Source organism: Candoia aspera, chromosome 7, assembly GCF_035149785.1.
Source record: "Candoia aspera isolate rCanAsp1 chromosome 7, rCanAsp1.hap2, whole genome shotgun sequence".
Classification (NCBI taxonomy): Eukaryota; Metazoa; Chordata; class Lepidosauria; order Squamata; family Boidae; genus Candoia; species Candoia aspera.
The window spans coordinates 52,356,518-52,598,944 of NC_086159.1; the positions used below are offsets into that span (position 1 = coordinate 52,356,518).

The 242,427-nt window shown below is 37.4% G+C and overlaps 1 protein-coding gene across 3 annotated transcripts; it reads right to left on the reverse strand.

The window, feature by feature from the left end:
* Positions 1 to 45,860: 45,860 nt before the first annotated feature.
* CNTN1 (contactin 1) lies at positions 45,861 to 224,207 on the reverse strand. 3 transcript variants are annotated; one of them, XM_063309421.1, is made up of 25 exons: positions 224,089 to 224,207; positions 124,640 to 124,755; positions 123,862 to 123,894; positions 122,571 to 122,609; positions 116,179 to 116,305; positions 113,377 to 113,555; positions 110,869 to 110,964; positions 108,932 to 109,138; positions 108,047 to 108,143; positions 107,128 to 107,309; positions 105,099 to 105,223; positions 104,116 to 104,233; positions 100,703 to 100,853; positions 99,571 to 99,698; positions 97,755 to 97,930; positions 87,558 to 87,678; positions 84,928 to 85,086; positions 82,307 to 82,456; positions 62,681 to 62,751; positions 59,279 to 59,513; positions 55,963 to 56,066; positions 52,682 to 52,868; positions 51,754 to 51,866; positions 50,538 to 50,694; positions 45,861 to 46,007 (listed from the first exon to the last, which is right to left on the reverse strand). In XM_063309421.1, the coding sequence occupies exons 2-25, from the start codon at positions 124,698 to 124,700 to the stop codon at positions 45,928 to 45,930; spliced, it is 3,096 nt and encodes a 1,031-aa protein (XP_063165491.1). In that variant the 5' UTR covers positions 124,701 to 124,755; positions 224,089 to 224,207; the 3' UTR covers positions 45,861 to 45,927. The 3 variants fall into 3 exon arrangements, with proteins under 3 accessions (XP_063165491.1, XP_063165489.1, XP_063165490.1); XM_063309419.1 differs by lacking the exon at positions 224,089 to 224,207 and adding an exon at positions 223,798 to 223,904; XM_063309420.1 differs by lacking the exon at positions 224,089 to 224,207 and adding an exon at positions 143,741 to 143,948.
* Between the last annotated feature and the right edge of the window lie 18,220 nt (positions 224,208 to 242,427).

The following is a 242,427-nucleotide window of genomic DNA, read 5'->3' on the forward strand; positions in this document are numbered from 1 at the left end:
CCACACAAGCCTCAAATCTGTTTCATAATGTTGGGGAATGCTCCAGAGCATATTTTGATGAAGCATTTTGGGTTAGGAGGAAAGAGAAATTCATATAATACTGGCTTTCACCCAGTTATTATTTATTTCTTAAAAATATACAACACTACAAATTAATACAAGCAGCATTGCAGGGCTTGATAATACATGTTGTTAAGATTTAGGCTGCAAATAGGTGGGAAGCATGAACCAAAATTATTAACTAAACGTTTTTGTCCACTCATTCATTGTATGTGGGGCAAAAAAACCTAATTTCAGCACAAGAGATACACAATCATTATACATGTTGTTATGTAGCAACTTTACAGTTATTTAATTGAAGGAAAACATATTTGCCTTTGCATAAGCATTTTTCCCCTCAGTCCAAAAAGTTGCATTATGCTGCCCTCTAATGGGTTTATTATTCCACTGCAATATTTGCCACTGTAAACTGAAATGGAATGGATAGTTAAATAAGATGGATTTCCCTTTATTCCTTTATATTTGCAATACACCACATTTTTTCTATTAGTTATTCTGATGTGTTAAAATGGATGTTTAAAATAAAAATGTAATAATTTATCACAAATAAAAAACATCAATGCATCTTTTAAAATAAAAGAGACTTTTTAAACTTGTGATTTCTGGTACCTTATCTAGCCAAGTTTTCTGGGATTGTTTTCAGCTTCCGACATCATATCTGAAGCAGTGTCTTTAATTATACATAGTTTCTCTTGACCCTATGAGGCATCCACAACTAATTCAATCTAGCCAAAGGGAATTGTTGGGTCCTGTATGTGATAAATGAATCTGGGAGAGGAGGTCAGTCTTCCCAGACAAAGAGCCAGCTATAAATCTCCAACTCCCAATTTCATACAGCTTAGATAGACCGCAAAGATCAAACTCAGCAAAAGTCTTTCAGACACTTAACATGGGACAGGCAGGTAAGAATCATTAATGCAAACTGGACTAAAGCCATATTAAATAATTGATTGCCCTCTGTCAGCATGAGGGTGTAGTTCTCTCTTATATCCATGTCAGTTTATACACATTGCTTCTTCCCACCATTCCCATATTTCAACTGACTCTCTGCCCTGCACTTCATAGCCTTGAAGATGAGCAAATGTTAACTGTTGACATAATTGACATCTCTATCTAGAGAACCTCTGGCTCTCAGCTTATCTCTCATAGGGAGTGTCAGATGTCTTGAAAGAAAATCAGTTTTTTGCTTCTCAAAAAAACGGTGGCCGTTAACAACTATCAGTCAGTTATTAACTCTTTCAGAGAATATGTATGGGAAAATGGTTGGTGTACATCTTCAGATATCCATGGAAAGAACTGATTGTTTGGACCCAAGCTAATAATGGGACCAAGTCAGCTTTGATCATTGTGATGAATGATAAAAAAAAAAAACAGAAATGCAAAATTATCTATCATCCTTCATGACTTGATGTTTTGTTTTGTGTTTATATTGTTGGTCAAGGTGTTTGTTTGTTTATTTTATTTTTCAAATTTCTATCACCGCCCATGTCTCCCAAAAAGGGGACTCTGGGTGGTTTACAATAAAATCAAAATTAAAAACTTAATAGGTAAAGGTAAAGGTTTCCCTTGACGTAAAGTCCAGTCGTGTCCGACTCTAGGGGGCGGTGCTCATCTCCGTTTCAAAGCCTTGGAGCCGGCGTTGTCATAGACACTTCCGGGTCATGTGGCCAGCATGACTCACGGAACGCCGTTACCTTCCCGCCGAAGCGGTACCAATTAATCTACTCACATTTGCATGTTTTCGAACTGCTTGGTGTGCAGAAGCTGGGACGAGCAACGGGAGCTCACCCCGCCGCGCGGTTTCGAACCGCCGACCTTCCGATCGACAGCTCAGCGGTTTAACCCGCAGCGCCACCGCGTTCCTTTTAAAAAACTTAATATCCTTCTAAATAATTGCTGGGGTTAGAAAGTGAGAACACAGAACTACAATGATGCTATTCTTACCATGACCAGGATCAAGTCTGAGCAACCACATTACGTCCCAGTAAGAATGGAGTTGTAGGGTCCCACACAGTTCCATTCAATCATCAATGCTTTTTCTTCATCTATAGGAAGCTTTGGGTGATGGTCATGAAGAGACTTGAAGTTCAATATAATCTTTAGGTATCATATGTATCAGGAGAAACTGTGTAGATTCTAGAGCATGTCCAGATTCTGGATTAATAAGGGATACTGATTTTCAGTGTGGAAGGAGCAATAGACAGACAGACAGAGACTTTGCTGATCTGGATGATGTTGCATGCCCTCTGATGGACAAGGTACCTATTCAGTTTTCTGTTATTTTCTAGGTAAGCCTCCAATGAGTGTCTTTAAAATTTTATGGCAATGCTGAAGAAAATCCACACTGAAAATGTAAAAGTAAAGCTCCCCTCAAATTGGGCTTGATTTCTTCTTGGAAAACTTATTTAAGAATGTATTTTCCCTCTCCTAATGGGATTTCCTAGTGGACTTTTCTCCAGCTACTAGCCAGGTCTGTACCTATTTAGCTATTTCAAAACCAGTCAGGTGCTGCCACCTGTTGGGACCAGATAAATGTGCACATCCTAGTATTCCAAATAAAGTTATAAGAACACTTAAATTAGTGGTACAATTCACACAATGGCAATGGCAAACCACCCTGCTACAGTCTGCCAAGAAAATGTTGCAAAAGCAGCATCACCCAAAGAGTTAGACATGACTCAGTGTTTGCCCAGGGGACCTTTCACATATAAAAAAAGCAAAATGGCAGCTTCATTTGTATAATTATGGATTAACAAATGCCACAGGTTTCTTGAGATTAAGTCAGATGACTCACACAAGAAATAAAAATCACTCTCCTATTCAGGAGATTTCTTCCACTATTCTTGACTCACTGCAACAGGTTTCTTATAAAGCTTATCTTAATTACTTAATTTGCAGGAAATTCAGTTGTTATCTACCCAATAATTTTTTTTTATGTAAAGAAGCTAAGAGACTCACCTTAAAAATCCAACAGACTTTAGATTAAGCTGATAGATTAGATCTATTATTAGTTTCTGATCCAGAAACAAGATTAAGGGAACTGAATTAGTAACTTTAACTCAAATATACAATTTTCAGGCATTCCTCACCAATGCAGTCTATTTCATTCAAATAAAAAGCAGTTTTGTTTGCTTGTGAAATTCACAGTAATAAAAATCCTTCATGGAAAAAACAGTTGAAATCAGTATGAAGATAATTCTAGCCTACATTAAGATGACGAATCTCTTCAGGATTAATTCTCTTCATTTGGACAGCTAAAAGTATCAATCTGAAGAAAGAAAAGCCCTGTTCAGATATTTGGGTCCCATAGGTACCTAACATGGAAGGGTTTCCAAGAACATTTGTAGTTAACCATAAATTACGATGCTATTACTCATGGTCACTGGTTTTGTAGGTTTTAATATTTTGTCGTTGTACATATTCCACCCATTTCACAAGAGCAACTCTGGGTGGCTCACAAAGGTTAAAACCTAACAATTAAAAAAATTAAATTAGATCAACTCTATGGCCAATTCTGTGGCCAACCCTGACTTTCATCCTCCATTATTTGCAAGGAAAAAAATCTCTATACCTCGATATGTTGATGATGTGATATCATTTTCTAAACTTCAGTATGCCTTTAATAAAACTGCAATTCCTAGCCACCTATTGGAAAAAATACAGGTTGGGTTCAAAAACCCAAGTGATTTTGTTAACAGATCTTCCTTAAGAGTGGAACAGAACTCTGAACAGCTGCAGCTTACTTGTACAGAGATTTTAAGTTGGCATGCCCATTAGACCATTAATCTCCCCCCACATACATGTAACTTTGTGCACGTATGCAACAAATGCATGTATATGCAATAGTATATGGCTTTACCTGTCAATACAAACCATTTTGTATTTTTATTAGAGGTTTGTGAGTTGCAGTGCTTTATTCAGATTAATGAAAGTGATCAACTGATAAAATTAAGTCATGTAGGGAGAATATTTTTTTATTCGAATAAGTATTTCTTAAAAAAATGTTTTGGAGATAAATTTCCTTCACTGATTGAAGAACAGAAGGTATATTTGCTCCAATGTACTGAATGAATTATGCTAGGCTTTAAAAAAAAACTTGTATTTTTATCTTGTAAAGTCAAATTTCAATTTCTCTAGCACTCCAAGGAATAAGATCAGTTAATGTTTTTCAATACTTTTCATAAACACAAGCAGCTGGGAAGTCCACCTGCTAACATCTCCTCTATATTAGAATTGTATCTGCGAATGCAAAGGCTCTGTTTAAGCAAAGATCTTTATCACTAACATTCCTTCACATAGGATGGAAACAGCAACCAAGGAGCATCTTCCTTCAAGATCATCGGACGGGGTAATGGTAACTTTCTCCTTGAAGCCTACTGCCAAAAATAACATTCTGTAAAGTTTACATCTGCGGAGCCTTTACATAAACAAGCCACAGCCAAATTATGGTGTAATATAAATGTATAATGATTGAACATCCCGATCTTGCATTTTTAGTAGATTAAGAATTAGTTTTGAACATGTAAGTCTATCTACTTTGATTCCACTTGGTAAGATTATCTCTTACAGGTGAATAGCCTTCATGGAAACAGTTCTGATGCTTGAGAAAAACTGATTCAGGCCCCTGGAGCTATGGACAATACTGGACCATGGAGTTAGGCCATTATGGGAACTAAGCAACAGCTGCCGTTCGATACATGACAACTGTGCTAACAGAACTGTACTCAGTTGTTTTGAAAAGAATTTATTTTTGTGTTAAGAATTAAGTCCTCTTTGCAAGTGTGTGTGTTATAAAGAGCGTAAGTTGAAAAGATCACATTTAGTTATTTCTTTTACTATGTTGGCAGCAAAACTTAAAACATCCAAATAGAATCCATACAACAAAATAAACAGTCCTGAAGGTTCTAATGTTTAAATAAATACAATTTCTCCCCAAAACAATGAAGAGTAACATCCTTCCTTAAATGGCACTAAGTTTAAAGAACTGTAATTTTAAACTTCATCCTTCATTCTTAACAGTGCAGTTATACAAAGCCTAATGAAGTTCTTCTAAGTTTTCTTATTTCTTATTCTACAACTCTGATCTGAAAAGTTATTCACATACTTTTAAAATAGGTATTTTTATTCCTGTATTATTTTCTACCTGGAAAATCATCTGTAGTCAGTCTACCTACTAATTTTTTTCCTAGCTAATTGAACTTAACTTGAGCTTAGAGGCACCAAGCTATGACATTCCCTCCAGATCATTATCGTAATAAGTAAATCCTAAAATGCTGACAAAGCACTGGAACTATTCTGTTGATTAAAAGAGTAGTAGAAAATGCTCTTTTTTTACAAACAGGTGAAGGAAAACCATGGAGTTAGGCCATCATGGCAACTAAGCAACAGCTGCCATTCAATACATGAAAGAAAAAGAAGGTACATTAAAAAGGGAAAAAAAGGTCTTAACCTTTAAAAAGATACATTAAAAAGAAAAAAAAAGTCTGAACATAGGCCAAATGAATTGATCAACAGCTATAATGAAATTCCACAGTAGTAGAACAAATAATTAAAAAACAAATGAGACTGAAATAAATGAGGGGCATTACTAAAACAGCAAAGAAATTATGTATTAAAAACTGGCTTATATTCTACATTACTATTACTATGAACAACAACACAGAACATGCCTAAAAAGACTTTGTCCTAGCTTGTCCTCCTTCTACTACACACAAGATGACATAAGTCTTCCCTTAGTCAAAATCAACTCCTGGTGACTTCATGGACTCACCAATGCAATTTTCTTGGCAAGAATATGGAAGTTGTTAGCCACCAACTTTTTCTGGGACTTTTCTTTAAAAAAAACTCCCAGTCCAGCCTAGAACCCGGAGATAGTCTCCCACCAAGGACTAACCCTGATTAAGTTCCAAATCCAGACAAGATAGGCCAGGTGCTGCTACTACCTTCTGAGGGCACTAAGCAATTCTTGAAGACACTATCTTAAAAACTAGATTAAGTTGCATCAGGTTTCTAGAGCGGGATTTTCCAAATCTGTCCTTCAGATTCGCCATTGCTGTCTATGCCTAAAGTTTGGAAAATGAAGAGAAGAGTTAGGCCACTAACTTCCCATAGAAATAAAGAACCTTATCATTTATTATTTATTATATTAATTGCACAGCTTATGAAAGTCCAGCTACTTTATAAGATTTAAGATTTAAGCAGCATCCAATGTTATTATCAAATATGCACATACTTGTAACCGAAAAATCAATATTTTGAGATGTCTGTACTTGCTTTAAAGTTCACTAACTTTAGAGGAAGCGATGTGGGAGAAAAAATTATTTTTTCGCATTTATGAGAATTGCATTACCAACAGCACAATGTGATGTTATGTAAAAAAAAAAAAACCCTGTGACCTAATTGACTAATTCAAAAAGGGCTTTGATTTGACATTGTTATATGGCCTACTCATTTCATATGTAGTTTGTTATGTAGGGATGCTAATATATTCCCATTGAAATTCATCTATAAACATCACACTTGCAACAGTTTTCAGACAGCATCCTACAGAGAGCAAAGTAAGTTATGCACCAAGCAATTAAAATTACAAAAAAGACAAGCAGATGACAAGAACTAAAGTCATTAATTTCACACATAAAGCTCTAGTGAACAAACTGTAAAACAGCTCTTGACTTCTTGCCAATAGGAACATCATTTCTTCACTTTGCCAGCAGAATATAGTTTTCCTAATAACAGGACTGATGCCTTACTCATCAGAGCGTATTTAACCAAGGTGAAAAAACTAACATCCCATTCCTTGGTGGAAAAAAAAATGAAATAGTTTCATACTATAAATAGATGGGTTTTATTTTTCAAATAATGCTATCTAGGTCAGAAAATCCAGACCTGTTCATGGCTGTCAAATAACAGGTCGTCATCTATCTATCTATCTATCTATCCTGAGTGCTTGCATATTTTCAGGCTGAAATAATATGCAGTAAGATATATTTGTTCACAGAAACTTTTTGAAAACTAAGAAAGAATAAATATAATTACAGATAAATGAGGATAGCTAAATATCAATAGTTTATTAATTACTATAAATTTTGCTTTAGCAGGTTACTAGATCAGTCATTTTAGATTTCTCTTCACTATTCTTCATACTGTATGCTTAAAGTAAAGAAATCTGACTTAGGTTCTTCATAACATAGCAGGGCTATTTGTAGATTGTTTTATTTTCCTAGATATATGCAATGTTGTATTTTATAGGGTTTGGGAGGGAAGGGGAATAGCCATTTTAATGTTGAAGTAAGGAATAATGAAGAAATAAGTGGAATTATCTTGGCGATACCAAAGCAACTGGTATTCTGCCTCTGAAAAACATTTCTGATTATTACAATTAGATTCTTACTTATTAGTGTCTTGCCATGTTTACTAAGAAAAAATAAACAACCACCCTAAAATATTTTAGCAGTTAAAATGACACATCTCTCTTTAAATGACTATCAGTGCAATCCTATTAGCTTAATCAATTCATAAATAAGTCAACTGACTTAAATGAGACTTATTCCAAGTTAAGTATATAATCCTGATTCAGTGTAATCCAGATACTATTTTCTGGACATTCTGTTTGTTAAACTTAACTCCTTTAATTGAACAGGAAGAGTAATACTGAATTTCATGTAAAGAACTTCATTTTATAATTGTCAAACTATATGTTATTAATTTTACTGATTAAAAATATAAAATCATTAAAAAAAACCTTTCCTAAAGGAAATACTTTACAGTAGTTCACTGCAGTCTTTTCATCTTAGCTGTGTCAGAGCTCAAAATAGTGAGACACCTCTTTAAAAATTAATGAATTAATAAAAAATAAGAAGAAAACAAGGATTTTGGACATACAGCCACTTAATAGCAACAGCAGTTGCCAAGTATTTACCAGAATTTAGAATATTGCATAATCATATTTTAGGATAACTTAACTTTACTCTTTTGCGATCTTTTATATTCCCGCCAAGATAGCATCCAATTTACCACTGAACATTATGAAAAAATTCATCATATAATTATTTTTTTGTATCCCGTTGCTATAACTGATGTCAATAATATACAAGGAATCCTGAAAATACTTCAAAAAGCTGTCAACTTGAAAATTAAGAAAAAATACTTTTCTCGTCACTCTTGCAAATATTCATCTTTTTCTTCAAAAAATAAGTTTTCTTACACTGATCCTGCAGAATTTAGAAACATGAATGTAAAAACATGACTACAGATTCAGATAGTTATGTTCAAAGTTTCCAACTACAGTGTTAATTTTTGTTGCCACTATATAACATGTAGTTCCCTCATCAATATTTAAAAAAAAAATAGTATTACCACATTTAAGGTTTCATTATATAACTAAGGATGGCCAGGATCACAATATCAGAACATAACTAGGATTGATGACAACAAACTTGACAAAAGTATCTCTGATACTTTTGATACAACCTGAGCATCAAGGCCAAACACAGGGATGCATGTAGATTAAAACCATGTGGCTATTAAAGCAGGGCTGTCATAGCAAGGTTATACCCAGTAATCACATGATGTATACCCAAAAGTAAAAGTATCATCTTCCAAATGCAATCTCAACATGTGATCTATCAATTGGTATGCCCAGACTGAAAATACCCAGCCTCTGTGCTGCTATTACATGTATTTTATTCTTCTTACCTCAATTATCTTGTCTTGTCCAGCAGCAGGCCTGTTTTTCAGGACCCTGGATACATACATTCCTTCTGTAGGTTCCCTCTGATTATCCTAGAAACAAACATGCACAGCTCTGAAATGTGTGTGTGTATCTGTGCATGTATTTTAAAGCATGACTAAATCCATTATTTCTCTGGAATAACACACAAGCAGTGAATCTCTGCTTGCCAACAATCAGAGATTGTACAAGGCACTTGTACCTGTGAGCAGCTACAATGATCTAGTAAATTTATTTACTCAGTCAATGACCAGCAAAATTTAAAGGAAAAACAAAGTACAATCACGAAATACAATAATAAACTACAAACTAACAAAATATATCACACAGTAATACAGCATTCACTCTGCTATTACCGTATTAATACATTTGTTACTTTATGGGGTAAGCCTAAAACATTAGAAATTATATGATAAGAACTTATAAAATAAAAGTAAAAATATATATCCCCCAACAATTTATCAATTAAAATATTTCAAATTTAAAGTACTTTTTAAAATAGGGAGTTATTTCTTTGTCTGGATTTGTCTTATTTTCATTACAGCAACATAGAATTTGGCAACTGTACATGTAATGTAAAGTTTTAAATCCTGAAGTAGATAGTTCACGTAAAAATTATCTGGATACCCAGGGAGTTTTTCGATTAGGGGCAAAATGTAAGTTGACCTGATATCCCTATAAAATTTACAGTGTAGCAGTACATGTAAAATGGTTTCTATTTCCTCTTCACTGCATGGGCAGATACACTCAGCTGTGGGGACTTTGTTGTGTCTGCCTTGGAGTAGTGCAGAGGGGACAACATTGAATCTGGCTGTAAAGAATGCGATTCTCAACTTAGGAAATGTTAAATTTAGGAGATATCTTGCTGGTTCCCATACGCCCCTGTTGATCCAAATTCTGTTATGTTGTGGGAGCCTATTGAGTTCATTCTGGAACTCCATGTCCTTTATTCTTTGGATGATTATTTGTTTGGCTTGATCATAGCCTAATGATGTTAAGAATAGAGGAGAGAGTCCTTACGGGCAGCTACAATGTTCTGATTTCAGATAAGATACTGGAGATAGGTAGTAAATACAACTTGACCATGACAAAATGTATTTTTAAAAACAAACATGTTAAAATATAAACACTGTTATTAACATAGTCTGCGTGCTAGCCTGCAGCTTAGACTCGGAATCTACCAGCCAACAAGTGAATGGTCTTTCTTGTCACATACATGGATTCATGTCAGATTACCCCAGTCCTTCTCTGTGGACAGAGGCAGAGCTTTTGTCTTTGTAAAAAGGAGGCACAGAAAGAGACATCTATGGAGAGAGGTTTAGTAAAGGTCAGGGCTTCAAGCCTTCCCAGCAGCCTCTGATTAACACTGGAAATATACAAGAAGCTGGGGAAATCTAGGAAACTGAAAGAGATGCCATTTGCTTCAGGAAACTTTCTATTTATGCAGAGGTAGATAAATATATGCCACCAGGAATCTAAGGCAGGGTTTGATCTTTGTTTTGTTTTGTTTTTTACTTCTATTAGAACCTTCTTTTGATCTGTAATACTTCGATCTATCTCTAGGCTCCTTGGAGATTTGGGGCAGAGGATTCTTCATTTGTAGTTCCAATCTGTCTGGAATATTTTGTTTGCTTTCAAATATTTTTCTTTCTTAACTAATATGCAAGCTGAGGTCTTACTGAGCAGCTCCGTAATTATCTCCCTTCACACTGAATGTCTTCATTCAATACTTAAAAGGCTAAAAAAGGGAGGTTACATCATAAATATGTATTTGTGTTTGTGTGTGTGTATGTGTATGTGTGTATCTATGGGGAGAGAGAGAAAGTACGTGTGTTTGATTTTATTTCCTTGAGATTGATTAATTTCCTGGAAGAAAGGGAAAAAAAGAGCAAAACCTTCTAGTTGTCATGCTCTACACTATGTAGCCAGGAAATAATTGAAATTATTTCAACTTTTGCATTTTGACCCTTTAATTGACAGAAATGCAGCAGACCAGGGTTGGATTTAGACAAAAGATGAGAGAGTCATGGAAAGATAAGGCATCAGGAACTATCAAGACACCTTTATCTTTACCTAAATAAACTCACCTCATAGCAGGAGGTGCAGAGCAGAGAACTTTTGGGAAAGGTGGTTTGGAAACTCTACCATCTTGCAGGCCAAGGCATTGCTACAGAAGCCTGTTTGTTTTTAGTATTATTTCTCAAAGCATCTCTGCTCACATTAATCTTAATTTTAAATATATATATATATATATACATATACATATACATATATATAATACTATTCAAGATAAGAACAATGAAATCCTTCTGAATAAACTAAATTTCAAACCAGTACTTATTCAGTTCAGCAACTGGATTTTTTTTTTGATGTTCATTCTGATCCATTTCAACTTTTCATGCTTTTTCCTTTTTTTATAAGATGTCACCATGCACCCTACACTGAGCAGAGTGCTGGATTAAACATCCTCTGATGTACTTTCCAATTCTATGATTCTGTGACAATAAAAGCAACTCCTATTTGATGTTGCGACTTGTTTGCTGAAAAGAAATATATATGCAGCTTTTACAGTGATATTGTACTGACTTTGTTGATTACCTGGTTAGGAAGTCCTCCACCAATATTCAGTCCTAGAGAATTGTTTTCCCTCTGTAACATGATGGTTAAGAGCTGAAGTTCACTTCCCTAGGAAAACATAAAATGATAGTTATTTTTTTAAAAATAGCATCCAGTGCAGATGATGGTGATAATAATGATGATGATGATATCATCTGAATTCTTGTGCTGCCTAGGAAGACACCACATTAGGTCAACTTAATTCTAGAAGTCAAGTATGCCAATTCAATCTCTCCTATGTGTTTTTTCCTCTCCCTGTGATACCATCAGAAATGATGATAACAGCATGTAGATAGCATATGATGCTGCTGAATCTCTCTAGTGAAGTTCTATATGTATGAAACATTTAACTATAGGGAGCAACTGAGAGAGCAGCTATAAAATAGGCCAATGCTTGACAATTAATTCTTCCCAGTACAATGACTGCTGAGTAGTCAGGAAAAAGCTCTTCTGCAGCAGAATAGCTCTGAAGTCAACACAAGGCATAAATTAAGTACAGAAAGTTATGGCATTTGGTAGTTGGCTGTATTTATATATTTGTGCTAGCACAGACACAACCCAATAACTCTATCTACACATACTGACTTACTGAAAATTAGTGTTTACTTTTCAACATAAATCCTGTATGTTTCCTTAGAAGTAGGGCTCTAAGAATCATAAATAAAATGTCACGATTTTAATGGCATTTAATTCCAAATTTACACAGAATTTCAGCTAAGAATATATAACAATAAAAATATGGACCAAGTTCTGTCCATTGCTATTTTTGTTTACATTTTATGGCAAATCAAGGTTCTCCTAAAACCTTTCAGCAATATAAAGATCCATTTCTGAAAAATGACTGTGTTCATAACAAACTACATGTGGGGTTTTTTTTCAAAATGTAAATGCTATAAATCTGAATCAGAAATAATTTGAATTTTTAAAAATTTCTGAACAGCAATGCATATTGATTGAAAAGCAGAAATTATACCTGATCTATAATTTAGAAACACAATTTGTTTGCTATTCATCTGCATTAAATATGCAGAGAACATTTCCAAATAGGATGGAAATAGATTCCCACATGCTGTTTAGACTGAAGCAAAGGGATCAAAACCATCCTAATACTCTCAGCTCACTGTTTAGTCTATACTATCTAAAACAACTTTGGCATCCTCCAAATCTTCTTGCCCACATCGCCTAGGAATTCTGGATGCCTCCGCCCTAACAATTTGGGGAATACCAGGAGGAGAGAAAATTAGAGTAGCACACTGAACCCAATTTCTTGGTCCATTTGAAATTTTGAGAAAGTATCATGGCTGCCATCTGGATATCCATTCATAAAATTTCTTGCCGCTGGCAACCTGCCAACTCTTGTATACCAGCGATGCAGTATAAAACATAAATGCTAAACCTACTCTTCTGGACACATGCCAATTCTCCTCCCTCTCAATCTAAAAGATATACACATTATCTTTGTCTCTCAAGGACCATTCATCCACACTCATTGCTTCCCAGATCATTCTTCTGTGCTCTATTTAATCCCACAAATTTACCAAATAGGAACTTTTTCATTTTCTTTTTCAGCACTGTTTCAACTGAAGACTAGAAAACAGCTGAGCACTAGCCCTTTTCTCTTCCATTCCTGTCTAAAGAATATTTTGGACCAAACCTGGGGGTAAGATTTCTCTACCACTGGTTACACAAACTGAAAATTGGTGAGGCATAATAACTATGACCACAGAGGTTATTTGTTTCCTATTCAGACTAAGCCTTAATTCTGACTGCTGGTCATTCAGTAAATTATTCTTTCCTTCATATTTTCCTCCACCACACTATCATCCCTGCCGTAGGGATCTCCAGATAGACTGGAATTACACATTCCTGAATTCCCAACAACTAGATAGATGGCTGAGAATTTTAGGAGCTGTAGCCTAATATGTTTCAAGGACATAAAATTTTAGAATGCAGAACCATTAATATTTACACCAGTGCATAATTATAGATCTAAACTATGTGAACACTTATTTATATAAAGCTTTTTCTAAAGTTTCACTTCATTAGTAAGAAACTGTAATTGTACTAATTTTCTTATTTACGTGTTGCATTTTGTTTTCATTGCTTTTTTGTATGTGTATTTAATTCAGCAGAGATGTGGTTGATACATGTTGAAATAAAATAAAAATACATTAATAAAACCATTTTAAACCATAACCAGAAAAGTCAATAACTGATTGTATTATTTGAAAGTCAGATTTAAAAAAAAACATTGTACATGTTAGCCAATGGGCTGCATCCATCTGAAGAGGGTAAAGCTATTCAAATCCTTTCTGCTGGTTATTGCTTCCCAGAGTTAAGTAGCAATATATATGAATGAACTGCATCTGTGTAAAATGCATAAAATCATAGGTTAGAGACTAGCAAATTAATTTTGATATATGCTTTCATGGGCTATAGTCTCCTTCATCAAAAGTACAAGTTTTTTAAATTAATGCCATCTACTTAATCCTTAGAGAGACAATTTGATGCAGTGGTTAAAGCACCAGACTAGAAACCAGGAGACCATGAGTTCTAATACTGCCTTAGGCACAAAGCCAGCTGGGTGACCTTGGGCCTGTCACTCTCTTTCAGCCTTAACAGGAGGTAATGGCAAACCACTTTTGAAATCTTGCACAGGAAACTGCAGGGACTAGTCCAGGCAGTCTCCAGCAGTCAACACTGACTTCAAGGTGCACATGCACACACACACAAATCCCCCCAACCTATACATCCTTACAGAAACACTGTTTTAAAAAAGGTATTTGAGCAGTAAGCATATGAAGTATGTAAATGCTGGTCTCCTAGACACTTTAAACAACTCTCAATTTAATTTGGCTGAACCTCCCTCTTTTTTAACTTTTGCATTCCCTCTTGCTAATCTAGATGAAATTCAACACAAGTTGTTTGGTAAAACACACACAGTTTATTTGTCCATACTCCCAAGTATTAACAGATGTACAGGCAATGTAGAGACTTTATGTAATGCATACTGAATAATCTTCAGAAGCTGCTTAGAGTTCTTTTTATGTTACAATCTGCATATTTTCATTTAGTAATATTTCTATAAATTTTAACAGATTATGTCTACTTTTAAAGAACTGTAGAGAACTTAAAAATTCTGCCTCCCTCATTTTAACTTATCTTTCCAAAAATACTCAGAGCATGAGAAGTTTAGTGGTAATTAAAATTAAGTACATGGCCTCAGAATAGGGTTCTGATTCCTTATAATTTATCAAAAAATTGTTAGGCTACATTACAGCTAAATAGCAAGAGCAGATACTGCTGCATAGCTGTACAGATTTATCTTATACAGGAATAAGACTCAAAAAGAAAACCTTTTCCTATCATATGATATATAGTAAGAATTCAGCCTGAACTGGCAGCATTAACATTGGTTGAATTTTCCATATTTGTAAGTATGAGATATCTGTACATTTCTAATCATCCAACACCAGATTAGTTCTCTCAAATCTTTTTTCAGTATTATTAAAATCAGCATTTCTGGATATCCTTCCTGACCTACCAGTTTTGGAATACTGAAAATGGAAAAACTGTTTTAAGCAATGCAAATTACCCAGAAGCAATTTTAAATAAAAAGTTTGTGTTTAGTAGTCAGACTTCAGTAGCCAACATATGTTTTCCATATCATTTGCAAGATAATAATAACAACCTTTGGATACTTGTATTTTCTGTTTGATATATAAACCACAACTTCATCTCACATACTGTATCTAGAAGGAGATGGAAAAGTTCCAACACAACTTTCAGCCAAGTTTATCTTCTGAAAGTGAAGCAGTGACATTTTCTTCATGCTAGAAAAACCCAGCTGATACAGAAAGCTCTACCCCCTTGCTGCCCCCTTGTGGCTATTGGGATGTTTGCCACCAAGTTAGTAGCACTAGTTTTCTAAACTGAGCAACTTTCTAAAACAGATTTTCTATTCTAGCTAAATCCAAAAGCTGGAAAAAACACAAGCTAACAAAGTATCATTTTGTGAAAGGTGAAAACCAGTCCTACAGTTAGGCTTCCTTTGGTCTTTTAAAACTAAACTCAGCCTCAGCTAAGCTTTAGGCCAGTGTTTCTCAACCTAAGCAACTTTAAGCCAGCTTTTCTGGCTGGGGAATTCTGGGAATTGAAGTCCATACATCGTCAAGCTGCCAAGGCTGAGAAACACTGCTTTAAGCCCTGATTACAGTGTTCTCCAACTTAGAATGCTCAGATTTATACGAGGAATTCTACCAAGGTGGATGAGCCCGTATTGAACTAATATTAAGGAAAAATTAAAACCGATCTGACCCCATTTGATAGAATCTACTGGGAATTGGAGAAATGAGCTGTAAGACATACACCCAAGGAGCTACTTAGTGCCAAGGCAGCCAGTTTTATTAACAGAGCCCATTTACTTCTTTCCAAAGACAAGAGGTGGCTCATACCTAATTGCCATCCGCTTGACTTCGTGTATCAGCCAGCCACACCTTTCCAACACCCCAAAAACAAGACCGACAGTCCCCCCGTCGCCGCCCCCACCCCCCAATATGGAGACAGGACCAGTTTCTGACCACCCTCGCCAATCTTGCGACGGCCACGGCTTCCAGGCAGTCTGGAAGGGAGACTTGGACGTTGCTCCCCGTTCCTCACCTGGCGGCGGTGCCCGGCCGGGATGCTGCCGAGGTGGTCGACGTACCGGCGCAACGTCAGCCGGTACCTGAGCGCCGCGAGTTGCGCCTCTCTCCGCAGCGCCGCCAGCTGGCCCAGGAAGGCCGCCTCCCTCTCTCTCCACCGGCTGGCCCGCCGCTCGATCTCCGCCTTCTCCCGCTGGCTGCCCTCTTCGCCCAGCCCGGTGCGATTACGTGGTTCGCGCTTGCACCAGCAAGCCTTGGACTGGCCGTGGCGGCCGCTGGTGCTCCGCTGGTCCCAGCGCTCCGCCCGTCCCGGGCGTTGCACCGGCTCCTTTTCTGCCCGGCCGCCCCCTCCTCCTCCGGTCCCCGCCACTGGCCCGCAACCTGCCGCCGGGCTGGTCCTACCGCGCATGTGCAGCGCCGCGCACCTGTCCGGACCGCGGCGGCAGTGCCCGACGTGCGCCGCCAGCCGGCAGAGTGGCACGCGCCGGCCGCAGCCCAGCGCGCTGTAGTCGCACTCGGCGGCCAGGCGCCCCACCAAGCCTTCCAGGAGCGGCGTCCGGGGCAGCTCTTGGGAAACGGGAGACCGGCAACCCAGGGGGCACCCTCGCCGCTTCAACGCCCAGGGCAGCAGGCAGGCGGCGCAGAAGTCGTGTCCGCAGGGAGCGCCCAGCGGGTCCTCCTCCAGCACTTGGCCGCAGAGCTTGCACTTCCGAGAGCGCTCTGTCGGCTCCGCAAAGCGGTCAACATCCAGCCCCATGGCGGCAGGACGGCGGGAAGACGAACTTAACGGGAAAGAGCGCGCGTGGCCGGCTCCCCCTCTCATTGCCCGGCCCCCGAGGAGGCTGCGGTCGGGAAAGAGAGATCGGCGAGCGAAATTCGTTTGGATGAGGTTTTTCAGCCGCTAGATTTCGAGTGACGCCGCCTTCCCACTAAAAGGCGTCTGGTGTAGCTGCGCTTCTCTTTCCTCTGCAAACCTCTCGCCTCTTCGGCGTTGTATGTGCGCGCGGGAAGGCGGGACGGGGCGGGATGAGTGGGAGTGGGGAAGCGGGTCGGTCGTCCCCCGGATTCCTATCCAGATTTAGTCGAAGGAAAGAAGGAAGATATGTCTTGTCCCCCATACGAGCCAACAACTACAGGACAAAGTCCAGAAGTTGAGCCGCGAAATATATCTTCTCACCCCCCGCCCCCGCAGCGAAATATATTTTCAGGCGAGGAAGTTCCCGCGTTGTCTTGATTTTAAACTTGCAAACAAGTGCTTTGCTGAACACGGGGGACAGCTGACGGTTGCCGAAGCTCGATACTAATTTCATTTTAATCCCGGGGCTTCTCTATCAAAATAAAATCTAATGACATTGCTCTTGCATTGATGTAAATATGTACATGTATTCTTGATAGCGCTAATTCCAGAACCGTAGAACAGTGTTTCTCAACCTTGACCGCTTGAAGATGTGTGGACTTCAACTCCCATTATTCCCCAGCCAGCAAAGATGGCTGGGGAATTCTGGGAGTTGAAGTCCACACATCTTCAAGTCGCCAAGGTCGAGAAACACTACCATAGAACATACCTTATACAGAAAAATTAACAACACAGTCCTATGTGGGTCGACTCAGAAGTGTCCTATGAAGTGTACTGGAGCTTAACATTCTTTCTCATGGCCAAGTTAAAAGTACTGTACTGTCTACCAGCCCTTCAGCCAGCAGAAATGTAAGATGGCATAAACTGCCCCCACTACTGTTCCCTATTCTGGTCTTATATGGCGCTCCCCAACTTATTGTGGACCAAGTTAGGAAAAGAAATGGGTGGATTCCCCTGGCTTCATTTCCTCTCTCTCCAAGCATCATCTGCCCTCTGGGAAACAACCACCACTCCCTAAGGTGAGCTGGGGTGAGGCAAGTATAGCTACCTGTCATGTTGCTCAACTAACACCTGGCAGGCACTAAGCGGCATCAGGTGAAGAAGGAAGGAATGCTTCCTGCTCAGTACAACTGAGCACCTGCTCAGTACAACTGCTGCTTGCCTGTTACCTGTCAGTTGAGGTATTCCTGAACATGGAGACAGCTCTTCTGCAAAAGTTTTCAGAAGTTGCTGGCTGACGTGTAAGAAGCATGGAGGGGGCATGGGATGGGGTGAAGGGAGGGAATGGTTGATAATAAGCAAGCTCCAGCCAACTTTGACCTTGCAGCTGGCCACACCCAGAAGTGGCCAGAAAACAGCCATGGAGAACACATGCACTGTAGTGAATTTCTGAATTGTCTCATTCATAATTGCCTTAATTATCACCTGGACAGCTAGTGCTGTCAAAGCCTGAATGGAGGAGGTGGGGAAATGGCACCATCACTGCAAGGAGAAACAAAGGTAACCATGGTACTTTGCACAAATAACTATAGAAAAGTCAGGGTAATAGTGCTCTTGGATAAAGGAGGAGGAAGAGAATGCTTCTCAGCTTCTTGGGAAGGACGCGATAGGTGGACAAAAATGCCAAATCCAGTCTAAACATTTGGCTGACACTGCAATCAACCATAATAATAATGCCAGATAAGTACCCTTGTCAGCAAAAGCAGCAGAAGACTCTAATGCACCCAATGGTGATAATAGTTAATAACACACAACAAATCCAGCTCTCCCTGCTGGTTAAATTAGGGCAGCCCAGGGCTAGCGCTCATTCAAGAGGGCTAAACCTGTGCTAATGCATCTGGGTATATAGGAAGCCTGGCAAATATCTGACAAGCACTGTAGATTTCGTTGGGAAAACCAGGTGTTTGTCGTGGATTATTTTGTACTAACTGATTTGTTAGTAACATATGGCTGTGAGAGCTGGACCATAAGGAAGGCTGAGCGAAGGAAGATCAATGCTTTTGAACTGTGGTGTTGGAGGAAAATTCTGAGAGTGCCTTGGACTGCCAGAAGATCAAACCAGTCCATCCTCCAGGAAATAAAGCCAGACTGCTCACTTGAGGAAATGATACTAAAGGCAAAACTGAAATACTTTGGCCACATAATGAGAAGACAGGACACCCTGGAAAAGATGCTGATGCTAGGGAGAGTGGAGGGCAAAAGGAAGAGGGGCCGACCAAGGGCAAGATGGATGGATGACATTCTAGAGGTGACGGACTCATCCTTGGGGGAGCTGGGGGTGTTGACGACCGACAGGAAGCTCTGGCGTGGGCTGGTCCATGAAGTCACGAAGAGTCGGAAGCGACTAAACGAATAAACAACAAACTGATTTGTAAAGCTGCCCAACACAAGCACTTTGACTCTGGGTGGCATACAACAACAAAAGAATAGCAACCCCTCCCCGAAAAACTGTATTACATTAAAACCTGTACAACATATAATTATTAGATAGAAAATATAAAATGGTGACCAAGCATCACAACAAAACATCCCAAAAGGGACTCCACTCAACTGGGCCCTGATGCTGGGGGGAATGCAGTCCAAGCCAAACAGTCATTGAGCATTATGCCCAGCAGCCAGAGGAGCAGCATATGTCCACAGCAGCCATTAGTGGCTATTAAGAGAGTAGCAGATCCCAACCCCTGATTGTAAGCAACCAAATGGTCCATTATAGTGCAAAAAATCTTTCTGAGGCTTTTTGCCATGATTACTGGCAAATGGGAAAAAGTCTTAAATATTTATTTGGTCTCCTTAGCTTAACAATAAGATAATTATACAATAAACTTCAGATTAGCTCCAAAGGATTTTTTTTTCCTAAGAGGAACTGTTTTCAGCTAAGAGTGTTCATGTTTCATTTCAGCCAGATTTCTGCTTTCATATTTTAGATAAAGAAGAAGACAGTAATTTATTCAGTCAAACCTATTTTAGATGAAGACATGCCATTGTAAAGTTCTTTTTTAGTGAAAAGTAGACAGGACAGTCAACCTGGAACCAATTTCAATGCAGTGCTTAAACATCCGTCACTGTAATGGTTGGTATTTGGCTGAATCACACTTTTCATTAATAAATGCCACTGCTGGGATGGTTTTCTAGACTGTGACTGTAAACGGGACCAGTGAGCATGTGCAGAACATCCTTAACTGCTTAAATAAATTCATGGGATTGGGGGGAAAACCCTAGGGTTTGTCAGATTAAGCTGATTCAATCAATAAATCAACAAAAGTAGCATACCATTGATTTGCTTTTCAACATTTATTTCTCATGCCCAGTCAACATTTCTATACTAGTAATTTCTTCTTCTTCAGCAAAGGATCGTTACCTTGTCATGGTGCTGGAGCTTGAGCACCTCAATGATGCCATGAGCTAAACCGTGAAGGGCCACCCAAGACGGGAAGGTCATGACAGAGAGGTCAGACTAAATGCGATCCCTGGGGAAGGTAATGGCAACCCACCCCAGTATTCTTGCCGTGAAAACTAAATGGATCAGTACAACCAGAGATATGTCGGTATACCATCGGAAGATGAGACCCCCAGGTCGGAAGATGGTCAAAATGCTACTGGGGAGGAACAGAGGATGAGTTCAACTAGCCCCAGACGTGATGACGCAGCTAGCTCAAAGCCGAAAGGACGGCTAGTGGCCGATGGTGCTGGTGGTGAATGGCGAATCCGATGTTCTAAGGATCAACACACCATTGGAACCTGGAATGTAAGATCTATGAGCCAGGGCAAATTGGATGTGGTTATTAGTGAGATGTCTAGATTAAAGATAGACATTTTGGGTGTCAGTGAACTGCAATGGACTGGAATGGGCCACTTCACATCAAATGACCACCAGATCTACTACTGTGGACAAGAGGACCACAGAAGAAATGGAGTAGCCTTCATAATTAATAGTAAAGTGGCTAAAGCAGTCCTTGGATACAATCCAAAAAACAATAGAATGATCTCAATTTGAATTCAGGGCAAGCCATCTAACATCACAGTGATCCAAATATACGCCCCAACCACAGATGCTAAAGAAGCTGAAGTAGAGCAGTTCTATGAGGATCTGCAGCACCTACTGGACAACACGCCTAAAAGAGACGTTATTTTCATCACAGGAGACTGGAATGCTAAGGTGGGCAGTCAAATGACACCTCGAATTACAGGTAAGCATGGCCTGGGAGAACAAAACGAAGCAGGACATAGGCTGATAGAATTTTGCCAAGACAACTCACTCTGCATAACAAACACTCTCTTCCAACAACCTGAGAGGCGGCTTTATACATGGACTTCTCCAGATGGACAACACCAAAATCAGATTGACTACATCCTTTGCAGCCAAAGGTGGCGGACATCTATACAGTCGGTAAAAACAAGACCTGGAGCTGACTGTAGTTCTGATCACGAACTTCTTCTTGCACAATTTAGGATCAGACTAAAGAGATTAGGGAAGACCCACAGATCAGCTAGATCCTCAGGAATATGCAGTGGAGGTGAAGAATAGATTTAAGGGATTGGACTTAGTAGATAGGGTCCTGGAAGGACTCTGGACAGAAGTTCGCAACATTGTTCAGGAGGTGGCAACAAAATACATCCCAAAGGAAGAGAAAACCAAGAAGGCAAAGTGGCTGTCTGCTGAGACACAAGAAGTAGCCCAAGAAAGAAGGAAAGCAAAAGGCAACAGTGATAGGGGGAGATATGCCCAATTAAATGCAAAATTCCAGAGGTTAGCCAGAAGAGATAAGGAATTATTTTTAAACAAGCAATGCACAGAAGTGGAAGAAGACAATAGAATAGGAAGGACAAGAGACCTCTTCCAGAAAATTAGAAACATTGGAGGTAAATTCCAGGCAAAGATGGGTATGATCAAAAACAAAGATGGCAAGGAACTAACAGAAGAAGAAGAAGAGATCAAGAAACGTTGGCAAGAATCTACAGAAGACCTGTATAGGAAGGATAACAATATCGGGGATAGCTTTGACGGTGTGGTCAGTGAGCTAGAGCCAGACATCCTGAAGAGTGAGGTTGAATGAGCCTTAAGAAGCATTGCTAATAACAAGGCAGCAGGAGACAATGGCATCCCAGCTGAACTGTTCAAAATCTTGCAAGATGATGCTGTCAAGGTAATGCATGCTATATGCCAGCAAATATGGAAAACACAAGAATGGCCATCAGACTGGAAAAAATCAACTTATATCCCCATACCAAAAAAGGGGAACACTAAAGAATGTTCAAACTATCGAACAGTGGCACTCATTTCACATGCCAGTAAGGTAATGCTCAAGATCCTGCAAGGTAGACTTCAGCAATTCATGGAGCAAGAATTGCCAGATGTACAAGCTGGGTTTAGAAAAGGCAGAGGAACTAGGGACCAAATTGCCAATATCTGCTGGATAATGGAAAAAGCCAGGGAGTTTCAGAAAAACATTTATTTCTGTTTTATTGACTATTCGAAAGCCTTTGACTGTGTGGACCATAACAAATTGTGGCAAGTTCTTAGTGGTATGGGGATACCAAGTCATCTTGTATGCCTCCTGAAGAATCTGTATAATGACCAAGTAGCAACAGTAAGAACTGACCACAGAACAACGGACTGGTTTAAGATTGGAAAGGAGTACAGCAGGGCTGTATACTCTCACCCTACCTATTCAACTTGTATGCAGAACACATCATGCAACATGCTGGGCTTGAGGAATCCAAGGCTGGAGTTAGAATCGCTGGAAGAAACATTAACAATCTCAGATATGCAGATGATGCCACTTTGATGGCAGAAAGCGAAGAGGAACTGAGGAGCCTTATGATGAAGGTGAAAGAAGAAAGTGCAAAAGCTGGCTTGCAGCTAAACCTCAAAAAACCAAGATTATGGCAACCAGCTTGATTGATAACTGGCAAATAGAGGGAGAAAATGTAGAGGTAGTGAAAGACTTTGTATATCTAGGTGTGAAGATTACTGGAGATCCTGACTGCAGTGAGGAAATCAGAAGACGCTTAATCCTTGGGAGAAGAGCAATGACAAATCTCGATAAAATAGTTAAGAGCAGAGACATCACACTGACAACAAAGATCCACATAGTTAAAGCAATGGTGTTCCCCATAGTAACATATGGCTGCGAGAGCTGGACCATAAGGAAGGCTGAGAGAAGGAAGATCGATGCTTTTGAACTGTGGTGTTGGAGGAAAATTCTGAGAGTGCCTTGGACTGCAAGAAGATCAAACCAGTCCATCCTCCAGGAAATAAAGCCAGACTGCTTACTTGAGGGAATGATATTAAAGGCAAAACTGAAATACTTTGGCCACATAATGAGAAGACCGGACACCCTGGAGAAGGTGCTGATGCTAGGGAGAGTGGAAGGCAAAAGGAAGAGGGGCCAACCAAGGGCAAGGTGGATAGATGACATTCTAGAGGTGATGGACTCGTCCCTGGGGGAGCTGGGGCTGTTGACGACCGACAGGAAGCTCTGGCGTGGGCTGGTCCATGAAGTCACAAAGAGTTGGAAGCGACTAAATGAATGAACAACAATTTCTTCTTTCCTAATCTCTAGTGACAAGAAGAAGTTTGTGATCGGAACTACAGTCTATAGTCTAGTGACTATCCAGGAAGAAAAAATCATTGTGAATTTGGTTTTCTGCGTATTCATTTTGCGTCTTATTCCAGACACAATATTTGGAAATCATTCCACTGCTACTTTAAGAATCAATGGTTTTCAGATCAGTTACAGGTCCTGCTAAATAAATCAACAAGGAAGCTAGCAAAAACACATTTGGCCTCCTGTTTTGCATTGCTAAAGCCACTATGTTTGCTGCACATACGTAACATGATACAATACGTAGGGAGTAACAATCAGAGAAAAAGGATGGAGGGCAAACTGTTGGATGCTTTTATCTGTGGATTTTTAACTAACTGGGAAAGGTAACCCCAAAATTATTGGAAAAGGAAAACTATCAAAACAGCAATGTTCTGCAGTGACATACGCTTAAATGAAATGCTACGGAAATTGCTGACATTTCTAGATTTGCTACAGTGTGAAAGCACAAACAAGAAAGCTTGGCTGTGAGTTAGATGTGTGGACAAGTTATTAATATAGGAACTATTCAACTCCTTCCAAATAAAACAACCCTTGGCAAGGAATATTGCCAATTAAAGCATATGTGTGGAAAGAGAACCCTATGAAATTTCCATGTGTCTAAATAACAAGTTTATTGGATGCCATCCAGCAAGCACTATTCCCACTTTTTATGTTCTCTCAACTGGTTACAACAAAACAGCAAATGTAGATGAATTGTGCCCTTTACCTATCTAAAATACCGATTTCACTGGCACAATTTTAATCCGTAATCAGATTTAATGGTAGGAACCCAAGTATCCCGAGCAAACCTTTTTATTTCCATTGTTTACAGTTGGTGCAAATTGGTCCCTTGTATTATTATTTACATACTTGGTAGAATTACAAACTTCAGTTTAAAACTTCTCTTTTCCTAAATAAAAGGATGAAAACAATAGGTGTCTCCAGTTGGGTTGAACCTCCTAACTCCTGCTAGTCTGTTCAGCTGGAGAGTGATTAGCCATTTTATTCAGGAAAATAAAAAGGAAGCTTCTTTGGAACTTCCTGCCCAAAGCCCCAAAATATACAACTTTAATTTTAAAAAATGAACCAGATCTGGAGCATAGCGAGAAGCTATGTCACTATGCATTTTGTAGGTAGAAAAGGTTTTAATGAGAAATTCCCTTATAACACCAAACCTCTACACTGAAAGTGAAAGGTTACTGGGAAAAGGCAAAAGGGAGAAAACAGGAGAAGGCAACAATTTCAAAGAATCCCAAATAAAAACAATACATCAGTTTAGCTGAAATAGTTACTTATTACCTCCTTGAATAAACATTCAGGTTTCACTACATGTTCACTGCTGAGGGAATAATTGGATAAAGACTATCTGGGATTCCTGCTTAGATGTAGGCAGTTTTTCCTTCTCAGTTCTTAGCACGTGTCCTCATTTTTCTGGGAAATAAGTTAGAGCCAGCCACATGAAGAGGCTGACTGTAGCTTTACCCAGTGAAGGACAACATTCCAGCTATACTCCTAGATGTAGCCAGCAAATTAGTAATTGCCTACTGTTTAAGCCTCTTTTGTAATAACTCTCAATGAAATAATAAAGACAGTCTGTTTTTCACTAGTTGTGCATTTGTATTAATTTGATTACATGAGAAAGACTCAATAGAGAATTAAAAACTGAATTCCATTTATGGACATGAGATACTAAGATGGGGATAGATACAGAAACAGATATATTGAATATTAGAGAGGTGTATATATGTCATTTATTATTAAATGTATGTCCTGCCTTTCTGCTTATATAAACACTCAAGGTGGTTTACAGTTTTGTAATAACAAATGAAGCCAAAGACCAATCTAATCTAGCATTCTCTGCCCACAGTGGCCGGCTGCATGCCTATGGAAAATCAGGGCTGCAGCTAGGGGGGGCAGCCGGGGCATGTGCCCAGGGTGCCGCACTGGTGGGGCGCCAAAATGAGCGCTGGGGGTGTGTGTGTGCCAAAATGGGCGCAGAATCCATGTTTGCCCTGGGTGACACAGACCCTAGTTGCAGCCCTGTGGAAAATACAAATGCAGAACTTAGAGTAATAGCCTTTTCCTTTTGATGTTTCCCATATATCTTTCAGTAGGAAGGTAATAAATAGCCACTGTGACTACTTATGAAACTAGACATTCATAGCCATGTTCCATCTAATTCCCATCTGCAACCACTCAAGCTTAGTCCCTTCTGCATCTCCCACCAATCAGCTTCATTGCATGGGCCAAGATCTGGTAATATGAGAAAGGGAAAAATATGATGTGGACTTCCTGGACCAATGTTTATTTTTCTACATTACTTTTTCTTCTCTGTCAAATGATTAAAAACTTGACTCAGACAAAAACAAACAAAACAAAAACAAGTAGAAAAAACACCCAGATGTAGGAACTAGGACAGCTTATTTTGTTGATCCAAATTGTCCATATATGGTTGTGTTTAGAAGCTGGTTAGTCATCCTATATTGGTCCTAAGCCATTTGAGCATCACTCCTAGGTGAACAAAATAAGGCATGCGCTGGAAGTTCAGCATGTATGGTATGTACAGAATAGACATTCTTTTTAAATACCTTTAAATCACTGATGGAAAATCTAGATGTAATTTGTTGCTGCCTCCCCTGCTTTGAGATGCTCTTGAGAATTATGAAATGGAATGTACTCTAAATGAAGGATATTAAGTTTGATTCCCATACATTTACTGTATTTCAGACATTTGGTCACATGAAGCATCTGTTATGTCACAGATGAGAATCAAACATTTCCCATTATGTGTTAAAATATAAGCATTTACTTCATTAAGATGAAAGAACTTTTAACAAAACCAAAATTGATTATAATCATCAATTTAATAACAGCAACCTCATCTCTTACTTGTTAAATCTTGTAAGCTACACAATATGAAAATGTAAAAATCTGTGTAAAATGTTTAATTTTCAATTACAATTTAAATTCATTCCTCCAATTTCCAACTGTGAAAAGTTGAATTGAAATGTGTATTTTAAGTACACTACTTGATTTTATTGCTGCATTGGCAAGGTTTAAGACATTTCATAGGCTTGTTGCTAAAAATTAGTAAACACAATTGAATTGTGATCCTGTAGCAAGGGGGGGAGATGTGTCAGTCACTAACACCTACAAAACTGTCGGTGTTCTGTAAGGTCTTGAAGACCTGGTAGTTCTCCCAGTCTCTGAGTCAATATGAATGGAACCCTTTGTTGGATAAGTTTATGTTTTTATACTGAGCGACCAAATCCCATCTTAACTTAAAATTAAGCTATAAAATCAGGGATGCTGGAGCTACAGTTTATGTAACTTACAGAACACTGAATGATACTCACTCCTCATCAGTGGGAGCCACCTCTTCCCCTTTGCTGTGTCTCATCTTCTCTTTGAGAGAAAACCAGGGCATAGGCAAAAAGAGCAAAAGCTGATCCTGCTAGCATTCCTAAAGGTAGAACTGAGGCAAAACTAACCCAGTTAAGTCCTACTGAAATTAGTGGGGATAAAATGTTAGTAAACTAATGCTAGATGAGCATAAATGGTGATAGTGTGGCCCTTCAGATGTTTTTGGGCTGCCAGCTCAGTATCTATCTTCACTGGACTTCAACAACTTCTGAAGGGCTAGATGCTGTTCCTCTCTCTGCAGAAGAGTGAAGCAATGTCAGATCCAACCAGTCCAGTAGCTTGTTAGTGACTAGCAGCAGAAGCTTTCTCCAGCCCTCACTGGCAATGCTAAATGAACCTTCTGCATATAAAAGAATGTGCTCCATCACCAGTTTACATTCCCTCCCCATTAATCTTCCCTTACAATGGCACTCATTTTTTCTTAAAAAAGAATATTATCAAGTATGTAACTTTTTTTTTGTCTTCAAACATGTAGGTCTAAGTAAAATCAAGATAGCCACTCCTACATCCCATGTTGCTATACCAGTTTGGAAAACCCTTTTTCTTTGTTATATGCCAAATATGTGAGGGAGGGGTGTGTGTTTGCATTGCCAACATTAGGAGTTTTAGCTAAGGTAGGAGGTCACAAATATGATGATCTAATAATTTATCCTTTGTTGATAGTTCAAAAATCAAAAAGGGAAAAGAAATATTTTAATACACCTGGCTTTCATCCAGTGCAATCAACATCGCTTATACTATATTGTTTACCACAAGTCATAAATCACTGGAATTTTTTAAAGACTAGTTTGAAAAGCTATAGCTCAGCAGTAAAGAGGCAATAATAAAAGATTGTTTAAATGTATTTATAGACATTTTACATGTTTCATCAGTGAGTAAATTATGTTACTTTATCAGTTCAGATTCTCTCCTCTGGTAGTGATACATAGTAGAGTAAAAGATTCAGTTTACTTTCTTTACGCATCCTGTGTTAGGGGTAGAAGGGGGTATCTAGATTAAATTATATCTATCCATGGTAGTGCTTAATTATTAAAAATATTTAGGAAATCTCTTCAATTATTTATTTGCCTTCAAGTGAGTCTTGACTTGACTCCTGGTAACAATTTCCTTCCCTTTTCCTTTTTTTGCCAAAAATAACAAAAACAGGTCTGTATGCTTTTCTGTAGTCTTGTCACATTTTGTAAGAGAATCCCAAAGAAACTGATCTCCAGAAATATTGATTCTTTCCATTTTGATGTCCAAAGTGTATTACCATCCCAGCAACTGTAGACCTCAGCCATTCAGTTATAGCAAAAAATAAAAGTATGTGTATGAGAGAGAAAGGTTGCTTGCCTGTTCCATAAGGAAGCTTTCAAAAAAGATAAGGGTACCAAATCACTTGGGTCCCTGTCATTCAAGTCTTAATTCACCCACCAAGATCATGGCCCAACCTACATAATAATTTATTTAAATTTATTTATTTATTTAAACCAATGTCAGTAGGAAAGCAAAGATTGTGCTGTACAATAAACCTCCAAATATGGTTAATAACAAGCCTCCATCAAAGCCATTCAGCTGAAGCTACATCTCACATGATGATCATCACAGCATATCAGTTGATGACTTATTATTTGACTCACAGCTGCATGATGTGAATTGGTCCTTCATCAAAATTTCCTCTTTCAAACACCACACTCTTTTAAAGTATATGGTGTTTGAAACAGTAAAATGATTCTGCCTGGACTTGATCAAATTAATCAGTAACAACAGGTTCATACATACATCTCACCTGATTGACATCATTGCAGACGTAGTAATGGTATGAACATGAAAGAATGAGTGAATCAGCTAAGGGCTTTCCCACACATCACGCATAAAAATGTTATTGATTCTCATTCATGTAACATGTCTGGTTATGATTTTAAAAAAGTCAGCTTTGCTGTCACATCAGTGAGATCAAAGCTCCATTTGTTTGTTTGTTTGTTTGTTTTTGTTTTTTTTATGTGCATCTTGTAGTGGTTGCTATCTTGACTTCTTTTTTAATCATACCCTGCAGACACCCCTGAACATGGCACAGAGGATGATGGCCAATCTGTAACTGTGTTCATACAACATGCCACAGCAGTGTGTCCTTTAAATAGCAGTGATTTGCCAGAGTACCAGATAAAGGATATTTTTGGCCCAGCTTCTTTAACTAGATTGAATCTAGAATATATAAAGCATGTGTTCTCTTATTTTGTTATGATCCAGCATGCTATTTACCCGCTTGTTCTCTTAACTGATTCAAGCAGAAACTAACCAATGTTACCTTGGGAGTTCACATATCCCAATGCACATAAGATACTTATGAAAGGAAAATACTGAGATAAAGAGAGTTTTGTATATTATTATGGATGCAGAAGAAGAAAAGGAAGGTAGAAAGTTTTAAACTCTGTGTCAAAATTCAGTTGCTTGTGAGTAAGGCAGGCTATGAAGTACATAAAGATTGCAGATTCCCATTTGGAGAAATATCTGGCAGCCCTAATGCTTCTTTTGATTAAATAATGACTAATGTTTCTGCTTAATGCATCAATCATTTTCTAAAAATAAAAGTTATTAGTGCCAAAACATTTACTGAATGCAGGTGTGGATAAAAGAGAATGGCAATTGTTGCTAATGCAAATTTTGTTTCCAGGTAAACTCTAGGAGGAAAGATTAGAAAATGGATTGATACTACTGTTTAAACACCTAAACATCTTTTTAACCTTGTATTTCATTTCCCTTGATCCGGTTCACAAGAGATCATACGTAAAATTTTATTTATTAATGTAGAAGAATTATTGGCAACAAGAAAAGAATACCAGCTTCTTCACTTTTTGTGCGTGCCTTGGTTTAATCATGATTTATCAAGCCATAGCCTAAGCTATCAATTGTAATTTACAGACCACAGTGAATGGATTTGCACATCACGCTATGCCAAATAATGCAAACATAGCTAAAAGACTAAGAATGTTCTGCATGAGCTTTCATGGGACATAATCCATTTCTTACCTTCAAAAAGAAGTCTACGGAAAAAACACGATAGGAACAAGTTGTGTCTGAATGGAAGTCATGAGAAGTTATTTCATCCTTTTACAAAATTCAGCAATGATAAACTACAATGTGGTTCATTTGGTTTTTGCTTAGCATTCCATGTGAAGCCAGTCATTATGGTTTACTTATAAACCAGGGCATTTGGCTTTACAAATTGTATTCATTCAACCAACTGTGGTTTATTCAATATTTTATGGCCAAACAAACTATGACTTATCACACTATGCAAACAAGGCTATTCTTTTATAAATGTGTGCTAGTGAGTGTCCACTAAGTTCATTTTTCTCTTGTACTAGATCCCCTGATGGAAAACTATTATTGTTTGACTGATGAATAGAAGCTCGGTCTAACTTCCTATTTTTAAATATGTTTTGGAACATTTCATGTATGCCACTCCCTTGTTACATTACCCGCTGAACTAACTGATGGATGCACTTTAGACCACAGCAATATTTTTAACATAGTCTTTTGGTGAAATGTAGTAATTGGCATGCAAGCCAATATGTAATTTCCCATTTGAGAAAAGGCACATCTCGGCCTTCTTCTTGCTTTGTGTATTAATAAATTATATTAAAATTATATTGTGCATTAATAAATTACATGCACACCATGAATAACAAAACAAATCGCTGGTATAAAAATTATTTCCTTTAAAAGAGAGAGTTAGAGTTACGTCTGTGGTTAATACCCATTGAAAGTTACAAATTCTAATTTTTTCATAAGGTTTTAGAATTAAGATGTTTAATTCTTTACTTCTTTACTTACTCTTTAAGTAAAGAAGAGTTACTAGGACAAGGAAACAGAGTTGACTACCTCTTCTGAACTATTGGATCAGGCCATAGGCCTAGCTATACCATACATTGGATGCATTTCAGAAACTCAGAGTTTAGACCTGAGGGCAGTAGCCCTCTTCCATTATTGCTTAATTCCAGATTAATCCCACTTAGAATATGTTTCTATAGGCCCTTGAATAGGTCATGTAATTCTCATGAGAAAATGGCAGGAGTGATGAACCTGTGGCTCTCTGAATACTACAGAACCACAAGTATCAAAAACTTAGACAGCATGGGTAATGACTGAAGAAGTTATTGCCAAAATATCTGTAGGATACCAGATTGCCTATTTCCCTGTATAGATATTTCAGCTTGTAAGTAAGCTTCTCCTTTTTCTGGAAAGAGGAGAAAGAAATAACAGGTCCCAGTAGACATTTAACATATGTCACATATCTACATCAGTTTTATTATATATAATATTTCCTGACTTAGTTGCTACAGTTATAGCACATTATAATGTACAATAATCCCATTCATCATTCCTAACCCTCAGGTAGTTTCTTCTGAAATTACTATTTAATTTCTAAACCTGTCAGACTGTTCTACTGTATAGGACTTCCTATACAGCATCCTTGCAGAAATCGGGTTCACATTAAAAAAGTACTGATTTGTAATTCACACCAAGCTGATTCTTAGCTCACTCATTACCTTAGAATACACTAAATTATTTTTTTTTTAGTTTTACATTTTTCTTCTCTTAAGTTTCTGATACTTTTACCCTATCAATGTGATGCATGTTTGTACAGTGTTCAGCAACGAAGTGAAAAAGAAAATATTACAATGCTTTTTGTTGCACATAAAGGCCTATTTCATAGCAAAAATTGATGTCCAAGAAACCTGGCCAGATTCCATCCGCATACAAATTATATCATTGAGGATATAATTGCCACATTATTTGAATAAATCATTTTTTAATTCCTCTTTGTTAGGATCCCAATATTTTGTTTATTAATTTAAAAAGGTGCAGTTGCTGTCAACAACAGACTTCCCCTGTGCTCCAGGGAATCTGGCAACCATTAAAATTAATGAGGGCATAATAAAGAGATACCCTGTAGCCTTGCAGCTACAGTATCTAATAAGCTGAGGTATTTTTCACTTGTTCCACTGTTCTGAATGACTGCAAACCCTGTACTGTTTTAGCTTCAGTATCTTTGCTGAACAAACTCCTTGTTTCTAACATATTTAAAATTTGCCAGTCGCTTTAGGATATGGATCTTGCATTAGGACATCATTTGTACCCAATGACTCAGCCTAGACACATTCTTGCCTGCTTCATACATATGGTTGCAGTGACAAATTCTATTGTGATTTATAGCTTTCCTCTCTTAAAAATGGGGGCTCAATCAGACAATATGAATTATAATGGCATTTGAGATTGTGAAGATAGACTGGCACATATTTGGCAGGATCTATACTATAACATTTAGCTGAATGACATTTAGTCAGTGCACCAGATCTTCCCCCAGAGGCATGTCAGGGGAGGACTAAAGCAGCATCATGCCAACACAACACAAGCTCCACCCACTTGGTATGAGCAGCATGACATCATACACACAAATGAAAGAAGTGGAGTTTCTGTAGTGATGTAGTGATGTAAGTACTGGATCCTATGGATACCTCTGCCTTCTTCACTAGTTTTGTTGGCTGGAAATTCAGCAAGTTCGGAGAGTCACAGGTAGAAAAGTTTGTGTAGCTGCATTCACCAGAGTTGGAATCTACCAGGATTGCAATCTTAATATGCAGGGAAAATAACTAGGTACCCTCCCAATTATTTCAAACTACAATTCACACAAGCATTTGCCTTTGACTATATTCTCTGGGACTGACAACAGTTGAAAATATCTAGCTTTTGTCTAACCCTGCACGTTGGAGTTCAGTAGCTTTGAATGCAACATGACTAGTTATGAGTCCTTTAAACCTGTGTTGTGACTTAACAAAGATAGCATCAATCATACATATGGAAAAATCTCCTCCTCCTCCTAACATTAAAAAACAAAGTTAACCAGTGTTTGTGATGTTACATTAAACTTGGAAAATATTCCAAACCTTGGATGATTTGTCAGAGTACTGTCCCTTTTTGGAGTGCAGGAACTTGGATGGGCACTGCATGGCTGAAACATTGGTCTTCTCACAGATGGTCTAACTGGGAAGAATGTATGTGATTAGCAGATAATTAAACAACTAACTAGTTTAGGAACATTTGTATATGGATTCAAAGCTGAATGGTAGGAGCCCAACTCCACACCTTTGAGATTATATGAGAGGGAGAACTATAGCTCATTTCTCAGAACTCTTTTAGCATCTTGCCAGTGAATGGGAAGTTTTCAACGGAAACAGATAATCAAACAAAGAACAGATCAAAAGAGTGTCACTGGACCTTGGCCAGCCTGAGAAGAGCCTAGTCAACTGTTTCTGTGAGAAGGGCAAGGCAGAAGAGAAGAAAAAAAAACTGAGGAGCCCTGAAAAGTATTCTAAATGATTTTAGCTTAGATGCTAGTTTTTCTTCACTAGATACTTTTTATAGCTCAACCACAGCAGTACAAAAGACTTCACTGAAGCCTATTTATTCATAATGGTTTCTGTGAATTGTTGTTTATGCAGATCTCCTTATACTAATGTCTAGGTCTAGGAATCCTGAGACTGGAGGTCTGTTCATACATTACGCTGCCTATGCCTGCACCAAATGACTGGGTAGGTTGCAGGAAGCAATCAGCTTTAGCTCCGCACGTTGAACCTTGTCCAGGAGCCAATGGCTGCTATTCCAGCACAAGTTCATGAGAACTGAAAATGGACTGCATCAGGAATAGCTGCAGGCCAGATCATGTGAGCAAAATTACTCCTAGAGCATTACACATGAGCAAACCATGTAACTACATGTTTACTTACAATTAGGCCATACCCACACTAATTCTCAGGGTCTAAACCCTCAGTCACTTGCACTCCTGGAGCTAGGGGCAGCTTTGGCTTCTGCCACCAAGTCAGAAGAGGGACTCTACCTCATTACATCTGAAGCTTGGACTTGCATCTCCAGAACGCAGGACCTTCAAAGCTCGCTTCACACTTTGATGATTCAAACCCATTTTCCATTCAATCTTTTCCAGGGAATACAGAACAGGATTTTAAAATCAGCTTTTTTTGACCCACAAACTGCATGTTAGAGTGAGACAAGTGGTATTTTTCAAAGATGTTTCTCAAATCAAAGCTAAAATTTATTGGATAGCTTGTAAGGATTTTTTATTATTATTCAGGAATTTAGGTTTATGGATGAAATATAACCAGCATCATGTTTATTTCTGCACAATGTAATATATCAAATGTAATATTCATCCCTTTCAGGCCATCAGTCGTGTACATTTGCTTTTAAATGTTATAATTGATAAGGAAAGTGCCTTATATGTGTCATGCAATTTTCCATTTAGTTAGGTTATGAAAAATTTTAAGCAGTTTTTTTCTGGAAATGATCTTAGAACTTGAATGTACAATCACATTAGCTAGTGAGGCATTTTGTCTGGGATTCATTTTTGGAAGTCTTTCAAGGATAGAGATTATTAAGAAGAAATGGGTACCCTCTTCCCACTCCATAACCCTGAAAAGGCATAAAAAGGATGCCTAAGAACAGAAATAGAATTGTCACAAGGATTCTTCAGGACTAGATTGCAAGATAAGAATATTTCCAATTCAATCCAAAGTTTGGCTCTACTTTTTTTTTTAGTTGCTCTTTTTTACTCTTTTTTCTTTTTAGGGCATTAGAGATATCATTAACTAGTTTGCTAGCAGCTCCATCCTCTCTTTAGAAACTTAAGGAATGAGACCCAATTTATTGTCATGAGATGTTGAAAGATGGAGTCAAAAGATCAAAAGCTTCTGAGAAATACACCCCTCTTTTCAAAGAAAAGCAACATGGCAGGGAGATTAGCCTAGCACTTACATTGGCTAGAGAATGGCCGCAGAACCATGTTTTCTCCCTGTCTCTCAGATAAGGACATTCAAGTAACTCGGACTGATCTATGCTCTAGAAATGAAGAACTGAAAGCACCTGTTGGAGTTTGCATTATCTCTTTCCTCCAACTGTATAAGCCATTTTGCCTACTAGGGCTGGTTTATTCTTGGTTTAATGAGTCTCAGAGTTTAAGAGAAAAAGGGAATTTCCTCTCCTTTTCTTGCTTCCCCTCTTCACAAATTAGTTTAGATAAAAATTAGACTTGCTACCCTCATATATTTCTTAATGATTCTATTTTTATTTCAAATATTAAATTGCAATATCAGCACATTTTAAATAGGAAAAAAGTAGGAATAATTGTGCTCAGAAAGGATTACTATATTTTTTAATTACTGAGAAATAAAACAGTGTGGTGATTTTTCAGTACAATTTTTAAAAAGTAGATGATTATAATAAAGACAATTAATCCTGTTACGAAGACTTCCAGCCAGGCTACTTTTGGTGTATCTTTGAGATACAAAGGGGGCTGGGGGGGAGGAAAAGGAGGGGGACAATAACAACATGACGATAAAAATTGCACTCAATAAACTTCCTTCCTGCTCAGATTAGTACAAAGGTTGATTGTGTCTTAGTTAATCCAATGCCTGGGCAGAAATGTATAAAGACTTGCATACAGATCATCAGGAATTAATTCACCAGGAGGTATGAAGAAGTATTTATCCATATCCCAGTTTTGTAAGGAAACTAAAGTATCAAGAGCGATTATTAGCTTGTGAAAACGGGATCAGCAAAGGGGAGTTATCACAGTAGAAGACACAACAATAACTTTATTTCATTTCTAAGTCATTGTTCTGGTACCAGATCTTTTTAGGACGGGAAGATGGCATTAAACTGAGATTATGGTAGATTTTGTAATTACAGCACAGCAGTATTCTTAGAAACAAAATAGCTAGACCTATTTTTAAAAAATGTCAGGTTCACATTGTTTAACCCTAGCTGGCTTTAATGGAGTGAAGATAGGAATTAACTAGAATTTGAACGAGGGTCTAGCTACATTCCTAGCTAAGCCTGAACTATAATTTGTTATTTAGTGTGAAATTAGCTTAAAAAGATAAAATGTGTTATTAACTGATAGTTATAGTCAAACTGTCTTCCTATGAAGGATTAATCATGTTACTAAGGTCTTTCTTAATTAATGATTAATTGCATGACATTTACTCTAATAAAGCTCATATAATTCCTGTAGGCTCTAATGTGTCTGTGAAAATTTGTAAAAACTGGGGCTTTACTTGGTATTTAATTTCTTAAACATATCTTGCAATAATTATCCCAAGAAAAAAGATATTTATTTCTAAAGTTAAACATTTAAAATTGTCTATTACACATTAGTATCAGTGTAGATGATTGAAACTCCAAATGAGTTTAGAGGGATACATTTTCTAAAAATTAGTATTATTTCAAGATTATTATATATACTCAGAAGCATCCCCATATTAATATTTTAAGGTATTTCAAGTAAATTGCAAAATTATTAAGACAGCTTTTATAAGAAAGGCCAAACCCATAGTTATCATATGAGCATAGGGTTGGCGTATATTTTGACATCTATTTCTTTATGGAATCTAAACGATTGTCTAAATTATGGCTGTATTATTACATGATCCCTCTAATATCATGGTTTATGCTGCTTCATAATAAAGATTTGATTGGTAATATAATGACAGGGGCTTGGTTCCTTTCTTTAATCAAAATTCTACTGTATTTTCAGCATTAAAGGCTGAAAGACATATTTGGAAGATGTAGTGGTAGTATAATTTTGACCCTTATTCACATGATTAATTTATAGTTTGGGATAATTTCAGTCTGAAAATTGCAGCTAAATATAGTTTTGGAGTATGGGGGAATTCATGGACTAATAGAGTTATTAATACTTTAGCAAAATGCCAATCAATGTTCATTTTTAATCATTTGTGTTATTGCAAAAAGAATTTGAATTATCCAAAATGGTAGCATAGCAGTGTAATGAATTAAAATATCTGTTGATTTCACAGATTGGTCTTGATGGATTATTTATTTATTTAATCAACTCAAAAACAGCCGAATCCCCCAGGACTCCTGGCAGTTAACAATGTGGCACAGGTAAAATATCCAGCATTGGTAACAACTACAGTAACACATACTGTACATAAAACATATATAGTAAAGCAGAAAAAAGGTTTAAAAGTTAAATATAATCAACCTATAATGAGCACTCTCAACAATACATTCATATATTCAGCCTAAATTGGACCCAGTAAGTCTACAAATGCTCCATAGACAAGTTCATTGTTGAGTGCCATCTTGATGAAATTAAGAGGGGGCCACATGATGTCAACTGGAAGGCTATTTCATAGGCCAGGCATTGCTACCAGTCTTCAACCCCCATCCTCTGCACTTTATGGAACAGGGTACAATCATTAGCTTCTCCTGGGATGACCTTGTAGGGCTTTATAGGTCAAAACCAGCATTTAAAACTGCTGAGTCACCATCAACACTGGAAATCTGGACATTCAAATGACTGTAATTTTTATAGACAATTAAAGAGTATTGTAGAGATGGATTATTAGTTATTTTGCAAGAATTTTAGAATAAAAGATAGTAATACCTCATATTGACAATTCCACAGTTTAAGTGTCCTAAGAACATTAAGTATATTTCTTAGGATATTAAGAAGCACGTAATTCAATTGGATTTTTTCATGCTTACTAAACACCTCAGACAATGTTTAAAAGGGATTGGCTATCATGCTGGAAGTATAAAATGATAGATTGAACACTTACACATATGATATATGCTTGTCCCACCCTCATCCCATGTTGATTTAATGTCCATTATTTTGATGTTTTGGGGAAGAGTAATATGCTTTAAAGATGTACAGTAAATGTGATCCTGAATTATAGATAAAAATTCAGAATGTATCATTATATCAAGAACAATGAATTTATTAAGCACACAAATGGCAAAACAGATTATTCTTTTCATATGTATTACTCTGGGTTCATAGTCTTGGATCAAGGATGTGTGCGCACTCTGTTTATGAACTGGCTCTTTATTGACTAGTGGAAAGACTGACCAATATTACTCTCTATCATCAAACTTTAATATTGATTTTAAAAACTGAGTGTTTTAATGTATATGTTATGTTCTGCCCTTTTTCTTTTGTTATGTCCGAACAACCAGGAAACACACTGAGACAATGAACTGGTCTCTAATATTTATTGCTAGTACTTAACAGGAATCCTAACAAACTGAAGAAGCGTGGGAAAAACCCAGACATATAACCGCCAAGGGTTAAGGTGGTCCCGATCTGTGTCTCTTTGAATGGCTGCATGCGCTTGACAGTCTGGATGGGAGCCCCCTGCTCGCCATCCTTACTCATGACATGTTACTTTTTTATCCCCTTTTTTGTTTGCTTTTGTTTTCCTTTTATCTTTCCCCCTTTTTTGCTATATATTAAACAACATAAATAAAATAATCACTGTGAAGGACATTAGGTCCCTGATATTTTTCTAACCAGAACTATTTGAATTTTACTTAAATTTTGTCTAAGCATTGAAAACACATCTAGTAATGATTGTATTATGAGAACAGAAGGGGAGTTAGCGGCTTTAACTTTTAAAAATATTTTTCTGGTGGGAAATTTAGTTCATGCCATGCCAGGAGCATAACTTATTTTAAGGCGTCACATACTGTTAGAGCTGGGTACCCAAGATACAATGTGATGGGTTGTGCTGCTGTGGCAAGATACAACTTATAAAGTAGAAATGATATTCATGTTTAATTTAATGATTATCCAGTTATTCCTAAGACTGCTTACTCTGATCATTCATTCATTCATTCATTCATTCATTCATAAATAAAGTGGCTATAGGCATACAAAATTGCTTGGTACCATGTACATTGTAGTGGCTTTTATTACATTTTGATGTCTATAATCACAGAGTAAAGAACATGAAGCAAGTCCACTGATTTTTAAAACAGATATGTATAAAACATACAAAACCTATTTCCTATTTGCAATCTATAATTCACGATTTATAGGATAAAATAAGTAAGGATTAGTATAGGTGTGCCTATGAAATATTTTAGTTGATTAAATGTTCATAACCACAAAGGGTGTGACTTGCACTGGGATTATAGCACTACGGTATACAAAGTGCTGCACTGAGAAATAATCCTTGCTGGGACATATCTGCTCTATGATTTATGGATACTTGATATGTATCATTCTGGAAAACAACACAAGAGAAAAGACTAATCCTTCCACTTTTCCATCTTAATATTAAATATCAGATACAGCATAGGTGTTTTCAGATATAAAACTGGGTTCAAAACTACTTTCAGACTGCCATATTGATTATCATCTGTATGCTATATAATAATATCATACTTCATATCCATAGACCAAGATACAAAACTGAACCATCAAGAACTTTACTGAACAATTTCATGGAGAGGAACAGTGCTTTCCCAGCTCTTCCTTTTGAATGTGCATACTGGAAAAAACTAGAACTTCCACAAAACAAGAAATCATACTTCTCAAAACAGTATATCATAGCCATATCCTTTGAGATACAGCCCAGAATACAATCCAGTAAACCTTGGTTCATAATGACTTCAAGGAAATGTCCACATTGTTTTCTTGGCAACAACATGAAAGTGATCTATCATTGACTTCTTTGGGGATGCTTTTTCAACTTGCCACTCTAAGTTACAGCCAAGAAATTTCATGGGATCTCCAATCCAAATGCTAACCAAGCCCAACTTTGCTTAGTTTCTATGCCTAAGCAAGATCAATTACATCTGCCATCTTCTGAGACAGGTCCTCAATAAGGCTGCTGAAATCAGTTTTTGTCCAAAATGAAACCAAATTAAAGTGAATTCAGATAACCAATTTTATTTTGGATGAAGGCAGTGACAAATTATGATCATATTCATATAGCATCCACATGTATTACATCCAATACAGTATCCACATATTTACTAGGAGTCAAGGTTGACTTAAGGGAAACTTTACTTTTAGCAATTTTATTTAAGAGCACTGGAATTTCCAGCCATTATCTATCCTGTGAAAGGATGACACACAAATTCATGAAGTGTTCCATATTTTTAAATTACGACTGGGGAAGGCAATGGTAAACCACCCCGCTCTATAGTCTGCCAAGAAAACGTTCATGAAAGCGGCATCCCCCAAGGAGTCATAAAATGATTCGGGGACCTTTCTTCTTTCATTTTCTTGAGTATATATGGCAGCCAGCGTTTATAGGCCTTTCCCATATCTCTGCCACTTCCAGATCCAAATAAAATGTGGAACTATGATAAAATTTCATTTTGGAAGCTTTCTCCTGTTACTATAATTAACTGTGCAACAGAACCAGCGCTACTTAATCTCTTGCCCCCAGAAACCTGAACCAACACATAGTTCTTCTTTTGATCTAGGCTCCCTCAGAAAACGACATCTAGTTTTAGCTGCTGCATTCCCATCACTAGGCCAAGACAGGATTTTTAAGATACCACCCAATCTCTATCAGTCTGAATGTATCCTTTTTAATTGGAGAAATGTGGTCCTACAAATAACCAGGCTGTAAGCCATGAGGGTCTTAAAGATGACCAATGCCTTGAATTGCACCTGGAAGCCAACTGGCAACCAGTGCAGCTTCTGCAGTAGTGGTGTCACATGGGCATCTCTATGTAAAGTATCTTTTGTCTGCTTTTGCCATCATTTCCTGATCCTCTGTCTAAGACTGAGGCTGGGGACTTTAGTCAGTAGGCAACACTTGGTAGTCTTCTTCTTGAAGTTCAGGAGAAAACATGAACTGGTCAACACAAAATAGAACAATAAATTCTGGAGAGGAATATTTTTCAATGATTCACAGATTGTTCCTTCTGCTGAGTGAGAAAACCAAGCTGAAGTAAACTTCCTTTTGTTTATTATAGACAGATGCATAAGATTTAAAAGTTAGTTCAAAAGGAGCATATGGAAACTACATTTGACCTACTTTTTATGATTTTCAGCTTTTGTTACATTCCTTCCAATGATTTTCCAACTTCAGATATGATGCACTCATTCATACAGTTATACAATGGATCCTTTTCCACATGCTTATTCCAGCTTTAGTATACTTGAAGCTGGGCCAACAGTAACCTAACATAAATGCAATTCAACTTTGAAGTCACAAATGACAGAGTCTTGGCTTTGCAGAACTTCTTTTTGCCAACTAAAACTTAACAAAACATCACAGGTATTGTATTTCCAATATTGCTCATGGAAAGGTGGAAATACTAATGCAAGGACTTTGCTATGTAAAGACTACCGTACTCCTTCCTTCTCAGGAACAATATCACTTTAACAGTTCCATATCCTAGCCCTGATGAATAATCATGGTGTAATAAACAACTAGCATTATTTGCATTCTATTGCAAATAGCAAGCATGACTGACAAATTTTATTTAATCAATTTTTGAAGTTGAAGAAATCTTTTTGGCTGAGTAAAAATAACAGCAGTAAAAACAAAACTCCTGCATTGAAGAGTATGCTAACAAGAAAAAAAGGACAAAGAATTTGGTTGTATAAATACCTGGGCTATGTTTTGAATATAAGATCAATAAATGGAAATAGTAAGCAGAAATGAAAATGCAAGAGAACAGTAGCTTTTTGAAAAATAAGAAGATTACTTTGCTCGTGGGACGTAAGGTTGGCATCATAGGCAGACTGTGTGCTAAAATATCTTTCTGGCACCTTTGTAGTGGGGAACAGCATTGACAATGGCCCAATGACAATCACGAAAATAGATAGGTGGATGTGTAAAAGATTACTTAAAAATCATGGTTTGGAATATACAAAACAATGCTGTCATTTAAAGAATAGCTGAAGATATAGAAATTGAAACTAGCATTAGGAAAAGGAATTCAGAAAATGTAGGACATGTGATACACAATGAGAAGGATCAACTACTACCAGGAAAAATTCAAGGGAAAAGCAGCACTGCAGATAACACAAATCAACATACATGGTTTGTCAAAAGTACAATGTTCTTGCCTAATACAGTACAGTAGTGTTTCTTAGCCTTGGCAACTTTAAGATGTGTGGACGTCAACTCCCAGAATTCCCAGAATGGCTGGCTGGGGAATTCTGGGAACTGAAGTCCACACATCTTAAAGTTGCCAAGGTTGAGAAACACTGCAGTACAGTATCATCAAAAGAGCAAATAGATTGATAGTCACCAACTGCTGATAGGAGAAAAAGAAGAAAACCTAGTCCTCTATTTCAGCCAGAGAACAGAAGCAGTAGGTTATTTGCTCAGCTCCTCTCAACTAGAAAGAACTTTCTTGAGAAAAATTGTAACTCAGAACTGTGGCTGAGTTCTTTTTCTTCTGTCTGCCAATACCCTTTTTTCTTTGAAATCACACCTTTCATATTATAAGCCCAAGTAGAGGAATTATCTTATCCTTATCATTTGCAAAGTGCTTGGCTGTTCTTATGGTATTAGAGCATGGTAAAGCATGCTTGAAATAAATATTATATGACAAATTATGACAAAAATTGCAAATAGTAAGTACTAGGAAATAGAATTCTTACCTGCATATGCTTTTTCATGTCTTTCTATGCAATCAGAAATAATTTAGATGACTGCAGAAATATTGAAAACCTACTGGAGTTTCCTCAAAATTACAGGAGTAACTTCAAATACTATCCTTCCTCCCCACCTTCATATCCTTTTGAAGTATATCACACCTCCACAAATTTGTTGAGGTAGAATTGGCTCATATCTATATGTTCACCACAGCTCCAAGGGAAGCCTTGCTAAAAAAGAGGATCAGAGAAACCACTATGGGCACTTGCAGTCAGAATGAAAGCAAGTGATTGCCATGAAAATTACAGTTTTATCATTATTTCATGCTGAGGAGAAAGAAGGTATGATCAAAATATTCAATCTTTCTTGGGTGCAAACTGGTTTGCAATGGCAACAGCAATATTGCTCCTTCCATCTGTGTTGGCTTCGTTTAGTCAATGACATTTGGGTTTTCCTAAGAATGTGACACATTACTAATGAAAGAAACTAGCCATGCCAGTAGCAACAGAAATAACAGAATACTGATGGAGGAGTGACAGTGGAGCAGATAAATAGGTAGGTAGCTCTCAAAATAACTTGTCATGTGGCTCTCAAATATGGCAGGATACCTGGATGGAAGTTATTATTGTCTACTTAATGTTCATAAAGAGAAGACGGGTGGATTACTAAAGTTTTAAATCATTGGTCTTGTTCAAATTATTGTGCAGTTTCACATCATTCTATTTTTCCACTAAGCAATCCAATACAATTATATTAGCTATACGCATGTCTGAATATCGTCAAGGAGTAGACAGGATAAGTATTTACTATGATAGCAATAATCAAGTAATATGACTTTTAAAATCAAAGAAAAAATATTGAGGTGATAGTTTTAAGCATAAGTATTAAATCAGTTAATTTTGAAAGATTATTGATTAATCCATGTGTCACATGATGACAAAAAGTATTCTAGGACAACTTATTTCTATGAATCAAGTACTTCCCCCCCCCACACCTCTGTCTCTCACACAAAGAAAGCTATTTAAAGCTCTGGAAAAGTCAAATGACAATTGTTACATGTCGAGTACCATTAATACATTTATTTAATTATAATTTATTTTTCAACCATAAAATGGACAAAGCGTAGTCCTGGTCTACTCAATAATAAAGAAAATGATAAAAAGTAACTTAAAAAAATCCAAAATTCACCAGTATCAAATAATACTAATATCAATATTGCCTGAAATACAAAGAAACAAGCAATGTATCTATCTATATAAACTTTAATTAAGAACCTTGCATTGTAAACCAGATAATACAGTATAGAATTAGTTGTGCCAACTGTTGGTAACTGAATATTTCAGTAAAGTTTGTACAGCTGTATAGAACAATGAAAATCTGGGATTAGTTTATTAGTCTAAGTGATGAAATCTTGCTCACGTGTATTGCAGCTTAAATTAAATACATGTGCTTTGACTTTTCAGATGTTGTCCATGCAAAAATATCTACTTTTGATCTTTTTATCATGTGTTAGAAACTCAATACGCAGTCATGCATTTTGGCAAAAAAAGGAACAAAAATTGTGGTTGTAGATTATATAAAATATGAGTTACATTGCATAAAAGTGAACCAAATCAAAGTATATAGAAGACTCCCAAGGCATTAGTTTCTTATGCATGAAGATACTTTAGTTTCTTCAAATAAGTATATAATTATGAAACTCAATAATATTTATGAATTTTCTAACATTCAGTTAAAAAGAAATTATCTTTTCAACCTACTGTTTAAAAAAGTTTCAAATTGTAACAAAAGTAAAACAGTATTACTGATATTTTGCATGAAGAGTCTAGAGTTTTAAAATGTAAATATATAATACAAAGTCATACAAATTAAAGAACATGTGTAAACTACTGACAAATCTGTTCTTGCTTCACGTGGACAGTATCATTATGGGCATCTACAATATCAGTCCTAAAAAGTTAAATTCTATGTCTAAAGCAGCTAGCAAGGCTCTGCTAATAAAATATGACTCAAAGCTTATAATTCTGGAAGCATCAGACATTTGCACTATTACTTGAGCCAGTGATTCAGTATAACTTGAGTAGTGTTTTTTTTTCTTTTAATTCATACCAAATTCTCAGTACACCATAGTTGCTGAAAGAAATAAGTATTCCTTTTTTAAAAAAATTAAATACAGCATAGAAACAGTCAGAACAAAGACATTCTTTATCTTTTGTGGGAATCCCACGTTTGAAAACATATTTAAAGGAAACAGAATAGTTGAGCTCTATTTGAATTTTAATAAATCTATCTCTTGGGATCATTAAATAGGGAAAATTGGATTAGAACTTTACAACTCTTATTTACAGCTCTAAGAAGTAGAACAATATTAATTCATTGGAAAATGCAAATCATTTTCCTCAAGGTTGGCCTTCGCCAAAGGAAGGCATTATGTGTCTCAGAGGGAAAAAAAACCTTTCAGGATAGGTTTTGCCATGTGCTAATTTGTTTTCTTTTTACTGCATATTTACTTTTAATTACAGCATTTGATTTGACTTTTAAATACTATTTTAAATACTATATTCATGTCAATATTTATGCAACCATGTAATTATTTTTTAAATTTCCATCATATTTATAATTAATTCATAAAAAATTAAGGTGTCTGTAATATTGGAATCTAAATTATGTAATTTTGATAGAAGTCAACTTACTCAAACGTGGCAATTACATTTGGATACAATGAAATACTAAAAGTAAATTTGTTTATATAACTACTAAGATCATTTACAGCAAAATAAACCTCTCTGTGATTGAGATAAATCACACTTGGGCTGATTTATCAAGCGTTATTTAAAATAATATATTGAGCTAAATTCTCATTTTATAATTAAGGTGCTGGAAGCCTTTACTGTTAATACTTGAATAACAGCTCCAGAAATAAAATCCTTTACTACTGAACTTACATTCTAGATGCTTCCTGAACTTGCATCTAGTGTTTTCAACCCATTTCTCTTCAAGGACAAAAGCTGTAAAATATGAGTGCAATGCTTTTGCTTTGACTGTATCTTTAAAAACCTGAAAAGTCATAAATGACAGGGGCCATTCAAAAAATATGCAGTACACAAAACAAAGAGGATAGTACGGACAGACGTAGTTGCTTCTACATATACCACATACAATCAATTTTTCAATCTCTATTATGTTGTTTGTTATGAAAGTTAAAGCACCTATGTGTGGTGATTTTATTTTTACTTACAGCTTACATTATTTGATTTTAACACTACACTGTAACTTGCCCCATTGGACCGAATCATGCAACTGTTGCAGATCAGCACAAGTGTTTTATAAGGCATAATTGTACATGTTAAAAAGTATTCCTCAAACTTTCAAAAGTTGAGTTGCTTGATGAAGGAGTTTCTAGACGTCTCAGTCTTTGAAGTCCATAGTTAAGTCAGGAGGATAATTTACTTGGAAGTGTAATTTATTTGGCTTAGGACTATGCCTCAGGAAATTTTTTTTTTTAAAAAAGAGAATTGAAATCTTTTTAGGCTGAGTCCTTTGCACTAAACTGAGGACATGTTCAATCCAGATACATTCAGAATTCCAAAAAGGTAAGGATACCAAGGGCAGGCAGCAGTAAACCAAGACAGCTAGGTAGTATTCCAACAGCAGCTCCTGGAAAATCAAACAGATTGTGCATTTTATATTAAAGATTGAGCATGACTACAGGTAAAACCATTGCTCCTAAAGATTCCCAAATTGTCTTCTCTGAATGGTGATGTCAAATATTCCCTGATTATTTGCTAAACCTTGCCCCATTTTAAATATTAGTTATATTCATGTTCCTCCTCATTCAGGGTTGTTTTGTTTTTGTGTACCTTCAAGTCAGTCTTGACTCCTAACAACTACATGTACGAGTCCCTGCAGCTTTCTTGACAACATTTTTGGGAAGCGATTTGCCCTTGCCTGCTTTCTAGGGCTGAGAGAGACTGACAGGCCCAAGGTCACCTGTTGGCTTTGTACCTAAGGTGGGAATAGAACTCAGTCTCCCGCTTTCTAGTCCGGTCCTTTAACCACTACACCAAACTGGATCTCAGTCAGAATTTATTCTGACCTATTTTATCTTTTATTTCTTCTTGTAGGTAGAACAGCTGTTACAGAAGGCCAGAAAAAACAGGAAAATGGAAAGAGAAACTAAAGTTTTTAACATGCATTTGAGAAAATCTCTCAGTATTTATATGAATTTTTATTGTATATTTATTCTGTGTTGTAAACCGCCTAGAGTCCCTCCGGTTGGAGGAGATGGGCGGTGACAAATTTGATAAATAAATATTACATATATATATATATATATATATATATATATATAATAACAATCATAATGGCAAGGAGAAGTCTGTAAAAAAGGACAAACCCATCTACTTTTCCTTTTTTCTTTTAACTTTGCAAGTTATTGTGACTGAACATTTCCAGAAGCTCCTCTGTTAAGTTTCCTTTCTCTTATTTAATTGACTCTGGTACACTGTATTTTCTGTACTGGTTTGAAATATAGCAGATTTTATTCCTTCCAGAAGTGGAAGAATCCTTGAAATATAGTGGAAAGCACAAAAACAATAGATAGGGGTGAGTCTGCCACTTATGAAATGGAAAGTGAAAATGGATAACTATCTAAATAATGAAAAAAATGTTATTTTTTAACCAATGAATACAAATGAATTCGTAGTTAAAAAGCAAAATTGGTTAGCACTTTATATAAGAATAATTAGGTATACTTAAGCAATTCCCTCCTGGCTTTCAATAAAGTTTGCAAATGGCTTTTTTAGAAATGCAAAGGAACAATTATCCTAGATCCCATCCAAAATAAACTTCAGTATTTGAAATAATCAAATACTTTTATATTTTTTAATTCAAGGCAGTAAAATAAATGTTATAGTCTGATCCCAATAATTATTTCTTTTTACTGGGCTATCAACTTCATTGGAGGCAAAAATGGAGAGAAATTTACACTGAAATATATGTGAGAAGAATGGAAAGTTCAGAAGAGAATTATGTCTTGGGCCATCCAAAGTCTTTAAAAGAGTCTATAAAAACAAAACTCTTTGAGAGGTGATGGGAAAATTCTATGGTGTAGTTGAATTTCTTAATCATTGCTAAAGATTATGAATAAGCATGCAACTTGTAAAAAGAGCAAGAAACAGAAACACAGTTTATTGAGGAGAAGATAAAATAAGAAACAAAATCATGGTAGCCAAGTAAAGGGTACCACCTGTGGCTCTAAGCCCACTGAAATAGCCAAAGATAGTTCCAGACATTGATAGAAGGAAATCAGCCTGTTCTACAAGATAATTGTTTTAGAAAAACTGTGCCCATTTCTTTCCTATATTAAATCTAGTGATGAAGAATTAAGACATCTATTTCCAAGACTTTTCATCACACTTCAGTTCCATTCCATTTCATGTTGCAAACTTTAACTATCAATATCAAACTGGCTGGAGTAATAACTTCATTGGTTAAATGGGACTGTTTCAGTCTTTGGATATCAATTATTGCTATCACTTTATCAATTTTGTTCTGATAATGTACACTGAATGTTTGTCATAAAAGCATATCGAATTTTTAAAATTATCAGTTAGCCAAATATCCTATATGGTTATGCTACTACTAAAAAAAAGAAGAAAACCAGAGTGAGAACCCGATTCCAGCATAAACTAATTTTGAATGACTAGGCTCTACTTTCAGTGGAAAAAAACTGGAAATTTGTAGACAAGTAATTTTAATAAAATTACAATGGATACAACTATGCAGCAAAGTAAACACATAATTTTAATACTGAGAATTGCAGTTGAATCTGATTATGAACATTTGAAATCTCCCTTTCCATTTATGGCTCTCATCTGTACTGAATGATCCTAAGCATTACAGCTAGAATTATTAAGGATATTGTGTGATATTTTATATGATAATTTGCATACACTGTTAAGTTTCCTTTCTTTGATACTGGTATATAGACTCTTCAAATATGTTGGCCTCTGTGTTGTTTTCCAGATTTGCTGATATAGTTTGATTAGAACCTTTACTGATTCTTTTTTTGTTCCTTGCCATATTTCTGTAGTTATTCCATCAATTCCTATAGCCTTCTGACTTGTTAATGACTGGAGCATGGATCTAACTTCATCTTCTAGTTCAAGAGGTTCTTGTAAATAAGGAATATCTTCCAGGATATGACAATTCTGTACAGAATTTCAGTATATTAATGACATCTTTGTTTCAGTTACTATCTGTCCATTGGTGTCATTTAGCATACCAATTCAAGTTTGCAACCTCCTTCTGAGTTCAGAGATATTTTTCTCGTCTTTTTGTATAAGTTCCATCTTCAATATCTTAACAGATAACATTGCAATACTGCTTTTTGCCTCTTTTATCAGGTCTCTGAATTATTTGTTAAGTTTCTTCCTGAGATCTTTGTCTTTCTTGGTTTTGGCTTCTCTTCTTAGAATACAATTTTTAATACTGAGAATTGCAGTTGAATCTGATTATGAACATTTGAAATCTCCCTTTCCATTTATGGCTTCTTTGCAGCCTTTTCTCATTTACATCCTTAACAACTTATTTAATTTTATTCCACAGTTCCCTATTAGGAGGGTCACATGTTCTCCCTGAAAATGTTCAAGGTTGTATTGTGGAAACTGGCTGGCTTGGTTCTTCTGTTTAGCTTGACTTGGAACTTGGACATGAGCAGTTTGTGATCTGTTCCAAATCTTTGCTTTTATAACCAAACTCTTCCTTGTACCAATAAAAGAGTCAATTTGATGTTTGTGTACTCTATCTGGTGATGTCCATGTATATAGACATTATTATGGTTCTTTGAAAACTGTGTTAGCAATGAAGAAATAATTGGATTGGCAGAAATTGATAAGTCATTTTCCTTCTTCATTTCTGTCTCCTCAGCCATACAGTTGAACATTTTCGTCCTTATTATTTCCAATTTTAGCATTCTAGTTGCCAACCACAAGCAGCATGTCATCCATGTTCTGTTGCTTTCAGATTGAACTTGACCATAAAATTTGTCAACCTCCTCTTTTTCTGCATCTGGTTGGAGCACAAACTTGGATAACCATCATATTAAAGGGTTGTTTGCAATGTCTAACTGATATTATTCAATCATTGATTGCATTATACTCAAGTACTGTTGTTGCTATATCCTCCTAATTATGAAAGCAACGCTATTACTTCTCTGCTTTTTGTGTCCTGAGTAGTAAACAGGATAAACTTCTGACTGAAAGTATCCAACTCCATTTCAATTCACTAATGTCTAAGATGTCAATGTGTAGTCAACTCACTTCATTTTTCACTGTGCTTCATTTTTCACCATGCTGAGCTTTCCCATATTCATGCTTTTTACATTCCATGTTCCCACCATAATACTGTCTCTGCAACTTTGGATTTTCTTTTCCTGAATGGCAATATCAGCAACCAGACATCTTGAAGATTTAAATCTAGTCATTTATACACTATAAAACAAATACTCTGAAAGATTCTCAGCTACTCTTCAGTATCATGCTAAGCACTATCCAACCTAGAAGCTCATTATCCAGCATTAAATAATCACTTATTTTATATTGCCTGTCAATGTGGTTTTCTTAGTGAAATAAAGTGGGTTTATCCCATGCAGTATGAAATGATGCCTTTGCTGTTGTCACTGAAGTGGTCATCCACCTCCAACACCTTCCTATATTGCTGCTGCCAAAACTAGGTGCCTACTTCTTTTAGCTGGGTAGCTGGGATGATCATCACACCTTGCGGGAATCTGCCAGGTTTACACTCTTGGCTACACCTTCAGAATTCTTTGTTCATTCCTTCCAGGAATACCTGCATCCCCACAATGAGGAAGAATAGCAAGATTTGGGGAAGGAGATTGTTGGTGAGAAATTGCCAATTTGCTTCTCTCAATCACTAATATATATATTTATGACATCTTAACTATTTGGATAACTAGAAAGCAAATGAAGTCATTTTTTTGTCTCAGATAATGATTTGAAAAAAAAAGACTACTATACATTTAAAAGACCCCAGGAAACATATTGACAATGTACTTAAAATTCTAAACCTTAAACTTAGCTAAACGAAGTCACATTAAAACAATTTAAAACTATAGAACAAATAACATACTACTTCATATTCAGTTACATTTTTATTTAGACATACCTGGAATTTTTACATGAGCTACTTCTCCATCTCCCCCTTCACTGTGCACCCGAACTTCAACAACATATTGACCTTTAACAGGTGCAGGAACTTCTATATAATGGTTACCAGTCTTAAAGAGTGTGCCATTAAATTGGCCATCTGGTCTGTAGAGCACCTTTTAGAGACAAACAGTAACATGGCACAAAGGTAAATTCACAATATCACCCAACAAATTCAATACTCCTGGTCAAGAGATAAATCAAGAGATAAATATTTACAAATGCTGTCATGAATCAATATGAATTTCTATTTTATCGACATTTTTCTCAATAAAAGTGGAAAATCCCTACTCCCTTTTCAAGGCTTGGGGAGAGAACATTAGCAAATTATATTTAAGTCCTGTAAGCTGTATATTTAAATTTTCTGTCGCTTCTGTGGTGGAGACCAGACCAAGCAGCAATGGGCAAAGAGAGAAGGTCCATCAGAAAATCCAATCATAAATTTCCTTCATATTGTCACTGCCAGCAGGAGACAGTAATGGACACATATAGCATATAGCATTGACCAATGTTACTATTGTGAGAAGTTGAACAGCAACACTTCCACACTTCATATGAGCAACTACATGGAAGCAGTCCTGCCCTGCCTCCTCTACGATCATTCTTTTTCTGTACTCTATGGACCATTGTTCTGAATGATCACTTCCTGCTGAATGATTACTTCCTGCTGAAATGAAGAAAGTACCAAATATACCGTATTTCCCCAGCCATCACTGCCTAGATTGATCTCCAGTCTGCTTCCTTCTTTAAACCATTGAAAAGAAGCAACGTGCATTCTTTCATAGAGCAGATGAATTAGCTCTGAGCATAATACATACTAGTACAAAAGCTGGTTGATTTGAACACCTACTTGTATCAGAGAATAAGGACTACAGAGATGTGTATTTCTCTGCCTTGTAGCTATTTTCACACCTTGCCAAGGCTCATGTTTAGAAAAGAATTTCTAAGAATTAGCTAAATTTCAGTATAATAGATCATGCGGGAAATTTTGTAAGATTACTATATAATTCATTGGTGCCAAATTTAAGTTTGCTTTTAAGATGTCCTTTCTTAAGTATCACTTAACTCTCTTCCTTTTAAATAGTGATTTAATTTATTAACAGACATTTCAAATAAGGCAACAAAACAGCCAATATTACTCAGGTAAGGATAAGATACTTAAATATCAATCTTACTTTATATCCTTTCACCATAGATTCATTGGACTGTGACTTGACATGCTCCCATGTGATGATGTACTTTGAACCTGACCTTACAGCATTAATAATTCTTGGTTGCTGCCTTGGAGCTGAAAAATAGCACATGCCTTTATTTTGACCAGTACAGTTAAATTTTAAAATCAATATTCTCTCCACCCTACACATTTACTTATTAGAATAATTTTTAGAAATTAATTATCCATTCTTTGAAATTGAAAGAGACTGTTTTTCTTTGTAATGGTACAAACTGATTCAGGAGATTATCCTGCAGTAAATGTTACAAGACAGAACCGGGAGAAAACAACAGAATACATTGGCCATCAGTGAATGTCCCCCACTAAAAGTTCACAATGGTATCACCTATTACCTACTTTCCATTCTGATTTATTAAAATTATTTCATAGCTTCCTCTTGCTTAAAAATTGCCACCAAATCTTAAGCAGCTACTTTCCCGATTAGCAGACCATGTCACAGGGATCTAAGGACAGAGACAAAACTCTGCAGCCAACCCAAATGCTAACTCTGCCCCCACCTTTGCTCTGGTGATGCTGTTACAAGACCTAGTACCATCAGGCCAGAGATCTGCATACCTGCCAATATGTATAATTTGTCAGCAATGACCCACTACGTTTAGGCAAACAGGCCAATCCATATGGAAAACTTTCCATAGATATAAATTCTATATTTTAAAAACCCTACAATTTCCACAAACCAGAAATGGAAAATTTCAACCCCCCTAGGGCATTCCACATTGAGCCTGTCCTTGAGCAATAAGTTTTAAGGCAAATTGAGATGTTTGATAAATGGTATCAAGGATAACGTGGACACAATTTTAATTGCCTGTATCTCCTATATTTCATTTCCATCTGGCTATTCAGTTCCAGCCCCTAATTTAGATGCTTACGTGCTTTTTCTGTAACAAAGTCCAAAGGCAAAGTGTAAGGTCCAATGCCAGCTGCATTGAAAGCTGCCACTTTTGTGTAGTATTTTGTGTAAGGTTTCAGGTTTTCTAACATTACTGAAAAATTCTGACTGCTCACTTGCACTCTATTTGCAGCTATTTCTTTTTGATTGTTGGACCAATAACTGATCTGTAAAAATGAAAAAACAAACAAAAACAAAAACATGGTCAAATGTAAAAGGGAATATATATTTGAAATAATTACTCCTACTTATTTCAAAAGCAGTGGAAACTTATGTTTAAACACATACCAGATTTCAGAACTAATTCAGCGGGACAACAAAGAAACTGGTAAGAGAATTTTCTCTAGGATTCTCCATTTAATCCTAGCAAGTCTGCTACTTAAGATTGAATCCTGTTGCCTTTTGGAGGAATCACTTTAGAGGAGTCACTACAACCTTGTGAGAGGGTGTGTGTGCGTGCGTGTGGAATGATTCGGGATGCTGAGTGACAACCTGGAGCAGCTGGGAGAAAGGTTTAAGTCCCCCAAGGCTTCCTAATGAAAGGTGGAACACTGGGAAGTGATAGCCTAAGTGAAGTGATTTTCACTTCAGGGATATATCCAATCTGCCCGGTAGGTAGTGGGATAAGATTTCCAGATGGGTGGGTATACTTTCTTTTTAAAACGTTTTACTGATTTATTAAATTTTGGATGCGGGGCAGAATCATCATCTGTGGAATCTGGGATGGCAATCTCAGAAGTGATGCGGAGTATAAAATTTGGCAGGTTGACACAAGGGAAGGAAGATTACACATTTAAGGGCTATTCCTCCTCCTGGCAGTTGGTTCAGGTTGTGCAGAGGCTGACTCATATCCCTAATGCCTCCTTTTTTTTACTGCAGGACTCACAGAGGTTTGTACTAATGCTTTCAACGAGGTTTTGCAGGTAAAACCTCTTATATTTGGCAGGTCTGGATGTCTTCTTTTATACAGTCAACTATGGGAGTGTCTAGGGATTCCTTCTGAATAGCAAGAATAGATCAGTTTCAATTTATGATATCCAAAGTTGTCAACAAGCTGCTTGGAGTAGTATGTTGTACCACTTGTCCTCTGGTTCCTTGGCTAACCTGGCTTGTAATTTCTAGCTGGGACATTATTAGAGGTGTTCTGATTAATATCACAAATGCCTCCTTGTTTAAGGGAGGAAAATATTAGATGTCTTCTGAAGAAGCCTTCTCTGTATCTAGTCAGAATTGTAGGGAAGTCTTTCCCCCTCCATGATTGAGTAACGTGATATAGAGAGTGGTGGCTTCTCAACTGCAAGCAGTTCTGTAAAAAGCAGATACTTTTTATTTAGTCCAAATAGATTTTATGGCATGCTAAGGCTTTCAGGCTGCCTTTATTGGCTTGATGATGATCTTTATTTGAGGATCAATGGAGTTTGATTTTTGGTCTTTCAGAAACTTTTGATATCATTGACCATGGTATCCTCCAGAATCACCTGAAAGATTTGGGAATAGGAGACACAGCTATGCAGGGGTTCTATTCCTATCTTTTAGGTAGCTTTCAGATGGTTACACCTGGAGACAGCTCAAAATGGGAACTATTATGTGCTATTCCTTAAGGTAGCATTCTGTCGGCAACGCTTATCAATATCTATATGAAACCATTGGTGAGATGGAGGTCAGTGCTGTTCATGTTTCTCTGGTGGCAACTCAAGATTGGACCAATTCTACTCCAACCCAGCTCTTTGGAATGTGTTCCTTGCAGAGCTGAGAGCCTAAATATCTTGAATAACTTTTTAAGAGGTCCTTAAAACACATCTTTTTTTTTTTACAAACATTTAAATGATTTTAACTGTTAATTATTAATCCAACTTGTTTCACTTGTTTATTTCCACTGCCACTTGTTTCACTTTTTTATTAATCCAACTTGTTTCACTTGTTTATTTTAGTTTTAATATTTCAATTTGCAATTTATTTTTATTGTAGGCCACTAGAGGTTTTGACACCTGATAGTACAGCAGTTAAATAAATAAACTGATTAAATGAATGAATACATTTTGAAATGAAAGGTTTTAATTCAAACAGCCTTCAAAACAAAAGAAATCTCTCATGTGTACTTGGAAACTTCCATATCTGTAAAATAGCACAAATTTTCCAAACCAGAACTAGAAATTATAAGAAAACAGAATTCTGATAGTTAGCACTATATACAAAATAATTGGGAAAGTGAATAAAGAAGTATACTGTGTCCATTTCAGCATATGAAACCACTGCTTCCTTTTTCATTCAACTGTCTTATACTGTACTGTGTGAAAAGGGGAACCATTCCATGGTTCAGACAGAGATAGGATTCATCAAAAGGAGGGAGGTGATCCCTTCCTCTTAGACTTTATTGTAAAGAATGGAAACCTTCCATTCCAAATAACAATCAGTATTCTTTTGACCAGGCACTCACCATACTGATCATGTTTCATGTATTCCAATTTATTTGCTGTCCCTCTCATTGGAGAGAGTCATACAATAATTGTAATTATTCCTAGTGTTTGTAAAGATATTAAGAAGCTGTTTTCTTCATTTATTACAAATCTATGGCCTAGAGGCAGTTCAGTGTGGTTCACATGCCCAATGATTCTCATTTTATCTGGCTTAAGTGAAGGAGCATCTCTACTGCTATGGCCAACATTACAGAGTTCTTGCCTTGGTCACTTTGACTTCAAGGGCCATTACTTTTGACTTTCCCATTCTCACTTATGACATGTATATAATCTTGGTTTAGATGTGTTTGGTGTATGGTAAAGTATGAGTAGGTTTGAAAGGAAAAGCAAAGCAAAAGAAGTTCTAGCAAATGGAATACTAAACATGGGATTTGCTTCCTTATCATGCAATAGATGAACTATTCCAAATCACTTCCTGGTGTTGCTTTCTTCAAACTCTAAACATGTATCCCCTTCTGCCTTCCGAAGAATTGAATTTTACCTTTACAGAATCAGATATTATCAGATGTACTAGTACTTACTATTATTGCATTCTCAGGGAAATGTTTTTTGCTAATTTATGAATCAGTATAGTATTTTTATATAGACAGAAATGTCAGGAATGGTACTGGGAAAAAGTCCACAGTCCCCCAAAGCTACTCTGCTATTTCTAATCCATTTCAAACCCAGATATACTTCTTGACTATAAAAATAAATATGAGTACAACACCATGTTCAGTCCTTTGTGTCTTGTGCTTATTATACAGGTGGCATTATTCATTAATAAATGCATTTTTAAGCTCACCTCATACCCAGTAACAGATGGATTGAAAATATGTTCCCAGGAAACAGATGCTTCCGTGGATGACAGAACTTTTATTTTCACATTTCCAGGTATTTCAGTAGGAGCTGGAAAATTGAACACAATATTAATATTGTGAATCCAATATTCTGAGTAAAGTACACTAAAGTAATTGTGGATTTCCAATTATTTAATTTACTGCTTCCTTTGGCAGCATGGTCAATTTTCTTCCAGTTTATAGCCTGGTGGCTTTAGCCATTACACCAAATGAAGCCAGCTGGGTGACTTTGGGCCAGTCACTCTCTCTCAGCCCTAGGCAGAAGCAATGGCAAACTATGTCCAAAAATCTTGCCAAGAAAACTGCAGGGACTAATCCAGGCAGTCTCCAAAAGTCAACACTGACTCAAAAGCAAAAGAAAAAAAGGCAGTAAAACTAAAATAATGTTAAAACATATGCCTCTATTATAATAAACGTTAATTCAAATGGAATAATTTACACAGCGGTGTCTTCCTGGTGTAATCTACTCTTTGCAATACAAATTATGTGCTTAAATGACTGTTGCATAATCTTTTTAGCTATAGCAATATTTTCAATTTTATCTTTCATCTGTTTTTACTTAAGCAAGTTCCCCTGAACTTTGGAAAAGGGATTAATGAACCATTTAAAATCATCAAATCACCAAATCTACATAATTTAAAAAATGTGTGAATATTTACTGTAAATTCACAAAGGATCCTGATTCACATAGTTTCTCGTTAACACCATAAAGAATCTAAGTACTAGTTTGCTGCAGGGAAAAGACATAGTCTTTTATGAAATAACCATTGATTATTCAGTTTAATAATTATCTTCTTCCTTAGTATCCAAATTACGTACCTGAATATGCAGTCTTGTGGCTATGCTTCTTACAGTAGGTGCCTACTCCCAAAACTAGAGGGCAAATTACATCCCAGCAACGATTAAACTGTCCATGGCCAAAACAGTTGCCCAACTACTATATGGGATACTACTTGGCCCATACACAAACCTAAGGGTTTATGAAACCATACAAATTTGCTTAGTTCTTTGTTCAGTACCCCAAAATTCACCACCAGTGCAGTTTTGAGGCTTGAAGCTAACATGCCAAGTATTAAGGCTCAGGCCTGGATCAGGATTCTAACTTCAGGACTCAAAGTCATGTTCGACCCTACAGGCCTGATACCTCTGCTGTTGTCAGACGGCTACCAATCTAATTGGCACCGTACCTGTACGAAAGAACTTTGCAGTCTTGGCCTCTCTCCTGAATATTTAGGCCAATTAACCCTGGAGAAGGCCAAATCAATAGGAAAAGAAAGAATTAGGGACATTGATCTCCAAAATGATATTATGAGTGCTCCTGAATCCTATCGCCAAATTCTAGTTAGCTGCAAATCCTCTACTGCAGGGTATCTATACAGTCTCTGCTTAAGCCAATATAGATGGGCCTTTACCAGAGCCCGCTTTGATGCCCACCCTTCAGCACTGCTGGCAAGCAGATTTCATGGGGTTCCTTATTCACAGAGACGTTGCCCTTGTGGATCCAGGGAGGCAGAAACTCCTGCCTACGTCCTCGTATGGTGTCCTTTTTATGATGTCTCAAGATGTGCTCTGATCTCCCTGATCATCTCCAGATTTGAGGGTCACACTGACAGATTTTACATTTGTTTCTTTTTGAGGGATGCTGACTCTACACTCACACAGCAGGTGGCCAAATAATTTTATCAAGTTATACAGTTGCGCAAAACTTTTAATTAGACATATAGTTTCACTGTTTTGTTTTTCTTTTTCCTGACAATGAATTGTTGGATTAAACTATTTTCTTTTATTGTAGAGGCTGGTCAAAGACCGTAATAAAGATATTCATTCCCAAATGCATAAAATGTTCAAATACTTTTTTTGTTATGAATAGAATAGGTGCCAACAAACACGCCCTCTAGTTTTGAAAGTATGGCTTTAGTGGGCCAGGATCTCCACATATATAAATATATACATACTAGTTTTTGAATTGCTTGTTATCATGTGATTAATTCAAGATTAGCTGGATAGCTATTGCTGCTCTGTTTAAATATTTTTAAAAGAAAATATTAACTAAATAGGCTTGTGAATACAATTCACTCAAGGCAGTCCAGTGTCTATAAAAATTCATTTGTGAAGCAAAGCTCAATGCTCTTTTGAAGTCTTTTTTAAAGCAAGTTGCAACATAAAAGCTCAGAAAACCTTTCATAATTTAATCCTGTAACTGGGCACTCAGTCAAATATGAATCAAATAGTCACTGTTCAGAGGAAACAGTTACATATTGGATGAAAAATTTCAAATAAAACTGAATAATCTTGTATGGAAAAGTATTTTTTAAATTAACTTTTCATACTAGTGATTTCATTAAATTTAGAATTTTATTATATTATCACAGATGCAGAAGCCTGGCATACATTAAAAATGGCTCAGCAAAATGCCTATGGGATGCTGCAGTGTCCATAACACCTTTAGATAATATCTACTGACTCCACTTTTTAAAATTAAAAATGTTTAATGTTTATTAAAAAAATATTAAAAAGATCACCAAATCTTAAAAGATCTTCCTATTACAGTATAAGGTTGCAAAGTTTCAAGTGAGATGCAGAACTGGTGAGATAATAATTAATTAATTAATTAATTAAAAAACAAAAACAATTCTCTTTTTTAATTCTCAAGTAAAAGTAAAAATGAAAATGAAATGTTTTGGGGCCCATGATTTATGCAACTTCATGCATAACTCTGAGTAGTCAGGGGTTGCATTTGGTCAGCCAAAGACAGATTAAGGAATCACTAGCTGTCATTATGGAAGAAAAGGTAGGTTATAAATCTAACAAATAAATAATACATATTTTAGCTTCAGTTCTTTATAATACATGCAAAAGGACTACTTTCTGAGCAATTGTAAAATATCAGCCACTCTCTTCCTCTTCCAATTGAAAATAAAATATGGGAATATGGGAATTACAGCTCTTCCCATGTTTGCAACTTTGCTTCATTCCTTCTCATTGTGGACAGCCATGGGCTCAGTTCTACTTTCAGTTCATCCAAGAAAAATAGATTACCCTGATACCAATTGGTAATTGGTAATTACCAATTACCATCTAAATTGGCTTAGATGGTATGTAGGCAGCCAATGCGTTATAACAAATTGGTTAGGTCAACTTACAATTGTTCTTAGCAATAGACCTTAAGAATTAGACTATTTATATGAGAATTCTTTTTAGTACATTGCAGCAAGCATATCAAAGCCCACTCTTAACTTTTATCATATGATTTTTACTCACCATCTTCTGCTGAATAGATAATAGCAGTAAGACTAAAAGGTCCTTCCCCTTTGTTATTAAATGCTTTCACCTTTACTTGATACTTTGATGATGGAAGCACTGATTCATCCTTATGGACATACCGACCAATATCAGGTTGAGGAACTATAACGCTTTTCCAATCATTTTGATCAAAGGACTTGAAAGCTACTACATATCCAAAATTATTACCAAAGTGATACTCTTTTGGCAAAGGCTGTGAGACAAAATATGAAAATTATGCTTTCATTTTATTTTTGTTCTTTGTTTGAATGAGTACAAATAAATTTAAAGCTGTATTATTGGCTCCTAGCAGAAGAGGTCCCATGAAGACTTCTAAATAAGCCAAACATGAGTCTTTTCGCTCATGGCTTGTCAGGATGGAAAGTTTCTAAGTCATCTTCTTTCTCACTGGTCTTAGTCTGAAAACAGCTTAATATCACAGATTAAACGGCTTTCTAAACAATAACTTTTATAGAAGGCTTTCTGCAACATCAACCCATTTAGCTACCCCTTCTTATTCTTTGTTTTCCCTTGCTTCACTGTTACCCATCATTCCATAATATGTAGATTTTGAACAGAAATAGATTTAAATGTCACTATACAACAAACAGTAGTATCAGTGTTTTGTGCATTCAGAACCTGAAGGCTACGAAGTCTGGAACATATTCTATATAGTCTTATTCTCTGATTTAACCTAAATTTAACCTAAAATAAAGCGTGGTACTAAGTGATTTTGTATGACCCAAAATATGACAGGTTCTTTTTTAAAAAATTATAATCCAAAGGTAAGACATGTTTCTCTTTATTTTTTCTAAAATAGTTCCATTTGTTAAGACAGAGATACACATGTGGATTTTGGTCACATAAAAATTTTAGAGAGAAGGAAACCTATGTTGAAATGGAATCTATACAGAAGAAAATGGATGTTATTTTAAATCTTACTGTCAATATAGTCTTTAAAAGGAAACATAACATACTCTTTTTAATTTGGACGAAGGAAGTATACTAGTGTAACAGTATAGTGGAAAGAACTTCATTTGCATTAATTTTATTTCCAAAACAAGGTTGCCAGTCTGCCCTTCATAAAAGAGCTTTCATCGGATCTCAGAGAATTCAAATAGCTATTTTTATAGAGAGAAACATTTACAGAGTTCCCTTAAAAACATATTTCAGGAGGAAAATAACTTGTACATGTTTATTTCTGAAATAATTTTAATATTTTAACTATAATGTGCTATTTTAATTCTAAGTTTTTGTACTAAAATGTATGTGTTCTTTAAAATAACAACTGTTGTAATTCTATAGTTGACTGAGCAAACAGAAATATGAACACTAATAGTAACTATTTATTGATAATAGTTCTTACTCTATTAGAATACTATTAATTCTTACTCATTCTTTATTAAAAACATTCTGAGGAAGCATACATAAATATCAGTAGAACTAATATTGATCTCTGAAGTACTTGTTTGTACAATATGAAATCCTAGGGCCTACTACTAAAGTGAAGACTACCTCAAAGCATTTCAAAAATATTCATGAAAATCAAACACAATTTCTCAAACCAAGTTTTAAAATTGCAGAGAAAAAGGACACAGCACTGAAGTTCGGTGGCACCAACACACACACACACACACACACTCGTACATATACATAAATACATACATACATATGTATTTCTCCCACCTGCCAAATATTTTTGATTCTGGCAAAAGATAAGAGACAAACCAAAGGATAAAAAAGAAGTAGCCTCTTTGAATAATGGTAGCGGAAGTATGAAAATCGACAATTACTATGCTATAAGAAGATACTTCTTCAAACACTGAGTATTCAGCGTGAGGTCTGGGATCCGAAAAAGGTGCATCACAAATCACGCCACAGCTTTTAAACATGAAGTAATTGCTAGAACGTAGCATACTTTGATAACATGTTGATCCCATGTGACTAAAAAAGTTAAAAATCTAAACAAATGTGCTTTATTGTAAACCGCCCAGAGTCCCTCTTTTGGGGGAGATGGGCGGTGATGAAATTTGATAAATAAATAAGTAGTGAGAACATCAGAGAAATGCCTATCTGGTACATATGTGCATCCTAGTATCTTTTTTTTCTAGCCTAGAGTTTTACAGTCTGTAACAGCAGAGGGTAGTTTCCCCAGTTCTCTAGAGAGATTGGGACTCTCAAAATTCCCACGAGCCAGAATCAACACATATGTCATAGATCTAACACATCTAGAGGGCAACAGCTGTAGAACATATTAAACTGCTGATTTTAACATATTAAACTGCTGATTTTAAGATCAGTAAAACGTATTTTGTGCCCACATGCCTGAAGATGGCTTTATTAAATACCAAACACTCTACAAGACATATGCTACATAGGTTTGGGCCTTTGCCTAGTTTTGATGGTAAAGGATTTCTATGTTGTACAGGCATTTTGTAGCAGAGTTTGACAAATAATCTTTAAAAACTTCATTAAATAGCACTTCTAAGTGAATCCACTCTCTAATTTAAAAATGATGATTTTTAAAAATAATTGTAAATCATGAATATTTGAAGGACTATGAAAGACTTAATTGCAAGCTTCTCCCATGCTTGGTTTAGAATCAACTTGATTTTTATAAGCTTTCTCAGCAAGCAGGCAGAAAAAAACTTGCCTGTTTGCTTGAGGTCGCCCATGGCTCACAATGTCAGTGTGCAAGCAATAAAGATATTTTATGAATGTGAATAATTACATAGCTTTTTGATAGAATGAAAGCAAGACCCTCCCCACAAAAAAAAACTATGATTCTATGATTCATGCACCTTATACAGATCCAACATCATTAGCATGAAGAAATTCTGCTTAGAAAATACAGTCTGTCTTTCCCAAGCAGCATCTGCAAGAAATGTTCAGAATAACTGACCCAAATAAAGAGGATATTCATCAAGAAAAATATTCTGATTCTAATGTTACTGTAGTTTTTAGCAATCACCACTGTAGTTGGTGTGCATTATTTTGCGTGCATGCATCTACCAAGCAACCTGTCTGCTAAGAGTTTATGTGTAGAATCTAATTTAATGTTCTGACCCAGGAAAGAAATGTCTAGTATTTATTCAATATACTGTAGAATTTCAACACTATTGTTAATTTTAATCCATTGTATTAGTTTCAGCCTTTAAGACCACTTTGAAGAGGTCATCAAATGAATTATGCATCTTAAAAAATACATATATAACTATACTCATCATGTTTGTATATAAGTTATTTAGTAATATTTATAATAACCTCATTCTAGAGTGACCCATTTTGATGTTAACATATATGCACAAAACCAACTTACTTCAGTAGATGTCACTTCCTCTACAACAGAATATATTGATAAATACAGTAGATAATACCTACCACCCATGTTATTGTCAGTTCTCTATTGATTCCACCTATTCCTCCTACTTCCGAAGGGGCCACATTTGGAGCTGAATAATAGAAAATAACAAGAATAAAGATCAATGTTTCCTCCTTTCATGAAATAAAGAAATCATTATTTAATTTCCCCTTTTATTAATTATGTGCATTTGAAATGATAAGGCCCACACAATTAGAGTAATGATAGCCTTAATAGTCTCAGGCCTTGCCAAATGTAACATATAGACTGCTAACAGCAGACACCTGCCAATTTTCTTCAGTTACTGAATCTACACTTTCCCACAGTGAACAGTTTCTCTTTCTTATATTGAACACTCTTTGGGAAATGTGGGTGGGGAGATACTACAAGGGTACATTGTTCTTAGCTCAAGAATCTATACTTAAGGGATAACGTTTTGGGGTCAGAGCTGTGCATGCTTATATTTTATGGATTGCTATAGTAGCCTTCCCCCAAAGTAACATCCTCCTGAAAGGGCAGAGTAGAATTGACATCATCTCCAATCAGTATGAGCATTGGCTGTGCCTAAATGAGAAATTTAGTCTAACCCATCTGGGAATACTGGGTTGGGGAAATCTGACATGAAAGAAACTATGCACTGTATCTGCTGTTTGGCAATCAGTATTTATTTATTTAAAATATTTATTTTATATTGTATAGCTGCCCATCTTAAAACCAACTCTGGACAGCTTACAGTCAATAAAACAATAAACACAATAATAAAACAAACAATAAAATTAAAAAAGAGATTAATTAGAAAACTCATAAAAGACATTAATTAGGAAGCCTCAAAATGTTTAATACAGAAAGTACGAATTGTTCAAAATAACATAACATATGCATTGCTAACAAAACCTATGATTGCAATATACATAATAAGGAATTAAAACTGAACTGGCCATATGTATTTGCCTCTGTTGCCCTGGCTTCCATTCATGAAGGCTTTGTAATTCAACACATCTGGAAAGCAGCAGAACAGGAAATGCTATATTTAAGCACTAGAGTCTATATATGCTTTGAACTAACCTGCAAGTAAAAATGTTATCAAACAGTCTGCAGGCAAAAGCCAGGGCTTTGGTCTAGAAAAAGTATAAGAACGAGAGACGAACACAGAGAAATTGTGTATCACTTTAATAGGTTAAGAACTTGGCTATAGAAGAAAAGCAGGTCAACCCTGGGCATAACAATTTATTCAGACCAGAGCTGAGTGCAACTGGAAAAAGCAAGATACAGCCTGAAATGTTCCAGCCAGGCACGTCATCACCTTAGAAGAAAAGCCAGCTGAGGAATCTGATATTCCAAATGATACAGCCAAGCCTCAATACTACCTTAGGAAGGCATATGCAAATCCCACTATTTGTGACTACAGCTGAGGTTTTAGATATGGAACTAGATGGAAAACCTGCCAGCCCCTGAAAATGGTGGAAACAATAGAGAGAGATACTACCTTGGCAAAAAAAAAGGAACTACCTATCAAAAAAGACTGATGTAGGGAGCTGAAGCTTTACAGGACTGTATCTTGACAAAATCAAGGTTGCAGAGCTTTAGCTGCACCTGGATATAGAATATAGAAGACTGTGTTAAGGCAACTTAGATGGTTTGTGCCTTGCTAGAACAAACTTTATCTGTGGTACTGAAAGTCTCTTCAACGTTGCAGATTCTTGAGCTGAACTAAATTATTTCATACATATTGCCCCTTGAAACTCCAATTGTTTGCTGGAATTATAATGCCATTTTTGTCTAAGTCCTTGTAACACTAATGAACAACTCTGGATTAATTTATGGTTTTACAACCTGGCTTGGTAGTGACTTAATGAATGCCTCCCTATTTAACTCTCTGTCAGAGTCTGCTAGGCTATGGTAACTTCCCTAGCCAGAACTAAAGTTAGGATGCAAGGACTGGAACAAGAAAACCAAATTATTTGGGACAATAGCAGTTGTCATGACAATGCAGCATCAGTTGAGTCAGCTAAATGCTCAAATTCCTCCTGCCTCACTATCTTGCCTGAAATGCCAAGTTGTTCACATGAAAAAATGGGATGGGAATCCAGAGATATTTACTGCATTTCTAACATGCTGTTTCTATAATTATGAAGTGATGTGTTCCCAGATAACTGCTCCTAGGTAGGTTGGTAATTTATCCGGGAACTAAATAAGCATTTCCTTATGTCTTGGAGCAGAACTCTTTCCTTAACAAATTTCACCGGCTTTGTGACAATGTTTGAAGACTCTTCCTTGAAGGCTAATATAGACAGGCCTTCAATGTTTGTAACAGGGGCACAGGTCTGTGTCCAAGTACTATATACCAGTGTCTTCAGACTGCTCAAGATCTGAGGCTGAATGAGCCAACATTAGTGGCCAAGTTCAGGAAGGGCTAACTGATGAAGTGTATTAGCTAGAGGTGAGAACACACACACATTTTAACACTCATATAGCTCTGTTTGTATAAAGGAGATCAGTTGGAAGGTTGGAGGTCCAGCAACAAAATGCCTACACACACACACACACAACCCTGTATCTGAGTCTGCAGCAGCAGAGCCCATGAAGTTGAGTGGAGCACACCTATGATTTTCCCAAAAAAGAAAAGATGTGGAACTGAAAAGGAAGCATGTGTCTTTACTGTGGACTGCCAGAACAAACTGTACTCTGTTTTTCAGAAAGGTAATAGTTTATTTTAGCTCAGCTAAATCAGGAAATGGAGCCAGATAGCAGGGAAGCAAAAAGTCTGACAACATCAACAAGTCAAGCTCATTATATCTTGCTAGTATTTGCACACTTGCAGTTTTCTATTCCTATAATACTACAGAGAGATGAACAGCCTTCAATTATTGCTTAGTCTTATTAGTTTTAGGGGACTCTAACAATTTCATGCACCTGGAAATCAACTTCTAATCACAAACTGGACCAAAGGCTGATGTAGATGCCAATTGTGGTGGACACCACTGACAGTTGCCCATAGGCTTTGGGTCCTATAAATCATAATCCTGATTTCTTGTAATTAGGATTCAAGTCCATATAGAGTAGTTACAATTTTATCTAAACAAAGTTAATCCTTTCCAAAAGTCCTCAGATTAGTGTGTCTGGATACCTACAATCCCAATACTGAGTGGGCTGAGAAGAAGGTGGATTTCATTTCTTCAGAATACCAAGTTTACTATGTAAAGCTTCAGATACTAGTAGCTTAGTCCTCAGAGAAAGACACCAGAGCAGTCTACCCACCAAATATTTTGAGTTTCAAAATGTCATTGGAAAAAAACAGATCAATTACACTGTTCCTCCCAGCTTTAACACTGTGCCATAAAGCTCATCCTAGGTCCAATATACCAACAGGTCAGTTATATTCTCTCCCAGAAAAAATATAGGACCGACAGCTGCAGGAGAAGAAATCCATTATGCCCATTACTTTTGCAGCAGAAGCCCAGTTTTGTTTGTCAAAAAGCAATCTGGAGAAATGTAACAATTATCAGGTATCAAATTACTATGCCAAATAAATATCTCTAGCCATTCATTTTGGATCTACTAGCTTCATTAAGTTAGATTTACAGGATATGTACATTATTTGTATAAAAGGAGACAAATGGAAAACTACATTCCAGGTCAGAAATACTTTCTCTGAATAGATCATGACGACTTTTGGATTATGTGATGTCTCTGTCATTTTCCAACACTTCATAAGCAACCTTACTGCCATCCTGAATTTTATATTTTGTATATTTTGTATTTTTATATTTGTATTGTATTTATGTGTATTTATACTTATATTGTACTGTTTTTAGCGATTTGTCATTTTATTATCTGTAAGCCGCCCAGAGTCGTTGTATGCGAGATTGGTGGTAGAGAAATTTGACAAACAAGCAAACACGTTATGAGACTAAATCAGTTCCTGATTATATATCATAGTGATTTTCTATATACTTCAGAAACATTCAAGAACACCATGTCACAACAGTTATGTAATGGCTAAATCATCATCTTTAGTGAATACATGAAAACAATTTTCTGATCGGAGTTTGATTTCCATGGTCTTTGTATTTTAGGATTAGCAATAAACCCAGGTAAGGAACAAGCTATATAATGTGAAACAGATTTAAACGTTCTGAAGATTTGCAAAGTACTACCAGAAGTTCATTTCCAGTTCTGTTTAGTTACTCCCTTACAGACTTGATCCATGCTAATAATCCTTTAATTGGTGTGAGATAGCACAAAAAGCTTTCCAGCACCTGAAAATCTATCACATCAAATCCCATCCTGAAACACCCACATCCCAGTACACCACTTCTGGTAGAAAGTAAAATATCTTGAGATATGCTGCTGCACCTATATTATTTATGAAAACTCAGTCTAGCTGAAATGGAGTAAGGAATTTGTAATCAAAGCCTCTGAGCGTGAGTGCAGAACCCAGTGCAGACCCATCCAGCACACCCTTGGAATATCTCCAGATTGTAGGAAAACTCAGTCAAGACTGATTTGTTGGACTCTTTTCTAAGTTCTATTCTTTGATTGGAAGAATTGAAAGAAGATGCCTTTTCACACAAATCAGAGTTTAGGGAGGAGTTGGAGGATGACAACTGACCATGATTTTATGAGTGGAAAAAAGTTTTGCAGTTTTCCAAACTTAGACAATCATCAGTCCTAGCCCAGGAAATTAAAAATAAACAACACATGTATCACACACAATAAATTAAAACAGAAGGCTGCTTTAGCCCAGTTTCTATTTTCAGTTCAACAAAAGGTGCTGCTTTAATGAGGCTGAATCTATTTTCCATCTGATGAATTTAGAGGGTAAGTCCTGCAGTTGTGGCATGACAATCCAGGAGCAGGACATTTTCATTAATTCAAGACTTAACAATTGTTGTCTGAGATTTCTGGGACTTGTGTAAAAGCAGAAATGCAGCGTTACATGTAAACGTACCTTGTGTACAGTACATGAGATCCAAGAACCCGACACATTTATTAACACTCCTGTCAACCATTTTAGAAACCTGGGAGGTGATCTTTTTGGACTTCATCTCAGGCCTCCCAATGTCAAAGGATTATATCATCATTCTAGTTATGGTAGACCTGTTCTCAAAAATGAGTCGTTATTTCTTTTTGTGATCATGTGTCATCTCAAAAGCTACCTAAATTGTCACTTCACAATGTTTGTAGACTACCTGCCATACACGATCTCATAATTTTGGGTAAGGACACAAAGTTCACTGTGTGATTCTGGGAAAATTCCTGTAGGTAGAGTTGCTCTTTGCACTGTCAATTTTCCTGAGTCAATTGCACAAACTGACCAAATCAAAGCCAGGCCTGAGTAGTACCTAAGATGTTATGTCTGTTACCAAGAAGATTGCTGATAGCAACCAGACTTATCACTTTAGATGGGCCAGAAAGTGTGGCTGCCCACAAGCATCTGCTTGTGAAGAGTCAGGCATAGAACCTAGATGAAGTCAGATACAGAACCTAGATACAGCATACCATTCTCTATCATTGCCCAAGTAAATCCCATGGTATTCCAGCTCTTGCTTTATTCATATTCTACCATTCCAGACTATCTGGCTCATCCAACATACCCCACCCTGCCATAACCACCACCATTGCCATTACAGGTCAAATGACAAGAGGAATATGAGGTGAAGCAGATCTTGATTTCTGTCTCTGTAGGGGGAGAAGGTTACAATACTTGGAATGCTATTGGCCAGAAGAGAAATCCTGGAAAAAGTTAAGTATCCCTATCAGTGCTACCCAGAGAAACCAGGACACATTTAAAAGCAGAGGAAGTGCTGCATGCCAGATATCCTCAGAAGAGGTCCCACTATTCCGGACACTAAAGCTGAGGTTTTGGATCTGGAACTAGAAGTAAGATTTCTTCACCCTCAAGAACATAGGAGACAACAGAGGGAGATGCTAAGTTGGCTATAAAGGAGCTACCTGTCAAAGAATATTAATTTGGAGAACTGAAGCTTTAGAGGATAAGATCCTGACCAAGTTAAGATTTCAGATTTTCAGCAGCATTTGTGTATGAAATACAGAGGACTGTGTTATTTTAAGGCTCATCATTTGCCAAAATAACTGTCTATCCTTGGTGCTGAAAATATCTTGACTGTTTCTGGGACTAGCCATCACTTTCATCTCACCTCTTGATATTCTGACTTTGGACTGCTTGCTGGAATTCTAATTATGGTTTTGTCAATAGTGGTTAAGGCCCGTGGACTGATTTTTGGTTTTACAGTGCAACTTTCTAGTAAGGAGGTCAATATATGGCTGCTCCTTTTAACTGCTTGCCGTACTAGGCTGTGAAATGAAACAATTTATTTACTTAGTTACCATAATTGCCATTGGCTTTACCACTATTTTCATGATTATAAAAATGTCAACAGAAAGTAAGGTCTTTAACTGTCAGAATACTAACTTCTTGGTGAGTCTGACATAGAAACAGCATCATTGGAGGCCTTAGTGGCATACGTGTTCAGTTTGGAAGGCTCCCAATTTCTGGATTCAGTAGTGTCTAGGTCTGGAACAACCACTTCGGTGGTCTGTATTACTAGCTATTGCTGTCCGCCATCCTAGTAAGTGTTCAAATCATACTCTAAAGTCTGAATGATGGCATGCATATTACTAAGCCAAATATGCATAGACACAAAGAACATTAGCTGCAGGCCAAACATCAGCCATTTACACTATGTGCCTCCATCACTGCAACAAGTAAATGCAGAAACAACAAATGGTGTGTGTGTGTGTGTGTGTGTGGTTGTAACCCAGACAGATGAATCTATGCTAAAATCCACATCCATTCATAACAGTCATACAAAGGTAAATGGGTATAAAAATTCCTAAAGGCTGAACACCATTGCACAACATTCAATATTTTATTGTAAGGTTTGTTATTTATGTATATGATAAAGAAAACCAGTTCATCACTGGTATGAACAGATATAGAAATACAAAACAAGTTGTACCTTTATTTTTATATGTAACATATTAAAACTGTAAAATTAAGCTATTACAGAAAATGGTCTTGTTACAATCCCAGCTATTTCTTTTTTTCACTTGTTTCTGCTAATGATAAGACACACTGTTTAGTTTATAACCTCAGAAACTATTAGGATATCACTGACCTAAACATACTGCTTTAAATCTAAGTCACGACCCAGTTAATAATGTAGTTTTTCTCCAGAGCTGTGCTAGAACTCAGTTTATGAATCTGTACGTTAAAAAGTCTTCAATTGCTCATCTTCAATTCACTTAGCAGAACAAAATGTCAAATTATGGAAATTGTGCACTTTAGGGAAATATGATAGGATCTATAACAAAGACACTATGGACATTATTTCTGTTCTACAGTGTTCTCAAAATTTCTCCTCACGGGCTCTCCTGTAGCCCTTCAGACTATATTGCAATATAATCAATAAATTGGGTTTTTCAAATTTCATAATCTTGCAGTTATTCCAGTTATTCTTCAAGTTATGTAGCGCAACTGAATCTTCATTATTTTTTCTAAAAGCCTTCATGCATCACAGTGCTTTTTTTCTAGTCATCAAAATATCAAAAGCACTTCTTTTGCATGTCAGCCCTCTTACAAGTTTGTGTACCCTGCATGTAATACCTAAGCTCTTACATTAAAGCAAATGTAAAAAAAGGAAATATCAACAGCATTAGCTCTGTTTAGTCGGTTAAATTCTGTTTTACTTGGAATTATACAGATTTTCTTCATTGAATTTTACTTTCCTCTTTTCATTAGCCTGTCTAGCTAAAGCGTCCTTAGTCCTTTAAGCAATGCCAGGCTCAACAGAAGATTGGTGGTTGTGTTTTTTTAGCAGTGCCCATTTGTATTTCAGATACGCATTTATTCTTAACAATGGACTGAAGAGCAAATACAAAAGAATAATTTATACTTTGTTGAAGAATGATATTCAGACTAAGCATTTCTACAATGATATATGACTTCCTGGAGAAATGCTGTTATCTCCTTCATACAGTCAAAACAGCATGTATTATCTTGAACAGTGCGAGCAGTGCTAATTCTTCATGTAGAGAAAGGAATACCTGTTGAAGGCAAAATAATATGCACATTCAACTGTATGCTAAGATCTAAATTAAACAATTAAACAAACCAGGACATGTGTTACAGAGGATAAGGTGATGCCTCTGATACTGGACTTTAGAGAATTAGAGTTAGAAACTTTCAATCAGGTGTAAATTTGCATTATCTAGTCCAATGTTTTGACATATTTTCTTATGGTCATAATGTAGCAATTGCCTGTAAGTTTTGTGTTCTTGCACTGCTAAACTAATATAAAAGCTAAGTGTTAGAGCAATGCATCCACTTCACTTTAAATAGAGAACAGCTTCTAATCATGTGAAAAACCACTTAGAAATGTGCCAAATGTCATACAAAGATAGCATAAATATCTGATTTTCAGCTAGTCCACATACTTGGTTCTAGGAGTTGATTCACCTATGTCTTTTATTGAAGCTTCAAGAAACCATAAAAAACTCCATTACATTAGAGATTATAGACAGAATTCTTACATTACCTCAGATATGATTTTTTTTTCAGTGGATTTCCTGGTCAGAAAATTTAAAGAGATGTTAAACTCAAATGGTTTTAAATCAGGATAAGTCAAGAAATCATCAGTTTTGTAGTAATGCTAAATAATTTACAGTGATGAAAAGGAACAATTAAGAGGTCAAATTCCTTTGAGGTTATGAATCTCTATGTATTTGCAATGTGATTCAATATAAAAGTGTACCAGATGAACATTTATTAAAAATTCTAATTTCACATGTTCAGGGGGGTGCTTGATAGGATTTATATTAGTGACAGATCAGTAAAGGGATGTTCAGGTGGTGATAGGTAGCTTGAGGAAATATAGGTTTAAGGTATAGTTGCTGTACCTTAAAATCAAGTTTGATGCAGGAAATAATTGAGAAAGGAGCTAAAAGTAAAACTGGCAATTATGTAATAGTTTTATAGATTTCTTTGGGCTTAAGGCTGCTAAGAAAGCTTATAATTTGCCAGCAGACTTCTGGGAGAGGTAAGGTAACTAGCACATCTCTGAATGAGCAGAATGATGACTACAGCAAAGACTGAAGAACCGTTGAATAGACTGTTTCTACGAAACCTCTCTATATAAGGAGAGGATGAGAGATTACCCACATGTGGTCCAGATGGCTGCTCCTCACAAGCAAACCAAAGGACAGCAGTTGCCCACAGGTTCAAACACCAGGAGACAAAGGGAAAAGCCATCATGCTTTCAACCACAGGGGAGCCTTTTAAAGGACACGGGGTTCGCTAACCTCACTTTCTAATAAATTTGGAAATTGCCTATTTAACTATCATAAGGATATTAGAGATCTTCAAAATACCAAGTTTGAAAATCTACTCGGTGAGTTTGCCTTTATTCTTGAATAAAAGAAAAATTAACTATAAGCTTAAGAATTAAAAGAATTAAATGGCAAAAAGCTAAATCTGATCCAAGAAAGTTATAAACGAATTAAGGGACCAGAATACTAGGACTTGTACTATAAGATTTTGAAAATAATTATATAAATAGTCTTTCATGGGAACTAAATTGTTTTGTCTATCCTAAGTCATAACAGACATTTGAGACTTTATTATTTCAGAAATTGGACACTAGAGGAGACTAAAGATTCCAGGCAGAAAAGGGGAAAAATGAAAGCTTGCCCTTTGTTTTTGGTTAGTACTGGAATTTATAAATGACACAAAATGTTATGACATTTGAACTACTCCAGGAGATTTTTGAAGAATGGGGTCATATATTAGCGACTACCATGCCAGCAAAGATGTCTGCTTCTATGGATAAACTATGTCCAAAAGATGTTAACAAAGGAATGACAGGTGTGAAAGAGAATATTTTGAGAGATTTACAGGATAAAGAGGTGAAACAAATTTTGCCTGATGTAGAAATATTAGAACCAGAAATACTGGGGAAAAAAAGTGTGGATTATAAGACAGAGAAAACAACTAAAGTGGAAACACAAATGACCTGCCAAGAGAATGACCTGGATAAGGACTTTCTAGTAGATATACAAAAGAAGTTGGTTAAACCCTTGAAAATTAAAGTAGAAATACAAATGAAAAACCAAGAGAATGACCTGGATAATGACTTTTTATTGGATTTATAAAAGAGGTTTGCTAAAGCCTCGAAATAGCCTTTAGAATGGAAAAAGGAAAAATTAACCTTGGTCAACAAATCAACTTTATATTCATTCCTTTTACTTCTAAGAATCATGATTTTTAATTCATTCAAATATTGTCATAGGATTTGATCTAGCTTCAATTTTTATTTCTTCCTTTTTTTTTAATTTCCTTGCACTTTTTATTATTTCTTTCTATCTTTCTTTTTCTGAGTTCAGTCTGTATTTGTTTTTCCTATTATAATCAAAATTTTCAATAAAAATTATTAAGAAAAAAGAAAGCTTATCACTTGCCAGAACAATTATGTATGTGTATTTTAATGCATAGAGCTAGTCACCATGCCTCAGAGAAGATTGAATTTAAAAGGCCAAAATAATTTTCATATAGGTAATAATTCTTTTCTTTTCTAGAAAATAATTCTTTTCATCCTGGGTCATCCAATGAAACAGAATTGTGGAGATTCAGAACAGATTTTTTAAAAAGCACCTGAAGATATAGTTACACTGCTTGCCCCTGGACTGTAGTGAAGAATAAGTGGCTGTGCACGCATATACCTTACTGCTATCTGAAGATGCAATGACGTCTTGGAAAACTTGGAAAAAACTTAGAGATTTACATGATCTCATGGAGAAGGTTACTATAGACAGTAGTTACATATTACTTTCTGATTCAGAGAAAATACACCTTTTGACTAACCGTTGCTGTAAAATGAAAATATGAGAATACTAAAAAGAGGATACTATCTTGTTGGCTTCTGTGTGTGAGAGAATTCCTACTAGATATACCATAGTCTATTTTAGTATTGCTTTTCAATCATGAGTGTATGTCATGACCTCGTTGCAAGGCACAAAGAGCCTCACAACGTGGATCATGATCATTAAGGAAAAGGGGGAAGGAGATAATCTTTCAGGAATTAAACCAAGCACCCAAGGACACCCACACCCATGATCCCATCAACACCTGAAAGGAGGGACGTCAGAGGAGTGAAGATAAGGAGCACATGGTGCCCCGGAGAACTCAACCGTTGCAGGAAGACAAAGAGGACACCGGGGAAAACGCCCACGCAGCCATCAAGGATCCCATCAAGAGGGATCGGGGCATTGAGGGGTGGGGAAGCCCGGGGCCATACAGGGGGGTATAAAAGGGGCACCCCCACCTACCTACCCCGTTCCCGTTTTTCGTTCTGTCAGCTATCATTCCAATAAACCAGAAATCCTTAATACCCATTAAGTGAGTCTGTGTCTTATTGCGAAGCGAGGCTGGCCCTGACATAAAAACGGGAACCCCAAAAAATTTTTTTCCACCTGGTACCTATCCAACTCGTTTGTGAGGGACCCAGCCAGGCATGGAGAACCAGGAACCGAGGAGGCGCAACCCTTCGGCGCCGGGCGACGAAGCCCCGCTCTCGCAGGGCGGGATGCAGCTGAGGTCCGGGCGATGCAACGCCCCGGTAAGTATGGGACCCAGCTGGGGGGAAGCAGCGGGGGAGGGACCCACCCCGGCGCCCCGGAGCCCGCGAGGCACCGGGGGCGAGACGGGGGGACCCCCTCCAAACCTACAGGCAACCCCGACGGAGGCGCGAGACGAACCGCCACCCTGGGCGCTCGAAGGCGAGGGCGCGCCTGGCACCGCGGCGGGATCGAGGGACGACCCGTCCTCTACCACGGCCAACGGCGAGGGCGAGCGGAGCGGCGAAAACCCCGGCGGGACGCCAGGGATGGCGGAGAGGCTCGGCGCGTTGGAGGAAGGGATGCAGGCGGTGCGGCAGATGCTCCAACAGCTGACGGTGGCACAGGGACCCCGCGACGGAGGAGGCGCAGAGGCAACCCCGGTCGAAAGGCGGCAGGGCGAGTGGGACGGCGGCGACGGCGGCACCCGACCCAAGGAGCCCAACCGACGACCTGAGGCGCACCGGGAGGCGAGGCGGGGTGGAGACCCAGCGGACGGCGGCGACCACGGCGGGACCCGACCCCAGGAGGCCATACAACGAGCGGAGGCGCGCCCGGACGTGAGACGGCGGGACAACCTCGGCGGCGGCGGCGTCCGGCCCCAGGAGCCCACCCCACGACGGGAGATACGCCAGGCTGAGAGGCGGAGGGACGACCAAGCGGGCGGCAACGGCGACGGCGGAGCCTGGATCCAGGAGCCCGACCGAGGGAGAACCCCCCGCCCTCCCCCCCGAGCGACGGGACGAGTACCTTGCGAGGAGACCCAGAGAGAGGCACCAATGCCGCAAGAGAACCGGAGACACCCCGACCCGCAGCAGCTCCGGCAAAACCCGAGGCACGACGCAGAGGGGGCCAGGAGCCAGACCAGGACACCCGCCAAAGACTTCGGCATAAAGTTCGATGGGGACCCCTCGAAACTTTCCTTCTTTTTAACTAACGCGAGGTACTACCTCGAAGAATGGGGTCCCTGCTTCAGAACTGAGCGGGGCAAAATCAATGCCCTGGCTATAAAACTAAAAGGGCGGGCCGCCGATTGGTACGTCCAATTGTGCCAATCCGGCGCCCGGGCGCTGCAGGACAGCACTGAATTCCTGCAGGCACTAGAAAGGCACTTCAGGGACCCTCTGGAGCAAGAAAAGGCAAAAAGGGCGCTAGAGACACTTAGACAAAGCCCGAGCTCCGTGGCTGAGTATGCCATGGAGTTCCAAGCCCTAGCCGGAAAAGTAGACACGTGGTCTCAATCGACATTGATTGAGAAGTTCAAACATGGACTCAATTTAAACGTCCTCCGGTGGGCACTTGGCCGCGACAACCCCAGCTCCCTCACGGGGTGGATCCAGCTGGCAGCGGAAGCGGAGAACGCCCACGACACGTTCCTCCACGCAAGGAGGGAAACGCAACAGATGGCGACAGCGAGACCCCCACGCACCAGCGCAAGGCAGGTGAGGGCGAGACCCCAACCCTGGAGGGAGGAACGGGACAGACGCTTCGCAAAAGGGCAATGTTTTACGTGCGGCAGGGAAGACCACAAAGCAGCCGCATGCCCCAAAACGACGCCCAGAGAGAGCCCAAGGAGGGCACAAACAGCACCAACCCCAGCGCCGAGAAAGCGACCAGCAGCAAAGGGGGAGTACCGACGCAGACACGACCCCTACAGTTCGGAGGGGGAGGACAGCAACCCAGATGAGGCGGCGGGAAACGACAACCACCTGGCCTAAGGGGCGCCGAAGGACAGGTGGAGAACACTGACAGGCGCTTCGACAAAGGGGTGAGTGAGGAATGCCCCACCCTCTACGTCCGTGTCACCCTCACCCATCGAAATAAAACCGAAAAGGTCTGGGCACTCATTGATTCAGGTTGCTCCAAAAGCCTCATGCACCCTGACCTGGCAGCCGCACTCGACCTCCGCTGCTATCCACTTCAGCACCATTTGGTGTTCTCGCAGCTAGATGGATCTGCAGCGGGAGGGGGCCCGGTCACCCAATACACCGGAAAAACCGCGCTACGGCTCGGCAGCCACGAGGAAAAATTGGCTTTCATCGTGGCACCGGTGGGGCAACCCCGACTCATACTGGGGATCCCATGGCTCGTGCAGCAAAACCCAGTCATCAATTGGAGAACCAGAGAGATTAAGTTTGCTGACGGGTGCTACCAAGCACCGTCAGGGGACAAGGTTCCCCGAGCAGCCATGGGGGGGGCGACGACGACTGCAGAACACACAGAGACAGCTCTGCCAGAGGGACTGCCAACCAAATACGGGGAGTTCGCCGATGTTTTCGGTGAGAAAGAGGCGGACAAACTCCCCCCCCACAGAAAGACGGACTGTACCATTGAACTGGTCCCGGGGGTACCCCTACCCAAACCAAAAATATATGCTATGACCCAGCGAGAGCTAGCTACGTTAAGGGACTTCATAGACAAAAATCTGGCGAGAGGTTTCATTGAGCCAGCGAACTCTCCAGTGGGAGCGCCAGTCCTCTTTCGCGAGAAAAAGGATGGGACATTGCGGCTCTGTACAGACTACCGCGGGTTAAACGCAGCAAGCATTTCAAATAAATACCCCTTACCCTTAATAAAGGACATTTTGTCCCACTTGGTGAAGGGTAAGGTATTCTCCAAACTGGACATAAGGGAAGCCTACTACCGCATACGGATAAGGGAGGGGGATGAGTGGAAGACTGCTTTCAATTGCCCATTGGGGGCGTTTCAATATAAAGTACTCCCTTTCGGATTGGCGGGGGCACCGGGGGTATTCATGCAGTTAATTAATGAGGTCCTGCGTGACCACCTTTTTAAGGGGGTTTTGGTTTATCTGGATGATGTATTGATCTACACAGAAACAGAACGTGAGCACGAACGCTTGGTAAAGGACGTGCTCAAGAAACTTCGCAAGGCAGAGCTGTTTATAAAGCTCTCCAAGTGCGAGTTTCACAAAAAACAAATTGACTACCTAGGGTATAGGATTTCTGCTAAAGGGATAGAAATGGACCCCAGCAAGGTCCAAGCCATCCTGGCGTGGGAACGCCCACGCACAAGGAGACAGCTGCAAAGCCTCCTGGGATTCACTAATTTCTACAGGGGGTTCACGCCCAGGCTGGCAGAGACTATATTGCCCCTAACTAACCTGCTAAAAACTAAGGGCTTGGGGGACACGCGCAAATCGAGGAACCCGGGGGCGCTACTGAATTGGACAGCTGACTGTCAAACGGCTTTCGAGAGACTGAAAACCCTTTTCACAGCTGAGCCAGTGCTACAGCACCCCGACCCCACCAAGCCTTTTGTGGTGCAAGCAGATGCCTCCGATTTCGCCATCGGAGCCATCCTGCTCCAAAAGGACTCCGACAACCACCTAAAGCCCTGCGCCTACCTTTCCCGCAAATTCTCCGAGACGGAGCGGAGATGGCACGTATGGGAAAAGGAGGCGTTTGCAGTAAAAACAGCCTTGGAAACGTGGCGACACCTGCTGGAGGGGGCCTCCTGCCCTTTCGAGGTGTGGACGGACCACAAGAACCTGGAGGCACTCAGCACGCCAAAACGGCTCAGCCCGAAGCAGGTGCGATGGGCTCAGTTTTTCAGCCGGTTTAATTTCACGCTGAAATTCATACCGGGCAAGAAAAACTTCTTGGCAGACGCCCTCTCCCGACGACCACAAGACGACACGCAAGCCTCCGACATCGTAGGAACAGTATGGACCGAGAAACAGCTCGGCTGCCCAGCTGTCACGCGGAGCCAGACAAGGAATCAGCGCACGCCAGCACGAACGGCGGGGAGCGATCGGAGGGGACGCTCAATTTCACCGAACTGGCAACAAAGACTCACACAAGCACTACAGCAAGATACATGGTTGCAGAATAACCAACAACATGTATCTTTCAAAGACAATCTCGCCTGGAAGGAGAAAGCTTTGTACGTGCCCGAATCACTGCGGGGAGAAATTTTACACAGAGCACACGATGACAAATCTGCAGGGCATTTTGGGTTTGTAAAAACCCTCCACCTAACAAGGAGGCAATTTTGGTGGCCAAATCTTAGAAAGGACGTAAAAGACTACGTAAGCAACTGCCCCATATGTGCTACCACCAAACGTAAAGGAGGGAAACCCCACGGGCTGTTACAGGCGGTAGCCAGCCCCTCCCGGCCATGGGAAGAAATTTCCATGGATTTCATTGTGGACCTCCCACCCAGCCAAAGAAAAACTGTGATATGGGTGGTAAAAGACTATTTTTCGAAACAGGCACACTTCATCCCGTGCGCGACTATCCCCTCCGCACAACAGCTGGCACGTTTATTCCTAACACACATATACAGGATTCACGGCGCCCCCTACAGGTTGGTGACCGACAGAGGCACACAATTCACGTCAAAGTTTTGGCGGGAATTTTTAAAACTAATCGGAACCAAGCAAGCACTGTCCACTGCGTGGCATCCAAACACGGACGGATCAACAGAGATCCTTAACTCAACACTCGAACAGTTCCTAAGGGCATTCATAAATTATCAACAGGACAACTGGGTAGACCTACTACCTTTTGCAGAGGTGGCCTATAATAACGCAGTACATCAGAGTACTGGCCACACCCCTTTTAAGGTGGTCTATGGAAGAGATTTTGTACCGATACCAGAATTGCCGCAACCTGAAACCCTGCCCTGCTCACCAGACGATTGGGCGGCACAGCTGGCAACAACCTGGCCAGTCATCCAGACGGCTTTAGCAGACGCACAAACAACGTACAAAAAATATGCGGACAACCACAGGGCGGAGGCACCGAACTACAAAGTGGGAGATAGGGTCTACCTCTCCACTAAGTTCATAAAGACCTCACAACCATCGAAGAAATTGGCACCGAAATTCATTGGACCTTTTAAAATCATACAGGTAATCAACCCAGTTACGTTCAAACTGGAACTGCCTTACAATTTGAGACGGGTCCACCCAGTGTTTCATTGTGCACTACTGAAACCAACGACCACATCCAAATGGCATGCGGAAGAACCTCCACCCCCACCCATAATGATAGACAATCAACAACATTTTGAAGTGAAAGAAATACTGGACTCAAGAAAACAAAGAGGAACACTACAATACCTCGTGAGATGGAAACATTTCTCACATCCAGAGTGGGTCCAGGCACGACACGTCATGGCTAGACAACTAACAAGACAGTTCCATGAGGCATACCCAGAGAAACCAGCACCATAGAACATCTTTGGGGGGGCAGTATGTCATGACCTCGTTGCAAGGCACAAAGAGCCTCACAACGTGGATCATGATCATTAAGGAAAAGGGGGAAGGAGATAATCTTTCAGGAATTAAACCAAGCACCCAAGGACACCCACACCCATGATCCCATCAACACCTGAAAGGAGGGACGTCAGAGGAGTGAAGATAAGGAGCACATGGTGCCCCGGAGAACTCAACCGTTGCAGGAAGACAAAGAGGACACCGGGGAAAACGCCCACGCAGCCATCAAGGATCCCATCAAGAGGGATCGGGGCATTGAGGGGTGGGGAAGCCCGGGGCCATACAGGGGGGTATAAAAGGGGCACCCCCACCTACCTACCCCGTTCCCGTTTTTCGTTCTGTCAGCTATCATTCCAATAAACCAGAAATCCTTAATACCCATTAAGTGAGTCTGTGTCTTATTGCGAAGCGAGGCTGGCCCTGACAGTGTACTAGTGCTAATACTATATACCTGTTTCCCCCACCCCCAAAATACTATATTTCTTATTACAAGTAATTTGCAATATTGTAAGACAGAGGACTATGGTATTTATTGCAGTTAAAACCAGAGTGGAAAACCCATGGCCTATAGACCATGTGAGGCCCTCCTAACTTCACACTTATTATCCCCAGAGCCCTACAGAGTGTATCGGTCCAAGCAAATGGATCACTGTGGAGGAGATGGGAACTGTTATCACCATCATTACATTTATATCCTATCTTTCTGCTTATCCAAGCTGCATAATTACATTTTACCAAGCCTAAAGTCCCATAGTACTGCTTAAAAATCCTAATCCTTCCCAAAGTTTTTTTCTCCCTTCACAGAGGATGAAGAGGAAAATGTACATCAATTAACTCTCCCCAAAGCCTCAAAATGAAAAAAGTCCAAAATGTTTAGTAGGATTGTAACGGTGTGCTACAAACCCAAGAAAGAAAGAAGGATGTGGCCAACAGGCTGAAAGGGACTGTATACCAAGGAGTTGGTTCTGTTTTCCTGGAAATTAATTAATATTTTATAGCCCATTCATGATAGGTTACAGTCCAAGGGGGAGAACTGTTATGAATAGGAACAAATGGTTTAGGGCAAGGATTGCTAGTTATCTGGTGCTATTCCTACAGAAACAGTAATTAAATACAAAGGCAAGTGTGTCAGTTTTAAATTTTCTTTTTTGTATGTTCTGACAAGTACTTACTTTTCCTATCTTTTTTACCACTGTATGTTATCACATTTTGTTACATATATTATACATTTTATATCTAATGAATTTTAATGTTTGATAAATATCATCATCATCATCATCATCATCATCTGCTCCTTAGGACTAGTTCCTTCACAACCACAACTTACACAGTGCTTTGACTGTAGTGGTAAGCCAAAAAAAAAAAAATTAGATAATATAAGATGTATTTATTCAATCCAAAAGCCCAGGAGGAACAAAAGGAAGATAAACAGCAGCAGCAGTAGCAGCAAACCAAACAATATGAAAAGTGCTGTACTAGAAATCCAATCGCTCCCAGCTGGAGACAAGAGCTAATCTTGCTGGAAAACCCAATGGAGTTGATAGGACCAGGATTACAAGCATGCCAAACTGTTCTCTATTCGTTATGTAAGAATGTCCAAAGTCAATCACATCTATTCTGAGCACATGGTGAATTGTTCAATTCCAACAAAACCCCAGAAATGACTGTGGAATGTAGAATGACTTCAGTACTTTTCATAACAATTTTTTACAAAACGATTATCAGCTTTTCATTGCATTTATTCCTACCAGGGTTATGGGTTCTGATTTACATCCCAGGAGAAAAGATACAAATCCTTCCCTACCCAATCGAGCAAAAGATAAGTAAAAAGCATTGCCTTCCACTGTTTATGATCTTCAGATATAAAGGAATATCTTGGCATGCTTCAGACCATTAGTGTCCTGTCCTAATGATGCCAAAATGACAAAATATACATTGCCAACACGCCAAGGACTTAAGGGATGCAGTTTGCATCATGACACAGGTTTCATCACAAGTTCTCCACTCCTGCTGATGCCTACACTTCAGATCAAATGTATCGACCTGCTTGGCTAAAGAAAGAGGTATGCTTATTATTTTCCACCAACTGGGTCTGAAAACTCTGCACCCCAGAACAGAAGTCTTCACCCTCTACTATGATATTTGATTGGGAGGGGCAACATATAAAAAGTGCTCATTACAACACCTCATGTTCTGAAGGTTTTGAAATTGGCAAGGGACAACTATAAAAGTTCTTTTGAAACAGCAATTGTAGGAATCTGTAGCTGCCTTGAGCACCATGCATTAGTGAAAAGCTAAGATATATTTGTTTAAAAAAAATCGAAAACTGATGCATTCTATTGAGTTCAGTATACCACACTGTCTTAAAACTCTCATATTTAGTTAAGGGACGTTTAAAACAACCTCTTAGTGGATGAGTTTCTTTGCATATCGCAGAAAGCAGACAGAATAGATCCAGTTCTGGGCCATCCCTCCCTATGACACTTCAGCAGGCCCATGGTTGCGGAGGAGGCTATAATGCACTTTAAGAGAGCTCTATGCATATTGGAAATCAAATAGATCTGTTTGGAGATGTGTGTGGCTTTACATCTTTGACATCTTCCAATGAAGTTATTTAAAGTGATTAAAGAAAAATGGCAAAAACGCAATTGCTTGAATGTATAGAAAACTTGGTCAACTTTGCATAAGTACCAACTCATTGAACTTATCAAATATTCATTTTGAACCTCAAAACAATAATCAAATCAAGTGCAACATTTTTTGTACGTACGAGATCCTTCTGTTCTAATTTTCTGTGATGGTATACTAGGATCTCCTGTCCCTAAAATATTAGTGGCCATTATACGAAATTCATATTCCATCCATGGGATTAAATCAATAACTTTTGCGGATTCTGCATTTCCATCAACAATGGAAGGATCTAGATACAAGCAGAGACAATAATTAACAGCAGCAGCAGCAACAAAAAGCATACAACAACATCCAATATGGCCTTGCTCAAATGATTTCAGTTGCCAAAACCTCAAGTTGAATTTCTCTAATGAATCCGGAAACGGAGATGGCGTAATCTGCCAAGATGTTTTTTTTTCTGTTTTTCATTTTCCCCATTTTGAATGGTTTTTGTTCCATTTCTTCAGCAGGTTGTAATTTTTTAAAACAAAAATGTGTATGAAAATTCATATTAAATGTCTTTGAAAAGAAGTTTCCATTTTATCATTAGCCACAATATTTACAAGCTACTTTCCATATATGTGTGTATACATTTTTCACTAATGTAGATATTATTTTTGTACATTTCTATACACCTTTTGGAAAGGAGTGCAAAATTCTGAACAACGTGAATATCAAGAGATAACTGCATTCGTATCTCCATATTCCTTTAGGAAATAGATCATGAGATTATAATAATGGCCTGATTTTTTAAAAAAAAATATTACAGCATACGCTTTAATGGGTAAAACAATTACTTGAAATTAGAGTCAGAAACACACTGGGAATCATTGTGGTTGGTATAATGAATTTTGTGTGACCAATACTAAGATAATGCTTTCTGTGCTTGCTGATATAACAAAACTATTTTGAAAAGCAGCCCTGCAAATAGAAATTAAAGTAGTATTGCTTGGATATCACAAGCATTTCTTTTGACACTGCTGTTACATGAGCTTCCTATTATCATTATCCTATTTCATTTCCCAGCATACTGGCTGGAGAATTCTGGGAGCTGTAGTCCACATATCTTGAAGTTGGTAAGGTTGAGAAACACCATCCTAGATGTTTGTCCTCATCCATACAAAGCTGACTCCAAACAATATTCGCCACGATTGATGATTCAGTATTTTTACAGTCTCTCTCAGTCATTAGATTGTAGTATAAATTAGACCTGTGTGTGATTTACATACTAATAATTTTCAAGTTGATAATCCTAGAAATTATTCCTCCAACCATGGTCTCAAAATTATGTGGTTCCTAAGCCATAGATAGATGAAAAGGATACCCCTGTAGTTAATAGCATTTTATAAGAGAGATGGCATCTGTAGAATATGGGTCCACACAAACCCAAATCATGTATTCATATTAAACAACAACAAAAAAAAAGTAGGGAGCAGCTTGCGTTACAACACAATTACATCAACAATTTAAACATAGGGGTTAAGATGCAATAGACTAAATTATAACCTGGTTCTTCTAATTTACCTGAAGGAAGATAAATCACTGCTACATATAGAGTAAAATATAGACTTGTACTTTTGTAAAATCTACTTAGCTACATACAGTCTTGCCAGTAACAGGCATTTTGGAATTAAGGAATATAAATATATTGCATTACACTATACTTTAAAATCTGTATAATGATGATTAGTGCAGATTATCACTCCAGTCCATCTGTTCATCTTTCCACTTCCCCCCAATTTTCATGCGTATCTTATTTTCCCTATTTATATTCTACTTTCCCTAGTTTATGGCAGTTAAAGTAGCACCGGCAATGTACTTTAGCCAATGTTACTTTATAAATTTAGGGGGTCATCTTATATTCACGTAACAATAAAATAAGCTGTTGAAAACAAAGTAGCAGAAGGATAAACACATATTTATACTTGATATGATATAAATATCAATAATATATGTTATTGATATTTATATAAATATATTTGATATGATATAAATTTAAATAATAAATAAATAAATAAAATATTACCAAGATGGATATCTTTGAAGAATACCTGGAAAAATAGATCTTGCTTGGGACAAGCTGATTGTGAAATAGAAACTTTAAAATTTATAGGAAAATAAAGTCGGGGCCCAGGACGGGGGATTTGCAAAAGAACCACGGCAGGGGAGAAAGTTAATCCCTCTTAAAAATAAGCCATAATTCTGGATTTATAAAACATAGTTGCTGTATTCTTATAACATGATATGCCCAAATAAATACACTGCATTTTGACTGGCATATCTTGCCAATGCATGCTAGAAAATGGTTGGGTACCTACAACATGCTGAAGCAAAAACTGGCCAGGCCTTTAGCTTCTAGACCCAACAGCAATTGAGTCCTAAGATGTAGGTATTTAGTGAATTATTTATTTAATTGCAGTAATTTAACATTTTATGAAACTTAACATGCTTGAGAAATGTGACACCCTGATATACATTTGGGAATTGAGATTCATATCTAGTGATTAGACAATTGTTGAGCCTATGGATTTGCCAAAAGATCTAACTATAGAAACTTATCATTTTTGTTGTTGTTGTTTCCAGTTTGTAGTATGTTATCAGGGACAGTTACAACAGTGTTCCCTGTCTTCTACTGGCAAAAGTATCTCATGAATGGAACTGTACTAAGAATTATATTTTATTATTTAGGCTCCAAGCTAACATTTTTAGTAAGATCCTTACCTGTTTTCATATCTTTCCAGTACTCAGACAGAAAAGTCCTTGACTGAATAGTGTAATTTGAAATAGGACTATGATTTTCTGTCCCACGGCTCCACATAAGAATTACTGATGTGTTTTTAATGTCTTCTACTTTTAGTCCTCCCGGGGGTCCTGGGGGACCTGAAAAATATTTCCATGAAAAATCATGCCACAATCTTGCCAAAAGGTCAACTGATGTTAAGAAATAAAATGCTTTAAACTACATCACTATATATTTAACTAAGACAAATTATTTCATTACAGCTTTCTGTAATCTACTATTCTCATATATTAAGATTTAATCTGCAGAATCTCAGCTAGCATGGCCAAATGAAATGTTGGGAGTTGAAGAACACTAGGGAACACTAGATTGGAAAGGCCATTTTATAAAGTAACACTATAGCTTTGGTCTCATACAAATCCAATAACAAAATCAAGAGGAACTGTATCAGAACCTGTCTTAGATATAATACCCCAGGTCTATTAAAAGCTACAGTTTCTCAATGTCTTTGTTCCACAAGATAATAGAAAATGATAAAGACAGGAAAAGAAATGAATCCTTATTATTATTTCCTTCATACTGATACCACCATACTAATAAAACTAACTCTATTAAGAGTAACAACACTAAAATTAAGCCTTTGATGTCTATAATTTCAATGACAGCTCCTGAATTAAAGATAAATAGAAGAGTGAGAAGTAGCTCCCTTTATTTATTTATTCCTGTTGATTTTGCTTACTTACTGGACTTCTAGACTCAACAGATAAACAAAATTCCATCTGATTTTGAGAGAGAATTAGGTGATTTTTGATGAATCCCAGGTGAGACTGGAGATCTCACTGACCTCAGAATCAATGAAATTTAAGATAGACAGCTGGGATAAACTTTTTTTAATAGTAATTTTATTAAAGATTATAATTATAACCATAAAAACTAATACAAACTAAAAAAAAGATAAAAGAATAAAAAGAAAGAGTAGAAGGTGCAGAAAAGAAAGAAAAGACTAGAAAAAGAAATAGAAATGAAAGAAAAATAAGAATATAGTAAAGAAAAAGAAAAGAAATATATAAAGAAGTAACTTGCCATCATCACAACAAGTAAAGACAATTTAATAATTTATCACCTCCTTTTAAAATATAACAAATGCTCTCTTCTTCCCATATCCCATCTCTAATCTCTAAACAAATCCATAAAACCTCGTCATTTCAGTCCTGGTGTTAGCAAAAGTATAACAGCATATCTATTTTAAACTTAATCAAATAAACCAATTTTATATTCCTTCCTTTTACTTCTAACAATCTTAATCTTTAGTCCATTCAAATAATGTCGTAGAGCTTGATTTCATTTTTTCTTTGTCCCTTCTCACAAGATTCTTCAAAACTTTAACAAACCTATTTTGTGAATCCAATATAGGGAAACTATCCAGGTCACTCTCTTGGTTTATTGTTTGCATATCCCTTTTAATTATTAAGACATCAGCTGCTTTCTTTTGTATGTCCAGTGTAACATCTTTTTCTATGTCATTCTTGTAGCCTGTCATTTGTAAATCTACTTTCAACTCAATCTCCATCTTGTCAGGTAGAACTTGTTCCTCTTCCATAACATCTTTTAGACACAGTCTCTCCACAGAGGCAGATATCTCTGTTGACACTATCAAAATATCTTTCAGCATGTCCAATGTTAGAATATTTTGCTTCATTCTGTAATTGTAAGTTGAGTTTATGAGTTCCTCCTCTTTAATTGTAATCTTTAGTTCCTTCTAGTGTCCAATTTTTAAAATCTTATTTAAAAAAAATAAAAAAAGCATTTCTCCATGGGAAGGATTCTTTATAATTAATTTCAAAATCTTATTTCAAATTTATCTGGACCCTTAGCCCATTTGTAACTTTCTAGAATCAAAGTTTTTATCACTCCTTTGCTGTTTATTCTAAAAAAAATTTTTTTTTAAGTTCTTAAACTTGTAATTAAAACTTTCTTTCACTAAATATTGAAGGAAACTCACTCAGTGCTGTCAAACTTGTCAATCCAAAGGTTTCTAATAGGTGAAAAGCAGTTAAAGCAATTTTTGAAAGTGATTAGAAAAGGAAGTATGTGAACTTAGTGTCCTTTCAAAGGTGCCAACCATCGTTTGAAAAAGATAGCTATTCCCTCAACTCCCAGAGCTCTAAACACACTGGAGATCACTATCTTGCAGCCTTCTCATCAGAAGCAGATGTCTGTAGCACTTGTGGGTGACCTCAAGTCCTCTCCTTGTCAGGCTCTTCATTCTGCCATCATCATTAGCTCCACTTTTTGCAGAGCTCTCTTCAGTCCGCCATTTCTTCTTCTGGAAGGCCAGCTGGGATAAACTTTCAAAGTCCTTTCCAAATTATTGGAAGTTGCAAAGAGAAATATAATTGTGAGACTGGTTTCCCTCTGTCATATTTCTAGAGGTGATGAATTTTGAGAATAGGAATGCTGAATTCATAAGTTTATCCCTGATTCTTATTTGTTGCTAATTCATGTTGGAAATCCTATATATCTCCCCAAAATTTTATGTGATAGTGTTGTAATGGATAATATTGTGGGGATAGCTTTTTAATTTAAAAAAAAATTAAATAAAAAATCTTACCTCTCACAACAAGATCAGCTGAAGCTGTGGCATTATCAACAATTGACTGAGCAACACATGTGTATCTTCCAGCATGCCGTAACTGGGCATTTTTGACAATAAGTTCACCATTGTCTTTTATCTATAAATCAGAAAAAATCAGTAACAGTCCTTTAAATTTAGATTTCATACAGAAGTCAAAGTACTCCTAAAAATAAATCAGTAAAACGAATAAGATGTCTATTTCTGAGCTGTCTCTAGCTCTTTAAAAATAATATAAATAGCCCCTACAACAATTGATGGTAATATAGTTAAAAATACACATGAAAACTTGTGAAGACAGATTTCACTCTCAAATGCATTAACAGTTTAATCTGAGAACATAATTTGGCACTATGAGATTGTTTTTTTAAATAATTTCTTTCCCCTTTTTGGCAGAATACCAACATTAAGTATCTCTTGCTGCAAAGGACATATTGAAAGTTTTGTTTGTGTAGCTGCCTCTCAATTAAAGCTCTACTTAAATGGATGGAAATAACCTTGAATCCAATACCGGCCATCCAAGATTTGGGTACAGGGCGAACAACAGTTATAATGCATAGCCATATAAAAAGCATAGGATTGTCCAAAAATCTACTGCTCACATATGCATTTCAATAAGCTCCTTGATCATCTTCTTAGGTATCTAGAATACTTTGAAATGTGGCAGAACAAAAACAGATTTTAACTAATATTCTGGAACAGTTAATTTTTTGCTGCTTCAATATTATTTCATTCCAGATTATTCATTTATTTCAAGGTATTCAGGGTCCCAACTGAGTACGGGGAGATAAAAGTTTTTTCTAGGGTAACTGTAATGTTCATTTAAATTTGTTTATTGAAGCATTAGCAAAGCATACAATTTTTTTAGAGCAAGCATTTTTTAAATTTTATCATAATGAGTCTTAATGATTTTCAATAGTGAAAACTGAAGTTACCTCAGTAATTGACCAGATCCAGAAAGTAAATGCTTGTTAATGAGGCAACCATGTTCTGTTGAATAAATATTCAAATATTTATAGCCCGCCTGTACTCAACAAAATATTTTCAAATTCATATGCTTAAATACAAATTGGAAAGACTGCAGGAGAAAACAGTCTGTTGACCGCAACAACAATAAAATGAAAAATTGTTTCATGGCCTATGGAGCATATTTATTTCTGATTAATTGCCATATTGAAAAGAAGTGTGCCAGAAATGGTGATCTTGATAAATACTGTATCATAGTAAAAGCACGCATACATACACACCCAACATAATATATGCTGCTATTCTTATATAGTAAATTAATTGTATCCTATGATTACTTTTCATATTAGAAAAGTAGCTTAGGATACAAAACTCTTATTCAGAGATGTTCCATATAGTCAGGTTGCCAATACAAATCAATGTTGTTGTTGTTTATTCGTTTAGTCGCTTCCGACTCTTCGTGACTTCATGGACCAGCCCACGCCAGAGCTTCCTGTCGGTCGTCAACACCCCCAGCTCCCCCAGGGACGAGTCCGTCACCTCTAGAATATCATCCATCCATCTTGCCCTTGGTCGGCCCCTCTTCCTTTTGCCTTCCACTCTCCCTAGCATCAACATCTTCTCCAGGGTGTCCTGTCTTCTCATTATGTGGCCAAAGTATTTCAGTTTGGCCTTTAATATTCCCTCAAGTGAGCAGTCTGGCTTTATTTCCTGGAGGATGGACTGGTTGGATCTTCTTGCAGTCCAAGGCACTCTCAGAATTTTCCTCCAACACCACAGTTCAAAAGCATCGATCTTCCTTCGCTCAGCCTTCCTTATGGTCCAGCTCTCGCAGCCATATGTTACTACAGGGAACACCATTGCTTTAACTATGCGGGCCTTTGTTGTCAGTGTGATGTCTCTGCTCTTAACTATTTTATCGAGATTTGTCATTGCTCTTCTTCCAAGGATTAAGCGTCTTCTGATTTCCTGACTGCAGTCAGCATCTGCAGTAATCTTTGCACCTAGGAATACAAAGTCTTTCACTGCTTCTACATTTTCTCCCTCTATTTGCCAGTTATCAATCAAGCTGGTTGCCATAATCTTGGTTTTTTTGAGGTTTAGCTGCAAACCAGCTTTTGCACTTTCTTCTTTCACCTTCATCATAAGGCTCCTCAGTTCCTCTTCACTTTCAGCCATCAAAGTGGTATCATCTGCATATCTGAGATTGTTAATGTTTCTTCCAGAGATTTTAACTCCAGCCTTGGATTCCTCAAGGCCAGCTTGTCGCATGATGTGTTCTGCATACAAGTTGAATAGGTAGGGTGAGAGTATACAGCCCTGCCGTACTCCTTTCCCAATCTTAAACCAGTCTGTTGTTCCGTGGTCTGTTCTTACTGTTGCTACTTGGTCGTTATACAGATTCTTCAGGAGGCAGACAAGATGACTTGGTATCCCCATACCACTAAGAACTTGCCACAATTTGTTATGGTCCACACAGTCAAAGGCTTTAGAATAGTCAATAAAACAGAAATAGATGTTTTTCTGAAACTCCCTGGCTTTTTCCATTATCCAGCGGATATTGGCAATTTGGTCCCTAGTTCCTCTGCCTTTTCTAAACCCAGCTTGTACGTCTGGCAATTCTCGCTCCATGAACTGCTGAAGTCTACCTTGCAGGATCTTGAGCATTACCTTACTGGCATGTGAAATGAGTGCCACTGTTCGATAGTTTGAACATTCTTTAGTGTTTCCCTTTTTTGGTATGGGGATATAAGTTGATTTTTTCCAGTCTGATGGCCATTCTTGTGTTTTCCAAATTTGCTGGCATATAGCATGCATTACCTTGACAGCATCATCTTGCAAGATTTTGAACAGTTCAGCTGGGATGCCGTCGTCTCCTGTTGCCTTGTTATTAGCAATGCTTCTTAAGGCCCACTCAACCTCACTCTTCAGGATGTCTGGCTCTAGCTCACCGACCACACTGTCAAAGCTATCCCCGATATTGTTATCCTTCCTATACAGGTCTTCTGTATATTCTTGCCACCTTTTCTTGATCTCTTCTTCTTCTGTTAGGTCCTTGCCATCTTTGTTTTTGATCATACCCATTTTGGCCTGGAATTTACCTCCAATGTTTCTAATTTTCTGGAAGAGGTCTCTTGTCCTTCCTATTCTATTGTCTTCTTCCACTTCCGCGCATTGCTTGTTTAAAAATAATTCCTTATCTCTTCTGGCTAACCTCTGGAATTTTGCATTTAATTGGGCATATCTCCCCCTATCACTGTTGCCTTTTGCTTTCCTTCTTTCTTGGGCTACTTCTAGTGTCTCAGCAGACAGCCATTTTGCCTTCTTGGTTTTCTCTTTCTTTGGGATGTATTTTGTTGCCGCCTCCTGAACAATGCTGCCAACTTCTGTACAGAGTTCTTCCGGGACCCTATCTACTAAGTCCAGTCCCTTAAATCTATTCTTCACCTCCACTGCATATTCCTTAGGAATATTAGTGAGCTCATATCTAGCTGATCTGTGGGTCTTCCCTAATCTCTTTAGTCTGATCCTAAATTGTGCAAGAAGAAGTTCGTGATCTGAACTACAGTCAGCTCCAGGCCTTGTTTTTACCGACTGTACAGATGTCCGCCACCTTTGGCTGCAAAGGATGTAATCAATCTGATTTCGGTGTTGTCCATCTGGTGAAGTCCATGTATAAAGCCGTCCCTTAGGTTGTTGGAAGAGAGTGTGTGTTATGCAGAGTGAGTTGTCTTGGCAAAATTCTATCAGCCTATGTCCTGCTTCGTTTTGTTCTCCTAGGCCATACTTACCTGTAATTCGAGGTGTCATTTGACTGCCCACCTTAGCATTCCAGTCTCCTGTGATGAAAATAACATCTCTTTTAGGCGTGTTGTCCAGTAGGTGCTGCAGATCCTCATAGAACTGCTCTACTTCAGCTTCTTCAGCATTTGTGGTTGGGGCGTATATTTGGATCACTGTGATGTTAGATGGCTTGCCCTGAATTCGAATTGAGATCATTCTATCATTTTTTGGGTTGTATCCAAGCACTGCTTTAGCCACTTTACTATTAATTATGAAGGCTACTCCATTTCTTCTGTGGTCCTCTTGTCCGCAGTAGTAGATCTGGTGGTCATTTGATGTGAAGTGGCCCATTCCAGTCCATTTCAGTTCACTGACGCCCAGAATGTCTATCTTTAATCTTGACATCTCACCAATAACCACATCCAATTTGCCCTGGCTCATAGATCTTACATTCCAGGTTCCGATGGTGTGTTGATCCTTAGAACATCGGATTCGCCGTTCACCACCAGCACCGTCGGCCGCTAGCCGTCCTTTCGGCTTTGAGCTAGCTGCGTCATCACGTCTGGGGCTAGTTGAGCTCATCCTCTGTTCCTCCCCAGTAGCATTTTGACCATCTTCCGACCTGGGGGTCTCATCTTCCGATGGTATACCGACATATCTCTGGTTGTACTGATCCATTTAGTTTTCACGGCAAGAATACTGGGGTGGGTTGCCATTACCTTCCCCAGGGATCGCATTTAGTCTGACCTCTCTGTCATGACCTTCCCGTCTTGGGTGGCCCTTCACGGTTTAGCTCATGGCATCATTGAGGTGCTCAAGCTCCAGCACCACGACAAGGTAACGATCCTTTGCTGAAGACAAATCAATACAATTATTTAAAAAAAAAAACTTGGATATTGCTCAGAGTCCACCTTTGGTTGTTTAAAATGCTGAATTGACAACTATATGTATGTTACTCCACAGAAATCATGCATAGCTGTATCAACTTTGGTCAAAGGTATGCAACAGCAGAATGAAGGAGGAAAGCGTGCCATATTTTTATCTCTTGATGGCACCAATTTGTATATGAATAATCTATGGAATCAACATTTAGTGGTTTATAATCCAGCTATCCAATCCTCTGTGTGTTCTCAGAATAAAAATAAAAATAAAGCTTACCAAGCAAGTAACAAGCATGGTCAGCAGCATGTTTTAGCGACAACATAGAAATGCATGCCCAGTTATGTTTTCATTGAAAACCTCAATGTGGCTGGATTACAAACTACAAGAACTGAAATTTTAAGCAGAAATTGTGATAGCTGCTTCAGATATATTCCCTAAGTATATACCCAAATAGTATTCAGAACTTTATCAATGTTTAAACTAAACAGCATTAAAAAATATTAACTAGGCTGATTACATAACCTCCTTTTAAATGTTACTACTAATGTTTAACATATTTCCTTTCTTAAACTTTGACACTTCTGAGAATCACTTTCTTTAAGATGGTACAAGCAATTATACTTTCTTAAAGTGAACACTGCATTTTTCTGTTTAACTGTATACTATTCAGACTTCTTATAAAATAAAAATGTGAGAACATTTACTTTTTGTAAAAAAAATCATGCAGAAAGACTTAAGCCATTCATTAGCTTGTCATAATTCTAATTGTGTTTGATTGTAACTGCAATTGTTGAATTGTGCTGGAAAAACTACCAAATCATATGTGACATGATTTTCCACCTAGTTCACACTATAGCATAAAAGGGTGACCTGTGGACCATGGACTGCATGCACTAAAATAATGGACTAAAAAATATTGCTGTTCTCTCCTTCTGGTTTGGCCATCCAGAAGACTGGGAGATCACTCCAAATGTTGCCCATCCTTTTATTAAGACGATCAAAGCTGAGGATGGAGCTTAGGCTTGAGGATGGAGCTGAGATTGACAAATCCAAAAAAAAAAAAAAACTGTCCAAAAGTTGCAAACCAGCTCCAAGAGTTTAGACTCCAGAAAGTTATTTAAAGCCATATAGTATTTTATTTTCTATGTATAAGTATTTATTACTTCCAATACCACTTGACCAGATTTCCCCTGGTTATCTTAACCAGCAGGAAAAGTTCAGCATGCACACAGTTGATGCCATTTGACCAAGGATTATTTTGTCCATTTCCTTAGACTGTACCAACTGAAATGCACATTTACAACTAAATAAGCAAGCATCAGTAGAACACTTATATCTAGCAAATAATACCATATGCCAGAACAGATTACTTCATCTCTCTAGCAAAAATGTCATAGCAGACTGCCTAAGCTCAGTGTCACTAATAAAATTTGACAACTGAAAATAAGCCAATTAAACAGCAGTTGCCTTCAAAACAAGAAAGATATCATGGATATCAGCATCATGGAATTATTCCAATCACCCACCAATAATGTCCACAACTGGAAACAGCAAACCTTATTCAAAACTGCCACCTGGTGGACAAACGTAATTCCACATTAGGAAATAGGATTATCAATTAATTCTCTTAACAAAGAAGCCAACTAAATGTTAGAGTGCAACTGAGATATCACATAGGCTTCTCCTTAGTTCAAGATGAGTAGTAGTTTTTGTAGAGTTAGGTTTTAGGGTTATGAAATACAGGTTGTATTCACACATAACTCTAAACTAGCATTTTAAAACCACAATTTGTTAAAGCATAACAGTTTATTTCTCACATAATGCTAAGCTATAATGTGTAAGCTTGCATATCATTCTAAGCAAAAAACAGATTAAGTCACATTATAGTTTAGGCTGTATTTAAATCAGCCTATGCTTCCCAATTGTGCATGTGAGTGAGTGCCTTCAAGTCAGTGTTGACTCCTAGCGACCGTCTGGATGAGTCCCTGAAGTTTTCTTGGCAAGGTTTTTCGGAATAGGTTTGCCACTGCCTCCTTCCTAGGGATAAGGGAGAGTGACTGATCTAAGGTCACCCAGCTGGCTTTGTGCCTCAGGCAGGAGTAGAACTCCCAGTCTCCCAGTCTTTAGCCTGATGCCCTAACTACTACATCAAACTGGCTCTCATGTGTCCCAATTACCACCCTCAAATCCCTTATATTACAACTATATATTATAAAGCAAGCTTATGCAACTCTGATAATGCTTATGTGAAGTACAAAAAACAAAAATTGAAGGAAAGAATCAGAAAAGGAGTATGACTTCATCCGTTCATAACATTTTGTCTTTGCAGACAACTTTCCCCCAGGTGAAGGTTGAGAGGCTGTGTAGCCAGTAAGTGATGTTCAGTTCTTATGCAGCTGCTGTTGAAGGTGTAGCTCTTCCCTCTGAACAATGTTATCAGACTAGGTGCTCTACATAGGGATTGGGAAACTAATATTCCAGGGAACATCCCAACCCTCAAATTCCTTTGACAGCTCAGTTTTCCTCCATTTGAAATGGAAACATAAAACTGTAATATAGAAAGAAAACAAAATACAGTGACAATGATAAGGAAGCTGTACGGTTGCCAAGTGGCCCAGGAGGGGACCCTGTTCTGTCATGGTGCCTGCCCTCTGGAATATCATCTCTCTGGAGATTTGATTGGCCCTTCCCCATTGGCCTTTTGTAAGGCCTTGAAGACTTGGCTGTATGGCTGGGGCTCCAGGTGTGTGATGGAGCCCCCTCTTGGTTTTGCTGAGTGTCTGATGGTTGCTTTTATAATTTTTCCTGGCTGTTACGTGTTTATTATATAAATAAATAATATGTATAATACACACACACATCATTTTTAATATCGTTAGCTGCCCAGATTCATATATTGTGATGGACAGCCATATAAATCTAATACGGAAGGAAGGAAGCAAGCAAGCAAGCAAGCAAGCTGCATGGATGTCTCCATAAAGTCACCAGGAGCTGAGCAAAGTCTAACCTATTAGACTCCTCTCCGGCTTTTAAACAGTTACTTCACTGTGCTAAAATATGCAGAATGTGTAAATGTTAAACATAGAACTGCTTTTGAACTGAATCTTTGCTATTTATAGCCTATCCTAAAAAAGCAGTCAAGTAAGAATATGTGAATCAGTTATAAGCCTAATTTTTGCTTGTGCTGTAGATTTTTAGCTATCAAATTGTTTCTTTTATTGGTTCTTTAATATCCAAGAACATATGTATTATACACAAGTTTCTTTTTGTATACAAAACATCTATATGCATATGCAACTTCTCATAAAGTAAAATTTCTTAATATACTTCAAACACCTTCCCAATGCATTTTTAATTTTTTCTTTAATCAAAATGCACACATAGAAACATACATGAACAATGAGCAGTACTGATTCTGGTATTCTGAGTACCTGACTGGAAGCATTAAAAGAGGCTTCTGGGCATGCACAGAAGTCTTCCATCTGCATTAGACATGTTGGAAGAATCAGCTGGAGAATACAAAGTGAAGCAATGCAGCACTTCTGATCTGCTGTTTCAAACACCCTGCTTTGTGAAGCACTTTTGAAGGGTGTTTGGCCCAAGGCACTCATCAAAGCAATTTAGAGCAAGAATTCTATGGGAGTGCTCCTCCTTTAGAACAGCTTATCCCCTAAGTCAAGAGGAGATCTTACTTTCAAACTTCACAACCTTGGTTATTCCAGAAGTTTCTAGAAATAATTTTTCTACTATTTTTGTATAGGAAATGCAGCCCTGGAGCTGGGCAGCAGATCATTCAGTGGCTGAGCCATGTATTGAAGAAATCAATACATGACTTGAAGAAATCAAGAGGGATTATTTATGAAGGAGAATAGACAGTAGGTAACCTGTCAAGTTTCCAGTTTTCATTTGGCAAGAATGTCATGAAAGCCAGATGATTCAGAAGTGAATGTTCATGCAAAATCCTAATTTAACTCACAATGTTATGTGGTTTGGGTTCAAAGTTCTTCAGTATTATCATATGGGAATAAATTAGAAGAGGAAAAAACCGCAAGAACCAATGGGTAACTAGGTGAGTCATGTGGATATATTAATCTAAAACTAATCTAATGTATCAATCTAAAACTAATCTGAATTCTGGAGGATAAAACACAAGTATGTTCTGTGATCTAATTTATTTTCCTGTTCTGGAAAATTCTACTTTTTACCATATGTTCCACAGACATGTTGGAAAAAAAAAGTTTTAGAAAAAGCTAGCTCCATCACAATAAACTTGCCCGCACAAGTTCTGTAGTAAGCCCAGGTTCAAATGTGCACTGGAACAACTGTGCAGATGGAGCTGATGTTTAATGCTTTATTCCCAAAAAGGGACTCCCTCCCCATGATCAGTGTAGCCAGGAAAAACGCTTCAGCTCATCCAATAGAAGCTTTTACCTGTCTTAAACTGTTGGGGAGTTAAATGTGGAGGGTGATTTTGCAAAAAAGAAAAAGAAAAAGTGGTTGGGAGGAAGGGACACCTTCTGTGACTGGTCCTGCTGAACTGGACTTTTACTCCAAAGCACAGAAAATAAGAAAGAAAGTTGCATGCTATTTAATTAATGCAATGTGCAGCTTGACTCTCATTTATTTATTTATGCTCTTTGTATATGGCTGACTCCACACAGGCTCGCAGTGGTTTACAAGAACGCACACAGAATCTGTTATCACTAAAAGCACAATACAGAAACAAACCTCATCTGGGATACCAGCAAGCAACATTTACATTTAAATCTTCAATACAATTCATAGAATTATTCATTAAAAACTGAGAAGAGCTCCCTTTTGACTGCCTTCCTAAACAGTATATGGGAAGAGGTCAGCCATATCTCTGGAGATACAATATTCTAAGGGTAGGGAGTGTCTAATGAGAAACACCATGGGCTTGTCCATCCACTCAATTCCTTATGCATTTGGAGAGGGAACCTTAACATCCTAGCTCCAAACAAGCACACTAGATGGGGCAGTTCTACTTGAAGACCCAGCCATAAAGTGCTCAAAGCAGCACTTTGAGAGGTTCTTTATTAGCCATGGAAATGCAAGAAATGGATGCTCCAAGGCTTTGCCTAAACAAGAAGTGCCAGAAAAATGCAATACATAAATAATATACATGGTGTGACACTAAACATAGTGGGCCATATGCACCATTATGGGGCTGATTTATATCAATGATTTTCCTTTTACCTGCAGGAAGACCTTCCAAAAAAGACATTGCTATGGATGAAGCAACACTCTCTGTTGCATGGAGTCAGGACATGAAAATAAGGAACTTTTGGAATAACTTGTTTTGATGCTGCAAAGCTACTAATAAATCTATGAACAATGGCTTTTTATAGGCGGTTATAACATTGTGTCTCCTAAGACAGTAACTTTCCTTTCTTCAGGAGTAAACTATAATATGGAAAAAAACTCATAATAATTATTCTCTTTTCCTTCCCCAACATACCAAGAAAAAAAAAGTAACACAACCCAACTGTAAATATGTCAACATAGAAATGTGAGGCAACTCACCATGATGGACCTTTCATAATAATCACTTTCTTTATCAACGTCTATTGGATACCCATTTAAGAGCCAAATAAAAGTCAGATCTAAAGAAGGATCATGGGATGCAAGACATTGCATGGTAGCATTCAATCCAACAATGACATCAACATTTGTTGGTGCCAATGTTATCCTTGTTGCAGCTGTGCAGTTAACAAAAAAAGGGGGGATTATATGTTAGCAAGCCATTAGATATGCAACAATCAAGCCTCTGATTTGTCTTCATACATAAAAAACTTAAAACTTTACTATGGATGACTATATTTCAATAGCAAGAGACATACAATTAAAAATGTTTTTAACATTTCTGGTTCTTTTGTTGGGTCTCTCTTTTCTTACTATGCTAATTCTGGCACACTCTTCATTTTCTGAACATAGGTAGAAATGGTTTTTACTTAGACTTTCAGGGATATTATTTAAATATAGTTCTAGCCCAATCTTAAGGTCAAAAGTAAAAATTACTGTACACAACCTGTAACCTGTCAAAAATTATTCATAAGAGAGCTGTTTCAGGGCCCAGCAAAATAATGTATCCTATTTCTGTCCTACTAATGAGAAGATGATCCAGGGGTGGGGTAACATGTGAATTTACCATGCCACCACCAATCTCTTGGCAGGAATTGAGTTAGAGTAAAGTCCCAGATCAGAGATGAGACTAGAATCAGCACATACAAGCAGGAGATATTTAAAATTTTGCTCCAGGCTACTTCATTTTAGAAATTCCATCTTCATGGAACTTTAATGAAGTGTGGAAGACAGTCTGCATTTGTGCCAACTGGAGTAAAATTTCTGCAAAAAAAAATGTAGGGTAGATGGTTCAAATCCTCCCCAAACCAAACCTGGTGGTCTAAATTCATATTAGCACCATGTAAATTTACTGCAGGGTACATAAGAAAAGAACAGGTCAAGTATCTGTGATGTAATTAATATAACATGAAAGTTCAGAATTAAATGCATTTATCTATAAATAAAATAGTCCAAGTATTTTGTTTATAGTATTTATCTATAAATAAAACATTCGACTACTGTAGCTACTTTCTTATAACAGTACATGAGATTCCAGTCTTAGTAATATAAAGTATGTGCACAAAATATTTCCTGTTCCTCAATAATAAAGTAACTTGTATGAAATACTCTAACATATTATGGTATATGAATAGTAGTATTATAAACAGTGACTTGTTATGTGATTTGGTGCCTATGACTTCAACCTAATCATGTTTAAAATTATGTGAATCAGATCTAGCTTAAAGTTATCTTATAAAATACTGCTGTATAAAGCTATATGTTGTCTTACTTTGAGGAAATAATGATGTCAATGCTATTTGACTAGTGAAGATTGTACTTCAATACAAAACATTTTATTGTGTTTTTAACATTAAATATCCTTCCTCTCTTATATATACAAAGAAATATGTATATACTTGATTTAAGTTTTAATCTATGAGTAACCATGCATCTAATGAAGCAGTCTATAGATCAAGAAAGCTTATGCTATAATAAATGTGCCAGTTGTCACAAGACTCTTTGTTTCAGAATGCTCTAGATTAATACAGCCACTCTTCTGTAGAGAATAAGCTCAGTGACTCACAAAAAGTCAATAAACAGAATCAGAAACAAGATATAAGAAATATATATTATTTTGTTACATATAATGACTGAATTAACAGATTTAATAGATTTATAAAACTGACCCAGATTTATTTAGAAAATTGAAAAGGATTTCAACACATGTAATCTGATGTCCACTCTACACTTAAGTTTGAGAATGTAGAGAAATTACCTGTGACTATAAGAGCAGAAGAACTGTTAGCTTTTCCTTTGTTGTTTTCCACAAAACAGGTATAATTGCCTGCATCTGCTGCTGTAACATTAATAATTTCCAGGCTCCCATCATACCATATATGTATCCTATTGAAAAAGAAACTATTAAGAAACTTGAGAATCAACAATAGAATAATGAGAAAATGTGGACATAAATGGAGGTATGGAATTGTACATCTCAAAATTTTCTTCCCTCTAGCTGCCAGTTACATGTATTCTCTTTGTACCTACAATAATCAGTGCCATTTTGTTCACCTTGTGCTGCATAACTCCAAAAAAGAGGGAGAGTTACCGAATTGCCCAGGCAGAACAAATGTGCTCTATTATCTAATATTACCCTGCAGTACAATGGGAGGTAAAAAGATGGGAGTAGCATCTTTTTATCTAGGCAGTCAGATGAGTTTTTATATTCCAGTTTACTGCTGGAAAAAGAAGCATTTCCATCTTGCTTAGGCTGAGCTTATGCTGAGCTACTATCACTGGAAGAAAGAAAAACACTCTCTAGGAAGCAGATAAGACCAGTAGGATAAAGGAGGATTTACTTTTATTTAATCCCAATATATAGATGGACAGAGAGAGAGAGAGTTGCAGCTGCTTTAAAGGTTGCATTACCCATACTGAGTAGACTTCCTTAAAGCAGTTGTACATTTTTTTAGGTTCATTCAAAAACAACCACGCTCTTGAATGACAAGCAGATAGTGTTGGGTTCATTTTCACCAGGAAGAACAGTGCTGTGGCCTCATCCCAACACTTTGCCTGTCTTTGCACAATGAGCAAAGTTCAGATGAATAAGCCAGCTATGCGGATGGAACTGCAGAATTTGAAGAGAGGAAAAAAAAAAGGAGTACAAGCATGACCCCACTATCTTTAGTTTAACAGTGTTTCTTCATACAACTAAACCATGATGAAGGCCAATACGACCAACTAGCTTAAACATTTATTCTGTTGTATTACTGAAATTTCCCATTTCTCTGGCACACCTATATTCAGGCCAAACTATGCAGCAAAACAGGGTTTTCTTAATGGTTAGTGAGCTTTGTTTGAAATAATGTTTTGTAAGTCATGTAGTTGTGCTCAGTAATAATACTAACCTGGTTGAATTTCTAAGAATTTCTGTCCCTCTACTCCAGGTAATTTTTGGCTTAGGAGCTGCTCTAGGCTTGCACTCAATTATAGCTTGCCCTCGTTTAGCAGCCAAAACCTCTTTTTTCATTGGGTAGAATTCAAAGGTTGGAGCTAAAACTGTGAAGAAAAACATAAACATTATTAGACATGTATACATCAGAATACAATGCTACCAGTACAATCCTGTATCTGCTGAAATAAATCTTCCTGACCATTCTGTATAGCAGACAATTATACTGAAAGCCTAGAGAAGATATGCAGAATGAAAAGACTCAGACTCAGCCATAATGTTGAGTCTGTGAGACGTTACGGTTGCATGTAGCAAAAATAGAGAAAGAGTTATGTAAATGAATGATTTCATGCAGTACCTCTATTTGAGAAATCATGTTTAACCAGCTTCCAGTGGGGACATGGCAGACTGAACAGCTGTTCCCGCAGGATCAGCAGGCAGAGCTGACAATGTGGCAGTTTTTTCAGGTTCAGACAGGTTTTCCTGAAGCCCAGGAGTGTTTTCCAGAAAAAGGAAAACACCAGGAATCACCCCATCTGCCCTCCAAATGGCTGCTTGTAGCCAGAAGATCACAAATAGCGTTTCATGTTCGACTGGTAAGAACTTAGCTGGGAGGCGGGAACGTCACCATTTTCCAAGCCACACTTTAGCCATAAAGGGACAGTAAGAATGGCCACCCCATTTCTAAATCACCCAATTTATATATTTTTTTAAGTACGCCTACCCTAAGAGAGGCTTTCTACAGCAAAGAGAAGCTGGTTCTCTTGGTGCTTATCGTTATTTTGGGGATTACTTTTTAAAAATTCTTTCTAAGTTTTGGACTTTGGTTTCGCTCTAAATATTAAGGAGGATTGAGAGTAAGTAATTTTCTCCTTGTCATTATTTTTGTACTAAATTTGATGATACTGGTATTTCCCTATACGTTGAATTGGCTGATTTGAACCTTTAGCTTTCTGTTTCTACTTTCCCTGGGGAACTGTCTGCATATTTCACTTTCACTTGTATAAACACATTCCAGAACTCTTCCATATCTTCAACTTTCGCTAGTTAAGCTCCTAGGGGGTACCATAATCTACTGCATGAGACATGGAGGATTTTCAGAGATCCAGAGATTTTCTGACTTCCACCAAGATTTTAAAGAGATTCTTTCTGACTCCTACCAAGTTTTTATGCAAGAAATTCAGGACATTGTGAAAAATTTGAGGTCTAAAATGTGTCATCTGGTTGGGGATGTTGTGGATGGAACTGAGGAATTTAACAGTGGTATAAATATTTTTTCTAACAGTGGGTTTTCTGTTGAAATGCTGGATGAAGATCAGATAGTTGAGTTAGAGAAATTTAAGGGGGAGAGCAAGTTGCAAGCTACAAGTGAAATTGATCTTCTGATGGAACACCATGAAAAAGAAGGGGTTATTATGTATGGGAGGTCTCCTGAAGAGAAGTCGGAGTTTTTGAGGGCGGCAGTTTGGCTGTTCGATTTTTTAAGAAAAAAGCTCTGTGCACATTGTGGGGATATCTAAATCCTCTGGTTTATTTTGAAGTAGGATAAGGATTAAAGAATATTTATCTGGATTGTTTTTAGGGTTTGGCTGATTTCATTTATCTTTAACGATTTGGATTAAGATTATTAAGGTATAATTAAAAAAAAGTCTATTTGGATGGTTTTAGGTTTAATATGATTAAGATTTAAAAAAAATTTGTATTATCAAGTATAATGGCAGACAATTTATATGTTTTTTAGTTTGATTTTTATTATTGTAGACAGAATTGTATAGAATAGTAGTAGGAAGGAAATAATTAAATAAATGTTATCTTTGGGGGGAAAGTTGTTTAGGAGGTTTATATTTATTATTTATTTATTTGTTTTTCAAATTTTAATTTTTTTTCTTTTTTTCTTTTAATATAAGGGGAGGCAGTAAGTGTATTTAGTTATTTTTACAATATGCCAATGGAATGATTTATAGAAATAATGTGATTTTGATTTATTATAGAGTAAGGGATTGATTATGGAAATTTTTGTATATCCTTGCTGTTAAAAGTCAGAAGTCACCTCTTTCTGTAACTTTGAAAAATTTTCTCTCATGTTTTCACACTTTTATAGTTTTTTTCTTTGTAGTTTTTTGTTTTTCTGTAGCTTTTATCTTTGCTTGAAAGTTAATACAATTCTTATTAAAAAAAGAGAGAAATCATGTTTAACCAAGTCTAGACAGTAAGAAATAAAGAAATAGAATGTCTTTGTTCTACATACTGAAGGATTCAAAAGAAACAAAAGAAGATAAAAGTTTAGTATAGCAGACTAAAATTAACATCAGCACTTAAAATACTATTGGTAGAATTAACTTTTTCATCCTTACTGTAACTCACCAGAACCGAAAGAGATGAAAAATTCTCTCTCTCTCTCCTCACTTGGTTAGTTTATCAATACATGCCTACTACATTTTCTACGTAAGTTCCATTCTAATCCTTCAAATATTTCCAAAGAACCTTACACAAATTAGACAACACAATCAAAATTTAAAATACTATAGATTAATTCAAATTATGCAAATGGCCTTCCCCTGTACAATAAGCTTTTACTATACTTTCTTCCACATTCTACAAACTCCTAAGTGTATAACAGAGTTCTTCAGATCAAACATGGAGTTTGTATAAGAGTAATAAGGAATCAATTCCTTTTCAGTGGAACAATCCCACAGCATAAAATCCAATAAATTATCACACATTTATATCTAAATGTAAAGCTCCCCATGGGGGGTGGGAAATCATTCCATTGACACAATGCATATCAGTTTCGATTAAAAGTTAAAAATAAACAACGAAGAAAAAGATATACTGTAGTAGTAAAATTTGGGTTAGTGGACAAAATAGAACATCTACAGTCCTCTCAATAAACTCTCCAGACTAAGAACCAAAGGAATGTATCAAATAAATTGTCAGTGTGAGGATAGTTACATTGAACAAACTGGCTGTTCTGTAGGACACAGAATTAAAGGTGCAAAAGGAACAGTACTTTGTCTGGAACCAACAGGTATGATCAAATGAACTTCCATGGGAAAAGTATTCACAAGTGAAGCATTGCACTCATCTGTAATGACCACTGTGACTTTAGATAATAAGGATACAATGAATAATTGTAGTTTAAAACATTCAGATCCTCCTAAACATATTTAAGCAGGCTATTCTTAAGGCAACAATATTTACACATACCAAAATTTAAAGTACTGTAAAACTCAAAACTAGCAGTTAGAACTGAACACAGATATTATCAGATGATGGGTGCTACTGATGAAACTTAACAGGAATAACTAACTATTGCTTTTTCTACCTAAAATATTTTAAAATAATATAGAATAATATGCTTTTACTTACCAATAACTTTTAATTCAGCATTTGAATAAATCATTCCATGTATATTTTCTGCTACACATTGATACATTCCTGTATCTTCAAGCTTCAGGCTAGAAAATCTCAATTCTCCTTTCCAATACTGTGTGTGAAACACATAGAAAAATACATAATAATGTATTTCAAAAATGATGATTGCATAGCATGCTGTTTGAGAATAAGGTACTTTATTTTGCAACACATTTCTTCCTCTCCCTACTCACTACCCCACCTTGATTTTTTTAAGCAAACTTAAAATAATTTCTTTACTATAGCTTCATTTGGATAACAGCTTTAATAACACAGCAGTCATTTTGTACCATATTTTTCTTACTTGTTTTTCAAATTCTGAGAATTAAGGGACAATCCAATGTCTACTTAAGAATTCTTTCTTGGCCAAAATTTTGGGTACATTAATAGACTGCAATTTCCCTTCTATTTCTTCACATAATTTACCATCAGAGCGAGTGCAGTAGCCCAATCAAGATGGAGGAATTTTGCATATGGAAAGAAAGTCTTATTCCCTCCCTTCCCAATCATATAATTTACAAAATGAGGTTATAGTTTTCTAAACAAAATCATGATATGCTTATGTTTTAAATTATTTTTTAAGCTTCTGCCTGGGATAAATGGAATTGGGAAAAACAAGCAAAATGTACTGTGGTTTCCATCTTAACAACTATGTACTAAAATGTAAATAAAAATTGTTGCGGTTTGGCCACAGAAAGCTATAATAAAGGGTTTACAAACTCTTATATCATAACCTTTTTGCAGAAAAAATAAGATGGTTTCAAGAATAAAGAAAATACAAATACATATGTTTCTAAAACAACATTTATGCTGCAAAACTTGATTTTTGGAAATGTATTTCACTTTGGGATTATTTAACAAAGAACTGTCTCAACCTATTCATACTTTTTAACCATTAAAAACAGTATTTATGTGACTCAGAAATAAATTAAGCCTACCGGTAATCCATTTTTCAGCCATCGGATTGTTGGAAGAGGCTTGCCTGCAGCTATACATGGCCAATGGAATTCACTGCCAATATCTCTCTCTGTATCATTAATATGTTCCACCCATTCTGGATATGCTGAAAGACAAGGGAAACAGATTTTTTTTTGTATTGTATGCAGGCTTAAACCAGTTTTTTCTAGCCCTGATAGCCAGCTTAATTCCTACTTATTATATAAGCTCTAATTAATAAATAACCCCACATCAAAAACCAATGTTCCCAGCGTTTTGCTGTGACTATGACAATAGTTCATTTAAAAGCAAATGCTTCTTATGTTTTTCCCTTGAAGCACATCAAAGAATGAATAGAGAGTATGTGAGTTTAAGTCTTGTTGATGCTCATTCACACAGTAGTAATTATAATTTCCCATTTTGAACCAGGTCTGGTGACTGTATGTTAATAAATAGGATCTAATGACATGCTTAATGACATGTCCTTCCTTCCTTCCATTTCTATACCACCAGATCTGCCAAGGACCCCAGGCAATTAACAAATGAAAATTAAAATACTCATAATACAAATACACTTAAAACACCCACAGTAAATAAACTAATTAAAATAATGAAATTTAAACATAGTTCCATAATGGACAGAATGTTAACAATCAGTCCAGCAAGAACCATAGGTATAGAAATAACAATGGTGGCAAAAAGTAATCATCAATGCTTTCTGGAAGAGTTCACCTTTGGCATATCCTAGAAAGACCTTAAAGAAGCTAATCCTAGATTTAATGGAGGCTATTCCATAAAATTGGAATCATAACAAAGAAGCAGTGCCTTCTAGTTTGTCCTTCACATCATGAAACTGGGCAACAACTAATAGCCTTGTCCAGAACAACAATATATGTTGATTCAAGTAGGAGAAGAAAGTCCTGCAAGGATCTAGGTGCCATTATCTTCCAAGCAGATTCTATTATTTATTTATTTTTCTTTATTTTCTATCCCACCTTTATTATTTTTATAAATAACTAAAGGCAGCGAACTTACCTAATACTCCTTCCTCCTCCTATTTTTCCCACAACAGCAACCCTGAGGGGTATTATACTGACATAAAGAATGTTTTCTTTCTATGTTAAGGAAAGGTCAGTTACTTCTGAATCTAGTAAACTAATGAAAATATAACTATTATGTTCCAGCACAGCCAATATCTAATTAAGATTTGATAGCATAGCAACAGTTAGTATCACGCTGGTTAACATACACATATCTTTTTAAGCCAGAATCTATAGAACTTTTTATCCCAACTGGGCATACTTGATGAATTAGATTTTTGTGAACGCTGTCTCAAGCCGACATAACCTCAGTTTCTACATTACAGTAGATATACTGTAATATGCTGATTGGTACATAATGCTTTGATTTTCTCTTCTTTGTATTTCATACTGCATTTTTTTATCCGCAGTATTTAAAAAAATGCATTAATATTCTACAGTAAAGTATATTAAGCATTTTAAGGCACTACATTTTGGGAGAAAATATGTTTCAAAATGTATATATTTATATAGAGTTAATTTAGATTTTTTTTAAAATTGAAGATTAATATAGAAATAGGATGAAATAGTTTTTAATAAATGAATATACAAGAAACAGAAAAGGAATTTGACAGTGACAGAATAAAGAAAGGACTAGAATTAAATCCCTAAGTTCTATACTAAAATAAAGAATTCATTTTCTATTTTCTTTTAGCTGCTTGCCATTAGAGATAAATTCAAATTAATGCTTAAGTCACATGCTACTTGATTAAAAAATGGGATAATATGTTGGCTGGTTTAGTCTATTGCTCATCCTATCTTCAGTTCTGTTAACTGACCTGTGTGTGGTTCTGAATTGTGCCAAATAGGATTCAAGATATAATCACAATACAAAATGTTGCATTAACTTACAAAATGTTGAAAAATCAATCCTTTAAAATGATATGGGATGCCATATGTATAAACTTATTTTTCGCTATAACGATGAAATGTATGAAAAAATTCTGCCTACCTTGAACATATACTTTTGCTGAATGTTTATCTTTTCCTCTGTAATTTTCAGCTTCACATTCATATATCCCTTCATCTTCAAACTGAATATTGAAGATCTTTAGGACTGCACCAGACATGCTTATATCTGCACTGCTTGGCATTGGTTCAAGATATTTACTCCATCTAATCTCAGGAACAGGGCTTAGAGAAAATAGGACATTTCTTAATATGGCTTTGATTAGCTGTTGGATCTTACATTTATTAAATCACTTTAGCTTTTACATTCCTCTTCGTGTTTCACAATTGCAAGAGAAAATTTCTTAAACTGAAATTTCAATTAACTGTTGTTTCACTGCCCACTGAAATGACCCTGCCCCTCCTCTGATTCCTTCACCTAAAACAGAATGATCAAATTCTGCATCACCTCTACATCTAGTAGCAATAAGATATTAAATCAAAAGTTCCTTTTGTCATATAAACAGATTGTAAAAAGTTGTTTTGGTGATATCCTTCCACATAATGAGAATCTGGATCAAAGAATAAGTTGAATTCACAATAACTAGGAAGTTCTGTATCTGTGCCTGCATGTGTTATGGGGAAAGGGAAAGAAGTACCATAGGACAATCTAGATATGTCAAATCCTGGCCCAGAGAATGTTTGGCTAGTTTCACTAAACACAATTTCATTGTCACCCATGCTTTTTTGTAGCCTGTAATATTTACCCATGTCACATTGGAGGCCATATGTATAAAGGAGAGGCATGTTAAGTTTATGTATAAAGTTGACTTGAGTGCAGAGAATGAGTGATAGGAGAGCACAGAGACTTCTTCAAAAGTTGTGTTTTGGGATTACTTCTGATAGCAAAATAAAGCTACCCATCCCTGGCCAAAAATGGACCACATTTGCCCACATGTATAACTAAATTGAAGCATACGTACTTCCCAAGCGCAAAGCATTCTAGAGTCACATTTTGTCCTAAAAGTGCGTATGTATCTTTGAACTTCACTCTGATATCTGGCACATAGCCTTTTGATCCTAATAGGAAGAAACAATAAAATAAGTAAATAGTTTGCTACAAAATGGATATTTAGCCCATATATCAACTGAGAGGATTATCTCCTTAAAAGAAATAACAACTTGGAGATGGGGGGAGGAGACAAGGCATTTCTAAAATGAGACAGTTGTAGGAAGCAGGAAGAAAGGATCATGCATTCTTATTCTAGTATCAGTTAAAAATGAATTTAGCTTGTTATAAAATATCACTACCAGACCTGGGCCACAAAAATCTGGACAACACTGTAGGCTAAGAGATACAGAAATTCTAACTGCATTTTTGCTGCCAGATCTGATGGCCTTGTATAAGTTCACATAATGTGCAAATTGAAACATTTAGCCAGAGCAGAATGTGAAAATCTTGAAAATAGTCCAAATCCCAGTATTTCATTTAATACCTACTTATCTATTTCTTACCAGTTAACCAAAAAAGTCTTGAGAAAGTTAACTACTATATTGCTTTCTGTACTCCTATCTTTCACATGTCAAAAATGTAAAACACACCCATATTTGATTTTCCAAACATGAAAAAAGCAATCTGTTTTGTATCCTTTCACACAGTTCTATATTTATACTCTATAGGGTATATATCATACCTTTCTGAACCACACATTACTCAGCCTAGCAAATAAGTCTTAAATTTGAAGACAGGCCACAGCCAAACTTGGCTCCTTAATTGTTACACAACTGTTTGTTCACACACACACAGAGAGTATTGGATAACAAAAACAAAACAGTTGAAGTCATAAAGTATTTGGATAAATACTTACGATCTGCTTGAGGAATAAGTGGAATGTAACTGCTGAATACACTCTTAGTAATTGAATTGCTGGTCACACAGCATGAGTAGTTGCCTTTATCAGTAGGTTCAACTTTGGCAATGTAAAGGTTGCCATTTGTTTGCGACACATACCGTCGTTTATCCAAAGTAATGAATTCTGGAAAGTCATTCAGAAACCAGCGATAACTTAGATCATCTGGAGGTAGAAAAATGTAATTAAAATTAGTAATAGAGATGAAGCTATTGTTTAAAGGATAAGTGGTAACACTTAGCTGATCTTGTTCACTCTTGGAAGCTAAGGGACTTAAGCACTGGTTAGTGCTTGGATCAGAGATCACCAGTGAATATCAGTACTCTTGACTATATTGGGAGTTAGACAAAGATACCAAAGAAGGAACGGACAAACCACCTTGGTGATATTGCAAGGAAATTAGGTGGACATAGTTATGAAAGTACCAGATGGCAGGTGCAACTTGAGGAGACTTTACTTTTTATAAATGTTAGAAGATATAGTACACCTGGCAAAACCATACAAAACAAACCATGGGGATAGGTAAATTTCAGAAGGCTATTGCTTATGTGCCTTTTCCAATTTCTCTTCTCACTGTTAAACAGTTTATTGAAGAAGTGGGTGGGACTAACATTTGTAAACAAACAAACAAAAAAACAATTTAACCTTCTAGCAACTGTCTGCCAGAGAACTAGCTTAGATTGTTTTCACACATTTGATTTCAGTTCTGCATGCAATTAAGATGGGCTTAGAATTCTTAGTTAACTGAACCATGTATATCAAAAGATAAATTCTAACTCTGATTACTGTATTATTTACTGTAATAATTCAGTAAAACATAAATGCTTAACGTAGGAAAAGCCTTCAAAAGTGAAAAGTTATCTTTCCTGCTATAGTACATAGCATTTATCATGATGTAAAAGAGTAAACCTTTCAACACTGATCTTGATTTGTCTTTAGTAAGTGTCAGAATATATATAGCAGGTAGTTTTCAAACATTAATCTTTTAAGGAAGGGCCAGAGCTATCTTGTCTCATATTGCTTCTAATAAGCTATAGTAGAAATAATAAGTTTGCTGTGAAGGTTAAAGCAAAATTAAGATTTGCCTCAACGTTTTGAATTGGTGGACTTGAATTTTTGGCAGGAAATTGGTTCCACTGATTGTTTCTTTTAGCAGAGCAGCTATACAATATTAGAAAGCAAGTTAAGGAGACAATATTTAGATCTCATATGTATGCTAGAGGCTAAAAATTCAATCAAAGAGAATATCTGTAGCTCAGGATTGAACTGTGGAGTCCTTGCAGCTCTCTGAGCTTGGTTGTTTGCTTGCAGATGCTTCATTGCCCAACTATGTAACATCATCAGTGCTAGAAGGAACTGGGGTTTGCTCCCCGTTTATATACTGTAGCTTGCCCTGACCGCGTTGTTGGGGGTGTTGTTCTCTCCTTGGTAGTTCCTTGATTAGGCTTTGTTTACTGCTTGCTTGTTTGTCTAAGTTGGTAGTTCCTTAATTAGAGTATTGTTTACTGCTTGATTGTTCATCTAGTGTTAATATTGGTTCTAATCTTTGCTTGGCAACTTTAAGATGTGTGGACTGGGGAATTCTGGGTGTTGAAGTTGTCAAGTTGGAAAAACACTGATATATAACCTATACTACACATACTATAGGCTTTAAGCTAGGGAATAGTACAGAATACATTAAATTTATGCCTGAAAAAAACTGATTTCCATTTGTAACATCTATATAATTTAAAGGAAAGCCACCACTCTTTAAGGAATTTTATTTTAAAATGTCAGGCAGGAACAATTCCTTTCTTCTAAGGATCATGGGGCTTAGGTAACTTAGTCACAGTCAAAATTAATACTGTTCTAATTGTATTAATTTCAATTGCACTGAAATTAATAAATTTAATTACCTGGATAATGAGGTGGAGGATCACAGAGAAGAACAGCACCTACACCTTCTCGTACTTTTACTGCCTGTCTTTCTTCAGGTGGAAAAGGATATAAATCTATGCAAAATAATATGCATGTTATATAGTCATTTCTAATACAAGGCTCAAACAGTACAAATAAAAAAGCATACTATATTAAATAGAAATGCATTCTATTCCAAAAATTGTATTATATTTGAATAATAGCCAAATCAAATACAAGAAGTAGGGTTCTAGTTATTCATTTTTAAAATTTCTTTTACTGTGGTAAACGACATTTTGAGAGGCCTCGTTTACACCAAATCTACATAGGAGGAGAAGCAATTAAAGCCTCTTTGTCCCTTTTTAGATACTAAGAAGAATGTCTCTCACATTAGCTATTATCCAATTTATCTTATTCCCATAACAAAAAGTAACCTATTTATTGTCTCCCAATGTGTCCTAACAGAAGTTGATGCCATTATATTCTAAGGAGTATTTGTGACCTCATTTTTTATTTCTTGAGGTCAAGTTGGAGAGTGCTTGCTAATAATGGAAACATAAGCATTCCACAAACATAAAGATTACTGTCTCAATAATATATAGAGCTGTAAAAACATTCTAGGTATATATTTAGGGAATTGTTTTATAGGGATCAGCACTTATATTACTGAGTAGATGAACAGCCAATTTCAAGGTACAATATTGGAACATGAATAAAACTGCAAGGCTGGCAAATTCAGTAACCTAGTATTGATTTGTGTATGGGCTGGAAAACAAAGCATCTACAACATTAGAAATTCATTATAATCTTAAATTCAAGATTCACTAAAAGGTGGGCAAGAAATGAAATTAAGATTAAGATGAATTTAAGATTCCAGAAGAACTTTATTGGCTGACCTGGAAAGGAAGAGCTCACAAAGGCACAGAAATTAAAGGATGGCTCAAGATGGTCTGTGAGATTATACTAAACACCAAACTATTTTAACATACTGTATGTCCATCAATTATTTCATATTTTATTCTATTTAGCCCCACGGCTAGATTTTAAAATTTGATAAGGTATAGTTTAGAAGCTAAGCAAGTTGTGTTTGCTTAATACTTAGATGGGAGACTACCAGGGCTACAACCTAAAGGAGCCCATTATATTCCTGCAGCTTCCAAGCTAAGGTAGTCCCTCAGCTTCTCTATGGCTCTCAAATCTGCTCCCTTGCTAAGCTCAATTCATTTGAAACCATCCAGAATAAGTTTATAAGAGCCATATTGATGGCACCAAAAAGTATCAAAAATGCCATCTTACGGGTAGAAATAGGTATACTGTAGTTTCACTGGATGCCAGAGCATGGTTCCTTCTTCTTACCTTCTGGATAAAGTTAATTATGTTGCCTATAGGTTTAGCCCCATTAATATTTAGAGATCATTTTAAGTCATCTTGGCTAAAAAAAAGCCTTAAGACAAAATTAAATTGTTGAGCTTCTCTATGGAAAGTCTGTGCTCATTAGGATTTGATAATTCTAGAACCGCCCTGAAACAATGAATCTGGGATATAGATCTCCAAACCAATTTCAGTAAGGTGCTACAGTCCAATATCTGTCATTTTCTTCCAGAAGGGTTTGTTCCAGCTTCTTATCTAGCATCTATCACCATTTTGAAATTTCGTAAAGCTTTCACTTTAGGCAGGCTGGGCACACTGTCCTCAGCAGTCCTTTTTGGATGTTTTAAGGGTACTCCTATGCACCTTCAACTATGTCCATGTGGTGATGGCTCAGTAGAAACCCTAAGCCATATGTCATTATATTGTTCCCTACATAAGGATTCTAGATCCTTATATATCCATTATTGAAGAAATTTCCAGGCAGGGAGAGTAACTTCTGTCTAATGTTACTTCTTTCAGACATGGACCCAAAAATATCCTCCCAGGTTGCCCAGTTTTGTGCTACCACCGGCACAATACACTGCACCTTCACTTCTTAACATAGTATTTTATTTCAACTCATTTTAGTATTTTCATTCTTAATTAATTTTGGATTGTAGTATATTAATGGCTTTTGTTTATATATATATATGTGTATGTGTGTGTGTGTGTGCGCATATGTGCATATGTATTATAAGATTGTTGCTATTGTATAGTCTTATTGTGTCTGGCCTTAGGGCTGTAATAAACATGATGATGATAACATTTATTCTTATTATATGTAATAATAAATAATAGACCAGCACTGATAAAATTTATTATATGTAAGCAGACAGGTTTACCTAGAAAATATAATAGAAGTCCCCAAATATCTAGAAGAAAATGAAATCCATCAATATTCACTTGAATTTCTCACTCTAATCACAGTAAATATAAAAAACGTTAGTGATTATGTTGGGAGAAGGTGTCTCTTTCCTAACTGCTCAGGTCAGCATGGATCTTGGACAGTATGTCAAACTAAACCAAGTCAGTAACACACCAACCCACTGGAAACCATTTTAAAGTGTTCATGCATTAAATAAGTAAAGACTGCTTACATCCGAAGTTTAAAGTTGCTTCCCGGCTCCTTATAGTTCCATGTATATTGTATGCTATGCAGACATATGTTCCTTCATCCCTTGACTTCTCAGGATTATTGATTTCCAGGTTACCTCCTACCATACTGTAGTGTTCTTTTGTCAGCTTAATATCAACATCCCAGTTGTTACGTTGCCACCTATTCAAAGGGAAATATATATTTCTTAAAAATGTTAAAACCTTCTTTCAGCACTTCAGTTCTCCTAATACACATTGCCTCCAAAAACATGGTATCTTATCCCCACAGAATGAGGTTATTGCAATAAGAGTACCTGTCTCATTGAGTGGTACAAAGCTTCAATCTAGAAGTTCAGTTTGAATTTGACTGACCTTCTAAATCAGACTGAATTGAATGCACATTTGATAATTTGGAAGGTCTTCTGTGCATGCAGGAAAAACTTTTTCCCCTGAATCAAACTGGATTTCCAAATGAACCTAATGTTATTAGTTGAAGCATCAAACTGATTTTCCATATTGAATGAGATATCTGAACTGAATTGAGCTGAATTGACAATACTGATAAGATCTTATTACATACCATTACTTCCTAGGTGTTAATAACAGATTTCCCAAAATATATTGCCATTATGCTAATCTCAGAATGACAGTAATACCTAAATAATATGGTTATAGAACAGAAAAAAATAATTATTTGAATGTTTCTCACAGATATGAACTGGGATTTATAATATGTTGAGCCTGAGGGAGGCTAGAGACATCCATTTTATTATTTTCTATAAGTTATAGACAATTTATGTAATCATACAGCAGTCTTAGTTAGCTTATACTGAGTTAAAATAAACAGTCATATAACAGGCTTGATCCTACTGAAACTGAATTAAGATTGAAGTTTCTTAGATATTTGCCACCAGGGGGAGCATCTAATCTTCCTCATATATAATCTCCTCCATATAACAGGTAAGTATAATATGGATTCAATTTTTAGAATGCTCTGTGAACACTAAAAAATAAAAGTTTTCCCCTCAAATTAATTTATAGTATTATAAGATGCAAATAACACATTATAGAATACAGATAATAGCAGAGTACAGTGGTATTTACACAACAGAAATTAGTAATTGTTAACACTATGACGACTTAAGTAAGTTAAACCTTTAAAGATGAGGAAAAATGTTATATCAATGTTAAATATAATTTCTAAAATGTTAATGAACATAAGCTTGCTTGACTTGTATAATTAAAGCTAAGTATGACATTAATAAACAGCTCAAATATAATAATTCAAAAATAATTCAAAATTTATTGAATTATTTTGCAATATGAAAAAGGATCTTTGAGCTTAATACTTAATACTAAGGTCTCCACTATATTGTTATTTATAAATGTTAAAAAAGAGAAAAATAAGTTGTACCAGGTTTGGGTATACATTGTGCTGAGAGAGGAGAATGTAGAGGGGATGCTGAGTACAGCCCTGCTCATCTCTTACCATTCGCTTGCCATTCATTTCTATGGTGCTCTTTTACTTGCTAAATATAATATGCAGATAATCCTTGCTTAATGGCAGTAATTGGGACCAGAATTTCCATTGCTAAGCAATGCAGTCATAAAGCGTGATGTCATGTGACCATGCTGTTTAGCAACGGCAGTTACGGCAGTCCCCAGTTACCATTGCTAAGTGAGGACTGCGCAGGTCATTAAGCAAGGATCTCACATGATCGTGACTTCCAACTTCCTGCCAGCTTTCCCATTGACTTTGCTTGTGGGAAGCTGGCAGGTTGCAAATTGTGATCACGTGACTGCGTAGGCACTGTGACAGCTGGAACTTTGAGAACCAGTTGTAACTACCACTCATTCAGCGCCACCACAAGTTCAAATGGTTGTTGAATGAGTGGTCATTAAACAAGGACCACCTGTAATAAATATAATGCTAGTAGATTGGTGAATGTCCACCTGTCATAGTCTGCTCAATATAGTCCTAGTCAAATATAATGCTTTACTGCATTTTAATCAACAAAGTTGTTATTTATTTCTTGGAAGAATATATGTTCTCATTTAATTTTTATAGCCATCTAGCATTAAAGATAAAATGATAATAAATACAAAGCAATATAGGCTTGGTAAAGCTATTTGCTCTCTCTTTCATTTTACTATCTACAACTTTAATCCCATCTGACACCAAATTACATGCATTTTTGTATATATTTTTCCTAATACTGTATTTTTTTCCCCCCAACTCTTTCCTTGGGTTGTACAGTAGTGGAAGGAAATTTTTCCACAACATAGGTTAGTACATACATTGTTCTAATATACATTTTGTGCAAATATTTAATGTTGTTTACATTTCTTTTGAAAAACATGCTGCAAATTCAGAGAAATGAAGATTTTGGTGTATTTGGTTTACCCACAGGTTTAGAATTTGCGAATTTGGTAAATAATTTGCACTGTAATATTTTTTTCTCCTTATTTTTGTACACGATTCTGCATAGGAATTTATTGAAAAATATTAAATAAATAATAAAACGGAGTCCTGGCTCAATATTTAAGCATATTTTAAACTTTTAGATAGTGCTGTACTACTCAGGAAGCACTGATATATAGGTGGCTGTAAATTCAAAGGTTCTCACAAAGTAATAAAACTTTACAGATAAATCACTAACCTCTGTGCAGTTGCTACTAAAATGACTTTCCAAATTTGCTAGGGTTTTCTACCACGGTTGCATTTTCAGACCAAATCTCGGGTCTAAACTGCACTATTTTAATTAGTATAATTAGTATAACATTAAGAAAGCAACCCAAATTACTTGTAAGTAGGTGTAGGGATTCCTCTGGCTCTGCAGTTCATTGACACTTTTGCATCTGGAGACTCTTCTGGGTATACCGTGTCAATGGGCTGCTCTTCAAAAATTGGACCATAACCTTTCAGTTCATCTGCAAACAGATGGCAAGGTAATTGAGTAAAGTCACCCAATTAGTACATACAGAATGTAGAAAGTTTAAATTCTTTTAGTGAATCAACACATGGAACACAGGCACAACCACAGGCTATAGCTTCCAATTCACGATTGTATCGTGCCAGCAAAGTGCCCATTAGAAAATACTGTGAAGTACTTTCAGTTCTTTTTAAGCCAATTAGCTTTCCATTGACATGGTCAACCATCCTGCCAACTATAGCTAAAGCTTATGGAGACATTGGTGAGTTGTGCATATTTATGAAAGGAATATAGAGGGGCAGTTGAAACCTCCTGTATTATCCATATAGCTGCCCTAATGTCCACTGCTGGGGTCATGTGACAGAACTGAAGCTGATAGGTCAATTTCATTAGCAGTGTGCTTAGTCTTCATACTCTGCATCTGATTTTTCTTCTGCCCTGCTTTCAAGGACAGCAGAATGTTCTTTAACTAATGCATGAACCTGTTTTCAAAAGTGCTCAGTTCTAGATGCAGGGAATAAAAAAACAAAATAAAGCAAAGCAAAAAATATATATGTAAACTTACTCAATTCTACAAAATCATAGCTCGAAACTGGGAAGAATGTCTAGATTTTTTAAAAATTGAAATAATACATAAAAGAGAAGGCAAATCTATACACTTTGATTTTGCTCAGCTTTCCATTTTCCAACCTTGGTTTTGTAACCAATTTTCTTGAGTGTAATGATATCCATAGCACCTATTGCTATATGCCATATTCTGAATAAGTATCCTTCTGAAGGCCTTAAACTCTTTCAAAACAAGTCCCAAAGGACACGTAAGTAGCCACAGACAATTCATTAATAGCTTTCCATATTAAAAAGGCACCTATTGAAAGCACTTATTTTCATGCTCTTTTCCATTTCACGCAATGTCTACAGTCCAAATGAAAGCTCAATCAATATTTTTATAGCAGACTATGAATATGCAAAGGATGCTGTAAAAATAACATTACTTTTCCCTTGGCCACCCTCTTCATTACAAAGGTGTTGACAGGATCTGGGGGGACAATGCAGATACTGTCTTAGCTTGTGGTGGCCTCAGCTCCATTAGTATATAATACTATAAGAGCAGTATCAAGGAAACCATCAGTTAACTCTAGCATTCCTCCTTTATGCAACTACTACAAGCTCTACAATATTTTTGGTTTGAAATGGGGGATGATTTTACTTTTAAAGTAGCATTGACTAAGATGGAGATTTTTTTTAAAAAAAGTCCTTACGCTTGTAAACATTTCACAATTGCTGGTATCATGTATAACAGTGTTCTTCAAACTTGGCAATTTTAAAATGTGTGGACTTCAACTCCCAGAATTCCCCAGCCAGCATGGGAGTCCAAACATCTGAAAGTTGCCAAGTTTGAAAAACACTTATGTATAGCAACCAAAAACTGAAGGTAGTAAGTAAATCACTTGCAGCAGTGAAGAAACAAGTGTGTATAACTCAGGTACTACTATTTTATTTGGCTTTACCTAGGGCATATGACTGCATTACCTTTTGGATTATCTCGTCTCTAAATATGGGACCAGGAAGACAATAAAATAAATGTAATCTTTATTAAAAGTGATTAAATCTTTCTTTTCTTGTAATCCCCTGTTAAATGATATTCTTTAACACAACTATATAATATTTAGCATTTAACCAAAAATACTGGAAAAATATTTTTAAGTCTCTGAAGATTCTGAAAAGTAATTAGCACAGCCTATGACTACACGTTATATTTTATTTGACCTTTCTTCCTGATAGTATGGAAAATAATTTCACTCTGGAGAGAGACACCAGAGTCTCAACCATCTAAATAATTTGCATCTGAATTATTTTATCAGCCAACAAATTAGTATACGCATGTATCTAATTTAGTTCTGAAAATCAATTATATCCACAAATAAAACATCTTCAAGGAAATAATGAACTGTGCATCTATGACTGTTGAAATCTTCTTTGTTAATGAAAGAAAAAACGTAACAGTCAACCCATAAATTGCACATTATGTGGTTTGCAACCTTTGTTTTTATAAATGTTAATATAGTAGACAGTAAGATGGCTTCAAAACTTCTGATCTCAGTTGAGATCATTGCACATAAATTGTAATGATTAAACTGTTTCCCAATCACATTAGATGAAATCTCCCTAGCATTCTGTAAATTAAAAGAAAAATGGCATCCATTAACAGCAATAGAGATTGTTTTTCTTTATTTCCAGTTTAGAAGAGGTTCAAAACTTAGGTTGCTGGATGGGAAAAATTTAATAAAAGTTCTGACTCCTGGGTGTCTTGTACATCAAGCAAACCAATAAAATGAAGAACACCTGTATGATATATAATTTAATTTTTAAAACATTTGTAAGAGATTTGTCTTGTGCAGGACACATTCTTTATTACAGTATCACTCTCTGCAAGTGGTAGATTCAGGTCTGAACCTTTAAAACCTTTCCTGTTACAAAATGAAAGTAAAGTCTTCTACATTCTAAGAAAGATGTATGCATGAAACAATATGTTCGAAGTTGGCCAGACTGGTTTGGTAAGAATTCTGAGATTTACATCCCAGCATCTAGAGCAGTGTTTCTCAACCTCAGCAACTTTAAGTTGAAGTTGGACTTAAGCTGGACTTAAGTTTAAGTTGGACTTCAACTTTAACTCCCCCGTTGGGGGAGATGGGCGGTGACAGAAATTTGAAATATAAATAAATAAATAAACTTCCACTATTCCCCAGCCAGCATGGGAGTTGAAGTCTACCCAACTTAAAGTTTCTGAGGTTGAGCAACATTGATCTAAAATGTGGAAAGTTAGGGAAGGTTGTTTTAAACCATGATAAAAGCTGGGAGAGCATTATATTTACTCTAAAACAGTGCTTATTACAAATGATTTTTATAAAATGATGGTACCTAATCTAAAGCTTTCAATGCTGAATTTGCTGTTTGTTTCTTCACTGAAGATTTGTCTTTCTTATGTTTTTGTCTACTTGCCAAAGGAATATGAATGTTAAACATTGTTTTTGTTTTGGCTAATAACCAATACATTTACAAGCTAAGCATTCCTGGACTGTATCAGAGAACCTTTCAAGTGAGGATACCACATGCAACTGATTAAGAAAATGTGTGCCTTTTAAAAGAAGCAGCATTTAAATTAGAATATTTTAACTAAAAGGTAATTAATTACCTTTTTGGTTTTGGTTTTCATCTGATCCTTATTTCCTTCAACCTATACTGTACTGCAGTCATATTACAGCAGTAATGAAAACAAAATGGCCAAAAATTTGAAGAGTTTCTTAGAAAGAAATAATGACTATTATACTATTTAAAACAAATGCTCTTGGAAATGACATACAAAGGATCTGCACCCCAATAATCATTCTTTAGCTATAAAGCATGCTTTCATTCTTGAGGATTTTGGGTGGATGAAAACTCATACATTCCCCCCCACACACACACACACATACAAACACTATTATTATTTGAGCAAGTCTACAAAAATGCAGTAATTTTGTTTTTCAATAGCCCTTTGAAGAGCATAACTGTCTTAGCTATGCATTCTTCTATTAAAGATATACAGAAAATACATGATGGTGATGATGATGATGATGCAGTTTGCAAAATAATGCAGAGTAAGATGGGGAAAAATTTAAACCCGTAGTACTTCCTTGTTGCACTTCTTTTTTCAATTAAAAGTAGCTGATGTAGTTTTATACTATACCTATTTATATGTTTTGGAGCAAATCCTATTCCATGCTTAAAAATATTAACATATATTATTACTGCAAGAGAAGATGCAGTTGATAACTTGGTTGTACACACACACACACACACACAAAGACTTGGAGGCAGAGAGAGCACCCGTGCAACTGATAGATTCCCTATCTGTCATTCTCTGTATTCACCTAACCTCTGCTTTCTTGGCTCCTTTACATAATTTATTTCCAATTTAGTCTCACCATTTAGCAACAAAAAATTATTTCCTAACAACAAAAATAAATTACTCTTTGAAAAATAACTAGGAAACAATCCAGCATCTTTCTCTCTAAACCAGGGAACATAATGCAGTAAACAGTGAAATAATTACATGAAGCAAACAATACAATTGCTAAATGTTATAAGCTAAAAATACACTCATTACTTCCCGTTAGCATGGTAACTGTGATCTGAATTTAGAACGGATTACAAACTATATTTCAGTGTAATTTTAAAAACAGAGGAGTTTAGGTCCCCAAACTATACTAATAAAAAAATCAAGAGGTTGTATTTCTAATTAATCAGAATTATAATTCACTGGAACTAAAGGGACTTCTTATTAGTTCATCCACTTTTCAAAAAGTCGCCAAATGTATGCCATTAGTTATTATTATGTTTAACGGCAAAATATTTCATTATTTTATAAGCTACAAATATTGCTGTTGGCATTCTTCACAGACAACTATAAATATAAATATTAGCTCCCAGTTCCCAACATGCATTCCCAAAGCTTTTAAAAAACTCAACAATAATTAAATAATTAGAAATATCAGTTCAAGTTATTAAGTTTTAATAACATTTTATTGAGGATATAATGGTAGCAACATTATTGTACTTGGTCAGTTTTCAAGAAACCACTCAATCCAGCATGAGGAAAAAACAATTAGCAGCTGGGGTACTCTCATACCATGCAAAAATGTCTTAAAGTGAAAATGTATGAAACTGATTTTCACATTAATTGTTTCTAAAGGGCTTTCCTTGTGTGAAACCCAATACTCATATATCCATATTATACTGGGGGCATCCTGCAAAAGTTTATGTTTGCTAAATAATATTTTCAGTATTTTCTTCATTATGACTAAAATCACACAATTGTCCCTTGGTTCAATATCCCTCTTCCTCTCTTTCTGCAAATCTGCTTCCTTAATATTTCAGAATCATAGCATAGATTTTCCATGAAAGTAACATAACTATTGTGTAGAAGACCCAGTGTTCTCCCAGGCCTTGAGAACAGGGTGATTGTGGTGATTTGTTTTGATTCAGTGTGGTGTGGTCTGTTTTGCTTTTGTTATGGTATTTTTGCTCTTCTGGTCAGTTGTATTCTTTATATGATAGTTTTTTTCTTTTTTTATTGGAAATCACCCAGAGTCTTTTAAGAGTCAGGCGACCTATAAGTGAAGTGAAGTGAAGTGAAGTGAAAAATAAATAAAATAAAATAAAATAAAATAAAATAAAATAAAATAAAATAAAATAAAAAATAAAATAAAATAAAATAAAATAAAGGGAGTAAGCAGTATATTACATTTCTACTAACTTGAGTGCTCTACCAGGATAAAACTGCAATCTAAGATTCTTTCTTCCATCATAAAGAGATGAATGCCACAATACATGGTCTCAGGGGCATATGATTTTGGTTTAGTTTTGTGATTCTTTCTCTAGAGTGCCACTTGGGAAAATCAGTAAAAGTCAAATTGCACCTGCAGGAGTGGACTGGATTCTGTTTATAGAACTGAAGAATATAAAATGAGCCTTAACATTCTCTTTTTACACTATTTTCATCCTAACCTTCCGTTGAATTCAAGATATATATTGGACGATTTTTCTTCTAGTTCATCTAGCTTACTATCTTCTTAAATCATGTTCTCTGTTAACAAAACATTCTGAAGTCCCAGATTTGAGACAGAGTTAGGATTATAAATGAGAATCAGAAACTTTTTAATCATTGACTCACATGTAAAAATTCCTCTACTCAGCTCATGTTGACACCTTACCAGTCCTTCTTTAAAATGGTGGCAAGTATTTAATTTAAAAAGCATATATTTTCCACACAAATAACCTCTGCTTTAATTTACTAAATCTCCAGATGCACTGGGAAAGATTATTTCCTGAAATGCTGAAGAGGAACTGCCAACCAATATAGAAATTACTGAGGTAGGTAACCCAATAGTCTGATAAAATATCAAATAAAGTCACATATGCCTTCAACTTTTTCCTTTGTTTTTAAAATTGTTCATTTTAGTCATCATTGTTTGAACTCTTTTTTTCAGCTGCTGTTTATTACTTGTAAATTACTTTGAGAATAATTGGGGCTCACTAGCAATAATTACATTATGTTCACAGTTTAAATGGACTCTCTGTTGCTTTAAATTGCTAACCTCTGCCCATTGAATACACCATTGCCTGTTAAATTGAAAACAAGAGTAGTAATTTCAAAGTAACCCTTAAAATACAAAGTCATTCACTGAATTATGCAATCTCACCGTGAGAATAGCTCAACTTACCTCGCACATGAATTGTCACTCCATGTATCATATCACGAACTTTAAGAGTTGGGATAAAAAAAGAAAACATTACTTTTCCAATGTTTTCAGTGGTTTTTCCTCTCCATGAGCAGCTATTACTAAGTTAAAAATGCCAATAGCTGCTGTTGAAAGACATACAAAGATTATGACTTTACAGAGACAGAAAATCAGTTTGATACTATTTTACTGCCAAGGATGCACCGAACAGTACTTAGCATGGGCTGTACCAGGCATTTTAAACAAATCTGGGGTCCAATGAAAAGAGAAAAGCAAAAAGCAAAATATTATGCACGCAAAAAGTACAGAACAGATAATACATTACCCTTAGCATCCTGCATATTAAATGGTAACCTTAGTCAGAATAGATGTTAGTGTATTTTCCCAAATTGCTTACTGACAAAGGAAATTAAACCAAAATTTATTCTAGTATTTAACAATACTAGAGCAGTAGCAACATGATTAATAATATACACTCAAGCTTTGCTAGTTGGGCATATTTTAAACACTGGTTCCTGTATCAAAAGACATTTATGCATATTAGGAATATTCATATTTCATCTGAGTGTTTCTTCCTTAAACCTAGAAGACATAGTCCAGCCAAAGTTAAATGGTTCAGCTAAAAGATCTAAGATGTGTTTAATTCTTTGTACTCAAGTCCGTAGGAATCAAAAATATTTAATATTGGTTGGATCACACCTTTGAGAATATGGAATTCTTTTTCATTACACATAATCACACACACATAACGCACACCATTTTGAAAGCCGTATTTAAATGCCAAAGCTTCTACGGACATTAGAGGACAAAGACTTGGCCATAAATGATCACTTGCCTCAATAAAGTACAAATACCCCATAAACAGGAATTTTACAAAGTTCTACATGTATTTTATGTGCAATTTGATGTTGTTGAAATGGTTGACAGGTTTAGGGACAGAATGCTACAAAATTATTAAGGTGCAGTTTCACAGAATATGTTTAGGCACAAGTTTCTTAATAATAGTTGAATAATAATTGATTGGATTTACTATAACCCATAAATTATGGTTTGCAAACTACAGTTGCTATTTCACAAAATATACTAAGCCAAAACCAATAACTATATTATGGCTTAGTGTGGTACATGATCGGCACTGTCATTTATCATACTTATATCATCACTACCAGCACAACTTTGTCGAAGGTATGAACCTCAGATGCCTTGGAAATATATGCCTGCTTCAATCTAGAGAGAACCAAAGCAGGACATTTCTAAGTACTACATTACTCACCATTACTTCCAACAGCAGTTGAGTATTTCAGACCTATTTTTAATAAAAGAGAAGGATTTTTTAAATAAACAGTTGCATTTTGTCTATAAAAATAAAAACAATTTCTTGACTATTTTAAAACTTTATAGGAATAATCCGAGAGGTGGAACAAAAAGGAAAAAGAGGAAGACGAAGGGTATCTTTAGGCCTTTTAAGTATCTACTTTTAAAACAAGTCAATCAAAAGGTTTTAATGGAAAAAGCATTAATGGAAGTGATAACATTGCTGGTTAGAGTTTGAGACTGAATGATTCCTGGATTCTAACATGAGATGTGGTATCCAAATTCAAATGTTGTTCCTTTCAGCTACAAATTTTGCCTGAAATACAAAATGCTGGACATATTCAATTAAAGCAAAATAGTGGGGAAAAAGACATATAATAAAAGGACAAGATTACAAATAACTAATGTATTTGTTTCTAGCAGTTGAACCTGATTCCTATACACATTTTAACTATTTATTTATTAAGACTTCAAAGCTGAATTCATAGTATATCCTTCTCTAACTTTATTTGAACAATTCTGTGAGGTAGATTAAGCTGAGTGTTACTGAATGTGGACTTAACATGGACCCATTCATACGTTAATCTCCAAACTATTCTGATACAGGATTACAGCCTTTCAGTTTAATTCTTTGCATGTTTACTTGAAAGCAGACCACAGGAAGGATTCCAGCCGTAGCTGTTATCAACCTAAAATAACAGCTGATTATTACTGATAAAACATAGAACATATCTTACCTGCCAGATAAAAAACTGAAAACATTGCAACAAAATGATTGGTTGAAGCCTGCAACTTCATCTTCACAGGAAAGTTGATTCACAAGAATGTCTGAACTTCAAAGAATGGAATACAGCTGTGTATAAAAACAAAAAGGGAGAAATAAATGATTTTGTTTCTGAGCAATGTCCTTCTGTCACTAACTCAAAATCTGTGACATACCTGACGAATATCCACAAAAATGGACAGACACCACATTGTTTATGAATTAAGATTTGAATTATATCTTTTTATTAATTTTAGTACAAAAGATAATCAGCAAATAGTCAATATTAACTCTCATCAGTTAATCTCTATTACTTCAGGCATCAATATAAATTTCAAACTCAAGACATTAAGAATGAATTCAACATTGCCCAACTGCCAACCCTTTGACTGAGTTATTTTGATTTTCTAAACAAATAATTTGTTAGTAAGTACTTTAAGTGATTTGAACTATGCTACCCTTTAGTACTTTTGAGTACTAAATTGAGAAGCCATGGTCTTTTCAATTGCCACATATGCCTGTGAAAGTTGGACATTAAAAAAGGAAGATAGAAGAAGAATTGATGCATTCAAATTGTGGTGTTGGCAGATTATTGAAAATACCATGGACTGCCAGAAGAACAAAGAAATCAGTTTTAGAAGAAATACAACCAGAATGTTCCCAAGAGCCAAAGATACTAGGCTTAGACTCTCATACTTTGGGCCGATTGCTTGAAAAGGACATCATGTCTGATAACATTGAGGGCCAGCAGAAAAAAGGAAAACCTTCAATGCGATGGATTGATACAGTTACAGCAACAATGGATGCAAACATTGGAACAGTCAGGCATATGGTACAAGACTGAACAGCATTTCGTTGTGTTATACATAGGGTAGCTGTGAGTTGTAAACGACTCGACAGCAACTAACAACAACAACAACCCTTTAGTATTAGATTATAAGCATCTATGCATTCAAATTCTTAAATTATTGCAAAATGATTTATCTACCTAATTGGAATAGCATAACCAAAATATATGCTATTTACACATATAATTGCAGTGTAATTCATAAAGTTGTGTTTAAAAAGAAGCATATGAAGTAGAAATGAAGCAAAGCTACTTCTCAGGAATAGGAACCTTGCTTGTTTTTATCTAATCATTGTGGCATTTTGAAAGCCTGTCTCAATGCCTATCTCATGGATTCTGTACTGGAAGCTGAAATTTATTAGGAATTCATCTTTAACTTAAGACACTATACCCCATGCCATAAATACTCCTTAATAACTGCAAAGATGACAGATCAAGGAGGAAGATTGTTCCCTTAATTTTTACTATTTCAAAACAGCAAAACAGATATATAGAGCATTTCTAGCCTGGTTCCTCAGGTGAAAAGGACAGTAGTAAAGATGTTTGATATGTTTTTATCACAAATTTATTTATTTATTCATTAAATTTTGCCACTGCCCATCTCCCCCCCAAGGGGGGACTCTAGGTGGTTTACAATAAAAATAAAAACATTAAAATACCATAAACATAAATAAATATCAGATACAAATATAATGTAAGCATAAATACAGTATAAAATCCAGATGATTATAGTTTTGGTACCGCTCATGTATATCTAAAGGGCCATTTTAGGGCACTAGCCATCTCCAGGAGTGATTACTTCCCTTCCCACTCCAAGCAAGGTGGCAAAACCAGGTCTTCAGTTCTTTTTGGAAGGCCACAAGAGATGGAATCTGTCTTATATCTGGGGGAAGGATGTTCCAGAGGGTGGGAGCAACTACAGAGAAGGCCTGCTTCCTGGACCCTGACAGATGGAATTCTCTTACAGACAGGGTCCATAAGATGCCCCCTATGCATGTTCAGGTGGGATGGGTTGATGCAATGGGGATGAGATGGTCCCTCAGGTACCCTGGACCCATGCCATGACTTCGAGCTGCCTACTTGTTTCTGTCTCTAAAACTGAAAACTGTAAGTAGAGGTAGACCAAACCAGCTCAGTTGTCCAAACATCAGTTCTGATTGATCTAATGCAGCAAAACCTTCAAGAGAAAGAATATAGATATGCTGCGTATACAACCTATCACTTAGAAAGGATCTGAAGACCTGTTGCTGAAACAGCTCCGCATTTTTATGTTGAATTTGATGGGAAATTAAAAAGAAGAATGGGTATAGAATGAATTAGCTTCTTTCAGTCCATAACTATTTACAAGATAAAGAGAAGAAATTCTGAATGGGATTATTTCTGTTCTAATATACTGCAACGTTCTGTTGTAGACATTAATATTAGGTAATATTGTCAAAGATGGAACAGTAAACATGTTTAAGGAAATAGAAGCAATTACTCCATAGTTGCTTAACTAAAATTAAAAGGAAGGTACTCTATAGAGGAAATGAGATTTAATCACAGAATTATTTATTTGCAAAAGAACTGCAAAACTTTGGCAAAACTTAATCTTGGCTGATCTCCTGAGGCAAACAGGAACTGATGAGTACCACATTCTTCCTTTCAGATTCCAACAGATTGGAGTAGTTCCATTATACAAAAAGGAAAAAAAAAGTGTCCCATAAAATTATTGCACAATACATTTGTTGAGCATTGCAAGTAAATTGTATGCTAGTTTGCCTTTACAGCAAATTAGTGGATTTAATGCTGCATGAGAATATTTTGGCAGTGCAGCAACTGCTTAGAGAAGGATGGACAACTCTTGATCATTGCCTGGTTCTCTATCATTTATCTCACAAATACATTTCCCATTCTTGGGGCAAATATTACATTGCTTTCATCCATCTTTAAGCAGCTTTTGAGTCTATCCTCAGAAACAGGCTCTGGGACCAAACTGGCTCCTTCCTCCATTGAATGGAATCTCCTTATTTTGATTATAAATTACCTTATAGATTTATAGCAAGGACAATTATAGAGTACCAAGTATGCAGATATACTAAATTTTAGAAGATGCAACAAAATCCAGTGCAATCAGAATTTTCAACAGTGTATTGTTTCATAATTTTTTTCTGGGATTCTGAAAATTTACCTATGCACTTCATGGTTACAATCTCAACCTAAGGCACAGCAGAATAACACTTTAAAAAATCACCCTCCAACCATTGAGGACAAGCTCAATAGGACATCCTCTGAACTGAGTGTTTCCTAGCAACCCTTAAACAAAGTGACTTTTTTAACGTCACAAGCTTCTGTAGAGAATGCTCAAAAACATCTCTTTCATCCTGTGAATACACAATATAAATTAGACTAGCAGGCAGCTGCAACTAGAAAGGGAAAAAGGGAAGTCAAACCAGATCTCCAGCTGATCTGGAATAATGTCATTGATGATTTGGTTTTAACCCTGAACAGTAATTGAATATTTAGGTTAAGTCCCATTGAGTTTAGTGAGGCTAACTTCCAGCAAAGTGTGTTTAGAACTGCAAACTTTAAAAAATTACTTAGGCACTTTTAATTAAGAGTTACTAAATTTAACATTTTTTTATTACTAAGGACTATTAGTTTTAAAAATTCCTGGGTTTCCCTTATAAAAATCTGAGAGAAGATTAGCAAGAAACATGGGAAGAATAAGGCTGAATGCACAGTTGATCAATTGAAACAGGTGGCTTTCTTTTCTAATATTTCCCCTATCACCAGCACAGTAATTTGTATTTAGTTTTTTCTTATATGGCATCTGTACTCTACTTAAAGAAGCTTTAAGCTCCTTTATATAATTATGGTATATTCTAAAGGAGGAGGATTAGCAGGCAGTACTTAATATGACAAGGTAGCACTTCTTTGGACAGACCTGGTATAACAATTGAACCCATGGACTGGGTGGCCTTGCTTATAGTCATTCATAACTCAGTCACTTCCTAGTTGGACTACTGCAATGCATGCTGCATGCGGCTGCCCTTGAAGAGCACCCAGAGGTTACAAGTGGTGATTGTGGCAGTGGGCGCAGCATGGGCACCCCTTGGTTTACACATATTACACTGTTGTTGTGCAAGTTGTTTCTTTCCAGTGCAATTCAAAGTGTTGGTTAGTCCCTTCAAAGTCCTACATACCATTGGGCCAGCTTATTTGCAGACCACTTCTCCCTTAGGGTATCTGTCCATTCAGGTCAGATAGGGTGGGCATGGGCCAGATTGCTTCCCTCAAATTCTGCCATCTAGTGGGACCTGGGAAGCATGCCTTATCCATAACAGCTGCCTATGGAACACCCTTCCCTTGGGGATCCGGCAGGCCCTCACCCTTTTAGCTTTCTAGGAAGCTGAAAAAGCTGGATCTTCCCTAGCATTGTAACAGTGTGAGGTTGGATCCAGGGGACTGTATCTGGGGAGTATTGGTTGAAGGCCAGGTTCTGATTCTACTGCTTTTGGTCTGTTGCTGTGAGCTGCCCAGAGTTGTACTACATAAGATGGGCAGCTGTCCAAATAAATAAATATAAACATAACTTCCAGAAATATTTTCTTAATTTCTATTGTTCAGGTATTCTGCTGTCTTAAAGATATCTAATCCAGGGGGTTGAATTATAGTTGGGGAAATGAATAAATCTGATACCATGAGAAACAAAGAGACAGCCTGCTAGGAATTTGAGTGCCTAGCGTATGAAATTAGCACGATGTAGGAAAGAGGCCTTATATGGAAAGGAATAAAGGAGGAAACAGGGATTAGAGATCATAGGATGAAACAAAAAGGTTCTTACCGGATAGTGTGGTACTCACAAGTTAATGAAAATCTGGGAGATGGAGGCTATCTTGCAGGGTTGGAAGAAAGAAATAAAACTTAATGATTGGGAAAAGGTACAGAAGATATTGAATTGTGGGAGCAAGAAGCAGAGACCAGTAGCAAATGGAATGGGGGAGAGCTGAAGTGTGTGAATATGTTTTTGCTTTTAACAGGTACTGCCTCTTTTTAAAGAGCCTTCCTGGCTGCCGGGTGAGAATAAGAAAGGAAGTGCATTATCTGAGCAAGCTTGTTTCATTCTGACTGAGTTAAATAAACACAAGAATAACTTAGAACAGCAGAAGTTATGTATCTCTGTAATACTGGTTGAAAACTGTATGGTTATTGTTTCAATCAAGTAGTAAAACCTTTGTTTCTGAATGTAAAGCCATTTATTCATGACTAAAAGCTGATCTTAGGTTTCTTACTTGATCTGCGAGGTAAGCATGGAAATGTCCTTGAAGCTTCCTGCTGGCTGTAGAGTTGGGAGCAAAGTTGATTAAAGCATTTAGATAGAAGTAGAAATTAAACTAATAGGGGACTTACTTGAGGAGTTTCCCTTGAGGGCAGGTTCTGAATTTAGGACTAGCCACCATTTAAAAACCAAGGCTACTCATAAAGCTATGGAAAGATGTCTTCATTTGTCTTCTAAATTGCATTCTAGCTACCACTAGGAGATCTGGCTCACCTGTGATGTTTTGTTTGATTCTGATGAAGACATTCCATTTTGAATTATCTATTTCAGTTGAGAAAATACAATTTTAGAAAATAATATTGATGTTGTAATTATTATTTGACAGCTGATCAGTGAGTTAATATAGACTCATCATTTAATTTCTTAAAATACTTCCATGACAGTAAAGCCAATAGACATCTACTAACCCCAGCAAGGCTTGCTCTTAAGTAAGAATTAGGTATCATTGGAATAAATTAGATGCAATTGTTCCCTTGCCTTTATTGGTGCACTTTAGACTTTCCTACCAAGGAATATGTATGATCAAAACAGGTTAATAAGAGAAGCAAATATAAGTAATATCTTGGTCTTCCAATTGTTTCCTGGACTTGTTATGATCACTTTATCACTTTATCAATCAATCAATAAAAATGAGAGCCAGTTTGGTCTAGTAGTTAAGGTGCTGGGCTAAAAACCAGGAGTCTGTGAGTTCTAGTCCCACCTTAGGCATGAACGCCGGCTGGCTGACCTTGGGCCAGTCACTCTCTCTCAGCCCAAGTCGATGCAATGCAGACTAGCCTCCTCGTGGTGCAGCCCAGGCAATGTGACTTGTCACGGCTAAATAGTCTACACATCTGGCTGCTGGACCTCACAAAGATTTCCCAGGAAGAAAAAAGCAGCATGAACACCAAACTGCTATGCCATACGATTTATCAATGTCACCATGAAAAGAGAAAGGAGAGGACAAACAAATGGAAAAGACTGTTTGCATTATTTATCTTTAGCTGATAGTTAAAAACACCAAACATGGTGGATGACTCACACTTGTTAAGCTGCCAATCATTATTATATCTTCCATGCCTAAACAAGAATTGTCAAATCCAGGCAGTAACAGCCAAACTCTTTCCAAACAAAAAGAACTCAATTGTTCTTCATTAGGAGCTTGTATTCTATTAAGAAAAATAATCAGGGAGATGGATGCTTTCTTCAGTATGAATATTAAACAGTCCTGCATTGGCATAACGGTAAAAAAAGAAAAATTACTCTAACAGGAGCTCCCCTACTCTCTCCTAAATAAAGCTCTGTGAGTTTTATTTCCTCATTGCCTCTTACACTTTCCTTTGTATATGCATTGCTCATTTAGGTCTCCCTAATCAAAAAGCTGTGGATCACACAGAATCTAATATATTATTGTTGTAAAGCCTTTGGTTGCAGTGGGAGAAGAAAAATTACACTTGAAACAATTTATCTGCTTTCTGGTCATAGGGAGTGAGAATTATTTAAACTCCAGTTTCTTCTGAATAAAATCGACAGGTCTCCCTTTCCTACATGTAGCTATTTTTTGTACAAATAAGTTGTTCATAATACCACACAAACATCTGCAATAAACTGAAGCAAAAGCTTATACTCTCTCTATAATCCCATTAAGAAGGAGACAAGGGGAAAAGTCCTCTCATCAGTTCTTTCAGTGAAAACTTATTTTGGTAAGAATAAAAGACAGCTACCATTAGTGGAGGGTAATTATTTTCTAAGTAACTTTCATATTCAGTGAGAAATATCAATGAATATAGATGAATAGTTTATATCTGAAGATGCACTATACTGTGATCTGGAGCATATAAAACTCAGCACAGAAACAATTATTGTTCAATTCCATGAAAATTTCAAGTGAATTGCCAAGTGAATACCAAGATAGTTATCCAAACATGCTTTCTTTTATGCTGGTGGCGAACTTCCTGTATCATGAACGCATCCAGGACTTAATGCCAAAGCACCACTGTGCCAAGACAGACTGTCCCACTTACAAGCAACAGCAAGATGAAGGCACACAGTGCTTCTTTCTTTACCATTAAGTATCTGCCTTAGAAATTCTATTTTCCACTTGTCTTCACCTACAAACACACACTTTACACAGCTCATACTGCATTACTTTATCTTAGTTAAAAGTTTTCATTAGCTTTTTGCTTAAACAAAATTGGCCAATACAATCAATGCCCTGGTAAAACGAAAGAAGAGAAACAGACTAAGGTTTATTAGGACAGTATCAATACTATTAACATTAAATTATGTAAAATAGTTTTATCCAGATACCAATATCAGAGAACGGATAAGAAATTGCAAAAACACTATTAATACACATTTTTTAACTTCTGAAATCATATTCCATTTCTATATATTTGTTTGCCAATTTTTTACCTGGATGTAGATTTTTTTTTAATCTCTCTGAATTAGCGTTGCACAATTCAAATGCAACATTCAGTCACAGATTAGAAATATGTGAATAGTATTGTACAGTTAGAGTTTCCCTTTTTCTAAATATAAAATTAAAATCATATACTACTGCATTTAAACTAATCACCTTTATTTTCTACATATTAAGAAACACAGTTTGGCCCATTTTGTTATTTTTTAATGAAAATTTAAATGGATTGCAATATTGTATAATTTAGGTTCTTTACCAAGCTAATTTCTCAAATTAAATATCCTCAAAATCTGAAATTTCGGCATGAACATAATTATATATTTCAATAGGTAAATACACTATATTCACATATTCATTGTATGTTTAACTTTAGCTGATCCTCTCATATTTAAATGCATCAAAGCCATTTTACAAGGAAGGAACAAAACATTGTAGGTGCTCCTTTTTTAAGCCACTAGATACATTTGGAATTTGGAAGCATGTTATCATGATTGTCACAGAATGGCTGGCATAGTGGGTATGGTCAATCTAAAAAAAACACCTATATATCAGAAGACAAATACACCCCTAGGTTAAAAAGTGGGACTTGGTAGGCCTGGAGTGCCTCCTATAAGAAAGTTGAAGGCATATTGTTGCCATTTCATGTTTTGTGTCCAGGTTTTTGTGCTACGCCCTTCTTGTGGAATACTATAAAATTATCTAAAACAAAGCGGGGAAAGAGTCTGTATTGATTTCTTTTACCTTAGGAGTAGAAATTATAAAGGAAGCAGAAATGGTAAAAGGAATTTAAGAAAGAAGATTCCATGTCAAATTTAGAGTAGTCATACTGAAGATATACACATTTTATTTCGACATTATCCCTCATTGTTTATAATTATGCAAGGGAACATTGCTCATTAGCCTATCCACATCTTAGGAGGAGAGCTCTGAAAAGGGAAACATGCATGTCATATTCCAGGTGATTTAGAACCATACAGAATTTTATTTCTGAATGGCAGAAGGAAATTCCATGACAAAACAGTCTCCCTTCTTCAGATGTGCTCCATTCAGCTTGACTTCTCATTCAGGGAGCTTTCAGGTAAAGGATTATTCTTTAAAAGAGTACTATAGTATGGTATATATGTATGTATATACTGTATGCAATATGCAACCTCCAATATAATAACTCCACTTTAATTTATGGATTAAATTAATTGTGATGTTCATACAAACTATAAGCTAATTTTAAAGTCTGTATGGAAACCACCACTGCAATTAAGTTAGTGCAAAGAAGAGTGGAAAATAGTTTTATGCTCTAATGATATGTAATTAGGATATTTTCATAATTATATGTAAAAAAACCATAATAGAATGGCACTGGGCTGTCACTTCAGGCCATGAAGAACTATACTGAAATAGATTTCATATTTATTCCTTAGTTCAGGTTTATTTAATACTGCATTATTTTGAAATACTTCTCTTTAAAGTATATGATGTTAGTATTCTGAAACAACAAATTCTTATTATGCAATTTTTATTTTTCTCATTCATTTAATTCGAACACTGTTTTGGAAAAAAAGAACCATTATGCTTGACTGCAACTGTTACTCAAGACCTAAACCAAACTGGTGAAGGATGTGTAGCATCTTTATATGAAGAGGTATGGTTCCTCTAGGTCAGTGCTGTAAACCGTGGCTGCAGCCATAAACATTAACCAATGACTGCAAACAGAGGGGGTTTTTTCCGCCTTTCCCTATTCCCAAAGACTGTCTGTAGATTCGAATGAGTCAGTTTCTGGAATAGTGCCTTACCATAAAATGCTATTGAGTTAACTGCCTGATAAATCCACTTCAATTCATTCCTAACAATTTCCACTACTAGAATTGCAGATAAGTCCCTGAATTCTTAAAAGTCTCATTTACTTTAATGGAAACAATTTGTGTTTTCTGAAATACCATTAGAGTTTATTGATGGAACACAGAGCAGTCTGACTCAGAACATTCGTTTTTCAGTGACACCTCCCGAATCATAGTATTAACACTATGCTTTAAACTTTTCAAGAATAAAGGAAGATTATATGCTTCAGTATTAGGAAAGATTTTGTAACAATTCTATAATTATTTATTTATTTATTTTTCAGATTTCTATCACTGCCCATCTCTCCCGAAAAGGGGACTCTTTTAATAATATCTAAACTCACTATAGTGTCTCTTGGTATAGTTTACTACAATTTATCTTGCAATTTTTGTACACCAACTATGGGAAGTAAACAAACATCAAATCAAATCAAATGCTTTATTACATTTATTACAGTAGATGACAGAGGTAGATAAAGTTCAGTAACATTATTACCGGGGTGAAAAGGGGGTGGGATAAAGGAAGCCGAATAAACAAACATAGTAAAAATTTTACTGAATTTTTATGGATGCCATAGTGTACATGAAGATTTCCTCTTCCTCATTTTACCTGATATACTTATTTACTATTAAAACTCAACATACATCTTCAAGGATCATCAATAAACACAGTCAATGTTAGTAAACATGTTTCTTTAAATGCAGAAGAACCTTAGAGGGTTTTTTTTCCCCAAGTTTTACATATTTAAATTAAACCACTGGGTTTAACATATTTGGCAGTTCTCATTACAGGACATAAAATAAGGGAAGGTAACCAGTGCTTTAAGAACTCTTAAGAACAAGTCCACAAGTCTCTGCAGTTTCACTATCATGTATGTACACAATATGCAAACACCACCTTTTTGCATCCTACATATTTTTTGTACATAATACCCAGGTGAGACAATTAATCCTATAAATTTTTCATACATGTACACCTCTTTATTTTCATTTGTGTAATGTAATGAAGTGGTTAAATATTTTTTTTTCCAAATTATCACCGCCCATCTCCCCCCAAAAAGGGGGACTCTTTACATACACACACAGATATATATTTAATATTTTAATATATAAATATTATATATTAAGACTTCATCAATAATTACTCATTTTAAATGTATTAATAGCTAGGAATGTTTAGTTAAGGAATCTAAGGAATCTTCATAGGCACATCCAGATAGTTTTAGGCAACATTAGGAAATGGTTTGCCACTGCTTTCTTGCTCCATGTTTTTGCTGGTTTGTTTGCACCCCCACCCCGCCCAAGTACTAACCAAATCTAATCCTGCTAGGTTTTTTTGAGATCAGCCAATGTTGGTTAGGTGCTCCAACTAGCTATGCTTAAATATAAAGATTTTTTAACTTTATGAAGTTAAAATTAACAAATGTGTTAACACTGGCATTTTACATGAAGATTCCACTAATCTGTAGTCAGCGCAATCAAAAAATCATCTATTAAATTTGAGTTGACTAATCATTAATTTTGAATTTCAGTTCATAAAGACAACAACGATGAGGCCACCTCCAAATTCATAGAGTTTTGTACTATGTTATGTTAGTGAAAAAATTAAAAGGTGAGATTTGCCTATTTTTATAAAATACTCTATGACATCATCAAAATAATTATTAGAAATTCCAAAAGCTTCTGATTAAAATCAGATTTTCATGCTGTAGATCATACTGTTGAAGGTCATGTGAGAAGGGGACACAACAAGTTACTACAGTGGAGAGAGAGAGAAATTGAACTCTAACGAGCTTTTAAAATAGATTGAGATATAGGCTAGTGGCATGAGGATCGTAAGCAACTATTTCAGTGGATATTATTTACAATAAACTGTATAAGATCTGATATATTAATACCAATTTTTAATACAATTATTTTAAGATAGGGACTCCAATGTACCCCCAAATCATTTCTTTCAAAGTTTACATAGCTTATACTTAAAGTCGCTGAAATTCATGTCGAGGTATTTTAATAAAATTGCACTGACCTTCATACCTCTATTGAGTCATTACCATTTTTGTGATTGTATCCTAACTGAAAAAGAAAACAAGACCAAATGACCTTATTGTTTATGACAGTCATAGCAGATCAATAAGCAAAATTAAAAAGAACAATGAAGTCTGTTGTTATCAAGAAAACTATTCTCAGATTATGAAATTGCAACAGATTCCACAAAGAAAATGTGTCTGAAATGTCACCTTGAAAAACAGAGAAAAAAGCACTTTTCTTTACAAGTCAAAGTAAATTCCCTTTACAAGAGACACTAAATCAAGGTGCAAGATGTTTGCTACCACAGAGGACTGTTTTTTATATGCTGATGCCTATTTCAAAAACAATACTGCCATGTATAACTTCCTCTAATTTGCCTATCTTTAAAAGGAGTGTGTAGGCTTTCACGGAAAAGACTGTTTCAGTCACCTCACATAATAAAATAGGTGTATATAATACAGCAGTCTCTCCCACTCAGTGAAAAGCAGTAGAGATGTCAGACACCGAAAATGAATATATTTGTGAATTTCAATGCTGATAAATATAATAAAAGTTAGAAGACAAGATATTCAAGCTCCTTTTTCCTTGGTCATACTTTCTACTTGTAATTCTTGTCATACTTGTTTAGAAAACAGTTCTGATGCTGAAACGACTAACCTTAATCCTGAACGCAGGCGTAATGTCAGTGTATCAACAAACACTACATAGTTCAGTTACACTCTTCCTACAGAAATGCTAAGAAAGAAATTTGTATTTTGCCATCTGGAGCAGTAGTTATCTCCCAAAGCTCAACATTACAAAACAAAATTGATGGAATTCTAATTATAAACTCCAGCTGCATATTAATGCAATCAATGATTTCTTTTAAAAATTTTGCCCAGACATTAAATTATCACATATAGTTATTTCTGTCCAATGAAACCCAGACTTTAAAAATGTGTAGGTACTTCGATTTAGAATTAAATATTATACAATTCTAGCTTCTGATGTGCATACATTCTGAACAGTGAGAAGCAACTAAATTACCTTCTAGGCTACATCCCAAACATAATATGCTATTTTGTATACGCTTGCAGGTGCAATTGCTTAATGTACCTCTCTCCACAAGTTTTAATTTTTCATTTCTTCATCACAGCATCTTCTTTTGAGACAGTATCACAGTATGAACATTTCTCTTTTAGCAATACTAATGATTTAGTAAAAAATATCTAGAACTATTCAGTATAATATGAACAATTCATGCATGAAGTCCTCCAAAGTATTCATTATACAAAATGGATGTAGTATTAAAATAATCAGCATACATTTGGTTTACAGACATCCAAATTCAACAAGAAGGTTACAAGATGATGAATCGCACAACCATTATAGAATAAAGCACATTTCATGACATTTCGGGCACACCAACTGCAAAAATTATTTTATCAGATATGAGGTAAGAAATTAAATATACTTTATAAGTAGCTGAGTTGTATTAGGCACTGTGTGAATAGGCAGATGTTATTTTAAGAATTCAAATAGCCCAGGTACCAAGAAGCTGGATGCAATTCTTTGCAGGTGAGGAAGCAGGCTGGTAGAGGAGCGCAAATTCATTCTCTCTTTCCTCTACGTCCAAACAAGCAGGTTACTGGAAAAAGAAAGCAGTCTTCTCTACTGCCATCAAGTGGGTTTCTATCAACAGTACATAGCTTTTTCCTTCTTTGTCAGCACAATCTAACTGCAGATTTATTTACAAGAAGGCCTTTTTCATTACGTGTTCTGTGGATGCCCAATTGCTTTATAAGCGAGGGAATGAGGGAATACAACAGCAGGAATGGTATCTGTAGACACTGAAGAAAACAAGCATCTGGGACATAAAAAGAATAAGAAACAGCTGTCGAGGAACTAGAGGGCAATGACAAAAACAGAAGCAATGCTGTTGCTACACCTGGTTTTCTGCCCCACCTCTGGGGGCTAAGGCTGCCACATCTGGAAGCAAACCCTCTGAGATCAAACAAGACTGTCATCAAAACACAGTCCAGATGCCTTTCACATCCAAAGCTGAGAAATGACCAACAAGAAGTCTATAACCACAGCAGAATGGGATAAAGAAATGTAAGATTTAAAACCAGGGGCTGCAGTATACTGTATAACAGGTTGTAGTGCTATATTCTGGAGTAGCTGTAACTACAATAAAAGCATCTATCTGAGCCTTATCTGACTCTTCAACTATAACCTCCTCAGTGCTGACCAAATATCAAGAGAGAGATTTATTGCTGATTTATTGTTTTTTTGTTTTGCTGCCTTCAACTCAGTGTTGACTCCTGGTGACTGCCTGGACTATCCCTAGTTTTCTTGGGAAGATTTGAGATGTGGTTTGCCATTGCCTGCTTCCTAGAGCTGAGAGGCAGTGACTGGCCCAAGGTCCCCCAGTTCACTTCGTGCCTAAGGCAGGACTATAACTCATGGTCTCCCGGTTTCTAGCCTGATGCCTTAACCACTACACCATCTCTTTATTTCTGTGGCCTGGGTAAAACTCTGATGGTGCTTGTGCAATGTTTAGACCCCTACCCTGATACCGTTTATTATGAATTAATTTCTATCTAATGTCCAACTTTCTTCCCTGTAGTTTACTCAATATGGAGACAGATTAAATTAGGATGTGGTTGAATTTGGCAAGAAAAAATGGCAAATTCATAGCACCACAAAGGATGCAATCAGTAAGAAAGCAAGTTTAAACAAGGGCTTTTCATATGACAACTGCTAGATTTATCTGTGCCTTACCCAAGAAGAAATGTTTCCTACTTAGCTGGTATCTACTTAGACATAATTTTTTGTTCTGAATAATCTTCTTACAGTATTCATAAAATCTCAGTTACACTGTAAAAAGGCTAGGCATCTCTAATTTACTTCATGTTATTTTTCATCTGGCAACTCCACAGGGAAACTTTTTCTTTGTTTTAATAAAATATTTCTAACCATTGTATAATCATTGATCTCAGAGAGGAATAAAATCAATAAAACTGTTTTAACTACAGTCATTTATATATAATTAACTTTTGCTAATTCATTTTAATTATAAAATGACTATGTGTATGTTTTCAGGTTTAAGATTGGAAGCAAGCACTGATGGAACCATTAGGGTTACATTAAAAAATAACAAAATTCAGAGAATGACAAAACCTAAGTGAAGGGGAAATGCATTATTAGAAACAGGAGCTCAAGGTAGAAACTAAGCCAATAAATAGTGTCTTTCATAAAGAGTGACTTTGCAGTCTCTATTGCTCCTAACCATTATTTGTCCTAGTGGAAATAAATTTCAAGCAGGACCTCCTTTTTTTGGCATTCCCCCTCATTTCAGTTGATGCACATACACACACACTCTCACACACCACCTTGGTGATATGGGTCGTCCTTCTGTATTAATTTCTGTCTGGGTCTACATTACGTTCCTTTGAAACATAAACGTAAGTAACCATTTTCACTATGATTCAGAACGTTTAGAGATCTCCCCTTCCCTGTAGGGAAGGTATCATAAGCAGCAAAAAGCTTTATCAATTCATTGGTTATTATTGAGAGAGAATTGTGTATTCATTCACCCAACTGGATTAGATATTTTCAGTAACTTGAAGATAACACAGCCGCTACTTCTAATTTTAGATACTGTTTAAGTTGGTAAGCATTTCTAAGGCTCATTTATAATATATATCCAGCAGCTCTTGTAGTCAAATAAGATATTTTCACATAAAAGCCTAATACATTTTTCAGTTAGGCTCTTATGTGAAAAAAAATACTTGGCTAGTAGCTGCTGGATAATATATTGCTTGTAGGTCCAAAATTGCTCTCAGTGACTCAGTATGCAAGAGAGTTTTTTTTAAAAAGCAAGTAATTCTCTCTCACATAAACTGTATCACCAACCTCAACCAGCTCAGAAACTCTATGCAGCTGTCCAACACATTCTCTACAGGATACACTAGTGTTGAGTGTGAAGTCTATTAAAAAAGTTATACGGTGATATAAGGCAAGGCATAACAATTCAGGAAAAGAAGCTCATATAGACTCCTTAACATAAGAAAACAATTACTCTGTATACATTTACGCTATAAAAAGCCTAAATATAACATAATGGTAGTGTTTGGAGGCAGTTTCTCCCCTAGCCATCAGTTCCTTTCTGCATATATCTTGCATCAGATTTAACAAAACATTATGATTAATATATCTTTCTGAGCCATGTGAATATAACTACAGCATGTGTGTCAAGATAGAGCCATACAAGTCACCTTCAGAAAAGTATCAACCCAAGGAATCTGGGAACCCAGAAACAGTAGAACATAGCCTAGAACCTGAATACCAGCCATGAAAGAGCAGTTGAAATATTAGACTGATTCTAATACAGAGGACTATGAGATTAAAACAGAGAAACCTTCCCCCCACTTCTAGGGAACATCAACAGTAGAGGGTTGAGGACAGAGTTGAGGGTGGAGGACAGAAATTAGCCAGGTAAAGAACCAGACTTCCCAATGAAAGTTTTCTGATGAGATCCAAAGTCTTAAAGAACTGGACTCTAGCAAATCAAGGCTGTTCAGTTTCATTTGCATTTCGATGGGAAGACGAGGGTAATTAAAGCTACTTTAAAAGGTCAGTTCCTTACTATAACATCTTTGGCAACATTCTTATTCTGAAGAAGTATCTCTCAAGCATGTCTAGTTGAATTCCTTGATCCCTAGCTAGACCCTTGAATTCTATGACTAGAGATGGATTGCTTCTTGGAACCTTGCAATTTCATTTGACTCGAACATTGCCATTAGCTGGGGACTGATTTACGATTTTACAACCAAGTATGATAGTAAATGGACTTGATTTAAAACTACTCTGTTAATATCCTGCGAGAACCTCATTAAGCTGTGGCCGTAAATGTGCAGAATACAAATACTTGTATGTGTTTAAACACACACAGACATACCATAGCTAGTCTCAAAAAACCTAAGCAGGGTTGAAAGTGGCTAATACTCTGATGACAGCTGATTAGCAAAGTCAAGACTGTGAAGTTAAAAAAAATAATTAAAATCCTGGAAGAATGTAATGGCAAGCCACTGCAGTACTTCCAAGAAAACTCTGTATATAGAATTACTTGAAGTTAAGCTCAGCTCAAAGGAGACCTTACCTGCTATCACTGTATTGGCAAATCAGTTTGTGAATACATAACAGTATTCACAAAGTATAGCTTTCTATAGTATAATTTGGCTAAACCCCCTACTATGTTTGTCAAGTTGAAAGTAAGATTAAAAATAGACAATTTTTTTTAATTAATTTTTGAAAACATCAGTTTTTGTTTTAGCTTTAAAGTGATTATGTATTTGTTAGATACAATTATACCCTACATTTAACATACCAACTTACTTTATTAAAACAAATTGTCAGAATGTATAATGATGATATCACTGTGTCTATACTGATTCCAGAATTGAGTTAAAGCTCACTCCTAAAAGTTTTGAGGGCTTTTTTCTCCCATACAATTTTATAAAATTGTAGTTTTATATATTTGTTCCTTCATTCACACTATACCACACATTTTACATTTCTCTTGGGCAAAGATTGCCAAGACAATTTATTCCCATGTTTTCACTAGAGAGCGAAAAGGAACTTAAGTAGAATTTTGAAAGGGATGCAAATCCATTGTAGCAAATTAATAAAGTATGTAATATGTGATGAGTACCCAATGAATGATTAAGAGCACTGTTCTAACTGGAGAAGTGGTATGACTTGGCAATAGATTGAATTTAGTATGGTAAAAAAAAAAGATATAAAGCTCAGGTCAAACAACAAAATTCTGTGTTGCACATACTGAGTTTAAAGCAGTAGTAAAACATTTAAGCAATTGGATATATGGAATTGGACAGATGGCAAGAAAAGGTCAACAGTATGGTGATACGCAAATCCATGGGAGTTGATGAAAAAATCACCTAGATACATGCAGAGCCAGTGTAGCGGTTAAGATGTTGAACCGGGACCAGGAAGATCCATGGAAGCTAACTGGGTGACTTTGGGGCTCTCTCTCAGCCCAAACTAGGGTAGGGTAGTACGGCTACTGTGGGGGACAAGCACAGAAGAAGCACTGTGTATACCACCCTGAGCTCCTGAAATAAAGGTGGGAGATAAATCTAATAAATAAATAGCATATAAGGAGAAAATGAGAGTAGAGTGGACTCCAACAGGGAAGAAAGCAAAAAGAAAATGTATTCCCGTAGAAATACTCCATGAATATTAATATAGACAGAAAGGAAAGAACAGCTATAAAAACAGCACATAAGAAAATTCAAGTTAGAAGAAGTTATTTACTGTATCAAAGATGTTCAGAAGTTTTAATTAAGAGACATTACTAAACTGCAAGTGATGGAGATTAAAAAATGAGTTGAGTTGACAGGGAAAAGACATATTTCATAGTTATGGAAGCAACAGGTCAAAGAGTCAAAAACAGGAGTGGGGAAGGGACAGAAGATGATAATTATTAAATGGAAAGCAGGACTAGCATTACAATAAAGGGTAACTAGGAGTTAGAGAAGAAGATTTTATTTTAGTATTATTACTTTAGAAAGTGGAACATTTAAAATACATACATTCTTAAAGCTAATTATTTTAAAGCCACAATTATTTTAAAGCCATGATTATCTAGTACACAGATAATCTGACAACAGTATCAAATCTGAGAACAGTATGAAAAACCTGTCTACTTATTCAGATACCTAATAAATTTAGCATAGCATATGTTTAATGGCTTTTCTTAATACTATCCACTATATTGTACAATGAATTAGCATTTATTAAACGGCAGTTACATATTTATATGTATTTATTGTGGAGTTTTGCATATAAATCATTCTTCCACAAATCATAAACATTCAGCTGAACAGAAAATAATGGATTTTTTTTTCACAGTATCCATCTGTTGTTGCTTTTGACTCCTTGTTTTGAAGAGCATTATAAACAGTTATACTAATTCCTCACCCTATGTAAGTAATACAATACACTGTTGCACTACAGTTACCATCTAAGTTTTTTGCCAAAGTATTTAATATTGTTTTTCAAGAATGATATGCCCATCCAGTGGTTACACACATTCGTACATATATTGTTCATTCTAAATTATTACAATTTAAAACAACCATATATGCTTCCTAAGTTGTATCATTCAGACTCTTTGCCCATTTGACAATCTCAAGTAGCACAGACTTTTTTTAGCAACAGACCTGGTGTCCATACTAAAAGCATGAAAATAAAGCAGTGTAGTATCAAGTCTATGTAACATTAATACCATTATTGATATTGATAATGTGTAGATTATCTTTTCTATCAGGTTAATTCTACTACTTTATATCTCAATTTCCTATCAGACATCATCAATAAAAGATCCAAAGTTACTAAAACAATGTTTTGAAAAGAATCAAGCAGCCTCCCACATTATAACCACTCTTCAGAAGCCTCCTACCTAAGTAATGCCCAGAAATCATTTCAGTCCCACACACTCTTAAAAACCGGATTCTTCATTCTCATCACAGAAATCTGATTGAGGTAAATGCAACAGCCTTTGCATCTGCTTGTCTCAACCCCATCTTTTCTTCCTAAATTGTCATATAAGGGGTAAAATATATATATATATTTACCTTAGATGAAGAATTTCCTTTTGTCTTTTTGTCCATAATAGGTATCTTAAATAAACACTTTGAAACACAGAGTTGCACCAATAAACTTCAAATATTCTCTCCTGTGGCAGAAAGCAAATTAAAAGAGAAGAGGGAAAAGGGAGATGAGATGGCTTGAGATTTCAAGCTGTGACCTCAGAGCAAAGCACAGCTGTTATCATCTCTCAGCCAATCTAACAAACAGGCTAGGCAGCGGGGAACTAGCTCTCTAGATGGCTATAACGTTATTTAAATCAGCTGTTCTGAGCACAATAAACTCAAGGATTTATCTTCTTAAAAATACAGCCCCGCACAGCTCTGGCCTGCTTTGACTGCAGTCACTTTCTGCAAAAGATCATCCCATAATAATGAGATCCATATTATTCAGTTTCAAGACTAAAGTAAGAAAATGCATCAGCACACATTAAAATAATCAGTATACTTCCTGCAGTCTGTAATGGAAATATATTGATTGGATCACCAAAATAATCAGGAAGAGGCACTGACTCACTGCAGCAAGCAGTTGTTCCAGCCTACATCAGATGCAGATCGGTTTTCTCTCCCTGCAGCACTGAATTATAATGCCAACATGCATGGCATGATACAGCTATATTTCTTCCCATATATTTTATACCACTGCCGTTACTTTAGGATGAAAAAAATGCTTTGTCAACTACTCTCTCAACAGATAAATCTTAGATTTGTATTTTGTTTCCAGCAATGGTAGCTTTACCCTAAAAACCCCCTTTAGATAAATGCTATTAAACTGAAACTCACTAATGTCTTGACAATAAAAAACACAAAGCATATGGAGTACTGCATAATGCTTGCAAAAATGTCACAAGATATTTTTTGAGGTCATTCTAACAATGACCTTAAAAAAGAATGTATTTTAATACTCAAAAGTAACATTAAGTTCTTTGTGACAAATAATACATGTCTTTAATCATAAAATATTTTGAAGGACAATTCAAGGAATTTGTCAACAAATCTTTATAGTCACACATGAAAACATTATTATACCATATTAACAATAGCTACAAATTTTGTAAAATGTGAGTAAATATCTGTTACAATTATTTTCCAGCATTTACAAGAGCATCCAAACTCCCATTTCTCAACACGAAACTACCATGGAGAAGTGATCTGTACTTTCTTCTGCTTCCTAATTCAGGAGGGAAGAGAAAGATGCTTCCCAACAGGAAATGAGACTTCTGACCATGATCAGGAATGTCATTTCTAGTTGACAAAGTACTAGAATAATTCTGCAGCTAATCAGCCTTCTTCATGCCAGTTATGTTCCCTTTTTTTCCCCAAAGGTAAGGATTTCTTTCCATACAAATATTCTTTCCAAACAAACTCAAGTGTTTATACCTTTTTTTTTACTAAAAACTTTTTAGAAAAAGAAGATTTATCCTCCTCCTCCTCCATATAAATAGAAAGAATGGGCTTTGTTTTTCAATTTCATCAAGTATCTATTAGAATATGGAAGACAATTTATACTAACTCCAGCACATGGTAGTACTTGTTGTTTATTCGTTTAGTCGCTTCCGACTCTTCGTGACTTCATGGACCAGCCCACGCCAGAGTTTCCTGTCGGTCGTCAACACCCCTAGCTCCCCCAGGGACGAGTCCGTCACCTCTAGAATATCATCCATCCATCTTGCCCTTGGTCGGCCCCTCTTCCTTTTGTCTTCCACTCTCCCTAGCATCAGCATCTTCTCCAGGGTGTCCTGTCTTCTCATTATGTGGCCAAAGTATTTCAGTTTTGCCTTTAATATCATTCCCTCAAGTGAGCAGTCTGGCTTTATTTCCTGGAGGATGGACTGGTTTGATCTTCTTGCAGTCCAAGGCACTCTCAGAATTTTCCTCCAACACCACAGTTCAAAAGAATCGATCTTCCTTCTCTCAGCCTTCCTTATGGTCCAGCTCTCGCAGCCATATGTTACTACGGGGAACACCATTGCTTTAACTATGCGGGCCTTTGTTGTCAGTGTGATGTCTCTGCTCTTAACTATTTTATCGAGATTTGTCATTGCTCTTCTTCCAAGGATTAAGCGTCTTCTGATTTCCTGACTGCAGTCAGCATCTGCAGTAATCTTTGCACCTAGGAATACAAAGTCTTTCACTGCTTCTACATTTTCTCCCTCTATTTGCCAGTTATCAATCAAGCTGGTTGCCATAATCTTGGTTTTTTTGAGGTTTAGCTGCAAACCAGCTTTTGCACTTTCTTCTTTCACCTTCATCATAAGGCTCCTCACTTCCTCTTCACTTTCAGCCATCAAAGTGGTATCATCTGCATATCTGAGATTGTTAATGTTTCTTCCAGAGATTTTAACTCCAGCCTTGGATTCCTCAAGGCCAGCTTGTCGCATGATGTGTTCTGCATACAAGTTGAATAGGTAGGGTGAGAGTATACAGCCCTGCCGTACTCCTTTCCCAATCTTAAACCAGTCCGTTGTTCCATGGTCTGTTCTTACTGTTGCTACTTGGTCGTTATACAGATTCTTCAGGAGGCATACAAGATGACTTGGTATCCCCATACCACGAAGAACTTGCCACAATTTGTTATGGTCCACACAGTCAAAGGCTTTAGAATAGTCAATAAAACAGAAATAGATGTTTTTCTGAAACTCCCTGGCTTTTTCCATTATCCAGCGGATATTGGCAATTTGGTCTCTAGTTCCTCTGCCTTTTCTAAACCCAGCTTGTACATCTGGCAATTCTCGCTCCATGAACTGCTGAAGTCTACCTTGCAGGATCTTGAACATTACCTTACTGGCATGTGAAATGAGTGCCACTGTTCGATATTTTGAACATTCTTTAGTGTTTCCCTTTTTTGGTATGGGGATATAAGTTGATTTTTTCCAATCTGATGGCCATTCTTGTATTTTCCAAATTTGCTGGCATATAGCATGCATTACCTTGACAGCATCATCTTGCAAGATTTTGAACAGTTCAGCTGGGATGCCGCCGTCTCCTGCTGCCTTGTTATTAGCAATGCTTCTTAAGGCCCACTCAACCTCACTCTTCAGGATGTCTGGCTCTAGCTCACTGACCACACCGTCAAAGCTATCCCCGATATTGTTATCCTTCCTATACAGATCTTCTGTATATTCTTGCCACCTTTTCTTGATCTCTTCTTTTTCTGTTAGGTCCTTGCCATCTTTGTTTTTGATCATACCCATCTTTGCCTGGAATTTACCTCCAATGTTTCTAATTTTCTGGAAGAGGTCTCTTGTCCTTCCTATTCTATTGTCTTCTTCCACTTCCGCGCATTGCTTGTTTAAAAATAATTCCTTATCTCTTCTGGCTAACCTCTGGAATTTTGCATTTAATTGGGCATATCTCCCTCTATCACTGTTGCCTTTTGCTTTCCTTCTTTCTTGGGCTACTTCTAGTGTCTCAGCAGACAGCCATTTTGCCTTCTGGGTTTTCTCTTTCTTTGGGATGTATTTTGTTGCCGCCTCCTGAACAATGCTGCCAACTTCTATACAGAGTTTTTCCGGGACCCTATCTACTAAGTCCAGTCCCTTCAATCTATTCTTCACCTCCACTGCATATTCCTGAGGAATATTAGTGAGCTCATATCTAGCTGATCTGTGGGTCTTCCCTAATCTCTTTAGTCTGATCCTAAATTGTGCAAGAAGAAGTTCGTGATCGGAACTACAGTCAGCTCCAGGCCTTGTTTTTACCGACTGTACAGATGTCCGCCACCTTTGGCTGCAAAGGATGTAATCAATCTGATTTTGGTGTTGTCCATCTCATGGTAGTACTAGATGGGGAATATCACTTACTATAATAAAAGCCAAATTTAATCATATATACAATAGGCCCATTTAAACCAATGGGAGTCCAGTTGATTTTTTTGTATGTTTACTCTAACATAATTTAAGTTTTAATGTAATTTATTATGTTTAGCATAAAAAAAAAATTACAATATGGCTTGCAATGGATCTTGGACTTTAGTCAAATGCATAGTTCCTTAAAATTTTAATGCATCAAGCACAGACTGCCAGCCTTATATTTCGAACAGTGGACTTGCTTAAAATGCACTTTAATTTAGAAATGGTAAGAATGTTTAAATAAGTAAAATAATAGAGATAAACACAAAATGACCACAAAAGCTAAACCTATACAAGCTAAACCTACAGTACGAAGTTATACAATACACCTACCCAAATTGTGGTTGCATATTCCATGTCATCCAAACAGATCATGATACAAGTTATGGTTAAGAAAAAAACATTTTAACTGCAATCTGTAATTATGCCAATCTATATAGTTACAAATTGTGTTTTTTATGAGAATTTTATTAAGTTTCAGACAAAGATAAAATCTACAGAAAAACAAAAAACTACGAAGAAAAAAAAACCAAAAGTGTGAAAACACAAGAGAATTTTTTTTAGTTACAAAAAGAGGTTACTTCCGACTTTTAACAGCAAGGATATACAACAATTTACCATAATCAATCCCTTACTCTATATTAAACCAAAATCATATTATTTCTATAAATCATTCCATTGGCATATTATAAAAATCACTAAATACAGTTGCTCCATTCCCTTACGTTAAAAGAATATACACACAGAGAGAGAGAGAGAGAGAGAGAGAGATCCCTCTTAATCAACTACCCCAAGGATAACATTTATTTAATTATTTCCTTCCTACTACTATTCTATACATTCCTGTCTACAATAATAAAGATCAAAGTAAAAAGATACATAAATTGTCTACCATTATACTTAATAAAAATACAATTTTAATAATCTTAATCATGTTAAACCCAAAACCAAATGTTTTTTTCTTTTTTTATACCTTAGTAATCTTAATCCAAGTCATTAAAGATAAATGAAATCAGTCAAACCCTAAAAGCAATCCAGTTAAATATTCCTAAACCCTTATCCCACTTCAAAATAGACCAAAGCATTTACATATCCCCAAAATACATACAGAGCTTTTTTCTTAAAGAAATCAAACTGCTCAACTGCCCCCCTCAAAAACTCCAACTTCTCTTCAGGAGACCTCCCATACATAATAACCCCTTATTTTCCAGGGCACTCTATCAAAAGATCCATTTCACTTATGGCTTGCAACTCAATCTCTCCCTTTAATTTCTTCAACTCAACTGTCCAATCTTCATCCAGCATTTCAACAGAAACCGAAGAGACATTTCTGTTGCTGTTAAATTCTTCAATTCCATCCACAACATCCCCAACCAGATGAGACATTTTAAAGCTCATATTTTCCACAATGTGCTGAATGCCTTGCATAAAAACTTGGTAAGACTCAGAAAGAATCTGTTTGAAATCTCATTGGAAATCAGAGAAAGCTTGTTTATATAGTTACAAATTGTCTTAACTGCATTCCAGTATTTTGTCCTAACCCAGACAAATTACTAATATATAGTTAAGTTGCCAGTAATCGTCCAAAAAAAAAAAAACTTGATGCAGAAGCAGCCATAAAAAGGAGCTAGTCCTGTAGCTGTTTTTCTGTTGTTCCACTTTTGTTTTTCAACACCTCAAATCTGGTGCATGGAGGCTTTGTTCAGAAAACAAAGAAGCTGTGAAAAGCCTTAGCCTTCCCCCATATGGCACAAGGTGGCCTCAGTGTCAACTAGACCATTCTGGGTTTTCTGTTGTTGTTTCCAAAACATCACCATCAACAATATGTGTAAGCAACACAAAAGTTTTGGGATATTGGTCCTCAGCACAGAGGAGATAGGGTGCTGATTATTTATAGGATGATCAACAGATTAGTCCATTGCAGTTGTTAATGCTAATCATAGCAAAGTGAGCTTACTGGACATCCACATAATAGCAAGCAACTTTAAATGTTATTTCTTTGTCTTCTCTTAACTCTCTTCCCTCTCTCAACAGATAAATCTTAGATTTGTATTTTGTTTCCAGCAATGGCAGCTTTATCCTTAAAAACCCTTTAGATAAATGCTATTAAACTGAAACTCACTAGTGTCTTGCCAATAAAAAAACACAAAGCATATGGAGTACTGCATAATGAAAAAGTTGTATGAATGTCCTTTTCTGTGGTTAGCGGAAGAGCCCATTCCAACACAGATCAATAGGATACACTGGTTTTCTTCAATGTAAAATACTTAAACTGAATGTAAAACAGTAATGCAGTATTCAGAGAAATTATTTTTAGTGCATAAATACTTAAAGCAGTCTGTCTTTCAGTATTATTTCATTAATTGTTTACAAAAAGATATTTACTCCAGCCTAATGAGTATCAATTAAGCATTATCTTTTGGGTTCTTGATACTTTTTAAAAAAGCATCTTATTCTTATCAACTAAATTCACTATAACATCAGTTGCTTCCTGTCAGCTAAAGACAGTATGACACATGTGAAGTATCTTACAAACTATACATCTATTACAGAGTTTTCAAATGTCAAAATGTCGATGTTAACACATAGATTGTACTTATTGTTTTAAACACAGTTTGTTAAATAATACATAGGCCAGTATCCCACATAATCCTAAGCCATAACCTCTGGTCATCACTATTAGAGCATCTAAACAGTAATAGAAAAAAATGATACAATGTTGTCCTACTCTCAGTTTAGCTTTATATTAAGATAGGGCTTCTAGTTTAATTGAAGAATTATTTATTTATTTTCTCAATTTATATGACCATCTCAAGTTCATGACTCTGGGTAGCTAATAATTAAAACAACATACAAAACTTAAAAACAAAGAGAAGACAATACACATGTGATCTGCAGCCAGGGTAAAAACAAACTCGCCAATAACAAATCATCACAAATGTTGCACAGGCTCTGCCATACTCCTGATCCCCAGGGCCGGTGAAAGAACCAGGTCTTTAAGTCTTTGCAATACGTCAACAGGGTTGGGACCAATCTAATCTCTGGGAGAATGATGTTCCAAAGGGTGGGTGCCACAACAGAATACTGTATATGATTACTTTATTATGACATGACAGAATATATGATTACTTTATTATGACAAAAACAAAAATAACTTGTACCTCCCTTTTAAAAAAAAAATGGGCCTGGTCTGCATGTCTTCCTTTCTGAATATCATATGCCTTTAGAAAGAAGTTTATTTTACATAAGATCAGATAAAAGTACATAGCATACAAATAACTTACTTCCTTTTTCTTCCTGGAAAAAGTCTAAAAGTAGAAAACCACTGTTTGCTTGCTTGTTTGTTAGATTTGGAAGCCATCTGAACTCTGGGAGGCTCACACTTAAAACAAGAAAACATTAAAAAGTGTCCAGGTAAACCAGAAACTAATCAGACTTGAAAGAGAACAGACAAAATAAACCATTTCTTCACATGGTGCATAATTTACCTCTGGGATTCTTTACCACAAGATATATTCACTAACTCAGATGGCTTTTAAAAAAGAGCTAGATAGTTAATGGAAGGCTGGTTGATCCAGTGCAGAATGCCTCTGTGGCATTTCTCCAAGCATTGTATATCAACTATACTTCTACGTATGCAAAGATTAGTCCTTGAAAGAATCTGTGTAAATCTCCTGAACATGCTAATATAAATTACAACCAATTACAGATGGTTTGCTATATGAAAATATCCCCTATACATGCTTCCTATATACTGTTTTTTTTTAATCTGTTCAATCATGTCCAATTCTTGGTGTGATGATCCCAGTACCGGGATCCCAAATTAGAAATTCTCCAGACAGCCCATCAGGAAACTTAAAGAATTCTTATTGAGGATACGATTAACACAGGATAGTAGCCAAAGCTCCAAGTGAGGAATTGGCACCAAGACATTCAAAGTGGTTCTTTCCCTTCTCTGATCTCATCTCTCCTCCCTGTCTTGCAGACAGGCTGTTTCTCACTCCTTAATTCCCCCCTCCCATCTCAGCAGTTCATTAAAGCAGGTGCCTCATCAACAAAGCATCCTTGGCTAAATGCCTGAGGCAAAAGAATGCGAAGCTAACACGGGTTGGTTCTCTGGGAGTGCAGTGAATGCGTGAAGGCAGCTAACACATGTAGAAACTTCTAATGGCAGGCGAACCAAGAGAAGGGAGCCTGGCATTCATGCCTGGAGAAGTCCTTGCAGTTTTCTTCGCAGGTTTTTCAGAAGTGGTTTCCCATTGCCTCCTTCCTAGGGCTGAGAGAAAGTGACCAGCCCAAGGTCACCCAGTTGGCTTTGTGCCTAAGGGGGGACTAGAACTCACAGTCTTCTGGTTTCTAGCCTGATGCCTTAACTACTACACCAAACTGGCTCTTCCTATATAATATAGAATGATTTAAATAAAGAGTTGTCATAAAGAGTTGTAACTCCATAAATCTGTTACATCATTATGCTATCTACACTGAAGAGAGAAAGAGGGGCAGCAGAATAATGGAGAAATTACTAAGCTTCCATAAATTTTTACAGATATGAGTCTGAATCCTTTTAAATATTCAGGGATGATTCAGATTATCAAATATGCCAGAATATTCCAGGAAACCTCATTTTAAATAGCACTTAGATTAACAAAATAAATTATACTGAACCAGATGATATAAAGATACAAGGATACTGGAGAGGAAGAAACAATTCACCAAAGCAGGTTGAAGCAATGGTTACAAAAGAATACTCTAAGTCAAAAATTAATATAACAACTAAATAAACCATTCAAGTGAATCTGTATCATACTGTAGTAGAAGTGACTCCTGTATAAAACATAGAAGCAACTCCTATTAAACACAATGAGATTTTGATTAGATATCCAGTGAGTAATGGAAAAATAGCTCCCTGGCACAGGAGTTATGGAGCTGCTTGGAACATAGTTGTCTGCCTTGTCCTTGTATCCATTGCAGAGAGCCACTGCCAAACCCTGGCAGCAGGATTGAAACAGAAGATCCCACAGAATCCAATCCCTCTCAGTTCCCCTTAGCCTCTCCATCTCAGGCTTCACATCAGGGCAAACTCAGCTGCCACCCAAGCAGTTCCAGTTCTTTCACAGCATTGCTGTGGGACTTTCCATAATTGAGTTTCTGACATTCTTTCTTTCCTTCATTTCAGCTGGAATGGGAATCCACTGGTCCTGGGCGAGTAAGGCTAGACGGTTGTAGGAGAAGGATTTCCCAGTCTAGTCCGATTGTGAGTGAAATTGTGAAAAGTGGAAAAAGAACAAAAATTAAGGAGGACGGGGAAGGCCCCTTTTCTGTGTTTGTAATGACTTATATTTTGTAGATACTTGGTGCCTGAAAAAGTTTCAGAACCCTATACTACATGTACAAAATATACATCAAAAGTAAATATCGCCAATTATAGCATATGCACATACAGTAAGAGAGAATGCAGATTCATTCTACATTTTAATAATAGTTTTAATTCTTTCCCTGCACAAAGATGTTTTTCATACAGAATTTGATTAATATTTTAGGCAGATCCTAATGGATCTGCTTAAAATATTAATTGCATTCCATTTGAAATATGAAATAAAACATTTATCCAAAGGTTATTTGTACTGGAAAAGTAATGTTTTTATACTTTAATTCAGTATTTCTCTATTTCTTCTCCTAAGACCACTTAGAATTTCATAAACCATGTCTGAATTCTGGCTACAGACCACAGCATTTCTGTTGATCTCACTGGGATGTTTGTGCTTTACCATCAAGGTTTCTCAGGACAATAGCACATCTTTCCAAGTGAATGGCCATGAACTGGCACATTTAGAACTTGCTGTCTTATCTATCAGAATTTCAACAGCACTGAAAGGATGTTTTGTTCACTCAGGCTACTGAACGAATGTGCACTACTTTGTTTTTGTTCATTATTGTTCTTTGTTCTAGCAAGCTGGATGTCCCAAACCAAGCAGTTCATTTAAGGGGAAACACACTGCCTCAAATTTAAAAGGGTGGATTTTTAAAGAAATTGTGTCATGCCGGCACCATTCACTTACATTGTTGTTGTTCAACTGCTTCCAATTCTTCATGTCACGAAAGTCAGTCTGGTGTAGCGGTTAAGGTGCTGGACTAGAAACAGAAGACTGTGAGTTCTGGTCCTCCCTTAGGCATAAAAGCTGGATGGGTGACTTTGGGGTAATCTCTCTCCCTCAGCCCAACTCACCTCACAGGGTTCTTGTTGTGGGGAAAATAGGAAGCAGGAACATTATCTGCACTCCCTTGAATTGTACAAAATAAAAGAAGGATATAAATCTAATAATAAATAAAGAAAATGTCCCAAATGACTTCATTTCATCAGGATTGTCCTTCTGTAACTGCTACTTTGAGTACTTATAAGTTCATACAGTTATGTATCGTATATGTATGCTACCTACTCAAAACATCCAACAATCATAAAACACAACAACCTAAAACCAATACTCTTAAGCTCACAATTAAAAGGTATCATGGCTATCTGCTTAACTGCCATTCTCCACACTGAAGGCTCTGAAGAAAAGCATCGCCTTTACAGTTCTCCCAAATATCAACAGGGTGAGGGCCACTTTCATCCTGAGGAGCAAGTTGCTCCAGAGTGAGGTAGCTGCTATAGAAAGATAGGCCTTTGCTACCTGATCTCTTGTGGTGGCAAATAGCCTCAGCGCTCTCCCAACCAGCGTATATTGGGTAGGCAGATTCTACCTGGAACAGGTATTCCAAAGGTAATGAGTCATAAAGGATTTTATAGGTAACAGTCAACACCTTGAACTGGCCCAGAAACCAACCAGCAATTAGTAAGCTACTGCAATATTGTCAGCCCTTCAAAGTAGTCAAGACAAGAAACCAAAACCATGAGTACTAACACTACCTGTATTGTAAAGTTACAGTAACAGAATCTGGCAAATCCGAAAGCACTTCTGTGCCTACTTTGCCTTTACTTTCAAGAGAACTAGGGAGAGTCCCTTCTGAGATGCTTTCTCCACCCCCATTCCATCTGTGGGCTGAAGTATCTCTTGTCTGACCATTGTCTAGGCTGCAGCTCCTCTTCTTGTCTCCCAGGTCATTCTCATAGCCCATTACAAATATAGATATAATTCAGCTGAACTGAGTATCAGGAACAGGAAGGCAGCCAAGTTCTGTTCCTGCTGTAGCTTCTGGATTATCTTCAGGGGCAGCCCCATGTAGAGCATATTTCAGTACACTACTGGGGAGATGACATGAGTCACTGTCTTCAGCACCTCCTGCTCCAGGAAAGGTCATAACAGGCAGGTCAAATGAAGTTGGCCAAAGGGTTTCCCTGACCATGGGTTTCACCTGCTTTTCCAGTAGGATTTGCACACTTGCTCCTTCAGGGGAAGTGTAATCAATCACTTTTGGAATATCCGAAGATGGTAACTCTCAGGGTGTCCTTCTGGCACTGTAACAAGCAGTGTACTTCTTAGGATTCAGGAAAGAGCCTGTTTGGTGTTTCCACTTCAGCTAAGAAACTTGGAACTTGCTTTTAAGGGAATTCTATCTTCCATTTCCATGTTTAATGGCCTTTCCTACAGCCTAATGTTTTTAGAAATCATTTAAAGTAATATTTTTTAAAAAATACACAGAACTGTTTTTAAGTTAGCATTTTGCTGAACATATCAGGATGTGGATTTGAAACAACAAAAGAGAGTTGTTGTTATGCCTAATGAATATACTGTACATCATATTGCGTGGATTCACGATATTTTTTTGCAGTCACATTTTAATGCATTACAAAAAAAAACCCTGAGACATGAAAACAATTGCAGAATAAAGAAAGGTTTTATGGAAATGGATCAGTATTGAAAACCTGAGAGAGATGTTAAGCCTAGCAGTCGTGAGCTGGTACATTCTGTTTACAATGAAACTTTTTAAAGGCAATTGAAGTAGACTTGATATAGTGGGAATCAAGCACTGGAAGCCAGACTTCTTCTCATGCAATGTGGTTTAAGCTTGGCCCAATAATATTGAGGACACATGGCTATGCTGCAAAGATAAATAATGGATGCAAATGTAATAGAATAGAAAGTGCTCATTTAATTTTAAAACAAACATTGGTTAAAAGAAAAAACAAAGAAGAAATAAATGCTAGAATATAAATGAAAAAATAAAGATGTGGGAGACAAGGAAACAAAAGTTTATTATTACCACATAGTTCTCGCAGATGTATGAAGAATCCTCAACTATAAGATTCTTAATTTGATGGCTATTAATTTACAAGTTGACTAGCAAGTTTTGAATCTCAAAGATTCTTTCTCAGCTCTCTCTCAAGGATGCACAGATGTGTGCACACAAACAGAACAGAATGTGGGAGTGTCTATATATAAGGATAAAAGTAGAGGTAGCCAGATTAATGCTCTTTATTGAGATGAAAATAATTATCTGATAATCAGAAATATATGGTGAGAAAAAAATCCACATTTAAAATGCATATATTGTACCCAGTCCTCAATGCTGCAGACCTTGATCAACTCATAAAAGTACAAATACATTGGCATAAATTAGAATGAAAAAGTCAAATGTGGGATTCTTCATATGTACAGAAGTCCTTCAACAATAAATTCCCAAAGAAAACTACAATGAGACTGGGGAAAAAATTGTAGAGTCCCAGCTGCAAACAGATAAGATACCAACTTTCCAATAATACCATAGGACTTATTTCTTGGATTGTAGCTGAATCTGTTAAAAATCTGGATTCTGCCGCTAGACTTAATGGCTATTATTTCGATCTAAAAAAAATTTGGCATGGCATCCCTAACTCACTTTGCCTTTGTGAAAAAATACACCTTATTTGTCATGTTACAAATATGACTAATGTATATAATTTGCATATCTAATTTGCATTTCTTGAACTATAACTCAAACCAAAATATAACCATGTCTTTCCATTTATATTTTCCCATTTATACTTTTTAAGGTTTCTGATACATTTTTTTATTCATACCATGGGCAGTTCTAGCACATCCTTTGTTTATCTCTGGAATAAGGAGGCTACAATAGTGCTGGACTAAATTTTTCAGCTTGCCGATCGGAAGGTCGGCGGTTCAAATCCGCATGATGGGGTGAGCTCCCGTTGCTAGTCCCAGCTCCTGCAACCTAGCAGTTCGAAAACATGCCAATGTGAGTAGATTAATAGGTACCGCTTCGGCGGGCAGGTAACGGCATTCCGTGTAGTCATGCCGGCCACATGACCACGGAAGTGTCTACGGACAAACACCGGCTCTTCGGCTTTGAAACGGAGATGAGCACTGCCCCCTAGAGTCAGACACAACTGGACTTAATGTCAAGGGAAACCTTTACCTTTACCTATAATGGTAAAAGGCCTCCATATGAGCAGGGGTACACAAATCTTTCTGGACTGAGACCTACACATGGCATTGATTAGCACTGTCAAGGGCTGCACACCAAACAGTGAACACGACATGGTCAGAGAAATAGGTGTTATTTATCTATTGATTGATTGTTTGGTAAGATGTATAAGGCCACCCAACTCAAACAGTGCAATTCTGGGCTGTGTGCAGCATAAAAAATGAACAATAAACCAACCCCTCCCCCCGTATCATATAACATTAAGCAACAACAAATATATAAACATGAATGGGCAAAAGTAAAATGAAGTTGTGTTTAATATATACTAAACCACAATTAAATTAATTAAAACAGTTAATATGATTATTCCCCATTCACTGAAGGATTTTACATTTCATTGAAATTGTAATTCAGCAGAATTTCTGGAGGAGCTCAAGTGACAACCCCCTCCCAAAATATTGGGGTCTCCAAGTTGTGCATCTCTATCTCACACGAATGGCAAGATATAAAAGAATCCAATAAAAAGTGAAAGCCCATTACATTCTCAAGAGGGAAAGTGATTCTAGGTTGTACTGTCAAGGAAATTAATCTGATATATTTGTGTTTTTTATGAGACAGATGTGTAAGAAAATTCTTGCTGGAGTCTTCCAGTTCATTCACTAAAATCTGTAGTTAGCAAGCATAGAGTCAACTTAGACTTTTTAGACACACATTTGTGAAGTCAAAGGGACAAAATGTTTGTTAAGGAAGTATCACGCTGTGATATAAAACCAGCACTTTCCATCCTCAAGAGGGCAAGAAAAGCTATGTTTCCTGTAGGAAATAGGCTGAATGGAAAGCTGAAGGGTATTTTTCTTGAAATCAGGGGAAAGCTGAGCAGGACAAAGAAAGGAACAGATGAACTGGCCAACATGCTGGCTCTGCTTTTCTCTTTCTACCACCAGTGGTCAATAGCATGAAGGGGATAAAGGTACCATGCTTCAGGAGCTGCATTTCCAACCAAAGAAATTTCAAGAGAAGTATTTTGCAATCAGAGAAATATATACTTTCATGTATCTGTATCAAAAAGATGGCAAAACATTCCTTACTATTTGGCAGGATAATATATGCATTTAAAATGATACACAGGTTTCACCTATGTAGTGGCCACATGGCTCACAATGATTAAGATATAAACTTAGATTCCCAACAGTTACTCTAGGGTTACATTACCATTTTGTCCACTAGATATTCTGCCTGTAATTAATTACAAAGGAATGGCTATGGACAAGGATAGGTAAGTTTGTTGTACTATAAAACTTTCCTATTGCCTTAAAGGAGTCACAGGCATCCTCCTTATACTCCATATTTTAAAACAAATCTTTAATGTGCAATCATTCATAAAATTTTATGGGGAATATATTGTTTTATATATATGTTGTTGTCTTCCACTGGTAACTCTCCTTTGTTTTCTCACTATTATTCCATCTTTTTCTTTACCAGGAAAATCCATTCAGGAGAAAAACACAAAATGGTTTCTCAGTGTGGGTTTACTGGCAGCTATGGGAAGCTGGTTGTCTAGAAGCTCCTGTCATGTTCTCATTTCAATGTGCTGTTAACATTGTAACGTTTCACATGTCCTCTTCTGTTCCGTGTTCCTTCACCCGGGGTTTTTCCATTCCTTCGCCCTCCGTTGTTTTGAGGGCTTGGAATGTATGTTTGGGTTTGCGCTCCTGCTCAAGGTTACTTTCCCAGGCGCGTCTAACAGCTTCTAGCACCTGGGAGGGGGAGCGCCCTGACGAGGGATGGGGCGGAACTTGTTCACAGGCAAGGCTTTTAAGTTTGTATTTGGCGCGCTTTTGCTCATTCTCAGCTTTCTCTGTATTTGCATACTATTCCTTTAATAAATCAGTTATCTTTAAGCCCGAGCTTGTGAGACTGAGTATTTGGGATTAGGCAACCGTTACATAAAGCTGAGAATCATTTCATCCATTTTCCGCTAGCCCCATCCAATCGTTGGATAAGAGGGAACGCTAGCGATGACAGAACCTCAGCTTCGCGCAAGTGATGGAAGCGAGGAGGAGCGGGAGGCGGCCAGAATCCGGCCAGCGCTAACCTCGAGAGCGCAAAGAGCAGCACGTCGGGAGTTGCGGGATATCCAATTAGATGAGCTGCTGATATCCATGCAGGAGAGCCTCAGGAGTGAACATAGAACCGTTATGGAAAGAGCACCGGGGAGGGGGTCTCCACAATTGTCCTGGGAGCCCGAAGTCCCCTTGTCACCGAGGGTGGTGGTAACCAACCAACCCCCGGAAGAGCCGGTCACTCCAGCTCGTATGAGGGCATTAGAGGATAAAATGGATTTAATAGTGACAATCCTTAAGGATCTACCCAGAGAGGCAGAGCCCACCCCGGAGGATTGGGAGGAAGAGCCGTCACAGTACCCCAGGCATAGTACCCTATCAACCAGGGGGAGAAGCAAGACTCGATCAGCCCGTCAAGGGGGTGGGCGAGAGGCAAGACCTCCTAGGGATCGACCACCCATGGGGGCTCGGCGTACGCTGACATTCGCGGAACTGCCACAGCCAGCTGAGCCGGCAAGGAACTTCCCACCATTTGGAGTGAAATTCGATGGGGATCCCACAACGCTCTCCTTCTTTATCACTAATGCCAAGCATTATATAGAAGATTGGGGCCGAAACTTTCGGTCAGAACATGGCAAGATCAATTTCATTGCCAACAAGCTGAGAGGAAGGGCAGCTGATTGGTATGTGCAACTATGCCAGGCAGAGGCAACTGAGTTAGAGGACTTCGATGACTTTTTGTGGGCACTTAAACAGCATTTCGAAGACCCTCTAGCCCAAGAAACAGCTAAAAATGACCTGCGGAAACTCTACCAAGGGTCCCTCTCAGTTGCCAATTATGCGTTAGAATTTAAAGCTTTGGCAGGAAAAGTGGAAGACTGGTCTGAGCCAACAATAATTGAAATGTTCAAACAGGGGCTAGAACCCGAAATCCTTCGCTGGGCACTAGGAAGAGATGATCCCAAAATGCTATATGGGTGGATTCAGTTGGCGGGCAGCGCAGAAAATGCCCTACAAACCTATGCCCATACCAAAGAGCTTAGACAAACGCGTCTTGCTAGAGGAGCGCGCACATCTGGACTTGCCAGCCGCCCCAAACCAAAGACCTGGGAAGAGGAAAGGGAACGACGGTTCTCCAAAGGTCAGTGCCTGAGATGTGGGAAAGAAGGGCATCGAGCCACGTCGTGCCCGAGGCGCCGTCCAGAGGAACGACAGACGAAACCTACGGTAAAGACGCCTGCTCCTGCTCCACCGCGAAAACTGAAAGCAGCCATCGCTGAACTGGACCCCCCAGAACTACCCTTCGGAGAAGAGGAAGAAGAGTTGCAATTCGAGCAGCCGGCGGGAAAAGCCTACCACCTGCCCTGAAGGGCGCCCTAGGGCAGGTGGAAGAAACCGGGCGTAACCACGATTCGGTGAGTGGAAATTTCCCCACACTGACTGTTAAAGTTAAACTGAGCTCAAAAACCAAAACTGTGGAAGTTTGGGCCATGCTAGATTCGGGTTGCTCCCGTTCCCTTATGCACCCTGATGTCGTAGCGGCTCTGGAACTGCCCACGTTCCCTTTGCCAAGACCTATGATCTTCACCCAATTGGATGGAACTATGGCGGGAGGGAAAGCAGTCAATCATTCCACGGGACTGGTCGCCTTGCAGATGGGCTCCCATCAGGAAAAGCTGCCATTTGTGGTAGCTCCAGTGGGGGGTCCTCTAGTAATCTTGGGGATGCCTTGGTTTGTGCAACAAAACCCTTTTATCAACTGGCTGCATAGAACTGTGACTTTTGCAGATGGATTTTACAAAGTACCCGAAAAAGACCTACTGGAAGACATGGAGGGGGGAGGGGTAGCGTATACTACTGTGCAAACGCTTCAACCTCTTGAGGGACTACCCAATCAGTATCAGGATTTCGCTGAGGTATTTGGGGAAAAAGAAGCAGATCGCTTGCCACCCCACCGAAAAACGGACTGTGCCATTGAATTTTTACCAAACGTAAAATTGCCTCACCCAAAAATATACCCCATGTCTCCCAAAGAGCTCACTACACTAAGGGAGTTCATTGACAAAAACCTGGCTAGGGGTTTCATTGAGCCTGCTAATTCCCCGGTAGGAGCCCCTGTCCTATTCAGGCCAAAAAAGGATGGGTCATTAAGGCTTTGTACCGATTTCCGCGGGCTCAATGCGGTCTCAATATTAAATAAATATCCTTTGCCCCTGATCAAAGATATGTTATCACATCTGGCCAGGGGCAAAATTTTCTCAAAACTGGATTTGAGAGAAGCCTATTTTCGGATTCGCATAAGGGAAGGGGATGAATGGAAAACAGCATTTAACTGTCCTCTTGGGGCTTTCCAATACAAAGTCTTACCCTTTGGGTTATCCGGAGCACCTGGGGTCTTTATGCAACTAATCAATGAGGTCTTGCATGACCACTTATTTAAGGGGGTACTGGTATACTTGGATGATGTATTGATTTATACTGAAACCATATCAGAACATATCCACTTGGTGCGTCAGGTACTGGCTAAATTGAAAAAAGCAGAGTTGTACGCAAAACTGTCAAAATGTGCATTTCATCAGTCACAAATTGATTACCTAGGCTATCGAATTTCAGCTCAGGGCATTGAAATGGACCCTGCCAAAGTAGAAGCTATTGTGGCATGGGAGCCTCCCCGTACCAGGAGACAATTACAAAGTTTCCTGGGGTTCGCTAATTTTTATCGGGCATTCGCCCAAAATTTTGCTGAAATTGCCCTCCCCCTTACTGAACTGTTAAAAACTAAAGGACAGGGGGATACGCGACGTTCAAAGAACCCAGGCGCGCTCCTTAAATGGACTCCTGCCTGTCAGCAAGCGTTCGAAGCGCTCAAACAAATCTTTACCACAGAACCAATTTTACAGCATCCAAACCCCTCTAAACCCTTCATTGTACAAGTCGATGCTTCTGATTTTTCCATAGGAGCAATTTTGTTACAATCGGACCACTCTGGCGCATTAAAACCCTGTGCCTACCTCTCTCGCAAATTCACTGAAACTGAGAGGAGATGGCACGTTTGGGAAAAAGAGGCTTTTGCTGTAAAAACAGCTTTAGAAACATGGCGACACCTATTGGAAGGCACTTCAAACCCTTTTGAAGTCTGGACTGACCATAAAAACCTGGAAGCTCTAAGCACCAGTCGCAAACTCAGTCCCAAACAGCTGCGCTGGGCTGAGTTTTTCAGCCGCTTCGACTTCACCCTTAAATTTATACCAGGCAAGAAAAACTTTTTAGCTGATGCACTCTCCTGCAGACCCCAAGATGCTGGCCCAGGGCCAACGGTCCAAGGCACCGTCTGGACCGACAAACAATTAAGTTTGGCAGCGGTGACTCGCAGCCAGACCCGAGCGCAATCAATGCAACCTCCAGCCGCTCTGCCTTCCAGCCGCTCACCGCGCTTGTCAATTCCCTCCGATTTGCAACAACAGTTGCTTTTCCACCTTAAAACAGATACTTGGTTACAAACCAATAGAAACAGTTTAACCTTCACTGACGATCTCGCTTGGCACAACGATCGCCTCTATGTACCCGATGCGATGCGAAAAACCATACTCCAGCGCTGCCACGATGACAAGCTAGCTGGACATTTTGGCTACGTAAAAACTCTGCACCTTGTTCGCCGGCAATTCTGGTGGCCAACTTTACTCAAAGACCTGAAGGCATATGTTACTGCGTGCCCTGTATGTGCCGCGATAAAGCTCAAACCAGGCAAACCCCAAGGTCTCCTTCAACCCGTTGCCACCCCATCTGTCCCCTGGCAGGACATTTCCATGGACTTTATCGTTGATCTACCCCCTAGTCAACGCAAAACTGTCATTTGGGTGGTCAAAGACTTTTTCTCCAAACAAGCCCACTTTATCCCATGCGCTTCTATCCCCACGGCACAACAGCTGGCACGCCTCTTCCTCACCCACGTGTACCGCCTCCACGGTATCCCCGCCCGTTTGGTGAGTGACAGAGGCACACAATTTACGTCACAATTCTGGCGCGCATTTTTTAAACTTTTGGGTACCAAACAGTCACTTTCCACCGCGTGGCATCCGGAAACGGACGGATCTACAGAGGCGGTTAATTCTACACTGGAACAATACCTCAGGGCTTTTGTTAACTACCAGCAGGACAATTGGGTCGACCTACTTCCATTTGCTGAGGTCGCTTACAACAATGCCGTTCATCAAACCACTGGTCAAGTTCCTTTTAAAACAGTTTTTGGACGTGACTTTGTTCCTATTCCTGAACTTCCCCATCCACAACCGCTGCCAGCCTCCCTTACTGACTGGGCGGACTCTCTCAAGGACTCATGGTCTAATATTCAACTAGCTCTCCTCCATGCCCAGGCTACTTATAAACGCCATGCCGATGCAAAGCGTTCCCCAGAACCATCCTTTGCTGTCGGGGATAAAGTCTACTTATCGACTAAGTTTATCAAATCCCCACAACCCTCTAAGAAACTTGGCCCTAAATTTGTCGGACCTTTTTCAATTATCGCTCAACTCAACCCTGTTACGTTTAAACTTGATTTGCCTCACAACCTTAAACGTTTACATCCTGTTTTCCATTGTAGTTTACTCAAGCCCTGCCTATCGTCGGACCGCTGGCATCCACAACCCATTCCACCACCTCCACTCATGATCGACAACCAGCAACACTTCGAGGTGACATCCATCCTCGACTCCCGACGCCAGCGCTCCGCTTTACAGTACCTCGTCCGCTGGAAACATTTCCCTCATCCTGAATGGGTTGCTGCTCCAGACGTGTTTTCCCCTCGTCTGGTAGCCCAATTCCACTCTGCCTATCCTGACAAACCTGCTCCATAGTTTGTTTTTGGAGGGGCAATATGTCATGTTCTCATTTCAATGTGCTGTTAACATTGTAACGTTTCACATGTCCTCTTCTGTTCCGTGTTCCTTCACCCGGGGTTTTTCCATTCCTTCGCCCTCCGTTGTTTTGAGGGCTTGGAATGTATGTTTGGGTTTGCGCTCCTGCTCAAGGTTACTTTCCCAGGCGCGTCTAACAGCTTCTAGCACCTGGGAGGGGGAGCGCCCTGACGAGGGATGGGGCGGAACTTGTTCACAGGCAAGGCTTTTAAGTTTGTATTTGGCGCGCTTTTGCTCATTCTCAGCTTTCTCTGTATTTGCATACTATTCCTTTAATAAATCAGTTATCTTTAAGCCCGAGCTTGTGAGACTGAGTATTTGGGATTAGGCAACCGTTACAGCTCCCAAGATCATTATTTAAAGCAGCAGCTTTGGGAAACTCAGTAATAACTCACACATACTGTAGCTTTTAGCTCCTGATTTAAAATAGGTAGTTAAGACTTGAAGTGATTGTGATCTAAGGTGTTTTTTTTTTTACACAGAAAATGTATATAGATACAGAGAACACACTCATGGTGATTTTCTAAAACTGTATTTAAGTGGTTTGCTGGAAAAAAGCCTAAATGTTGTGTCCTTGAAACACTTAGAAGTTTAACAACTCATACATTGGTGTTTTGTCTATAATTCTCCTAAAACAATACTTTCAATAATTAATTCATTTTTAACTGAGTGTGCCATGAAAAGGAAATAAAAACCTAACAGCAGAAAAAGGCTGGGATGAAGAGTCAGATGATACACCATTCCTGAGATATACTGTATTTCCATTTATTTCAATAGAGGGGCTTGATCCAGCCAAGCAGAAAAACAGGGAAGATGATTAAGGCAGAGAAAACACAGAGAGGTTTTTATGGAAATTTTTTTAAAAAAGGTTTTGTTAGCAGACAACCAAAGGAGGGTCCTAACATTAGTGGATGATGGCCTCTTTGCATGTGCCTCAGGCTTCACTCTGTCCAGCTAGATTCTCTGCCTCCTGACTACATAAAGCAGGCTTTATTCTCTGGTCTCTGAAGATTGTCCGCCCTGAGTTGCATCCTTCCTTGCTTCTACTCCCAAAGGTGTTCAGTTTTACTCCTACCATGGATCCTTCTGTTAGCATTGCTTAGCTTTCTACTCTTCCTAGAAACTAGCACACCAAGACTTAAGGACCTCTTTCCAGCCTCCGTCTTGCCAAAAATCTTGCTTTCTCTCTTTTCCTGGTATTCTTCCTCTTTTTTTCCTTTCCCAAGTGATCTTCCAGCAATTTTACTTCGTCTTCAAAGTTTTTGCCAGCAAGAGGGAAAAAAGATATATATATATAAGAGTGTTATATGAAAATAAGAGGTATTTATGTCAGGAAAATCATAAAGGTAACACAAATGCAGTAAAATGTGGTAGAATATGTTGAAGGGTGTGTGTGTAAAACAAAAATGAATGAAGATTAAATATCAAAATGAGTATGTAAGGGAGAAACAAATGGTTTTGGGGGGAATAATGCTGGCATTCATCCAAGTGATCTCATGAGAATGCACATACTGTATAACAATGTTGTACAAATATAACATTCTCTGCTATAATTAAAACCATTTTTATATGAATAAACACTTTATTATATGATTCAAGAAAAACATCGAAAACAGCAGTAGCTGAAGATGTGGAATAATCCTCTATCTTGAGAGGAGTAAGACACAATTGTTTTTTCTGTACTGGCTGGTACAAACACTGCAACAATAATCTAGTGTTTAAAAAGAGATTTTTTTTATATATCATTTACGTGTTTTCCAAGATTGCATTTTAAAAATTTCTGAACTTTTGAAAGGTCCATCTACATAGCAACCAATCAATAAAACACTTCCCAGTCCGAGGAAATGATCATAAACACTTCACTTGCATTTTTTAAAATATTTTTGCATATTTTGAAAATTGATTTTGATTGAAAATATCTTGGAGTTTTTCAGAGACTTAAAAATAATAATTTGAAGCTACTACTGCATGTACTGCTGCTATCATACAGTGGTTAATGGTAATTATATTATGCAGCCAATTATATTGTTTAAGAGATTCCTAGAAAAAGCCAGGTCCAGTTTTCAGCCCCAAGATCAGAACTGCTCCCTTTCCCCCAAAATAAGGGAGGGGGGGCACAGAGGGAGGTAAGTGTAATTGATTTCTAAAAAGCCAAAAAAGGGAGGGGCATATAACTAGAAGAGATGCAGAACGGATAAAATAAGGTATTTTAGTATAGGAAATAATTACATTTTGAGTTTCTGGCCTACAAAATGGCATCCATCAATACTTCAAATGATTTTCAAAAGAGCTTAGGTGCATTCATGAACAACCACCACCACAAATCTATCACTAGTTACTAGTTATCATGAATCAACAGTTGGAAAGAACTCTTGTTCAGCTTGTAGACATTTGGAGACTAGTGAAGGTGTTGCATTCAGAACCTGTGGCAATTTCACGCGGGCTTACTTTATGTAAATCTTCACTTTCTTAGCTTTTTACAAAGCAAAACTTGATTAAAGCAATGGTACTCAAACCTCATGCCTCTGGATGTACAGATGACAATCCCATCATCCCTGATTATTATTTACCTGGGAACCCAAGAGCCAACCACAGTGATTAAATGCTGAAGAAATTCCACTACATGGGAATAATACAGCGCTGGGAACCTTTAGTTAGAGTGTAAAGAAAACATGGAGTGGAGACATGATATAAAATCATTCATGATGTAACAGATGAAGATATGATGTTTTTTTCACCTTCTCTCATCATATTAAAATTTAGATCAAGCCTATCACTTGCCAGACAAAATATTCAAAATTAGTTCTCAGGCATACTACCAAGTTAGTGCAGTTATCCTAGTCTGGACAGGCTTGGAACAGGAAAGGGATTGCTCATTTTGCTGTTCTCTCTGTCTGGAGGATTGTCAAGAAGCTCATTCTGTCATGTTATGTGGGGAAGTCCTCTGGTATTAACAGTGCAGTTCATATGGGGCAAGAAAGACATGTTTCTTGGACAAATAGCTGGCACCAATACCAGACTGCTGCTGCCATCACTGCAAGATTGGGTGAACCTCCTGAGGGTTCTGCCCACCCTGCTGTGCTAACTAGGTTATGGTCTGGTCCAGATGGTACATCTCAGTAGACATCTGGTACTGATACTGGATCAAGATGTTGGCTAACTGGTTCATAATCAGTAGAACACCTTAAGAGTTGGTAAGCCATCTTTCAGATTGTGGAGCTAGCATGTAATAGCTTTTTCCCATGGATTTGGGAAATACAGTAGATGAGACATCAAGTTGTCAGGGTTTCTGGTTTGTTAGGAAACTATTTAGGGCATGAGTGGATGGATGGATGGATGGATGATCTGCTAAAGCTTCTCTGACACTAAATTTGCATAGACTCTAAGCAGTTTACAAAATACCACAAGTGTTAAATAAAAAATTAAAATCCAGAACATAAACACTCCACAAAATATAATACTCCCATCCAGTGGTTGTAAGCTAAACATCCACATTCTCTAGTAGTTTCCTGAAGAGCCAAGTCTTTACAGCCCTTAGAAGCCCACTAAGGTGGAGGAGGACCACCTTCTCCAGGACTAGGGTATTCCAAAGAATGGGGAGCCACCCCTTGCTCCCATTGTTCCTGTAGATGGCATTCACTTAGAGAATGCAGCCTCAGCAAGCCTTTTCTTTCCAGGACACACAAATTCAATCTGGAGAACATGGTATCAATCCTAAACTATGAAGGCTTTAAAGGTGACAACAAACCAGTATCTTGAATTTCACTAGGAAGCTAACTCGCAGCCAATGCAGCTCCCAAAGTAGCAGTATTACATAGGCAAATTTCTATAAAGCCCAGGAGTTGCATGCTATACCAGTTGAAGCTTCTGAATGGTCTTCAGGGGCAATCCCATGCAGAACAAATTGCAATAGTCTAGCCATTAGGTGACAAGGGTATGAGTGACCATACACAAAGCTTTCCAATTTAGAAATGGCTGCAACTGGCACATAGGGTAATATTGTGCAAAAGCTTTTCTGGACATAGCCTCCATGTGCAATTGCAGCAGGAACCATGAGTTCAGAACCTCCAAATTGTGGACCATCTCCAAATGAGGGAGTGCAGGCCTTTGTATCTACAGGTATTCCATTTTACTAGGATTCAACCTGAATCTGTTTTCCCAAACCAGGCCATCAAAACCTTGAGGCACCAAGTAAGAATTTCATGTAGATAGAAAAGAGAATGCCTTTGATGAGCAGGGAAAAACTGCTTAAGCGCAAACAATGAAGGAAGAATGCAAAAATGTCTCAGACAGATACTCCCTAATTCACATTAATATAAGAGGGGGAGAAGTAAACAATAATCAGCCTTGCAAGATTCTGTTATTATAGCCAATCTTAATAAAAAATAGTTTTAATCTTAATGTGTTGATTTCTTGGTCTGATCTACATCTGAAGGCTGACTCTTGAATCATATCCCCTGTTGAGCCAGAGATGGAGATGCGTAACTGGGTATATTCTGCATATTGAAGATACCTGTCAGGGGAAAAATGGCGAAGAAACCACACTGAGTCAGAAATGCAACTCTAGTTCACTTTATTGTTTTTACCATATACAGAATCTTGCCAGACTAAAGGTTCCTAACTGAACTAAAGGGGAAAATACTCTTGGGAATCTAGGGCAGTGCCAGTCTGACTTTCTTCCTTGCCCCCCCCCCTCCACACTCTCCAAACAGTGCAAGCTATGGGAACATTTATCTGCTTGGAATGCACTCTCCACTCCCTCCCCCCTGAGCTCCATCACCTCACCTCACCCCAAGCTGACTAATAACCTCTCCCAATGGCTTCATGTAGAAATTAAACAGCAGTGGAGAAATGGCCAAGCTCTGTGGCATTCCATGAAGATTAGCAGCTATATTACAACCAGAATTGATTAATTAATTAGATTTATATCTTTCTTTTCGGAGCTCATGAAGCTACATTACTCATTTGATTGCTTGTCAACACAAGAACCCAGACTTTTCTTACACACTGTATAATTTAAATTCTAGGTTTCCTCTCCTGCCTTTCCAATGGCTTTACTGTCTTTCGGTTTTGTATTTCTCAAGCTTAACATAACTAACATTCCTGCTGTGGCAAGCTATATCTCTCACACAGCAAACACTACTGAATCAGATTTAATGACCTGGCATCTTTAAGACAAAAATGTTCTGTTGCTCAGTACCAACCTTTCACAATTTGGAAGTATCCGTTTATTTTAAATACAGCTCCTATCAATCACAGCCAGCATTACCACTAGACCAGTAAGAACTTTCTTCACTTCAATAATATGTAAATTATAAGCTTAGCAGATATCCTTTTTCACAGCATCATGAACGCTATATCACAATATGTTAAACACTCTTAGTATATGAGCTAAAAGAGTCCCCCCTTTTCAGGGGTAGATGGGCGGTGAAAGAAATTCAAATAAAGTAAGTAAGTAAGTAAGTAAGTAAGTAAGTAAGTAAATAAATAAATAAATAAATAAATAACACATGATAAATATGTTATATTGGATATTTGTGTTCCAGAATTAATATGCCAGAGTATTTCCTGGGCCTTAAAGAAAAAGATTCTTAAAATAAGAAGTCTCTTGCAAACCAGTTGCAACAAATACATACAGTATGTACTGTAAGAAAAGAGCAATAATCAAAACATGTTGCCCTCACATTCACTGAGTGTTTCTCTTGCTGCCAGTTATGCTTGCAATCATTTAATTCTATGATGTTAATTCTTGTAGCTTCTATAGCCATTACATTTAAGTTGCTATAGGATTTTATTTTGGTATGTTTACAATCATATCACAGGCTAAACTAGATTAAAGCATATATTTTACTAACATAGGAAAAATGCAGACAATATAGAGCATAATGTAGTATTATAAACACACATACACACTGCCTTTTTTGTTACACATAATGTAGTTTTACTAAGATTGCTTTGATATTCTGTAAATCACTCTTTTATCATAAGATGAGATGCACTCTGTGTATATGCATGCATATGATACATGGAAATTGCAATCATGTAGGCTATTTTTTCCCTTTATTTTTCTCTAGCATTTCATTATTGGGAGTGAGGTTTTAAAAAACAGCTGCTTCTTTGGGAGAATTTCATGGAAATTTTCAGGAACAGGTGTAATGTTTATCTTAATCACTAGCATGCTTTTGCTTTTAACTTTATTTTTAAAGTCATGTTGCTACCTGGCTGAAAGGATATCATTAGGTAATCTCTTCTCAAGAGCATCTTTTTCTAGGGTAAAAAGATTCAAGTGTCAGGACTTTAGGATTGTATAAAAAAGTACATGTGGGCTGACAGAGGAACAGATTTTCTTATTGTCATCCAACAATCCCATTTTTCCTTACAGGACTGGAGATCCCACTGAGCAGACATTAGACATATGTGGAATGATGCAAGGGCCAGGGTAGGAAGAGAAACCCATCATATATGGAGACGTCATCTCATAAAACAGAAGACAATTGCCTCTCATAGCAAACATACTTTTGGAAATAATTGTTTGATTTCCTGAGTAAAACTCAGAGTAAGGCAAATTTTACAAACACTTTTGAAATATAGATTTTCCTGGATTTTGTATCTTGTAACAAAATTACCAGGCTCTCAAATGTTTATAAATAGGAGTAAAATGAAGATGTTAATCTCATTTATAAATCTCTCAGAAAACTCTAAATGGCAGTAGACAAGCAGAGAGAATTAATTTGTCACCTATTAGCACCCTATTACTAATAAAATGGTTGGTGGAGATAACTGAATTTTCCACATGCTGTTTAGCATCAGCTCAAAACTATTATTGGCCTTAAATGCTAGATCATCTCATTTTTTGTTAAAATACACGTCTGTAGGACCATTCATTCAAAATGAATATAAGGAAGTACTTTCAAATGAATACAACATGTCAATGTTATGAATTATTGAACAATGAAACAGACTTCTCAGAGGCAAGAGCGATCTGTCCTTTGCTGGAGGAATTTAAACAGTGGCTGAATAGCTATCTATTGGGAATGCTCTGGTAATTAATTTTGTATGATCTGCAAGATCGTTTCCAACCATTATATTCTATTATTCTAATTTGACAGATTTGTTGTTGTTATATTTTGAATATTAAATCAACTGATATTGGCGCCTGTTTTCTCCTCTACTTCAGCTGTATGAAGTCCATAAATTCCATTAACCACAATTTACAATGTTTTATAAATTATAAACCAGTCTAGCCTACCCTATTTTCTCATAAAGTATCAGATAAATATAAATGTTATTGGAACAGCTAACAGTAAAATTCCACATGGATGAACTGTTTAGCAGCTGATTTTCCTCTGCTTGGGCATGGGCAGCAAACTGCAAATTGCTTATGTACTTGTGTCAGACATTGAGACTCATTTGGCAGCATTTGTAGCTTTGTCCATAGATATTATAATTATTAATATATATTTGAACAATTACATCCTATTTGTAAAATGGCATCTTAGAGCATAGTTCCTGTAAAGCTAACATAGTTTTCCCCCATAAATGTCCTATTCATTTTTTGAAAATTTATTTCTAAACATCTAAAGAATCATATTCTAATGATTACCAAAGGAAAAACATTAAATTTGCAATATAAAGTTCACACCAGTGGACTTTTTTGTACAATAGCAAAAATGGGATTGGGTAGGTAAACCTACCACGAACTCTATGATCGCTCCAATCCCAATTTGGCCACATCAGATTCTTTAACATTTTTTCAGTTTTTAAGATGATTTTGCAATGGTTGAGCTTCCTGCTAAGACGGCTACTTTGCGTGAGGCAGCTCTAATTCTCTGCTACCAGCTTACAGCATGACTTTTTACCTTTGGCAGTAAAATACAGTCTCTGTATGAAGTCTGTTTCCAAAAACTATTGTTGTTGATGTTCTCTTTCTTTAATCATTCTCTGACACCCTTTGCATATAACTTATACCAATGTTTCTCAACACTGGCAACTTCAAGCTGTGTGGACTTCCAGAATTCCCCAGCCAGCCTTGTCCCCCATCCCCCAGTATCCACCTATTAACCAACAGAGCTTATTAAACATGGAAAGCAACAAAAATCACTGTTTTCAATTTTATTAAATCAGAGATATCCTTCCTATACTACAAAGTAATTAATGGAATTTATTAGTTAATAATCTCTGAAATAATTGTTTTTATAAAAATCCATCAATTTACCCCATGTAATATTTGTGTTTGTGTGTGTGTATTATTGCGCAACTGTGTTTTCCTTTCCACATCTCAGAAGAGAACTACTTAACAATTCTATTGTAAAAAGTATTATTTACAAAAGTAAAGCTATGCTGCTCCATTCTTTCTGAGTTTCATCAGTTTCCCTTCAGAAATTCGTATGTTCATAATTATTAACCAAATAGATACAATAAATTAGTATCAGTGATACACTTACGTATTCCATAAAAATGCATCAAGTATGACTTTAAGAAGATTCTGTACAGAAATTAACAGGGATCTCATTTTTTTATGCCTTAGTCTACTTTGGTTCGTTCTCTAATACATTTACAATTACATACAAGATAAAAGGCTAACATGCATTATATCTAGAAACAAACTCATGCCAAAAACAGCTATCTGTGAATTCAGTGAAACTCTTAATGCTGTGGGATTCAGCAATGAACAGAACCAAAGATCTCCGCTGTGTCTAATACATCATAAATATGAAACAAATGTTCTGTTTCAGTGAATCTTGCAATATTGATTCTTTCTTAAAATATGCCTTCCAAAGGAGCTGGAAGTATGTATTAGAAAACACTTTTTGAAGTGTAAAGGTTAAAGAGCAGAATTTTAGCCTTTTTAAAAACCTATACTATATCTCCACATCAATCTTTGTCCAGGATGACACTAATATTTCAAGAAAACTCACCAAGCTATATATTATGAGTATGATATAATTTCCATTCAGAAGAACAGTGAAGATTACAGTGTAACTGTAAACTTTGACAGAACTCCACACACAGGATCTTGAGTATGGAAATCTGGACAGACAACTGTCAATTAATATTTATGAGTTTAATACTGCATTCAGCTGTTAACACTAAATTATGGTTTACTTTAGCACTACATAATTGACTTTGGGATTCACTATCCTATGGTCCTCACCTCCAGTCCATTTGCAAGAAGAAAACTGAAAGAACTGGATTTCACTTTTAATACAGCTTATAATTATGTCCAAATCTGAGGGGAAAAAAATCTGCAGTAAGCATTAATTATGGTTTACTGAAATAAATCTTAGACTTAGATTACATTGCTTTTAAGTAAAAAAAATAAATGTAAAATAGTTAACCAGGAGAGGGGGGAACTTCTGTTTGTGGTCATGGCAAAAATAGGAGAAGAGACCAAGTGAGCTTGAGATTGTATTGCAAGTATTGTATCCAAACCAAGGGTAGCAATATTAAAAGCTAATTGCATTCTGCCTCTTCTCCTCCCCAAATTGTCTCAATCAATGGCCATTCCATTTAGTCAAGTATTATATACCATTTAATAGTTGGCAATGAAATTTGTTCTTGTGAGATCTTCAGGTACAGCTAGGAAAGACTACAGTTTTATTAGACAGTACTGGTAAGATGGAAGAGGGTGAGGCTCTGTCCTATTCTAAAACATGTCACCTTTTCCTGACAAATCATGTCAAGTTGTCAAAATTTTTAAAAAGGTGGTGTTGCCAATGTATTTTTTTAATTTTAAGAAATATTTCTATCATGGAATTTGAAATTAATCCACAAAGCACCAGTACAAGGAATATGGGCATATATTTGCAGATGCCACAACCAACTAATTAAATGATTTTATCCCATTTCCTAATTAGCTGTGTTATTCCAACTCTTTAAAACTCAAAGATACCTTAGACATTTCAGGAAATGTCCATGGGATTTCAAGAAAGAAAAGATGTCAAGTTTTAATCATGCTTCATAATTTTTCTCTTCATCTCAATATTTAAACTTGCATTACTCACGAACTTTCTAATTTGTATACAGGAAGCTGTCTTATTGAATCAGATTATTGATCCGACTAGCTCAGCACTGTCTACATTGATTGGAAATGAGTCTCCAGGTTTCAAATGGGCATTTTTCCCATTCTGTGTCAAAATATAAGGATGGAACCAAGAGCATTCGTAGGCAAGGCATTATGCTCTTCCACTCGTTCTTTCCTAAAATGCAACTAAAGCATTCTTGATTAGTAGAAGTACACTCTATTTATCTTGGCAGCCCATGGATTTTAATTGGGACACAAATATCTTGAAGTTAAGGTCTGTTTCATCCAAATTTTAACAAGCCAAAGTTCCTGGCTCTTATAGAACTCTATGCCATGAACCCTGTTTTGCATGCCTCAGTATCTGAATTTACACATCACACATTGGTTGCTGTGTCTTGCCCTTTCAGAATTTTGCAAAAAAAAAAAAAAACTTTTCAGGCAAGGAAACACCTCATGTCACCTATTAAAGCTTAAATGTGAATTAATTCTAGACAGTTACAGTATGTAATCTTTTAGGTGAAAAAGAACATTGCAACAGATACAATATTTTATTTCAGAATAACTCTTTGTCTTGGTCAGATGACTGAATAGTATATATTAGCATTTCCAAATCACTCTACTGTAGAATCAAGATGGCTTTCCAGTACTCAATGCATGTTTAAGGGAAAAGTAAACATTCTTGCCTGTGTTACTAAATGGAAATTGGAACAATGTGAAGTAGTCTGAGCATTATGATTGCATTTTGCATGAAAACCTGTTGGGTGACTTTGGGCCAGTCATTCTAAGCCCAACTCATCTCACAGGGTTGTTGTTGTGGGGAAAATAGGAGGAGGAAGGAGTACTGTTTTATTGTAAACTGCCCAGAGTCCCTTTTGGGAGATGGGCGGTGATAAATTTGATTGATAGATAGATAGATAGATAGATAGAGAGATAGATAGAGAGAGAGAGAGAGAGAGAGAGAGAGAGAGAGAGAGAGAGATTCACTGCCTTGAGTTGTTTATAAAAATAATAAAGGCGGGTTAAAAAATATTTAAAAAATCTAAGTGCTGTGTTATAATTTAATAGGTCAAGAAAGAACCAATTCGTAATGACTCTGGCCACAGAGTCTACAGAGTAGAGACACTAAATTGTAATCTGATGGACAAAATATGGTGAAAAACCCTATTTTCTTAGCATACATTTCATAAATTCAGTCTGAACATCTTTTCAACATCTAACAAGATTAGAACAGATTATTCTAACTGATCTGCCACAATGTCCAAAACATTCATTGCCAGACAAATATTATCAGACACTTGCCTACCTATTTTTATACATTCAGACTGAAATGAATTATATATGGTATTATATTCTGTAACTTCTTGGCTAATGTTGCAGTTCATATCTGAGCATCCATGTTAAGCAAAGACATTTGTCCATAACTTCCATATCTAGTAGGGTCTTGAATATTACTATGATATACTGTAGGTCTTGTATAATGATGAATGGGTTATAGAAAAATTAAATTATTCTTTATAAATCTATAAAAAGTAAGTGCCAATATGACTATAAAGTTTCTGTAGCAGTCAACTGCAAATCCACCATGTCTAGGATCAGCTCTACGATTTCTTATAATGTCAGTGGTTGAGCCAAGTTTTTCTTTATTGAGGGATCTTTTCTGTTTTAAATAAGTTCCAAAAATTAATAACTTGATATTCAGTTATGGACGTGTCCAATTTATATGACTGAATATAAAAATCAAAGACCTGGTGATTAATAGATTCTATCTCAATATATAATTGCTCATTAGTCTGAATTTCAGATATAGCGTTGTTGTCTTTGTTGTTTCAACCAGGGAACCAATAACTTTCAGACTTTATCTCCTGATTCCAAACCATTCTGATAAATGCATTTCAAAAAATATTCAAGTTGTTCTGAATGTAGTAGCTCTAATTTAACTTTATCTGCTAAAAATCATTGGCATATTTAATATATGAGATTTCTACCAAAAACCAAAATGAGCATTTAACTGACCTTTCCAGCTGCAATAGATTAAACTCTTCAATTGTCTTTTTCTGAAATGATGGCAGTACTGGACCCAGGTAGTAGCAGTAATAATAATAATAATAATAATAATAATAATAATAATAATTTATTAAACTTGTATCGTTTCTTGAGGTATGGGTACATCACCATCTCTTTCAATGTGGGCAAAAACCTTTCACTCAAGGCTGCATTCACTTTTGCCTATATCCAGCATCCCATCTCCCCCTGGCAGCTTTTGCAAACTCAGTGGTGCATGGGGTTTAATCCACAGATGACAAAAGCACATAGAATTCTGTCTACTTCTTCAGAAACCACAGATCTGAAATGATTTCAGGTATCTTTGCAAGACGAGGCTTCTGTAAGCTCAGTTGGACTTGCCCAGCCAGCATCCAATGCCAAGTAAATGTAAACAATTTTATTCCCCGGATGCTGAATGAATTCATTGCAGTGGCCCAGCAGATGATATTCTAGCCTGGTTTTCACCAACAGAGGCCAGGTCACTTTAAAAAGCACTGCTGTTTCCAGCTTCTTTAAGTACCATTGTTTAAAATCAGAAAATATTATGTGGGGCATAATTTCATTTTAGCACCATAAAATGGAAATAACCTGCTATTTCAATTAATTACAGATTAATTAAAAATCTCAGCATCTAAAACAAAAAATACACCTGACAGAGTAATACTTACTTTTATTTTGGATTCAGCTTCTGCACCTTTTAAATTTTTTCTTCATAAAATTGATTATATAGAAACCTAACAACAATTTTAAAAGGAAGAGGAAATCATAGAATTATTCAGTACTTTTGATTCATTTTTATGTTTTTTTTTAATGTTTCAAACAAATGGTCAGAATCCTTTCTGGGGATGGCACAGAAAATCTTCCACAGCAGAAAAGGATGCTCTGCAGGCATTTGAAACTGGTGGCTGCAAAAAGCACGCTGGAATGGAGTAATATGGCTGCTCTCAATTCTATCTACCTCTTCCCAGCCCACCTCCAGCCTGGGGTTTAAAAAAACCAGCTACAAAAATCTCTGGCTGCCTCAGGCTTGAAGAGTCAGGCAAATGGCACTCTGTGACCAAGAGGGCAAAGGTGATGTGGCCCCAGGATCCCTCTATTGCTCTGAGAGGGGGGTTGCTGAGCATGGCCTTGCTCTCTGGAGAGGGCAAGGAATGTGCCAGAGGGGCCAGCACCCTCCAAGTGGGGTAGATTCCAGGCAGATTCAGGAGACAAGCTGTAGTGCAAACCGACCCAGAGGAAGGCTCAAGGGAACTGGAGGAGGTGGCATTGGAGGACTAAGCCAAGAGCTCTGCCCAGGGCCCAGCTCAGAATTACCTTTTCTGGGTGGGAATTCAAACTTAGCTGGAAAAAATGCTAATTCTCCGCCTCAACACTGCCTTTGGCAGTTATTCAAGAGTCCCTTTTGGGAGATGGGTGGTGATAAATTTGATTAATAAATAAATAATAAATAAATAAATAAATTCAAGCCATCCTCTGACATGGAACAGAGTGATCAGCTAGCAGTGAGTGCACATGGAAATAACTTCTATCCAAACAAAAAAAGACAATTCGTCATGTCCTAAATATTTACTTACAGAAAAGGAGAAGTAATCAAATTTATTTTAATTACGACTTTTCTGGGGAATTCCATCCTGTATTAATACAGAAAAAATGCTTAGAGATCAAGAGTCAAAGTAGCTGTTTACTGTAAAACATGTCTTTAAGGAAACTTTTGTGTTACTATATTTCATAGCAAATTATCTCCTGTGCTGCTTTCTTTACTGAATGACAGGGGACAATGAATTTGGAATGCAATGTTCCGCGTAAAAAATTCCAGGTCCAAATCCCACAGAATCATATCCCAGCTCAAAGTGTGGTTCATTTTCTTTACTAAGTTCGCCCTTGCATTTGCCTTGCCCAATACCCCTGAGGTGTACTTGAATCTATATAACAGCAAGTTCCAGAATAAATGTTCTGCCTCCAATATATTGTAGCAGAATAGAGACTCTTTCATTTTTGGGGTAAAATACAATATTCTGCAGTTTCCTTACAGAGCATCCTGTAAAAGGTTGTGAATCAAGTGTTGTTCCATAACAACCTCTAAATGGAAAAAGTTGTAGACAAATATCTGTGTTGGTATGTTTCCAACTCCAGCATAATGGACAGTGAAGAATATTATGTCTCAGTTTCCCCAAACCAATAGATCAAGGATGTCAGTAAAAGTACCAGTGTACATGTACAGAGGAGTTAACAGTATTTCTTTTGGTGTGACTTCTCATTGTGGAAGAGCCAGCTGTCTTGTAGAAATCAAAAGCCATAGATCTGTGCAGAATGTTCGTGGTCCTTTATAACTAAAACCTTGCTACATCCCTACTATCGAATAATAAACTCAGATCAAGTATTCTGATCAGGTACTGCTGTAAGGTTATGAAGTGTACAGGTTAAGAAATCTGTATTTGCCTTTTAGAATAATAACTGAACTCTTAATGAATAGGTCTTTTATAGCAGTTGAATAAATATTTAACTTAACAAGCCAATCTTTGTCCAGAATAACCCCTGCATGTATAAAATGTTTTCATATACAAAACAACACACACATTTTAACAATCTATAATGTAATTCTTTTCATGAATAGTTGACACACATTATCTATATTTATTTGTTTAATTCTGTTTTTTTCCTTTTGCTTTTAATGTTGCATTCTAAAGAAGAGAAAGCATCTTTTCAGCTGATTGACTGCAAAGGCAAATGACTATCCAACCTGTGACCAATGGAGCAGATCTGGAAAGAATGCTAATTCTCTGCCTCAAAGCTGCCTTCAAGGCAATTATTCAAGCCGTCCTCTAACATGGAACAGAGTGATCAACCAGCAGTGAGTATACATGGAAATAACTTCTATCCAAACAAAAAGAGACAATCAGTCATGTCCTAAATATTTACTTATAGTTATAGAAAAAGGAGAAGTAATCAAATTTATTTTAATTATGACTTTAGAACTGTAATTATTAAAACTAGACTAAATTTATGAATGAAAAATTTTAAAAAATATAAAGCAAATATAAATTCAAAATAGATTGAATCAACTATAACAAACTATGCATTAACTTCTTGGAGTTTCTGAAAATGAATTAACATAACAATATACTGCATATAAGGTTTTTTTTAAATAAACAGCAATAAGAATATTCACAACTATTTGCAATTATATAAGCCTTCAAGAAATTCAAATTAACTTCTCATTAATATAAAGGGATGTGGAACAAGATTTGTTAGTCTTTCCTAAATTGAAAGGATTTTGTATCTGCTTTCTGTTGACTTTTCCTGCTATTATTTCTAGGCGAGTAAGAAGAAAATTGCAGAAGTGTTTAATTTTCCAGTTTAGTATAGTTCCCTTGTCATCTAGGAATGAAATAGTGGAGCAACATTACTTGCATATAATAATAATAATATGTTGGTTAGACTGATCATTATAGATACAGAAAATACCTTGCATAGCTCAATCTATATACTTTTTACAGTTTATTGGGGAACCATCATATATCAGGAAAGGCTATTTGTTCTTCTACTCCAATGTTATCTATGCTAGCACTTTCCTATCAACTTCTAGGAAATACCAAAATGGTACCTCCAGGATTTTCTCCATGGAAAACATTATTTAGCACTACATCATCAGCCCCAGCCCTTAAAAGGAGACTTTACAGACTTGAATATACCTTAATTGAAAACTGGTAGAAATTGAATACAGTGTAACCTACTAATCTGTCACTTCATAGTCCAACCATTTAAAGAATACTACATTCAACCAATGTACTTGCACACAGCTAATCTGAATTAATTATGAGAGAAAACTAAGAAATTGGGTCAGAAAGTAGTCCTTTAATGACCACAGTGATTTTCTCTATAATAAAGTTCTTTGTTTGCAAAGTTATAAGCCATCACACAAAATTTCTGAGAATGTATTATTTGTAATGGTACCCCATGTATAAAATACCCCATTCAGGTAGATTTTCCTAGCCCTTTTTGATTGATTGATTGATTGATTGATTGATTGTTTAGCAGTTGTTGTAACCTGCCCAAATCTGCAGACTCTGGGTATTGTAAAACAAAGTATAAAAAAAGGATAATTCATGACACAAATAAACAAATAACCCACACACACATACATACCACCCCACAAAGCAATTAATTCAAATTGGAAACCAAGAAGTACAGAACTGCTCTTGCCTCTTTAAGGAGCATTAGGTGTGCCACACAAACCATCAGGGTAAGGTTTTAAGAATAAATGCAATGTATTTTTTTAAAAATAAAGCATTTTCTTTTCTACTGAAAATTATTTAATAAATTTATTCTGCTGTTTCATTTTATAATTTAGAAGCCTTAATCTGTTGCTGTTCTTATAAAAGGTTATTTTAATCAGTTTGGAATTTATAACTAGCAACACAAATACAAATGAGCGGAAGAGAGTTGAATCCTCTTCCGTATATCTGAACTGCAGATGGCAGCACATAGATGACCTTGGTTGATCTTGGAAATTAAACAGGTCCAGCTCAGTTATTATTTCAATATAAGATTCCCTGGAAATTGCAGAGTTGTAGGACTGACTGGAACATTAAAAAATAAAATTCAGGAAGAAAGCAATAGTGAACCATATCAATAACATTTTCAAAAAAATCTGTATGGATGCAATCACCAGGAGCTGAGCTTGATTCAAGGCTGTCTTTACATTTTTAATGTTATTCTGTATATTATTCTGTACAATTAATGCCGATCCTCATGCACAATCATGTTAGTATATAATAAATAGTATAGAATATTATTACAATTGTGTGTGTGTGTGTGTGTATATACGAATGAAACATTTTAATATTTTATTCTCACAAAGACATTTCCCTTAGTAGCAGCTGGTACAGCTTAATGACCAAGGCTGTATCTATCAAACCAGAGTATCAGCAGTTCAAGTCAATCTAGCATAAATCTATAACTGAATATGTTTGATGTCCATCCTCACCTTCCTTGCAAAAGACTGATGAAAATACAGCTCTTTTATGAATTAGAGATAATGCATATGGCATATGTTGAATAAATAAATAGTAAGAACTAAATTCAGCTAGCTCTTGAGGTAGATTTTAAAAACCTGAAGCGTTTTGCCCACTAACTCACACCAAATGTTCAGAATATAAAACTTTAAAAGAGTGCCAATATGGCTTGAACTTTCTTAGAACCTTGTCGTTTCATTATTGTGCTTGAAGTAGTCATTTGATAAGGTACTCAAGGGGAAGCAAATCTGAAGAAGGTCTAATGTGTTTCAGAACTGAAGTAGAAAAAAAGACTCTGCTTTTGTGACAACCAAATCCCTAAAAGCACTTAGAATGTTGAACGTGACAAGAAAATAATGGCTTGCCAGCAATGTTTGACAAGCATTTCAAGGACAAAGCTAAACAATAATAGTTTTAACTTTCTGGCATTAAGTCTTTATCTTTCAAAGCTTAACTGTAAGTTTTAAATTACTGAGGTAGCATCAACAAGAGGAAATTCCATCAGAATGTAGCTGAGGGAAGGTATATTGGCTCAGCTAAGAGACCATCAAATTTGGATTTTTCATCTTGGGGCTTCCAGGTAGCTGCAACATCCAGTAGCCATTTCAGCATTACACCTTCATTACAGTTGATCTTTATAGGAATTTGTAGCCAAGTATACTTGTTCACTAACTAGTTTTAGATGGCATTTAGCTAAGACTAATTTATGAATTCAGATATAAATTCCTAATCTAATAAATATAGGTACGTTCTGCCTAAAATTAGCATCTATATCCAAAGATTAAAAGAGAATCATTAATGAATTTCTGTTTACAGAAGGGGGGAAAAAAAATTACAGGTGAGTTTGCAGCAACACAAAGGTTTTGAGATCTAGTTTGGGGCCAGAATGCTGTGGAGCAGAAATCTGAATACACGTCAGGTACTAAAAATGCTATGTAAAGCAGCATGTTTTTTCTTGGAATTTAGGATTCATTTGAACCTAGTATATGTTCCTATTCTAAGTGTCAGTTGCTTAATGGGAAAGGTCTATGCACTCAGTGTTGTGGGCTTTTATCAGGCATTCTGTAGCCCACTGTGGGAATTAATTTGCTGGTTTAGATTCATTTGAACAAGCAAGACTCCTTTTTTTTCTTAAGATTACGAAAGATGGATAAACTAAGTGTGCTGATACATGTTTACAACCTCACTTTGACAAAGCTCCCATTGGCTAGAATGGGAACCAAGAAGGAGAAAAAGAAAAGAAAAAGTATGAACATTCTCACCAACAGAAGCTTCCCTACAGAGACAGTGAGGAATAGACCTCTCACTGGAAAGCTTTCCTGACTTCAATAGATCTTTTTAGTGATTAAAGGCACTTGCTTGGAAAAGTCAAGGAGTACAAAAAAGAGCCTGGAAGGAGAAGAAGGAGGAAGAAGAGGAAGAGGAAGAGGAAGAGGAAGGCCAAAATGAAGGCACTAGATTTTTCACTCTATATAGTAAGGAAACAAATGTTTAGGAGCTTTGAAGAAGAAACAGGATGAGAGCAATTCATTGTTCCATGAAGATTAAATATACCATTATTACTGAATTCCCTGACTCTTTGAGGGAGTGGTCTTGCATTAGTAACTCTGATTGTGTACCCAAAGAATATTAATGCTGCACATATCTCAAATAAGTTCTCAACATTCCATAAAATTAATCTTCTGGGTGATAACTTTGGAACTAAAAACCACAACCATAGTTTGCCGGTTGGAAGGAAATCTCACATGTATACATTTCACTAATAACTGTATAAAATATTCTAATAACAGAAATCTAGAAGGGATGACTAAACAACCAAAATCCAGCTTTGGCTCTGCTTAGATCAAACTATAGAATCTCACTCTAAATGCAAGTTTCTTCCATCCTGTATAAAACAAAGAACCCACTCTAAAAGCAAAAAAAAGGTGCACAGTTGACTGGCATTATAGGTACGCAAAGAGTGATGTTATATGTTATAGGTGGGTACTCAATACTTGGAAAATGGAGAATTCTACATTTCTCCTTTTTCTCTTCAAATAGTACATCCACTGCTGGTTTTATAACTCACTACAGTTGTGCCACTTTAAAAATCTTCCACCAGCATAGCAATCTTTGGCCTGAAGTTTGGCTTTCTAGATTTTTGAAGTCTTACATATACTGTATATTTACCTAATTCTAATAGAATGAGCTGCCAAATTGTTGTCAAACTTGGAAATTACATGAAGGAATGAATTAAGAAAAAACAACTAAGCAAGTTGCTAAGGACAAGTCAGTTTGAAGAAAATAGAGATCATCAAGCAATAACATCAGAAAGCACCATTTGGGGAAACTATAGTTTATTGGTAGAACACATATTTACTTATGAAAGGTTCAAAGAAGACTAGGATAACCTCTTGTTTGAAACCTTGAAACCTAATGTATGTCCACTGTAGTAAAAGATCATATAATCACAGAATTGGAATGGGCCACTGAACCCATCAGGACCTAGCCCTTACTCAGAGCAAGAATCTATATTAAAGCACCAAACAGGTGCTATCCACCATGGAAGATCCAATGAAGAGGACCTCTTCATCTGTCTAGGTAGCTGATACCATGAATCAGATTAATAAATAAGCTAACAATGATAATTAGTCCCCTGAATGCTACAACAACAATGTTGCAATGTTTAATTTGTAAATTTAATTTACAACCATTATAATTGTAATATTTGAAAAAATTCCTGTTTGTCTTTTTGTTCTTCTCTGCACTGGCCTATACTGTATTGTAATATGCTTGCTATTTTGGTGTTTGACCAGAAATAAACTTCAACAAGCTAATAAACTTTCGAAGAGTTTTAAAGTAATTGACCTGTTCCTCAGTACCATCCTTTGAATGTTTATTCAAAGTAAGTAAAACTGTGTTCAAGGGACCCACCCAGAGTTATGTTTATGATAACGGCACCAGTAAAGTTGTACGTTAGGGACAGTTCTTAATGCAGAATCAGATATGAACTTTTTGGTTATAAACACAATATAGTAACAACTCCATTCTCATCTTTTTCTTATGAGTTATTTGTGAATTACTACCTCCATGTGGTGGCATGTATATACAGTATATCTAGTACAATACACAGTCATGTATTTCATATAAATTCCATTACTTCTATAGAAATTTCAGTAACAGCATATATTGTTCACAAATGTTAATCAAGAAGCATTAAGAAGGAAACCTCCTAGAAATATACCAAAGGTTATTCAAGAAGTGAATATATCCAATAATTATAATGCTTATGTCTAATTTTATTTAGGCATTCAATAAAACATACAGAAAGATAAGCAAAATTACATGAACTATGTGCTGCAATTTTCTATAAAAAGCAAGTTACAATTTACAGAAAATCTGAGTTTGCAACTTATATTTTTTAATTCAGAAAGTGGGAGTGTTATCGCCAGTGTTATGCTAAAAGCAACAATTAATAATACAAATAAAATCGTAAACAATCATCAACAACAAAGTAACTAATAAATACAACCATAATTGCTCTTTATAGTAAATGGGAACTACATTTTCTCTGGTAGTCTCTTATCCTTGTGTATCACATGTCCCTCAGTAACAGTGAAGAACACTGTTGAAAAATTAATCATTATTCATAGAAATGACTGCATTTCTTATCACATACAGAAATTTCTTTTGTATTCTAATTATATACTGTCTATTTATTATCACAAGAACTTTGCAAGACAGTAAAAATGTACTCCTGCCCAGCTATCACTTAACTGAATTTATTTGTATAAATACAAGTGTATATTTGGAAGCAAGCTCAACCATTTTCACAGAATCGTTGTGTTCAGGTACTATCAGATCAAGTTGTTATTTTCATAGCCACTCTCTAGCAATACCTGAAACTTTTTGCTTTAAGAGAAAAACTTAAAATCTAAATCAAATGATGTCCTCTGGATGTCACCTTTGAAATATATAATTAGAGTAGAAAAGATACATAATTGTGTACCTAATAAAGTACTCTCCAAACCAAAATCTGTTTACATAAAGAGAATCCTGGTCTGAGAGCCAACTGCAAAAGGTTCAGACAATCAGTTTTATCCAGGGCCCTCTGGTACTGCAAATTTGTCACCATCTTAAAAACTGGATGAAAAATACATTAAAAATTGTCAAGAACCATTGGATCCAGGGATAGTTTCTTGAGGACGGGATGGACTGGCACCTCTTTAAGAGCTGACAGAACCACCACATTCCCAAGGATTCATTCATCATTGCACAGATCCAACCACATGTTATCTCCTGGGAGTGGCAGCAGAGAATTCCACAGCTAACAGAGTAATCTGACCATGACAAGGGACTGATGGTAATCTCTCCAATTCGTATTACTGTTGCCCTGAGACAAATACCAAGACTAACATATGAGCACCACTGTAAGTCAGGCCCATAATAATGTGGCTCAGGCCCATGGTTTCCCTGGTGGTCATGAATCTCGAAGCTACCTCTAACTTCATGCAGAGGAAATGCATATTAAGGTACCATAGCACCATCAATCTGTGGAACTCCACTGCCAACCCAGCCACACTATTCAGCACCTCGAATTGGAAACCCACTACGCAACAGAGAGACTGGTATGGTAGCAGCTATCCCATCTGATCCCTAGAGAGCAGTTTTACCAACTGGGTCTCCCAAATGATTATTTGTTCAGCACCTCTGAAACACTATAAATCTCTCAGATGACTATAGCTACTCCGTTGCCCTTTTCCTGGGATTGGAGTTGGTGCCACATTTCTAACTGTGCACATTTCCAAGGAGTAACATCCTCCTCCATGCCTAACCAAGGGTCCATAATGTACACCAGGTCAGCTCTCTTCTCCACTGCTGAGGGATCCCATAGCAGCAGCTGAAAGTCCAGGACACTAAGAGTCCAATGCATGGGCACTGGAGCCAAGCACAAGGGGCTGGAATGCAGAATCAAAATGATACACCCAAACTCTCTTCCCTGTGAATGGCCCACCCCTTTTCTCTCACCATATGTCCACCTGCCTATCACCACCATGATATTGCCAGCGCCACCTCCAACACACCAGCACCTCAATCCCTTCCCTCCCTCTCTCAGAGCAAAGGGCCCTATCTCAGACCCCAATGCCACAACTGTCCAGCTAGCTGGCTAATCAGTTCTTCAGGATGCTTCTGCCCCAGCATGCACAGTCAGCTCCTCCCACATTTCATACACACAACACCCCCCCCACTCTTTGCTCACCCCACTCTAGCCAGGATAGCTCAAAATCTGAACTATACCCACACAGCCCCTCTGCCTTGAACCCAGAGCTACCAACCACAGGGTGCTATTTTTGCAGATCCCAGAAGCTAAACCAAAATTCCCCAACAGGAACAGAGAGAGCAAAAACAAACAAAGAGAGCTGCAACTGATTATAGGAAAGCATAGGTCAAAGAACATAGGTCAATATATAACTCTCTTTTATATTTGGCTTCTACTTCAAGCTTAATGTTTCTACTCGGTATTTCTAAACCTTAGTTTGCTTTTTTCACACTATATCAGTTTTTCCATCTATATCAATTTGACCTGCAACAGAGTCACTGGGAGATATGGACACCTATGGTTTCACAAGGAGAGGCCAAGCAAATAAACATAGCTGTGCTTATCAAAAAGTGAATAATTCAAACACCTCCACTGGCAGTTTTTAACACAGTGCTGACACTAAAGTGCAACCTACAGAAATTTATGGGTGCCTAAAGGTAAAGGTAAAGGTTTCCCTTGACATAAAGTCCAGTCGTGTCCGACTCTAGGGGGCGGTGCTCATCTCCGTTTCTAAGCCGTTAGAGCCGGCGTTGTCCGTAGGACACTTCTGGGTCATGTGGCCAGCATGACGACACGGAACGCCGTTACCTTCCCGCCGAAGCGGTACCAATTAATCTACTCACATTTGCATGTTTTCGAACTGCTTGGTGTGCAGGAGCTGGGACTAGCAACGGGAGCTCACCCCGCCTAATTGTGTGCCTAATTGTGACTGAAATCAATAGTTAATTATTTGAGGGCATAGGTTTAATGGACTTTGTATATTTATCTTTCAGAGTACTCACCTTTATTGGAAAGGATATTCCTAGGATAAAAATGAAAAGAAAAAAAATGCATTTTTGTCATATATGTGCAAGTAAAAATGATATTCAGATTTCTTATCAGGACCCCACCTCAAAGCAATGAGGTAGGGGATTGTCTTTGAAAGATTAGCATATTGATAGCTGTCATTTCAGACATACAGCTATCTCTTTCTAGTAGCCGCTCAGCTATCAAAACACAAATTCTGATTTGTATCTTCCTTTTCTATTGTACTCAGGCCACTCTGAATATTTAGGAAGTATTGCAAAACATTTCAGCATACTATATTAGTATTTATTCAGTCAATGACCAGCAAAACAAAACATTTCAAAACGTCCAACTGGAAAAATGGAAGTACAGATTATGACATTTACAGATTTGTTTAAAAATCGTTGAGTTTTTGTTGTACATGTTGTATTTTATAGACATGCAATAACAATAGCAATGAGCTATATTAATAGTTTAATATGAATTTTGGCAAAGGGTACCAATTGAGTCACTGTATGTCTTCAGATCTGTCATTTACTAAATAAAAATGCTTTAAATATCTTACAACCCCCCAAAATGATAAAGTCTTCATATACCAGTTACAAATGGAATATAAATTAATACCGACACACATAAAATCAGGTCAACTGTTCCCATAGCACCAGGTCTCTATAATATTATGTTACATCTTTGCTGGATTAATAAACACATTATGGCACTTTTATAGGCAGACGTGTGTTTGTAAATGTTTCAAGTAGATATAAATTGAGTTTAAACACTGAGTGGTTATCATTCAAAGGGCTACCATGATTTTTTTAAAATTTACATTTCATTTACACTGTAATCTTAAAAGATTTTTTTACGGTGAATGAACTGTCATTTTCCTGAAGGTCAGTTTATTGCTTTGAGAAACATACATGCATTCGTTTATAAGGCTAATTTTCTTTTCTTTTCTTTTTTTGGAGGTGTACAATTTTAAAAGACTGCATTTATAAGAGCAAAAAGAAAATGAGTTTACAAGATGCTTTATTATTTTCTTTCAATATCAAATAGGATAAATTAAAAAACTATTTATAATAGCTTTACTGTGCATTAAGCATTATTTAATATAAATTATGTACAGAATTGAATAATTTTTCCAAAATCTAATGATATTAACCAGCATATTATGAATAATTAACATTATAACTTGCCTGACAGCATGTGTCATCCTTCCAAATAAAGACAAAAGCATTATATTTTATTTGATCTAACACGTACAGAAATTGTATCACTGCACAATATTCATTCATTTTACTATTCTATGGAAAGTCCAAACAATACCAGTTGTGGCTCCTTTAAGCTGCTGGCCAGTTAGACTGATATTAAAAAAAGATGCTTTTCTTGATCCATAACAGCATTTTCAAATTTTGATCACTATTATCTCTCTGTCCCTATCTCAGGATGAACAAGTTGACATAAATCACTGGATAGCTTGCTTGTCTCAGTGTGAATTAAAGTTATTGCTGACTTTGTCAAAATAGCCAAAATACACTTGATTACAGAAGAAACACATAACAGAAAATATATTTTTGCTTTTCAACCAGAAAATTGGCTTTATACATGCTTGTCTCTTTTGAAAGTGCAATCTATATATCAAAGCAGATACATTCTTGGGCATCTCACACTTAATTCAAATGTTCCTGGTAAATTGTGACACACGCGCGCGCGCGCACACACACACACAGGGAGTGCACTCTATCTCTCTCAAAAGATTTTTTTTTTTTCCTGATTTGCAATCTAGCATCAGCAAAGTCATTAAATATGCAACTACAAAGGAATTTGGGATTCTATTTTTTGCTAAAAGCATGAGGTATGGAAATAATAATAAATGAGTTCTATGTGCTTGGAGACAACATGGGAGAAGATTCAAGAGTTATGTTTTCACATGGCACAAGAAGTAAGTAGTGGCTCCAGCAGAGAAGGGCATCCTGCTACTATATATATCATCATTTCTCATTTCAAGAGCTTTCCATTGTAGTAGAGTTGTTGATCTAGGATCAGTCACTACATTTATCTACTTTCACTTCCCATCAAAAACTCCCAAAAAAGAAAGAGTCTTACTTCTGAAAATTGCCATCCATTCCCAGTTTCAATAAGGACTCTTCCCTTCACAGTATCTATCTACTCCATTTCCAGCTTTGCAATCTTCTCCCATTCTACAGTCTACCAAGCAACCTGTACATTGCATTTCAGTAACTGCCCACACAGAAATAAGGGAGGAGTGGGGAAAATGAATCTTTTTACAGATCCTTCTCTTCTAAATCAAATTTAATGGCAACTATCATGCATTCCTGTAACTATGTTTCAGTAATATGAGGCAAATTTACAGTGTTTTCTTTTTTCATCAAATAAAAGAATAAAATAAAAATAGAAGAATAAAAATAAAAGAACCTTTTTTGTTGTTGGCCCTAAACTTTAAAAAAATTCCTTAAACAAAACAGTGTTTCTCCTTTGCTGCTTCAGAAGAGATGTTTAATTTAATTCCATCAAAATAGAAAGGAATAATAGTTATTTTTCTTTTTTAAGAAAACAGAATTTACAAATTCCCTCAATGGAGGATTGGATGATTAAGTTAATGGAACTGGCGCAAATGGCTAAACTGACAGTGCTGATAAGAGAAAATATTGTAACTGGATTTGTTTCTATGGAACCCGCTTCTGGACTATTCGCTTGTAACAGAAAAAAATGAAGTTCTAATTTTGGGTTTTGATGATTAAATGGTTTGATTTTAGAGAAATGTTACTAAATGTTTAATTAATAGCAAGAGATTAAATTTTATGTGCTTTTATATCTGTGTTGAAGAAGGTCGGAAGTCACCTGTCTTTTGTCTGTCTATTCTTGCATTGTTTTATCTTGTTTCTTTTTTTAGACTTGTATTCTATCTGTTCTATATTCTGTAATTTGTGTTTTAATTATATCTTGGAAATTAATAAAGCTTTATTTAAAAAAAACAACAGAATTTAATGGAATTAAGCACCAAACTGTATATTTGTTTGTCTAAATTGTGGCAAATTTCATTGCAACAGAGAAATAGAATGTTCCTGAAATTTTTAATTTTGCTACAAATCAATATTTATTTGTTGTAATTTATAGTTATTTGTTAATTTTCTATAAGAGTCAATGAGTAGTACAACATTATTAATTTCCAACTCTTGCTTTGGATTCAGCCATTAGTTCAGTTGAACTTTTAAAGTATGGACAATCTGTTATCTGAATAAAGATTTAGTCATGTCTTTTTATCCTAATATAAATATGTATGAGTGGAAAGGATAAAAAATGAAAACAGAGAGAATAATAATTAACCACTATATTAAATATCCTACCAATTACAATATGTTTATATCATCTTTGATACAGAACTTTTAACTTAACTGCAATTGTCTGCATCTTTGGAATTAATTACTGTCTGATGTTACAATTTATTTTTTCAGTTCTCTACACTGATATATATGTGTAAGGTAATTTAATAAACTTCATACATCTACAGAAATTTACACATTAATATAAATATTAGTTTGTTAACATGCTACATGATTCTTTCTTCATTTTGCTGCAACAAAAGTAAAATTAATCGGCCCTGTGGAAACCGTGGGTTTCAATTCACTCCAGTGCAACTGAGCATCACTAAGCATGAAAATCTGGGGTCCTTAAAGCAAGACAATCTTGCTCACAGTTAGACTGAGTATTCATTTCAACAAGACTTTATTTCAACAAGACTTACACAGTCTTTGTGTGATTGCCCTACAAATCTATTGTATTCCGTAGCAATAATAGATGGCCTAATTTATGTACCTTTGTTAGGAACATACAATGTAATCCAAAGGAATCTCACTTGGTAGATTCCAAGTACTGCCAGCCTACTTTGTTCTTCTATTTATAGAACACATGACATGAATCATGTGAAATACTGAAGCTGTGAGATATATTAATTTTCACATAATAATGGATAACTGTAATTGTGACAATACTATCATTGCTACTCCACAGTACAATATAAGGATGTTTTCCAATTCAAATGTTGTTATAGCTATCATGTCTGTTACTGTCCACCTAACCAGGGGAATGATGTGGATGATTGTAGATCTTTCAGATAAGCATAAAATAGTTTGATGGGGGATTCTGATTCCTTTAACAACTGATGGGAGATAAAATTTGTCAAATACAATCCTTCCAGGACATTTCTGACTTGTCAACATCTTTTTTCCCCTTCAGAAGCATGAAAGGATCAGCTGTCCCTAACTCTGCCGGGGAAACATGGAAAACTTAGTCCATAAAATAGAAATAGAAATAGAAGAATAACTTCTTAAATAGATTGTGGAAATGTTACAGACTTAATATATGTTGATTTCAACAAAGCAGCGGGAAAAATACCTGTGATATTCTGGTTAGCAAGATAGTTAAATATGGGTTGGATAACAACAATTAAATAGATCTAGAGCTGGCTTGAAGATTGTAATAGTTAATAAGATTCAATCCTGTACCAACTACTCTTCAATATTTTTATGAATAACTTTGACAAAGAGGTGGAGGGAATGCTTATCAGTGTGCAGATGACACACAACTTGGTAGGATAACATGTCAGATCGAAAGCAGATAAGATGCTTCAAAGGGGGCATGGGCATGCATGAAGTGCCTCTCAGAATCTCCTTTCCAGTTGTTTCTTTTGTATTATGACAAAAGTGTCATCTACATACTGGATCCATACTTTGGGTTGTATGTGTGGGAGTGCTATGCTTTCCAGACGCTGCATTATGATCTCTGCTATAAGTCCTGAAATTGGTGATCCCATGGGTGTTCCTTTGATCTGTTGGTATATTTCTCCATCAATTATTGATCTGATTCATGGTATCAACTACCTATGACACTTTTGTCATAATACAAAATAAACAACTGGAAGAAACCCACAAAACCGTCAATAACATCTTTAATGGAATAAAATTCACAAGGGAGGAAGAAAACAACAACTCACTACCATTTCTGGACATTCTCATCAGTAGAGGAAATGATGGTAAGTTAGAAACACAAGTCTACAGGAAAGCTACCCACACCAACCAAGTGCTCCACTACCAAAGTAACAATCCAACTTCCCACAAAAGAAGCTGTGTAAGAACATTATTCAGATGAGCACTTACACATTGCAGCAACCCAGAACACCAGAAAAAAAGAAAAAGAACATCTGCACAGCATCTTCCAACAAAATGGATACCTGCTCAACTTTATCAAAAAGTGCCTCACCACCCAACCCGCTACAACCCAACCAATGGAAACTATGAAAAGGGTAACACTGCCATACATCAGAAACATCTCAGAAACCACCAACAGATTGTTACAACCACATGGCATCACCGTAGCACATAAACCAACTAAAACTCTTCAAAACATATTAAGCAAGCCAAAAGACCCAATAGCCCAAGAATAAAAAACAGGAGTTATTAACAACATACAATGCAAAGACTGTAACAGCCACTATGTAAGACAGACAGGCAGAAGACTAGTAGAGTGCATCCAGGAAACCAACCAAGACTAGCAGAGCACATCCACAAAACCAACTAGCAGTCAGAAGACATGATGAGAACTCCTTAATCTCAAAACATATGCAGACTCAACCATAATTTCAACTGAGAAACTGTGAGCATCCTAAACCAAGCCAAATCCAAAAACGCCAGAGAATTCCTGGAAGCCTGGCACTCAGACAAAGCAGCCATCAACAGACACATAGAGGTAAACATTTACATACCATTCAAAAGAGTCAATAGAAAAGCCAAAAGACCAGTATACTCCCTTGCCAGCAATCAACACCCAGATATGCAAAAATCAACACTAGGATTAACACTGGATGAACCATCAAACAGCACAATACACCCTAATCAAGGAACTATTAACTCAGGCAATCAACCAAGCAGCAAACAACAGCTCAATCAAAGAACTCCCAAGAAGAGAACACCCCCCCTACCAACACAAGCATGGCAAGCCACAGTATATAAACTGAGAGCAAGGCCCACTCCCTCTTTGCACTGGAGATGTTGCCTAGTCTGGCAATGAAATGTCTGCAAGAAAACAACAAGGCTCAGAGGGCATCAAGGACTCCATAGTTCAACTCTGAGCTACAAATATTTGCTTCGATTGGTAATATTCAAGGTTGATGAACTCAGGCCACTTATAAAAAAAATTGAGAGCCAAGGCACTACCTTGATTAATGCCATAAAGTAATCCTCAATCAAAAAGATATCCCCTACAGTAAACCTTTAGAAATGACCAATTGTGGTAAGGGGAGGTAGAGGATGATGGGAAGGAATGAAAGTGAAAAGGTAAATATACTCAAAAAATCTAGGGATAACAAATACACTTTCCTTTTTTTTCCTTCTGCCAGTATTTACTGTAAACATAGTCACTATTTTAAATAGAAGTCTTTACTTCAAAATAACTGTTTTGTATAATGCCATAAAAGATGCATTTTCTGTGTATTTATGTGTATTCAGCTGTTTCCATTGCTTCCTACAGCACCTTTAAAATTTTGTCACTCCATTGAATATTAATCAAGAATAAAGTACAAATAATATTTTGTACTTTATTCTTGATTAAAGTACAAATATATTATGAAGTAAGTGATGTGGTGGCTGCCCTTTCTCAGTGCCTGAGGGCTGTGGGGGTCTGGATGGGGAACAACAGGCTTCAGCTGAACCCTGGTAAGATAGAGTGGCTGTGGATTGATGGCTCCTCAGTATCCGGGAAGTTGTCATCTTTAGTTCTGGATGGGGTGGCACTGCCTCATTCAGAACCAGTGCATAATTTGGGGGTCCTCCTGGACTCACGACTCCTGCTCAAAGAGCAGGTGGCAGTCGTGGCCAGGAGGGCCTTTGCACAACTTCATGTTGTGCACCAGTTATGCCCTTTCCTGGATCGAGATGCCCTCCGGACAGTCACTCATGCCCTGGTCATCTCCCCCATAGACTATTGCAACGCTCTCTACATGGGATTACCCTTGAAGAGTATCTGGAAGCTTCACCTGGTCCAGAATGCGGCCGCGCAAGCAGTGATGAGTGCCCCAAGATCAGCACAGGTAACACCTTTGCTGCGCGAGTTGCATTGGGTACCAGTCTGCTTCCGGGTCCAATTCAAGGTGTCGTTATCACCTTTAAAGCCCTACATGTCATGGGGCCAGGCTATCTGAGGGACCATCTCAACCCCATAATATCAACCCATCCCACCCGGTCATGCAGAGAGGGCATGCTGCAGATTCCCTCAGCAAAGGAGTTTCACCTGGTGGGATCCAAGAGGTGAGCCTTCTCTGCAGTGGTACCCTCCCTTTGGAACATTCTGCCCCTTGAAGTGAGGCAGGCTCCTTCACTCCAGACCTTCCGGAAGGGTTTGAAGACCTGGTTCTGCCACCTCGCCTGGGATGGGAAGAGCAATAGCTCTTCCTGGGATTGGCTGGTGATGAAAAGTTCTCCCTACCAAATGGAAATTTTCCCACTTGGATTTTATATTTATATTTATTATTTTAGTTTGGTAGATGCTGATTTGGTAATTTTAGGTGTTGAGATTTTAACAGAGTAGTTTATTGTAAACCGCCCAGAGTCCCCCTCCCTGGGGGTAGATGGGCGGTAATAGAAATTTGAATAAATAAATAAATATAATTAAGACCGAATACATTCTTAAAATGTATTATTATTAATGTATTATTAATTTTATTGGAAACTCATAAAATACTTGCACTGATGAGTTGTTTTTTTTAGATTATACTATTAAAATATATTGTATGAGGGTTTTTTCCCAAATATGTAATATAATATTAAAGGAATCTAGATGCCCCAATGTGTTCTGTCACCATAAGAAAAATGGTAATAGCTAACTGTACATATTAATTGCACAGTTAAGCTATTATGGGGGCATGCTGTGGTACTACTACATCATTTCTGAAAGCCATTGCAGTGCATTCTGCTGTATATTTAATTATAAGATTTTATTGCCCACCTCTATGCAAAGAGATTCTAGGTAGTGTATAAATATGTTTGTATACTGTCCTAACAGTCAGAAATCACGCTGAGACGAGGAGTAGGTCTCTAGTGTTTATTACTGCTACATAAAACAGAATCCTAACAAACTGAAGAAGCGTGGGGAAAACCCCAGATAAACCCCAAAAGTTAAGGTGGGTCTGATCTGTGTCTCTTTGAATGGCTGCTTAATTCCTCAGTACTACGCATGTGTTTTCCCCCCTGGATAGAGGCCCCTTCCAGCTCGCCATCAGTACTCATGACATCACCCTCCCCTCCAGATTCACATTCCATTTCAGCCCCCTCCCTTCCAGAGGCTTGATAAGAGTCTATGTCTCCTTCTAAGCTCCCATGGGAACTGGGCAACGATGGAAAGTCTTCAAAGGAAAACTCCTCCAAGGACGAATCAGTGCTGCTCTCCAGGTCTGATAACTCTTCTGGCCCAGGTGGCTGCTGCTGGAAAATAGGTAGATAATTAGAAGAGTCGTCCCCCCTCCCACCTGGGAAATGCAAGCCCGAGGTGGAGGGCTGCCGTTCCCCCCCCCCTCTGTTACTGGTGTCAAGGCTTCAGGCGGGGGTGGAAACTGCAAACTTACGATCTCCTCTGCTTGGGATTCCTCTGCTTGCTCAGCCAAGTGAGGAATCTCTGGTAGAGTGCGAGGCTTGGGTTTGTGAGGGAAAAGCTGATGGAATCGATGAACCAGCGTTGGTGCATGTACATCTCTGGCATTCTCCCATGTGCGCTCTTCCTCAGGGTACCCTTTCCAGTGTATGAAATATTGGATGCCCCTTCCCCTCCTCCTAGAGTCCAGAATTTCCTCGACTTCGTATTCCTCCTCCCCCTCCACAATTACAGTTGCGATCGTAAGGCACTTGGGGGAGGGTCCTTGGCTAGCAAGGCTCTGTGAAAGACTGGATGGATTTTCATGGATGCTGGCAGTTTTAAGCGATAAGCCACTGGATTTATCTGCTGTACCACAGTGAAAGGGCCCACTAACTTAGAGTCCAACTTCTTGGAGGGTCTGGTAGAGGTCAAAAACTTGGTAGAGAGCCACACTTTGTCTCCTACTGCAATCGCTGGCCCCTCTTGTCTGTGAGCATCTGCAGCTCTCTTGTAAGCACTCTTTGCCCTGTTCAGCTGCTCCTTTAACAACTCCTGTGTGGCTTGTTGCTCTTTAAGAAAATCAGCCGCGGCTGGAACAGCTCCCTGCTGGGAAGAGGTGGGCAACACCCGAGGGTTAACCCCATAGAGTGCTTGGAAAGGAGACATCTTGGTAGAGGACTGTACAGAATTATTATATGTAAATTCTGCCATGGGGAGTAGGGCTGGCCAATTGTCTTGCTGATAAGTGGTGTAACACCTGAGATACTGCTGTAACCATTGGTTAATTTTCTCAGCTTGCCCGTTACTAGCCGGATGATCCAATGATGATAGGTAGATCTGGACCCCTAATGACTGGAAAAGCACCCTCCAGAACCTGGAAGTGAACTGAGGGCCTCTGTCACTCACCAAGTGATTTACCATGCCTCTATACCTAAAAGCATGGTCCATGAACAACTGCGCTGTGGCTTGCGCAGATGGGAGGCCCTTGCAAGGAATAAAATGCGCCATTTTTGTGAAAAGGTCCACCACCACTAGTATGGAAGTCAGCCCCTGGACCGGGGGTAAATCAGTGATGAAATCCATGGAGATTGTATCCCAAGGCTGACTGGGGGTGGGTAGGGGTTGCAAGAGTCCTGTGGGCTTCCCTGGGAGAGGCTTGGCTCGTCTGCAGGTATGACAAGAAGCAACATAACCCCTTATGTCTGCAGTCATCTTAGGCCACCAGTAGTCTCTCAGAGCTCTATGGAGAGTTTTGAAAACACCTCCGTGGCCTGCCGTTTGATTGTCATGGCAAAGTCTCAGTACTTCTTCCCTCGATGAGGGGGGAATGTATAATCGCCCGCTATGCCAGAGGATTCCTGCCTCCACATTGAATGGGGAGGCAGTGTCTTGCAGGCCCCTCTGGAGGTCATCCATCCTGCCCCTGGCATACGGGTCCTGTTGCTGCTGAGCTCTGACTCTTGTAAATAGGTCCTCTGCTTGTCTGCCTGCTGCTAAAATCTCTGTTTGGTTCCCCCTCATAGACTGATCAAAGTTGTGAGGTTGTAATATAGTAGCCTGTACCTCCTGGTGAGTGGCAGGGGTTGCCTGAAAGGATCGAGACAGGGCATCTGCCAAACAGTTTTGCGCCCCGGAAACATAAGAAATAACAAAATTGAAACGGGAGAAAAACTGGCTCCATCTGATTTGGCGTGGGGTGAGGGATCTGGTGTTTTGTAGAAACTGTAAATTCTTGTGATCGGTGCAAACTTTCACAGGAAAGGCTGCACCTTCTAGCCAGTGCCTCCACTCTTGGAATGCTGCTTTAATTGCTAGCAACTCCTTGTTAAAAACATCATAGTTTCTCTCTGCTGGTGAGAGCATGCGTGAAAAAAAGGCACAAGGAAGTAATGTATTCTCGGTTTTGTTTGTATATTGCAATAACATCGCCCCAGTGGCAATATCGGAAGCATCTGAATGCATTATGAATTGCTTCGTGGGATCAGGGTGTTTTAACAGCTGCTGGGATGCAAAGAGTTGCTTGAATTCTTGGAATGCTGCTTGCTCCCTCTCCCCCCAAATGAATTTTGATCCTTTCTTCAAAAGCTGTGTAAGGGGTCTAGCCCTGTCACTAAAGTTTTTTATGAACCGCCTGTAAAAATTGCAGAACCCTAGGAATCTTTGTACATCTTTCACATTTCGGGGGGGTTGCCAAGAGAGAATTGCCTGGACCTTAGAAAGATCCATGGATATGCCTTCTGTTGATACTTTATAGCCCAGGAAATATAATTCAGTTAAATCGAAGGCACACTTCTCTAGCTTGGCGAACAGCTTGTTCTCTCTCAGTCTTTGTAAGACATTACGTACATGGGTTACATGAGTTGTAGCATCCTCAGAGAAAATTAATATGTCATCTAGATAAATGACCAGATACTTATTTAGTAAATCAGAGAAAATTTGATTCATAAATTGGGAAAATATGGCTCCTGCATTAGACAAGCCAAAGGGCAAAACAAGGTACCCAAATTTACCAAACCTGGTGTCGAAGGCAGTCAGATATTCATGCCCCTCTTTCACCCGGATCAGATTGTACGCATTCCTGAGGTCCAACCTAGTAAAAATGCGTGCCTTCTGTAAGCAATCCAGCAGATCAGATATTATCGGCAAGGGATAATTTTCTTTTTTTGTGAGTTTATTGAGGGGACTGAAATCATGTACCACTCTCATGGGTGCCTCCTGGTTTGTCGGTGCCAACAGGTCAGGCTTCCTTGGTACGAAGAAGGTAGGAGCAGACGCTGGGGAAGTAGATGGTCGGATGAAACCCTTTTGAAGATTAGAATCCAAGTAATCCTTTAAGGTGGCTAGTTCTTTGGGGGACACGGGATAGTGTTTCCTTGCTGGAATCTTGGCTCCTGGGATCAACTCAATGGTGCAATCACAGTCCCTATGGGGGGGGGGGTAGTGCTGTGGCCTCTTGTTCGCTGAAAACGTCTGCGAAATCTGCATACTTGGCTGGCAACTGGACCCCCCCTGCTTCCGTGACTGCGTTGGTTGCTGGAGAGAGGAGAGCAGCTTGAATCTTGTGGTGCTGGCATTCCTTAGCTGGGAAGGAGATTGCTCTCGTAGTTCAGTTCAACAATGGGTTGTGGATCTTCAGCCAAGGTGTGCCCAGGACTATAGGCACATTAAGTGATGCCGTAACATGAAGTTGGATCCACTCAGTGTGGTCTCCCGTTGTTAGTTGCACAGGTTCTGTGAACCTTCTAATCGGCCCTGCCTTGAGGGGCTGGCCATCAATGGTCTCCACTTCTATGGGACATGGCAATTCTATGGTCGGGATGTTGAAGTCTTGTACGGTCTGTACATCAATAAAATTGGTTGAAGTTCCGGAATCCACGAGGGCCTCTAGCTTGACCTGGTGCTCTGGGGTTACGCGCATTATTACTGGTAAGTAGTAAAAGGATTGCCTGGAATCCTCAGAATGAGCCCTTCTTAATTGATTGATGGTCTCCCTGCTGAGCTCTGTGGAGGGAGACCGACGGAGTTTTCCTGGTTGGAAGTAGAGGCGGAGGTGGCTCTTGTTTCAGCTGCTTGCCCTGGGGCTCTTACAGAATTTGCTTGGCTTCTCGCTGGGCAAGCTCTCACCATGTGCCCCTGGACTCTGCAGTAGAAACAGAGGGCTCTCTCAGCGCATGACACTCTCCTTCTCTGTCTCTCAGCCTCGGAAGTAAGCCTCCTGCTCGCCCCGATCTGCATCGGCTCCTCTGGTCCTGAGTAAAGAAGTGCTGTGGAGAGAGCTGGAAATCCTGGAAGCATCCTGAGGCCCCTGCCTCTCCCCAGCTGCATCTGTCTGAGCTCTTCTAGCCTGGCATCTATGACCACAGACAACTGATATAAGGCTTCTAGGTTAGCTGGTGTTCCCTGGCGCACTAATTCATTCTTAATTTCTTCATCCAGCCCCTGTTTGAATTGGTCTTTCAAGGCACTCTCATTCCAGTCCAGATCTCCTGCTAACAGCTTGAAATCAGCAATGTAGATTCCCACTCTCTTGTTACCTTGCTTGAGTTTCCGAATTTCCCAGCTGGCAGTGACCTCTCTGATCGGGTCGTCAAAGTGTGCTCGGAACCCTGCCAGAAAATTCTGGTAGTCATTGAGAATTGGGTCATTGTTCTCTACCATGGGAATAGCCCATTTGGGTGCTGGGCCCTTTAGCAGACTTAGAATGAAGGTGACTCTGGTTCTGTCTGTGGGAAACTCTGCCGGTCTGCTGTCAAAAAACATTGTGCACTGTGTGAGAAAGGTTCTCAACTGTCCTGCTTCTCCTCCAAACTTCTCTGGTAGACTGCGCTGGGATCTCAAGACTATTGGTGGAGCTGCTACTGCTGCTGGCACCGGTTGTGGGTTAATCAGAGCTGGTTGTTGTAACTGCTATAGCATGGCAGCTTGTAATGTGTTGATCTGGAGATCTACTTGTTGTTGGTGTTGTTGCAGGGCTGCTGCCAATTGTTGGATGGCTTGCCAAATTTCCTGGTTTTCCAAAGACATTTTCCAAATGTCTCTCCTTTATTTTTCTTTGTTCCTCCCTCTTTCGATGGGAGTAGGAGTTTGTTAGGATTGATGTCCTAACAGTCAGAAATCACGCTGAGACGAGGAGTAGGTCTCTAGTGTTTATTACTGCTACATAAAACAGAATCCTAACAAACTGAAGAAGCGTGGGAAAAAACCCAGACAGATAAACCCCAAAAGTTAAGGCAGGTCTGATCTGTGTCTCAGTACTACGCATGCATTTTCCCCCCTGGATAGAGGCCCCTTCCAGCTTGCCATCAGTACTCATGACATATACTGTATATTCAAACAATACGTACACTTTTTTCTTCTTGTAGAAAGCTAGCCTACTGAGAAAACTTGCAGTTTTCAACAGTCATAACTCTTCTAGCACAAATGTGCATTTAAATACATAACCCATCATGTGAATCCTGAAGGGTCACAGTTAAAGGAGAATTGTGTAGACAAGGTCTGATACAGTTAAATATGCTGTATACCTAATATATCTTATTGTCTTAATATAATATAATGCTATTATTGGCCACCTCCCTCATACCAATATCATAAATATATACACAGGGCCGCAATTAGGGGGGGCAAGCGGAGCATGTGCCCCAGGCCCCACGCTGGAGGGTCACCAAAATGAGGAGTGCCGGAGGGTGTCAAAATGAGCACTGGGGGGGGGGCACCAAAATGGGCACAGAATCCATGTTTGCCCCAGGTGACACAGACCCTAGCTGTGGGCCTATATATACCAAGAATTGGCAGACATTAGTTTACACATCATTTAACAGGGTAAAGTCTTTCCCTTGCTCTTTTCATCAAGCTCAAAAAAGATGTGCTTCCTCGCTTACCTCTCCTAGCTTGACACAGCATTAAATACAGATTTCTGAGGTTTAAAGCTCAGTTAACAAACTCCTTGGGTCAGATCATTGGAATCATGTTGCACCTGATACCTTTGACTGCCTTATCCCAGGTGGGCCCTGGATTCACTGAAGGAGCTTTGAGAGATGAAACAGGTGTTGAGGATAGTGATGACTGTTTTCTTCAACCAAGCACTCAACATTCATATTGTAATGAATGACAAAAGCATAATTCTAGTTTTTTTTAGTTTGAAATGGATTTTTAATTTTTAATTCTATTTTAAACATGATTTTATAGAATTATGTTAACACATTATCATGCTTAGTTGTTATTCCTAATAGCTTTGATCCTTTATGACTGCAACCATCTACAGTTGTTTGAATATGGTAGATAGAAACTCTGCAATCAATCAATCGCTACAATTTCCCCCCCCCTTTTTTTTAAGAAAACAGGATTCAGCTTTTAACAATACTATATAACTGTTTTCAACATTCCTCATTTAATTTTGGGCTCCAAAAGTCTAGTTATTGTATATTCCTTTAAGCAGAAAATTCATGTTCCTATTTTTTTTTATTTTTTGGTGGGGGGAGCATTCCAGTAAAGCAATGATAGTACTCAGGCCAATGTCCTCGATCTATAAATAACATGATAAAGCTGATCTACAGAATCTACAGTTTCATGATAGAAAAATATGCTCAATAACTAATGCAAAGCTAATACATTTGAACTGTGCCTTTCTTAACATTTGAGTTTCTTTTTCTCTTTCTAAAAAACATTCACAAACTTATCTTGTAGTTGAAACCAGCTCTAGACCAGACCAGATCAATTTCACTGTATCTAGCAGCAAGATAACTCTCTGAAAACAGGGAAAAGCTGGATAAAATTTACTGGTTGGGTAGAAATCAGGAAAGGAAAGATTCACTTTGAAAATGGACTGGATATGGCCAGGGGCTGCAGAAAACACACACACACAACCCTGCATAATGGAATATGAAGTTAGACAGCAGTCCTTCCCTCCTCCTTCCTGATCACATGATGCTGAACACAGCAAAATAAATAAATATATAGGAGACAGCAGAAATGCACACACAGATTCAACACTTTATTTAGTTACACAGAATAAAATACGAATATTTTCAATGGCCACTGCTAATAAAAAGCTTAGAAAGAACTCCAGAAGTGGTAGTCTGCATTTATTGCTGATGCACACTAGGTTATTGAGAAAGTCAAAGAATACCAAAAAGAAGTCTAATTGTGCTTCATTGATTTTAGAAAGGCCTTGATCCTCTTGCTGTCCCTCCTGGCTGTGGAAGATCCCTAGGAAAATGTGAATTGCAGAAGCTAACCTCATATGAAACCTATACACAGGACAGGAAGCCACAGTATGGACAGAATGTGGTGAAAGACTGTCTCCAAGTTGATACTGTATACTGTTTTCTCACTTCAGGCACAAATGACCAGGGTCAAATTATAATATTTTGGACACATTATGCAAAGACCTACTTTGTTCAATAATCTGTATCACTAGGAAAGGTAGAAAGAAAGATAAGAAGAGGACAAGCAGCAGCAAGATGGATGAATGAATTTACCAGGGTAATGAGTGCAGCATTGGAAATCTGAAGGACAAGATTGTGGGCAAATCATCCTGAAGCAGGTCTATCTATCTGGTTGCTAAGAATTGACTCTGACTTGATGGCTGTCAGAGTGTGACTGGGTTCTTTTAGAACTGGAGGTGTATTTAGGTTTACAAGGATGGCGATTGACACAGAGAAACCAACACAGTGAAGGCTTTTATGTTTCTTCTTTACTATATACAGCAAAAGAATTTACAATAGGTATTTTCAACAAGATCCCAGCTTCTACCCGATGTCAGGTTTCCTGTTAAGTCTCTCTCCCAGAGACTGTTCCCCCCTAACTCTCCTCCCAAATGCTTAACTTCCTGCCTCTTCACTCTGTCTCCCTCCCCCATTTCTGGGATTAACAAGAGAGAGTAAAAAAGAAGGAATGTGTTGGATTGATGAATAAGTGTGCTCAGCACTGCTTATATCCTTTTCTTCAATCTGCTTAGCCAGTCACCATCTGCATCTTCTATGTTTGGGGAAGAACTGCTCTCAGAATTTTTCTGCCCAGTCCTTCCCCAGACACTAGGACTTTGCCAAAGACAGCTGTCTCCCTCCTTCCCCTCTTGGGTGAACATATCATCTCACTGGGACTTCACTTCTCTTCCTCCAGGGAAGACCCCATGGACTTTTCTTCTCCCTCTCCAGCCTGAGAACCGACAACTGCTCTGTACACTCATGCAACTTTCCTCTCCAACTTTTCTCTCCAGCCACTCCCTTCCACAACAGTCTTTGTAGTTTTCTCACCTTGTTACCCACCTCATTTTCTCTCCTTTCCTTCTCTCTCTGTCTCCAATTTTGGGTTAGATCAGCAGCATGTCCTCCAGCAACTGAGGAGGATGGTGCCCCAGAGCTCTAGTCCCCAACACTTATCTACCAGCTGTACCAATGGCAATGCTATCTCTGTCGCAACCGTCCTCCTAGCAGCCAGGTCAGATCATCAGATCGGGTGACAGGACATCTGCATTTAAGGCTAGAATTGAGTTCCTCTGCCCTTATTCTCTACAACAGCAGCCCTACCAGGCCACTAAAAACCATATGCCACAATGGCACATAATCAATCAATCAATCTGTCAGTGCTTTGATACTACGCTTGATCTTAGCCAAAAGGCTGAGAAGCAATTGGCATGCTTCTCCTACCTTGTTTATTCTTTCAAATCCAACTGTATGTTGGAAAGAATTTATGTAAAGGGGCTCAGACTTCCCTCCTTGCAGCCTGGTCTGCAAAGAGTTAATCCAAGGAATGTGAATCCAAGAGTTCTGATTAAAAGTATTTATTAGAAGGAATATAAAAGTTGCAACATGAGAAACCAGTAAGAACTGTACTTGCTAATGAGACATGCATATTTAGGCAATTTTAGGGTAGTAAAACTCTTGTCTGTTTCCTCTTCCTCTTGTATTCCATTTTGATAACTGATCTCCCTTTTATCAGAGTAAGAAGTAACCCTCAAACATCTATCTGTCTAACAGAGTTACTCTTTAAAAACTGACAGAAAAACATCAAATTTGGAGTGTGGAAAGAAGGTTGCAAAAGAAAACTCGTTCAAAAGTGGGCTGGATCAGGAGTGCTGCAGACAAAAATATCTTCCTAAATTCTCCGGATATATCCCAATGGGATAGGCTAACAACTGTTCCATTCTTAAGACCACCCTCCTTGACTCCTCACCTAGAGGGAAAGGATTTGGAAAGAATCCCAGAAGTTATTCTTTGCCTGCTTTCCCTATTTTGTTTACACTTTCTTCAAAATATGTGTTTAAGAAAGCAGAAAAGTTTGGAAAGCGTTGCTATATAAATTTTCAAAACTAACCAGTATTTATTACAAATATATTTAATACTAGGGGTGGATTTAATAGCATGTGCATTTTTCTTCAGTATAGAGTTCCCAACTTGTCCCATGTAGCCAGTTCCCAACTCTATACTGGTCAATGTTGTAGACCATACGTGCAAGAGATTACAAGCATTTTTATAGAACCCTATAAAAATCTGAATGCCAAATCCTCTCGCTGTATGTTTCTCCCTCATAAAATGCAAATATTTCATCAGGGATATGTCAGACTACTATTTTGGAGAACATCAGCATCAGTCCATGTTGCCCCTGGGGTTTCAATACATAGTGCCTGTTCTATTACTTCAGAATCTGATATACACAAAGCAAGACATTTTAAAAACATCCTCAGTTCTCAGAGTCCCTATTTATTGCTTCTGATGAAAACTTACGGTTTTTCTCTAAGGACATACTCTTGCCTAAAACGCAGAGGAGGAGCATGAGCATAATCACAGTACTGCCTGACTCAATCACCTCCCTGTCAAAAGAACATTCTTGAGCACATCATATAGGGCACCATCTGTCCAGTGCTGATGAGTTAGAGTGCCCTGTGAGCATCCATGTAAACAAACAAATCAACAACCAGCATTTCATTCTGTAGCCATTATTAATAAAACAGAATAAATACTTTATTGACAACAAAGTACACGTTTTGGAGACTCCAAACCTGAAAAAGCCTCCATACATTTAATAGGTTCTTGCCAAACTAAATAACCATAAAAACGCAGCAAACAAAAAATCCTTATATTTTACTTTTAAACCAATACCAGAAATGCACACTGAAGCTGTCTCCTTGGGTAACCACTAGCCTGCTTTCTCAGCTCTCCAAGAAAATGATTACTACTCCCAAATCAGAGGGCACTGCTACACTTACAGGAGCCTGATAAAAGCCTCAATAAATATTGCTTGTCTTTTATACTGTCGATAATCTGATAGTTTTATGATTCTATTCCTATTTTTTCTAATTATGATTTTTAATTTTTATTTTAAGTGCATACTTCATTCATATATTGAAATCCAGTGCAGTGTAGTGATAAGGTGTTGGACAGGTACTGGAGGAACTGAAGTTCTAGTCCACCCTCAGCCACGGAAGCTCACTGGATGACTTAGGGCCAATCACTCTCACCAACCCGTCTCACAAGGTCATCGTTATTTGGGGGGGAATAGAAGGAAAGAGTGCTATGGATGCTGCTTTGAGGTCCTGAATGACAGTTGGGAAATAAATCTAACAAATAAATAAATAAATAAAACTAATATTATATATTGTGAATCACTCTAGCAGCGATAGGCCTTTTAAAAAATATTGAAATAAATCTAAAGCAGATTTAAATGCACTGCTGCTATATGAAACAGCCACAATATGCTTTATTTGGCTTTTAGCTTAGCACAATGTATAGATCCAGCTAGCTGTAGATTGTTCAACAAAATAGGGCTAAAAAACCTATGGCTTGTTGTGATTTGCAAATCAGCCTGAATCAAGTGGCTGATTTGGCACACAAAATACCGTCACCTGGGTCAACAATTGTGAATTGCCTTCTTAACTGGTTTTCAGTGGTTGTTCTCATGGTTTCAATTACAGTACATCTAAGTCAGATATGATGGAACTTGCATTTGATCTTATTATTTATTATTATATTTATTAATACTGTATAAATTGGGGAAGATTACGCCACAGACAACATTAGTGTCTTTAAATCTGGGTTGCAAGGATTGTTTCAATTACAATTCCCATCATTCCCTGTGATCATGGCCAGTGATTAGGAAAGCTGCAGCCAAAAGTATTATAATTCCAGACTGGGAAAATGAAATGAAAACATGAATTATTTTTCATATACACTCAAAGCATGTTACTTAGAAAAATTGGATGCCATGGCTATATTGCATGTTTACTTTTCTTCAGGAGCTTAAAGAAGCATATTGGATTCTACTTCCTTAGAAAACTATGTGATTTACAGAAATACTGCAACTGCTGCAAAGTTATCCAAGAATTTCATGGCTTAGTGGGGGTTTGAACCAGCATCTCCCCAACTTCAGTCCAATAGCGGCATCTCTCAATTGCTAGTAGAACTGTATTTAATGTATGTGTTTATAAAAATCCTATCCTACTTTGTGATAATTAATAGAAGCAAGTCAGGGTTAAAACATTAGAACAGTTTTATAAAGGGAAATAAAGTTGTAAAGCATGTGACTTCTAGAATTCTACCCACCCATCCCCTTTTTTTAAAGCTAATTATGAATATGTTGCATTTTTAAAATTTAAAATAAGGGCAACTATATTTTTCTTAATAAATTCATCAGCTGTCAAATTATTTTTCTATTGGTCCTAATTGCCATTCATACCAAGCATTTTTGTCCTATATCCTGTTTCATTCTTCAATAGGTTTTTCTCCTGTTAGGTCAGCTGTCCCACATTTACCCACTTCACTTTCTGTTCTAATTTTTTTTCTAATCTTATTTCTTTTTCTACACTGTAGTATCATCACGAGAGCCAGTCTGGTGTAGGGATTAAGGCATCAGGCTAGAAACTGGGAGACCATGAGTTTAGGCACAAAGCCAGCTGGGTGACCTTGGGCCAGTCACTTTCTCTCAGCCCTAGGAAGGAAGCAATGGTAAACCACTTGTGAAAACCCTTGCCAAGAAAACTGCAGGGACTTGTCCAGGCAGTCTCTGAGAATTGGACACAATTGAATGGATTTTTTTAAAAAAAAGTATCATCACAATTTTTCTCTTTACTATTCACTACTTTTGTTTCAAGTTTAATATTAGATATAAACATTGAGAATTTTAAGTGATAGCAGTAGTTCATTTCTACTCTCCTCTCACTGGTGTATTAATAGGCCAAAATGCCTGATTTGGCCAGTAATATACTTTTAGCCCAACAGCACATGGCACTCTGCGTATCTTTTCCCACACACCTGCTTAACACTCACTTTGTCATTATATTTCCACTGATGCGGCAAGTGCATTTGCCATCCAGATAATGAAGCCAAGAACAGTACATATTATACGGAAAAATATTGGCTAAAGTGGGTTTCTGTTTTATTTTTACATTTCTGGCAGCCCAGTAGTTGTATGTGAGCAATTCCTGTGTTTCAAAACTATGCGTATGTTTCACATATGTATCCAACCCTGTCCATTATCAATTAGTTTGTAATATGGCTGGGAGGATTGGTTTTAGCTATTTTTAAAGAATACTATTATTTTTGCATTATTTTCCAGTCTAGAAGCAGTAGATAACTCTATTACTTAAGAAAAATATAATTGTTAGGAGTCAGACACTACATAATTGTGTGCCAAGACATGTCCTTAGAATTCTTTTTATTTGAACACAAGATTCCACCACCATATCCAACTGGATCCTGAAAGTTTCCTCAGATCCCAGGGACATATGGAACTATACTTTTCAGTTAGCTAATAAAGTCAATTTGGTACACATTGACATTTTGCATTAATCAAATACACACACATGCACGTATATAAAAACTGCTTTCTCTGCGTGGTATGTGTCTTCCTCAACCTCGGATCCTCTACCAGGGCCTGGGAGTTTGAGGGTTCTGCGCAGTATCTTAGCTGTTCCCAGCACTGCACTCTTCTGGACAGAGAGCTCTGATGTGGTTCGTGGGATCTCTTGGAGCCACTCTCCCAGCTTGGGGGTCATAGCCCCAAGTGCTCCTACCACCACTGGGACCACTTTGGCCTTTACTTTCCACATCCTCTCTAGTTCCTCTTTCAGGCCCTGATACTTTTCCAGCTTCTCATACTCCTTCTTCCTGATGTTGCTGTCACTTGGCACCGCTACATCTATCACCACCACTGTCTTCTGGTCCTTGCTACTACCACGATGTCTGGTTGATTGGTCAGTACCGGCCTGTCTGTCTGTATCGGGAAGTCCCACAGGATCTTAGCCCTGTTATTCTCCATGATGTTCTGTGGAATCTCCCATCTGGACTTGGGAGGGTCTAGCCCATACACTGTGCAGATGTCCCTGTACACAATGCCAGCTACTTGGTTATGCTGTTCAATGTATGTTGTTCCTGCCTGCATCTTACACCCTGCCACTATGTGTTGGACTGTCTCTGAGGCCTCTCTGCACAGTCTGCACCTCAGGTCCTGTCTAGTGTGGTAGACCCCTGCTTCTATGGAACTGGTGCTTAGTGCCTGTTCTTGTGCTATGATCAGTGCCTCAGTGCTGTCTTTTAGTCCTTTAGTCCAGCCTCAGGTAGGATTTCCCAGTGTCAGCCACCTCAGCTGTCTGTCTATGGTACATCCCATGCAGGGTCTTGTCTTGCCATGGCACTTCCTCTGCTTGATCTTGCTTCCATGTCTGCTGCTCCCTCAGGCGTTCTCTCAACAACTGTGGTTGATTCCAGCACTACCGCTGGTTTCCAGGGAGAGAACGCATTCCAGACAGATAAGAGGCTTTGCAGCCTGGACTCTGTTGCTGGGAAGGTTAAGAGGTTCAGGGTAGCTCCACCCTAGAACCCTTCTAGGTTACTTCCCCTTAGGTTAGTTGAGTGGCTTTAGTCTGGCAAGATTCTGTCTATATGGCGAGAACAATAAACAACAGTTGGAGATATTGGCTCAGCATGGTTCTTGGCCTGGTTCCTGACAACAGCTCATCTTTCGGTACCATCTTACTGATGTACTCCTGGATGCTCTGGGTCCCATCCAGGACAGTGGCTTTGACACTCACCAGACCCACCTGCCCTCTTTCAACCTGGTGTATAGTCTCTGGGTGTTGGACTTGGGGTGGAAGCCTCCATACATTGTAAAGAGCTTCTGGGTCTTCACATCGGCAGCCTCCTTGGGCCAGCTCACTATACCAGCAGGGTATCTGATGATTGGCAGGGCATACATGTTGATGGCATGGATCTTGTTCTTCCCATTGAGCTGGCTCTTCAGGACCTGTCTTATCCTTTGGTGACAGTTGGATGTTGCTGTCTTTCTTGCCTCCTCATTGCGGTTCCCATGTGTCTGTGGGATACTAAGGTACTTGTAGCTGGTCTGTATGTCTGCTATGTGGTCTGCTGGTAGTTCCACCCCATCAGTCTTAGCTACCTTCCCTCTCTTTACTACCACCCAGGCACACTTCTCCAGTCCGAATTACATCCCAATGTCCTCACTATAGATCTGTGTCAGGTGGATCAGTGAGTCAATGTCTCATTCACTGTTAGCATACAGCCTGATGTCATCCATGTAGAGGAGGTGGCTGATGGTAGTTCCACTCTTGAACTTGTAACCGTATCCAGTTCTTGTGATAATCTGGCTGAGGGAGTTCAAGCCCATGCAGAACAGCAGTGGGGACAATGCATCACCTTGGTATATGCCGCACTTGATGGCCACTTGTATGAGCTGCCTTGAACTGATTTCCAGTGTTCTTCCACAGTTCCATTGAGTTCTTGAGGAAGGTCCTGAGTGTCCTGTTGACTTTGTATAGTGCCAGGCATTCACAGATCCATGTATGTGGCATTGAGTCTTAGACTTTCCTATAGTCAATCCAGGCTGTGCTCAGATTGGTCTGTCTAGACCTTGAGTCTCGGGTGACTGCTATATCTATGAGCAACTGGTGTTTGGAGCCTCTGGTGTTGTTCCCAATGCCCTTCTGAGCTGTGCTTATGTACTGGCCCATATGGTCCTGCAGCTTGGCAGCTCTGATGTCTGATAGGCCTTTCCATGTTGTGGGGAGGCAGATTATTGGCTGGTAATTGGATGGTGTTGTTCCCTTGTTGGGGTCTTTCATGATCAGCACTGTCCTACCTTGTGTTAGCCAGTCTGGGTGGGAGCCTGCTGCTAGCATCTGGTTCATCTGTGCTGCCAGGCATTCATGCACCACTGTTAGTTTCTTTAGCCAGTAGGTGTGGATCATGTCCGGGCCAGGTGCTGTCCAGCTCTTCATGTTCTTGATCAACTGTTGGATGTCTGCTACTATGATGGTGACTGGTTCCTGCTCTGGGAGATTTCCGTGGTCTGTTCTCAGGTCCAGCCACTTTGCACTGGTGTTATGTGTCTTCTCTTTCTCCCATATGTTCTTCCAGTACTGTTCAGTTTCTGCTGTTGGTGGCTCTGCTGTTACTGTGTTGTTGCACTGCAGTTGGGAGTACACCTTGGATGGTTCTTTGGCGAACAGGGCATTTATCTTCTTGTCCTCTCTAGTATATATCTTTACCCTGGTAGCCAGTGCTGTGAGGCTTCGTTTAGCAGTCTTTAGGGCTTCAGATGGAGTCACTGTATTTTTTCAGTAGCTGAGTCTTATTCTTAATGTCCATACCCTTCTGTAGTTCCACCAGCTGACTAACTTCTCCCCAAGTTACCTTGATCCTCCAACCTCATTTTCCAGGGAGGAGCTATGTACTACTGTTCTTCTTGATCATGTAACCAAGCATCTCTAGAATTACAGTGGCTGTAGCGTATACTAGTTAATTGGTTTGAGTTATGATGGTAGTAGGGATTGTCGTGAGGGCTCTGTTGGCATCTTCCAGCATACTATCTGATGGTACTTCTCCACTGAGCCTTGGTAATTGGTCTCGAGAGTTGACTGTAGCTAGTTTATCCATGATCTTGCTGTGCTCTGTAAAGGAGGGGGTGGCAGTTCCAGCTTCAGGTGTTGGTTGCACCTTCAGTTGTTCTGGGTTTTCTTGAGTCTGGGATATAATGTGTAGTTGGTCTTTCTCAAGTTGTGTGAGCAGCTTCCTCTTCACTATTTTGAAGCATTGGGTAACTAGCTGTTCCTCAGTTAGTGTGGATGCAGGTCTTCTGTCCATCCATAGTCCCCTAATGCGTTTCATATATCCCCTCTCATTAGGTCTGCTGTTGTAGTAGCATTCCATCAAATCCAGGTTCTCTTGTCTTGTCCATGAATGGTTTGTTCCAGTAGCCCACTTATCATCCGATTGTCCTGGTTCCCCAACATCTGATGCGGACTTCGTTAATCCAGGTGACGTCCAAGCTGGCATGACTCTCTTAGTTCGTGTCACTCTCATATTTGAGGTAGGCAGGTGAAGTGCTAGGGGGTCTTTGCCCAAGGACCCCTACTGGTAAGGTAGGTACAGCCAGGATTTGAACCCCAGCCTCCCACTCCAAAGGCAGCGTTCTAACCAGTATGCTATCCAGCCAATATACTGTATATATATTCCTTGACCCTGAGCTGCTACCACCTCTCATTTTGTTCTCCAAGAAAGCCTATGAGAAGCCTACAAGTTCCTTGTGAATAAAATTGAGACAAGAAGCAGGTCCCTTTGTTTTCAATAAACCACATTTCCATTTTTTAAAACAGAGATCGCACAAGGTTAGGAGGAATACAGAATACGGCAGGTGCCATGAAGATTAGTGGCCATAGATCCACATTGTTTTTCCTTGTAACAAATCTTAAGGATGAGTTTTAAAAAGGCAGGACATGAAAAAAAATACCATCTTCTTAGCTTCCAGGAGGAACAAAGCCATCATTTAGAGTGCTTTTAAGCCCAAGAAAAGGTGGATGGATACCACTATATGTCTTCCTTTTTGACTGATTGCTTCAGTAAGGTTTTCTTTCTGTCTGCTTCCTATGTGTAATGGGCTATAAGAATAACCTTGAGGAACAGGAAGAAGAACTGCAGCCAAGACAATGGTCAGATAAGAGAAATAAATCTAAGTCCAAAGCAGGAATGTAATTTGAGAAAATGTCTCAGATTTGACCCTCCCTAATTCTGTTTAGGATAAAGGCAGGGAGGGGCGATGCACATTCAGACCTGCAAGATTATGTTACTGTAACCCTATAATAAAAATAGTTGTAGTATTCATAACTTTAGTTTCCAAGTCTGATCTAGCTCTAACAATTGACACTATGTATGCAATGTCTCACAGGTTGCAAGCCAGAATATATGCTGCTCCCTTCACTAATATCAGTCTTCCCCCATTCCACTTTCTATGGTATAGTGGTAAGGGAAACTCTTTAACAATAGAAGGGAGAGAATATTTTGTACAACTACACTAACTATTTGAAAAGAGGTTCTTCGTACATGCTCCTATGAGTTCCGAAGCATCTCTTCTGAAGGATTTGCACAGCTCTAATGTTGTGTTGTATCTACTTTCAGGGCACAAAAAACAAAGAGGGAATGACATTGTTTTCATAGTCAGGAAAGATATAGCAAAGACAGTACTTGTGTACTTGAAATCAACAGAAGATGCAAGCAAGATGTGTTACTTGTGATTGGAAACTGGAATGCCAAAGTTGGACATAATAAGAGGAAAACATAGTCCTACCATACAGCCGAAGAAACAGAACAACTACCAGTTTCTGACAATTCAATTATTTCTTCATTTTCTGTTAAAAAAAAATGGAAGAGAGCAAGAATTTCTCTCTCAAGGACTATATTGTAGCATGAAATAAATAGGCAGTTTCCTTCAACAAATTCTCTGCCAACTCCCAACAAGCTTTACTGACAATTATTACTTCTTCAGGCAATTACTCTAGAGAAGTACCTGCCTACTTTCACTGGATAATAAAAACATTGCAGAAGCAATAAATATACATTTGTAGGGTAAATCAAATTGTGGGAAAAAGTAGAAGGAACAATTACTTGAGAAGATAGAACATGAAGATCGCCATAATACCTATGGAGCAAAAAAGACATACAATTAATTTTTTCTTTATCAATTGATAATTAACTCATATGTCTGGTTTTATATGAAGCAAAGAATTCTTTAAATTACTAGTTTTACTTACTAGCCTTTAGTTAAACTCTACAGTTCAGAAATGAATATTTGTTGCAAGACAACCAACCAGCTCTTTAATTTAATACAAGAAGTCATTCTTTAAAAAGGGATTGTAAGTGCACATGCAGAGAGAGAGAGAGAGAGAGAGAAAGATAGGCAGATATTCTGTCCTTCACTGTATTCTAGTGCAGATATTTTTTCAGCTGCTCTTTTTAAATAAACTTTTTCAAACCTACAGTGGAGTGTAGCCTTTTTCAGACTATTTTTGAATTATGTGCCAGCAGGGTCAGGACAAGGAATCAGGAAACTTAATTAAATTAAATTAAAATTATAATTATAATTAAATACTGTGAATATGATTCTTGCTCAAGTGTGATAATTTCACTCTTCTATCACATGCAATATTTCTACTTTTTGGGATTTGCGAAGCTGCATTCAAGATTCTACTAGCAATAGGAGTCTGCGGGTGGCAGCAAGGAAAGGCAAATGTTAAAATGTGTACAAGAGGAAAGTCAAGGGAATGATTGTCTTACAGGTTGGAGAAGATGGCAAGATGGTGATAGGCAACAGGGCGATGGCCAAACTCCTTAATTTCTTTCTTGTATTTGTCTTCTTGCAAAAGAAAAAAAGTGTCTGACTTGTCAGAAGCTCCACCATGGTGAACAGAAGAGAAATGCAGATCAAAATAGATAAGGAATTAGTGAGAAAACACCTGGTTGCTTTGAATTAATTCACATCTCCTGCACCAGATGGTTTATATCCCAGGGCATTAAAGAAACTGACAGATGTCATCTCAGCGCCATTGACTCAAATCTTTCAGAAATCTTGGTGCACAAGGGAAGTGCCAGAAGACTGAAGAGCCAATTTTGTTTTGATATTTTATAAAGGGAAAAATGTGGACCCAGGAAACTACAGAACAATCAACTTGACTTCAATATCAGGGAAAATTCTAGAAAAGTTCATCAAGCAGTGGGTTCGTAAGCACTTAGAAATGAACAGGATTCCCCGAACTGATCATTTAATTGGAATAAAATAGTTCAGTATTACTCTAGGGAGAACCAGGTTCAAATCATTCTTCCACTATGAAGCTCTCCAAATGATTCTCTCAGGCTAACCAACTTCACAAGGTTGGTATAAAACAAAAATTGAAGTCATACTGAACTTCTTAAAGAAAGGCATGATATAATGAATGAATAAAACCTACCATGACTTCTAGAAATTATTCAGTTCACGGTGAAATCAGATACCAATCTATTCTAGTGGTCTACTATATTGATTTAATTATTATCTATTTGATTCTCCAAGTAAATATGTTGTATAATTAATTAAGGTGGAAAGACATTATGTTGATGTCAATATTCTGATTTTTTCAATAGAAAAATTGAAAAGCAATTTTCCTTAGATACTTGAACTATGAAGGTATAAGGAATGCATAACTGATTTCTTTTAAAATTAAATTGACCAAAACAGGATGAGCTACAGCTATAGCACAAATGGGCATGGGTCTCAATATTGTGGCCACAGTGTTGATCTCAAAATATTTTTTGTTCTGAAGTTTGATGCAAAAAAATGTACACATTAGTGAAGGTTGCATGCAAAAATGCATGCAAAAAAACATTGATTTTTTTTTACCTTTTAAAAAGGTAAAAAAAAGCCAATACAGAATTTAATCTACTGTTCTTAAGATAATGGATTTGTAATTTGACAGATCGAACACTTGAATGCATACCATAGTGAAATAGAAATGATTAGCCATTTTTAATATAAATCTGATTCTTTTAGTTTTAAATCCAAGAACCAGCCATTACCACAAACCTAACCATTTATCTCGGTGTTTCTACTTTCTGTACTTTGAGGCAATACCTACAAGCAAGGCACATCATCTTTCAAATTCCAAATCTATGGCCTGTCCAGCAAAATCTAAATCAAATATGTATACAACAGTTCACAAGCACATGCATACTTTTGATAAACCCCACTTCCCTTGAATTTCCACTTCATTTAGAAGGATACAAAATGGAAATAATTACCAGCTATGACTTCTAAATTCTGATGCAATTCTAAACAGTGAATTGCAACAATTCTATTTAGCAAGCCACAGTAACACTGGAGGTTTCTATGGACAGATGCATCCAGAAAAATGCTCTCAAGGAACATAACATTTCCTTTGAATTTTTTAATAATATATAAATAAAATGTGGGTTTGCATATAAGATTCATCTTCTTTTCCAATTCTATTTTATGATAACAACACAGTTGTGAAAGTTAAAATTTAAATAGAGTTCAGAATGCAGAAATATAACTTATGCAGGATTAGTCTGTATTTTTTTGTGGAAAAATAGTGTATTAAATAAATATAATCTATCCCATTATATTTATTTGAAGTTAACTCACCACTTCAAATAATTAAAATATTATCTGCACATGTTTACTCAGCAGTAAATTCCATTGACTTAATGGGATTTACTCCCTTATTAAACTTTATTTATTTATTTATTTTTCAGATTTCTATCACCGCCCATCTCCCCCAAAAAGGGGGACTCTGGGTGGTTTACAATAAAATCAACAATTAAAACTATAAAAGACATAAATTACAATATAATTAACATAACTTACAATATAAATAGAGAATAAAATGGAAATAAAATCCAAGTGGTGAAAGATCTCATTCATTGGGGAGGGCTCTACTTATTTAATTTTAAATAAAGACTATTCCTTATTCAAGTTAAACAAAACTCTCCTGAAAACTATTGTAGTCTCATTTATCTGTTTCTTTTATAAATTAGCAATAAGTCACTGCTACAGTTGCTGTAGAGGCAGATTATCACTCTGGACCCTTTGCCCCCAATCCTATTCATTTTCATATTGAACCCCATCATTAATCAAATCACATGCTGTCTATGACCAACTAGACACCACTCTCTATGCACACTTTCTGGTTCTATGTCTTCCTCAAAAATAACATTAAAGCTCAGGCCAGGCAAAATATCTGCAAAAAATACTGCAAGTCATATATGGTAATATTTGATTTCCCAAGCCAGTCAATTATATTGAAAATTGAACAATAATGAACAAGTTTGAACAATATCTATAGCCTCAACTTCTCTAAGCCAACAAATCACAGTCCTGTCTTTTATGTAGATAAGATGCAGATACATAGATATTAGGGCAGTGCAATGCTTTAGATTTAATTCCAAAAAGGCCATTCAGAATAGCACCTGTCTGCAAGTCTTTGCAAGTTTAAAAGATTATTTAAAAGTTGCAGACAGATGTTATTTCAGTGCTTGCACATGCTCTGAAGCACCTTTTTGAAATCAGATCCAAAGCATTGTACAGTCCTAATTGATATAGTATAGATTCTCCTACATGTCCAGAGAACTAAAGTTGCCATCTTGTTTAATTCATCTTAAAACCAGAGCACATGAGGGCACGGCAAAGGAAGCTACTTATTGGACCTCCAGAGGAGCAAGCCTCTTAGAACTAGATCAATAAAGAAAAAAGAGATGAAACCAGTGATTTGGCACAAGCAGAGAACATTGCTTTAGTGGTTAGACAACACATATACATACATATAATATTATTGATCTTGCAATGAAATTACATGTCTCAATTTGCCTTTTTATTCTGTAGAATATACATGTGCACTTAAAGTCAACAATATACTCAGCTTTCAACTGTTTTGTCCTTTTAAATTTAGGCTAGCTTAACATTTCTGTTCACTAAATAACCTTGGGTCAGGTTGAGGGATTCCCTCTTCACTTATTTATATGTTGTCATTGTGTACATTTTTCCTAGAAATCATCCTTGTTCAGTGGATGATTGAGGGAGTCTTTACCTAAAGAAGGTAAAGACTCCCTCAAGTCAAGCTGTACTCCTAAAGACTCCATTTAGTTCTGTTGGCAACAATTATTTGCCATTGTTTTCTCCTGCAATTTGTTTTCAGCTTCCAGTCTAGGCTTAAGCCCTTGGAATTCCTGGAGGTTTCTCACTCAAATATGAACCAGGATCCATGTAAATGTATATATGTAGGACTACAGTATTGCATTTTCTATATTCTGTGTTCCTTACAACACAATTACAAAACAGATTCTGTGGAGTTCTGGCAAGTACTGCTCATGAATGATCAAAGTAGCTACAATTTTATTGGGTATAAATAGACATTTGGAAGCAGACTAACATCTCATAAAACAGAGGATTAGATACTTACTCATATAATAATTTTACTGGTGATAATTTTTATCTGATGTTTTATATTTGCACTTTTGTCATTATCTTATTATTTTTATTTTATTGAAAAAGTTGCATTGAAAATTTAAAGCAAAATAAGAAAAAAAATAAACACTCAACTTTAGCTGACATATTTAGGTGGTTTAGTATCATTCTGACATTATACAATTGCATCAGATAAATGTAACTAATATGGTCATTAATGAATCACCAACAATAAAGTAAGCCTTCATATGTAACCACACTTGGAGTACATACACTAGATATAAGTTGGAACAGGAATGACTAGATTAATAGTAGAGCAGAAACAGTATAACAAAACAAAATTTGTGATGAAAAAGGAAGCCTGATAGGGCAAAGAGAAATCCTTTTTTTTAGATAAAAGATTATTCTGGGATCAGAGACTCATTTCAAAATAAATTGCAGAACTAATTGCTATTATATGCTTATTCATAGTGTTTATAACTATCAACAATTCAGTACCCAAGAAACTGCCTTGAATAGCTATGAGAACAAAGCATTGCATTTGGAGCTGGATAGATTTAAATTGAAATCATAAAACATCCCTAATCTCTGAAACCTAAGCTGGAACTCTAATAAGAAGCTATCTTCTAGGCAGGATTTTGTTTTTCAACACAGTAGACTACTCTGTTCTGAATTTTGGAAAAGTGATCTCACAGGATCTTAAAGGGCACAATTTTCTGCAAAACCTGTAATCATAATTTGAAATACCATAAGGACAATATTTCATAGTGTTCAAATATATTGTAAGACAGATGATTATCGATGATCCCAAAATAATGATCTCAGGCTTCTGTACATGGAAGGGAAGCAAGGCTGAAGATATTGGCATGACAAAATCCATCTAGTGAGAATTTTCAAGAAATCAAACTATAGTTTTTTTTAGCTTAGATTGCCAGCCATCATATTCATCCACTATTAGCAATTACTGTTTACCTAGGAAAATTGAATTTCTCAAAATAGGAACAATATTGCTTTGGTTAACACTAAGTACATGCTAAATTTGATCTGTTTTGGAATCATCTACTTATGAATGAACCTCAAATATATAAATCAAAGATACTTTGATTGTAAACCGCCCAGAGTCCCCTTTTTGGGGGAGATGGGTGGTGATGGAAATTTGAAATATAAATAAATATAAATAAATAAATAAATGAGCAAGAACCTTTTGTTCTCTATTAAGGTGAAACTTCTTCCTGCTTTTGAATATAATTGTGTGGGCACCATAACTTAAATTCATTGAAGTTAAGACCATTGTGCAAATGGTTGACTATCTATCTATCTGTCTGTCTGTCTGTCCCCGCCCATCTCCTCCCACTGGGGGACTCTGGGTGGTTTACCACAATCAATTAAAACAACAATCACAAATATACAATATAAAAATACAGTAATAAATAATATAAATAAAAGTAAAGATAAAAAGTCCAAGTGGCGAAAGAATCTAAAACAGTCCAAGTGTGGGAGGAGTGGTCTATAGCAGCCATCCCCATGTAGATCTATTCCCCTCTCCACCCCAAGCGAGGTGGCAGAACCAGGTCTTCAGACTCCTCTGAAAGGCCAGGAGCAATGGGGCCAATCTCACCTCCGGGGGCAGCATGTTCCACAGGGCGGGAGCTACTGCAGAGAAGGCCCGCTTCCTGGACCCCGCCAAATGAAGTTGTCTTAAAGACGGGGTCTGCAGCATGCCCTTTCTGCACGATCGGGTAGGATAGGTTGATGTAATGGGGAAGAGGCGGTCCCTCAGGTAACTGGGCCCCATGCCATGTAGGGCTTTAAACGTAATAACCAACACCTTGAATTGGTCCCGGAAGCAAACTGGTACCCAATGCAGCTCACGCTAGGGGCACCAAAAACAGCTTGTGCGGCTGCATTCTGGACCAGCTGAAGCTTCCGGATACTTTTCAAGGGTAGCCCCATGTAGAGTGCATTGCAATAGTCTATATGAGAGATAACAAGGGTATGAGTGACTGTTCAAAGGGCCTCCCGATCCAGGAAGGGGTGTAACTGGTGCACAGCACGTAGCTGCACAAAGGCTCTCCTGGCCACGGTAGCCACCTGCTCTTCGAGCAGGAGCCGTGAGTCCAGGAGGACCCCCAAGTTACGCACCGGGTCTGTCTGGGGCAGTGCGACCCCATCCAGAACCTTTTTACTATGAGTCTAAATCCAATCAATATTATTATGGCTTACATTCAAGTATTACTCCATTCTTTCAAATTTTCTGTGAAATGTTGTTTCAGAAACAATGCAACTTTCACAACTGTTTACCAAATATCTATTCTATACAATGCCTGAGCTGAGAAATATTTAAAGATGAATGTTAACAAGCTCTGTGAATAATATGCCTTTTTATATTGCCACTTGAAAAAAAATGTGTGCATTCTGTCTGGGACAACTAATTAATTTAATGTTTATTGTGTCACCTGCCCAAGATTTCTGTCCAAGCCAATCAGAGAAACAAATTCATGGGTTATTTTAGATTTTTCTACTTATAGTGGAAATTGCAGGAAATTAAATGAGCCAGCAGCAACTGCAGGAACATGAAAAGCCAGTGACACAACGAGTAGGTTCCCAGCTAATTATAAATTATGTCACTTTATGGTTATGTTAGTAACATCGTCCATAAGTGATCACAGAGTTGCTGTCTTTTTAACCACTGGGTTATTTGAATTAAAATTATTAAACTAGTATTTGGTCTGTACATAATTTGGTTTGCTCTTGACCTCTGTTTAGTATAATAGACCGAATGATGGGTGTTAATCTTCCCCCAGGCATTAGGGGTCAGTTGAGTAGGAGTCCCCCCTTTGAGGTTTGTTTTGTTCTGTGCTTGGTTGCCATTTTACATTTTAGCTTTTGTTTTTATATATTGTTTGTTTGTTGTTGTTATCGTTATTATGTGTTTATGTTGTACACCACCCAGAGTCACACTGAGTTGTCAGCCTTATAAACCTTGAAATTATCTGGAACCATTTCAGTCAGTTTCAGGCCAGAGTACAGTACAGAGATAGCCTTGGTCACACCTGCTGATGACCTTTGGCAGAACTGGGATGGGGATGGTGCATCTATCCTAGCACTCCTTGATCTCTCAGTGGCTTTTGATATTGTTGACCACAGTATCCTTCTGGACCAGCTGCAGGGGTTAGGAGTAGGAAGCACTGTACACCTTCTGTACTTCCTCAGTAGTCAGTTTCAGTCAGTGTTGATGGGGGGAGAGATTGAATTCACAGCCCCTCACATGTGGGGTGCCTGCCTCAGGGCTCAACGCTCTTCCCTCTCCTGTTCAACATTTATGTGAAACCACTTGGTGAGGTCAACTGCCAGTTTGGGGTATGGTATCATCAATACACTGATGATGCTGAGCTCTACTTCTCAAGCACAAGGGCATAGGTGAAGCTGTTAATGTATTGACCCAATGTCTGGAGGCTGTTTGGGTCTGGATGAGGCAGAACAGACTTCAGCTCAATTCTAACAAGACTTAGGGGCTGTGACTATTCAGACTCCCAGGGTCAGGGATGTTGTCATCATGGGTGTTAGATGGGGCTGTTGTCATCCTCGGTGTTAGATGGGGCTGCACTTCCTGATTCAGGACTCATGCGCAACCTGGGGGTCCTTTTCAACTGCTGCTTAAAGAGCAGGTGGCAGTTGTAGCCAGCAGGGCCTTTGCACAGGTTCATCTCGTGTGCCAGTTGCGTTCTTTCCTCAATTGGGAGGCCCTTTAGACAGTTACTCATGCCTTGGTCACCTCACAATTGGATTGTTGCAATGTGCTCTATATGGGGCCACCCTTAAAGACCACCCAGAAGCTACAGTTGGTTCAAAATGCAGTGGGGCAAACAGGCACCTCTTGGTGGCCCCATGTGTCAACACTGGTACGTGAGATCATTGGTTGCCAGTCAGTTTTTGAGTAAAATTCAAGGTGCTATATTATCTATAAAGCCCTGTATGACATAGCAACTGGATATCTGAGGGACTGCTTGTGTCATTTCTACCTGCCCAGTATGTCCCAGCAGAGTAGGTGTACTCCAAGTCCCCTCCATTAAACACTGTCATGTTGTGGGACTGAGGAAACATGCCTTCTCTGTTGCAGCCCCCCAGAGATAAGGACAGCACCCTCCCTCCTAGGGTTCTAGAAAGCACTGAAAACCTGGCTTTAGTCCCAGGTCTGGGATTAATGGTTATGATTTGTCTAAGGCCCCAATTTTGTTTTGTTTTGTTGATTTTGTTGTTTCTTAGATTATTTTAGTCTGGGCTGTCTGATTTTATGTTTTTAGCTGTTTTTATGTTTTTTGTTGTTTTATACACTGCCTAGAGTCCACTGGAGTTGGGTGGCCAATAAACTTAAAATAATAATAATAGATAATAATAATAATAAATTGTATTAACTGAAGGATCGGGTGGAAGAAGTTTCCTACACTTTACCTGAATCTATGAATAAGGATAATCATGTGATTTTATTATTTCACTGTTTAAAACGTGAGTGTGCAGCATTGTCTGACCATTACTGCATTTCATTTACATTTAACTGACATTAAATCTAGTAAGTATAATTATTCTCCATTTGGAATATTAGAAGATCTGAGATCTCAGGTTGTCCATCTCTGAAACAGAGAGATAAATTACCCAGTAAGGTTATATCAGTTGTATCAAGATAACTATATCAAAGTTTTAGTGTTTAATTATTAATTTATGGGTCTGAAATACAGCCCAGGTAAATTATGCCACTTCTACTGCCCAAAAGAGTTCACTAGCAATAATAAAAGTTTATAGGCAACAAGGGGCAAATTACATGCAAGCAGCAATTAAACTGTTTATGGCTAAAACAGTTGAAAATAATTTTTACTAAATGCAGTGAAAAGTATTTCTATGTATCATATTTTAATTAATATGAGGACATTTCTTCTGAACTCAGTGGTAGCTCAGGGAGCCTTTTTCTGTTTTCACCAGCAGATGCTACTACAACCAAGAGGAACTACTATAAAGTATAACATATGCACATTGACCATTTTTAAGATTACTTACATTTCAGATAAGTCTGCAAGGAAGCATAAGCATATTTTGTTCAAATGTAGGACTGTAAATTATTATATAAATATATAAAAATACAAATTACCAGACAGAAAAACCAATCTGTCTTGTTGCCTGCATAACCATAACAGTAATGCTAAAATGGATGTATGAACCAACACTATTAATGCCTGCCAATATACATGGCGATAAATATTCTAGATATAAAATAAATAAATAAATAAATTACTTCTGCTTTCTTATCCAAATATTTCTGCAAGGTTTTTCTGTAATCTGATTTTTAGAAAGAAGTTTAATTATCCATCCTATGTAGTCTATTTTTAATGTAATTGCAAATAGGAGGGATAAAAGCTATGTTAAAGATTCATGTTGAGATGTTTCTGCAGTTTGAAAAACCCTTTTTTCTGTATTTTCAGAGACCATAAAGTTGGATCAAGTTCCAACCATCTACTCATTCATACTGCAATATATGTGGCCAACACCTCCTCTCCCTGAACTAGCCCTAATTGCATTTTCTTTAAAAAATATACTCTTATTTTTCCAACCAGATTCAGAAGCGTTTTCACCCTTCATACTGTCTTGCTGGATTGTATCCTAATAGGTATCCATCAAAGAAGGAGCCAAGGTGGGTCTTCACAATAAGAACTCCTATGAGTTCAGACAACCTCTTTAACTAGGCAGTACGAATGTTTTGATATTCCCCGTAAAATTCACCTCTAAGCTTAAGACAGGCAGCATGGAGATTCAGGTTGAAATCATGTAAACCCGTTGAGGAGCTTCAGTCCCTTTCAGCCCAACCAATCTCACAAGATTGTTATTGGGGGAGGGAATGAATGAATGAATGAATGAATGAATGAAATATCTGTGCTTCTGCAAATAAGCAGAAGAGGAATGGTGCCTCTCTTTTCCCGGCTATTTCAGTCTGCAATGCTTAGCTACTCCCCAGTAAGAGTGCAATTGAGAAAAGAGGGGAAATGTCAAGAACATATTCTTTCCGTGCCCGAGTTTCTTTTATAGAGCAAAAATAAGCTTGCTGGCAAGGCTGCAGACTATGTGCCCTTGAATTCGAATCTTCCAATATGGAAAGGGGACAAGCTCCATAGGGGGAAAATGATTGGGAGAGGGCTAGGAAGCCACCTTTGATGAAATGACACCGTATCATCTCTGACCAATTTTCCCTGCCCAAACCGGCTGGAGCTGATTATTATTCGAAGCACAGCTTCTTGCTGCCGCTGCCGCTGCAAAAATCTACCTGGCGCCCTGCTTGACGGCTTTGGATAGCAAAGTTGACCCGCCGCCTTTCTCTCCATCCTCCCTCAGAAGATGCTCTGCCCTCGGCCAGATTCTGCCTTACCCAACTCGCTTACTTTGCAGATACACCCTTCCTCCGAGCGGCACGCATTCCCTAAAAGCTGAAGGCACCATTATTCATCCTGGCGCACCCGCTACCTCCGCGGGCTTGGGCAGGGCTTCCACCTGCTGACTACAGCGGCTCCTCAGACCTCCGCCTCTGCAGATAGTAACAAGAAATGGCAAATCCTACCTGTGCAGTGGCAGCTGCTGGGCGAGAGATGCGCACAGCTGGGCAGTCAGCTGAAGACTTCCCGCGTCAGCCGCAAGCACCTGGGAGCGCCCTGTGCGCCCGCCGACCCGCCCAGCCTGCCTTCCCTCGGCGCGTCCTCCCCGCCGCCTTGACAGTTGCCCGCCCTTGCCAGAGGGGCTGTGGGAGGATCGAGCAGATCGGGGCAACAGGCGGAAGCTGGGAACGGAGATAGCGACGAGCACCGATTGGACGGGGCTGATGTCACTTTTGGACCCGGCAATCAGAGCGGTGCTGCTGGGTCAGAGTGGGGCTTTGCGGGGTAGAAAGCCGCTGCAACCTGCCAGCCGGTTGCAAAAGTGCCGCGGACGGGGGAATCAGTGGGAAGCGGCGGGGGTAGCGGGACTAAGCCAGCCGGCACAAGCCTCGTTGCAACCCCTTAGGTTCCCTGGAGAGGCGTGGGCTGCAAAGAGTCAGCCGACCGGCCCCACCCCTGCCCGCCTGTCCGTCCGTCTCTTTTCTGTTCGCGGTGACACATTATTGCAGATGCAAAAGCGACGCAGCAACCCCACCCGCCGCCTCGGTGCTGGGGGAGGCACCGCGTCGCACATGCTCAGTGCGATAGTGAAGCCCTAGCGAAGCATCTGCCCTGCACCGGCTATCGAACTGGGTGCCGTTCCTAAGGAATGAGGGCGTGGAGAAATGTGGACGACCGGGCAGGGAGGAAAGGATAATGCAGGCAGTAGGAAATCGAGTCAGCCGCTGGTCTCGGCGGACTAGCTGGACGGGGGAGAGAAACCGTGCCCAGAAGGATTCCCGTTGAGTTTCAGAAATAGCAGAATGAAGCAGCTGCGGAGAGAAGGAAGGCTGTAAAGAGTGAGAAATAAATATGCGAGCCTGGATATTATTGTGCAATCACTTTAAAAAAAAAATCCACAGTCTGCATCAACTATCCCCTACCGTTTCTCGCGCTCTAGCTTTTATTTCAGATAATGTTCCAGAGAAATATTGTTGTTTTTGTTATTGTTGAAGGGATATATTATTATTATATTATTATTATTATTATTATTATTATTAAAAGGAATTAAGACCTTTTTTAGTTTGTTAATAATAGCTTTAAATATTTTAAGGCAGATTTCAACTATTTTAATCTTATTGGTTGCCAATCTACCTTCCTTGAGTAGAAACGAAGCATATAAACAAATTATCATTATTATTATTATTATTATAGTACTAGTAATTATGTGAAAAAGACACAAGATTCAATATTTGTATACCACAATAAAGCATAGCTGATATTTCAATATAATACTTTTTCAGTTTGATTTTCTCTTCTGCACTGTATGATTATATATGTCCCGTGCATTCTTGTGTTTCAAGGTGACTGGGGTTTAAGTGAAAGATGCCATTAATTTCATGTGGTATTTAGCTTCAAGTTTACCATAATCTTCTGACACTTTGTATGTGAGGGACATGGACCTCTGTCAATTTGTCCTGCTGGATTCAAGCCCAAAATTTATCATGAAAATGTTTTACAATGTATTTGCATGAATAAGACAAGGAACTAGCAAAAAGTTTACTTCAGGGACATTATTTGGAGATTGTCTAAAAATCCCTCAGACATTTTTCCACAATCCACAAAGGCAGAAGCTACCACTTTATAGTATCTCTTTTGCAAATCAGAGGGATTTAGCATTGATGTTCGTATTTTATTCATTACTAATTCCCGTAAATTAACTTTTTTATCCTGTTGGACCTTTCATGGTGGCCTATCTTGGATGCACATCTGTAATAAAATGGTAAACTTTGGGAACTTCCTTAATCCTGCTATGCACTGCAAGACAGGTGGGGGTGTGAAAGAGAAGATACCCATTACTGTCCCCTCCCCAGCTTTTTCCTGACACCCATGGCAAGAATCCCCAGTTTTATTTTTCTCCTGTGGGAAGCCAACAGGAAAAGCCACCGACAGCTTTCCTTGAAGTGCAGTGGAGCATGTTGGGCCAAATAAGAGTTGGGTGCCTGAAATGGAAGCTGAAGCCACCTTTCAAGTTGCCTGAGTAAGAGATTGCTGGTGGAGGTGGCACCAATAACTTGCCACTTGGGCTATTTCTGATCAGAGGTGTACTGGTCTTCCAAAAGCCCAAGTGATAAGAATAGTAAGTCTGCCCATCAGTCTAACATTCTTTTGTAAGATTGATATACCTTTGTCAGAAAATAGCCCAGCTGGCAGATAGATGAGATGGAGATATAATTAGAAGTGAATCAGTTCTTTTTTTATATAAGAATTTTATTAAATTTCAAGCAAAGATAAAAACTACAGAAAAACAAAAAAACTACAAACGAAAAAGGTGTAGAAACACAAAAGTTTAAAAAAAGTTACAAAAAGAGGTGACTTCCGACTTTTAACAGCAAGGATATAAAACAATTTTCCATAATCTCTTACTCTATATTAAACCAAGATCATATTATTTCTATAAATCATACCATTGGCACATTATAAAAATCACTTAGTTGCTTCCTCCCCTTATATTAAAAGAGAAAAGAATATACATATATAAATCTCCTAATAATTTTTCCCCCAAAGATAACATTTATTTAGTTATTTCCTTCCTACTACTATTCTATACATTCCTGTCTACTATAATAAAGATCAAACTAAAAACCCAAAACCAGACATTATTTTTTTATTATACCTTAATAATCTTAATCCAAATCATTAAAGATAAATCAGTCAAACCCTAAAAACAATCCAGATAAATATTCTTAAACCCTTATCCCACTTCAAAATAGAGCAGAGCCTTTACATATCCCCACAATACATACAGAGCTTTTTTCTTAAAGAAATCAAACAGCCCAACTGCCCCCCTCAAAAACTCCAACTTCACTTCAGGAAACCTCCCATACATAATAACCCCTTATTTTCCAAGGCACTCTATCAAAAGATCCATTTCACTTATGGCTTGCAACTCAATCTCTCCCTTTAATTTCTTCAACTCAACTATCCAATCTTCATCCAACATCTCAGCAGAAGTCGAAGTGACATTTCTGTCACTGTTAAATTCATCAGTTTCATCCACAACATCCACAACCAGATGAGACATTTTAAAGCTCATATTTTCCACAATGTCCTGAATGCCTTGCATAAAAACTTGGTAAGAATCAGAAAGAATCTGCTTAAAATCTTGATGGAAGTCAGAGAAAGACTGCTTAAGGTCCCCCATATCTCAAGCAGTAGATTATGGTGCCCCCTAGGAGTTTAACCAGAGAAAATCAAAGATATGAAAGAATGTGTTTACATAAGTGAAAGTGATAAGCAGGCAATTCCCTAGGGAAAGTAGAAGCAGAAAACTGAAAGTTCAAAACAGCTGATTCAACCTGTAGGAAAATGCTAATATCTTCAAATTTAATACAAAAATAGCAACAGGGAACAATTATTTACTCTCAGTCCTCCTTAATATTTGGATGGAAAACAAGCCAAAACTTAAAAATAATTTTTAAAAATTTACCTCAAAAATAATGATAATAATGATAAGCACCAAGAGAACCCACTTCTTGCTGTAGCAAGCCTCTCTTAGGGTACATATACTTTTAAAAAATATTAATTGGGTGGTTTAGAAGAATCATTTTGTCTTTCCCCCAACAGGAGATATTTGAGCTGATATATGGCTTGTTTTTTCTACCGATTATTTACCTCTTCAGATGCAGCTTCCTATGTACTCTCAAATCTCTGCTTATTTTTAGCAGGGCACTAATCGACAAGCAGAATTGTTGATCACTGAACATGTTAGATGGGGCTACTAGAAGATAGTCAACAAAAATTGACAATCCATAAATGGATCCAGAATGTATGTCAGTACATTGCATATACTTTCTATTTGGTGGGAAGTTGGCAAGATGGTTTCTATATTAAAGATCCTAGCTTGCACTGAATACTGTGAGTTGATTGGTCATACTTGTGTACTGGCCAAAATACACCAACTGACTGTATTTTCAATATCTACAGGTCCATTTGGTGATGTTTACCCATCTTTTTTTATTCCATACCTTTCGTTTCTTGGGCTTTTCTTCCTGCTGTTCTGCATAATGTTGCTACCCCAAAAGGGAAATTTATGTATGTATGTATGTGTGCATCCATTCTTTATCTCTGACTTATTTTGCATTGTTGAAAATAAACAGTTATTGACTCTGAGCTTGTAGGGAAAAAATTATACAATGAAACAGAAAGTAATTTTAAGGAATTATCAGACTAACTTCTGCCAATGTATCTGAAGTTAAACCATTTTCTTAAAGTGATAAGCTGTTGCAAATGGGAAGGCCCAAGTGATCATCTCTTCCTCTTCCTCCTGCTTCATGATATGTCCCCTGCAATTAGACATAAGAGGAGGTTTTATTTTAATGGCCAATTACTTCTGTAGTCTTATGTACATTCATATCCACACTGATATAGAAATGATATTATGGAGCACTTCTACAGTTTCTGGGCTCTAATCCACTGGTTAAATGTACAGAGAGAAGTGAGTGTGAATGTTTGTATACTGTACAACAACATATCATTTACACAAACACATGACTTGGGGAAAGAAATAGTGAATGAGCTTTTTTATTAGAGGACTGTAACCCAGCAAACAAAGCAAAACAATGTTTCTCTCTTCACTGGCTTTTAGGTGAAAGCCTTCAGGTAAATTTTTCCTGCAAAAAATATCTGTGTGTGAATGGTGCACATTTAGAGAAAGATTATCACTCTCTGTAGATTCTGCTTATGTGTTAAGGAGATAGGATGATGATGATGTGATGATGATGATGATGATGATGATGATGATAGCTCTATCTAATATCTATCTATGATAGATGTGCATGCACATTATTGTATCTCCATGTCTCATATCTTAAGATTTCATTGCCAGGAATAAAGATGGCTGGCAGAATAATTACAAGACAAGTTTTATTTTTTTGCCATCATCTGTGATATTGACTTTCTTTGCACCTTGTACTTTGCACCACATAGTTGTCCCAGCATCTTTTTCTCCCCACAAAATATGAAGGACTAGTAATCTGCAGAAGACAAGTAGACAACACAGTGCCTTGTATGCAAGATATAATGATCTGCTATTTGCTGTGAATATATCTATCAACATCAGCACACCCTGTGCTGTTGCTGTTTCTGCAGAGAAGATTGCAATGTAATAGATGATTATGGGCAGAGATCACATGCCATACCCATACGTATTTTAGGATGCACTTACTTGACAGCTAAAAAGAATCTTGAAAGGGGAAGATGCAGTCTATGGGGAGTAAGCCCTGTTAATATGACAGACATGAATTGAGATATCCATCTCCAGCAGAAGACCAGCAGATGTATACATCCTATAGGAAATGCATTCACAAACTGAAAATAGAAATGGTAAGGGGGTCATCCCATCCTACAATAAAACAGAGACATGAGCTGGGAACAGCTTTATTTCTACAACACATCACAACAAGAATAGATTGATCCAGTCTTCTGTTCAAATGAACTAAACAACATTAATTCTGTTCTTGCCTTGAGCACATTTTAAACATAGGTTGGTTTTTGGAAGATGTGCCATTTATATTACCTGAGATACATCCAAAATAATCAACCAATCAGAAGCTGAACTAAATGCAAATATTTGTTTGCAGTACCAACCCACACTATCAAAGTAAGTATGACATGTTGGTGGTTATCCATCTAATTAGCATTACAAAGAAATATTTTTTCCTAAAAGTGCTGGTGCACAATATGAGCCTATCTGGAGTCCTCTGTAACTGCAGGGTATTCTGTGCCTATTTGGTTGCCATGTAAATTGTTTGGTGTGTTTTTGATGGATTTGAAATGTTCTTCTCCAGTGATTATTTTGTTTTTTGTTTTGTTTTATAATGCATAGACTCTGATACATACATAGACTGAGAAACAGAGTACAGTGTGCATGCTTACTTAGCATTTTAGGTTTTTTTCTTCCATTTGAGCTTTTTTGTGCTTTAAGATGAATTATTGCAAACTAGTAAGGAGGATAATCTTTACTGGCAGGACTCACAAGAATTTTTTTATCTTTTATAACAATAAAAGATTGGTATAATAAGCTGTCACCAATCAGGCTGAGCCTTCTGACATGTCCTAATTTGTCCAGCTGTTTTTAGCCCTTTCATCAGCTTTAACCCAACTCAAGGAAAACAGAAAGAAAGGTGATTTGAACCTTCCTTTGCAAAGTTCAGAAGTAATAAATTACAAACTTTATGCCAATCCTGAAATACATGGCATAGCTGGGCAACCATGCAGTCTTACATGTGAAGGAAGCTTTTAATGACAAATTTCCTTATTTAAGACAACCCATCCATTTCTAGTGATTAAAAGGAATTATTTGGGAAAGGAAAATACAAGGCAGAAAAAAAGGATGGCAATAATCAAGCAAAGAGAATTCCCAATAAAGTTACATAGTCAGCCTAGCTAAACTACTCCCTTGAATGAGGTCTTGGGTTTTGTCAGATCTTTGGAGCTCATTGCTGAGAGAGTGGTTCAAATAAGACCATCTAGTTCTTATGCTTGGATGCCATTAGGCAGATCCTCCTCCTCCTCCTTCTTGAACATCATTCTCCCTTTTATGGAACATGGAAGGTAACGGAAAGCCCACCTCTTGGAGGAGACAGAGTGTTGCTTTGTCGAGTCTATCAAAACGTTCCATCTCTAACCATGCAGAGGATCATCTAGCAGCTGAATCCATTTCCCTGATGACCTTTGGTTGAACAATAAAAGGTCTGGCTATTTTTTTACCAGTTATGCCACAGTATGGAAAGGGTTACCTAGGAGAGAGTTTTTGATAAAACAAAAATAAATTCCTTCTATTCAGATCTCCTAGGGTGGGGTTAACTTACCAGATGTTCCAGGAAACATTTCTGTGCTATATCATAGAGTAGATTGTCATTAACATATTAGAACTTTAGTCCATCTTTCCCGCTACTGTCTTTTTAATCACCGAGGTCTTACAGTAAGCCTAGTCCTTCCATAAATTGCACCTTCCCCTCTCCCAAGGTTTGTTACCTCCTTAATACTCTGGTTAAGAAAAGAGGCCAAAATGCTGTTTGTAGCAAGCAGCCCATTGGTTGTAACAATAGCATTAGGAAATAAAATGATACTAAGGTGCCCCGGGGATGACTTTCCCAAGCACCTATGTGATAAACATCCCTTCCTCATCTCTTCCTGTTTGCACTGCTGATTGATTGCTTAATTCTGATAAAACATGATGACTCTAGCAGGAGGACATCTGAATAAGCAGTGTCTTTGAGTAAGGAATTATTCCCTGGCAATTCCTTTTATCAGTCAGATGAAGATGCTCGAAAATTTCAGGGCTATTAATCTCTTCCTTTCTTTAAGCAACTTAGCCCTGGGCAAAACCAGTTCCACTTCACTGTCACTTCTTAATGCTCCTTGGTTAGGTTTTGCTTCTTTTCTTTTCTCTTAGGTGAGCATACCTGAACTAGTAGTACCTGTGTGCTCCAGGATGGAAGGCTCCATAAAAGGACATGTAAGTCATGTTCCTGGACTCTTTCTCAGGCTCTTTCCCTTTTTCTGTTTTTCTCTATCCCCTCTTTTTATCCAAAAGAAGATAACCCAGTTCCTATCAAATTTTCAGTGAAGGTAAAAGAGAAATCCAGCAAATTATTAACTTTGATTGCCTTGTTAATAAGCTAGTAAACAGACTTATCTCTGTCTTACTGATGATGATGCATTAATAATGTCATTGACCTTGGTTAGCACAAAGAGAGATTTCCATTCCCTTGCTCTATATTTATAAAGGAGGCCTTAGTGATCAATTTTTCAAAGACAATTTTTTACCAAAAATTTATTCGAGGAATGAATAATAAAATAATTGCAATTTTAAAGAAGAAATAATGAAGCAAAGTAAGTTTATAAAAAGGAGAATAAATGGCCTTATGCAATGAAAAAATAAAATGTCTTGCAATTCATTGGTATATCCCTGAAATTTCTACATAGATGGAAAATATTTTTTTTTCTTTGTCACTAAACATATTCATCATTCACAAATTCATAAATTCATCCAAAGCAATTTTGTGTAAAGTACTCTTAGAAGGAATTCTTACCAGGGTTCGTCCCAAGTCAGGAATGAAAAGATGCAGGCAGTTGCTGGAACAGAAGTTGAAGGTTTATTTCCCAACAGCACATACAGAGTATGCTGGTTGGAAGGTGGCCACCCTTGTATTTCCCCCACAAGCCCCTTATATAGGAGAGCTTGGCTGTTGCTATGCAAAGGTGTTCCCACCCCCTAGGAACTTGAGAAAAGTGCAGTTTACCTGATTTCAGAGAGGAGGCGCTCTGTGGTCAGGCCCCCTGCTGTTGGTGTTTCCTGTCCTGTTCGGCTGGATCCCCTGCCGGGCTGTGGCCTTGTCTACTAGCTTGGAATGTTCACCTTGGAAGGAATCTTTTGTGATTGGATTATGGAGATCTGTTTGGCTGGGACATAACATTTACCTGAATGGGCTCTGCTGAAGTCTGTGAATGAGTGGCCTTTTGTGTTCCAAGGTTTCTGATTGAACTGGAAGGGAATCCTTTGTTTAAACAGCTGGGCTTCCTTTTACATTTTAATCTCTGGCACCTCCTTTTGTGCATCAAACTTATTCTATTTTGTAACCTTTAATCTTTTACCTTGCTCAAGGAGAAGGCAATATTGCAGGGAGACAGTGTTCTGGGGGAGGACAACATGGAGGCCAGGGAGAGATCTTAATTTCTTCCAACAGTACTATCTGTAATTGTTTCTTAACTGCTCTGTCCTCTTTCCATTTTCTGGGACCAAGTAGGATATTTATTTATTTATTTGTCATATTTCTTTATCGCCCGTCTTGTATTACGATATTCCAAACTATTGCTTAAAAATACTACCTAACTGACTCAGTGTAATGCACTTTCTGAAGCATGTTTTTAGTGTAAATTAATAAATGGCTATCATATATTAGGAGGGACGCGGTGGAGCTGCGGGTTAAACCGCTGAGCTGTCGATCGGAAGGTCGGCGGTTCGAAACCGCGCGGCGGGGTGAGCTCCCGTTGCTCGTCCCAGCTTCTGCACACCAAGCAGTTCGAAAACATGCAAATGTTTGGTACCGCTTCAGCGGGAAGGTAACGGCGTTCCGTGAGTCATGCTGGCCACATGACCCGGAAGTGTCTATGACAACGCCGGCTCCAAGGCTTTGAAACGGAGATGAGCACCGCCCCCTAGAGTCGGACACGACTGGACTTTACGTCAAGGGAAACCTTTACCTTTACCTTTACCTTATCATATATTAACTGTTTGTATTATTGTTGGTATAGTTTTCCAAGAAAATAGAGAAACAGGATATTTCAGTACCATAAAAAATAATGGATAGGAGATGTTTGTTCTAAGCTGGTTGGATAACGAGTATTTTTCTTTTTTTTATTAAAGCAGTAATAAAAAAAAATGAACATACTCCATGTATCTTCTATTACAATGTGCATATAAGCAAATGCCCATGAATGTATAAACATATTTTTATTTTTTATTTTATTTTTATCCCACTTTTATTATTTTATAAATAACTCAAGGCGGAGAACATGCCTAATATTCCTTCCTCCTCCAATTTTCCCGACAACAACAACCCTGTGAGGTGAGGTGGGCTGAATGAGAGTGACTGGCCTAAGGTCACCCAGCTGGATCTGAATATTGTTATAGGCTTTCTGCTTTTGGCTAAGTATATTCTATCATTACTGTGGTCTAACATTCACATCTAATATGAATTTAAAGCTAAACCATTATCTCTATATTATCAGTTTATGATAGTCTTAGTGCTTCCTCCTCTGCGCACCTTGCCAGAGCTCTTGGTGAGTGGCAGATGTGAATTTGTGTATGTGTGTAAGAAGCAATGGTTGCATTAGGTTTCAACCCAAACAGTCTCCCTCACTGAATGTATCAGATGAGTCAGGCAGATGATGTGGATGTCTGTCTGGATGCCAGTAAGATCAATTTTTAAGACTGAAAATAGTATTAAATATGAAACAGCTCAGTCATGCTATTTTAGTCTTATAAAACTAACTCTTAGGGATATATTATTTTAATAGCATTGCTACTACTAACATGCCACAGAGAAAATTATGTTTTTTGTCAATGAACTACCCTGAATCAAAACATCCAGAAGTGGATTCTTGTCCAGCCAGGCTGGATTTAATTCATTCAATCAATCAATTCACAACTGTTTTTGTTGTTGGCTTTTTTGAAATCAGAGCTGTGCCTAGCCTTCAGCACATTTTCTATATATCTGATCAATCTGTGTACAGTATGTATTCATGTGTCAGAATACTGGACTAGAGAAAACTCTCAGTATCACACTGGATTATCAGGAGGAGGCTGAAAAATACTGATAGCTGCTTATTATTTATTTATTTATATTTCACATTTCTATCACCACCCATCTCTCCCGAAAAGGGGACTCTGGGCGGTTATTAACTCTGTAGATAAAATCAATATCCTAAACGCTACCGTTATGTTTTGTATGTTTATTTTGTGGAATATTTTAACAATGAAGCATTAATTTACTAGTGTGCACTGTTCAATTCTGTTCACTCCAATCTTGCTTAGTTATAAAATAGCCATAAATTACATTGAGTTCCTACTTTTTTTCTAATATATTTGAAATATGCTACACTTCAATAGTAGCTTAAATAATCACATTATTAGAAATCAAATAATTTCATGATAATTTCCAAAGATCAAAGAGATGATCAATTACAAGACAATAAACATGCTACATGAGAACTATGGGATATAATTCCAGATTAGTTCCTTTGAGATCTGTCTTCAGAGTAAGTTTTTTCTGACACCTGCCCAGCAAATTACAGTGGATAGATTTCGATCTATAATTGTTTCAAACGATTGTAGTTAAATCATTTTCATTCTTAGGGGAATACTTCATGTTTCCAATTCAGTTTCATTATCCATTATAAGCATATTGTGGCAAGTCTGCTGATCCTATATACTTAGTAAGCTTTTACTTACTAAGTATGTATTCAATTTGCATTAGACATAATTTTGTTCAAAACAACGTAAGAGTTGCATGCCAGTTCCTTTGCAGTTATGAGAATCAAAAAGTAAAACATTTTAAATTGCTACTTCCTTTTATTTCTTTTATTTGCATTTAAATACTACAATTATCCATTGGTTTTGTTGACTATCTCTTTGGTTTCAAATTTGTTTGTAGTAGATTTGTTGTTTGTTATTCTGGCTTCTCATTAGTTCCTTAGAGTAGAATTGTAATTGATATATTTTTGACAAGAGAGATAGGAATACTCTAGATCTTCCTAACCATGCCAACCTTTCCCCAATCCAGAAGGTTGGTTTTAACAACTAATTGCTCAGCATCTACCCATGAATCAATTTGGCTGCTAACCTTTTGCTTTTCAGATAATTTGGCTTTATTGGCTTCCAAGGCCCTCATATTCTGTTTTGCTCTAATACTGAATTTTGTGAATCTCTCAGGCAGACTTGGATAGGATATGTGACTACTATGACAAATTACAAATTATTCGTCTTTTGAATGAAGTTTTCTATATGTGTCTTGAACAGGAGGTGGATAATATTTTTTATATCTAATGGAACATTCAAAAAGCTGCCTCTCTTATTCTGACCTACTGATCAAATTGTGGGTTCCTTATACTTTTAGCATTTGACTAACCTCATGCACTTTAACTCAGAGTTCAGTTTAATAATGCAAGAATGACACTATTCTGCATCTTCCGTGTAACCTATGTGTCCAATCATCATGGTCTGGCTTTAATCCAGGTATTTCCCATTGTGTTTTGTGTATCAGCCTTTCCCAATCTAGTGTCCTCCAAATAGATTACTATTCTCAGAGTTCCCAGTCAAGACATTTTTTGCATACTATGGATCCTGCTTCAGTTAGTAATGAATACAAAGCAACATGCTTGTTTCATTTTGTCAAGTATATGAAATATCCTTTACTAAAGCTCCAAAGCAGTCAAAACTAGATGGGTTGTGTTTATTCCCTGTATTCCTAGCCAGTATGGCCAAAAGAATTGAAGGCAGTCCCATATCTGTCTTACTCTAATCTGAACAAAATTTAACAAACAATTCACAGTAATAATGACAGTATCAGCCTATATTTTATGTTACTATAGCCAAGAAACTGACCACTTCCATTTGTCTGTAGCACTTTATTTTTCAAACATGTTTTTGAAAATGTTCATTGTTAGACAATTAGAATCAGGGTTGAAACATCTTTTTTAAATGAGGCTTTCCACTCATAACTCTGAAACAATATCATAGCTTCTGTTCATTCCTTCTCTAATCTCATGGTCACTCTGGTAAGATACTGAATCATCTTAACTTGATTCTGGAAACACTTTCAACCTGTCTATTCAACATTCCAGAATGACTTTTTAAAGTAAAGATAGGCTTCTCCATAATTTTTATGAAAAATGCAATTTCATTTGCCAGGCTGTTTGTCTGGCATCGGAGGTGCATAATATCACAGTGTTGTGATATTACCTTTCCCAGAGTAAACCAGGACCTGTTTTATTCCTGTATTGCTGCATCAGTATTTCTCTTCATTTGAGTGCTACTAATTAGAGTAACATGTTTAATTTAAGGTTGATGAAACCGATAAGGTAGAAGATTACTGAAAAGCAATGGGCCTGGTTTATGCGCTATGCCATAATGTGTTTGTTTGGTTTTGGCCAAGCATAAATGTAGTGGCATGTCACATAGTACCAAACATTTTCAGCTCTGTAGAAATTACATTGATGTAGGAAATTACAAGTCAGTGTTAGTGGTTAGAGTACTAGAATAGAATCAGGTGACTGAGATTCAAGTCTAGTCTTGTCCATAGCAATCCAATGGGTCACTTAGGGCCAGTCACTATCTCATACCCGAATTCATCTCATAGGGTGTTATTGTGGAGAACTAATTGAAGGGATGGGTGCCCCTGGAGAAAAGTCAGCACAGAAATCTAACAAATGAATAAGTAAGGAATGTAGCTATATTTAAGTCAACTGCGTCAAAAGTTATTACATGAACATAATGATTTGTGTGAATAAACTGCAATCTATTAGATCCAGGGATTGTTTAATAATCAGCCTGTTATTTTTCCAAATTATGCTGTCTTTATTGAGCATCTGTGTGTGTGTGTGTGTGTGTGTATATATATATATTTTCTTGGAAGGAAAAAATACTACAGATATGTTGCATTTGAATGGGCCTGCTTCTATTATTGCTTCATTTAGGTTGTTTCCAGAGCAACGGAGGAATCTCCCTTGGCAACATATCAGCCCTCTGCCTGAGTACTTTTGCTCTAATGGCTTATGTATGTATGTATGTATGCCCAAAGGCTTCAAATAATTGCTTATAGGATGTTGATCCCTATTATTATAAACATTCTAATGAATTTTCCAATATAAGAAAATATTTGTCTCTCAGCATATTATACAATTACTTTGCCGTATTTTGTTGACATGTAGTTATAAAATTTTCATGCTGAACCTACTAGGAAATAGAGGATGATGTGGATGGTGATGATGTGTTATCTTATCCCTTAGCAGTGAAGTTGGTTTCCCTTAATGGCTATTGTCTTGGGCTGTTTACATGCAGCAAAATGGGCTGGAAGTTATGTAAAATATGTGACTTTGAAAAAAAATGTAGTGATAAGGAAATCCCTCTGGGGATATTTTGTAGGGCAGTGCATCCTTTGAAAATGATTTGAAAGAAGTGCTTCAGACTTCATGACAACCAGCACCTCTTTACTACTCATTAAGGCAGCCTGTCTTATTGAGGCTTCTGCATGAAGCCTGAAAAAGTAAAATGACATTTCTGCTTAAAGAGTTGCTTAATGAATAGAAGTGCTTCTTCTGAATCATTACAGGAGCCTGAAAAATGCAGCACTAAACATGCAGGTCATACTCAAGATGTGAATTCTATTCTGGGCTCTGCGTTCTAATAGATTTTGACAGAATCTTGATTGTGGGATATGATGAAGAGCTTTATGTCTATAGTAACAGTTGTAGATGTTTGACGTGCCACTTGGATATGCAACATTATCCTTATAATTCTGGAAGCATGATAATATAATTTGCTCATCTAAATCAGTGTTCCCCAGCTGGTGCCTTTTGTGTTTGAAGCAACAACTCTTCCCAAATTTATCCAAATAATCCACTGTTTGAGATGAAGGACAAGATTATAATCCTGTGACCTCACTCAATGCCAGGCCCCAAAAACCGAGTCTTCTTTCATCACTGATAATATCCTCAACTTCCACCCTAAATGTAGGAGGGAAACCTGGAGGATGTATAAAAGAAGAAATAAATATAAAAGAGGCTCCCTATTTATCGACACATAGAGGTAAACCACATTTGCACACCATTCAGAAGAGACAATAAAAAAGCTAAGAAGAACACAAAAAGATCAGAACACATCCTTTCCAGCAGCCAACAGCCAGATAAGCAGGAATTAACACCAGACAAACAATCAAGCAGAAAACTAAACTCTTAATCAAGGAACTACCAAGGAGAAAACCACACCCCATCAACACTGGCAAGCTACTGTATATAAACAGGGAGCAAACCCCACACTCACTTGCACTGATGATATTACCTGGTTGGGTAATGAAACATCTGCAAGCAAACAGCCAAGCTCAGAGAGCACCAAGGACTCCATATCCCAAACCTTGTAAGAATTCTTTACAAAGTCATTTTCAATCTGTTTAGGATAACTTGGCACATTTAACTTTAGAATTTTAATAAGATTGTTGACGGTTTGTCAAAAACTGTTGTCTTACCATCCTACATGGAATAACATCTCAAAAAAAAAAAAAAAAGAACCAATTAACTCTTGTCTTGGTTTTTACCTGAGAGAGTTGGAACAATCCATACTGTCATGGAATTAAGGTAAAAAATGTGAGTCAACCAGTGCTTCTCTCCTACATCTCAATACCTTGTACAGAATAGCAGTGTACTTCACAGGGATTATTATAATTGAGTTTTCCCACAATATTGCCAAGAAGTTTCAGTTTCTTCTGGAAGTCTGAGAGCGAGGAGACCCGTCTCAACTCCAGGGGCAAGATATTCCAAAGGGCGGGTGCCACTGCAGAGAAGGCTTGCCTCCTGGACCCCACTAGATGAAATTCCTTTGTTGATGGGGTCCATAGCATGCTCTCCCTGCCTGACAGGTTGGGCGGGTTGATGTTATGGGGATCAGATGGTCTCTCAGGTACTCTGGTCCCATGCCATGTAGGGCTTTAAAGGTAATAACCAACACCTTGAATTGGACCCGGAAGCAAACTGGTACCCAATGCAGCTCACGTAACAGTGGTGTCACATGGGCTGATTTTACAGCACTGGCAACTGTCTGTGCAGCCGCATTCTGGACCAGCTGAAGCTTCCGAATACTCTTCAAGGGTAGCCCCATGTAGAGTGCATTGCAATAGTCTATATGGGAGATGACAAGGGCATGAGTGACTGTTCGGAAGGCAATGCTACGACTGCCATGTTGCCTCATTTGACTCCTACCCCAGGATACTATTAGTATAGTGGGATAAATCCACATGTCATAAATTCCATGGAAGATGGGTGGAGGCATATAAAAGGGTAAATAAAAATGAAATATAACCTATATTATAACCCAACATGACAACAGATTAACCACCTGTATGGTAATAGACATTATCAATACAATCCTACAAGAAGCAACCCCCACTGAGTAAAAGGATGTTATTGTCAAAAGCAGTTCAGTTGCAAGTATCTAGAATAAAGGCAGAACACGGGAGTAGTTTTACCTATGAGTTTTATATTTGTTGGCACAAACGTAACCAATATGAATGTGACAAGAGCAATTTATGGAAGTAAAGATTGTGTAAGAATAAAAAGAAAGCTGAACAAGTGGTTCAGTAGGGTGTGATGTCCCATCGGTTGTTTAATGTACTCATGGATAAATGTAAAAGGAATGCTTATGACATTAGAAGTTTGTTGGTGGAAATGTGATAGTTTCATATGGAGATGATGCTACATTGTTGGCCAAGAATCTGAATGATTTGCAGTGAAAGATTGTACAGTTCAACACAATGTATAGATCTGAAAATTAATGTCTTGTATCGAAGACCAAGGAAGTTATACATAAATGATTAAAAACTAGACAAGTAGGGGAATTTGTATACTGTAGTAAAATGTATACTAAAAATGGGAAAATACGTATGTGTAAATTTTAAGATTTGCAAATCTTGGTAGAAAAATAGCAAGCAGTAGTTGATTTATTGCATGACATGAATGTTGGAAAAAGCAAAGGTATTTGTATGCTTCTGCCCAACTTCGTTATATGGAAGTGAGAATTTAATGTTAGAGGAAACATAAACGTGTGCTGAACTGATTTACTGAAGAAGTATGTGTAGTAAAACAAAAGGGGCTAGGATCAATATTACCCCAGTGTTGAATTCAATTGTATACAATTGAATTGAATACAAAAATGAGTACTATGGAAGAAACAATTGATTCATTTGGTCATATACAGAGAACAAATGAAGTTCAAAACATAAAACAAATAAAGGAAGACTAAATTAGTCAAGAGGAAAGCAAATATCAATAAAGCAATCTTTGGAAAGTGAGAAGCTCAAAGGAGTAAAAGGATATATATTTTTCCCCTCTCCTTATCTCGTTCCTTTGTCTTATTACTTTTTCCTCTTCTGTGCTTTGTGTAACATTACTTACACCAAAAAAGAGTAGTTTTATGCATGAAGAATGTATAGTAAAGGTTTCCCTTGACATTAAGTCCAGTCATGTCCGACTCTAGGGGACGGTGCTCATCTCTGTTTCAAAGCCGAAGAGCTGGCGTTTGTCCGTAGACACTTCCGTGGTCATGTGGCCGGCATGACTAAACAGAACGCCGTTACCTATTAATATCCTCACATTTGCATGTTTTCGAACTGCTAGGTTGGCAGGAGCTGGGACTAGCAACGGGAGTTCACCCTGTCACGTGGATTTGAATCGCCAACCTTCTGATCGGCAAGCTCAGCAGCTCAGCGGTTTAACCCACAGTGCCACCACATCCCTGAAGAATGTATAATGTGATCTAAATTCAGAATTAAGCTACTAATTGTATCTATATATATGTATCTCTTATATGCTAGTGCAATATTGACCAGCAGAAAAGGGTCAAATGGCCTTATTTAGTAATGATATTTTGATATGATAAACATATCTCCCCATTTATAGAGGCAAACAATATACTGAAAACAAGTGAAATTTTAAAACATTTATTTTAATATAAAATGTGTTGCACTATTACAGAAGTAACCTTAACTGTGTATCTTCACATGCATGGATAATGTTCACATCTCCATTTAACTGTAACCTTATACTGGTCTCCAATACTGCTGGAAAATCTTGGTAGAAAATTTCCCTTTTGTGCTTTTTCAATTAGTGCTCTATAGTTATTTCATTTTTGGACTGCTAATGAGGTGAATATTGAAAATTGTGCTTTACATGCACAATATATGCATCAAAGTTGCAAATATATTGTGATCTCAAATATTAGATACAACCTGTCAAGCACTGATGCTGTGCAATTTCTGTACTTTTAAATAAGGTGTTTATCATTCTTGCAATAAAACAGAAGTAACACACAGTAATAAACCTTAGCATATGACCTGAACAACTGCAACGAGTGAAACTTTTATTGTCCCAAATCTGAATTTATATGCATTTTGACAGATGCTTCAAAATACCAAGCATCATATTGGCTAGAGTACTTCTTACACAGTACAACCAAAACTTTTTTATTCATAACACCTAGGGCATATAGCATCTACACTTTAAGTGTATGTACAAATTCAACAAAATATCTACATATAAAAGCTTACTTAAAATTAAACTTGATGCAAGTTATGAAAAACCAATTTATTGGCAAATGAAACTGAGCATTCCTTCAACCATAGGTTGTTATATAAATTTTTATATTTGGAGGTAAACCTTTTCAATGATAATGTATGTGTGTGTGTGTGTGTTTATGAGAGGGAGTTTGTAATTACTAATGGATGAGGCAATTTTTTAAAAATTAAACTTAGCATTTATTAAATTAAATGATTTAGCTCTTGTGTAGCGTTCTATACCCTGTTTCATGCCAAGCACTCTGGTAAAAGCTATATTTTGGTTTTCTGACTGAGCAGAAATGTGCTGTTGTGAGCATGCTGTATTAGAATATTATTTTGAGAATATACTAATGCAGCAGTTTTGTATAAATCACATAAGGCCATGGAAATGTAAGTTGTATTCTATGGTTTATCTCCATAAAGAAAGAAATCTTA

Coding starts and splice junctions, on each gene's coding strand:
- CNTN1 (XM_063309421.1), bottom strand. CDS start 124,700: ATGAAGTTGCAGGCTTCAACCAATCATTTTGTTGCAATGTTTTCAGTT. Junction 113,556..116,178: donor ATCCCTACACCTACTTACAA/GTAATTTGGGTT, acceptor CCCTTTGAATAG/GTGGCAACGTAACAACTGGG. Junction 52,869..55,962: donor CATCTGTTACTGGGTATGAG/GTGAGCTTAAAA, acceptor TCATTTTTACAG/ATCAGTTATTGGTCCAACAA.